The sequence below is a fragment of the Lampris incognitus genome, chromosome 3, assembly GCF_029633865.1.
Source record: "Lampris incognitus isolate fLamInc1 chromosome 3, fLamInc1.hap2, whole genome shotgun sequence".
NCBI lineage: Eukaryota > Metazoa > Chordata > Actinopteri > Lampriformes > Lampridae > Lampris > Lampris incognitus.
This window is the reverse complement of record NC_079213.1, coordinates 102,448,200-102,736,557: the sequence shown is the minus strand read 5'-3', so window position 1 is coordinate 102,736,557 and position 288,358 is coordinate 102,448,200. Positions and strand designations below refer to the sequence as shown.

At 44.2% G+C, this 288,358-nt stretch overlaps 5 protein-coding genes across 8 annotated transcripts; 4 read left to right on the top strand and 1 right to left on the bottom strand.

Annotated features, from left to right (window-relative positions):
• Nucleotides 1-6,040: 6,040 nt before the first annotated feature.
• On the top strand, nucleotides 6,041-55,916 carry mcoln2 (mucolipin TRP cation channel 2). 2 transcript variants are annotated; one of them, XM_056276415.1, is made up of 14 exons: nucleotides 6,041-6,125; nucleotides 7,459-7,612; nucleotides 11,485-11,658; nucleotides 12,181-12,337; nucleotides 15,878-15,956; nucleotides 16,039-16,135; nucleotides 16,409-16,508; nucleotides 17,785-17,897; nucleotides 18,711-18,860; nucleotides 27,410-27,511; nucleotides 29,721-29,843; nucleotides 35,834-36,040; nucleotides 36,918-37,051; nucleotides 55,739-55,916. In XM_056276415.1, exons 1-14 carry the CDS (start codon nucleotides 6,082-6,084, stop codon nucleotides 55,773-55,775), a joined length of 1,671 nt encoding a protein of 556 aa, XP_056132390.1. In that variant the 5' UTR covers nucleotides 6,041-6,081; the 3' UTR covers nucleotides 55,776-55,916. The 2 variants fall into 2 exon arrangements, with proteins under 2 accessions (XP_056132390.1, XP_056132391.1); XM_056276416.1 differs by lacking the exon at nucleotides 6,041-6,125 and having other exon boundaries at nucleotides 7,474-7,612; nucleotides 12,186-12,337.
• Nucleotides 55,917-60,552: 4,636 nt separating this feature from the next.
• lpar3 (lysophosphatidic acid receptor 3) lies at nucleotides 60,553-71,172 on the top strand. The gene is made up of 4 exons (XM_056276435.1): nucleotides 60,553-60,666; nucleotides 60,862-60,977; nucleotides 61,365-62,126; nucleotides 70,800-71,172. Exons 3-4 carry the CDS (start codon nucleotides 61,391-61,393, stop codon nucleotides 71,126-71,128), a joined length of 1,065 nt encoding a protein of 354 aa, XP_056132410.1. The 5' UTR covers nucleotides 60,553-60,666; nucleotides 60,862-60,977; nucleotides 61,365-61,390; the 3' UTR covers nucleotides 71,129-71,172.
• Nucleotides 71,173-91,854: 20,682 nt separating this feature from the next.
• Nucleotides 91,855-179,332, top strand: LOC130109931 (atrial natriuretic peptide receptor 2-like). Its single transcript, XM_056276894.1, has 22 exons — nucleotides 91,855-91,860; nucleotides 92,216-92,306; nucleotides 95,016-95,148; nucleotides 95,668-95,791; nucleotides 96,767-96,871; nucleotides 112,826-112,928; nucleotides 113,315-113,460; nucleotides 114,375-114,447; nucleotides 118,771-118,915; nucleotides 126,708-126,794; nucleotides 128,204-128,347; nucleotides 128,828-128,949; nucleotides 134,875-135,019; nucleotides 139,999-140,047; nucleotides 143,904-144,023; nucleotides 144,552-144,645; nucleotides 151,962-152,049; nucleotides 152,647-152,786; nucleotides 155,535-155,687; nucleotides 164,702-164,800; nucleotides 177,907-177,998; nucleotides 179,186-179,332. Exons 1-22 carry the CDS (start codon nucleotides 91,855-91,857, stop codon nucleotides 179,330-179,332), a joined length of 2,406 nt encoding a protein of 801 aa, XP_056132869.1.
• Nucleotides 179,333-188,187: 8,855 nt separating this feature from the next.
• LOC130109492 (afadin- and alpha-actinin-binding protein-like) lies at nucleotides 188,188-218,291 on the top strand. Its single transcript, XM_056276414.1, has 14 exons — nucleotides 188,188-188,278; nucleotides 190,142-190,254; nucleotides 190,788-190,951; nucleotides 197,662-197,865; nucleotides 204,247-204,357; nucleotides 204,490-204,625; nucleotides 204,809-204,884; nucleotides 207,650-207,830; nucleotides 211,218-211,365; nucleotides 212,172-212,284; nucleotides 214,143-214,316; nucleotides 216,436-216,553; nucleotides 216,656-216,809; nucleotides 216,914-218,291. The coding sequence occupies exons 2-14, from the start codon at nucleotides 190,236-190,238 to the stop codon at nucleotides 217,068-217,070; spliced, it is 1,755 nt and encodes a 584-aa protein (XP_056132389.1). The 5' UTR covers nucleotides 188,188-188,278; nucleotides 190,142-190,235; the 3' UTR covers nucleotides 217,071-218,291.
• A 20,178-nt stretch (nucleotides 218,292-238,469) lies between these two features.
• Nucleotides 238,470-252,793, bottom strand: LOC130109485 (vitellogenin-like). 3 transcript variants are annotated; one of them, XM_056276404.1, is made up of 35 exons: nucleotides 252,754-252,793; nucleotides 252,689-252,694; nucleotides 252,253-252,273; nucleotides 251,784-251,935; nucleotides 250,918-251,169; nucleotides 250,665-250,826; nucleotides 250,427-250,575; nucleotides 250,184-250,334; nucleotides 249,946-250,103; nucleotides 249,699-249,864; nucleotides 249,480-249,605; nucleotides 249,162-249,380; nucleotides 248,837-249,054; nucleotides 248,650-248,747; nucleotides 248,253-248,377; nucleotides 248,012-248,113; nucleotides 247,760-247,879; nucleotides 247,489-247,663; nucleotides 247,013-247,106; nucleotides 246,729-246,914; nucleotides 246,490-246,631; nucleotides 246,195-246,414; nucleotides 245,633-246,087; nucleotides 244,954-244,998; nucleotides 244,746-244,829; nucleotides 244,043-244,249; nucleotides 243,799-243,941; nucleotides 242,249-242,384; nucleotides 242,026-242,152; nucleotides 240,788-240,968; nucleotides 240,599-240,693; nucleotides 240,245-240,339; nucleotides 239,298-239,463; nucleotides 238,984-239,145; nucleotides 238,470-238,696 (listed from the first exon to the last, which is right to left on the bottom strand). In XM_056276404.1, exons 1-35 carry the CDS (start codon nucleotides 252,791-252,793, stop codon nucleotides 238,584-238,586), a joined length of 5,091 nt encoding a protein of 1,696 aa, XP_056132379.1. In that variant the 3' UTR covers nucleotides 238,470-238,583. The 3 variants fall into 3 exon arrangements, with proteins under 3 accessions (XP_056132379.1, XP_056132378.1, XP_056132377.1); XM_056276403.1 differs by lacking the exon at nucleotides 252,689-252,694; XM_056276402.1 differs by lacking the exons at nucleotides 252,253-252,273; nucleotides 252,689-252,694 and having other exon boundaries at nucleotides 252,736-252,793.
• Between the last annotated feature and the right edge of the window lie 35,565 nt (nucleotides 252,794-288,358).

The following is a 288,358-nucleotide window of genomic DNA, read 5'->3' as shown; positions in this document are numbered from 1 at the left end:
CCACTGGTTGAAAGGCCACGACTTTACTGTGTGGACTGACAATAATCCATTGACTCATATTATGACTAAACCTAAACTTGACTGTTGTGAGCAGCGATGGGTGTCAAAATTAGCCAGTTACAATTTTGACATCAAATATGTGCCAGGCCCAAGAAATATTGTTGCTGACCCTCTCAGCCGTGTCCCTTTTTGCAAAAGTGTCGGTTGCAGACTGGTCAGTGAACCACTTCATGACCTCACCAGAGAAGCTGCTGTTTTGTCTGACACAGCTATTCAACAGACCTTCAGAGAGTCAACCAACCAGTCTGTAATGGCAGAGAAGCAAACACGTGTTGTAGCCACAAATACCCAGTCCCTTCCTATGTCAGCTCAGTCTTTATCCACACAGGAAGTCTCTGCTGTTATCCAGTCACACACTGAATGGGCCTCTGGAGCAAGGATGCGTGCGACAGCCCTTGTGCGTCACCTACCCCAGCTCATTCCTGACGGTTTGCCCAGCCTGCCTGCCTTTACTGCTGGAGATCTCCGTGATGCACAATCTAGAGATAGTACGTTGTCTCGCATTCGTTTTTTTGTGGAGAGGTCTCGGAGACCATCCAGACGGGAAAGAGCACATGAGTCGAGTCAAGTCCTGAGGCTGCTGAAACACTGGGAAAAGTTTGTTCTGAGTGATGACGTCTTGTACAGAGTGTCACGTGATCAAATTTCGAAGACAAGACGCCATCAGTTTGTTGTTCCTGATTGTCTGAAGACTAAAGTCTTGAAAGGAGTGCATGACAGTGCAGGTCATCAAGGTCAGTCAAGAACCCTGAGCATTGCCAGACAGAGATTTTTTTTGGCGGCAGAGATGTGAGAGAATACGTTCGTCACTTTCAGCGTTGTATAGTGAGCAAAATGACCGAGCCTGTAGGAAGAGCTCCTCTTGAAAGTATTGTCACTTCCAGACCACTGCAACTTGTATGCATTGATTTCTGGTCAGCTGAAGATTCGCACAACAAATCTGTGGATGTTTTAGTAATGACCGACCATTTTACCAGACTGGCTCAGGCCTTTGCCTGCAGGGATCAATCAGCCAAACAAGTAGCGAAAGTCATCTGGGAGAAGTATTTCTGCGTCTATGGATTCCCTGAGAGGATCCACAGTGACCAGGGTCCAAGCTTTGAAAGCGAGTTGATCGCTGAACTTCTACAGTTATCTGGTGTGCGAAAGTCCCATACTACTCCATACCACCCGATGGGAAATGGCAGCGTCGAACGTTTTAATCGAACGCTGGGCGATATGATCAGAGCTCTTCCCTCAGAATCAAAGCAAGACTGGCCCAGATGTTTACAAACTCTCACATTCATGTACAATTGCACTGCCCATGAGACAACAGGATATGCACCATTTTACCTGATGTTTGGAAGGGTGCCTCGTCTTCCAGTAGATATCCTGTTTGGAAACATCTTGACTGACCCTGATGTGACCGACTTTGGCAGATATGTCACGAAGCTGTCTGAGGACCTTAAGGAAGCCATGCTAATTGCTCAAGAGCATGTGACAAAGGAACAGAACAGACAGGCAAGACTGTATAACAGGAAAGCGAAAGGACCGACAATTGAAATTGGAGACCGAGTGCTTGTGGCTAATAAGAAAGAGAGAGGAAAGAGAAAAGTTGCTGACCGATGGGAGTCTATTGTTTACACTGTGACTGAGCTGAATCCCCAAACGCACACATATAAGATACAGGACACTGTCACAGGGCGTGAGCGGACTGTCCATCGTAATCTACTTATGCTGGTGAATTTTCTTCCTATTCAAGATGTGCCACAGTCTTCTCAGTCTGGTCTCTCAATGTCCTCCGTCCAGTCCTCCGTCTCTGTCCATTCCATGGCCTCAGGTCAAGCTACGTCAGAGCACACTGACTCAAGTGTCCGTTCAGCAGGATGAGACTCAATGTGGAGTTGATGATGTGCACAGTCTTGTGAGTGTCCCTGAACCTGAACATTACTCAGATATCCTGCCTGCGTCTGAGGAGAGAACCAGAGAATGGGTCAGTCACCTGAACAACACCCCAAGTCAACAGTCTCCTGAAGGAGGTGCTAGGGAGCCTTCTACTGACTTTACTAACGACGTGTTGACTGACAAGGTCCCAGACTTACACTCTGAACTCTCTCACGCCTCACTCACTGATGACACTGTTGATAGGGATGACACCTCGACTGTTAGTGGCCATCACACAGTTTTGTCTACAGTTGCTTCTGACTCTGTAAGTGACGCTGCACATACTGTTGCACCCACTGAACTGCCTGAGTCTGCACCACACCGCACTACACGTCTGGGTCGTGTCGTTCGACCAGTTAACAGGCTCCTTTACACGATAGCTGGACAAGATGTGACTAGACGACTGCGGCAGAATGTTCAGACTGTATGCAGCGCTGTAGTTCAAGCTCTTAGGGCATAAGTCTCTTTGTTTTTTTTCTTTTTTTGCAGATCTTTCTAATGTCCTTAGAAGTGCGGTACTAGGTGAACACTTATACCTACTTCTATGTGTATTGACAGTTTTTAGGCAAGTGTAGAATGTGTAAGGCATTCTATAACCGGTGGCTGGTTGGAGAGTTTTTGACGTCGCTCTCTGTCCACCGCATCCTTAAAGGATACTTCTAGAGTCGGTCTTCTTGTGTGTAGTCCCATGACACCAGATGAATCATAGGTATAGTTTGCGAACATGTGTATAATTTTGTCCAGAATTCAGTGGGGGTGGGTGTAACAGAGTTGAAAAAGACCTCACTCAGATAAAGTTAATTCTCCCAAAATTTGTATTTTAACATGTTATTGTAATCCAGTGCTTTTTGATGGTTTGTGTAAACCCCAGATGTTGTACCGCATTCACTAAGGTTAAATATGAGGCTGCGCGACTGTTTGTCTATTTATTCTCACTTTGACACATTTTGGGCATTTGCGCTATCCGTACCTGAGAGCTAGACCATCTCCGCTGGAGACTTGTATGCAGTCGCGCTGCAGCAGAAATCCCATGGATTCTTGTTTTATTTGTGAATGCAGGCAATAAAAGCCACTGTTAGGAACCCCTGGTCTGAATCTCTATCACGAACACCTGCACAAGTGAGGGTCGTTACACCTAGCTTACCTTTTTTTCTTTCTTTGCTCACATTTTTAGTGACTAATTGTTTGTGGTGAGACCGGTTTGTGTCCCGCATGGAGAGTCAGCCACAACTCAATCAAAGCGCAAACTCAGTGGTTCTCAATCAGGTCCTCAGGTACCACCAGTACTGCCGGTTTTCGATTCTACCAGGTAGTTCATGACATTCACCTGTTGTTCTAGTTATTCAGCCTCCAATCAGAGAGGGTTTTAACCTGAGGACCTGGTTGAGAACTACTGCTTTAATCAAAGTCTCTCTGAAGGTTCAGGAAATTTGTGTTCAGCGTTCGTTCGCCACCTGGTGGTCAGAACGTTGCAACAAGTTCAGGTCTAGTTTTTTTCATTCTTTCCCCCCTTTTTCTCCCCCGTTGCATTCGGCCAACTACCCCACCCCTCCGAGCCGTCCCGGTCGCTGCTCCACCACCTCTGCTGATCCGGGGGGGGGGGGGGGGGGTTGCAGATTACCACATGCCTCTTCCGACTCATGTGGAGTCGCCAGCCGTTTCTTTTCGTCTGACAGTGAGGAGTTTCGCCAGGGGGACGTAGCGCGTGGGAGGATCACGCTATTCCCCCCAGTTGCCCCTCCTCTCCCCCCCGAATAGGAGCCCCGACCGACCAGAGGAGGCGCTAGTGCAGCGACGAGAACACATACCCACAATCAGGCTTCCCACCCGCTTACACGACCAATAGTGTCTGTAGGGACGCCCGACCAAGTCGGAGGTAACACAGGGATTCGAACCGGCGATCCCCGTGTTGGTAGGCAACGGAATAGACCACCATGCCACCCGGACGCTCAGGTCTAGTTATTTTTAAAGGGCCGAGTGGTTCAAGAGGACAGCCATGTTGCAGCCATATGACCCCATGTCTGTGGCTTGGTAGAATGACATTTAAATAAAGATGTTGAGCTTTGAGGATGGAGGAACAAGATCATATTTTGCACACAAAAAAAAACAAACCCCAACAACAAATGCAACATTACATAGAGCACCCATCCATGCCGAAAAACAAATGGATTGAGAAACCACATGAGAATTATTTGTAGCCGCAAATTCAACATTTGATCGTGCAGATGTGGAAATTTGAGATCTTTGGCTATTTGTCATAGAAGTAGAAGGTAGAAACAGCGGCAGACCAACACGCGAAGAGATGAGAGACGAGAAAGTTCAGCTTGGAAGAGTACAAAACCTGCATCCATCCATTAAGTATCGAGGAATGGTGACAGATTCTCCGCCGGCACTGTAGCTCTCTTCACGACAACACGGACACAGGTCAGTTCTTTGAAACGGGCGTGTGTTGCTTGGGCACGTCGTGTTTCTCTGATACATCCACGCCTTGGTCACGCTGTGAGGACTACATTTGTGAATGAACACATCAACAAATTATACAGTCTACTGCTACTACTTTCGGCTGCTCCCGTTAGGGGTCGCCACAGCGGATCATCCGTTTCCATTTCTTCCTGTCTTCTGCATCTTCCTCTGTCACACCAGCCACCTGCATGTCCTCCCTGACCACATCCATAAACCTCCTCTTTGGCCTTCCTCTTCTCCTCTTCCCTGGCAGCTCCATATTCAGCATCCTTCTCCCAATATACCCAGCATCTCTCCTCCACACATGTCCAAGCCATCTCAATCTTGCCTCTCTTGCTTTGTCTCCAAACAGTCCAACTTGAGCTGTCCCTCTAATATACACATTCCTAATCCTGTCATTCTTCGTCACTCCCAATGAAAATCTTAGCATCTTCAACTCTGCCACCTCCAGCGCCGCCTTCTGTCTTTTCATCAGTGCCACTGTCTCCAAACCATATAACATAGCTGGTCTCACAACCATCTTGTAAACCTTCCCTTTAACTCTTGCTGGTACCCTTCTGTCTCAAATCACTCCTGACACTCTTCTCCACCCACTACACCCTGCCTGCACTCTCTTCTTCACCTCTCTTCTGCACTCCCTGTTACGTTGGACAGTTGACCCCAAGTATTTAAACCAATAAACATACCAATACAGACAATTACCGTCAAAAACCATTACAGTTCCCAATAGAACCATTTAAACCATCAGAAAATGCTGTAATGGTTTTGATGGTAAATGCTAAATCTGTACACTGTGCAGTTAAAATAGAAGGTGTGCGCTGTGGGACATGCGTTAGCATTGTGTTATAATTAGCCAAGCTAACGCTTCACTGATGGCACCTTATCCCAGTGTCGCTGTTTGGAGATTTAATGGATATCCATCCAGTGGACATCATCATTACTGACACAGAGACACTTGATGACAGGCCTTGAGATCAGACTTCAGAATAACACAGGTGAAGTGATGTTATGCCAAATAACGCGCGGCTCTCAGCCAATCAGATCGCTCGATCACAAGTTGAAGCTGTTGAACGAAGCCAATTATCCATCAGCAAATGAATTGACACGGACTGTTTGTGGAGATCCGTGTTGTTAAAACAGAGTTCTTAAAAGGACATGTTCTCTCTATTTGGTGACGTCAAGAGAAATATTTTTTTTTGTTTTTTAAAGGAAGTATATTAACTTGATGAAAAATTCACTATCTATTAGCTTCCAACTCCTAACGTCAACCCAAATTACTGTCAACCGGCAGCAATGCTCCCCCCCCACCCCCCCAAAAAAAAGTTAGACTCATCGGGACAATATCAAAAAGGAATATTCAGGTATATATTTTGTATATTAACTTGAGTTTCTAGGCCCTGTGACGGCCTGGCGGGTGTCTCCCCGCCTGCCGCCCAGTGGCTGCTGGAGTGGGCTGCAGCATCCCCGCCACCCAGGGAGCAGGATAAGCGGTTAAGATAACGGATGGAACTTGAGTTTCTGCTCATGTGTCGTCACCACCTGCCTGCCTGCCACAAAAAAAAAAAACAACCCTGCCTGCCATTTCCTGGTTGGTCGGCGCGCGTGAGAGGCGCTTCATTCTAGAGCGCCGCGGCCATGGAGCTACTGGTGCGATACCTGGACAGGAGGGACTCGGCCAGGTAATTCATTTAAAACTCCGCACAATATTAACACCGACACTGACTGGTAGCAGCGTCTAAACGGACCTCATAACCCTTGTTTCGGTGACGGGTAGGAAAGAACGACTACTGACAGCTTCTCTGAAGGACCATAACTAGCTGTCTAACTAACCGATCATCCGCAGTGAACATAACGACTGGCCTTTCAAACGACAGGCGGGTTAATCCTGCGTTTGGTTTCGCCATTTGACCGGGCAGTTGATTTTAATGTGTACTTTCTAAGATTTGGTCGGTTTTATTGACCAAGTCTGATCCCATAGCACGAGGAATTTCCCCCTTCTTAGCTGCGTACACAGGTACGTACACACGCGCACGCGTCAAACTAAGAGGAGCGTAAGTTAAAGAGCTGAGCGTACGGTTAAGTTATCATAAGGTCGGCACGATAAATATGAGAAGTCCAAAAGGGAGCCTGCAGATATATGAACAGTGTCAGAGGTGTAACAGAGCAGGGCTGTGCTGTAAGAAGATAAGACCAGTTACTGTCAGACACGAAGCAATATAAGTTTAAATCATTGGAGGGGGGGGGGTTCTACAAAGCAGTCCATACCCTGAGAGTTAATATGCTACTGTAAGCAAATAGAATAGAGTATTGTTAAGTTATACCAGTACAAAACAGCCATCCTTTTGTAACACACACACACACACACACACACACACACGCACACACACACACGCACCAGGGGAAAATATTAGAGTACATTGAGTTCAACCTTGGACTTGCACCCAGCAGCATGAATGTACTCAGTGTCCATGTCACACAGGGTTCTTCCTGTCCAAAAAAGAAAAAAAGAAAAAAAGAGAGAGGACCAATTTAGTGCAGTGCTTGAAAAGCCCATCCTGGGGTGAAATAGAGTTTTTAGTAGTTTCACTTCTCTCTTTCCATCCTGTTAAAGAAAGCATTTGCCCGGCCATTAGTGGTTGCGTCATTTAGTCCAGTGGTTCTCAGTCAGGTCCTCAAGTACCACCAGTACTGCTGGTTTTCTATTCTGCCAGGTAGTTCATTACATGGACGTGTTGTTCAAGTCAAGTCAAGTCAATTTTATTTGTATAACCCAATATTACAAATTTGCCTCAAGGGCCTTTACAGCAACACAACATCTTGTGGGGAGGGTTTACACCTAAACCTCCCGATTGGAGGCTGAAATAACTGGAACAAGTCAATGTAATGAACTACCTGGTAGAATAGAAAACCAGCAGTACTGGTGGTACCTGAGGACCTGATCGAAAACCCCTGTTCTATAGCCCCCGCATGATTTGTGTTGCATTTGATGCCCCATTCTGGTTGAACCGACAGCTCTGCACTGACACAAGATGTTGTGAAAGAGGAGAGCCTCAGAGATGACCTACGGTATTACTTCATGAGTCCATGTGAGAAGTACAGGGCCCGGCGTCACATACCCTGGAAAATGGGGGTGCAGATCCTCAAAATCATCATGATCACAACCCAAGTAAGGACTGTGTGTGTGTTTGTGTGTGTTTGTGTGTGTGTGTGTCTGTGTGTGTGCGCGTGCGTGCGTGCGTGCGTGCGTGCGTGCGTGCGTGCGTGCGTGCACACGTGTGCTAAAGGTCCAAGACTTATAAAGCAAAATGCCAGTGTGAAATAATGGTTTCTTTAAGTTGACTGAAGACAAGCAGACTTTACTCTTCTAGATATGAAGATGAACAGCACTGGATAGGCTATCTTCAGAAAGCATGTGAACACTTTAAACTGAGTTGGCTGATTTAAAATGTTGGCTATATTGATGATTTTGTCTTCAAATCTCAATCTTAATTGTTGAATAAATTAATACCATTAAGACCACCTCACTTGCACATTTTATCTTTTCAAATTATTTGGCGTCTTGTTCACTGTCTTTAAGCCTCGCATTATTTGTTGTTGGTCATCTTTATGCTTAAAATATAAATGAGATGAAATTAACTTCGTTTGTCCATGTGGGGACAATGTTTTTTGTTTTTTTTTTGCAAGGGCAAACCCACAAACCGTACATGAAAGAGAACAATATTATAACACAACTACTATACAAGCTAAGTCAGAATTTGGACATTTCAAGTTGGAAATTTCTGACTTCAAACATAAATCGTTCAAGCTGTTTATTTGGGGGGGGGTATGGATGTTCGCAGGAAATTACTGTATTTTGTTAAAGAATATTAATATATGCAGCAGCATATGCTTCTTGCTGAGCTTGAGCATTAGGTAAGTGAAAATATTTATTATAGATGTACACTGCTCAAAAAAATAAAGGGAACACATAAGCAATGCAATGTAGCTCCAAGTCAATCACACTTTTGAGATATCAACCTGTCCAGTTAGGAAGCAACACTGATTTGTGAATCAATGTCACCTGTTGGTAAATTGTCTAATTTCCACCAGGTGGAAATTAGACAATTTGCAAGACAACCCCTATAAAAGGAATGGATTTGCAGGTGGTGGCCACAGACCATTTGCCTGTCCTCATCTTTTCTGGCCGATCTTTGGTTAGTTTTTCATTTTGCTAGTGACCTCACCACTAGAGGTGGCATGAGGTGGTATCTGCAACCTACAGAAGTTGCTCAGGTAGTGCAGCTCATCCAGGATGGCATATCAATGCGTGCTGTGGCAAGAAGATTTGATGTGTCTCCCAGCACAGTGTCCAGAGCATGGAGGAGGTACCAGGAGACAGGCCAGTACACCAGGAGACGTGGAGGGGGCCGCAGGAGGACAACAACCCCGCAGCAGGACCGCTATCTGGTCCTTTGTGCAAGGAGGAACAGGAGGAGCACTGCCGGAGCCCTACAAAACGACCTTCAACAGGCCACTAATGTGCAGGTTTCTGCTCAAACAGTGAGAAACAGAATGCATGAGGATGGTATGAGGGCCCGACGTCCACAATTGGGGCCTGTGCTCACAGCCCAACACCGTGCAGCCCGATTGACCTTTGCCAGAGAACATCTTGGTTGGCAGATTCGCCATTGGCGCCCTGTGCTCTTCACAGATGAGAGCAGGTTCACACTGAACACATGTGACAGACGTGAGAGAGTTTGGAGACGCTGTGGAGAACGTTCTGCTGCCTGCAACATCCTCCAGCATGACCGGTTTGGCGGTGGGTCAGTGATGGTCTGGGGAGGCATATCCTTGGAGGGCCGCACAGACCTCTACGTGCTAGCCAGAGGTACCATGACTGCCATTAGGTACCGGGATGAGATCCTCAGACCCATTGTCAGACCATATGCTGGTGCAGTGGGCCCTGGGTTCCTGCTCATGCATGACAATGCTCGTCCTCATGTGGCCAGGGTGTGTCAGCAGTTCCTGTATGTCAAGGGCATTGATGCTATGGACTGGCCTGCACGTTCCCCAGACCTGAATCCAATCGAGCACCTCTGGGACATCATGTCTCGTACCATCCGCCAACGCGATGTCGCACCACAGACTGTCCAGGAGTTGACCGATGCCCTGATCCAGGTCTGGGAGGAGATCCCTCAGGAGACCATCCGTTGTCTCATCAGGAGCATGCCCAGACGTTGTAGGGAGTGCATACAGGCACGTGGAGGCCACACACACTACTGAGCCTCATTTTGAATCGTCTTGAAGAATTTCCACAGAAGTTGGATCAGCCTATGTTCTCATTTTCCACTTTGATTTTGAGTATGATTCTGAATCCAGACCTTAATGGGCTAATGATTTTGATTTCCATTGATCATTCTTAGGTTATTTTGCTCTAAACACATTCCTCTGTCTAATAAATAAAGATTTTCAGCTGAAATATTTCATTCATCGAGGTCTATATTGTGTTTTTAGGTGTTCCCTTTATTTTTTTGAGCAGTGTAAATACTACCACTACTTTCGGGCTGTTATAGATGTAAAATGAGCCAAAACATTATGACCACCTGCCTAATATGCTGTTGGTCCTCCGTTTGCTGCCAAAACAGCGCCGACCCACAGAAGCATGGACACGTTAGCAGCAGATCCTTCAAGTCCTGTAAGTTGTGAGGTGGAGCCGCTGTTGATCAGACTTGTCGGTCTAGCACATCCCACAGATGCTCAATCAGATTGAGATCTGGACAATTTGGAGGCCAGGGCAACACCTTGAACACTTCATCATGTTCTTCAAACCATTCCTGAACAATGTGTGCAGTGTGGAAGGGCGCATTATCCTGCTGAAAGAGGCCACTGGCATCAGGGAATGCCATTGCAATGAGGGGGTGTACTTGGGTCTATAACAGTGTTTAGGTAGATGGCACGTATCAAATTAACATCCACAGTAATGACTGGACCCAAGGTTTCCCAGCAGAACATTGCCCAGACCATCACACTGCCTCTGCCCGCTTGTCGTCTTCCCACAGTGCATCCTGGTGCCATCACTTCTCCAAATAAACGATGCCCACATACATGGCCATCCATGTGATCTGAAAGAAAACGAGACTCACCAGACCAGGTGACCTTCCACTGCCCCAAGGTCCAGTTCCAATGCTCATGTGCCCATTGTAGGTGCTTTTGTTGGTGGACAGGGGCCATCATGGGCACTGTGACCGGTCTGTGACTATGCAGCCCCATACAAAGCAGGGTATGATGCACTGTGTGTTGTGACACATTCCTCCCATAACCATCATTAAAATTTTATGTGACTCGTGCCACAGTAGACCCTCTATCGGTTCAGACCAGACAGGATAGCCATCATGGCCCTTGTGCAACAGTAAGCCTTGGGCAACACCCTGCTGACCGGGAGCACCCCACAAGCCTTGCCCTTTCAGAGATGCTCTGACCTAGTCATCTGGCCCTAACAATTTGGCCCTTGTCAAAGTCACTCAGGTCTTTAGTCCTGCCCATTTCTCCTGCATCCAACCTGTTTTTCGCTACCATCTAATCAACCCAGACCTTGACATGTGTCCTTGTTTCCTTGTTTGCAGATTATCAGTGTTATTCGGTTCACCTTTAAGTGGTCATAATGTGGTAGAATATTTACCTAGATATTTATCCATCAAATTTACAGTTTTGCTTTCCGCATTTTCTTGCTGCAACGTCACGGACTCAGGTTGGATAAACCGAAAATGACCTGAAACTCCCAAGTTTGGCGACCGTTCAGTTAGTTTTTTTTCACAATTCATGTCTCATTTTTTACTAGTTTCGAGCTGTCTTGAATGCAGTATGAAGATTGGGGTTCTAGTATGCTCTATTAAAAACCCACCAGAGCAGCGTCAGTAATCTATGTTCAAGAGTAGCGAACATGGGGGACCAGTCAGCCTATACACTGTCACGTAAATTGAAATCAAACTGCTCTAAAGTAGCAATAGAATAGCCCACCTAATAATGAATAATCAATAAATGTCCCTGTACCGGCTCCAGCTCATCCTCTTCGGCCTCAACAACCAGCTGGTTGTGTCCTATAAGGAGGAGAACACCGTGGCCTTCAAAAACCTCTTCCTGAAAGACTACAGCGGGGTGGACGAGGATGACTACAGCGTGGCGGTCTACACCCAGCAGGGCGTCTACGACAGTCTCTTTTATGTCCTGGATCAGGTAAGTGTCATTGATTCATTTGTCTAGTCAGTTTTCACAACCAGACTGGCTTTTTCTCTACATTCTATAGCCACTTTTTGGTCTAAAATGTTGCAGTTGAGCACGTCAGCTATCCATGGTCTGAATTGGAAGTATTGTAGGCTTCAATGTGTGACTTGTGTATTTAGTGCTTTCTTTTTTTCGTGTATTTAGTGCTCTCTTTTGATTTCACAGACTTCCTCTGCTACTGTACAAAAAGGGTGCTGGGATACATGTATGAACTGATGTAGGGCTTAACATTATTTACATTAAGTTTGTGTGCTTGAAATGGTTTTTAAAATCAATCATATCTGATTGAGACAGCACTGAAACAGGCTCCCTTAAACTTAGAATCAGTGCTGATTCTCCAAGGTGTGTCGGGGACTGACGTCATAACAAGGTTTGCTGTGTCTCAGGTTTCTTGTGAACCAGCACTGGCGGTTCGTTTTACCCGAGACTCGTCTTCTCTATGGTACAGAACAGAGTTGTGGTGTGTGTTTTCAGTACAGCCAACTAGGCCGGCTCTCCGTTGGTCCCATTGGCTATGCTGAGGACGCTGATGGCAGCCTGCTGCCCCTGATGGTCTGCAAGCAGTACTACAAGAGAGGCAGCGTGGAACCCTCGGATGAAGCCTATGACATCGACGCCGAGCTGGAGACAGGTTAGGGACCAACATTTTACATTCTGGTCATTTGGCTGATGCTTCTTTTTTATTCAGTGGAAACCCACTTTACCATGACATAGTCTACTACTACTTTCGGCTGCTCCCGTTAGGGGTCGCCACAGCGGATCATCCGTTTCCATTTCTTCCTGTCTTCTGCGTCTTCCTCTGTCACACCAGCCACCTGCATGTCTTCCCTCACCACATCCATAAACCTCCTCTTTGGCCTTCCTCTTCTCCTCTTCCCTGGCAGCTCCATATTCAGCATCCTTCTCCCAATATACTCGGCATCTCTCCTCCACACATGTCCAAGCCATCTCAATCTTGCCTCTCTTGCTTTGTCCCCAAACCGTCCAACCTGAGCGGTCCCTCTAATATAATCGTTCCTAATCCTGTCCTTCTTCGTTACTCCCAGTGAAAATCTTAGCATCTTCAACTCTGCCACTTCCAGCTCCGCCTCCTGTCTTTTCATCAGTGCCACTGTCTCCAAACCATGACATAGTAAAAACGAAAAAAAAAAGGAAAAACTAGAAGAGTGCACTCGGTAGAGTGCAGATCCCTGCCAAGCATATCTCCCCTCCTCCAGTGTTTGAACTTGGTGACAAACCACCCCTTTTTATGCTACTGGGAGAAGGGAAAATATGGAGGCACTGTCTGCATATCTCCCCTTCTTCGGTGCTTGGACTTAGGTGACAAACCAGCTGAGAAGTAAGCGTTTGACTGCGGTATAAAACAGGATTTTCAAAGGTTTGAGATCACCGCAACCACAAGATATCCTCGATCATACATTCATAACTGCACAAAACCTATATGGCTGACAGGCCCAGTAGTATGTGAGATTAGCAGTGGACAGAGATAAAGACACAAACGAATAGAAAAACCAGTGATTTTTCTGCCATTATAAGACTTTTGCATGACACCCAAGTCAATTGTATGGGAAATATGGAAGAATAAAAGTTTTAACTCAAGCTAAAAAAATCTAGTTAATAGAAATGTTTTGCCTGTCAGTCTGTGGATGTGCAGCCTGCTAGGCGGACCCTCAATCAAGCAAGCAAGCAACCAATCAATCAATCAGTCAATCAACCAATCAACCAATCAATCAATCGTTACATTTTATATAGTGCTTTTCTAGCTGCAACAGCCACTCAAAGCGCTTTACAATTAATTCACACACACATATCATACACCGATGGCATGTCAACTATGCAAGGTGCTCAAGTATTAAAGGTACAATTCAGTTTATTGCCCCCTCTATTTAAGATGGGGAGACTCGCATCACACCGTTCACATAGATGGGAGAAGAGACAGGAAAAGACATTATTCAGAGGGAGAAAGAAATGAGAGAACAGTTGCAATAACCAATAATCTATACTCTACACAAACAAAAAAATCTTAGACCCGAGTGCCAGTTCATTGTCATAGTATTTATTGATTTATTTATTTAAGGAGGAGAATATTAGGTCCCAAATCCAGCCAGGCTCTTGCATTCGTTCCATTCCCCATGTTGATTCTGCCTCTTTCACTCAGTTTCAACCAATTACAATTTCAGTGTTGGAGAGTACAGTCTCCAATATGAACCCCTCCTCCTGCATCCTAGACATTATTCCCACTAAGCTGCTCAAGGAGGCATTTTCAACTATCAGTCTCGTTATTCTACAAACTCTTAATAATTCTCTGGGCTCTGGTTCTTTTCCAGAGTTTAAGCACACCATTGTTCACTCATTGCTGAAGAAACCCAATTTAGATCCCCTGTCCCAAACTAACTACAGACCAATCTCCAAATTGTCTTTTCTATCTAAGGTTCTGGAGACCCTCACATGAAATGCGACCAAGTCTAATATTTACTTGCATTTTCCAAAAAGAAAAGGTTTGCCATGCGACCATTTTGGTCCTAACCCTGTCTTTACTTTCATAATATAATAAAGCTGGGTAAACCGTTTACACTCGTGCATGCATGACTCACACGCATGACTCACATCTACGGTTGACTCAGATCAGGCAGTGACAAGAATATGCAACACTTCCTGATTTGAATTCAGCCTAGAGGAAGCTGTTCCTTTTATAACCTATGCACTTCTTATGATTATCAAAATTCTTTTAATAACTTCTGGTCATGTCCCTACCTGATCCGAGTCAACCGTAGATGTGAATGGCATGGTTGACTCAGATCGGGCAGTGACAGCAGCGTTGGTTGAAGGAGCTAGAGAGTGAATGAAGAGAAGGAGCATCAGTAGTGAGAACAAATGTTTTTCAAAGTTTTTGAATCACTGCAACCATGAGAGGTTCTTCATCATACAGTCATAACTGTGCACAAAAAATGTGAGGGTAATAAATAGGTCCAGTAGTTTGCGAGATTAGCCGCACACACACACACACACACACACACACACACACACACACACACACACACACACACACACACACACACGTGCGACCAAATGCAATATCCCCTTCAGGGATAATGGCTCTCTAGTAACCACAGCAGATGATGTCATATGTGCAGTAACACTGAATAGCACTTGGTATTGGCAATGAAATACTTAGATTTCAAACTTCCTCAATATTGTAGATAAAGACTGTAGCATTTATAATAATGAGAATAGACTAGAGTGTAATAACTAAAGGCATGAATGAAAACAGAATTTTAAGAAATAAGTGTGACAGAAAACTTTTTCAATTATTCTTTTTGGGCATTTATTTTGCTCATTAGATAGCTACAGTGAAGAGTCAGGCAGGAAATGGGGGGGGAGAGAGAGAGAGAGAGAGAGAGAGAGAGAGAGAGAGAGAGAGAGAGAGAGAGAGAGAGAGAGAGAGAGAGAGAGAGAGAGAGAGAGAGAGAGAGAGAGAGAGAGAGAGAGAGAGAGAGAGAGAGAGAGAGAGAGAGAGAGAGAGAGAGAGAGAGAATGGGTATAACATGCAACAAAAATCACCGATGGAATTCGAACTGGCGACAGTTGCAACCACGTGGCCATGTGGTATGCACTGTAACTATTCGGCTGCGGAGGCGCTCTAGAAAACTGTTTTAAGTATGAATAGATAAGTATTTCAGTAAAGTAAACCATGCAACCATCAGCCATTAACTTGTGCAATTGAAGAGTTGGGCAGTATCTAGGCTACAGTATCTAGGGCTGCAGACTACCACATGTCTGCTCCTGTACATGTGGAGTCGCCAGCCACTTCTTTCCACCTGAGAGTGAGGAGTTTTGCCAGGAGGATGTTGCGTGTGGGAGGATCACACTATTCTCCCCCAGTACCCCCCTCCCCCCTGAAATGATGCCTCGACCGACCAGAGGAGGCGCTAGTGCAGCGATCAGGACACATACCAACATTCGGCTTCCCACCCGCAGACACTGCCAATTGTGTCTGTAGGGATGCCCAACCAAGCCGGCGGTAACACAGGGATTCAAACCGGAGATCCCCGTGTTGGTAGGCAACGGAATACACCACCATGCTACCTGGATGCCCCCAGTGAAATTAATTTGGTGCAAGAAAAACCATGTACATACATTCCAGATGATGTTATCCATTTCATCTTCCCAGTTTGTATATCCCATGATCCAAAGACTACAGACCGATTGAAGGTCGAGAATTCAACGTTTTTTAATCTGGACTTTTACAGGTAAACCATCCCATCAATACTATTACCGTTAATACCAACACAGCCAACATCACACATTTACATCTGCCTCTTTCCCCTTCAGGCTTGTGGACATCACAACAACCTTCCAGCTTAAAGGAATCAACCTACAGACAGTGCGTTCACGCGAGTTACCAGACTGCTACTCGTTCTTTGTGACGGTATGGCTTGGCCATTTTATGTCAGTAAAAACCCAGTGATAGTAAATAGTAGGGAACAGCCACTGTTTACAGGAAATTCATTGAGTAAATGCAGTGATGAAGAGATGCAGATGGTATGTAAAGTCCATTTGAGATGACTGAGACATGCGTAGGGCATAATGGTTTCCATGTTGAGGCAGGTGGTGTGAACTGTTCTTTTTGTTTCCTTTAATTTGAGCTGTCTCTCTCAGGATGAAGTCATTTCCTTCATTCATCGCTTCTCCTCGTTCCTAGATAACCTTCGACAATCAATGCCACAGCGGAAAGGTAAAAATATTCCTGGACATAGACGCCACGAGTAGCGCGTGCCGGGACTGGAAGATATCCGGGACCGGTAAGACGTCATTGTGCCTCATTTCAGTCAAACACCATTTTACTGAATAATTTCTCGGCAATAAAACACGGATGACGTGTATCAGAACAGTTTACACCCCATCGGGTGAGTTGTACACAGATTGTGCAGTGATATTGACAAAATAGTTGTAACCGAATACCTTGACATTGATCATGTGGTGATATTTAGTGGATGACTATTGGTTCTTTCGTAAGATATTTACACAGCAGAACATGTAGATAAATAATCATCAGTAATGTCGATATGATGACCAAGCAGGGAGAGATGGTCATTGTTCATTTCACTAAAACAGTGGAAAAAGTTCAGAAAAGTGTCTCACTTTACTGTAATGCCGCCTTTAAGACCAGGGAATGACAACATTTAAGTTATATCACCATATTACCACAACCACAACACACCTAGTCTCATGTCAGCAGATCCATATTACGTCCATACACTGACCAGCTCTAGTTGTCGTTGAACTCAATTTTAAGTATTAAGTGGTATTTATTTATTTATTTGGATCCCGTGTGCCCCCCCCCCAATTTTACTCTCCAATTGTACATGGCCAATTACCCCACTCTTCCGAGCCGTCCCGGTTGCTGCTCCACCACTTCTGCCAATCCATGTGTTGATACAGGTGGAGTCGCCAGCCACTTCTTTTCACCTGACAGTGAGGAGTTTTGCCAGGGGGATGTAGCACGTGGGAGGATCACACTATTCCCCCCCAGTCCCCCCCCCCGAACAGGCGCCCCGACCGTCCAGAGGAGGCGCTAGTGCAGTCAGGACACATACCCACATCCGGCTTCCCACCCGCAGACACGGCCAATTGTGTTGGTCCCAATTGGTCAATTGGGCATCCCAAGGGATGCCCGACCAAGCCAGAGGTAACACGGGGATTCGAACCGGCGATCCCCGTGTTGGTAGGCAACGGAATAGACTGCTATGCCACCCGGACACCCTGCTTAAGTGTTATTTTTGTAATCATATAAAGTGCCACATACTCATCACACATTGTCATGTATGATGAACACCATCCGTCTGGTTCCCCGAGTGAAAAACGAATGTGTTGAGTGAGGGAAAAAAATGTCAAGAATTATGAGCTAACAGCATATAGCCTGTTTGCTAGCTCGGGGCATTTGACTCCAAAGGAAATGACAGCTCGCAGACAACCGGGTGGACTGTTAATATGGGCGTTGTGTAGGAGGCAGGTTGTTATCAGCCTCGGTCCGGAGGTTGGTTATGTAAGAGATTAAACCCTCTTTATCTGTTTCAGCCCAGAAGAACACACACTACTTCCTGGTGTTTGACGGCTTCGTCATCCTGGTGTGTCTCATCTCGGCGGTGCTCTGCGCGCGCTCCATCATACTCGCCATCAGGCTGCTGCAGGTGGGCCGTCCTGTCTGTCTGTGTAGAGAATTACATGTACAGTACAAACACAGTTCAAAAGATCCAATCTCCTATTTTACAGACCATTCATCACACAGAGTTAACCTAGTATGTGACTAAACTATGAACGAGTGGTAATTATTGAGTAACGTATTCACCTTATAGTCAAGTTTAACAGATAATTGCTATCTATCCCTGTGACACAAAGGGTTCATAATAATTGTTTGGTACAACGTGATGTGTGAATGTCCCATAAAGTGTTTGCTGGAGATTATATTCAACAGCACATGATAATGTGGTGAAGAGGGAGCTGAGCCGGAAGGCAAAGCTCTCAATTTACCAGTCAATAATCATTTCAACCTTCACCTATGGTCACGAGCTTTGGGTAGTGACCAAAAGGGGTGAGATCGCAGATACAAGCGGGTGACATGAGTTTCCTCCGTAGGGTGTTCTGTGTAATGAATGGCCTGTAATTTAAAAGGTCTCCTGAAATTTTCTTTTACCTTATCTCCTGTTTGCATGTTTCACGCAGTCTTTAGCTGTCCAGCTCTCTCTGTTATCCTCCCATTTTTTCTCACCCCCCCCCCAAAATAAACACCCCACAAGTTAGAAGTCAATCACGTTCATATACCAATTGCATAAATTGCATCTGCTGTCAGATTAACGTATGAATGAATTATCTGAAGGGTTTTGGACATGAGCCTACACCTGTCTAGAGTTCGGTTAGCTTGAGAAGGTCTCCCGTCACCTTGTTTACTTGGTTAATCCTTTATTGATGAGTATATTGTCATTACATTGTCAGTCTCCTTACAGAGGTTCTCCAAATTCCTCCACGAGAACTACAACCGCAAAGTGTGTGAGGACGACCAGGGGGAGTTTCTGAACGGCTGGTACGTGCTGGTCATTGTCAGCGACCTGTTGGCCATCGTGGGATCCATCTTGAAAATGGAAATACAAGCAAAGGTAACCGCAGTCCTGTCCTGCTCGCTTACAAAGGAAATGTAATGCACACCCTCCGAAACTGATTCAGCTTGTCCCATCACCCAGGTTAATGTAGGTCACAAAACTGAAGAAAAGCAAAAAAAAAAAAAATGCTGTGTTTTTGCTTTTGGTTTGCTTTTTGCATGCGTGTCCTGATTTACCAGCACTGTGGTAAAGCTGAGATGTTAGATGAGCTAAAACCTAAAGAAAATGTTGCACAAATCTGGGTTTACTCCGATGTGTAAAACCAAGAATAGGCGAAAAGTGCTTTGTCTTGTCTTTAAGATTTATTTTTTGTTTTTGGCATTGTAGCCTTTATTAGACATAACAGGACATACATAGATATATGAGGACACCCGTACCACCTCCACGCCCAACAGAACGGGGTGTGTGAGAGAAAGCAGAGTTAACAGAGTGCGGCCAGTGTGGCAGTGTTTCCTGGACGTATCCAGGGTTCGGTCAGGGCTAGTACCTGAATGTCTGACAGACTAGCAAGTGCTTGGATAAATTCTGTTTTATTTACAGCCAATTGGCAATTCCATAAGCCAAAGGTAAAGGAGGAGTGAGTAGAGGAGGCTTTCCTGAGGTTCTCAGGGTTGCATCGTCTGCGACAGATGCGATTTTTTTCCGATAACGAATGACAGAGATGTCTTTGTAGCACATGGCAGCCAATGAGAGAAAATAGTAGAAAAGGAAATTAACAGTCAGTGTCCTTGCTCGGAGTTAGAGGGACAGCTTAAGTTGGACGGTTTGGAGCCAAAGCAAGAGAGGCAAGATTGAGATGGCTTGGACATGTGTGGAGGAGAGATGCCGAGTATATTGGGAGAAGGATGCTGAATATGGAGCTGCCAGGGAAGAGGAAAAGAGAAGGGCCAAAGAGGAGGTTTATGGATGTGGTGAGGGAGGACATGCAGGTGGCTGGTGTGACAGAGGAAAATGCAGAGGACAGGAAGAAATGGAAACAGATGATCCACTATGATGGCCCCTAATGGGAGCAGCCGAAAGTAGTAGTAGTCCTAGTCCTTACTCAGAGTTGGCAGCACGGTGGTTAGCGTGGTCGCCTCACTACAAGAGAGTCCTGGGTTCGAGCCCCGGGGTAGTCCAACTTTGGGGGTCATCCTGGGTTGTCCTTTGTGTGGAGCTTGCATGTTCTCCCCGTGTCTGCGTGGGTTACCTCTGGGTGCTCCAGTTTCCTCCCACAGTCCAAAGGCAGGTCAGGTGACTCGGCCATACTAAATTGTCCCTAGGTGTGAATGTGTCGGCTCTGTGATGGTCTGGCAGCCTGTCCAGGGTGTCTCCCCGCCTGCTGCCCAATGACTGCTGGGATAGGCTCCAGCATCCCTGCAACCCTGAGTAGGATAAGCGATTTGGTAGAGTTAAAATGGGAAATTCAGGGTGAAGAAAGGAGGAGACATGAAAAGGTCCTATGGTTAGATTCAAACCCTGGACACCACAACCAGACCTGACCCTGTATAGCAGTGGTTCTCAATCAGATCCTTGGGTACCATCAGTAGTGTTTTTTTTTCTATTCTACCAAGAAGTTCATTACATTGAGCTTTTGTTCCAGGTGTGAAAGTAATGATCTAACTGGTGGTATATACCTAATTGGCTGAACAACCCTAAGTATGTTGTTGCACCACGTCTTCATTAGGTGAAGCAAACATGCCACCAAAAAACTGGACCTCACATAGCAAGACAGACCACATTAAGAGTCCGACTCACGGGGATCGCCAGTTCGAATCCCCATGTTACCTCCGACTTGGTCAGGCGTCCCTACGGACACAATTGGCCGGGTCTGCAGGTGGGAAGCCGGATGTGGGTATGTGTCCTGGTCGCTGCACTAGCACCTCGGTTGGGGTGCCTGTTCAGGGGGGAGGGGGAACTGAGGGTATAGCGTGATCCTCCCACTTGCTACGCCCCCTGGTGAAACTCCTCACTGTAAGGTGAAAAGAAGCGGCTGGTGACTCCACATGTATCGGAGGAGGCATGTGGTAGTCTGCAGTGACCGGGATGGCTCAGAAGAGTGGGGTAATTGGCCAGATACAATTGGGGAGAAAAAAGGGGGAAAAAAATCCCCCCAACAAACAAATAAATAAATAAAATAAGAGTTTGACTCACGTGTTAATCTATTGTGTAAACTGGTTATGTTTACCTCTTGTTAAACGTTTCAAAAAGGTGGGCCCTTCCATAAGTAGATGGTCCAATCTCAACTTTGGACAGCTGCTAACGGGCTCCCCCACTGAGAATCAACACAGCAAAATTGCAAAACCAAATCACAGTGGCGGCAGCAGCCATGTCATAAGTCTTACAAACGGTTGTTATTTCCTGACAACATCCGAAACTTGCAAGCGCTGTAACTTCATCATGTGACTCATTGTCCGATGGTATGACTTCCCATATGTTGACAAAGAGGAATTAGCCTACATCCAGATGTGCTTTCTTATTAGAAACATCCAAACAGATTTACTGCTGTTACCAAAGTGAAAAGCTTTTCTTCTACCAAGTATTAAGTTTTTGTCTTTCAACTTCTAGTATATTGTCAGAGATGAGTTGCTTTGAGTTTATTAATTTGAACAAAAAAACATTTTTTTGGGGGGGAATTTTTTTCCTCTTTTTCTCCCCAATTGTACTTGGCCAATCACCCCACTCTTCCAAGCCGTCCCACTCGCTGCTCCACCCCCTCTGCCGATCCGGGGAGGGCTGCAGACTACCACATGCCTCCTCCAATACATGTGGAGTCACCAGCCGCTTCTTCTCACCTGACAGTGAGGAGTTTCGCCAGGGGGACGTAGCACGTGGAAGGATCAGGCTATTCCCCCCAGTTCCCCCTCCCGACTGACCAGAGGAGGTGCTATGCGGCGATCAGGACACACACCCACATCCGACTTCCCACCCGCAGACATGGCCATTTGTGTCTGTAGGGATGCCCGGCCAAGCTGGAGGTAACACAGGGATTCGAACCGGCGACCCCCGTGTTGGTAGGCAACGGAATAGACCGCCATGCCACCGGACGCCCCCATTAATTTGAATTTGCTGGTTCCTCTATTCCTATGAAAGTCAAGTCAGTTTTATTTGTATAGCCCAATATTACAAATTACAAATTTGCCTCAGGGGCCTTTATAGCAACACAACATCCTGTCCTTAGACCCTCCATCAGATAAGGAACTTGCTGTGATAAAGGTTATAAAAGGTTCATTTTTAATGGGGTCATATTTCTGCCCTGTACGTAATAAAACAAACAAACAAACAAACAAACGAAACAGAAAAGTCCCTGGACATTTGACATTTAAGTCAAGTCAATTTTATTTGTATAGCCCATTATCACAAATTACAAATTTGCCTCAGTGGGCTTAAGTTACTCTTCCTCTGTTCAGTTTGGATGCCTTCACCTAGCATAGCATAGTCATCCATCACAAAGGAGAGAAGAAAGACCACAAATGGTGAAAAGGAGTCTGGTTTATATTGGCAGTGTTTTTTTTCAGCGTCCTATCTCTTGATTACATAAGCTGTTGAGAAAAGACATGACTGGAAGAGGCCAATAAATAAAGCGCTTCCCTTTTGCAGCTGTTGGACTTTGGAGTGAGATGGCTGGAACGTGGACAGTGCAAAGGCGTATTTACTTTTAACTCAAGCGTAATTTCCCTTTAACAGCCTTAGTGTTACACATTTACTGCTTCTGTACTGATGGACTGCAGCTTGTGTTTGTGAAGGAAGGCGGTGCTGGCCTCCAGTATCGCTCTTCTGTGTCTACTCTTACTCTATTTCTGAATCACAGGGGGACACTTGTTTATCACAAAGTACCCAAACTCAGCTTTGGGGTCAAAGAACTCGTGTATGTTTTCTACCCCTCAGTATGCCAGATGACCGGGGTTTACAAAACTGGGACTGTTTTGATTGTGTCTATTGACTAATCAATCACACAAGAGTATTTGGTTGAATTGAGTAACATGAGCTGATTTTTCCCCCCTCCCCTTTTACTGCCATATGTGGCAGACACGAACTATCTGCTCTTCCCAAGCAGGTTTTAAACAAACCCTAAGAACCGTCTGGGAACCCTTATTGACCTTTTGGTCCTAAAGAAACCCCAAACCCTCACATTTAACCTTAACCCTAAGATGAACCCCACAAAGTTACAAATAAAGCCAATTTGAAGATGGCGGTGGGAATTCACGTTTGCAGCAGCCTCACCCAGTACCGGTGTGGGAGGATGGCGGCGCGAACTTACGTTTGTGGCATCCTCACCCATTAAAGTCCATGCAGTGTCTTTGTCCATGTCTGCGTCTAAGTTTTTGTCTTCCTTTGATGGCTGGGAGAGCTGGCGCTGGATCGGCTGGGAGAGCTTGGTCTGCTGCATCCGGTGGGCCCAAGAACCATGGCCCTGCCCGGAACTGTGACCGAGGCGATACACTGAGGGTGGTCTGACAGGACGTGGAAGCGGGGCAAGCTAAGTTAATGGCTAGCCCATGCAAACCGGCAGTTCCAATAACACCGAGGGCGGTCTGGCGGCAGCCTTGCCTAGCGTTGACTGTGTTTTTGGTGTCGTCGTGTGGAGTGCGGGGAGGTGTGTCGAAGGTGTCTGGCTGGGAGAGCTGGCGTTGGATTGGCTGGGGTAGCCTGGTCTGCTGTGTCCAGTGGGCCCAAGAACCACGGCCCTGCCTGGAACTGCGACCGAGGAGGATACACCGAGGGTGGTCTGACAGGATGTGGAAGCGGGGCAGGCTAAGCTAACTGCTAGCCCATGCAGACCGGCAGTTCCAATAACACAGGGTGGTCTGGTGGCAGCCTCGCCTAGCGTTGACTGTGTTTTTGGTGTCATCATGTGGAGTGTGGGGAGGTGTGTTGAAGGTGTCTGGCTGGGAGAACTAGAGTTGGATTGGTTGGGGGAGCCTGGTCAGCTGTGTCCGGTGGTCCCAGGGATCACGGCCCTGCCTGGAGCTGTGCCTGAGGAGGAAACACGGAGGGTGGTCCGACAGGACGCGAAAGCGGGGCAGGCTAAGCTAACTGCTAGCCCATGCAGGCCGGCAGTCCTGACAGTCATCCTGGTTGGCGTTCGCTCTCTTGGACAGTGATTTTTGTTGTTGTTTTGTTTTGTTTTTTGATATGTTGGATATGTGTTTTTGGAGTTTGGATATATGTGTTCTTGCAGTTTGGACATCTGTTTTTGTCTTTGTGTTGCACTGCTGTGGGATGGGGAAACAATATTTCATTTAATTCATGTGTGCAAATGCATAGAATTACTACTACTACTTTCGGCTGCTCCCGTTAGGGGTCGCCACAGCGGATCATCCATTTCCATTTCTTAATTTATGATCCGCATATTTGATTTGGCAAAGATTTTACGCTGGATGCCCTTCCTGACGCAACCCTCCCCATTTGTCCGGGCTTGGGACCGGCACTAAGGATGCACTGGCTTGTGCATCCTCAGTGGCTGGGTTGTGCAAATGTATAGAATGAAATGACAAATAAATATTCCTGATTCCTGAATTTACACCTGGCGTTGCACTGCAAACAAAGACAAACGTTTCTTGTTTCAAGAAAGAGTACTCGCTTCATGATTATAAGGCTTGTTTTAAGGAATTCTCACCAAACAGGAATAGAAATCTTAAAAACTTTGATTTAAGAATCAGTTTTTTAGAATAAATGTCAATATAAATCAATCCTATTATCGTGAAACAGGTGCACATTATTGAAACAAGCAATAATATCTGCAAGTGGGATAAAAAAATGTACTAGGAAAATATTGATTTTATGAGACTTAAAAAAAGATGAATTCCTTTTGATAAGCATATAATTTTTCCAGTGTAACCTCTGACTTAAGACCAGCAAACTAATTCTAATGCCCAACTTTAATACTAGACCTAACCATAATCTCACCTGAAACCCTAGCCATGAAGCTAACCACTACCCCAGAAATAACCCTGTTCCTTTTTTTCTTCTTCTTTAGAAACAAACTTAGTAGCATACAAAGAGGTTCACTCATTCAACCAGGGATGTAGAATGTGAAACAAAAAACAACTATATACATACACATATATAATTACAAGAGTAAAATCGTGCTACATGTCATTATGTGTCTTAATTGCTTCATTATTATCCATATTACTTTTTTTCCCCAAGAGCCTAAATTCAGCATAGCTGACCAAAGGAATTCAGTCCGTTTCTTCACAACTGGTGCTACGAACTAAACTTTTCACCTTTTTTTTAAACGGATATTATAACACTTATTTAAATATTGTTATAAAACAAAAAAAAAAGAATACCTCAAGGCAAAATCCAAATTAAAACTCAAACTTGATAGCACTGAAACAGGGCTATGCAGTACCCCCCCCCCCAACCAAATCAAAGAAACCAAGCAAAAAATACTCACACACCGGTGTCCGGGTGGCGTGGCGGTCTATTCTGCTGTGTGTGATCCTCCCACGCGCTATGTCCTCCTGGTGAAACTCCTCACTGTCAGGTGAAAAGAAGCGGCTGGCGACTCCACATGTATCGGAGGAGGCATGTGGTGGTCTGCAGCCCTCCCCGGATCGGCAGAGGGGGTGGAGGAGCAGCAACCGGGACAGCTCGGAAGAATGGGGTAATTGGCCAAGTACAATTGGGGAGAAAAGGGGGGGGTATTCCACACCTCAGCTTTCCCCTTTTCATAATGGGCTATATTCCTTCCTAAACTTGACAGCAAACCTTGCATGGCTTTTTTCATGATTTAAAAAAAAAATCCCAATTGTACTTGGGGGGGGGGGGGGGAGGATACTTGTCTCCATTAGCTAGTCTGTTTCTGATTTCACTATCCTTATGAGGACATTTGGAGGTTGTTTACACCTGGCATTAACATGCGTCTTGGGTGGTCCGATCACAAGTGGACAGCTCTTAGTACGTCAGTTCACACCTGGTATTAGGATGTGTCTCCACATGCGTCTCGAGTGACCACTTGTGAGTGGATCTCACTTCCCCGCTCTATTGCAAATAACCACGTGGTAGGGGGTGCGGTTTAGCCTCGGCTGCAAGTGGAGCGAGGGGGCATGGCTTGCGGGAGAGCAGACGTGACAGGGAGGCTGATTAGTGACCAGCCCCAGGTGTCAAACTAACAACCTGTCCTTATATACCTCAGTGAAGCTGGGTCCTGGGCCAAACACAGGCCTGAAGGGAGATGGAGGAAAGGGGAGCCACACACTCTGAAAGGAGAGAGCGAGGAAATGGCTCTGGCACCAGAGCACACTGGCCTGTGGAAGTGAGCAAATGAAGGACATTATTAAATGAAGCCTAAAACCAGGTCCACCTTCATCTCGAACCCTCCCCATGGCATAGACGTGTCACAATCACGTAAATAAACACGTAGTACAGAAACGTGAGGAGAGGGGAGTCGAAACAGCCATTTAAAAAAATGAGACATCCTTGCTCAGTCGAGTCTCATTTTAGTGTGCCGTCATGTTGTCATACAAAATTTGAAGTGCTCTTAAAGAAATAAAATAAATCATGCCATATCCCAACTGCACTTATTTTTCTTTCCATTGGTTTTTAAAGTCAGCAGCCATACCAACATGTACTCTGGCTCTGCCAAATGACGGAAGCTAAGCAGGTATGGGCTTGGCTAGTACTTGGATGGAAGACCTCCCGGGAAACTGAGTTGCTGCTGGAAGTGGTGTTGGTGGGCCAGTAGGGGACAGTCTTCTCTCTGGTCTTAACATCTATCCATCCATTGTCCAAACCGCTTATCCTGCTCTCAGGCTCGCGGGGATGCTGGAGCCTATCCCAGCAGTCATTGAGCAGCAGGTGGGGAGACACCCTGGACAGGCCGCCAGGCATAAATATCAAATCCCAATGCCCCGGTGCAGTGACGGGGACACTGTGCTGTAGGAAATGTCATCCTTTGGATGAGACTTTAAACCAAGGTCCTGACTCACTGTGGTCATTAAAGATCCCATGACACTTATCGCAAAGAGTAGGGGGTCCCTTGGTGTCTTGGCAACCTGGCTCTCTCCATCTGGCCACCTAATCATCCCCCCATGTAATTGCCTCAATGATTCCTCCCTCTCCACCCCAAACTGATGTGTGGTGAGTGTTCTGGTGCAAAATGGCCGCCATGCATCACCCAGGTGGAACTACACATTGGTGGTGGTTGAAGTGAGTTACCCCTTACAATGTCATGTGCTCTGGGTGTGTAGATAAAGCGCTATATAAATGTAATGATGATTATTAAAGTGCTATGTAAATAAACTTTATTATTCTGGAGATGTAGATCGGTATAAAAGTCTTCAGACCCCTGACCTGATATATTGCATTTAAGAAATAGTCTATTGTGGGTAAACAGTTTTACATTATGACAATGGCATGGACACAGCAAATGCATGCCCGAGTGATCAGACCTCACTGGGTGCATTGACAGCTGTACTCAGAGCTGTCCACTTGTGATTGGATCATCCAATACACATGTTAACAGCTGGTCTAAACAGCCTCTGGTCCCCACGAGGAGACCCCCCCCCCCACACACACACATCTGAGTGACCTCCTCCCTCTCTTTATCCACCCTATAGAGTCTAACCAGCTATGACGTGTGCAGTATTTTCCTGGGGACCTCCACGCTGATGGTTTGGGTCGGGGTGATCAGGTATCTGGGCTACTTCCAGAAGTATAACGTAAGTCTGTGGACCTTCTCCTTTCTGTTTAAGCCTTGTCGTCTACTTTCATGTTTTCCATCTCTAAGTGCTCAGCCGGAGTGACCCTCAATACAGTAAGTGCAATAGTAGAATACAACTAAACGATGAGGTGGAGGTAACAGTAGTTAATAATAATAATGGTAGATGCATTGTAAATTGAAAGCAAGAGGTGATGAATGATAAATATGGCGATGTTGTCAATAGATGGCATTCAAATAGTTTTTATTAAATCATCTTTTGATACTAACCACATCAGTTTATCGCTCAATTTTTTATTAATTGACATGCATCTGTGTTAGTTTTACTCAAAATGTAAAATTTTTTTGGGCATCTATCTTTTTTTTCCCGACCCCCCCCCCTTTTTTGTACTTGGACAATTACTCCACTCTTTTGAGCCATCCCGGTCACTGCTCCACCCCCTCTGCCGATCTGGGGAGGGCTGCAGACTCCCACATGTATCGGAGGAGACATGTGGAGTCGCCAGCCCTTTCTTTTCACCTGACAGTGAGGGGTTTCACCAGGGGGACATAGCGTGTGAGAGGATCAGGCTATTCCCCCCAGTTCCCCCTCCCCCCTGAACAGGTGCCCCGACTGACCAGAGGAGGTGCTATGTGGCGATCAGGACACACACCCACATTCGGCTTCCCACCCGCAGACACGGCCAGTTGTGTGTGTAGGGATGCCCGACCAAGCTGGAGGTAACACGGGGATTTAAACCGCCGATCCCCGTGTTTGTAGGCAGCAAAATAGACCGCTATGCTACCCGGACGCCCATTTATTGTTTATTTAATGTTACTCCACTGCTCATAGTACATGATAGTTAAACAGTCCATCAGGACAGAGCCAGATGAAGGGTCTCCACTCTCCACCCATCAGACCTACTATATGCCCCATTTACATTTGGTATTTTATATGACTTGTAAACACATTGTATCCGGATTTGATTTTTGTAATCATTGTATTTACACCTGTCATTAAAATGCTTCTCTGTCAGCCAAATAGAAGTCTGATGGCATTCTCCCGGAGATTTCTTGCATATTATTTTAATTATCTTCATGATCCAGCGTTTATCTTGTCTCAGTGATGCATAAAGAGTCCTGTCTCACAGTAATGGTGCAAATAAACACCTTCCATCTTCCACATTACTACTCACACATGCTCACACACACGTGCTACGTCCCCCTGGTGAAACTCCTCACCGGCAGGTGAAAAGAAGCAGCTGGCGACTCCACATGTATCGGAGGAGGCATGTGGTAGTCTGCAGCTCTCCCCAGATCAGCAGAGGGGGTGGAGCAGCGACCGGGACGGTTCGGAAGAGTGGAATAATTGGCCAAGTGCAATTGGGGAGAAAAAGGGGCAAAAAATAAAAGAATAAAAAAATGGTGGTCCCATCACAGACGTTAAAACTGATCCAAAGGGGCCATGATGTTGTGACAGGAAGTGGAGGAGATGGTCATAAATCTCAAAATGTCCATGATTTCCAAAACATAGGCGGACATACCTGAGTCTGCGTCATGTCACTCATTTTTCTATATGTTCTCTACACAAGAAAAACTACCATTTACCAGCACAGTGTTTGTTGTTTTCATTTCTGAGTTGTGACGTGTAGAATAAGAAATTATTGATACCTTGAATATTGCGACACTAACTTTCACAATATTGCATCAGTTTTCAAAAACGCTGTTGATTCTTGACACACATGCATCAGCGTCTATACCTCATTGTGTAGTTTAACCTCTTACCACCAGGTGGCAGGTGCAGAAACAGGGCAGCACAGAACCACAACTGCAGGCGTTGTCGGTGTCAAACTAGCTATGGTTCTGATTTTGTGCATATTGAGATGGTTTCTTTATATTTTTATAAAATGTTGACAGAATATTGCAGTATATGGCAATGTTTGAAATGTCACTTGATACTGAATTGTAACACTTGTTTATTGTATCGCCAAATTCTTTCCAAAAAAAAAAAACAGCCTGCTTAGATTACTTGGCTCTTTCGGATCAGTCTCCAAAGCTGTAATTGGTAAAACACTGTCAGCAGTGACTAGATCCAATCTCAAAGCTAGGGGGCGGATATAAATCCATCCACTGACCTCGCCCTTGAGCAAACCCAACAACAAGGTCTTTGTTTGTTAATTCTTGTTCAGCACCTCCTGTCATCCTGACATCTACTTTGTCTGTCTATCCAGGTGCTCATCCTCACCATGAAAGCAGCTTTGCCAAAGGTGCTACGTTTCTGCTGCTGTGCAGGCATGATCTACCTGGGCTACACCTTCTGCGGCTGGATCGTCCTGGGCCCATACCACGAGAAGGTGTTTATTATTATTTTTATTCTTATTTTTTGGGGAGGGGGGTGTCAGTGCACCCCCCCCATTTCTAAAAATACCACCACCAGAGCTCTGCACAGGCCAAAAATTCCAGCCCCAGCCTGCCCCAGCCCAAAAAAGCCTGCAATTTTTCAGCCGAGCCTAACCCGAGACCAACACCAATATATCACTTAAGCTCTTTTTTCTTTTTCTTTTCTTTTTTTTTTGTTTTTTTCCACCCTCCTTTTTTCTCCCCAATTACATCTGGCCAATTACCCCACTCTTCCAATCCGTCCCGGTTGCTGCTCGACCCCCGCTGCAGACTACCACATGCCTCCTCCGATACATGTGGTGTCGCCAGCCGCTTCTTTTCCCCTGACAGTAGGAGTTTCACCAAGGGGGCATAGAGCATGGGAGGATCATGCTATTCCCCCCAGTTCCCCCTCCCCCCCGAACAGGCTTCCCAACTGACCAGAGGAGGCGCCAGTGCAGTGACCAGGACACATACCCACATCCGGCTTCCCAACCGCAGACACGGCCAACTGTGTCTGTAGGGATGTCCGACCAAGCCGGAGGTAACACGGGGATTCGAACCGGCGATCCCCGTGTTGGTAGGCAAAGGAATAGACCGCTGCGCTACCTGGATCCCCCCACTTAAGCTCTTGGATGCACGCTCTCTGATACATGCACACACACATACACACACACACAGCATGGTCAACTGTCATGTGTAATGCACACATGCTCGGGTATATATATAATATAATCAATATAACAATATTTCATACAGTGGCCTCTGTGTGCTCTGCCTGTATATGGGCACGATGAAAGGAGAGATGTTAAACGAGCCCAACTCTGATCTATAAAAATAAATTGGCCTGAGCCCAGCCCAGCCCAGATCGAGTCAGCATGTTGCAGACCTCAAACCACCACACCGCTGCTAGTCTTCCAGAGACCATGTCCTCTTCTGTCCATTAGATGTCGGTGTTTTTTAGTTTTTTGTTCCATGCAAACTATTCTTGACAAGCCAGATGGTATCAGGGTGGACGTCGGTGTGTTTAGCTGACCTCTGCTGTTAAGATAAATTATTTACAGAAGTCCACAAAGCGGTGGGTGGCTAAACGAGACAGATTTTGAGACAGATTGATCCTCTGACGCTGGGTGAAGTCCCACACACCAAATGGAGTTTGTTGATCATTTTGACTCAACATTTAAGAACACTGTCAAAATACAGTGTGGACTTTTTTCTTTTTTCTAATTTCGTCTCAGACTCCTGCAGAGATCTTGCAGGTACGTGGCCAAAGTGTATGGACTAAGAGTGAAATGAAAAGTCTGAAGCAACTGCATTTATGCTCTTCACATATTACTCGCAACTTTTTTATTTGTAGACATCTTTCACGCAAATGACCCAAACAATACAAATTAACTTTTTTTTTTACCCATTATGGGTTTTAGTTAAGTGAACTTTTAAGTTCCTAAATTCCAAAGTTTTCTCCAGTCATAAATCAGCTCACATCCAACCCAATAAACAAATGTCAAAAAAGTCGATATTAATAATGAACGTTGTCATAAAGTACATTTTTACATTTTCATTTGTAACAGGATAAAGTTCGAGATTTAAAGATTCAAGATTTAATTTATTGTCATTTCCATTATGTACCTGTGTACATTAAAAAAATAAATGATGAAATGCCGTTTCTCCCAGCCCACAGCAGCGCAACAGAACGATAAAAATATATATCTAAATTTTTCCTAAAAACGATACCTCTTAAAAACATTTTAAAGCAGAGAGAACGAAACTAAAAAGCACAAACAGTTAACAACACAGTCCATTCAAAGTGACGATAAATTAACCACAACCCTGCCATGCACCCTATAGAGAAATGCAAATAATTCAGTTTAAATTTCTTTATCTCAACGCTGCTGTTAATGGAAAGTGGCTGTATTTACATTGTGGTGGTGAGAGGGAAGTCCCCAATAAAGTGTGTCTCTCTCTCTCTCTCTCTCTCTCTCTCTCTCTCTCTCTCTCTCTCTCTCTCTCTCTCTCTCTCTGTATTTACTGGAGATGTAAACAGAGGATGTACTCGCTTGCCATCCCACACGTCCTCCTGCCGTGTGTTGTACTGGATCCTTGCTGTCTATTGAAGTACTGAAGGGGCTGTTGTGTTTAGATGGTTATCAGAGTCTGGACGAGTTTTTACCCCCGCCCCCCTTATCTGTCTCATTTGTTTGTAGCTCTCTCTCTCTCTCTCTCCCCCCCCCCCCCCCTCCCTCTCTCTCTCGGAGAGGAGCGGAAGTGCGAGTGAGCATGGAGTAGCAGCGTGTTGCTTCGGTGTAAATGAGTTTCCAAAATGGGGTCCAAGCAGTGATAGCTGTGGGAACCCTATTGCTTTTTTTCTAAGGATTATGATGATTATTATTATTGTTGTTGTTGTTGTTTCCGCAAAATTATTCTCTAAAAGTGTCTGGGCAGCAAAAACTATACGTTGCACGGACACCAAACTTGGTAGGTAGGTGGTTCCAGACCTGTTAACGATCTTACAGGAGAGATATTATCTTGAAACACCTCTAGGGGGCGCTACAATAAGTACATTTACGTTTTGGGTCATATCTCGGGCTCTGTATGGAATTTTTGAGAAATTATTTTTTTCCTCCAATTCTTTGGAAGCTTCCCAATCTAACGCACCCATTCCCGCATTTTTCCAAAAACCGAAAGTGAAAGTAAAATGAACTAGTCTGAGGCTGTTCATCCGATTCGCATGAAATCTTGTATGCGTCATCTCCAGACTATGCTGATAAAAAGTTGTCGAAATAATTTTGATGTGTCATTCCATTTCGAAGTAACATGTCAATCAAAATTTAAGGTGTGGCCCATAGTGATTCTATTGTCCATATCTAGTGATGTGATTATCCAAACTTAACGAAACTTGTCACGCACAATCGCCACAACATTCTTTGGTAGCATGCAAAATTTTGTGAAATTTCGTCCATAGGGGGCACTACAACTGACACATGTTAATATCTCAAAAACCGCTTGAACTAAAAATCTGAAATTTGGTATGCTCATACTTGGACCCATTTGGCTACATTGCCTAAAGTGCCAGATTACCAATCAAATTTCTGTAGCTAATATTTGCTAGTGTGAATGGCCGATCTTCATGAAACTTGACAGGCTTATTCTTTGTGGCACATAGAAGCCATGTACCAATATGAAACAGATCGGACACATGGGGGCGCTACAATAAGTAGCTGCAATACTGCTTGGACCCCTTTAATCGCCGCTTGCGGCTATACTTTTGTTTTGTTGTCTTTTTAGTTATTTTTTTCGGTGACAGGTCTAAGTGGAGTTTTATTTTTCGGTGGCGGTGCTACCGCCCGTAGCGGGGCAATATGGCCGTTGTGGGAGGTGCAGGAGCGGTGTTTGAAAAAGTAACACGCTGGCACTCGATTAAAGTGGCTCTGGTGTTCAAATGCTCGGTGGAGGAGTGCTGCCTGCCTCACGGTAGGCGAGCATGTGGGATATGGAAGCATAAAATCTCCATCCAGAATGAATAGTGCTATGGTGGAAAGCGGTGTGGTGATTAAGGACACGTTTACTCCCATTCTGCCACTGGTTAATCCTGCCACGAGACTCACCATTTCTAATGCTGCCCCGTTCATGAGAACTGCAGCTTTGGAGAAGGAGCTTGCAAGATACGGACAGCTAGTGTCTCCGATAAAAAGGGTCTCTTCGGGTTGCAAGTTTCCTCACTTGAAACATGTTGTGTCCCATAGGAGGCAAGGTTTCATGATTCTGAAAAATAGTGCGGAAGATTTGGATCTGAAGCTCAAATTCAGGATCGACGAATTTGACTACATTGTTTTTATTACATCCGGCATGATGAAATGTTTTGGCTGTGGGTCAGAGGGGCATTTAATAAGGTCTTGTCCCGAAAGGAGTGAGGGTAGGTCTGATCCTCAAGGGCCGCCATCGTCCCCCGATGCCGCCACGAGCGGCGTATCTCTGGCTGAGGACAGCGCTGCCGAGTCGGCACAGGGCAGACAGGAGGCCGGGGAGCGAGGAGCAGGAGAAATAGACCAGGTTGTGAAACAGAAAGAGACCGAGGCTGGAGAACGCAAGGACAACGGACGGACTGAGCAGGCAGGAGAGGGAGGTGTGCAGGTTGGCAGGTTAAAAAAGGTGATCACAATGAGAAGGTAACAGAACTTGAGCAGGTGGAAGCTGAAGGCCAGGATGAGCAGGTAGGGGAGGTTGAACAGAATAGAAAAGAAAATGAGAACAGGAAGAATAGCAAATTGGCGGGGCGAGATATGAATTGTGGTCGGGAGAAGCAAATACAGCAAACTGCTATTAAAGTGGCAGTCTGTAATTGAGGAAGAGGAAGAGATGCTATTGGATGATGAAATAAAATCAAAAATTTCTATAAAAAGGAAGCCCACAGAGGGTAGATGGGAAAAGTTAAAAGCAAAGAGGGTTTCAAGAAGCCATCTTCCTCTGCGTCTGAGGAGGACACAGAAGAAAGTGACTGAGTTAGTTTCCACTCCTCATATACAGGTGGACACTGAAAATCAGGGCGTTTTAACAGATCACCAAGGGTTTGAGGGGATTCAAGGTGGAAAATTACTTTCTAGACTTGCAGTTTTTTGTCGACTCAGTCACATGTTTTATGAAAAACACAGATTTGGAGGTAAACACATTTACTGACCAGGAATTCTTTAGACCGAGAAAACTTGTACGGAAAGTAAAATTGCAACTTCTTGATGATGTTTAAGATGAGTTTGGTTGATGAGTATGTTGCACTGGGCGATCTTCCTCTTACTGCTGCTGGAGGAGCCACTGATTCATGGAGCCGGGCTGGTTGTCCACGACTGGTGCTCTCCAGGACTTTTCCAGAAACTGGTTTCCACCCTACAGTGCAGTGTCTGCAGCAGGATTGGGGCTCGACAACACCGAGGCGGTAGCTCAGCTGCTCAACCTGAGGTCTGCATGCTGCACAAGAGACTTTTTAAAGCTACGAAGTAAAAAAACTGTCTGAAGAAGAGCTGAGGATGATGAGGGGCTACGACAGGGGAGCAGAGCATCCACACAGACATGGTCTTTTTTTTCCCCAGAACTTGGGGTGGTAGTGAGCTTAGTGGGAGTTGATGAAGATCTGGTTTTCATTCTGTTTTATTTATTTGTTATGTAAATTGTGTGAACACAACATCCATTGCACGTTGTCCGTCTTGGGAGAGAGAGCCCTCCTCTATTGCTCTCCCTGAGGTTTCTCCCTAGTTTTTCTCCCTGTTAAAGGAGTTTTTTTAGGGAGTTGTTCCTTATCCGATGCGAGGGTCTAAGGGCAGGATGTTGAGTTGCTGTAAAGCCCTTGAGGTGATTTGTGGTTGTTATGTTGCGCTTTTTTATTTTGAAGTTCTGTTTTCACAAATGCTTGTTTAGACTACTCAATGGTCTCCCCGCCCCCCCTCGAAACTTAAAAAAAAAAAAAATTATGAGCTGGATTATAAAGAGATGATTGTGTTTGAGTATCAGCTTGTGGACTGTAATGTATTCTGAATAAATGTACCTTTTTAAAATCAAATCTGTCTCTCTGTCTCTCTCTCTGTCTCTCTCTCTCTCTCTTCATCTTCAAAAGACCCCATGCAAAAAAGAATAACAATCTAAATTACAGTGAAAGATAATCAATTATATTCAATCAAAAGAGGTACTTGCATATAATACAATCAGCCTGTTTTTCCTCCTTGTACTTTTTTGACTGTTTTTTTAGGTTGTAGTGCTCATACATATATATAATACTGTTGATGCTATTGTGATTTTAAATTAATTGTGCTTTAGCAATACTGTCCATAACTGCAGTGTTGCCCATGAAGCCTCTTTGAACTGAAATATAAAAAATATCTCCCCCAATCTCTGTATGTCCTGCTCTCTATCTTCCTCTCTATCTTCCTTTCTCTGCCTCTCTTTCTATCTCTGTCTGTCTCTCTCCACATCGTTTCAGTTTGAAGGCCTGAGTCGTGTGGCTGAATGTCTTTTCTCTCTGGTGAATGGGGATGACATGTTCACCACCTTCGCCCAGCTGAAGGACAAGAACACGCTGGTTTGGCTCTTCAGCCGAGTGTACCTCTACTCCTTCATATCCCTCTTCATCTACATGGTGCTGTCACTCTTCATCGCCCTCATCACCGATGCCTACGAGACCATTAAGGTAACCCTTAACCAAGAAATTCCCCCAGCAGGACAAACATTTTTCATTTAAGAACCTGAAGTTCAAACATTATCAACTTCTGGTCCATGTGTCTTCCAAGTAAAACAGGATAGGGCGTGACAAAACGTAGGGAGGGATGTGATTTGATTGGATGTTGCAAAACATTTTATGATATTGGTTGGGATGTTGCTTGGCCACATGGACGTGGTGACACAAGTTATTGAATTGGTGTGTAATATGACTTGGAAAATGAGCTAACAAGGTAAAAAAAAATTAATTTTCATTTCACGTTGTGTGATGGCTGATCTATATAATCTGCTATCCTTGTTAGAATGTTGATTATTGGAAGCCATTTGTATTAGGCAGTAAATTGTTTTGTTTTTCTCTCCAATTGTACTTGGCCAATTACCCCACTCTTCCGAACTGTCCCGGTTGCTGCTCCACCCCCTCTGCTGATCCAGGGAGGGCTGCAGGCTACCACATGCCTCCTCCGATACATGTGGAGTCGCCAGCCGCTTCTTTTCACCTGACAGTGGGGAGTTTCGCCAGGGGGATGTATCGTGTGGGAGGATCACGCTATTCCCCCCAGTTCCCCCTCCCCCCCGAACAGGCGCCCCGACCGACCAGAGGAGGCGCTTGTGTAGCGACCAGGCCATATACCCACATTCGGCTTCCCACCCGCAGACACAGTCAGTTGTGTCAGTAGGGACGCCCGACCAAGCCGGAGGTAACACGGGGATTCGATCTGGCAAGCCCCATGTTGGTAGACAACGGAATAGACCGCCACGCCACCTGGATGCATTGGGCAGTAATTTCAAGTTATTTATTCATTTAGGATTTTCATTTGTATTTTTTTCCCCCTTGTCTTTGCTGACAGAAATATCAGATGAATGGATTCCCAATGACGGATCTGCAGAAGTTCCTGAGAGAGCAGAAAGATTTTGCTCCCATCGAGGATGGTGGCTATGCCGACACTGAAGTGGGCTGCTCTATTTTCCCCTGCTGTAACGGGTACAGTGTTGTTGTTCATATACAGTATTTTTTTTTTAACTTTTATTTATCAACCTTTGTTTATCCAGGGGTAGTCTGCATCCTCTTTTTCCACCACACCCAACACTGCTCTTGGTAACTATGGAGAAGTGAGCAATTGTGACACAACACCCTCAGAAAATCCAGTCCCCCCCACTCTTCTTCCTCCTATAATCCCTCCTTCCAAACCAACTTCATGCATGAGTTTGCCAGTCGTAATGGACAAAATTCTTATTTTCGTTGCTAATATATGCATGTGAACATTTTGGTTTTTTTTCCAGTGAATCTCTCATTTTGTGGTGAAGCACTTTTTTAATTTATATCGCTATTTCCGAAGTACCAGCGACACCTTCTGTGATGACCTCTGTTTATATTCGTGCATATGTAATGTATACAAAAAAGTATAAATGTATGAAGAAAAAATTCAACGACTCTCTTAGTTAGCCCAACAATAATGTTGTGAAGCATTTTGTATTCAAAGGTGAAGTGTTCACTAAAATGAATGCTATTTAGTCTATCCACCTCTACAAGATCTATAGTAAATCACATTTTCCCTCACATTCTCATGGGAGATTGTGCCACGCGCCCCTAGGGAATGGATTTGAACGGTGATTTTTTCCCCCCCATAGCTGTTACACTGTGTGATCAAAAGGAATTTAATCATAATGTGTTAAAACCATAGGACCACCTACAGACACTTTAGGGAGTTAAGTCATGGTTTGTTCCAGGATTTGAAGTCTTTACAATCACTGCCCAAGACTATGTCCATACTAACCAGGTGAAATTTGAAAACGGCATTTTCATGGCAAAAACGAAGTTTTCTGTCCACATTGGAATGCCGAATGCTAAAATCCCCTCTATTGGTCAAATGCAGACAACGCTGGTCACATGACAATCACATGTCAGGGTTTTGGATATGCTCTGTTTTCAGTGGTGAAAAACGCTGGCTTAATATGGATGGAAGACCAACATGGAGAGAAAAGATGTTTTAAAATGTATCCATGTTAGTGTGCGCGTACTCTGAATACTCAGAAACATAGAAACATGAACTTTGGAGCCTGGAATGTGCGCACACTGATGGATAGCGCAACTAGTGACAGACTGGAGAGGAGAACTGTGATCATCACTAGAGAACTGAAAAGATGCCGGATTGACATCGCTGTCCTTTCTGAAACCTGATGGGCAGATGAAGAACTACTGAAGGAGAAGTGTGGCTACACTTTCTTCTGGAAAGGAAAAGCTGCTGATGAGCTCAGGATCCATGGTGTTGAATTTGCCATCAGGAACCAGATCATCAATCACCTGTCTGAACTTCCTTTGGGGATTAGTGAGTGTCTCATGATCATCCATCTGGTGCTTGCCAACAACCAGATGGCAACAGTTGTGAGTGCCTATGCCCCTACTTTAGACTCTGAAGAGGAAGTAAAAGAGCTCTTCTACACCTGCTTAGATGAGACACTGTCAAGAATCCCCAAGGAGGATAAAATTATTCTCCTAGGAGACTTTAGCACCAGGATTAGCCAGGATCAACACCTCTGGCAGGGCACTATAGGAAAGGAAGGCATCGGGAACATCAACTCCAATGGAGTTCCACTTCTTATCAAATGTGCTCAGTACGACCATCATCGGCAGTCACTCGGGGTCAAGTATGACCATTCTCCCTCTTGGTCCTCAGGTGGATGTAGAGGCAGATCCTGGGGCTGCATAATGGGAGGACGCCTGCATGTGACAGCTTTTTATGTGGAGTGGCTGATGCACCTACAACCACCACACAGTCCTTGGCAGGGGGTGGCCAGAGTCCAATGGCATGGAGAACCAAGACGATTGGGGACTGCCCTCTGTTGCAGTCTTCATCCCCCTTCACTGCTGTTGTGACCTGGAGACATCTTCTGCCAGTTCTGCCATTGAGATCTTTCTTGGATCGCACTTCATCTGAAACCTCCCCTTTGACCTGTTCGCCTTGGGTGAACCTACCAGGATCCAAGCTCTGGATGGCATAGCTCTTGGGCTCATTGATAAATACAAGCTTCTCCACCATGGCAAGGTGGTGAGCCAGGAGAAGACAGTATGACCTCACCATCACTAACACTCTGTTTCGACAGAAAAACAAATTTAAGGCATCTTGGCGACACCTCCGCTCCAAACAGTGGAATCTACTTGTACGAACCAGGGACCACTGTGACGTGAACATCATGAGGGCCATGAACGATGCAGATGACTGCTGGACAGATCATCACCTCATCTGCTCCACGATGTCCATCAAACTCAAAAGGAAGAGGAGGGTTCAAAAGAAGCAGATTTGACCAAGACTGAACCTTGAAAGCCTGAATGAAACTTCCACCCAGCAGCAACTTCATGCCTCTCTTGGGGAAATCCTCCAACAGGAATATCCTGATGGCATTGAGAAGCACTGGAGCCTGCTGAAATCCACCATCCTCGACACCTGCAAAACCACCCCAGCCAGAGAACACAAGGACTGTTTTAGTGAGAATGACACAGAGATAGAACAACTCATCTCCAAAAAAAGGAAAGCCTTTCGTGCCTGGCAAAATGATGTGACCTGCAAGGCTAAAGGAGTGGCTCACTCCAGAGCCAAGGCAGATGTCCAGAGATTGGTGAGGGAGCTTAAGAACTCTTGGTGGACAGAAAAGTCTCTGGAAATCCAGTGACTGGCAGACTTGGTGACACCAGAGGCTTTTTCAGCACTACTGAGGCTGTCTATGGTTCGAGCAACAGTGGCTTAAACCCCCTGCGCTTAAAGGATGGGCAGGAGCTGCTGAAGTACAACGAGTCCATTAATGCCCAGTGGAAGGAGCACTTCCAGAAACTCCTCAAATGCAACAGCACAGCACAGCTGAACCAGACATTGCCAGCCACATTCCCCAGAGTCCCATTAGAGAAGACATTGGGGAACCTCCCACCCATGACAGAAGTTCATATGCCATCAGGAGCCTTAAGAACAACAAAGCCACCAGTGGGAGGGAGGGAGGTGGACCAGAGCTCCTGTACCACCTCCACGCCCTCCTCCTCAAGGTCTGGGAAAAAGAAGAACTTCCCTCAGAGCTCAGGAATGCTCTAATAGTGGCCATATTCAAGAAAGGGGACAAGGTGGAATGTGGAAACTACAGGGGCATCTCACTCTTGTCAAAAACAAGCAAAGTCCTCGCTTGCGTCCTTGCAAACTGACTGTTACCACTGGCTAAGGAAGTATTCCAAGAATCTCAGTGTGGCTTCCGCCCATCCAGAGGTACAGCGGACATGATATTTACGGCACAACTACTCCAGGAAAAATGCCATGAACAAAGGCAGCCTTTGTACATGGCTTTCATAGACCTGACAAAGACCTTTGACTCAGTAGACTGCCATGCTCTGTGGAGCGTACTATCAAGATATGCCTGCCCTGACAAATACATCAGAATATTGAGGCTTTTAAATGATGTCAATTCAGTCACAGTGCTCAGCAACAGCAGCTCTGAGTCACAGCTCTTCACTGTGGAAACAGGGGTAAAATAGGGATGCATCATTGTACCCAACCCTGTTTGCCATTTTATTGCTGCCAAACTCCACCTCATTGGCAACAAGCTGCCATGGAGGATCCCAATCTTATACAGAACTGACGGCAGGCCCTTCAACCTTAATAGGTTCAAGGCCAAGAGCAAAGTCTGCAACACCACCATAATGGAGCTTCAGTATGCAGACAACAACGCCATCACACCACACTCCGCAGAAGACTTCCAGGACATTTTGAATACCTATGCCAAGGCATACAGAGCCCTGGGTCTAGTATTAAACATCAAGAAGACCCACATCTTATATTAACTGCCACCCAACCAGCGATCTACCCAGCCCACCATAAAATTGGACAACAAAATTCTTGAAAAGATTGATCACTTTCCCTACCTCGGTAGCCTTCTCTCCTCAAAAACTGACATTGACGCTAAGGTCACCCATCGTCTGAGTTGTGTCAGTCGTGCCTACGTCAGACTCAGGAAAAGAGTCTTTGAAGAACGAGACCTAAAGGCCCAAACAAAACTCCAGGTCTACAGAGCTGTTGTTCTCCCCACCCTGTTGTATGGAGCAGAGTCATGGACCACCTACAGCAGGCACCTGAGAGCCCTGAAACAATACCACCAAAGCTCCTTGTGAAATATCCTGAGGATCACTTGGAAGGACAGACGCACCAACATTAACATTCTGGAAGAAGGCAACATGACTAGCATCACTGCCACAATAGTACAGCACCAACTCTGATGGACAGGCCATGGTCATCTGCATGTCCAACACATGTCTCCCCCAACAGATCCTATGTTCCCAGCTGAAGGAAGGTCAGCAAGCTCGCGGCGGGCAAAAAAAATGTTTCAAGGACAATATCAAGACTAGTCTGAAGAAATTCAAGATCACATCGAGCAACTGGGAACACATCACACTGGACAGGCGCTCCTGGAAGAAATCCATACAAGAAGGAGCTGCACATCATGAAATGGAACGCCACTGTGCTGCAGAGAAAAAGCGACAGTACCGCAAGGAGAGGGAGAAAAAGGCTCAACCACCAACCACCATCACTTTCCGCTGTCCACATTACACCAAAGTATGTGGATCGTGGATCAGCCTCTACAGCCATCTGAAGACCCACAAGTAGACAACCCAATGGAGAGGACAGTCATACTCACTTTGAGTGACCGCCGATGATAATGATGACTCTGAGCACTCTTAGGAAAGCGACTACAGTAACAAAACTGCTGCAGGGATACTAAACTGCACTTGACCCTGCTCTTTGAACTCCTTGTTAAAATGCACAGAAGTGTGTGTGTGTTTGTGTGTGTGTGTTTGTGTGTGTATGCGTCACCTACAGATATGTACAAATCGAAAAATTCCAGCTCCAGTGTTTACAGCATTCATGATTCTGCTTTAATTTTCAAACAAAGGTGCTGAAACACTGCAGTTGTGTTGGACCAATGACAACTAGACAATACTATCAAAGCAGAAAAATCCAAATTAAAACATCTGTGCCATGTTTCGTCAGTTATTCAGTTTTCTCATGGTCTCAGGGTTAACAGCATACACTGTTAGTGAATTTCTGTCCAAGGCTTGGTGATGCAGTGACTGCAACATTCCCTCTTACACAACGCAAATGATCTACCTATTCATTTTTGTGTGTCACTCACTATATGACAAGACAAAACACCCTGTCCCTCACAATACAACAACACTGACCTTTGTCACAATGGAAAGCCCAGTTTGCCTCAATGACTTTTTTCCAGTTATACATTAAGTAAGCCATGTGCTGCAGTTCTACAGGCTGCAGCTGGTGCAATGAAATGCATACACGTGAACACACTTATAAGTGAAAATGCCAAAAAGAAGAAGATGGGGAGGGGGAGTATGGATGATAGAATATATAGAAGTAAACATAAAGACAAGATGCTGTGTAAAGGATGAAATGTTACGCGTTGCAACCCCATCGCTCATTTCATTCCTTTTCCGTGAGCCAATCTATCATCATCATCATCGACTTTTTCATCATCATCATCCACAGCAGCAACTGCAGCAGTGGAGTTGGAGTTCCCTCCACGCTGTGGTTTGGCTTGCTCCAGTGTGGTCTGAAAGCAATGAAATTAGCGGTAGGAGCTATGCGGACACACCCTGCGATGGGCTGATTACAGAGAGACTTGAGGTCTGTGCCATGGGAAGAGCGAACAACCCCCCCCCTCCCCACCACCACCCCCCAACTACCCCACCCCCGCTCTTTCTTTCTTTCCCTGTGTCTATGGCAGCTCCCAGATAAACAAGCTCTGGCCGACACTGAGATGAATTCAAACCAGCCAGAGAACATTTGTGCAAGCTAGGCTAACTGTTAGCATGCGAGTTGTTAGCTCCAAATTATTCTAAAAAAATCAGGCGCAACCTAGGTGTGTGTGTGTGTGTGTGTGTGTGTGCGCGCTGTTGGACTATTTTTTGTGAGGAGAACCACTTTTAGATTTTAACCACCAGAGTTATCAGAGAGAGAGAGAGAGAGAGAGAAAGAGAGCGAGAGAGTTTTCATTTTTGCAAAGTGGTGATATTTTGCCCGGTCCTCGCTTATTTAAGGGTCTATTTTTGCATCTAGTTTGGGGGTAAGGGTTAAGGTTAGACATAGTTCTAATGGTTAAGGTTGAGGGCTAGGAAATGAATGTAGTCAACGAGGGTCCTCACAAGCATAGAAAAATGCATTTGTGTGTGTGTTTGATCTAGATGGCCTTTTTAGTGTGTCTCTGGTTTGGTCTGTGTGGTGTTTTTTTCTGGTTTGGTGATGAAAAGGGCAGTGGTCTATAATAAAAACCCCTTTGCATATTTCAATGTCCTGATATAGGGTTGATGATTTTTTTTTTTTTTTTACAATATGGCCAAAAATCCTTTTCTGTTGGGTTGTGTTTTACCAGAACCTGTTGTAGCTGTGCTGATTCCTTCTCCACCTGCTCTCTTTCAAACAATGGTACAAAGGTCATATATCCACCAAAACAACCATTTCCCCTGATTTGAGGTTAGTTGTTTTCTTGAATACGGAACCAAAAAACATCGCGAAACCCTGCTGGTTTAAAAACTTTGTCACCGTGTGTTTCAAACTGCCTCCGTCCTTTAACATCAGATTCTTCGAGACGTTCTGAGAATAATTAAAGGGGTTTCCTTGTTTATCTTACTGGAGCAGAACCAGTCAGTTTGTACGTAGTGCTTGGTTATTTATTTTGTTCCTATTTATTTGGTCAGCCTGGGCCTGAGCAGATCTGAAGAGATTGTGAGGGGAAAAAATGGAGGCACCTTATCTTATCACTTTAAACCCAGATAATGTTTTGTTTTGTTTTTTTGTTACCGACGCCTATGTTGTTACTGGTAAATGCATCGGTGGTTTACCAATCCAAATCCCAGGTATGCATTTGAAATTATTTGTTTGCTGGTTGAAAATGTTCGGTAAAACCGGCTGCGTTTTTTGCCCCCAAAATGGTTCTTCTCAACTTCTTCATCTTTTGGTGGATATGGCAACATCTGGTTTTCACAATAGTTCATTTTCCTACTGCAAATCCGTTTCCTTTCAAAATAAACGGGGCCCTGAACATGTAGAAAATGTTACCGTGCAGGTCACAGTTTTCAACAACTGCAGAATTTGGTGCAACACCGGCATGTTTTGCTTGGCTGTGCACTACAGCAGTAGGAGCGTATTGAGAAGATAATCCAGCGGTAGCGTGCATATTTTGGAGAAAGAAAACTCATCAGTGTTATCCGACACTGTAACATTGAGCCTTGTATCAATCCATATCAAACATTTAATCAAATGTAATTACACTTTGGCTAATGTTTAGCTTGTGGCAGGATGAGGAAAAAACACAGGAGACGAAGGCGAGTTTGCTGTTTATTCCTCAGCTCCAAAACCAAAACTAAAGCAGGAACAACCCTGCACCAGCAAGCCCGGGAACGTAAACCACGCCCCCAGCTCACAGTCCTGCTGGGTGAGAGGCATAGCCCCTAGTGTCCGCCACACAGCTCCCCCCCCCCCGAACACCCAGAAGGGACTCCTGGATAGAAAATTAGTGTCTCACTGGAGGCTTAAGCAGCCTGCCATAACGGCTGCGCCGTCCCTCAGCCGAAGCAGTAGGTGAAACACAGTCCAAAGCCGGCTGAGAAGCAGAACGCTGAACCCATGAAGACACTGCCGGGGTCCTGGAAGGAGGACGACCCTGACGGGGAACCTGGGCCGGAAACACAACTTCGCCTGCCACCCTGTGCGCCGGTTTAAGCGTGTCACGCTATCAAGCGTGACACGCTCCCTACGCCCACCCATATCCAGCACAAAACCCTTAGGACTCGTCTCAAGAACCCGAAATGGGCCATCGTATGGGGGTTGGAGGGGCGAGCGGTGAGCATCATGCCGTACAAAAACAAAACGAGCTGACATGAGCTCCGCAGGCACGAACGACCACGGAAAAGAGTGGTGAACGGGGCCTGGAACCCGAGTGCTGTCGGACAAAAAAAGGATAAACGGCCGGGGTCGAGGAGCGGAACTTCCAGGCAAAAATTCCCCAGGGACGCGGAGCGGCTGACCGAGCACCAGCTCAGCGGGCGAAGCGTTGAGGTCCTCCTTAGGAGCTGAACGCAACCCGAGCATAACCCAAGGTAAACGATCCACCCAGTTACCACCCGAGAGCGCAGCGTGCAGCGCTGCCTTGAGCGACCGGTGAAAACGTTCACACAAGCCGTTAGCCTGAGGGTGAGACGCGGTAGTGCGGTGTACCTGCACACCCAAGGATCGCGCAAGCGCCGACCAGAGCTCTGACACGAACTGGGGGCCCCTGTCTGAGGTGATATGTGACGGAGCGCCGAAACGGGCGACCCAGGAGGAAAGAAAAGCGCGTGCAACATCCGAGGATGTTGTGGAGGACAGAGGGACAGCCTCTGGCCACCTGGTGGTCCGATCCACCATTGTGAGCAGGTGCGTAAAACCCTGTGAAGAAGGTAGAGGGCCCACCAGGTCCACATGCACGTGGTCGAAACGTCTGGCCGGGATCGGAAACGGTTCGAGGGGCGACTTAGTGTGCTGGTGGACCTTAGCGCGCTGGCACGCTACACATGCAGCGGCCCACCCCTTTACGTCCTTGCGGAGGCCAGGCCAGACGAACTTGGAACCGACCAACTTCACCGACGCCCTAACTCCAGGGTGCGAGAGGGAGTGAATCGAATCGAAAACTCGACGGCGCCAGGCCACTGGAACAACGGGGCGGGGACGGCCGGTGGAGACATCGCAGAGGAGGGCAGGACTGCCTTCCTGCATCACAGCGTCCTCCAGCTTGAGGCCGGTACGCGTTGACCTAAGGGCAAGGACGTCCGGGTCGCTGGGCTGGTCGGCAGCCATAGCGGAGAAATTCACACCAAGGTGCACAGGACACACAAGCACACGCGACAGACGATCAGCAACAGGGTTGGACTTCCCGGCCACATGCTGAATGTCCGTTGTGAACTCGGAGATTGCCGCTAGGTGGCGCTGCTGACGAGCAGACCACGGCTCAGTCACCTTGGACATGGCGAAAGTCAGCGGTTTATGATCCACATAAGCCGTGAATGGGCGACCCTCCAGCAGGAAGTGGAAATGCCGGGTTGCAAGGTGCAGTGCCAGCAACTCCCGGTCAAAAATGCTGTACTTGTGCTCGCTATCTCGCAGTTTGCGGCTAAAAAATGCGAGTGGCTGCCACGCATTCGCCACACGCTGTTCAACCATAGCCCCCACAGCTATGTCAGACGCATCGGTCGTTAAAGCTATGGACGCCGTGGGTGTGAGATGGGCGAGGAGGGCAGCGTTAGCCAGGGCGAACTTAGCTCTGTCAAAGGCCTGGACCCGTTCGGGAGTCCAGGCGACAGGGTCGTTAGCCTTCTTAAGCCGCAGGGCTTCGTAAAGTGGCTGAAGGAGGTGGGCAGCGCGAGGGAGGAAACGGTTATAGAAATTCACCATGCCCAAGAATTCCTGCAAGCCTTAACAGAGACCGGGCGGGGAAATTCCGCCACCGCTCGCACCTTAGAAGGCAACGGGACCGCGCCTTGCGGCGAAATGCGGTGACCCAAGAAGTCAATCACCGGCAGTCCAAACTGACACTTGGCCGGGTTGATTATCAGGCCGTGTTCGTCCAGACGACGGAAAACCTGTTTCAGGTGCGCCAGGTGCTCTTCAGCTGACGGACTGGCCACTAATATGTCGTCAAGATAAACGAACACGAAATCAAGGTCACGCAACACCGAGTCCATCAGCCTCTGAAAGGTTTGCGCTGCCCCCTTCAAGCCAAAAGGCATGCGCATGAACTCAAAAAGCCCAAACGGGGTGACCTGATGATAGCCGCGCACCAGGTCCACCTTAGAGAAGATAGTGGTACCCGCCAGGCGTATGGAAAAGTCCTGTATGTGTGGGATGGGATAGCGGTCATTGGCGGTGACGTTGTTCAGGCGGCGAAAGTCGCCGCAAGGCCGCCACGACCCATCCGCCTTGGGCACCATGTGAAGCGGCGAGGCCCACGGGCTGTTGGAACGCCTCACTATACCCAGACGCTCCATGATGGCGAACTCCTCCTTAGCTGTAGCCAATTTTACCGCGTCGAGGCAACGCGTGCGCGCAAAAACTGGCGGTCCCACAGTGGGAATGAAATGTTCTACCCCGTGTTTAGTAGCCGCGGTGGAAAAGGCAGGCGTAGTCACCGATGGAAAATCCGCCAGCAAACGCTGAAAAACATCCCCTAATGCTAAAACGTTAGCGTGTGTTAACGGCCCGGCTCCCCCTGTCTCGCACGGAACAGTGGCGAAAGACACAGCATCAATTAAACGGCGGTTTGCAACATCAACAAGCGGACCATTAGCACACAGAAAATCCGCGCCGATAATAGGAACAGTAATGGCGGCGACTACAAAGTCCCACTCAAAATGGCGCCCGTAGAAACAAACAGTCACCAACCTTGTGCCAAACGTCGCAATGGACGAACCGTTAGGACATCGTGTCCTTAATGAAGAGCAGCTCACTACGTCCGCCAGCGCCCACAGCTGCTACTGAGCGCTGGCCCTGGAGTTTCCCGCCGCCTCGAACGTGCACGGAGGGACGCAGCGCCTCGCCTTGCCGCCGAACCGCTGGTGGAAGAAACAGAGGCCTCTCCCGCACCATCTCCGGGCAGTTACTCCAGCCACCACTGCCGGGTCCCAGTCCTCCGACGCCGGCTGCAGAGGCTCCGATGCCACACTCTGCACAGAGAACCGTCTGGTAGCCAGCAGGACCCGATCGGCCTCCTCAGCCAAACCTAGGCAGTCACCAGCGGCCAGACACGGGGAGTTAGCCAAAGCCGCGCGCACAGGAGACGGGAGCTGGCGCAGGAAAACGTGCGGGAAAAGGAACCCACCTTCGTCCGAGCCTAGCAGCGACAGCATATTGTCCAACCGGATAAGGAAAGGATTCTATCTGCCCTCTCTGCGGCAGATAGACTGTACCTCCGGAGCAGAAGATGTTTGAGGGCGACGTATTTATCGTGTTGCGGAGGGGCGCGCAACAGCTGCATGGCCCGGCGTGTGGACTGCTGGTCCAGCGCAGCGACGACCAGATAGTATCTGGAGTCGTCCGCGGAGATTCCACGCAGGTGGAACAGCGCCTCGACATGCTGGAACCACGAAGCCGGGTCGCTCTGCCAGAACTCTGGGAGTTTCACAGCCGCAGCGAGAACGGCCGGCTGTGAGAGTTGGGGCGGCGTGAAGTGGATTCACACTCATCTTCTGCTCCAAACATGTTCAATTCGGGGTCACCAATGTGCCAGGATAAGGAAAAAACACAGGAGACGAAGGCGAGTTTGCTGTTTATTCCTCAGCTCCAAAACCAAAACTAAAGCAGGAACAACCCTGCACCAGCAAGCCCGGGAACGTAAACCACGCCCCCAGCTCACAGTCCTGCTGGGTGAGAGGCATAGCCCCTAGTGTCCGCCACAAGCTTTCTATTTTAGCCTCTGTCGCTAGTGCTTCTGCATTTGACACGCAGGTGTCTTCCTCTTTCCTTTCATGGCAGACTCGACACGTTTCCTCCATGGGCTCCGTTACATTTGAAATCTTTTATTTATTTATTTATTTGTATTTTCCCCCTTTTTCTCCCCAGTTGTACCTGGCCAATTACCCCACTCTTCCGAGCCGTCCCGCTCGCTGCTCCACCCACTCCGCCGATCTGGGGAGGGCTGCAGACTACCATGTCCCCTCTGATACATGTGGAGTCACCAGCTGCTTCTTTTCACCTGACAGTGAGGAGTTTCACCAGGGGGACGTAGCACGTAGGAGGATCACATTATTGCCCCCAGTTCCCCCTCCCTCCCGAACAGGCACCCCGACCGACCAGAGGAGGCACTAGTGTAGCGACCAGGATACATACCCACATCCGGCTTCCCACCCGCAGGCACGGGCAATTGTGTCTGTATAGAGACGCCCGATCAAGCTGGAGGTAACACAGGGATTCGAACCAGAGATCCTCGTGTTGGTAGGCAATGGAATAGACTGCTACGCTACCCGGACAGGAGAGGGATTATTTTTATATGAGTCTCTACATTGATTTTTAGGAAACTCCTCCTCATTCTACCTTTAAGGTAGAACGAGTCACTGTCAGAACCCACACATGGCAGATGGTTGCACATCACTGGTTTAGATGATGACTTAACAGCCAGTATCTTCATTTTCTCTACAACAGGAAAGACACCTCTTCATATCCCCATGTCTGTTAAACTGTGGATGATAACCATGTGGCTTTAACAGATTCCTCCATTATTTTACAATTTCGCCATTTAGTGAAATCAAATTGCTTCCCGTCATTGCTTCGCCCCTCATTGGCTGTCAAGAGTGTTTGGGGAGAGTATGGTCTCAGTTTCAGGCCATTATGTTGAAAGGAAGATTTCAGACTGAATTTGCCCTCACATGTCTTTCCGGAGACTTCTAATTGCCAGAAGCTTTTTGGGACAAAGTGACTTCCTCTCATTAGTATCTTGTTGGTCAATTTGAGCAGTGTAATTTTGTAAATCCTCCTTCTGTCCAAATGACGTTGTTATGAGGATCCTTCACCCGCTCTGCTGAACAACAAATCTGATTAATGTGGTCAGTGACTGTGTAGGCGGCTAGTAGCGCGGAGATGAAATTTCATCCGTTAAAACACTAATTGTCATGTTTTTTTTCCATTGCAGTTAATTTGACTCCATGTTGGGAAATAATTTAAAGCTTCGGCCTAACCTAAATAGGATTTTCTATTCCATCCACCCATTTTCCAAGCCACTTATCCTAATTAGGGTTGCAGGGGTGCTGGAGCCTATCCCATCAGTCCTCGGGTGGCAGACGGGGAGACACCCTGGACAGGCTGCCAATCCATCACAGGGCCAACACGCACACACACACACAGACACACACACACATGCACACATTCACACCTAGGTACAATTTAGTATGGCTGATTCAACTGACCTACATGTCTTTGGACTGTGGGAGGAAACCAGAGCACCCAGAGGAAACCCACGCAGACACGGGGAGAACATGAGGATGACCCGGGATGACCCCCAAGGTTGAATTACCCAGGACCCTCTTGCTGCGAGGCGACCTCGCGAACAACTGCGCTGCCATGCTGCGATTTTCTATTCAGTAATCTCCATTTAGATGTTGTTAAATCTTTTTTTTCTGTGGCATTTTTCACTGTATTTGATGGTGACCGTAGAGAGACAGGAAAGACAGGGGGAGAGGGGGGATGACTTGCAGTAAAGGCTTCGGGTTAGAACCTAGTGCTCTTCGGTAAGGATGAGGACTCAGCCTTATGTGGTACCCCTCTCCCAGGTGGACCACCGAGGCCTTGATGTTGTTCGTCTATTTGGATGAAGAGTCACGTGAATGAGACGTAATGTAAAGTTGTATAATTTATCCGATGAAGAGTTATACATCAGCATAATTTAAAGCTTGCAATGTTGTCTAGTTTTAAGGCTTAGTACATGACACTAACAAGTCTTCTTTTTCGTCTTCATCTTCTTCTTTGTCGTCTTCTTCTTTGCCGTCTTCCTCCCCGTTACAGGTCTTCCTGTTGTCTGCATCTTCCTTTGTCACACCAGCCACCTACATGTCCTCCCTCACCACATCCATAAACCTCCTCTTTGGCCTTCCTATTTTCCTCTTCCCTGGCAGCTCCATCTTAAGCATGTATTGTACATGTCATGTATTGTCATGTCAATATGTGACACTAACAGTAATCCCTTAATATTTCACAATGTTTGGGCGTCCGGGTGGCGTGGCGGTCTATTCCATTGCCTACCAACACAGGGATTGCTGGTTTGAATCCCCGTGTTACCTCTGGCTTGGTCAGGCGTCCCTACAGACACAATTGGCCATGTATGCCGGTGGGAAGCCGGATGTGGGTGTGTGTCCTGGTCACTGCACCAGCGCCTCCTCTGGTCGATCGGGGTGCCTGTTCGGAGGGGGAGGGGGAACTGGGGGGAATAGCGTAATCCTCCCACGCGCTATGTCCCCCTGGCGAAACTCCCCACTGTCAGGTGAAAAGAAGCGGCTGGCGACTCCACATGTATCGGAGGAGGCATGTGGTAGTCTGCAGCCCTCCCTGGATCGGCAGAGGGGGCGGCACAGTGACCCGGACGGGTCGGAAGAGTGGGGTAATTGGCTGGATACAACTGGGGAGAAAAGAGGGGGGAAAAATCACAATATTTAATATTTCGTATCTATCGCTCTTGTCACTGGAAAGCAATGACGAGAACCTTAACAGAGAATGATGGAGACGTTAACGCTGGTGTGACTGTTCTCTGAGATGGCTGTTTTAGTGGCAGGGTTGACGGTACGTTATAGACAAAAGGAGCCACACATCTGTGCTCTGAGTTTTATTTTTTCTTTCCAGAGATTATTTTCAGGAAGGGCAGTGTGGCTTTTGAGGTTCCCTCAATCAGATTCGCTCAGTGCGACACATTTCACATCCTCAAACAGGTGATCTGTGGAACTGAGAACTTGAGCCTTGGTCCACAGAAGCTGAATTGAAATGTTGGTAGACACCTTTGTAATGGAACAGGCAGATCTTAGAGCTGAAATTGAATCTGTGTGTGTGTGTGTGTGTAAATCTTACATCCTTTACCCTAACCTCAAACAGAAACACCATCTGGAAGATCATTGTTTCTGGTTTCTTGCTGACTCGTCTGGAGACGTTGGAAGTCGTTTGTCTGAGCTGCATTCAGACTGAATGAGAGTCAGCAGGGCTGTTGTGTCAGAAACGTACACAAAAACCTGGCTGAACCCGAGTTTCACGCACTGATGCTGTACTGTGTGTTGGTGGAGGTCTTCTATCAGCTTGTTCTCTCATATCTGCTTGTCAGACACAACAGCTTCACTTCTCCAAACCTGCCACTACCTGCCCAGTTCTCCCTCATTTCAGCTGCTATGGCAAAGACACACAACACCGTGCTGGATCTTCTCTCCGGTGGAAATGTTTGCAGATTGTAAAGATTAAAACGGCAGTGAAAGCGGTTTGATTGCATTTAAACATTCAGGATTGTGTCTTTAATTCCAACTGCCAAATCGTGAATGTGCATGAGGGTTAACATAACATGGCTGCCCTTCTATATAGGGCTTATTCCAGGAATCGAACCACGGCTGAAAGTGTAGACTTTTCCCCTCTCTCTCTCTCTCTCTCTCTCTCTCTCTCTCTCTCTCTCTCTCTCTCTCTCTCTCTCTCTCTCTCTCTCTCTCTCTCTCTCTCTCTCTCTCTCTCTCTCTCTCTCTCTCTCTCTCTGTCTCCCTCTTTCTCTCTCCCTTGCTTTCTGTCTCTCTCTGTGTCTGTCTCTCTCTTGTTTTCTGCCACTCTGTCTCTGTCTGTCTGTCTGTCTGTCTGTCAATTCAGTTCAATTCAGCAGGGCTTTATTGGCATGACCATATTCAGTTACACAGTAATGCCAAAGCACAAGGTGGTACAAAACAGTACAGTACAGTTTATAACATACAAACTATAATAGAAAAAAGAAAAAAGTTGCTGTATTGTTAAAAACAAACAATCAACTATCCAATTTAACAATACATTTAGTAGTGCAAACGTAATTGAACTTGAAGGACAAAGAAGAGAAGAACAAAAAATAGAAAGGGAAGAAACGTGTGTGTGCTTGCGTGCATGTAGGTGTGTGGGTGCATGTGTAGGTGGGTGTGTGAGTGTGTGTGTGTGTGTGTGTGTGTGTGGACAGGTGCTCACTCACTGTCCCTCAGATTGTGACATGCAACAATATATTTGGCTGCTGTATTGCAGCTGTCTTCTCCTCTCCCAGTAGGATGGCTAGTTTGTCTTCTCCTCTCCCAGTAGGATGGCTAGTTTGTCTTCTCCTCTCCAAGTAGGATAGCTAGTTGGTCTCCTCCTCTCCCAGTGGGATGGCTAGTTTGTCTTCTCTTCCAGTAGGATAGCTAGTTTGTCTCCTCCTCTCCCAGAAGGATGGCTATTTTGTCTTCTCCTCTCCAAGTAGGATGGCTAGTTTGTCTTCTCCTCTCCCAGTGGCATGGCTAGTTGGTCTCCTCCTCTCCCAGTAGGATGGCTAGTTTGTCTTCTCTTCCAGTAGGATGGCTAGTTTGTCCTCCTCTCCCAGTAGGATGGCTAGTTTGTCTCCTCCTCTCCCAGTAGGATGGCTAGTTTGTCTCCTCCTCTCCCAGTAGGATGGCTAGTTTGTCTCCTCCTCTCCCAGTGGGATGGCTAGTTTGTCTTCTCCTCTCCCAGTGGGATGGCTAGTTTGTCTCCTCTTCCAGTAGGATAGCTAGTTTGTCTCCTCCTCTCCCAGTAGGATGGCTAGTTTGTCTTCTCCTCTCCCAGTGGGATGGCTAGTTTGTCTTCTGCTCTCCCAGTAGAATGGCTAGTTTGTCTTCTCCTCTCCCAGTGGGATGGCTAGTTTGTCTTCTCCTCTCCCAGTAGGATTGCTAGTTTGTCTCCTCCTCTCCCAGTAAGATTGCTAATTTGTCTTCTCCTCTCCCAGTAGGATGGCTAGTTTGTCTTCTCCTCTCCCAGTAGGATGGCTAGTTTGTCTTCTCCTCTCCCAGTGGGATGGCTAGTTTGTCTTCTCCTCTCCCAGTGGGATGGCTAGTTTGTCTTCTCCTCTCCCAGTGGGATGGCTAGTTTGTCTCCTCCTCTCCCAGTAGGATGGCTACTTTGTCTTCTGCTCTCCCAGTGGGATGGCTAGTTTGTCTTCTGCTCTCCCAGTGGGATGGCTAGTTTGTCTCCTCCTCTCCCAGTAGGATGGCTACTTTGTCTTCTGCTCTCCCAGTGGGATGGCTAGTTTGTCTCCTCCTCTCCCAGTAGGATGGCTACTTTGTCTTCTGCTCTCCCAGTAGGATGGCTAGTTTGTCTTCTCCTCTCCCAGTAGGATGGCTAGTTTGTCTTCTCCTCTCCCAGTGGGATGGCTAGTTTGTCTTCTCCTCTCCCAGTGGGATGGCTAGTTTGTCTTCTCCTCTGCCAGTAGGATGGCTAGTTTGTCTTCCCCTCTCCCAGAAGGATGTCTGTGTCGGCCATGCTCACTGAGTCCGTACTTTGTCGAGGTGGTTCTCAGTTTGGTATCTGTCACTGTGTGCAGATATTATGCCACAGTGTGCTGTCTTTTTGGTCCCAGATAGCACTGCATTTTGATGGTTTTTAGTTTGTGTGTCCCAATAAGTAATACAATTTAGTTTTTCTTGAGTTATAATTTGATGGATTCTGATGTTCTGGACCTGAGGCTGTGAAGTGTTCGTGTTTGTTAGTGAACTGAGCATCAGGACCAGTTGAGTGAGGGGACTGGTTTTCCTCAACTTTTGGTATTGCAAGGCTTTGTAATGGTCTGAGTGGGGGTCACTGTTTTTCAAATGTTGCCAGACTTTGATTGCCCTTTTCTGTATTTTGATCAGTAATGGATATTGGCCTAATTCAGCCCTCTCTCTGTCTCTCTCTTCGTCTCTCTGTGCGAGTGTCTCTGTCTGTCTCTGTCTATCTCTATTTCTCTGTCTCTCTGTTTCTCTCTCTTTGCCTGTCTCTGTCTATCTCTGTCTCTCTGTCTCTCTCTCTGCCTCTCTCTCTCTCTCTCTCTCTCTTGCTCTGTGTTTTTGGCTTTGTCTTTCTTCTCTTATTAAACCTCCATAACACTACCAGTCATCTTTACCATAGGTGGAGACTCTCTCCAGTCTCTGTATACTACTGTAGAAATGTTCCCCCCCACCCCCTTTTCTCCCCAATTGTACCTGGCCAATCACCCCACTCTTCTGAGCCGTCCCAGTCACTGATCCACCCCCTCTGCTGATCCGGGGAGGGCTGCAGACTACCACATGCCTCCTCCGATACATGTGGAGTTGCCAGTCGCTTTTCAGCTGGCAGTGAGGAGTTTCACCAAGGGGACGTAGCATCTGGGAGGATCACGCTATTCCCCCCAGTTCCCTCTCCCCCCCGATAGGTGCCCGACCGACCAGAGGAGGTGCTAGTGCAGCAACCAGGACACATACCCACATCTGGCTTCCCACCCGCAGACAGCCAATTGTGTCTGTAGGGACGCCTGACCAAGCCGGAGGTAACACGGGGATTTGAACCGGAGATCCCCATGTTGGTAGGCAACAGATTAGACCACCGTGCTACCCAGACGCCCTGTAGAAATGTTTTGACTGGGTAGGATGGACACTGGTGCAGCGGCAAACACGTGTGTGTTGGAAAATAAAACTGAAACGGGATGCTGATGTGTCCATGACAACCAATATAACTGTACAACAGTGTTCCCATATAGTGTGATGTAGTGTGTACTACGTTAGACTGTCTGTGTTAGCTTTGGTCCCAGGATCCATTTTGACAAGGATGGGAACTGTTTCCTGCTTAGCTGATGGCACACCAGCCACAATGGCTGCTACACCTGGTTTGTAGTCCCAGAAAATCAGAGTCAACAAGTCTGTTTCTCTCTGCCTCCTACATCCACTATATCACAACACTGTTCTACTGGAATATTGACCGTCTTGTCCAGTACCACCACCACATCACCTCCACCTCTCAGATGAATAAAATAACCACTCACTAACGGACAAAGGTCGAAGACTGAAGCTTTAATATCACAATTAAAAGATATATTAAGCTAGTCATGTAAACTCAGGGTTGTAAGTGAATATTGTTCCTCGTCTGTGTCATTGCAGAGTTCCGGAGAATGATGACATCATACATATCAGCTGACAGCCATCCCGAGAGACACATCCAGACCGGGAAGACTCTGGGAATGTGGACTCTCAGGTTTAAAGGGATTGAATTCAAAAGGAGAGAGAACCTTTTTCCCCCCGACCGAAAATCCTGCAAAAGTGCAGCTTTCTGGATTCAGCAAAGGATTGTACATACTCAGCTGGGAAAGACTATAGTGCAATATAAAAGTGCCAAAGGAGGTCCCCCCCCCCCCGCTCTCAAATGTGAAACCAAAGCCAGTGTGAATGAGTCGGGATCTGGAATGGGCAAACTTAAAAAGGGTTTTATAAGTTGCCAAGTTTTACATTTTCAGATGATGCTCTCAGGTTTACTGCCCCCTTCTCAGGCATGCACATGACCGGAGAGGAGAGCAACGCTCGCACATCTGACGCAACAACCAGATGTGAAATGTTTTGTCAATTCATGTGTTCGAATGTTGTACAAATACAGAATCGTATGGGACAAATCCATATGTAATTTATTTTGAAAATGTTTTGTAGATTCTGCTGTTAATTAAAATTTTGCATACGCTAAACGCTTCTTGTTCCGCTGTTGTTAATGTTGCTCTTTTTTTTTAATCTTATCCAGTCTTTCCTTTATAAATATTTAAGATTCGGATCAGATGAGTCACACACAGGGTTTACACTCTTCAAGATATAGCCATAGAATTTACACCGTCAATATTGTTTCAGTGTCATCTGTGCGTATGTGCGTGTGTGTGTTTAAAGCCATATCCGCCCTTAGGCAGGATCTTGAGGGGTTGTTGATTACTTCTTTGGATGGGATTGTCATTCTAAAAAGGAACAAAAAAAACTGCCAATGGATCAATAAATACACGTCAATCTCGAGTCTCCTCCGCTGTTCACGTTTCCAAATTGCTATATCTGGAAGTGTGGAAAATTCCCCAGACACTTTTGGAAAATTTTTGTTCACTGATTAGTTAAGATGGGGGGTTTTGAAAGACTTGGATTTCGGGATGACGTGATCTGAAGCAGGGCTCTGAGTCAGTCCTGCTGCCTCACAACAAGCTGAGACACGACCGGTGTTGATGATTCTCTGGTGTCTTTCCTGTCACAAGATGACACAACACACTGCTGTGGTGCTACTTTTTAGAGAGAGAGAGAGAGAGAGAGAGAGAGAGAGAATTAAACATAGTTAAAGATGGCTAGGTGGCCGGTGAGGCTGAGGAAGGCTAAAATAAATATTTGACCAACTATCATTCTTGTTTTAATCCAGATAGCATCTGGATGTGGGCCACTTCAGGCAGTGATGCGGCACTGATGGCCTTCTTCTGGCCCTGACAAAATGGATGTGAGCCTGAAGTAGCCCACATGTATAATCGCAAATATGGTCCAAATATGCCAAATCAAATGCGGGCCTTTTTTTGGCAAAGTTACGGTGCTCACGGCAACATGTAATCTGGATGTGACCCTGAAGTGGCCCGTGTGGTAAATGGTGAATATGGCCCAAATACCACAAAACAGATATGGGCCACCTTTGGCAAATATGTGGCACATGCAGTATTGCTATGGCTTGGTTCTGGCCCAGATCTGGGAAACAGGAGCGGACTGCCCAAGTGCCATCATTCCATGCAGTATGTGGGCCGGATGAAAGTGTCAGGTGTGGGACGGGTCCAAGCAATTTTGCTATCTGGGAACGACCTGTATGCCGGTCAATAACTCCCTTTCCTTTGCTGTGCATGTCAACATCGGCTTGGCGGCAAAACTTGCAAAATGCATGAAATTCATCCTTGGCACGTTTCATAATGAACACACCTTCTTTACACCACTTTGTTTTGGCATTTTGACTGACTTTTACAGCAGTATTTACACATTAAACCAGTGAAAATACAAGATCATTGATTTGACAGGTACCATCCATCCATCCATTGTCTTAACCGCTTATCCTGCTCTCAGGGTTGCGGGGATGCTGCAGCCTATATCCCAGCAGTCACTGGGTGGCAGGTGGGGAGACAAACTGGACAAACCGCCAGGCCATCACAGGGCCGACACACACACACACACACACATACACACTTAGGGACAATTTAGGACGGCCGATTCACCTGACCTACTTGTCTCGAGGGAGGAAACCAGAGCACCCGCAGGAAACCCACCGCAGACACGGGGAGAACATGCAAACTCCACACAGAGGACGACCCGGGACGACCCCCAAGGTTGGACTACCACTGGGTTCGTGGGTTCGAACCCAGGACCTTCTTGCTGTGTGGCGACCGCACTAACCACTGCACCGCCATGCCGCCCTCTCACCCTCTAAGTCACAGATAATCAATAACTGTCCAAAACCAATAACATGGCATGCGCAAGGAAAGCGGAACGTCAACCAGGAAATCCGTCAGTTCAAATCTGGACTGATCGGTTTTGTTTTATTTTACCAGACCGTGCCAGTGCCAGCTGACATGCTTGACATGCATGCAGACCATCGCTGTTTGCACAGCAGATAATCTCAGGCGGCACTTCATGCATGCTGCCAATTTTAATGCCAACTACCCTACGAAATTAGATGGATGGATGGATGGATGGATGGGTTGCATTTATATCACCGCAAACAAAAATTGCAGATATGATAACACCATAGGAGCACTCAGTTTCTAGTAATCTGTAAATCAACATCGGCACAAGAGAGTGCAACAGGTGCACCATTGCATGTTTCATGGAAACTTGCTAAAACTACGAAGCCATTCACTGATGCTGAGTTGATAAACGTGTGCAATTGATATGGCTGGCGAAGTTTTGGGTTGTGGAGCTATTAAAGCAGGTGGATGAAAGAATGTGAAAGCAGGTGAAAGAATGGCTTGGATGTGAACAAAATTGTGTTTGTCATCACCGATGGGGCTCCGGCAATGGTGGCACAACACAAGGGCTTGGTTAAGCAGGCTTGCAGCTGATAACAGGTTTGTGTTAAACAAAACAGCTGTCAAAACAGCTGTTGACGCTGTTTGACAGCTACGTCAGCCAATAATAATGTCGACGTTGAAATTAACTGGTTTTCTCCGGGTGCTCCAGCTTCCTCCCACAGTCCAAAGACATGTAGGTCAGGTGAATCGGCTGTACTAAATTGTCCCTAGGTACTATGAGTGTGTGTGTGTGTGTGTGTGTGTGTGTGTGTGTGTGTGTGTGTGTGTGTGTGTGTGTGTGTGTGTGTGGCCTCACAGCAAGAAGGTCCTGGGTTCGAACCCTGGGGTAGTCCAACCTTGGGGGTCATCCCATGTTGTCCCCTGTGTGGAGTTTACATGTTCTCCCCGTGTCTGCGTGGGTTTCCTCCGGGTGCTCCAGTTTCCTCCCACAGTTCCTCCCTCAAGACATGTAGGTCAGGTGAATCAGCCGTACTAAATTGTCCCAGGTGTGAATATGTCGGCCCTGTGATGGCCTGGCGGCCTGTCCAGGGTGTCTCCCCGCCTGTCACCCAATGACTGCTGGGATAGGCTCGAGCATCCCCACGACCCTGAGAACTGGGTAAGTGGTTTGGATACTGGATGGATGAATGGATAAATACGCACTTTCGAGTGCCCACATGCACTATTAGCCAATCAAAACCGACTTCTTTCACAGTCACCACTAAGATGCAGCGTAACAAAGCGCGCTCCAGCACCCCGAGAATGGATTTACTAGCGCACACGATCTTTATTCAGTACCATCAAAAGGGGGACAAACGGGTACCCGTCCAGATGTTGCAAGAGAGCTGAAAAACCGGACTATCCCGTCCAACAGCCAGACACATGGTCGTGTAGGGTGCACAACAGGCAGCAGGGGAAGGCTTAGTTCTTTGGCCCTACATTACTCGCTGCCCCTGGATGGATAGATATATATAGGTAGACACTTGCCAGACAGCATCCGGATGTGGGCCACTTCAGGCAGTGATGCGGCACTGATGGCCTTCTTCTGGCCCTGACAACATGGATGTGAGCCTGAAGTGGCCCACATGTATAATAGCGAATATGGCCCAAATATGCCAAATCAAATGTGGGCCTTTTTTGGCAAAGATGCGGTGCTCTCGACAACATGTAATGTGGATGTGACCCTGAAGTGGCCCGTGTGGTAAATGGTGAATATGGCCCAAATATCACAAAACAAATATGGGCCACCTCTGGCACATATGTGGCACATGCGGCCCAGCTCTGACAAACAGGAGCGGACCGCCCAAGTGCCATCATTCCACGCGGTATGTGGGCCGGATGAAAGTGCTAGGTGTGGGACGGGTCCGGGCCACAGCAATATTGCTAGCTGGGTTATTGATCTTTTAGGGAAACTGTTTTGCACTGCAGCAGGGAAACATACAGCAAGAGAGCAAGAGCACGCAAGATACGAAGTAAAATACGCGAACAAAACAAATGTTGTAAACGTTTGTGCATATTAAAGAAAACCCTAAAAGACCCCCCACACACACACACACACTCCAAACAATGATGGCCTGGTCAACAGGCTCTTTATTGCATGGTGGCAAATAAGACGTCCGGTGTGCAGAGGAACCAAGTTTAGTTACATACGTAAACACAAGTTGAACAGGAAACGGAACTAATAAGAGATAAATCACACTTGGTTGGACATTTTCGTTAGAAGTCTATTTCTACTCCACATACAGCACAACGCAACACAACACAACACAACACAACACACAACACAACACAACTACGTTGCGTCATGACGCACAGCCGCGGGGGCTCCGCGGAGGAATTCACTCCACCCTCTGCGTCACGCCGGACGGACGCCTCGAGCCGTCCCTCCTCCGGTCTCCGCTCTCACTCCGTCTGTCGCTTCCTCCCGCGGAGAGACGCTCCGGCGGAATGGTGGAGTGGAGTCCGTCGCACGGCTCAGGTTGACTCGCAGCTTTTCTCGCCGACCCAACGACGCACGGCTCGGGTCCACAGGTGAGCCGCTCGGCAGGAGTTAGTTGTGCGCTGGGATTTAACGTCGTGTTGCTTGTTGGTACTTAATCTTTGACTACTGCCGACATACCTACGAGCATATTGTGCTGGGTGTTCGTGTGTCCGGGGTGTTTGTCATCCGCAGTCCCTCTCTCGTTTGGAGGTCATCTTTTCCTTCTTTGCCGCGCCAACCCGCAGGTAAAGTTGGCGTGGGCACGTTTTTCCTATGGTGACACAACCCATGGCGATTTAACCCCGATACCCCCATTACTGAGTACCCCCATTACTGAGTACCACTGGTCTTCACTTTATTGGTGAGTGGACGTGACAGTATTATGTTTTACAGTCTTGTTGACTTGTGAAGTTATGAGGTTTTTAAAAAAAAAAATTATTTCCACGTGCTTGGTGTTTTGTATAAATTAGGACGTTCCACATTATCCATAACTCCAGAAGTTAGTTAGCCTTGAAAAACTGGCACCACCTCGATGGAAGAAAAAGAGACCGTCCTCCACCAAAAAACGACCCCCCCATATGTCGTTTGCACAAGCAGCTTTTTACGACCAATGAAAAAAAATATTTTGATCTCAGCTTTTCGTTACCTGTCCTTATCTCCTGCTGCTAATGGTGGGTGAGAAGTTACTCCTCTGAAATGCGTTGTGCCCTTGGGGCGATTGTTGATTCTTCTTGTATTCTATCCACAGACCCCCGCCATCCCCCCCTTATCACTATGGCCCAGCAGAACCAGTGCCACCATGACCAGCTCATGGGTTTCTTCTACAGACACCAGAACGAAGTCAAGTGGGACTCCACCCAGCTCATCTTGGTCCAGGTGGTGGGCTCACTCTTCTGCTGTTTCATCCTGGTCTCCAACGTCATGGTCATCGCCGCCGTCATCACCAACAAGCGGTTCCACTACCCTTTTTACTATCTCCTCGCCAATCTTGCTGCCTCGGACTTCCTGGCCGGGATTGCGTACGTGTATCTCATGTTTAACACGGGCAACACGTCCCGGACACTAACGGTCGAGGGCTATTTCTTCCGCCAGGGCCTGCTGGACACCAGCCTCTCCGCCTCGCTGGCCAACCTGCTGGTGATCGCTCTGGAGCGCTACATCTCCGTCATGAAATGGAAGGTCCACAGCAACCTGACCAAGCAACGGGTGACCCTGCTCATAGTGCTGGTGTGGGCTATCTCGGTCTTCATGGGCGCCGTCCCCATACTGGGCTGGAACTGCATCTGCAATCTGGCCGACTGCTCCCAGCTAGCGCCCATCTTCAGCCGGAGCTACCTGGTCTTCTGGTCGGTGTCCAACCTGGTGGTGTTCTTGGTCATGGTGTGCATATACTTGCGGATCTATGCCTATGTCAAGAAGAAGACGTCGGTGCTGACACCGCACACCAGCGGCTCCATCAACCGCAAGAGGACGCCCATCAAGCTCATCAAGACGGTCATGACGGTGCTCGGTGAGTGTCAGCTGTCACACAAGGTTATGATGTACCACTTCGGATGAGACGGAAGCGAGTCTGTCGTGACTGTTGTAAAATGTCATTTATCAGCATTTAACGACAGGCAAAGGGGCCACATGTCTAGTTAACTGACTCATTGTTGGACATACTGGGTTTTTTTTATGAACTGTTTCCCAATTTTTTCATGCGGTGAGCTACTCGTAGAGGTGCTTTTTAGCCGACCAAATATGCTGTGCAGTAAGTAAATGAAGTGATAAATCCCCTTTACCTGTCAGGAAATGAGATAGTTAACTACTCTCTCTTCGTTGTTGATTAATGTGGTTTAGTCATAACATACTGTAAACGGTCAGACCCGTTAGCTAGGGACTAACGTATCTTATTAGTGTAACCGGTTATTTTCTTGCCCGGTGCGGGATTCGATACGGGTGTACTGCACCACAAGGCGACATTACTAACCGCTCGGTTAAAGGGTCAGACCCATTAGCTAGGGACCAATGTGTCTTATTAGTAGTTTACAGTCGGCACCTTCCCCGGAAGCGCGCCCTCGCGCTTGTTCTTCCCGCGCTCCGAAGAGACTTCTGAGGATCTGCACACGTCCGGATCCCACCGCTGCCACCAATGTAACCGGTTATTTTCTTGCCCGGTGCGGGATTAGATACGGGGTGTACTGCACCACAAGGCGACATCACTAACCGCTCGGCTAAAGGGTCAGACCCGTTAGCTAGGGACTAATGTGTCTTATTAGTAGTTTACATTAGTAGTTTACACTACTAAAAACACTCACTGGCTGATTGGCCAGGGGGTCTTGCCCCTTTAGTTGAGCGATTAGCGCCCGCAGCGGGCGGAAATGTGCTCGGTTACATTGGTGGCAGCGGTGGGATTCGGAAGTGTCCGGAAGCGTGCAGATCCTCGTAAGTCTCTCCGGGGCGCGGGAATAAAAATGCGCGAGGGCCGCGAAGCCGGACGTGGGTATGTGTCCTGGTCCTCTGGTCGGTCGGGACCAGAGCGTGATCCTCCCACGTGCTACGTCCCCCTGGTGAAACTCCTCACTATCAGGTGAAAAGAAGCGGCTGGAGACTCCACATGTATCGGAGGAAGCACGTGGTAGTCTACAGTTTGGCCTTTTGCTCACGTGCTAAGACTAACGGGTAGCTAGAGCAGAGAGTAAGTGTGGACAAAGCCTTTTCAACCCCCGACTTTGCAGCCAACATGCTTTTTTCTTTTCATGTATACTAGGGCGTATATGGTGTAGAAACAAGACATGTTGCATTTGAGACATTTGACTCTTTCTCACACAGACATAGTTCTGCAGGTTGGGTCAGTTTTATTGTCATCAGCCTTGGCTGAAGGCACTGAACCTGTTCAGTCTTGCATCTTCTGTTTGTAGTCGCAAAAAAATCTTTTTTTTTGCAGCAAGTGCATGTTATTGACTTCAAACACTGATCAGCCTGCTCAAATACACAACAGAAACGGAAATGTGCAGGCGTACCTTTGTCGTTTTCCCATGCCAGGTCCTATAAAGGACTGTGCTCCAAAGTCTTTGTCGTTTTCCCTGTGCACTCTCAGTACGATGTGTAGGAGTGTCTGTGTGCTCCGCGCCTTCCAGCCTGCTATGTAATTATCTCTCTCTGCAAGGACACCGGCCCCACCACACTGAGACCGTCTGGTCTGCGGCCCTCTCTGTAGAGCAGCCCCCCCCCACACACACACACACACATGGTTTGTTTTTCTATGCTTGTGAGGACCCTTACTGGCTATATTCATTCCTTAGCCCCTAACCCTTAACCATCAGAACTACATACCTAATTACCCCTGCGGAGATTATGTGTTTGGTCGCGTACACGTGTGTGTGCGTGTGTCCGCGGCTAATCTCACATACAACTGGGTCTGTAAGCCTACTAATTTTTGTGCACAGTTATGACTGTATGATTGAGAACCTCTCATGGTTGTGGTGATTCAAAACCTTTGATAAACCTGTTTTATGCCGCAGTCAGGACTAACTCCCCAGCTAATTTTTTTTTCCGCCCAAGTCGGAGCACCGTAGAAGGGGAGATACGCCTGACGGGGCTCTGCACTCTACTGAGTGCACTCTTCTAGTCTTTTAAAAAAAATTATAACCTAATAATTTAAGTTTTCTTTTCTATACTCTATTGCATGGGCGCAAGTCCATGAATACTGGGGTGGCATCCAGCGCTTTACCTGTGCCCCCGTCCTTAGGGTTAGTGGTTGTGCCAGGAAGGGCATCTGACATTGCCAAATCTTGCCAAATCATTATGCAGATTGCCAAGACCATACCGGATCGGTTGAGGCCCGGGTCAACAACGGCCACCATTGGCCCTGTGCCCTCACAGGGTACCGATGGAAATCATAAAATCCACCGTGGCGACCCCTGAGAAACAGGGAACAAGCCAAAAGAAGAAGAAGATTCCACATTACTTACTCTTATGTACTCTGTGCATTCGCCACCAGTTGCATGTCTGTCCATCCCAGCAGAGGGATCCCTCCTCTGTTCCTCGTCCTGAAGTTTCTCTCATTTCTGTTTTTACTAATAAGGGTTTTCTCGTGGAGTCGAGGGTCGAGTGTCTAAAGATAGGGGGCGTTTGTATATTGCGCTGATTGTAAAGCCCTTTTGGACTACTTTGTGATTTTAGGTAATACAGATAAACCGGACTTGAATTTACTTATCTTAACCTTAACTCTTACTCTGACTTTAATTCTAGTCTTAACCCTAAATCCAAGTCCTAACCCTGAATTAGACCCTTGAAGAAGTGAGGACCTGCCAATATGTTCTCACTTTGCACAAGGTCCTCTCATGGTCGCCACAAAAATGAGAATAAGACACACACACACACTGAAGTGTAAGGAGATCCTGTACTCAAAGTGCTATCTGCTGTTCCCCTTTTCAGCAGTTGGACTATTGTTTTCTCTCTGGCACCATTGTCAAATTTCAAGCCATGATTGTTTTGGGGCATTGTTTTGATGAAACATAAACCCACTGGGGACACGTTTCATTGTAATTCTCTTGAAGGAAGTATGAATTGTCCCGTGTGAGACTATGGACAGTGCTATCAGTTAAGCTAGCACTGGTTATGAATATCCATCCATCCATCCATCCATCCATTTTCTATACTCCATCCAGTTGAGGGCTGTGGGGCAGAAGGCAGGGAGACATGCTGGACAGGCAGGTCACCGGTCCATCACAGGACTGATGATGAACATGGTTATTTTGTTATTCATTTATTAAGTTTTGTGTTTTTCATCATCGCCTGGCTTTTATGTCAAGAAGGGCAATTATGATGATGGCCAAGGTAGATTTTGTTTGCCATTATGAAAGTTGGCCTTGATATACAAAACGGGTTCATCAGCAAACGAAGTTGCTGACAAGCCTCCCTATCCTGGAAAATAAATGCCTGAAAGGTCTCATGAAACCTGGCACAACAAAGACGGGCACGGATAAGGGGGAGAGAGAGGAAGAGAAAAGATGAGGTTTTCTGTGGATTTTTTTTGTTTTTATGTGGAGGTCAAAGGATATGGGTGCAGTACATTCTCATTTATTCTAAGTTGTACCTGTTGTGAAAATGAGAATGTGATGTGATTGTAAAGCCATCCGGGACTTGACTGTTATTGAGGACTATCCAAGTAAATTTGACTTGACTTGATCTCAAAGCACATCAAATCCTTTTACAATGTCTTAGAAAGCCCAGATTACCGGAGCCACATTAAGCTACAAAATTAAATTTAAGGCATGTCTCAGGTGGACAGAAATGTGCTCAGGCAGAAATGGCAGCCGGATAAACCAGTTCAGAGGCGCCGTTGACTCTTAACCCACATGTGTGCCATGGTGTCGCCAGCATAGAAACACAAATCGGTTCACAGATGCTTGGCGTGCATGCAAAACGTGTGCTGTCCTATCGAGTGGATCTACCTATTTACTTATTTACTCAGCTGTAGCCGTCCAAATACTACAGAGCTGGACTGATTATAGGTGTTGGTCTTCTTTCATGTTAATTTAGTGTGTTTTTTTTTTCAGTAGATGACTGAAACCAAAGTGATGTTTAAAATAAGTTTTGTAACGTCATGTACATTTTTTAAGTTCCTTACGTACACGAGTAGCTAAAAGTACAAGACATGATGAACATGATATGAAAGGTCAAAGAAGGTTGGATCAGTTTATCTGGATACAATGTCTATTGGCAGATACATTTTCATCTGGATACAATGTTTATTGACAGATACATTTGATTCGACTGTCTTTGATCTGTCAATAAATGTTATATCCAGATGAACTGATTCAACCTTCTTTGATCTTCTTACCTGGTTTATTGAGCATGCATCAAGACATGATATGAAAGGGCTACAAATTTTCAGCTTTGAATTTGGGGCACCACAGTGAACTACAGGCGGCACAGTGGCACAGTGGTTAGTGTGGTCACCTCACAGCAAGAAGGTCCTGGGTTCAAGCCGCGGGGTAGTCCAACCTCGGTGGGTCATCCCAGGTCATCTTCTGTGTGGAGTTTTCCCGTGTCTGCGTGGGTTTCCTCCGGGTGCTCCGGTTTCCTCTCATAATCCAAAGACAAGTAGGTCAGGTGAGTCAACCATACTAAAGAGCCCCTAGGTATGAATGTGTGTGTGTGTTTGTGTGTGTGTGTGTGTGAGAGAGAGCCCTGTGTGGTGGACTGGCGGCCTGTCCAGGGTGTCTCCCCGTCTGCCGCCCAATGACTGCTGGGATAGGCTCCAGCATCCCCGCGACCCTGAAAACAGGATAAGTAGTTCGGATAATGGATGGATGGGTGGACAGTGAACTGCTACATGTAAGACAGCCATTCATCTGAAGCTTATGTGAGAAAGGAAGACCTCGCATAGCAAGATAAGCATCACACACAGCGGAGTCAGATTTCCTGCTGGAGGTACCACGGCTGCTCTTTTCTTTTTCAGAAGCTTTCCCCAAATGAACACCGCCTAAACTATCAGTCGATCAAACTTTATTTATCTAACACCTTTCACGCAAATTGCAATACAAGGTGCTTAACAATACAATGAAAATACAGCAATACAGTGAAACTAAATAATATAAGGAAATGATAATACCGGAAATAAGAGCGACACGGTGGAACAGAGACACCAGTGTAGCACAGCAGAAAAGGGTAGATTAAAATGAAACGGATGAGAGAATGCTAAGCTAAAAAGGTATGTCCTAAGAGTTCTTTTAAACCTCTCCTAAAGGAACACATCTGCCACAAACACGCTTCCCTCCAAAATCCAGATGGTTTTTTTTTTATGTCAAAGATTACAGGGAAGTAAAGTTTGGGAAAATATAAACTGTGAGGGGAATTCCATTTGATGGGGTTTTGCAATGAAATCAGTGAAAACTGGTTTCTGTTTTCTGTCCTGGCAATGGCGGAAAAACACTTAAGTCACAACTTTAACAGATCTTACCCTTTTCTGTCCACATGAGAGCTAGACAGAGACAATACCAGTATTTGCATGCGTTTTTGTTCTGCAGATCACGGGTCTTTGTCCCAACATGTTTGAATGGGATGATTAATCTGGGTAAGGTCTCTGTCCCAATGGCAGAAATGGTGAAGTGGTAAAAGATTACCAAATGAACTGGAATGTGGAGACACCATGATATGTTGTGCCAGTGGATTTCAGACAATGGACCCATAATAATCCTTTTCATACAGCACCAGTATGTGGTAACGATCACCTTGTCTGACGAGGACGTTAACGTCACTCTGAGATGTTATTTAGTGTTGAAATGATAGTCACATTGCATTCTCACACCTACCTTTATACGATAACCGATCTATGATGGAGCTTGATGAGCAGAGGTACTCAAACATATTTGTAACTGATGAACTCCTGAACAACCCCGCGGGATCCAAATCAGAAAACACATTATTGGCCAATACACTGTGGACATGGGATGCACCGACATGTGTAGGAATTTTTCGTGGCATCATTGATGCTATGGAAAAAGTAACATTGACAATGTAAACACAAATACAGAGATTGCATACAAATGGCACGAGGGCAGGTAGGACCTGACAAGCTGCATAGAACATGCATACCACACTAGATGGACGATAATAATTATGATGATGATGAGGATGATGGAATAAAAGTGCAGACTATGTGGTGAGTATGAATTTGGTGTAAGTCATTAATATTCCACAAAAGTGATCATATTGCATGTGGATACTAAGTTGTTGCAAAAACGGTAAAGTACAGAAGATAGGGCTGTGTATTGGCGAGAATCTGGCGATACGATAAGTATCACGATACAGGGGTTACGATTCAGTATATCGCGATATATTGCAATACTGTAAGAAAGGTGATATATCGGGATTTCATAGGCCTGTGTTCTTTGTGCTTACGCTACTTCCTGTCTCAGTTTACGTTGTTGGGTTGGAGTGGAAGAGTCAAATGGCTGAAGATAGATTACAACGCTGTTATCTAGTGGTTGTGGGGTGACACACAACACAAAATGTTTGTCACGAACCTTTACATGTAAACAATTAAAAATGGATATAGTGGCCATGCTCACCAGAATGTTTTCTGCTTTAAAAAAAAGAAAGAAAGAAAAGGAAATTAACCTAATGAACCACAAAACAGCCTTTGGTGTGATTTTCCATGTGTGTGGAGTCAGGTGGAGACACATCCACAGTAGTTTTTTGTGGTCTGCTGTAATGTTCCACATCAAGATAAACGCTTTTGTCACTAATAAATTATTACTGCATATCTGTGTTACATCTATAAATACTGTAATGTATAATTTATCCCTTTTTGAGTTTATAACTGGACAGATACCAACCCAAAAATCACCATCATGGAGATTTGACTATCAAGATTTGCGTCTTATCACTTTGTGCACCGATGTCCTTTAGGCTTGACTGAAAATAAGAGAAAGAAGTTTGCGTTGTGAGATGGAGAATATAAAGCAATTTCTCTGTATCTTAAAGATCCTGTCCAGTGATTTTTAAATCAGTCAGACACGTTTTAGGAGAGTCATTTTTTCAGCCTCAGAAGTATCATTTGATTTGTTATAACTGTATTAGCGCCGGCAGCACGGTGGCGCAGTGGTTAGCATGGTCACCTCACAGCAAGAAGGTCCTGGGTGCGAACCCCGGGGTAGTCCAACCTTGGGGGTCGTCCCGGGTCGTTCTCTGTGTGGAGTTTGCATGTTCTCCCCGTGTCTGCGTGGGTTTCCTCCGGGTGCTCCGGTTTCTTCCCACAGTCCAAAGACATGTAGGTCAGGTGAATCGGCCATACTAAATTGTCCCTAGGTGTGTGTGTGTGTGTGTGTGTGTGTGTGTGTGTGTGTGTGTGTGTGTGTGTGTGTGTGTGTGTGTGTGTGTGCGTGCGTGTGCGTGCGTGCATGGGCCCTCTGATGGACTGCTGGCCTACACAGGGTGGCCCCCCGCCTGCCACCCAATGACCCCTGGGATAGGCTCCAGTATCCCGCAACCCCAGTTGGGATAAGTGGCTTGGATAATGGATGGATTGATCATCTCAGCCTTCTACCATCTTAAAAACATTTCAAAACTAAGGGGCTTTCTATTGAAATTAGACTGTGAAAAATTAATCCATGCATTTATAACAAATAGACTAGACTACTGTAATGGACTATTCACCGGCCTCCCAAATTCAGTTGTGTGCCAACTACATTCATCCATCCATCCATCCATTATCCAAACTACTTATCCTGCTCTCAGGGTTGCAAGGATGCTGGAGCCTATCCCAGCAGTCATTGGGCGGCAGGTGGGGAGATACCCTGGACAGGCCGCCAGTCCATCACAGTGCCTAAAGCCTATATAAGGCAATAAAAATCAATTCCGTTAGATGGAAAAAAATACAGGCCCTTTCTAAATTTAGGCCAACTACAAATTCAGACAATATAAAATGGCAATTCAAAATGCGGCAGCATGTGTTCTCACCAGAACTAAAACGTATGAGCACATTACACCTGTTCTTAGAGCTCTGCATTGGCTCCCCGTCAAAACTAGAATAGATTTAAAATTCTGTTAATTGTATATAAGGCGCTAGATGGTCTTGCACCACACTATATAAAAGACATGCTAAATACTTACAAACCAGCAAGAGCTCTCAGGTCCAATGGCAGTGGTCTTATAACCATCCCTCATGCTAGGTCTAGAGCAGGGGAAGCTGCATTTTGTATTTACGCCCCAAGTAGATGGCGCGCCCTGCCTGAGGACCTGAGAGAGGCCCCCACACTGGACATAAATAAAAGCAAGTTAAAAACCTTACTTTTTATTAGAACAGCCTACGACTAAGTTCTTTGTGAGTGTGTTTTATATATTTTGCTATTCTTATATAGCTGCTCAGATTGTTGTTACTTTTAATTAATCTGTTTTTTGGCACTTTTATTTATTTTACTCAGTTTTAAACTTGTCTGTACTTTTATAGAATTTGTCTGTACTTGTATCTATCTTATTTTATGCTTAGGTAATGCTTTTTTCTTCTTCTTATCTTTTGCCTGCAAAGCACTTCGAATGACCTCTGCCATGATAAGGTGCTATACAAATAAACTTGCCTCGCCTTGCATATGCAATAAAATCACATGACATCAACTCGTAGAAAAATGATGACAACAGCACCCTCCCAACCAAAAACCTCATCTATTTCTCTGTCCTATTTCCAAAATTTTAGGTGCGTTTGTCATCTGCTGGACACCCGGCCTGGTGGTGCTGCTGCTCGACGGCCTCAATTGTGAGAGGTGCCGGGTCATGCTCTTCAAGCGGTGGCTGCTGCTGCTGGCCGTACTCAACTCGGTCATGAACCCCTGCATCTACTCCTACAAGGACGAGGAGATGTGGATGACCATCAAGAACCTCCTGCGCTGCATCGGCAATGGCACACGGCGCCAGCGATCGTCCAGGGCCAACGCCAAACCGCTCAACTCCGCCCAGGAGACGGGCAACAGCCAGCCTCCCTCTGAGGAGGCCAAGAGCGACGACCAGGGCATGCTAAATAGCTGAGTGGTCAGATGCTGTGTGTGAAACCTATGGAGCTTCTGTCCAGAGCTGGTTGGACACCCTTCTTGTAGACAGAAATAACCGGTTTGGACTTGAACAACGAGCTAAATGCACTTCTCATGCAATGGTGGATCCCGGTAGGTCATTGTTGGATTCAGGGTACCGGCTCAGCACTGCGGGGTATCTTCCACAGTACAGGGCTGGGCTTTGGATTAAGTGGCATTCTGTGTACTATCAGTGGTTAAAATGTGTTAAGGGTAACACTAATTCCTCAGCATTTTGAACCGGCGTTTTCGACCACGGAAAACGAGCATTTTGAAAACACTCTCTAATGGGGATAAATGTCATGTTGAAGTGTGGATGGCGAAAGTGGAACTTTTCGAAAAGGCCGTCATTTGACCGTCGCGTGATCTCCGTGTTAGAACGATGACTTAAGTGGCCTGCGCATGCCCAGTACAAGAGACTCAAGTATTGTGCTGTTGTTCCGGAGTTTCAATGTTAACAGTGAACTTTTCCAAAATGACTGGAAAATGCAAGTGTGGAGGGAACCTTCCTACCTGTTTTTGACATGATGGACCACATTTTCAAATTTCTCCGCAGTTGTGTCAGCTAGTTGTAAGACGTGTGACCTTAAAATGATATAATCAGGGACTGTAATGTTATAAGATTGTTGGTGGGAGGGAGGCAGTTTTTTTTAACAAGTAATTCCTCTTCATACACTAAATATACCATAAATGCGCTGTCTTTGTCTGCTGGTGCATCTTAATGAAGAAGTGGTCTGAATATCCACACCAAGACTTTGGTGGAGAAGAAGAGGTTATAGAGTCTCTCCCTTTCTCCATCATATCCTTGCCATCTGGGGTTTGGATAACATACACTTCTCTTTTTTTTTGTACCCCCCCCCTTTTTTTTCTCCCCAATTGTATCCAGCCAATTACCCCACTCTTCCGGGCTGTCCCGATTGCTGCTTCACCCCCTCTGCCGATCCGGGGAGGGCTGCAGACTACCACATGCCTCCTCCGATACATGTGGAGTCGCCAGCCGCTTCTTTTCACCTGACAGTGAGGAGTTTCGCCAGGGGGACATAGCGCGTGGGAGGATCACGCTATTCCCCCCAGCCCCCCCCCACCCACCCAAACAGGCGCCTCGACCAACCAGAGGAAGCGCTAGTGCAGCAACCAGGACACATGAGGCAAATTTGTAATTTGTGATATTGGGCTAGACAAATAAAATCGGCTCTGTGCATAACTGTGGTCCACCCACTTCCGGTTTCTACTGCAGCGGTCATACCAGTTTCCTGTTTGTTGGCGTGTGCTGTTGACAATGGCGTATTTTTCGTGACGCCTGCAAGATTTACCATGGATAGAGGTCAACGACATGCACAGAACTGTCGACAAACCTTCACCTGCACCTACCAGCAAACGGGTGAAAAGTTTCAAGTTGTACATATCAAGTTACGCCCGCACAATTATGAGGATGAGCGGACGGACAGACGGACGTAACTTGATATGTACAACTTGAAACTTTTCACCCGTTTGCTGGTCGGTGCAGGTGAAGGTTTGTCGACAGTTCTGTGCATGTCGTCGACATTTATCCATGGTAAATCTTGCAGGCGTCGCGAAAAATACGCCATTGTCAACAGCACACGCCAACAAACAGGAAACTGGTATGACCGCTGCAGTAGAAACCGGAAGTGGGTGGACTACAGCTGAGCACTTGACTTGCCTTGCCTTGACATACCCACACCCGGCTTCCCACCCGCAGACACGGCCAGTTGTGTCTGTAGGGACGCCCGACCAAGTTGGAGGTAACACGGGGATTCGAACCGGCGATCCCCGTGTTGGTAGGCAACGGAATAGGACCGCCACGCCACCCGGACGCTATAACATAACACTTCTACATCTCTCTGGTCCATCTGTCTCCGTCTCACTCAGCAAACAACAAACGCTCAGGTTTTCCCGGACGCATGCCCCCCCCACACACACACACTCCTGGAAGACTTTATACCCCCCCCCCCCACACACACACACACTCCTGGAAGCCTTTATACTCATGAATCATTTACTGGTTTTAATGACCGTGGCTTTGACCTACTGTACAGTAATTTATGAGTTCAACTGCTTCTTCTGGAAAGTAATTAAGTATTCAGCTGACGTCATTTGTTTTTTTGGGGGGGGTTTCTTTTCTGCAGTTTGCGAGTGTAGGAACACGCTCAAGAGTTGTATGGTAAAAGAAAACTAAAAAACTTGACAAGGCCTTTGTACATGTTTTTGGTTTTACTTAACTGAACTAAAATAATTCACGACTTGTGAATTTTGTGATGTCTGGTATGTCATACTATTTTTTAAGAAAACCACTGGGTAGTTGGAATGCTTTTGATTATAAAGTAGGAACTTTTTTTAAAGCTCCTGAAAAATTGGTTTTAGTTACCTCTGATTTTTAGCCAACAATGTACGCGTGTGTGTGTGTGTGTGTGTGTGTGTGTGTGTGTGTGTGTGTGTGTGTGTGTGTGTGTGTGTGTGTGTGTGTGTGTGTGTGTGTGTGTAGATAAGCATGGTAACGCGTGTCCCGGGTTTCAGATAACGGTACTTGGTAACAGTACGTCACTGATGTAGTAATTGATTCGGTATCTTTGCGATACCGACTTCTGCTTTGGATTCAGGACTTAACTGCTCAAACAAATCTTAACTGGCAATCAATCTTGTTTTGAGTCTTCAAATGGACTTCTCTTGTGTAACCACGAGTGACGGATTTCATTTGCTTCCAGTGGAAATCATTTTATTTAAAACGAATATGTCTCGAGTCCAGTGTGGTTTCAGTCTGGTGGAGGAGTAAATCTGTAAGCATTCAGGTCCGTCAGTGTGGGTAACGGTACAAGTCCTCCAACCCATACAACCACATATAGGTCGTATACCCTGAACAGGGGTGTAGCACAAAATTCTGGGCCCTATACATAAACAGTCTCTGTGGGCCCCTTTCCTCTTTGTCTCTCATGCATCACTTTTTTGAGTTCTAGCATACTATATGTTATTTACAAACTACTACTACTACTACTACTACTACTACTACTACTACTACTACTACTTTGGGCTGCTCCCGTTAAGGGTCGCCCCAATGGATCACCCATTTCCATTTCTCTCTGTCCTCTGCATCTTCCTCTGTCACACCAGCCACCTGGATGTCTTGTAGCATTCCAGCCGGACTTTATTCAGACGATGCACTCCAATAACAACCGATGGGTCCATGGTGCGGTATCAGACCATTTATTGCAGCATTTTACTAGTCACACCGTAGACACACCATAGAACCACCGTAAGAGCTGTTCGCCTTCCAGCTGGGTGCTAAATAAATGATGATGATCAATGAATTATAAGTTGTGAATTCGTTCTGTGCATAGCGAACATGACCATTGTGTCCAACTTTCAGTTTTGTGCTGCCGTTTTCTCGCAGCGGCGCACAGCATCATGGGAGACCAGAGTTTTTCAAATAAAGGTCACATAACAAAAGGAAGTGTAATTCGCTGTTAATATCAATCAGGACTGTACTTTAGGCACCAAATACAAATCAATAATGAGCACCGTACAAATCAATAATAATAAAAAATATTATGACAAAATTATATGGGTCATTTACATGTCTTCCCTCACCACATCCATAAACCTCCTCTTTGGCCTTTGGCTCCATATTCAGCATCCTTCTCCCAATATACCCAGCATCTCTCCTCCACACATACCCAAGCCATCTCTATCTTGCCTCTCTTGCTTTGTCTCCAAAATGTCCAACCTGAGCTGTCCCTCTAATATACGCGTTCCTAATCCTGTCCTTCTTCACCACTCCCAGTGAAAATCTTAGCATCTTCAACTCTTGCCACCTCCAGCTCCACCTCCTGTCTTTTCCTCAGTGCCACTGTCTCCAAACCATATAACATAGCTGGTCTCACAACCATCTTGTAAACCTCCCCTTTAACTCTTGCTGGTACCCTTCTGTCGCAAATCACTCCTGACACTCTTCTCCACCCGCTACACCCTGCCTGTCTTCACCTCTCTTCTGCACTCCCCGTTACTTTGGACAGTTGACCCCCAGGTATTTAAACTCATTCGCCTTCATCACCTCTACTCCTTGCATCCTGACCAGTCCACTGTCCTCCCTCTCGTTCACGCATAGCTATTCCATCTTGCTCCTACTGACTTTCATTCCTCTTCTCTCCAGTGCATACCTCCACCTCTCCAGGCTCTCCTCAACCTGCATCCTACTCTCGCTACAGGTGATGATTAGCAAGCAGCTGTATGGTTTCATGCCATGAAAGAGCACCACAGATGAGGATGTTTGCTTTGAGAATGTTGATTGAGAAGTATAGAGAAGACCAGAAGGAGTTACCTTGTGTCTTTGTAGATTTAGAGAAAGCATACGGCAGAGTGCCGAGAGAGGAGGTGTGGTATTGAATGAGAAAGTCAGGAGTCACAGAGAAGTATGTAGGAGTGGTGCAGGATATGTATGAGGGAAGTATGACAGTGGTGAGTTGTGTGGTTGGAATGACAGATGGGTTCAAGGTGGAGGTGGGATTACATCAAGGATCAGCTCTGAGCCCTTTCTTGTTTGCAATGGTGATGGACAGGTTGACAGACGAGATCAGGCAGGAGTCTCCGTGGACGATGATGTTTGCAGATGACTATATATTATTTACGATCACAGTACATTAATCTATTTTAACCGAGCTTAACCTAACCTTAACCTCACTTAACTATCTTGCAGTGATTGCAAAAATGTATATTATCACTTCAAACGTTGATGCATCTTCGGGTACTGATGCTGACACCCATGATGTTTATTCCACAGTAAATGCCCACTGACGGGACTTCTTGTTTGCAGAGTCATTGATTAGATCTTTGAAGTCCAATTGTTTTGCTAATCGGCTTTCAATTGAGAGTAGTGCAGGGCTGTTCAGCCTCTCTGGGTACATTGTAGATCTGAGGTGGTTTTTAACTAGTTTTAACTTGCTGAAAGCCCGTTCAGTCACTCGCGACAGGACTAGATGAGCTGCATTGAGAGACGCAAGTGAGGGGCGGACTAAACCATTTTGCACCTTTTTTAAGGGGTGACAGTGGCCTCAGAGAAGGGTAAGAGGGACCTCAGAGAAGGGTGAGAGGGACCGCAGAGAGCCTCCACTATTTTCTTCAAGTCCCTCAACCGATGTATTGAGCCAATTTTAACTTAAGTTATGACACTAATTAGTTAGAAATAGAAATTTGCAAACCAAAACAAACTTTTAATCCCTGGCTTCGTGAGCCCCCCCCCCCTTCTGGGCCTTGGTAGCCCCCCCTCCCCCCACTACGACGCCGCTGACCCCGTAATACGACCCACAGGAGCGTTTCCTAAATTAGTGCCCCTACCGGCGGCAGGAGATATGCCACAGATACTTCTCGCCTCTGTGCATTGTGGGTTTTTATCTACTTGCTGGCATCCTTTTTACAACGCCTCATAGACAGGCTAATAAAGGTAAGTAGTCAGCAAATAGTGATAAAAAAAACCAATTTGAGAACAAAACAATGGAATATGTAGTCAGTGTGTTTTTGTGTTGTTTCGCCGTCTAGTATAGTAACTAAGATTGCTATTGGCAGCACGACCGCTAGAGGTCGCTTAACTTTAAAACGTAACTATAGGTCGTAACAAGCTGCTTGTACCTATGGGGTCATTTTTGGTAACATATTTACAGGGATCCTTCAAATAGGGCAAACTTTCACAACGGCCCACGCATGGCCGACTCAGCCCATCTGAACCATTTCTATTCCAACGACAGAAAGACTCGGTAATCGATTTCGCCTCTCCTTCAATAGACTGGCCCAAACCAAACACAAGACATAGCATAAACATTCAACATAATAACAATAAACTATTACTACTTTCGGCTGCTCCCGTTAGGGGTCGCCACAGCGGATCATCCGTTTCCATCTCTTCCTGTCCTCTACACCTTCCTCTGTCACACCAGCCACCTGCGTGTCCTCCCTCACCACATCCATAAACCTCCTCTTTAGCCTTCCTCTTTTCCTCTTCCCTGGCAGCTCCATATTCAGCATCCTTCTCCCAGTATACCCAGCATCTCTCCTCCACACATGGCCAAACCATATCAATCAATCAATCAATCAATCAATCAATCAATCAATCAATCAATCAATCAATCAATCAATCAATCAATCAATCGATCGATCGATCAATCGATCAAGTTGCATTTTATATAGTGCTCCTCTAGCTGCAATGTTGCCTGTCTTGCTTTGTCTCCAAACCGTCCAACCTGAGCTGTCCCTCTAATATACTCAATCCTAAACTTTTTATTCATTCGTTCATTCATCTTCAGCAGCTTCTCCCGGGTCGGGTCGCAGTGACAGCAAGCTAAGTAGGGCACTCCAGACGTCTCCCTCCCCAGCAACGTCCTTCAGCTTCTCCTGGGGGATCCCAAGGCGCTCCCAGGCCGGATTGGACATGTAATCCCTCCAGCGAGATCTTGGTCTAACCCAGGGTCTCCTCCCAGTTGGCCGTGCCCGGATAACCTCCAAAGGAAGGCGCCCAAGAGGCATCCTAATCAGATGCCCGAACCATCTCAACTGCCTCCTTGACACGAAGGAGCAGCGGCTCTGCTCCGAGCTCCCTCCGGATGCCCGAGCTGCTTACCCTATCTCTGAGGCTGAGCCCAGACACCCTACGGAGGAAACTCATTTCAGTCACTTGTATCCGCGATCTCACCCTTTCGGTCACTACCCAAAACTCACGACCACAGGTGAGGGCTGGAATGAAGACTGATTGGTAAATTGAGAGCTTTGCCTTCCGGCTCAGCTCCCTCTTCACCACAACGGTCCGGTACAACGTCCACATTACTGCTGATGCTGCACCAATCCGCCTGTCAATCTCCTAATCTGTCTAATCATTTTATTATTTATCTATCTATCTATTCCCCCCCCTTTTTTTTCCTTCTCCGAATTGTATCCGGCCAATTACCCCACTCTTCTGAGCCGCCCCCGTCGCTACTCCACCCCCTCTGCCGATCCGGGGAGGGCTGCAGACTACCGCATGCCTCCTTCATGTGGCGTCGCCAGCCGCTTCTTTTCACCTGACAGCAGGGTCGGCGCTACGGGGGGGCATTGGCCGGGCCTCGCCCCCCCCAAATGAAAGTTGTGCCCCCCCGCAAATTACCCAGTGATGATGTGAAAATTAGTACTTAAACATCATGTAAAAATTAAAATTAATTAATGCACATAGCACATTTAAATACATAATCAATAATAATAATAATCAATGAAATAAAATGCTTAAATTTCGTGATTGTGGAGGAGCGGGGTGGCAGGACACCGGAGCGGAACATCGGTGTGTGTGATCTTGTCCATTCAGGTGGTAATTGCGTGTGACACACAGGAAAAGGATACTTTAAAAACGTGGCAAAATCGACTGAGCTAGCTAGCTAGCTAACTGTAAAACCGTGATGGATATAAGAAAATGGCTTTCTCGTGGTCCAAACAACAAGTCCACACCAGCAGAAAGAGAAAGGACAGATGCTGCAACAACACCCGAGAAAACAGTCGGGGCCGAGGCGCGTGCAACAAGCCAAGATAGCGCCGTTGCTTGCAGCGTCGGCGTGCGCGAATGGAAAACAACGGGGGGAAAGAGCAGAGCACAAGTAGGGATTCTAAGCGCACATTCTAAGGTTAATTTAGCTAATGATTAATAAAAAAATTCACAATCGAAGAATATTCAAATATAGAATGTAAATCTGACAGCCTTAATGCTCATGCCCCCCCCCTCCCGTGAAAACCCGGCCGTCAGATTTGTTCTGGCGCCGACACTGCTCAAGTGAGTTTCACCAGGGGGGCGTAGCGCGTGGGAGGATCACGGGATTCCCCCCAGCCCCCCCAAACAGGCGCCCCGACCGACCAGAGGAGGCGCTAGTGCAGCGACTAGGACACATACCCACATCCGGCTTCCCATCCGCAGACACGGCCAATTGTTACAATGTTACAATTTCATTTAGCAGACGCTTTTATCCAAAGCGACGTACAACAAAAGCAATGATCTAGTCATGAGACAACAACGCAAGCACGTGGCAAAAAACTAGGTTAAATTCTGATAGGACAAAGGTGTCAACAGGCAGCGCACAAAGGCAACGCATAGGGTTCATTGAATCGATTTTTTAAAAAGTTTTGCATATCATTTCTGTCACATATGATTGAATCTCACGAGCTTTGTTATCCACAATGTATTTTGCAGCATGCACAAGGTGTTTTGTAAGGCAATTGTATCTGTAGGTACACCCGACCAAGCCGTACGTGACACGGGGATTCGAGCCGGAGAGCCCCGTGTTCGTAGGCAACGGAATAGACCACCACGTCACCCGGACGCCCCATTCATTCCTAATCCTGTCCCTCTCCGCCACTTCCAACAAAAATCTTAGCATCTTCAACTCTGCCTCCTGTCTTTTCCACAGTCTTGTAAACATTCCCTTTCACTCCTTTCTGTTGCAAATCACTCCTGACGCTGTTCTCCACCCACTCCACCCTGCCTGCCCTCTCTTATTGTTGTTTGACCGGTAGGGGGCAGCCTTTCCTCTGGTAAAATAATAATAATAATAATAATAATAATAATAATAACAATAATAATAATCCCAATGCCCCAGTGCAGTGACGGGGATACTGTGCTGTAGGAGATGCCATACTTTGGATGAGATGTGAAAATCGAGGTCCTGACTCACTGTGGTCATTAAAGATCCCATGGCACTCACCATAAAGAGCGGGTGGTCCCCCGGTGTCCTGGCAAAATTCCCAACCTGGCTTTCTCCATCTGGCCACCTAATCCTCCCCCCCCCCCCCGTGTAATTCAGGCAGTGATTTCTCCCTCTCCACCTCGAGGTGATGTGTGGTGAGCTTTCTGGTGCAAAATGGCTGCCATCCATCACCCAGGTGGGTGCTACACAAGGTGGTTCAGGTGAGTTTTCCCCCTTCAATATAAAGCACTTTAGGTGTCTAGGTAAAGCGCTATATAAATGTATAGATTATTTTTCACCTCTTCTGCACTCCCCAATACTTCAAACATTTAAAGGTTAATAACCTAACCTCACACCCTCTTACCCTCAGTACAGGTGCTCCTCAGGGCTGTGTTCTCTCCCCCTGGCTCTTCTTACTTTACACCACCCACTCTACATCCACGGACAGTTCTCTGAAAATAATAAAATACACAGACAACACAAACATTGCAGGCCTCATCTCAAACAATGATGAAACCCAGTACTGCACTGAAGTACACCAAGTTGTCACTTGGTGCGCAAACAACGGCCTTCTGCTTAATACCGCAAAAACCCAAGAACTCATAATTGACTTCCGATGCATGCTGAATCCCAAAACACCCGTACAAATGAATGGAGACCCCATTATCACCACTGACTCTTTTTTAAATTCCTTGGAGTATACATCAGCAATAACATGAAATGGGAAGCTAACACTGAAAAAAGCTCAATAACGACTTTACTTCCTTGGGCGGCTTAAAACTACCGGATCAAGCATCCACTTCTCATGCTGTTCTACTCAGCCATCATCGAGTCCATCATCACATCCTCTGTTACAGTGACAGCACGGACAGTCAAACACAGAATTAAATACAGCAGATTGTCAACAAGGCATCCAAAATCATAAGCAACCCACTCCTCTCAGTTTAATCTCTACATACTCACCGGACTGTAAAGCAAGCAAAGAAGATCCTCTCCGACCTCTCACATCCTGCTCATCACATCTTCCAGCTCCTTTCCTCGGGGAGGCACTACAAGTCACTGTCCACTAAGACTAAACGCTTCAGAAAGAGCTTTCCCTCCCCTAGCTATCAGGACTCTGAATTCTTCCCTCTAGTCACTTATCATTCTAGTCATAGTGACTATGACTAGAACGATAAGTGACTAGAGGGAGGAATTCAGTCAACCTTTATTCAGATTCACTATGTCATAGTGAGTCTAGGGAGTTTGAATAAAGGTTGACTCTGAATTCTTCCCTCTAGTCACTCATCATTCTAGTCATAGTCATTGTGAGTCTGAATAAAGGTTGAAAAAAGTAACTTAACAGAGGGGAAGCGTGATGATTAACTGTAGACACTAGATAGGAGGGAACAAAGACGTTTTAGTGGCAGACTCATTTTGTCACAAGGTTTGTAATTCAGTCGAATAAGCCTACAAAATGAAACAAAATGTGCAATGGTTAGCATACAGATGACAAAATGGCAGATAATGATATCAAAACGTGGAAACAGTAGAAGAAGAATAGAATAACATTAAAATAATACGAGGGCCATTGAAGAGCAGAACATTAAGTGACAGTATAAGACTAGGACCAGAGTCCAGGGCACTGCAGTTAAATAAAGTTAATCTACAGAGTCATATACGAACCTATAGGGCCAATAAAAGTGCAAACTACAGTGAATAGACCATTTATGTTTGAATTCAAGTTAAAAATCTGATCCATACAATATTCTCTCCCCCCTCTTTTCTCCCCAATTGTATCCACCCAATTACCCCACTCTTCCGAGCCATCCCGGTCATTACTCCACCACCTCTGCTGATCCGGGGAGGGCTGCAGACTACCATGTCTCGTCCTATACATGTGGAGTCACCAGCTACTTCTTTTCACCTGACAGTGAGGAGTTTCACCAGGGGGACGTAGCACAAGGGAGGATCACACTATTCCCCCCAGTTCCCCTCTCCCCCGAACAAGCGCCCCGCCCGACCAGAGGAGGCACTAGTGCAGAGACCAGGACACATACCCATATCCAGCTTCCCACCCGCAGACACGGCCAATTGTGTCTGTAGGGACGCCCGACTAAGCCGGAAGTAACACAGGGATTCGAACTGCCAATTCCTGTGTTGGTAGGCAACAGAATAGACCGCCATGCCACCCAGACACTCATCCATACAATATTCTGACTCGTTTCAAAACATCTTGACCCTGAGAGTGGCCCACCTAACCTGGAGAGTGAGTCCCCACCTGTATTACAGGAGACACCACCACTGAGGCGCTCTACCAGAGAGAGACCCCCACCTGACTACTATAGGCCCTGACCTTTGGGGTCAAGATGATGAGTACTACTGGAAAAAAAATACAGTAGGCTCATAGACTCCACAAAGGAAATTATTATTTGATTCATTTCAATTAATTATATTTAAAGGGAAAAGAAACTTTTAGTTAAAAAAAATCCTTTTGAAAAATTTTTTTGGCAAATGTTTGTGTAGTACATTCTCTTATTTTCTCTTTCAGTTAAGTGTTGGCTGCACACCTGGGGGGGGGTGCAATATCTTGAGACTTTATAGTATTACTTATCTAGAGGGAGCGCTAGGCTCCAGGTGCTTTACCTGTCCAGGTAGTCTATATATAAAGAAGAAGAAGATGGGTGTGTCTGTTTTGGGGTTTGTAGTTGGTAATCTGAGGCCCTTCCAGAAAGAGGTCTGCAAGTACGCCAGGTCCCGACGGGTCCCGACACGCTGAGTTGATTTGGGCTGGGCCTTTTCTTTTTCTTTTTTTAATAGAGAAGCCGAGGCAGGATTCCATGTTGATATATCTAGGTCTTGAATTTTCCAGGAAGCCCTGACTTGTCCACTGTGGAGAGCCAAGTGTTGAGGTCATCACTGGTTGCCTGGCGTGCTGCTGTGTCCTTCAGATTGCTGGTGAAGATCTTACCCAGGCTGTTGACTGGCTTTTCAGTCACAGACGGAATTTGGGTGCCTCCCAAAGAGAAGCTGAACTGGCCGGGTACTCTTCCTTTCCCGAGGACCAGAGATCTGGATTTTGTGGGCCTGAAGCTCATTCTTGAGCCGTTCCAGTCCTTCAGGGAGCAACCTGCAGCCAGGCACTGACATAATTGTTACTGTTAGGTCATCCATGAGCACTCTGATCGTGGGTTGTTGGGTGCCAGATTTGGACCGGGGACCTCTGCACCCCACTTCCGAAGACTTCACAAGCATATACAGTGCAAACAGGGACAAAGAAATTGTGTGGCCAGTGACGATACTAACTACTATTTAACTTGAGTTTGAATGTGACTGGGCAATTGTGAACACACAAAAGGGTGCACACACTTAATGCAACCAGGTTATTGTAATTTTTGTATGTTTTTTTTCCTTAAAAATGTTTCCGGTTGTTTTGCACTTTTTTTAGAAGTTGCAATTTCAAAATAAAAGTGGTAAAAGTTCTGACATTTATCTTGGTTTCTTTTTTTTTAAATTTTTACATCACCAAAACCTGCCATTTTAACAGGGAAGTGTATGTGGACTTTTTATATCCACTGTACACTGTCCTGCCACTGTATGCATACTGACAACACTTCCTCAGCTGTTGTGTGTATTGTCCACTGTGTAATTTCATTTCTGCACCTTTTGTTAGTTGTGCTGCATATGTGGTGGACCTGCATCATTTTAGGGGAAAGAAAAAAATACAAAACCTACAATAAGCTGGTTGCACAAGTGTACACACCCTTTTATAATTGGGGCTGTGGTTGTGTTCAGAATTAACCCATCACATTCAAACTCATGTTGAATAGAAGTAAGTAAACACCTGCCATCAATTAAAATGACTGATAAATGCCAAATAAAGTTCAACTGTTCCTGTAAGATTTTCCTAACATCGTCTCTGTTGCATCCAACTGCAAAAGCCATGGTCCACAAAGAGCTTTGTAAGCTCTTTGTGGACCATGGCTTTTCTCATTGTTGAAAGGTATCTGTCAGGAGAGGGGTACAAAAGAGTTTCCAAGGCATCAGCTATACGATGAGACACAGTCAAGACAATTATCAACAAGTGGAGAAAATATGGCACAAGAGTGATATTACCAAGAACAGGATGTCCCTCCAAAACTGATGATGACAGGGCTAAAATTGGTCAGGGAGGCTGCCAAGAGGCCTACAGCAATGTTAAAGGAGCTGCAGGAATTTCTGCCAAGTACTGGTTGTTCCCTACATGTGACAACAATCTCCTGTATTCTTCATATGTCTGGGTTATGGGGAAGGGTGGCAAGATGGAAGCCTTCCAAGGCTGGCTAAATTTTGCAAAAAGATACATCCAGTTTCCCTAAACCATGTGGAAAAATGTGTTGTGGTCTGATGAGACCAAGGTTGAACTTTTTGGTCATAATTCCAAAAGGTATGTTCGGCACAAAAACAACACAACACATCACCAGAAGATCCCCATACTCACAGTGGAGCATGGTGGTGGCAGCATCATGCTTTGGGGCTGCTTGTCTTCAGCCAGAACTGGGGCTTCAGTCAAGGTGGAGGGAATTATGAATAACTCCATATGCCAGTCGATTTTGGTGCAGAACTTTCTGACGTCTGCTAGAAAGCTGAAGATGAAGAGGAGTTTCACCTCTCAGCCCGACAATGACCCAAACCATACATCCAAATCAACAAAGCAATGGCTTCACCAGAAGAACATCGATGTTTTGGAGTGGAGCCAGAGCCCAGACCTGAATCCAGCAGAAAATCTTTTGGGTGACCTGAGAAGGGCTTTGCACAGGAGATAAATTCACAATCTGATGGATCTACGACATTTTTACAAGGAACAGTGGGGAAATGAAATTGTCTTTCTCCCCTTTCAGATTCTAATAAGAGAGTATGAGCCGTCTGCAAAGAACAAGTGTTGTACACTAGACTTTGACACTTTACTGAAGGAGACCCAGAAAAATCTGAAGAGGTAACAAGAAGCCTGCCACTGGAGGCAACAAACACTTACCTCGGAGTTGTTGGGTGGCTCCACACCTCCAACCCTGCCTTTCATATATACATATAGGGCCATATGATGGACTGGCAGCCTGTCCAGGGTGTCTCCCCGCCTGCTGCCCAATGACTGCTGGGATAGGCTCCAGCATCCCACGACCCCAATTGGGATAAGCAGCTTGGATAATGGATGGAGCGGGAAAATATTGCCAAGTCAAGATGTGCCAAGCTGACTCTTACCCAGAAAGACTGAGTGCTGTAATAAAATCAAAAGGTGCTTCAACTTAGTATTAGTTTAGGGGTCTGCACACTTATGCAACCAGGTTATTATACGTTTTTTTCCCACCTAAAAGGTTTCTGATTGTTTTTCACATGAATTTTATAGGTTGCAATTTCACATTAAAGGTGGAAACTGTTCTGACATGATTTATCTTGGTTTACATTTTTTTTTCATCACAAAAACCTGCCATTTTTAACAGGGGTGGTGTAGACTTTTTATATCCACTCTATTTGACAGCCAAACCAACCTTCGAAAGTACATGCAACTATTTTGTCATCCAGCTCTGCGTACCAAAAATCTCCCAGTCTCTATTCAGATCCATCTTATATCCATTTTATTTGTATTAATTCACCTTTCACCTGTTATAACAGTCAAACTCTCCTGCTCTTACACAACTCGTGCTATGAGTGCAGCGGGTGCAAGAAGCGCCTTCTTGAAAATGCTCCCCAAAAATTAAATTTAAAGCTGAAATCCGAGTTTCACATGCAAATAAACTTTTCGGTTCTTTCTTTGTGTAGCATATTCAGGATGGTAGTTAATCTGAAAATATCCACACAAGGAACGGCTCTGCAAGTTGTTCAGTCGAGTGGTTAGTGTCCGATAAGAATTTGCCAGGAAAAATGACAAGGTGCATAGTGTTTACCATCTTCATTATCGCAGCCAAATGAGGAAGAAGAAGGCAGTGTTGTGTGTGAAGAAGTGAAGTTGCATCTGACAAACAGGTATGACAGAACAAGCTGGTAGAAGATCTTTACCAACAGATAGTACTACATCCATAAGGAAAACTCAGGTTGATTGGTGAAGGTGCCGACACAACAGTGCTGACCCATTTTGAATGGATCTCTGGGCTTTGAACCAGTAAAACACCAATGCAGCTACCAGTGTCATCATAGGGGTCAAACATAAATGAATATTGTGGTTTTAAAGAAAATTATATGTATGTAAAAAAGAGAACAGATATACAATTAGACAGTATAAAAGGCTAAATATTGTGTAAAAAATATAAAGGATGAATATTGTTCTTATCTGGCATACCATTATACTGTGTGTGTGCGTGTGTGTGTGCTTGTGAAGTCAATTTTATTTGTATTGCCCAATACCACAAATTTGCCTCGAGAGGCTTTACAGCAACATAACGTTCTGTCTTTAGACCCTCACATCAGATAAGGAACAATTCCCTAAAAAAACCCTGTGTGTCTTCTGGATTGCCACCTTACTGTGGTGGAGATGCTTGCGTGTACCAATGATCCCAGGAGCTAGCTATGCCGTCCGGAGCTTGGCTCCTGGTAGGGTCACCCAAGGCGGATAGGGCCAAGGGGGAGGTTCCAGACGAAGTGTGATCCAACAAAGACCTCAACGGCAGAACTGGTGGAAGATATCTCCAGGTCACAATGGCAGTGAAGGCGAGTGAAGGCTGCAACACAGGGTGGTCCCCAATCATCTTGGTTCTCCATGCCATTGGACTCTGGCCACCCCATGCCAAAGACCGTGTGGTGACTGCAGGCACATCAGCCTCTCCACATAAAAAGTTGTCATGCACAGGAGTCCTCTCATTATGCGGCTCCCGGATCAGCCTCTACACCCACCTGAGGACCCAGAGGGCCCCAGAAGGAGGACGGTCATACTCGACCCCAAGTGACTGCCAATGAGGATAACGGTGTGTGTGTGTGTGTGTGTGTGTGTGTGTGTGTGTGTGTGTGTGTGTGTGTGTGTGTGTGTGTGTGTGCGTGCGTGCGTGCGTGCGTGTGTGTGTGTTTAATAACGCACTTGTAGCAAATCTACAACAGCACTTACAATGCAGCAGGATATGGTGTAAATACACATTTATATGATGTAAATACAGTACAATGAAAATATACTGTTGATATGGGGCTGTTATTGGATTGTATTCACATTAATATCAGAAATTCTCCCCTGAAGGTAACCACAGTACAAAAGACAATTTCTATTTTAGATTGTATGCGTCAAGAAGTGGCACTTAGGGCTGATTCCCCATGTTTAACCCAATTATTGGTCAACCTTGGTTCTCCATGTAGTTAATCAGGATTTTTTCACAAGTGCTCTCAAAATGGAGGATTGACTTTAAAAAAAAAAAAGGAGGAGGGGGGGGGTAAATTGTCCTGGGAATTATAAGACACTGCAGTGGAATCAGTCCTCTTTCTATTATTTGCATTTTAAACTTTTCTCAAGATGGTCAAGTTGACTTTTCCCAGTTTTTAAAGTTTGCCTGATCCTACTTTGGATATAAGTTGACTTCAGACAAGATGAGTGCTGGCGAGTACCAGCAAGTGCATGTAATCACAAAAAATGTATTCAGATGTGAATTAAATATATAATACTGCTCTGTAGTTTAGATACTTATTCTGGTACAGTCTGAATTTATTCTTCCAAGAAGATTAAAAAGAAAAGTGCTGAAAATGATTTTCAACCTTAAGCTTGTTGATCTGCTGCAGGTCTGTTGGTGGTCACGTAGCAAAATTGATGCCAGTGTCAAAGTGAACAGTTTCTGGAGAGAAATAAAGCATTAAAACACACCTTGATGAATATACATCCATCCATCCATTATCCAAACCGCTTATCCTGCTCTCAGGGTCACGGGGATGCTGGAACCTATCCCAGCAGTCATTTGGCGGCAGGTGGGGAGACACCCTGGACAGGCCGCCAGGCCATCACACACACACATTCATACCTAGGGGCAATTTAGTATGGCCGATTCACCTGAACTACATGTCTTTAGATGTGGGAGGAAACTGGAGCCCCTGGAGGAAACCCACGCAGACGGGGAGAACATGCAAACTCCACACAGAGGACGACCCGGGACGACCCCCAAGGTTGGACTACCCCAGGGCTCGAACCGAGGACCTTCTTGCTGTGAGGCGATCGTGCTAACCACTGCGCCACCGTGCCGCCCTTGATGAATATCTTTATAGCTAATATCTATAGACTTATAATCGGCACAATTTAAATGTAAATCATATGTAAAAAGACTATGAAGCTTAAAGCTTAATTTCCTTGTTAAAGCACCGCCATCTCTTTGTTAAAATGAGCTGCTGATGTTGGTTTCATGAGCCGCACCGGCCTCCCAAGAAGCTTCAGGAGGTTTCATGTTCCCTCTAATTTTCCCATCCTTTAATTTGAATTACATGCCCCAGTTGACCACAACCTAGCCTATTGTTGGTCTGCTTTGTTCCTCGTGACTACAAAACCACATTCACAGTTTCCTTTTCCTTAATAGAATAGATCATTTGTATTTATGACATTCCTAAATGTCCCCTTGAAGTCCTCATGTGAACAGAAGAATAATGGCATCAGAGAAGTTTATGGATTTCATCTCCTGAACAGATATTTGACTTTCAGGTCTAGCTCTGGTTTAAAACACGAGGTTTGATGATATGGTTGCCATTAAGAGCGTCTGTCCAGCCATCGAGCCCAAATGTGTCGTGACTGGTTTTACACGCTCTCAAACATGAGCAGTAAACTGCGGTGAGGCTGGCTGTTTTGTTCCTCTGCTGTGCTGTAATCATGCATCCAAAGAAGCCAGTTAAATTTCACAGATGGTCAAAAATGCAGCCTGTTTGTTTGTGTATCATGGCGCACAGAAATAATGTGAGGCCTAGATAGGGGAAAAACGTGTAAAAGTTGTTTTGCTAACGTTTATTTCCTGCTGGAATTACAATGACAAAGTCAAGTGGACATACCATGCTTGGAGTCAAATTTACACTTTATACGTCTTCAATAAAATTCCAGAGCCGCATGCTCATAAAATGAGTAGGATTTATTTAACTTTAAGAATCTTTTGTTCCTCTATTGCAATAGATCCACTTGTCATTTGGAATACATTTACAGTAAAGTTTTACAGTATACAGAAACACATGGTGCAAAGACAACAAGGCTTCATACAAGGCCTTGTTATCTTTGCACCATGTGTTTCTGAGTACTGTAAAACACATGGTGCAAAGACAACCAGGCTTCGTATGAAGCGCAAAGCTGCATCCAGGATAAATTATAGACAGCTGGCCACACAAACCACCTAATTCCCAAGTATACAAAATCCAAGTACATTCCCTATGGTGACACTTAAAATGGCTGCAGTTTTAGATGGAAGCGTAGTGAGTTTTCGGTATTAAGATGAGCCAAAGATAAATTATTTATCCTTGTGGGCTTAGAGTATTAGGTGGGTGACATATTCCTCAAAAACTTATTTTTGTTTGACTAATGAACAGACAGAACACTGATATAGTATACTAGTATAGCATAAGACCTTACTTTTTTTAACATTTATCCTTTATTTAACCAGAAAGGTCCCATTGAGATACAATATCGCTTCTGCCAGGGAGTCCTTGTCAAGATGGGCAGCAACATAAAATAAAAAGGTTTCATCTAAAAGTACAAACGGGGACAGATAACGTCACAAAACATACCAAAACACGCAAACAGACACAAAACATACAGAGATCAGGGGCTAAAAAGAATCATGGAAAATAATGGCACTTATTAAAAGCAATGATATTGTTCTATAAAAACTGATTTAAAATTATTTTTAAACATGTCAAGAGAGGGTAAAGATTCCAGGTTAAGTTTGCCTTGCAGCTCCTTCCAAGCTTGCAGGGTGTGAAAGGAAAAGGCATATTTTCCCAGCTCTGTTCGGGTGGTTGGGACCATGAGGATAATTTCCTCTGATGATCTGGTGTTGTAGCTACTGGAGCAATATGTCAACAAACTGTATGCATTTTTTTCTGTGATGCTGCTGCAGACTGCAGTTGCCCCTAGGGGGACAATAAAAAGCCATCTATCTATAAAGACTCCATAAACACGTTTTGGTACGAAAAAAAACCCCAAAACAATTGTGAGTCTTTATTGCATGTGTGACAAAATATATAAATATTATCTCTGATAGTTATTTAAACTTCTTTTAGAAATAAATAGGACTATGTCAAGTGTTCAACATAAAAGTTGATTTTACGTTGTCTCATTATAGTGTGATTGACAGGTTTAAAAAAATCACCAGAATGCGGGATATGAAGTCTCTGAAATACAGTATGCGGGAAATAAACCTCTGACCTCCAGCTGGAACCCCATGCCACCCAGGTAAAACTTGCTATGAAACCGCCAGTGTTTAGCATAGATCGCAACTCCCCTTCATTTGTTTATACAACTTGTCCTGTAGACATTACATCCATCAATGTTATATCATATTGTTCGTAATCGATGATTTCAGCCACGTTTCTGACAAAACTAGGTCGCAGTCAGTCAACTCTGCCCAGAGACAAATGAAGTCTCCCACTTGATTGAATCTTTTGCAGGTCCCGCCCTCCTCCCCGTGTTGTTTGGTTTGTGTTGCTTTCCGTTTGTGTTGAGTTCCGCTTCCGGTGTGGGAAGATGGCTGCGCGAATTGTGTTTTTTGTTTTTAGCGGCGCGAATTGTTGTTCACAGCGGCCTCACCCGTACCGATGTGGGAAGATGGCGGCGCAAATTCACATTTGCGTCGGCCTCACCCAGTACCGTCCATCCAGTGTCTTTGTCCAAGTCTGTGTCTAAGTTTTGTCTTCGTTTGATGGCTGGGAGAGCTTGGTCTGCTGCATCCTGTGGGCCCAGGGACCACGACCTTGCCCGGAGCTGCGCCCGAGGAAGTAACACCGAGGGCGGTCTGACAGGTCGCGGAAGCGGAGCAGGCTAAGCTAACTGCTAGCCCATGCAGACCGGCAGTTCCGGCAATCATCCTGGCTGGCGTTCGTTCCCTTGGACAGTGATTTTAAAAAAATGTTTTTTTTTGTTTAGTTTGGATATATGTGTTAGCTTGGATATGTGTGTTCATGTGGTTCTTGTGGTTTTTGGGTGTGTTTTTGTCTTTGTGTTGTGCTGCTGTAGGCTGGGGGAAACGGCATTTCGTTTCATTTCATGTGCGCAAGTGCATGAAGTGAAATGGCAAAGTGTTCCTGATTCCTAAGTTAGACAAACAACAATCTCAGTCTGTTTCTGTTGAAAACCACTGTTGATTTAATTGACATTTATTTATATTAATTCATTTATTTTAAAAAAATCTTTGTCTCTGTAATAAGACTCATCTTGGGTACAGAATTGTGACTGTTTGTAGGTTCTTGGGTTCCTTGAAAGGTGCTATACAAAACTAAGTTGTTGTTGTTGTTGCTGTCTATTTGAAGGTTCTGTTGGTCGTCTAATTGGAATGGAGGGTGGAGGTGAGTCGAGGCACCTTGAGAAAGAGTCCCATCTCCAGCTCTTCACAGATTTGAGGACCTCTTCAACTGATTGGACAATTAAGGGGACTAAATGATAAGAGGGCAGGTCATAGAGAAATCAGTGCGCACACAAACACACACACACACACACACACACACACACACACACACACACATATGTGCACAGTCATACTGTGGCACACACTGAAAAACCGAATACACACACATCGAAATACACAACACACACATACACTGAAACAGAATCTCTCACACACACCCAACCTTGGTCAGTCAGTCAGTCATTCGGTGGGTCAGTTTCGGAGGACTTCGAATCCCGTCTCCGTTCCTCATGGCTCTACGAACAGCATCATGGTTTTACCTGTCTCTCTTTCTGGTAAGTTTTCACCTGATGTAGAAATTGTCTCTGTGGCTGCATGGCAGAGCTAATTCCTAAAGTGTGTAAGACTGTACCTGCAGCTATGGGTGTTTAAGGTCAGCTTGATTGGCTTCAACACGCATATGGGTTGGCATGGAGGTAGTGTCCATAAAACAAGGGGAATATATTCTTACGATAGACTTGCACAGAAAAAAAGAAATACAAACCTGAAATTGGTTCAAAGTAATTTCCATTTTCTGCATTTTCCGATGAATACCCCCCACCTTCCCTTCCCTTCCCTCCGCCTTTGTTGTCTTGTCAGAAACATTTGTGGCTGCAGATGGGCTTGTGTTGTGTCAGTGTGATGCCTGGCTTTACACTCTGGTTTACTTGCTGCAACCTGGTTTCAATTCGTGCACCAAAAAATAAAGTACAAAACTTAATGGATCAATGAAGCTTGCCTTAGGATCTAAAGAAATGGGTTAGTCAGAATAACTTGTGGTCTCATCTATAGGGAGCGAACGGCTGGCATGATCTGGATAACACGGAGTATGACTGTTGGCCCATCGACAATCCAAATGATTACAACATGATCAGCTGTGGAGGTAAAACCTTTAAATACCTGTCTGTCTGTACGTCTTTCTGTTTATGTCCCCCCCCCTTTTCCTCCCCAATTGTACTTGGCCAGTTACCCCACTCTTCTGAGCTATCCCGGTTGCTGCTCTACCCCCTCTGCCAATCCAGGGAGGGCTGCAGACTAACACATGCCTCCTCCGATACATGTGGAGTCGCCAGCCGCTTCTTTTCACCTGACAGTGAGGAGTTTCGCCAGGGGGATGTGGCATGTGGGAGGATCACGCTATTCCCCTCAGTTCCCCCTCCCCCCTGAACTTTTGACTACTGTTAGTCTGTTTTAAATTCTTAACAGTATCTGTCTGATACTGTTAAGAATTTAATATGACTATTGTGTCTGCCACCTTATTAATTGGTCACATGGCAAAATGAGGCTCACAGCTTACCCTGTTTTGTGAGTGTAATGTACTATGAATGGATCATTCTGGTAATTTCTATTACTAGACTTTGATCCCAATTTAGAGGAAACAAGAATTTATTAGATTAAAAATTTAGACAACATGTTGAAGCTATTGAAAAAGGGGTTTGGCCTTTTAAGGCCACACCACTGCATAAATAATTTTGAGAGGCACTTTATGTATTTTACATCATTCAGTACCAGTACTTAGGGTTCCAGAAATTATGGATTTTCCATCATTTCAATCCCAGTTACAGAGAACCAGACATTTTTTTTTCATCATTGCGTACCAGTAGTCAGAGTAGGTGGTTTAAAACCGGATCAAGAGCAGAGGCTATGGTAATAACGTCTTTCACTTTTTCAGTCCATGATGAAGGTGATGAGATCAGGAAGAAACCCACCAACTGTCATAACACAGTCACAGGCACTGAGCAGGGGCCTCTGCTGCATACATGTAGATTTCAACCCAAAAATGTATTCCAGAGACTTTAGTTTTTATCCACTACACTACTGGTGTGGTGGGTAAATTGGTGATCAGTACCAGTATTACATATTTTGCAATGTTCAGTAGACTACTAGTGAATAATAATGAGCAATAATATCAGGGACACTTGAGAAATATAAGGCCTACCTGTTTAGAGGTTTAGCCAGTGCAGCGCCAGTTCTGTATCGGGGCTCTTGTTTAGTTTATCTCAACACTACCCACACACTGCCTCGGCTCTGGCTCAGGCCTGTCACTCAATCCATCCCATATGACAATCTGACACTGTTTACATTTGCCTGATTTCTATCAACGGTTATACATGGCTTGGATGTGCTATACAACTGATTTCCAAACATCAATACCTTACAGACTCTCGGATTGCTCTAGGGAAGTTAGTTTATCGAAAAATCGTAAACACTGAAATGAACTCCCAGAGCACAAGTAGGAATAAGCTGAGAGGGACCAGCCCAGCCTGCGAATCTTCATGGTCCAACTGCCCTCCTTTCTGCATCCTGTGGAAATCGACGCATCATACGGCCTTGTCCTGGCCGAATGGAACAGCCCCAAGCTGCACAACACACCATTTCTCCTTTTTTTGACCCCCCCCCTTTCTCCCCAATTGTATTTTGGCCAATTACCCCACTCTTCTGAGCTGTCCCGGTCGCTACTCCACCTGCTCTGCCGATCCGGGGAGGGCTGCAGACTACCACATGCTTCCTCCGATACTTGTGGAGTCGCCAGCCGCTTCTTTTCACCTGACAATGAGGAGTTTCACCAGGGGGACGTAGTGCGTGGGAGGATCACGCTATTCCCCCCAGTTCCCCCTCCCCCCCCGAACAGGCGACCGGCCAGAGGAGGCGCTAGTGCGGCGACCAGGACAGATACCTGCATCTGGCTTCCCACCTCTAGACACGTGTCTGCAGGGATGCCTGACTAAGCTGGAGGCAATGGAATAGACCGCTACGCTACCTGGACGCCTCCACCATTTCTCATTCAACTGCTACAAATCGGCGAGAAATGGGCCAAAAATGCAGGAAAAATCATTGAAACGTCATGATGACAGAGCCAGACGTTGGTAGGCAACATGGTGCCTGTCAAGCACGCAACACAGGCTCTCAGCCAATCACAGCGCATGTTGCAAAGATCAAAGGATGGCCAGACTCTCTCTATACACGGTGCTGGACCAGGACACATACCCACATCCGGCTTCCCACCCGCAGACACAGCCAATTGTGTCTGTAGGGATGCCCGACCAAGCTGAAGGTAACATGGGGATTCGATCCGACGATCCCTGTGTTGGTAGGCAACGGAATAGACCGCCACGCCAACCCGATGCTTGAAACGGCTTTTTTAACACGTGGTTGTGGTCCAGATACGGTACGGTACCGGCTGAGTGTGGTGGAGGAGGGGGTCTCTGATGATACTGAGGCTTGTTAATGACAACGGCCTCTATAGATATCTTTGGGAATCAGACCTGCAACCTTTTGGGGACCTGACAGTCTCTATGACCACATGGCTAACAGTCCCTGCCAATTATGTGTGTAGTTTTCTGCATGTGTGTGTCTTTTTTTGTGTGTAAGGGAATATGTGAATGTATTTGTGTGTTTGGTGTGTTTTTATGCACAGATAAACTTGTAGTTTGTGCACACACACACACCACACACACACACACTTTGTGTGATTGCGTCCACGCTTGTGTGTGCGTGTGCGTGTGTGTGTGTGTGCGTGCGTGCGTGCGTGCGTGTGCGTGCGTGCGTGTGCATGCGAATGTGCCCTTTCCTAACGTCTGTGTTCCTGCAGGTCTGGTGATGGCTTGGGTGCAGCGTCCTCCTGAGAAAGTCACCAATGGGGAGGAGTTCAATGTCAGTTACACCGTGACGGCCTCGGATTCCTTCTATGAGTACGCAGTCAGAAACCGGATCTTCCACTTCAGGTGACTGCATACGTGTTCACCAGGAATCTGGACCCTCTGCTGAGTCTTTACAATGCACACACACACACACACACACACACACACACACACACACACACACACACACACACACACACACACACACACACACACACACACACACACACACACAGATGCAGGTATTTGTGTGGCACAACTGATCATCACCATAATCAAAGTTAGCGCTATGGTTTTTGGTGCTGTACAGGGTGTTACTTTACCAACAGCCCTGACATGATTTGTACATGAAAGATTCTGTTGTGTAACTTAGGAATGGGGGGAAATAGTTTTGGCTTAGACAGTATTATGGCGATAAGGAGAAAAAATTGTGATGGCACAAGTAAAGCTACTATACTGGTCTTTTATTTTGTCTGAACTTTTGTTGTAAATTGTAAAGTTGTAAATAATGTAAGTTGTAATTGTAAAGTTGTAAATTGAAATACAGAGCTGTAATAATCCCTTTATCCATTTTTCCCCTCTTCCGGGTTCATCGTCTCTTAGCGATGCTTCGGAGGCCAAAAGCTTCTGTCATGAGCACGAGTGTCCAGCAAACTGGAACAATGCCAACGAGATGAACTGCTGTGTTTACCATGCTAACATCCACTCCTGCCCCCTCGCCCTCATGGTTAGTCCCCCCCCCCCCAGCGTCCTTTACTGAACCCATTCTAACTCCAACTTCTTGCAGCGCTACCTGCAGGTCTCTATGTCGTCCACAGCAAAACAAATGGAGAGATTTCCCTTTTCCGTTCTATCCTTTTCTTAAAGTTGGACCAAAATCAGTGATCAGATTTAACATTTCACTTCTAAAAACAGCATAATAAGACATTCACCAGCAATTTTTTATTTATAAATTACCAGTATTGTGTTTTCTTATATTCTTTATCCATAACTATTCTCAATTTTCTAAAGAACTGTGAGGGAGTGGTCTACTCCTTTATAAATATTCCTGAGGTGAACTTTGAGTGACAACCCCAAGCAAGGTTTGGTGGTATGGGTAGGCGGGGTTTTCATATTAATGACTGATCTGATTGGCTGTATGTAAATGAGTGTCTGATATGAGTATCAGAAAAAAGATGGCTGAGAGAAGCTGAACTGGGGGAACTCTTAAAAATAGAAAAATAGAAAAGCTGAATTCTACCTTCTATACCTACTTGTATCTTTTTGTCAATATAAAGAGAGTACAAATTGCATGATAATTAACATGTAATGGTAGAAAATATTAGTTTTTCGATTTTGGTCTAACTTTAACAACAAAAAGTGGTCTGACCTTTTAAGTACTATGATGAGGATTATTGTCATATTTTTGGGAAATATTTTTCTCAGGATTCTGCTTGATACTGTGATCACCTCAAAACTACAGTGTGGTGTTGATGACTGATGAACAAATCGCTGAATAAATTCTTAAAATGCCATACATCCATTTTATTGAACAATTAAGTAAATTAATTAATATTTAATAAATACCCAGGCAGACAGACAGACAGACAGAAAGCCACCTTCACAAAGTACCATAGTTTGCTTCTGTTTTTTTACTGCCAATCATAATTGTCTAATTTGAACATAGAGAGCCGCGTCATTCACAGTGTCACTGTTTTCACAGAGACAAGGGGGAATATGTGGCCCCTGGATCCCTGATGACGGCAAGATAGTGACCCACACCGTGTCCAAAGCCGGCAAAATGACTCAGAAATACTGGATTTCAAAGGTAATCAAACTTGATCTGAAACATTGTTTCTATCTATCTATCTGTCTGTCTATCTATCTATCTATCTATCTATCTATCTATCTATCTATCTATCTATCTATCTATCTATCTATCTATCTATCTATCTATCTATCTATCTATCTATCTATCTATCTATCTATCTATCTATCTATCTATCTATCTATCTATCTATCTATAATAATAATAATAAACTGATATAGCGCTTTTTTAATACTCAAAGTCGCTTTACAATAAACAGGGTGAAACAAGATGACAGCTAAACAACACAGACATACAGGGGTGGATGGGAATGGGGGCTATGAGAGGGAGAAGCGGCAGCCACACACAACGCCAGCAGTACTCTCTGACTTGGACAGATACAAAGGGGAAAGAAAAACAAACATCATAAATCACAGATGAAGTCTGAAGACTTCATCTGTGATTTATACGTAGATCTATCTATCTATCTATCTATCTATATCTATATCTATCTATCTATCTATCTATCTATCTATCTATCTATCTATCTATCTATCTATCTATCTATCTATCTATCTATCTATCTATCTATCTATCTATCTATCTATCTATCTATCTATCTATCTATCTATCTATCAGTCTTTCAGGGTCTTTATTGTAAGCCTCTCTCTCTTGCTTCAAGTGTTTGTTTCTAGTCTTTCTTTTATGCCATTTACTAAATTTGCCTTTAAACTAGAAAGACTGGGATTTCACTCCTACCTAAAACGACCATGGGTGGTCAAAATGCTGGCCAGTTTTTAAACTCTACATTCTGTCAAGATAAATACCCATTTGAGATATTAATGCATTTAATGTGTTAGTATGTCTGTTAGGAAACGACTTACACCAAAATTAACATTTTAACAACTTTTTTTTTTAATAAATTTTATTTCTAGTTTTTCCCCTTATCCCACCCGATTAACCCAATGGCATATGGCCGGAACTCTTCTCGAATAACTCCCCTGGCTCACGTTTCCACAGGAAGGAGATAGTTGTAACACCAGCTTCCTTCAAACTTGTGTCGGCTGCTCTCGCTATTTTACATGCTGAAGCATTGCATGGATTGCATTACCTTCAGGCTGCGAAGGAGGCGTAGGGAGAATGCTTTCAGTTGCTTGGCTGCAGGCGCCCGGGTGGGCCAGAGGGGTTGCTGGAGAACGATGAGTCCCCGAACACTACACCGATCTACACCCACTATCCCTCGGGTAAGGGTGGCCTAATGAATGCCTTACCCCGTGGACGCTCTGGCCATGACTGGTTACGGCGAGTCTGGGATACGAACCTCCCAGCCACATGACGAGTGGGTTGCAAGAACGGCGGTTTATTCCGCTCGGCCACCAGACCGGCCCTCATTGTAACAACTTCAATACTATTTTTCAAACAATTTAACCTTCAGAGAGACGTGGTTGAACTTGAATAGCAAAATTTAAAAAGTGAAAAAATTACCAGAAAAACAAAACAGAAAACACATATTACTAATAGTTCTTGAATGTGTTTTTGTCTGTATGTTGCACTGCTGTGGGCTGGGGGAAACGGCATTTCGTTTCATTTCATGTGCGCAAGTACATGAGGTGAAATGACAAAGTGTTCCTGATTCCTTCATAATGTAACAAACGTAACAAGGCCTATAAAAAATGAAATGTAAAAAAAGAACTGAAAATAAATATTGAAACAGTCCCAAACAACAACCAAAACTTAAAAACTACTAGAATGACCATAGGCGTTCAAAATGACTGTCGGTTTTTAAACTCTATATTCTGTCAAGATAAATACCCAGTTGGGGTATTAATGCATTGCATATGTTAGTTAGTATGTCTGTTAAGAAACGACTGACACCAAAATGAAAATTTTAACAACTTTAATACAATTTTTCAAACAATTTAAAATGGCCGCTGTCCAACGCCTGTAAATACTGCAATCCGTTGGTGGTAGTCATGGTGCGTCTGTAACAGCGTCTGTACCAGACATGTTGGCAATAATCAAAAATAAAATTTAAATCAAATCAAATCAAATCAATTTTATTTGTATAGCCCAATATCACAAATTACAAATTTGCCTCAGTGGGCTTAACAGCAACACAACATCCTGTCCTTAGACCCTCTCATTGGATAAGGAAAAACTCCCTAAAAAACCCCTTTAACAGGGAGAAAAAATAAGAAGAAACCTCAGGGAGAGCAACAGAGGAGGGATCTCTCTCCCAAGACGGACAGCGTGCAATGGATGTTGTGTTCACGCAATTTACATAATAAAACATTGAAAGAGGATAACAGAATTATAATGGACATAAAATTTATGAAGAACATGATGCACAGGATGCCAAGCAGTGTCCACGTGCCAACGGAGCAGTCCAGGACCCAAGCCACGCGACTAGCATCATCATGTAATAAGAAAAACTTAGGTGAGGAGTGGAAGGGCAGGCAGCATCCAAATGGCGGCCACCATCACCACGGAGACCTGGGAGGAGAACCGACTGCACATGCATGCAAGAGAGACTCACATGACACCATTAATTCACAGAAAAAGAGAAAGGAGAAGACATCATTCAGAGAGAGAAAAGACATGTTAGAGAAGAGAACAGTTTGCAATAGTCATTAGCCATAATCAATTAAGTCATCAATTCGTCATAATCTATACTCGATAATCTCGTCGGCAGAAGAGTGGTTGGTAAATTCATTGAGACAGAAAACCAACCCGCCGAGTAATTTAGACTATTTCTCTAAACTGGAGAATGCTAGTGTGTTTCTAGGGCAGAGCAATGAACTTCACGAAGGAGATGATGTGACAAACACACGTCATAAACAGTGACATGACGCGCATGATCACGCGCAAGTTACGAGTGGCCGGCAAGTGGGCCGAAGATGGCATCAGTGTAATATGCGTTTTTATACAGCAGACCATGACGTCATGCAAAACGTGGCTTTAATCACCCCTTTGAAGTTAAAATGACTGAAAAGAACTGTCTGACGACGAAGTGGCTTCATGAGAACTTTTTAAAATGCTTCTGACCAAATTTTTGCTATTCTATTTGGGAAAACCATGCTTGCTAACATAGCTCACTCTTGCTAGCGTAACGTTACGTCCGCCAGGAAAGATAATTGCAGTGAATAACAAGGTAAATAAGGAGGAAGATATAGAGACTGTAGTGGAGAGAGTAAAACGTGCACACGACTACACGAAACAGCTCGCCGACAACAACTCAGTCGAATATCAATCTCTTGCAGAGACATCTGTTAACAGTCCATGTAAGAAAGTTATCCGAAGAGAGGCCCTGGAGTCCATAACAGACGCCACCCTACTCGCTGCAATCAACAAAATCGCTGAAAATCAAGACTCCTTCCTCAAGAAACTAAACTGTATTGAGAAATGGGTCAACAAGAACACTGACGCCATCCGCTCTCTGTCCACGTCTGTTAAAGTTGTTAAGGAGCAGGTGAGGGTTTACTACTAACGTGACAGAGATGGAGCAGAGGGTCCAATCTCTAACAACAGAGAACAGTGCTACAAGAGCGGATAAATGAGATGGATGCCTACAAGAGAAGATGGAACTTGAAGATATCTGGTGTCCCGGAACGAGAAAGCGAAAACGTTAAGATGACCGTGATTGATTTACTGTCCAGAGTCTCCCCAGGAATCAAGGATTCCCTCCAAAATTCTGTGGATGTGGCACATCAAATTGGGCCCAAGAAGGATAAGAGCAACAGAAGTTGTATTAACATGCATCCACGCCACATTATTGTACACTTTCTACCTCGCACACACCGTGATCGTGTATGAGCAGATGCCAACCACTCAGAAGTTTTGAAGCAAAAGAAAATCAAGATCACAGAGGACTCAACACGTAAAAGATGCAAGAGCCAATCTGTGGCCACTTGTGGAACAAATGAGAAAAGAAGGGAAGTTGGCTGGCTACAGTGGTTCATTCGCCATCATCGCTGGAAGAAAGATCTCTACACAAGATGGGTCACCAGATGGGTCAGTGACTGCCTTATCCCATGCCAAGATTTCTACTTGATATATTCTCTCCATTGAGGTTTCTGGGTGAATTATTTTATTAAGTTAAACGTACATGAAAGTTAACTTTATCTTAAAGGAGATTGTTTTGTTGCAGTGGTTATTGTTAGTTTGTGAAGGCTGACGTTATTGTCAGTGTGTGATAAAATGAAAGCTCAGTGGACTCAAGAACATTGCATTTTTCTACACGGTTTAGACAGTAGGCCTGTGGCTGTTGTAGAAGGGCCAGGTACATTTTCTATTTCATTTTCTATATATATTTTGTTTTTTTGTTTTTTATCATCAGCAGGTGGCACCAGTCTCCTTTCTAGACAGAATTTGTCTCCTTGCCTGCACCCCACTTCTTACAAGATGACTTCTTTCTTTCCTAATGGTACTGTTTATCTACAGTCCCTATTTTTTATCCATTGATTGAAGATTCTGAATTAGCTCCTCTATATTTAGACTAAGCCATTGATAGATACTTTACTCCTTGTTCCATTATCTGTTTTTGTTGGGGGGCAGTGCTCATTAAGTTAAGCACTTTCTACTTTGCCTTTCGTTTTCCGCATTCAGGAACTTTTGCCCCTTGTTTTCTTTCACAATTTTGGAGAGTGTATCTCTTTAAGTTTTGCAATATCGTCCTTGAGTCTGCAGTACAGTTTAACATAGGGGTGTATCATAATTCTTTGTTTTGCACTTTTTTCCACAGTTTAAGGTTACACACTTTCAAGTCTGTACCTATAAGGTAATTTTTTTTTTAGTATTTTGTCACAATTTTCTCTTTCTTGTTTTTCTCTGAATGTATGAGGGATAAGAGAAATAACCACAAGAAAAGCTTTATTTTTGTTTTGTAAGGCACAAAAAAAGACATTTACTTTTTACAAGAAGTGCATTCATGTCGAAGAGATGAAACATTTTGGCACAATCAGTGGGATGGAAAAGCTCTTTTTTTGTCATGGTTCTAATCATTCAGGGGGCATTATGATCTTATTTGATCAGCGATATTGGATCTATTAATGAAACACAACTTTCTTCTGACGGCAGATGGATTTTAACAGTTATTCAAATTGATGATTTGTTAATTATTTTAGCCAGTGTTTATGGTTATAATAGGACCACTCTAAATAACGTACTCCTTCAAGAATTGTCTACCAATATACTAACTCTAAAAAATAGATTTCCTTCAGCTGCACTCTTTATTGGCAGTGACTTCAATGAGGCCCCAGATTTGTATGTTGACAGATCTCCCCCGAGAGGTGTAATATTTGCTAGTAAGATTTGATTTACTAATGTCCCTTACGGCTTTCCGTAGCGCCACAACAAAGTCACGTGATGTACGTAACAACGTCAGTCGGAATCCGGTCGGTGAATAAACACCCAGCACGAGAGAAGTCGTCCTTGCTTTATTAATGTTATAAGTTAACATAGCCAGAGGGCACAGATCATTACATGGTGTCAGAGTAGCGGAGTTTAAATACCCAATATGGATTCGTACGGCGTTCCAGCTCCACGGATGGACTGGGAATCGGCGAACTTACCTGAAGCATGGAGACGATTTCGACAAACAACGGAGCTAATGTTCACGGGCCCCCTGCGCGGGAAGAACGAAGAGGAGAAATGCAGCTACCTCCTGCTCTGGATAGGGGAAAAAGGGCGAGATGTGCACAACACTTGGACACTCAGCGGAGAACAAGCCAAGAAGCTAGAAACGTACTACGATAAGTACACTGAGTACATCACCCCCAAAGCAAACCCGATTTATGCCAGATATAAATTTCATGAAAAGATGCGGGGAGAGAGTGAATCCTTCGAACAATTTATAACTGAGCTAAAGCTCCTAGTCAAAGACTGTGGCTACCCAAATGCCGACGAGATGGTCAGGGACCGCATCGTGTTTGCCACCAACTCACCCAGAGTGAGAGAAAAGCTACTTAGCCAGGGAGCTGAGCTAACGCTAGAAAAAGCCATAGATGTAGCCCGCTCACACGAGCTAGCAAAGCAACAGCTAACGTTTATGGGCCAGGGCAGCACACATGAAACGGTGCACGCAATAGGCAGAAAGACTTACAAACCGAACGCACCCAAAGCAGCTAACGCTAACTTCAGACAAAGGGACGTTAGCACCGCCGCCAGGGCGTGTAGCTATTGTGGAGGGCTACACGGCGCTAAAGCCACTTGCCCAGCTAAGGGTAAACAATGCATTAAATGCAAGAAGCTCAATCATTTTGCTAAAGTATGCAAGTCTAGCTCCCAGGGACAGACAAAGTACTACCGCGGCACAGTACATGCCGTCGGAGAGAACCCAGAAGAGTACACCACTGACAGAGAGCAGGAAGAACTGTACTTCGACAACATTACAGTGGAGAGCACCGCTGTGGGAGAACAGACAGAGCTGTACATAGACTGCATCTCAATAGAGAACAACGGAAAAAGCAACGAGCAGGCTTACGTAGAGGTTGGAATTGGCACACCTCCACAGAAGGTAAAGTTTAAACTAGACACTGGGGCACAGGCCAATACCATTCCCACCAACCTGTTCCAGGCGCTGTTCAAAAATGTGACACTGAAACCAGCAATACACAGACTCACTGAATATGGAGGAGGCGCGCTGAGCGTGAAAGGCACATGCAAACTCAAATGTAAGTACAGAGACAATGCAATGATGCTGGACTTTTACGTCATTGACACAAACGCCCCACCAGTCATGGCAATGAAAACATGCCGTGACCTAAACTTGGTAAAAATAGTGATGGCTGTGAGCGAGGAAAACAATGTCACATCACAGAGCATAATGGATGAGTATGCAGATGTTTTCCAGGGAATAGGAGAGTTCCCAGGCGAATGCACCTTCCGCGTCACACCAGATGCAACGCCGGTCGTCTGCCCGCCACGCAGAATCCCCATCGCCCTACGCAGCAAACTGAGGGACGAGCTTGACAGCATGGAGAAAGGCGGCATAATCTGTAAGGTAACAGAACCCACAGAATGGGTGAACGCACTCGTCATTGTTGAGAAGCCAAAGACAGGCAAACTTAGAGTGTGTTTAGACCCCAGAGCTCTTAACAAAGTGATACAACGACCTCACTACCCCCTCCCCACGCTGGAGGACGCCACCACAAAGCTTGCTGGAGCTGAGTACTTTAGCGTGTTAGACGCGCGGTCAGGCTATTGGGCCATCAAACTGAGCACTGAATCCTCAATGTTGACGACATTTAACACAGTGTTTGGCAGGTATCGTTTCCTCAGACTGCCATTCGGAATCGTGTCCGCTCAAGACGAGTTCCAGAGACGCGTGGATGAAACATATGAAGGATTGGACGGTGTGACGGCCATAGTGGACGATATACTAGTGTTCGGCAAGACTAAAGAGGAACATGACCAGCGTCTCAGAGCGATGCTGAAGCGCACAAGGGAGCGAGGGGTGAGGCTCAACCCCGACAAGTGTCACATATGCGTGTCCGAGGTAAGCTACTTCGGCCACACGCTCTCACACGAAGGCATCAAACCAGACCCACACAAGGTGAAGGCGGTCAAGGACATGCAACCCCCACAGAACAAAGCAGAGCTGGAGACAGTCCTCGGCATGATCAACTACCTCGCCAGATTTGCTCCACACCTCTCACAGATAAACTCACCCCTCAGACAGCTTCTGAAACAGGACAGTGAGTTTGTGTGGGATGCAGTCCACGACAAGGCGTTCCAAGAGATGAAGAATCTCATTACACAGCACCCAGGTCCAGTACTCTCATATTTCGACCCGCAGAAAGAGCTGCGACTCCAAGTGGATGCATCCAAAAGTGGCCTTGGGGCTGTCATGCTCCAAGATGGCAAACCAATTGCCTATGCGTCCAAGTCACTCAACAGCACTGAAGAAAACTACGCACAGATAGAGAAGGAGCTCTACGCTGTGGTCTTCGGCTGCAAGAGGTTCCACGAGTACATGTATGGACGAAAAGTGATTGTGGAGTCAGACCACAAGCCTCTGGAGGCAATACTAAAAAAGCCACTGGCAGCAGCACCACCCCGGCTGCAACGGATGATCCTGGCGCTCCAAAAATACGACATCCAAATCATCCACCGCCCCGGTAAGGACATACCGGTGGCCGACACACTGTCACGCAAGTCAATAGAACACCACGACAGTGACCTACAGGAAGGGATGGAGGCCCAAGTGCACACAGTCCTCAGCAACATCCCTGTGAGCGACACAAGACTCACAGAAATCAAGCAGGAAACAGCGCAAGATCCACAGCTCACCGCACTCAGACGAGCCACACTCACTGGCTGGCCAGACACAAAGAAAAAGTGCCCGCCCAGCATCCAGGAATACTGGAACCACAGAGCAGAAATCTCAGAAATGGACGGTATCCTGTTCAAAGGTGAGAGAATCATTGTCCCCCAAAAGCTTCGCAAGGACATGATACAGCGCATCCATGCCAGCCACCTTGGCGTGGAAAAAAGCAAATGCCGAGCAAGAGACTTACTGTTCTGGCCTGGCATGGGGAAACAGATCGAGGATGCGGTAGCAGACTGCAGCATATGCCAAGAACGGCGCAGCGCAAATGCAAAGGAACCAATGATGTCACACGCCATACCCGAGCGGCCGTGGCAAGTGATAGGCACAGACCTATTCACATGGAACTCACAGGACTTCATAGTCACTGTGGACTACTACTCCAGATTCTTCGAGCTAGAAAGACTTTACAGCTGCACCTCATCTGCCGTCATCATGAAGCTGAAAGCAGCAATGGCTCGACACGGAATCCCCGAGACTATCATCAGCGACAACGGTCCGTGCTACAGCTCTGGTGAGTTCCGCAACTTCTCACAGACATGGGGTTTCTCACACACCACCACAAGCCCCCACTACCCACAGAGCAACGGCCTCTCCGAGAAGACTGTCCAGACGGCCAAACGCATCCTGGACAAAGCCAAAGCTGAGAACAAAGACCCCTACATGAGCTTACTGGAGTATCGCAACACACCGGTGGACAACCTGAAATCACCGGCACAGCTACTGATGAGTCGGAGGCTGCGGTCCATTCTCCCATCAACAGCAAAACACCTGCAGCCACAGATCGCCAGTCAGGAGGATGTTCACAAAAGGAGAGAGGTATGTCAACAGCGCCAGCAGGCATACTACAACCGAACAGCCAAACCTCTGCCCCACCTGCCCGCAGGCACACCAATCCGCTTCCGGCAGGAGGATGGATCCTGGAGACCTGCAACTGTGGAAAGACCAGCGAACACAGAGAGGAGCTACCACATCCAAACCAAAGAAGGTCAGATCTACCGACGCAACCGTCAACACCTGCGACAAAGCAGAGTGAACACTCACACTACACACACACACACTTCACAGCAGACTGTTACCAGCGCTAACAACAACACACAAGCCCATCAGCAAGAGCATGCTGAACCTCCAGACACGAACAATCAGCGACAACCAGACACACAGCCTGGTTACACCACGAGGTCAGGTCGCACGGTCAAACCAAGACAAATCCTTGACTTATGAATGTAAAAAAAAAAAAAAAAAAAAAAAAAAAAAGATGAAATGTTATTACGGTGTCACATTTAGACAGGGAAGGAAATGTTTTACACTACTTTGTTGCAGTCCAGTTATATAAGAGTTCCATTTTCATATTCTTTCTTATTAAGATTGTATTCGTTTATAAACGTGCTCAACGTGGTCTGTATCTCTGCAGAGAAAGCAGCACTTTTCAGAAAAAGGGAGATGTAATATTTGCTAGTAAGATTTGATTTACTAATGTCCCTTACGGCTTTCCGTAGCGCCACAACAAAGTCACGTGATGTACGTAACAACGTCAGTCGGAATCCGGTCGGTGAATAAACACCCAGCACGAGAGAAGTCGTCCTTGCTTTATTAATGTTATAAGTTAACATAGCCAGAGGGCACAGATCATTACAAGAGGGAGAACAAGTAACTTAAACTTAGTTCTTAATGATTTTTGTAGCTGTCTATCATTATTAGATGCTTTTAGATTTGTACATCCAAACTCATCTGATTCATTTACGTGGTTCAAGGCTAACTTACCTCAGAAATCTCGCATCATTCTTTGGCTTATCTCCGGTTCTCTTGCACCCTCCTTTTGCTCAAGCACTATCTCTCCTGCTCCCCTAATGGACCATGCTGGAATTGATCTTGTCCTAAAGATAGTTTATATTTAGTTAATTGGCGTCCAATATCACTGTTAAACTCTGATTATAAATTGTTCACTTCACTGTATGCTAAAAGACTGAAACCCTGTCTGAACGAAATTATATCACCAATTCAGTCTGGGTTTATGAAGGGCAGACACATAAATAATAATATTCGCTTAATCCTAGATTTATTAGATTATTCTGATTTCATTAACAAAGAAGGAGTTATACTTTTATTTTTATTTTTTATTTTTACGAAGCCTTCGACACTGGAACACCCATTCATAAATGAAGCTTTACTTCATTTTGACTTTGGGGAAAATTTAAAAAAAATGGTTCACACGCTCTATAAAAATATCAATAGCAGTGTCTCTTTAGTTAACGGTACTTCACCTCGTTTTTATGTTAAACGAGGTATCAGACAAGGGTGTCTGATATCTCCGTTTTTATTTTTAATTGCTGCCGAACATATTAACCTATGCACAAGGCTCAGCGTTTTCAGTTTTTATTTTTCAAAGCCATCCAGCATGCCGAATTTCTCCATAAGAGGACACTGTTACATAACCCCACATGAACAGGAACAACTTTTGGATCCGTGGAAACATAAAATCTGGGTGGAAATCAGTTTAAAAATCTGGGTATTTTTCGGTGGAAATCGGTAAAAACCGAAAATGCTGTGCCTTGCCTATGCACTGTACATTGTACAAGTATTGAAGGTATAAAAATAGGAGAAAATAACTTAATAATTAGTCAACTGGCTGATGATACCTGTCTCTTTTTAAAGAATGAAGGTCAAAGCCCGGTCATATTGGAGGCTTTAAAGAACTTCTCTAAGGCCTCAGGCCTTACTATTAATCAGAGTAAGTGCAAAATTTTTAACAGTACTTAATTCTGCTAAGACTACAATAAGTGGTATAGATGTAAAAAAAATCAGTACGATATCTTGGTATCTTAATAAATTAGTCAGCGTCTGATAGAGTATCTGCCAATTTCTCACCTAAGATAGAAAAAGAAAAAAAGTCTTTAACTGTTGGTTGCAAAGATTTCTTACCGTACAGAACATGTACTGCTGTCAAAGACAGGAGGTATCTCAAGAATAATATACCCTGCCATCTCACTTTATGTTGATCCAAAGACATGTGCAGCCATTGATTCTCTCCTATATAACGTTATATGGAAAAACAAAACTGAGTATGTTAAAAGAAAAACATGTATTAGAAGCTACTCTTAAGGGGGCTTTAATGCATTAGACTTTAAAACAATCAATCAGATTTTCAAGGTCAGTTGGATTGAGTAATGTTTATCTACAAATAATTGTCAATGGTTTTATATTTCCAATTTATTATTTGATAAGTGTGGTGGCCTAAGATTTCTGTTATCTTGTAATTACAAGTGTAATAAATTGCCCCTCAAGCGTGCCAATTTTCACAAACGAGCTCTTGAAGCTTGGATGATTGCTTTCAAGCATAATTTTTCTCCACATTCATGCATAATATGGAACAATCAGCATGTATTATCTAGAAACAAGTCCAGATATATAAAAGAATGGATGGATAAGGGTGTAATCTTTGTTTTAGATGCACTCAATGAGCGAGGCAACCTCTACGGATATGAAGCTTTTCTTCAGATGAAGGATATGAATAGTTCTCGAAAAGAATATAACAATGTTATAAAAAGTGTATCACCAAAGTTACTATTTCTCATCAAAAGTGCATTAATGTATGGCTCTTTGAGTGGAGAAATTCCCAAGCTCCTAATTGGTGGGAAAGACCTATCAGATCCCACATGTAATAATCGCTCTATCAGAAAAATACTGACCTCAGATCAGAGTTATTTTCCCAAATTGACTCTTTTATGGAAACTAAGTTTTCCAGAGATCTTAGCAGAGAAAGTTTGGTCAGACCCTAATAAATTCCTCATTCCAAATAAAAATAAAAGAAGTTCACATGAAGGTATTATATAGATACTACCTTTGCAATAAATTATTGCATAGATTTAAAGAAGATATTTCTCCAGTATGCTCTTTCTGCAAAACAGAAATTGAATCTATTTCCCATTTATTCTACAAATGTACTTACTCTCAAGAGTTCTGGGTTGAAGTTGCTATGTTGATTTTTCTAAGATTTAATAGATTGACACCAATTTTAGAAGACATGGTCTTGTTTCTGAACTGTAATACAGACTCACAATCCACTAACAATTCTCTCAAGTTTATCTGTCTTGTTGGCAAATATCACATACATACATAAGGCTAAAGTGCTTCAGATCACACCTAATATCCGGCTGTTTTGTATTGAACTACAACATCTTTTTGACTCTGTTTCTAAGATAACAACGAACAAAAAAGCTATTAAGACCTTTCAAATAATAGGGAAAATTCTTGGTAATAAAAATATATATAAATCGCATAATATATATATTTAAGCTTGCATCTCCCTTGTACACTCTGATGTTGACAGTATTGTTTTTTGTTTAACTTTTTTTTTCTTGTATTATATTTGATGTTGATGTCTTATGTATAAACACAAGGTATTAAAGTTGACCAATTCTCTACGTGTTAAGTTGACAGATGTATTTTTCTGTATTTTGTGTTGAAATGTGTATTTCTCTGTATAATGTCTTAAAATGCATCTCTGTATAATGTGTTGAAATGTGCATTTCTCTGTATAATGTGTTGTAATGTGTTCAATAAATGTGTTCAATAATAAAAAAAAAAGTTACGAGCGGCCATTTTGACTGGTCATGGTTGTTTTAGGTAGATCTTATCATAACCTTTTTTTGTGTGCAGTTGATCTAATACTTATTTTAATGCAAATATATGCAATTTTAGGAGCACTCATGGAGCGGCAGGTCTGTAGCCCCCCCCCCCCCCCAAAAGTTAAACTTTGAAAATCCAAAACCGTCAAAATGATGGCCTTGGTCGTTCTAGTGTTAAAATTCCCTTTAAAAAACATCTATGTTTATAAGAGGTGGTGATACAGGTCTGTGGCAGCTAAACTGATTCCGTATAGTTTATTCAAGTCGGCGAGTGTTGAATATTTTCTAAATCCGACTTTATAGTTATTCATCCGTGCAGTTGATATTCCTGAGCTGCTTCTGTCCGTGGGCGAAGGCCCGGTCAGTACGTTGGTGGGCACGTAATATTTCAAACTGCTCACATCAAGATAGTCTTGTCACATGTACTTTAAATGCTGAACGGAATTTAATCTCATGTTGGGTTTTTTCCCCCCCAAGCAAATAAACACTTTGTAAGTGATGAATTTGCACAATATTTACGCTACGATAAGTCCTTTCTAAGAAACGTATCAGCTGATTCATCTTTTCCGCCTCGCTATTTCCATCCGCCTGCATAAGACCAGGCATGGCGGAAAACCCACAAACCTTGATTAGGAGTCAAAGTGCATGTGATAAATGCTTATCAGCTGAAAACATGCTCGTTATGTAGATAGAAAAATAATATGTCATGGCATTTTTTTTAATACTTAACAAAATCATTGGCATGTCCCCACCATCCACATGAAATGCCCAAGGCACCTGTTATGTCCATTATCAACCTATCAACCCTCTGTTGTTGATAATAAAGTAATTGTTGATTAAAGGTACAATCCTTAATTCAAAAGGTCACCATGCTACCACAATACAAAACATAGGACCAGAAGATGCTCACTCCCAAATTGATGAACATATAAATTGGAGGTATATTTGCAATACATAATTTAAGAGTTTGATTTACAGATTGAAAATAAGTATTTTATGCCTTTCTCATCCAATATTAATTGAAAATGTGTTTTACTCCAATCTTTACAACAATTAGCAATGTGAACAAACCTTTTAAATCATCAGATCAAATTTGAAGCTCAGATTTAGTTGTTCACTGTTAGTCCTTATATTGTCAAATAAATCACAGATTGGGCCTTGAAGTTCCTTGCTTTAGGACGGTGATATTTTATGTCTGCCATAGAAAGCCATGTGTATGCAAGCGGTCCTTCCTACCCAACACTCCAAACTGATGATTTCATTAATTAACACACTCAAGCAGACAGAGAGGATTAACAAAGTGAAATCAGCTGGTGTTTTGTTGGGCTGGAAAGAAAACCACATGGCTTTCTATGGCACAAGGTTAAACAGCCACTGCTGTCTTCCCACTTCACCTTAAGACACAACCGAAATAAGGTTAAATTTAGAGTAGCTACTCCGGGTGACATTGGTGTAGTCATAGGGACAATTCACTGACTTTCACAGTGTGTAATGACACACATGGTACAGGATAGGGTTATGTAGTTTAATCAAGCTACTCTGTATGCAGGGTGTAATGCTACACTGGCGGGAGTGTGGACTCAACCTGCCAAGACTTGAAACTTGGAAAACAATGACTTGGTCCTACTTCTGCCGGTAATTTAGTTTAGTTTTTGTTTTTTTGGACCCCCCCCCCCCCGCACACTTTTTCTCCCCAATTGCTTCTGAGCTGTCCCGGTTGCTGCTCCACCCCCTCTGCTGATCCCAGGAGGGCTGCAGACTACCACAATACACGTGGAGTCGCCAGCCGCTTCTTTTCACCTTACAGTGAGGAGTTTTGCCAGGGGGAATAGTGCGTGGGAGGATCGCACTATTCCCCCCAGTTCCCCCTCCCCCCCGAACAGGCGCCCCGACCGACCAGAGGAGGCGCTAGTGCAGCGACCAGGACACATACCCTCATCTGGCTTCCCACCCGCAGACACGGCCAATTGTGTCTGTAGGGATGCCCGACCAAGCCAGAGGTAACACGGGGATTCGAACCGGTGAGCCCCGTGTTGGTGGGCACTGGAATAGATCGCCATGCTACCCGGATGCCCTGCCTGTAATTTAATTAATGGGCTTGCTGGAGTATCAAATAGGAAATTGGCTGCCTATTCGTGTCTACCAAAACACTTAGTATCCTACTGCCAACACTTTAAACTAACATGATTTCTCCAGGAAATTATCTTTCTAGTTTTTGTCAATCTCCCCTAAACTGTCACGCAGAAACTCTGGTCAAACTTTTTTTTGGGGGGGGGGATTTTTCCCCCTTTTCCCCCCAATTGTATCCAACCAATTACCCCACTCTTCCGAGCCGTCCCGGTTGCTGTTCCAGCCTCTCTGCCAATCTGGGGAGGGCTGCAGACTACCACATGTGTCCTCCGATACATGTGGAGTCACCAGCCGCTTCTTTTCACCTGACAGTGAGGAGTTTTGCGAGGGGGACGCAGCACATGGGAGGATCACGCTATTCCCCCCAGTTCCCCCTCGTCCCCCGAACAGGCGCCCCAACCAACCAGAGGAGGCATTAGAGCAGTGGCCAGGACACACACCCACATCCGGCTTCCCACCTGCAGTCACGGACAATTGTGTCTGTAGGGACGCCCGACCAAGCTGGAGGTAACACGGGGATTTGAACCGGAGATACCTGTGTTGGTAGGCAATGGAATAGACCGCTATGCCACCCGGACGCCCTCCACAAACTTTAAAATGTTCAGCTACATATGGAGATGAAAACATGCATTCAACTTTTGAAATTCTGCATACATTTTGAGATATTTAACCTGTATAGGTGTGAAAAAGTTCCTCATATGGCATAATTTTTGGCCTCTCTGAGTGGAGAGAGGACCGATGGCTTTCATTTCAGTTCCTAGTGCCAACTTTAAACTGCTGTAACCACCTTGACAACCGCGTGAGTCATACATAAACAGTATATCCCACACAGTTTGCCCCAGGACGTGTCCTTTTCTGGTGTGGTTCTTGTTGTCATGTTGTTGTGTTTAGGTGGTGTTGATCCATGTGGGAGTTACCTCCGTCATCGCCCACATTAAAATCGGGCAGATGCACGCGGCTCTCGAGTCCAAGGTGGTGGTGGTCAGTGCACAAGGTTAGTGTGCAAACACTCACATGTGGCCCAGTTTCGTTATGCTGAGAAAAGTCAGCCATGGTCAAGTTTTAGCAACCACATTTTTACCAAACAGGTGTGTGTGTGTGTGTGTGTGTGTGTGTGTGTGTGTGTGTGTGTGTGTGTGTGTGTGTGTGTGTGTGTGTGTGTGTTAAAAAATTTAGTGGTAAACATCACAAAGATTATGGGCCTTTCAAAAAATAATGCTAACGACTTAATGTTTTACTGGAACCTTTGGTTTGTTAATTCAGCCCTTTGGTCAAGCCTCACTTCCCTGTCTAATAAAGCCAAAAATACCCCTGAAATCACCTTTAGATGCAGTGGGGATGGAAGTAATGTAGAACATTTATCAGCTGTTCTTGTCTCAGTGTGTGGGGACGACGTCTGTGAGCTGGAGGAAAACTGCCTCAACTGCCCCGCCGACTGTGGCATCTGCCCCATGTCCATTACTATCAGGGTCGCCATAGGCCTGCCAGTTACGCTCCTCTGCAGTGGCTTCATCTTAACCCTGGTGGTGAGTACACGCACGCATGCACGCACACGCACGCATGCTAGCTATCCAAATGTTAAATGAATATGAAGTAGCCCCCCCCCAAATTTCTCCCAATTGTACTTGGCCAATTACTCCACTCTTCCAAGCCATCTTGCTCGCTACTCCACCCACTCTGCCGATCTGGGGAGGGCTGTAGACTACCACATGCCTCCTCCGATACATGTGGCGTTGCCAGCTGGTTCTTTTCACCTGACAGTGAGGAGTTTCGCCAGGGGGATGGAGCACATGGGAGGATCACGCTATTCCCCCCAGGTTCCCCCTCCCCCCCGGACAGGCTCCCCGACCGACCAGAGGAGGCACTAGTGCAGCGACCACGACACATACCCATATCCGGCTTCCCACCCGCAGACATGGCCAATTGTGTCTGTAGGGGGACGCCCGACCAAGTCGGAGGTAACACGGGGATTCAAACCGGCGATCCCCATGTTGGTAGGCAATGGAATAAACCACTGTGCCACCCAGACGCCCCCATGAAGCAACATTTTTAAATGTCAGTGTCAGTTTCCATGTGCTGGTTTTAATCTCTCTGTGCATCTTCAGTTACACCCATCCATCCATTATCCAAGCCGCTTATCCCAATCGGGGTCACGGGGATGCTGGAGCCTATCCCAGCAGTAAAGAGAAAAATGGAGAAAGATAGATGACTAATACTGGTCTTCAAAAAAATTCAAAAGAAAACTGTTTCCATCACATCTTAATGAGATAATCTTTACTTTTTGCAGTATTTGCCTTTTCATATTTTGGTGTCTCCATTCAATTCAGTCACAACTTCAAAATTCACCCAAACACTGCTAGATGGAAATGTGTCTGTGTTTAGATGTTCCCCATGAGTGTCTCAAGTTTTTTTTTTCTTTTACCTTATTTTACCTCCGCAGTGGCTCCAATACCAGAAACAGAAGATGTTTTGGGATGAGAGCTGGATCATCAACTACAAGAACATTATGTTTGGTAAAAACTTTCAGCAGCTTTTTTGTGGTGTAAAAATTTCTCTCTTACAAAAAGTAATCTGATGAACTGATTATCTGCCTCATTACTTTGAATTAAATCATCAGCATACTTGAGGGATGAGGTCAAGTTGTTTCGATGTCGGCGGGGTTTTGTTAGTAGTTTGTTAGTATAAAATGTTCTTCAACTTAAAAAAGAATCTCATAATTTTAGGTAATATACATGTTTTTTTTTTTTATCCAATCCACAAAGAAGTTCTTGGAATAAATATATTTCTAACAATGGTACAACTTTACTGTATGAACATTAGCTGAAGTGAGTGAGGGAGAGACGGTCATGCATGTTTTCTTTGTGTTTCTGTGTATTTTCTTCACCTTTCTCCAACAGTCCAAAGAGATGCACATTAGGGGAATGGGATAAGCTCAGGCTACGTTTAGACCACCTGGTACAAGTGACCACAATTCTGATTTTTTTTTTCCCTCACGTGTAGCACAGATTGGATGTATATTGTGACCGTGTAACCAGGAAATAGCATGTGGAATTGGATATTTTCAGATCTGATTTTTTTTTTGGGATCCCCCCTGTATTTCTCCCCAATTGTACCTGGCCACTCTTTCGAGCCGTCCTGTTCGCTGCTCCACACCCTCTGCTGATCCGGGGAGGGCTGCAGACTACCACATGCCTTCTCTGATACATGTGGAGTTGCCAGCCGCTTCTTTTCACCTGACAGTGAGGAATTTCGCCAGGGGGGACGTAGCGTGGGGGAGGATCACACTTTTCCCCCAGTTCCCCCTCACTCCTGAACAGGCGCCCCGACCGACCAGAGGAGGCGCTAGTGCAGTGACCAGGACACATACCCACATCCGGCTTTCCACCCGCAGACACGGTCAATTGTGTCCGTAGGGATGCCCGACCAAGCCGAAGGTAACACGGGGATTCAAACCAGAGATCCCTGCGTTGGTTGGCAACGGAATAGACCGCTATGCTACCCGGACGCCCCAGATCTGATTTTGACCACATTCATGTGTGGAAATAAATCAGATTAGAATCTGATATCAGTCATGTAACCACACAGATCGGATTGTTAAGGTCATTGTGACTCACACATCATTCAAAATGTAACACTCACAGTCCTGCGTCATTTTGAATGATGTGGTGTACACATGCAATTGTTTACTTCCTCATCGGTGACTCTGGTTTATGACTGACGCCCTCAAGTTGTTTCTGTGCAAACCAAAGAGTTGTGTCAGTTATGAGTTGCTTTTTAAGAAAGATGTAAACAGGTTTTCAAAATAATCAGACAAAGGCAAAAAAAATCAGAACTTGGCATCAAGACCTGTGGTGTAAACGTAGCCTAAGGGGTTTTTCCACATAACACAATTTACCCACGACATGCCACGTTATGAGCAACCATGATCAATGCGCAGGGGCATGGTTCGAGCCATTTTCCATAGGACAGGAACTAAAAGTTGGTCACGTCTAAATTATAACTCTAGATTTGTGAAACTCTCAGCCATTCACAATTGGCTTGACAGTGGCAGAATAAAGCAAGGTTTGATTTTGATATACTTTATTAATCCCCGTGGGGAAGTTCTGCTCGTCATTTAACCCATCCTAGCTGTGTAGCTAGAAGCAGTGGGCAGCCGCGTGCAACACCTGGGGACCAACTCCAGTTCGTCTTGCCATGCCTCGGTCAGGGGCACAGACAGGAGTATTAACCCTACATGAATGTCTTTTTGATGGTGGGGGAAACCGGAGCACCCGGAGAGAACCTACTGCAGACACAGGGAGAACATGCAAACTCCACACAGAAGACGACCTGGGATGACCCCCAAGGTTGGACAACCCCTGGGTTCGAACCCAGGACCTTCTTGCTGTGAGGTGACAGCGCTAACCACTGGGCTACCGTGCTGCCCACAGTACCGTTAAGGCAAGCGTTGGGTTAGGTTGAGGTTGAGTTAGCTCGAGAGTTTCGCAAATCTAGGGTTACCATCTAGACACAACCAAAATATGTTTTTTACTTCAGTCATGTTGAAAATTTTAGCCAGAAATTTAAACACCACGTTCCTGCACAGTGTGTTTTTCCACCATGGAGCTACGATGCTTCCTGTGTTTTTCCACCATGGAGCTACGATGCTTCCTGTGTTTCTGCTGCATTTTTCTCCGCACGCACGCACACACACACACACACACACACACACACACACACACACACACACACACACACACACACACACACACAGATAAACTTAGCACAAAAAGTAAGGAAATTTGTGTTTGGTAGATTATTTCTTTGTTGTAACAATGCTTATTGGCAATAAATCTTATATCAGGCAGCTGATTGTCAGCACATGGGGTACCAGAAGCTCAAAACAAGAGTCAATAGCAACAGCAAAATAAGCTGTTTGGCATTGGCAGAGAAGATTTGGCAAATTTTTCATGGGCACAACCCACATATTCGGCTCTGCTGCTCATCCCACAAATGCATGTTCCTTACAAATGTGGCACCATTTAAAAGGGAAATAAACAGGCTTTCCAACGGTATAAGATGTATTGCCAAGAAGCATTGTTACAACAAAGAAATAATCTACCAAACACAAATTACCTTACTTTTTGTGCTAAGTATATGTATATGAAATACTTAGTTGGACAATTAAATGGATGCAGTTGAATAATAAGAATTTGGCAGTGGTTTAAAGTAAAACTATGGACGCAGGAATTTTCTCTCTTCCTGTCACCTGATTGACAACACATGGTGACGTCCACACAGCTCGGTTGAAGGCAGTTGCCATCACACTCTTGACGCTGCCTACAAGCAACACGACATTATATGGGTCGGCACAGGAATGCCCCACTGTTCAAATGTAATGGAAACATAATTTGTCTGTGCATGTTCTCATTCATTCAGGTCATGGTTATCCAAAGGAGTTGAATCAAGTGCAATTGGACTTGGTATATATCCGTGAAGACGTTTCGCATCACCAGCCAGTCAGACTAGCTTGGTCTAGTCAGAAAGGCACGAACTGAGGAAGCCTCTTGGATGAGAGGCGAAACGTCTTCACGGATATATACCAAGTCCAGTTGCAATTGATTCAACTCCTTTGGAGAAAAATAATTTACAGGGGCACGCCATGGCTGAAGAGTGCTAATGGAAAAACCCTATGAATTGCCCATAAGTGTGTGTGTGTGTGTGTGTGTGTGTGTGTGTGTGTGTGTGTGTGTGTGTGTGTGTGTGTGTGTGTGTGCGTGCGTGCGTGCGTGCGTGCGTGTGTGTGTGTGTGGTGATTGACTGATGACCTGTCCTTCTGCCCAATGCATGCTGGGATAGACTCAAGGTACCAGACCCCTGATTAAGTTGAGATCATGGATGTATTATAGCAGAACTGGATATGGCACCGTCACGCAGCCTTGCAGCCAATTTTTTTCCAGTGGTCACTCGCGGTATTGCAGCAAAAAATACCCTGCGGCCCAAAAAGCATTTTCCCCATAGACCACCATTGTAAAAGAGATGCCTGTAAAACTGTTGACAGGACAACTACAGCTATAATCATGGTCAATTATTACTCTTTGTACTGTATATTTTTAAGCCATGGCGTTTTAATCTTTTTAAAAATTTTCCAAAGCCCAGAAAAATCTTTTTTCTGCATGATGGCACAGCTGTGTACGAGTCATTCTCATAGCCTAGAGGCATGATGGGAGTAACACTACTCCGCATATTCAGTGGGCCCCATGTACCTGGAAGTAACCCGGTAGCCAGAAACTTTTTCGGTGTATGTGCCAGGCGAGCAATTCTCATAGGAATAAACGCGTCATTTTTAGATCTGGTGTCGGTACTTGATCTACTCACCCTATCGGATGTGCTCAGGGTCCTTCGACTACAGATGACATCACTACTTCATGCATTATGATTGGGTAGGGGCTTGGGTAGGGGCTAGTTCAGTTTAGGAACAGCGGGAAACAGTAGACTGACATTAGACGCGTTCGCTCGTCCAGGGGTCCTGAGCCTGCGGCCTCGCTCCTTAGACGCAGCTCTGGCCTTCGGCCCGTGCACCTTTACTAACCAACTCTATGTCAACGTGGATTGTAAAAAACACACAGCTAAATAACTATAAAGCTAGCATTAAACAATGCTAGCTAGCAACATAATCTGTGACGTCATATGTAGTCGAAGGGCCCTGGGTCGATATTGTACCCGAGCAGAAATGGAACCCACACCAGTTCTACTATAATACATCCATGGTTGAGATATATATAGGGTGTAGAGAGTGAATCAATGAATTGAGTTAGGTGTAAATACAGTCAATAATTACCGTCTGGCCTCTGCAGGGAAGGTGTGTTATTTGGGGTTCTGCAGCATCACCAGCCTACAGCCTGTCAAGAGTCACTCCAGCATCAGCCGCACCTCGGATGTGCCGGTGTGCACAGTGGTCAACGCCTCGTTTCAACAAAGCTTCATTCAGCCGGGCATCTAGTGAGACATTTTACTTTGAGTTTCCAGAGAAAGAGCAGATCCCAGACAGTGATAGGCCCGTAAGAAAATATCAATACACTTGTGTATCATAAGACTGTCTTTCACAATTCTGTATCGCGTTTCAAAAACACTGCATCGATTCTTAAGATGATACACAAAGCCCTGTCAGTGTCACTGCTTCAATGTGTAGTCTCACCTCTGACCATTAGGTAGCAGGTGCAGTATTGTAACAGGGCTGAACCACAACAACAGCAGATGTCAGTGTCACACTAGCTATGACTGATTACTCTGATTTGATGCGTAGTGAGGTGTTTTCTGTATTATGACTTTTTTTTTAAATTTTGACAAAATAATGCAATACACTGAATTGTGAATATCACCCAACAATACACAACCTCAGTCAGTTTAGTCTTTGTCTCGATTGCATAGTGGCCTGGAATTTGGTTTAGAGCACTCCAGACGTCTCTCTCCCCAGCAGCGCCCTCCAGGTTCTCCTGGGGGATCCCAAGGCAATCCCAGGGCAGGTTGGACATGTAGTCCCTCCAGCAAGTTCTGGGTCTACCCTGGGCTCTCCTCCCAGTTGATGTGCCCGGAAAACCTCCAAAGGAGGCGCCCAGGAGGCATCCTGATCAGATGCCTGTACCACCTCAACTGGCTCCTTTTGATGCGATAGGAGCAGTGGCTCTACCCCACGCTCCCTGGGGTAGAGCCGGATGTCTGAGGTCCTCACACTATCTCTAGGGCTTAGCCCAGACAAGACCCAGACCCTGAGATACTTGAACTCCTTCACTTGAGGTAACAACTCATCCCCAACCCGGAGGGAGCAAGCCACCATTTTCCGGTCAAGAACCATGGCCTCAGACTTGGAGGTGCTGACTCTCATACGGCTATTTCATACTCACCTGCAAACCGCCCCAGTGTGCGCTGGAGGTCGTGTTCTGATGAAGCCAACAAAAACGTATCATCTGCGAAGAGTAGAGATGCAATTCTGAGGTTCTTAAAATTGACACACTGCTCACCTTGGCTGCGCCTTAAGATCCTGTCCATGAATATCACAAATAGAATCGGAGACAAGGGACAACCTTGGCGGAGTCGTGACACCTACCAAAAACGTGTTTGACTTTATGCCGAGAATACGGACACAGCTCTCACTTTGGTTATACAAGGACCAGGTGGCTTTGTAGATTGCAGAATTTATTAATTAACTAAACAATTAAAACAAAAACTAACAAACAAGATATTAAAAACAGGAAATTTATTAAATCCAATTGGTTTAAAACTATAAAAAATATAAAAATACTTTACAATTCAAATTACAGTAAGAAAGGGACTGCTAAGAAATGACTGGACATAGCCATGGACAGTGAGGGGAGAAAATTTATACTGGGACAGAGTACTCACCACAGTACCATGAAGTTGTGGTAGTTTCATGCCAATGATTTTTGCTGCTGTCTTTTACAGTCCTTTGAAGCAGTTTGCAGTCCTGAGGAGTCAGGTTGCGAAACCACACTGTAATACAGTCTGTCAATACACTCTCAATGGTACTGCGATAAAAGTTCATCACTTGGGACTTGGGAAGGAAGTGACTATAGGGAAATAACAATTTGGATTCATGTCTGGAAGAAGTACCCCAGATATATGTATTTGTACTCGGGACCTTAGCTGAAAAATAAATTGAAGGACAGAAAGAACTGCACTGCGTGTTTATTGATTTGGAGAAGGCATATGACAGAGTACTGAGAGAGGAGTTGTGGTATTGCCTGAGAGTGAAGGGAGTGATAGAAAATTACATCAGTATAATTCAGGACACGTACAGGGACTGTAGGACCATAGTTCGATGTGCAGCGGGAACAACAAGCGAGTTTGAGGTAAAGGTAGGACTGCATCAAGGATCGGTGTTGAGCCCGTTCCTGTTTGTGATACTGATGGACAGCCTCAAGAGCCATTATGGAGCATGATGTTTGCTGATGACATCATGCTAGCAAATGAGGACAAGGAAAGGTTGGAGAGAGATCTTGAAGGTTGGAGAGAAGCGCTACAGATCAGAGGAATGAAGATCAGTAGAACAAAGGCTCAGTACCTGTGTATAAATAAGCTAGAAAGTCCAGGATTAAATTTAGGAGGTGAAGATGTCCCAGAAGTTAAAGAATTCAAGTACTTAGGATCGACAATACATACAGAAGGTGGTGGTGAGAAGGAAGTCAAGAAAAGGGACACAAACTGGGTGGAATTCATGGAGAAAGGTAACTGGAGTACTTTGTGACAAAAGAATGCCATTGAGGGTAAAGGGCAAGGTATACAAATCAATGATCAAGCCTGACATGCTCTATAGTATGGAAGCAGTGACAGCAACAGAGAGGCTAGTTTGCATTACAGGTAGCAGAGATGAACATGCTGCCTGCGTTGGTCCTTGGGAGTGACTAGAAAAGACCAGACGAAAAACGAAGTGAGAGCTATATTCAAGATCAGAGGAATGGATGAGAAGTTAAGAGAGAGACAAGACTGAGATGGTTTGGACATGTAGAGAGGAGGCATAGACTATATTGGACATGGAAATACCTGGCAAAAGAAAAAGAGGAAGACCAAGGAAAAGATGGAGAGACCATATAGAGGAGGACATGAGGAGGGTTGGACTATGGGAGAGGGATGCATCAGACAGAAAGCTATGGAGGGCAAAAATCCACTGTGGTGACCCCTGAGAGATGGGGAACAAGCCAAAAGAAGAAGAAGAATCGTGAAATGAACTTTTCATATCATCCCACCCCTACTGGCCATACTAATGCCTTTTGCCAGATCCAACTTTCTTTCTATCTGCATTTTCTGTGACAGTGCAGCATCTTTTATGTCCATTATTATTCTGTCACTTAACAGTTCCTCACTTAGCAGTCCATCCTCGCAGTTTTCAGCCATTGCGTATAAAGAAATGATAAACAAGTCTGCAAATTCAGTCGGCCCTTACAGTCATGGGTTGGACTTGGCCCGTTCATATATCACATTTTTCTTTGGCACGAAAAATCCAGTGAAACCGTCTCTGCTGCTGCTGTACTGCTGCCTCTGCTCGGCGGTAAAGGTTAGCCCACATAACTTGTCATCTGCTTCATCCCCCATGCAGTAAATTAGCATGTTCACCTGGTTGGCTTTGGATGACTTGTCGAGGTTGCTTGCCACTCGAAAACAATCAAATCTTCTAACCCACTTCTGCCATTCCTGCGGTTTCATAAAGTCGAAGGATTCAAGAAGTCGAGGACTTATTGATAATGTCGCACTGGGTGCCGCTGCATTGACAGACTATAGCACCTGTTCTGCTCCACATTGAGCATCAGGCTGTGGTGGCCCCTCCATGCTGCCCCTTGGTTTGATAAACTTCTCATAACTAGGGCTCTGTTCACTCACAGTTGCTCCGCTTCTGACACCATGTCATGTTGGGTTCTGTCAATTACTCTGACAACTACTGCGAGTATGCTTTTTATCTTTTATTGAACATCATTTGACAGCCTTTAACAGGAGGCTAACTTAACCAAACTCTCCTCGCTTAAGCACATGCTCCTTTGTCACCCATGAACTTTCATGCCTTGGATGGAAATGTTGGAATAATAGAAATCTGAGAAAGTGAGTCGGTTAATCTGGACACGTTTATTGACAGAAACGTTTCATCACTCATCTAAGTGACCTCTTCAGTTTAAACTGACTGCAGGTATCCCCACCCTTATAAACAATACAGTTGCATAACGATCAAAACAAACGATCAGTTCCATATGCAAAATGTGTGACCATTAACTAGAGTGACATTGACCATGAGTACTATTGACAAAGGATTTGGGAATGTTTGCAATCACAGCATTGTAAGACGGTGATAGATGTACTCTTACCCCCCCCCCTCCCGGTTTAGGGATGGTTGTTCCCTCTTCACATAGATGGCCTCTTTGGCTCCCTGTTCAAACTAGCATTCCTCACTATCAAGGATGTGCACATCTTCATCCTTGAAAGAGTGGCCACTGGCCTGTAGATGGGTGTAGACTGTGGAATCCTGGCTTGGCGTGTTAGCTCTTCTGTGTTGTGCTATCCTCTTGGCCAATGTCTGTTTGGTTTCCCCAATGTACAAGTCACGGCAATCCTCCTGGCACTTAACAGCGTATACTGCATTGCTCTGTTTGTGCCAGGGGATCCGATCCTTGGGGTGGACCAATTTCTGGCACAGCGTATTTTTGGGTTTGAAAGCAACTGAGATGCGGTGTTTGGAAAATACGCATCTCAACTCTCCTGACACCCTGCCATATATGGAATCACCATTGGTTTACGCTTAGGCAGCTGTTGTCCTTCTCCTCTCTTCGATCGACTGGTGCACTGTTCGGGCGCCTTTCTGGCTTCAACAATCAGCTTTCTTTGATTTTCTTGCCTGGATTATTGAGCATGTATAAAGACACTTGGAATAATAGTGACATTCGGCTGAGACTAAAAGAAAGAACCGCCACTTTTAAAACTGGAGATATTGACTGCTATAAGGAAGAAGGGTATGCACTGAGGAAGGCCATCAAGGAAGCCACAAAACAATACCGGGATAAACTAGAACAGCATTACAATGGCAGGGACTCCAGGCGCATGTGGCAGGGATTGCAAGCGATAACACTACAAACCCAAGCCGGGCAGTTTTACCAACACCACCGCTTCACTCCCGCATGACTTGAACAGATTCTATGCCCACTTTGAGTGTGACTCGGGACCACCAGACAATACACAGAAACTTGTTGGACACTCAGCCAATCAAGTAACACATCAAATGACAGGCTGACGTAAGGTTTTTCAATCTGTCAAGAAATGCAAACCTGTCAACTAAAATGGTATCCCATCTTGTGTCCTTAAGACCTGCTCTAATCAGCTATCAGATGTTTTAACAGACATTTTTAACCTGTCATTGTCATTGCGTGTGGTTCCTACATGCTTTAAGAAAACCTTTATTGTGTCTGTACCCAAAAAATCCCCCGTATCCTGTCTTTATGACTGCAGACTTGTTGCTTTGACCTCAGTAGTAATGAAAGGCTTTGAAAAATTAGTTAAGAAATCTTAACATTCTTGCCAACCTGGATCCGTTATCTGCGTTTAATACCGTTGTACCATCTAAATTGGTGTTAAAGTTTAGGGATCTTGGTCTTTTTAATTCCATCTGTATGTAGTTATATGACTTTCTGACAGGCAGACCTCAGACAGTGAGAGCAGGTACCCGCTACCATAGTTCTCAATGCAGGAGCACCACATGGTTGTTGCCTTAGTCCCTTACTCTACAGTCTTGTTCGTACATGACTGTGTTGCCAAATATCATAACAGCATTGTGAAATTCGCAGATGACACCACAGCAATTGGACTGATAAATGACAACAATGAAGATGCCTACAGGAAGGAGGTGAGGGACCAATCCATATGGTGTCAAAATAACAACCTCTCCCTAAATGTTGAGAAAGCAAAGGTGATAATTGTTGATTTTAGCAAGTCCAAAGCAGTTCAGACACCAGTTTGCATCAACAGTGTCCCTGTTGAAATTGTGAAGAACTTCAGATTTTTAGGCATTCAGATCTCAGACTCCCTTTGCTGGTCTCTAAACATCAGTTGTCATTAAAAAAGCATGACAGAGACTATACTTTGAGATGTCTTGAAAAATTCAGAATGTCCAAAAAAACCCTGGTCAATTTCTATCGTACTACCATAGAGAGCACCCTTACTGGAAGCATAATGGTGTGGTTTGGCAACCTCACTGAACAGGACCACAAACAACTAAGAAGGATCGTAAACATGATTTCAAAAATCATAGGAAGAGCACTGCCACAGCTTTAGGACATTTACACCACCCGTTGCAGAAGGAAGGCCCTAAGTATCATGGAAGACACCAGCCACCGAGCACATGGTCTGTTCTCACTCCATCCCTCAGTGCAATGCGTACAGAGCATCAGAGCTCCAACCAGCTGCCTCACAAAGTTTTTACCCCGATGTGGTTAGAAGAATGAACAGTAGGCATCTTACATAACTTTCATTGATTTCTAATTTTGTGGGATTTCTGGTTTCATATTTATTGTTTTTGTTATTATTTAATATTTCCTTATATATATAGTGTTAAGAGCCAAGAGATCCAGGGCATAGGAAAGTACATGGTACTTTTATATGTATATGGCAATAAAGTGAACTTGAACTCATGTGTGTTGATATAGGACGTCACACATAACTTAGATTACACCACAACAAGAACAGAAATAAAGCACAAACACAGCAAAAAAAGAGGAACAAAACAGAAACAAGGAACAATGCAACTGTATCAATAACAAAACAAAACAGCAGTGGCAGTCAATGTCTCTCCTTCGTGATTATTGCGCAATACCTATACGGAAGGCTCAACATGCGGAAGCAGGGGTCGTTATGGAGTGGTACCAGAGCATTGCACGTGACAGTCACAACCTGTCGCACCAGGGACCAAAGAGGAAAAGCAACATACCAAGGGCTCATTGGTACGGCATATTTATTAAACCAACAAATTGGGAACACGGAAGTAGGAGGAGCGAAGGCCTGTTTCATGCTATGGTAGCCCAGTCGTGACTGATGTAAAGACAGGAGGTGGAGCTGGAGGTGGCAGAGTTGATGATGCTAAGATTTTCATTGGAACTGGTGAAGAAGGACAGGTTTAGGAGCAAGTATATTAGAGGGACAGCTCAGGTTGGACGGTTTGGAGGCAAAGCAAGAGAGGCAAGATTGAGATGGTTTGGACATGTGTGGAGGAGAGATGCTGGGTCTATTGGGAGAAGGATGCTGAATATGGAGCTGCCAGGGAAGAGGAAAAGAGGAAGGCCAGAGAGGAGGTTTATGGATGTGGTGAGGGAAGACATGCAGATGGCTGGTGTGACAGAGGAGGATGCAGAGGACAGGAAGAAATGGAAACGGATGATCCACTGCGGCAACCCCTAATAGGAGCAGCCGAAAGTAGTAGATGTATCCCAGAAAACTGGAAAAAGACTGGAAAAATAATATAAGATGAGGATTCTTGCTTCCAAGATTTAAAAAAAAAACCCAAAAAAACCAAAATGGGCGTCTGGGTAGCATGGTGGTCTATTCCATTGCCTATCAACACAAGGATCTCCGGTTCGAATCCCCGTGTTACCTCTGGCTTTTTCAGGCATCCCTACCGACACAATTGGCCGTGTCTGCAGGTGAGAAGCCGGATGTGGGTATGTGTCCTGGTCATTGCACTAGTGCCTCCTCTGGTCGGTCGGCGCGCCTGTTCGGAGGGGAGGGGGAACTGGGGGGAATAGCGTCATCCTCCCATGCGCTACGTCCCCCTGGCAAAACTCCTCACTGTCAGGTGAAAAGAAGCGGCTGTTGACTCCACATGTATTGGAGGAGACGTGGTAGTCTGCAGCCTTTCCCGGATCAGCAGAGGGGGTGGAGCAGCGACCAGGACGGCTCAGAGGAGTGGGGTCATTGGCCGGATACAATTGGGGAGAAAAAGGAGGAGAAAAAAAAACACAAAATGAGGCCACCTATCACTTGTTTCACTTCTAAAAATGACATATGCTCTATTATTTAGAATGATACCTGGAGATAATTAAAAAAATATATTAGAGCTTTTATAAAGGATAGTAAGTGCTTCAGGCCTACGGCGAGACTGAATTCACTTCAACAAGTTTTGCATTCTGTTTGGACTCCCAATGAATGAATGTCGGCTGATTTAATTTTTTTTTTCCTCAACAGAATATTTGTTGAACACTTTGATGATGAATGAACTCTTCACCAATTAAGCTTAATTTTCTTCCAGCGATGGGAGGACAGTAGCGGTGAAACATATTCAGAAGAAACATTTCACTTTGTCTAAAACCATCAGAAAGGAGGTGAAAGAGGTCAGGTGAGGAATGGTGACATTAAAACATCCAAACAGTCCATATGTAGATTATCATAGATTACAATAGATTACGATGTTGCTGGTGATGTGAGCTCATTGCTAGCTAGTCTGTTTCTGGTGTCTTTTTGTCTGCCAACTTTACAGTGCAAAAGCTAAAGCAAATGACAAGCAATTTTCAGGGCAGTGAGTTGAAAATCCTTAGATGACCTGATTTAATTTTGGAGGTAACTGAGTCAAGGTCACAGTCAAATTCACAAAATAGGTCACAATTGCTTTTGGTGATTTCTTTGTCAAAAATGGTATGATTTACTTCAGACTGACACCAAAATATTTCTATATAATTTTTTTTAAAGATAGATTCCTACCTTGGGTGGAGAAATGCATTATTTCAGAAATGCATTGTTTTCAAAGGTCACGGAGCGGGGTTTATTTTGATTGACATTACTTGTTTATTTCACTGAACTATGCAGTGACAATATTCTGTTCAATAATCTGGTTTAATTTTTTATTTTTTTGAGAAGGCATTTAGCCCAAAACAAGTGCTCCTCAGAAAATTGTCCATCTGGGAAAACCAGTTTTGATTTAAATGTTGTTGAATACACAGACGTGGGTGAATTAATCCATCGGTTTTTATCAAACACCAGTTGCAGAATGTCTATACACTCCCTTCTTGCAAATGTTAAATTCTACCAAGAGGTAAACTGCCTTTTAATTAATAAAACACCTTGGGGGGTGTGCGAGTGGCGTGGCGGTCTATTCCATTGCCTGCCAACATGGGGATCGCCGGTTCGAATCCCCGTGTTACTTCCGGCTTGGTCAGGCGTCCTTATAGACACAGTTGGCCGTGTCTGTAGCTGGGAAGCTGAATGTGGGTATGTGTCCTGGTCGCTGCACTAGCGCCTCCTCTGGTCACTCGGAGCGCCTGTTTGGGGGGAAGGGGGAACTGGGGGGAATAGCGTGATCCTCCCACACGCTACATCCACCTGGCAAAACTCCTCACTGTCAGGTGAAAAGAAACGGCTGGCGACTCCACATGTATCAGAGAAAGCATGTGGTAGTCTGCAGCCCTCCCCAGCTCAGTAGAGGGGGTGGAGCAGTGGCCGGGACGGCTTGGAAAAGTGGGGTAGTTGGCCAAGTACAATTGGGGAGAAAAAGGGGAAAAAATCCCCCAAAAAAGCTCCATAAAAAGTACTGAAGTATGAGATTCATGGTCATTGTTAAAATTAAAAACACAAGTTGCTATTTTAGAACTATGCAAATCTCTCGCTAACCTATAAGTTTCCTATCTCAAAAATAAAACGCTTTAAGTCAAAAAATATAAAAACAGCAGCTTAATGTAAAATTTCAATATGAAAAACCAAGACCCTTATATTGTGTGGTCTTATTTCTGTGTCATGTTTTGTAATCCTCAGGGAACTGGACCACCCCAATTTAGTCAAGTTCATCGGTGGCTCCATTGAAGTGCCCTACATCTCCATCATCACCGAGTACTGCCCCAAAGGAAGCCTGTCAGACGTGCTGCTTAATGAGGACATTCCCATCAACTGGGGGTTTAGGTCAGAGAACCAGTCCAAAAACTGCTACATTCTTCATCATCATTATCATAATTGTTTCCCTCTTCATCCTCTTCTTTGTCTTCTTCTGCATCTTTTTCTATTTCATCTTCATCTTCTTTTTCATCTTTTTGTCTTTCTCGTCTTCTTAGTCTTCATCCTATTTGTCTTCTTCGTCTTTGTCATCTTTGTCGTCTTCATCTTTGTCTCTTTTGTATCATCACAATAATGTTGACAATATCAAAAGGTAGCAACAGCGGAAATAATCAGTTACACAGCAACACATTGATGGCTGGGAGCTGACTGAGCTGTATTTCCTGTTTTCCATTGAACAGTTTCAAGCAGCACTTGAGGTTGAATTTTTCTGTGAAGGGGGTCAAGCAGTTTGGGGCTTAGCCCATCACAGTACCTTGATGCCTTGACAAAGGGAAGAAAAAAGACACTGATGTGTGACAAGTGATATTCTCTGATTTCTGTCTCCAGGTTGTCCTTTGCCACAGACGTGGCCCGCGGGATGGCATACCTCCACCAGCACAAGATGTTCCATGGGAGACTTCTCTCCAAGAACTGTGTGATTGATGACCGCTGGGTCTGCAAAATCTCAGGTGACAAAATAAAGACAGACACTGGTCCATGGAGCTATACTGGGTCACAGCACGAAGGTCGTCATCAAAATAGTGTTGAAGTGTGGGGTAGGGGTCTTGAAATCCTGGAATATGTCTGATTGAGATTAGTTAAAGGGGTATAGTCTTTTTTTTGTTTTTGTTTTGTTTTTGTTTTTTTGTGACATTTTTGGAGCTGAAAACATGTTGGTATGGGTCTTTGTGATATGTCTGGGAGAATACACTCTTTATAAGCACAGTCAACCCCTCCACATTGCCTTATGTCATATGGGGGCATCGAAGACGGTGAGACCCAAGATGTTCGACGACAAAACTGACACCTTCAGTCTAACCTGGGTCAACCCATGGGTCAGTAGGGTTCGGGTTAGCTTTTTTTTCCAAAACGATTTTATTTAATTCTAATACAGTTACATTAACAGTAATGCCCATCACCTTTACCCCACTCCCTCTGCCTCAAGCATAAAGAACATCACCCCCAACCCACCCCCAAAAATCTTTGGGTCTACATTGAAATATAATATTAATAATAATAGTGATAAACCAAACTAAATATAAGTAGCCTACAGGGCATACATAAGATGAAATAGCCATTGGTAAAGTACACTAGAATTAATATAACAAATATAGATTGATAGACAAGAGATGTGAAAAATAAAGAGACAAGTTGAAGCACATACACAGGGCTACTTCTTAATTTAGATAAAAATAGATAAAAACAAATAAATAAATGAATGTAAGTAAATAAATACATGAATGAAGAAGAAATAAAAATAATGAAAAATACTTGGGATTAAAAGTAATCCTTAGGACAATATACTAGTAAGAAAAGTAACATCATTAAGATAACTATGACTGATCAATTGGAAGCCTTTTTAGCTTGCTGAAATAATAACTATTTATAAAGCACTTCTCTAAAACAATATTACAAAGTTCTTTACAAAGAAATAAAACCAGACAAGGAAAAATAAGAATAAGAACAAATAAGTAAGAGTAAAAATAAAAACGGTATGAATAAATAAAAACAAATATCAAACATTTGTTAAAGCTTTCACAAAAAGAAAAGTTTTAAGAAGAGATTTAAAAGAAGCTAGAGACTTGGTTTGTCTTAGTTCAATAGGAAGAGAGTTCCATAGTATGGGGGTTGTTAACAGCAAAAGCCCGATCACCCTTTGTGACAAACTGAGACCTAGACCTGGGAATATCCAGCAGGGCTCCATCTGTGGATCTTAATGGTCGAGAGGGTGTATACCAGAGAGGGTGTAAACCAGGTCAATAAATCACAAATGTATGTAGGAGCAAGACCATTTAAGGCCTTAAAAATGAGCAATAAGATTTTAAGATCAATATGAAATACAACAGGGAGCCAGTGTAGGGGGGCAAACACAGGATTGATACGGTCATGCCTCTTTGAGTACACAAAAGAAACAAAATTTTGTTTCTTTTGTGTACTCAAGTACATGATAGAAATGACAAAGTGTCTTGATTCTTGATTCTTTGTCTGGTAATAAGCCGAGCAGTGGCATTTTGTACCAACTGTAGATGGTGGAGGGAGCCCTTGCAGTATTGCAGTAGTCAAGCAGAGAATAGATAAAAGCATGTACAACTTTTTGCAGATCGTAAATTGATAAAACTGACCTAATTTTGGAGATTATCTTTAGCTGGAGAAAGCATGACTGAACAACATGTTTGATTTGATTATCAAACCGAGGTTAGCATCAAATATTACCCCAAGATTCCTAGCAGCCTGCTTAAGACTACCTGACAGACCACCAAGATTAATAATAATAATAATAATGGGACGGCATGGTGACGCAGTGGTTGGCATGGTCGCCTCGCAGCAGGAAGGTCCTGGGTTCGAGCCCTGAGGTAGTCCAACCTTGGGGGTCATCCCGGGTTGTCCTGTGTGGAGTTTGCATGTTCTCCTGACCCCGTGTCTGTGTGGGTTTCCTCTGTGGGCTCCGGTTTCCTCCCACAGTCCAAAGACATGTAGGTCAGGTGAATCAGCCATACTAAATTGTCCCTAGGTATGAATGTGTGTGTGTGTGTGTGTGTGTGTGTGTGTGTGTGTGTGTGTGTGTGTGTGTGTGTGTGTGTGTGTGTGTGTGTGTGTGTGTGTGTGTGTGTGTGTGTCAGCCCTGTGTGATAGTCTGGTGGCCTGTCCAGGGTGTCTCCCCGCCTGGCGCCCAATGACTGCTGGGATAGGCTCCAGTATCTCCGTGACCCTGAGAGCAGGATAAGCGGTTCGGAAAATGGATGGATAATAATTATACATTTTATTTGTGGGCGCCTTTCAGAGCACTCAAGGACACCTTACAGAACACAGTTAAAAAAACAAAAACAAAAAACAAGCAGCACTGTATCAGACAGCATAAAATCAAACCAAAGCAGGGTAGACAATAAAAAGTTAATACAACAGATAAGTATAAAATCATCAGCAGTACAAAACTCAATGAAGCGTAGATCAGACTAAATATGCCAGTTTGAAAAGGCACATTTTGAGATGGGATTTGAAAGTTGAAAGAGGGTCAATATCGCAAATGTTTTGTGGGAGAGAGTTCCCTAGGCGGGGGGCAGAATTACTGAAGGCTCTAGACCCCATGTTAGTCAAGCGGGCCAATGGTGTAGTGAGTTGGGTTGGAGAGCAGAAGTGGATCTGAGAGTGCGGGAGGGCGTCTGGATATGAAGGAGTTCAGAAAGATATGAAGGAGCTAGGTTATTAAGGGCCTTAAAGGTGAGAAACAGGATCTTGAAGTCAATACAGTATTTAACAAGGAGCCAATAGAGTTGTTGAAGAACAGGAGTGATATGATCTATGAAAGGAGTTCTGGTAATGATACGGCAGCTGAATTCTGGACCAACTGAAGTTTATGAAGACACTTGAGGGGAAGACCAAAGAGGATAGAATTGCAGTAGTCAATATGGGATGTAACCAGGGTGTGAATGAGTATGGCAGTGCTTTTAGGTGTAAGTGACGGGTGAAGACGATTAATATTGCATAGGTGGAAGTATGCAGACCGAGTAACATTGTTGATGTGAGCTTCGAAAGATAATGTGCTGCCCAAGATGACACCCAGACTCTTAACCTGAGGCGATGGAGGAACTATAGAATTGTCAATAGTTAGAGAAAAACTATCAGGTTTAGCCAAAGTAGATTTAGTACCTACTAGGAGGACCTCGGTTTTATCACTATTAAGTTTGAAGAAGTGGTATGAAAACCAGGATTTAATTTCTAGTAAGCAGTCAGAAAGGGAAGTGGGTGGAAGAGTGGAGTTAGGCTCGGTGGATAGATAAAGCTGTACCAAAAGGGCTGATGGAATTTGGGGGACCGAAAAGAATGACCTCAGGCTTATCATCATTAAATTTAAGAAAGTTTTCAGATATCCAGGATTTAATGTCAGAGAGCCAAGTTGTGAGATTTGCTGGGGCACTAGGATCTGTGGGTTTTAGTGACATGTATAACTGAGTTTCATCAGCATAAAAATGGTAAAACATCGTGATTTTGAATGATCTGGTCAAGGGGCAGCATGTATATAGAAAATAGAAGGGGGCCAAGAACTGAGCCTTGAGAGACACAACTCATCCGAGCCGTCGAGGAAGTAGTTACTCAGAACAACAAAAAAAGTTCTGTTGGTGAGGTGAGAGCATAATAAACTAAGAGCCGAGCCCTTGATGCCAACCCAAGTCTCTTAAGTGATGTAAGAGGATGCTGTGATTGATTGTGTCAAAGGCAGCATGCAAGTCTAAAATTACTAAAATCGAGCAGTCACCTCTGTCTGCAGTCAGCAGTAGGCCATTAGTGACCTTAACTAGAGCTTTCCCGATACTATGAAGTGCTCAAAAACCAGACTGGAAACTTAAAAACACTATTAAGTGTTCGTAAAAGAAATCAATTGAGATGAAATTACTCTCTCCAGAACCTTAGATAAAAAAGACGATTTGGAGATTGGTCTGTAGTTAATTAAGGACTGAGGATCTAAATTAGGTTTCTTCAGCAGTAGGTGAACAATGACATGCTTAAAACTGTCTGTCCAGAGAATCATTAAGAATTTGTAGAAAAATGGGGCTAACAGTTGAAAATACCTCCTTGAGGATCTTAGTGGGGATGATGTCTAAGATGCAGGAGAAGGAGTTCATATTGGAGACTGTACTCCTTAACACTGAAATTGTAATTGGTTGGAACTGGGTGAAAGAGGCAGAATTAACACGGGGAATGGAACAAATCAAGGGTAAGGCTGGATTTGGGCCCTGATATTCTCTACCTTATTTACAAAATGAATGAGAAATTTTTCAGAAAACTCAACATCAGGTTCCAAAAAAGTTGGAGGGACCATTAATAATAGAATCAGTTACCCTAAAGATACCTTTAGGATTGTGGTTTTTTTTTTTTTATCATTTCAGAGAAGCACTGTCCTTGCTAAGTTCCAAAGTGGGTGATGGGCTAGCTTAGAAAGCTACAGTCTGGTCTGGCAGAAGGCTGAGTCTCCAGCTAAGTCACAATTTGCCGGCCAGAGAAGTGGAGGTCATAGAACTTCTTGGCTCCCTTTGGGCAGTTGAAAATGTGGTCCACACGTAGGCAGGTGGGGAACAGGAGAGAAAACTTGACGTGCTTCTCATACAGGGTGTATTTCACGTCTGCAAAGGAGGCTAATTTTTTAGTGACACTGGCAGTCATATCAGGAAAAAAGATGTTGTGCCTGTAGTACTGGAGCCGGTGTTGGTTCCTTTCTCATCTCAGAACACACTCTTTCATGAAAATTGTGAAGTCTGACAATGAACACCCTTGGCCTGGCAACGGTCTCTCCAGCTGAAGTACGGGACAGGCCAATGTGAGGCCCTCTGTTGTGAGTCGGGGGGCAAAAAAATTAAAGCCTAGGATCTCTGCGAAAAAGTCAGCCATGAACGTGACTGGGTCTGCACCTTCCATTTTCTCCAGGATTCCAACCTCACGCAGATTGTTGCACCTAGAACACAATTCCAAATCCTCCACCTGGGCTTTGAGCTGTGTGTTGGCTGACTGCAGACAAGAAAAAGTATCCTCCAGGGCTATAATCCAGTGACTGTGATCTGACAGTGGTGTATCCATATCTGCCAGCTTCTGGATGTGGGACTCCGTGGTGGACTTAATCTCCTCCAATGTGGTAGAAAGAGGCTTCAGCGCCTCATCGATAGTTGTTTTAAGTGTCAAAGTTAGAGTACTAGTCAGGTCGGCAATCAGTTCTGAGCGGGGTTTGTCCAGGTCCGGTGGTAGATCAGTGCCATTACAGTCCAGTAGTATGGTTGCTGCTTTGCCAGACAAGCTTTTTGTAGGTTGGTGTTTGAGACAGTTCGCCATAATGGTTGAAGACACGAATATAAACCTTTGTCCAGAGTCGGTAATGTTCAGAATCAGAGTACGAGGTGCAATTTAAAATAAAGGCCTCATTTAGTAAAAATAATAGTAAAAGCCTCGGGAGCCTCTCAGGCTGTGTCATCCCCACTCAGATGCTAACCAGAAGTCCATGGGTTTGGGGAAGCTTACTAGAAAATATCAAAGCCCAAAAATGAAATAGTGCAATAGTATAGCCTACGCAAAATTTTGAGGTTTGCGGGTCGGGTTTGGGTGGTCAATCAACACATTTTAGCCTGCCGGGTGGTTCGGATTGGCTCTCATAATGGTTTGGGTGGGTGCGGGTATTAAGAAACCCTGACCTGCACATCACTAATGGACACCACCATCACTGTCCTCTACATCTTACACCCGTTTTTATCCTTTAAAAATTATCCACACCACATGCGATTTCCATATAAGACAATAGTCAACATAAACAGTAGTTGTGAAGGTTGTTAATAATAGATGACAGGAGGAGTAGGAGACTTTCAGAATAGTTACAACACTTAATTCTTCTTCAACTGTGTTTTTGGCTGCAGACTATGGACTCACCACCTACAGAAAGGAGGACTTTGAGGTAATGAGCAATGGCTTCCCTTGTGGAGATATATACCGGATCTACTGTGCTCCAGAGGTCCTACTAGGAAGCAGCTCCAACCTGACACCAGCAGTAGACATCTACAGGTGTTTGCCATGTTTCTTTTTTTTTGTTTTAATCTTGTGTGACTGGGCCTTGTTGGATTTGTCATCTCCTCAGCTAAGCCACCATATTTTAATCAACAGGCAATCTTTCACTTACAAAAATCAATATTTCACCAGAATTTTTTTTTTACAGTTTTATTTATCTCATCTCATCTTCAGCCGCTTTTCCGGGGTCGGGTCGCGGTGGCAGCAAGCTAAGTAGGGCACTCCAGATGTCCCTCTCCCCAGCAACGCCCTCTAGCTTCTCCTGGGGGATCCCAAGGCGTTCCCAGGCCAGATTGGACATGTAGTCCCTCCAGCGCGTTCTGGGTCTACCCCGGGGTCTCCTCCCAGTTGGCCATGCCCGGTAAACCTCCAAAGGAAGACTCCCAAGAGGCATCCTAATCAGATGCCCGAACCATCTCAACTGGCTCCTTTCGATGCGAAGGAGCAGCGGCTCTATTCAAAGCTCCCTCCGGATGTCCGAGCTGCTCATTCTATCTCTAAGGCTGAGCCCAGACACCCTACGGAGGAAATTCATTTCAGCTGCTTGTATCCGCGATGTCACCCTTTTGGTCAGTACCCAAAGCTCATGACCATAGGTGAGGATTGGAACGAAGATTGACTGGTAAATTGAGAGCTTTGCCTCCCGGCTCAGCTCCTTCTTCGCCACAACGGTCCGGTATAACGTCCGCATTACTGCTGATGCTGCACCAATCCGCCTGTCAGTCTCCTACCCTCACTTGTGAACAAGACCCCGAGATACTTGTCAATCCTTGTGTACTATATATCTGAAGATTGTTGTGTTGTAGTGTTGTTATTCTTAGGAACACAGAGAGCCACAAAACCGGAGTCAAATTCCATTTATGTGCAAACCTACATGGCCAATAAACATGTTTCTGATTCTGATATCGGCGGCACGGTGGCACAGTGGTTAGCACGGTCGCCTCACAGCAAGAAGGTCCTGGGTTTGAGCCCCAGGGTAGTCCAACCTTGGTGGATCATCCCGGATCGTCTTCTTGTGTGGAGTTTGCATGTTCTCCCCGTGTCTGCATGGGTTTCCTCCGGGGGCTCCGGTTTCCTCCCACAGTCCAAAGACATGTCAGTCAGGTGAATTGGTCATACTAAAAAAAAAAGTTCCTGGGTATGAATGGGTGTTTGTGTGTGTGTGTGTGTGTGTGTGTGTGTGTGTGTGTGTGTGTGTGTGTGTGTGTGTGTGTGTGTGTGTGTGTGTGTGTGTGTGTGTGTGGACCCTGTGTGTGGACCCTGTGTGATGGCCTGGCGGCCTGTCCAGGTTGTCTCCCTGCCTGCCACCCAATGACTGCTGGGATAGGCTCCAGCACCCCCGTGACCCTGAGAGCAGGATAAGCAGTTCAGATAATGGATGGATGGATTCTGATATCCACATTGATGACACTGACTGTAAATCTGCTATAGAATTCCTGAAACTGCTACAATGCTTCAACTTTCCCACTCACAACTATGGTCACATCCTGGATTTGGTCTGCTCCACTGGTCTCGCAATATATCAACTCTCCAGCCTCAACCTCAGTATCTCTGACCACTTGGCAATCACCATGGATATTAACATCCCTATCCCCATCCCCATCCCTGAAGTCCTTCAGAAATCTCAAATTTACCCCCACCCCCAGCTCTTCCAGTAAAATGTCTGCCTCCCCTCCCCCGCTGTCCCATAATCTCTCCGATCTTGTCAAGTATTACAATGACACACTCTCCTCCTGTCTTGATCAGCTGGCCCCCATTAAAACCAAAATAGTAATTCACACACTCAGCTCCCTGGTATACTCCTGAACTCTATCAAATGAAATCCTGTAAGTGCCAGCTTGAAAGACTCTCCAAGAAAACTGGTTTAACAGTGCATCTCCAAGCCTACAGACTACATTCGACAATACAAAGAACCTTTTTCTTCACAGCTCGGTCCACCTACATGCTTCATATACTCTGGCTCCACCAACCGCAAAGCTCTCTTTTCCACAATAAACAAACTTATCAAACCCAGTGACAATACCTCCAGTTCCTTCACAGTTAACAAGTGCAACTCTTTCCTTTCCAAAATTAAATGGACACTATCTACAGCAACCTGACCACCTCCCCTCACCCTCTCTACCTCTCCCCCCATCCCTACCCCCCCTTTTACCACTCAGCCCCTATCAAGGTTTCCCCGTTTCCCCAATGGGAGAATCAAAACTTATGGTGGGAATGAGAAGCTCCACTTGTCTTCTGGATCCCATCCCATCCAGTCTTGTTAAGGACTGTCTCCCAACTATCTCCTCACCCATCACAGAAATCATTACCTCCTCCTTCAGCTCTGGTTCAGTCCCCCATGCACTTAAACTGGCTGCTGTCACCACCATCCTCAAAAAACCTGGACTCAACCTCAATATCATGAGCAACTTCTGGCCCATCTCCAGTCTCCCCTATCTGTCAAAAATACTGGAACGTGTTTTCACCTCCCAACTCAAGGCTCACCTAATCGCCAATGACCTATTCAAACCATTTCAATCTAGTTTCCGCTCACAGCACAGCACAGAAACAGCCGTTCTTAAAGTCACCAATGACCTCCTCCTCTCCTCAGACTCTGGCCATCTCAGCATTCTCATCCTCCATGACCTCACTGTAGCTTTCAACACCATTAACCACACCATTCTTCTCCCCTGCCTTGAATCCTCCTTCAACATCACCAGTACTGCCCTCTCCTGGCTAAAGTCATATCTCACAAACTGCTCTACATCTCCATCCATCACCACTACAATTTACTGTAGTCTAACTGCCTCACTGAGATTAAATCATGGATGCAATCCAACTTCCTCAAACAAAATTGTGATAAATCTGACATGATCATCATCGATCCCAAATCCCTTACCAAAACCACTCACACCTTTTGCCTCACCATCGATAACACCACTCTGTCTCCCTCCCCACTCATACATAACCTCAGAATCATTTTCAAAAGCAACTACTCCTTTGAACACCACATCAATCAAATCACCAGAACTGCCTTTTCCACGTAAAGAACACAGCTTGTCTCCGCTCATCACTCTCACTCTCTACCTCCGAAACTTTAATTCATGCCTTCATCACATCCAAAATTGACTACTGCAATAGCATACTCTATGGCTCATCATCCAAAGTCCTAAACAAATTGCAGTACATCCAGAATTCTGGTGCCCACCCAGTAACCCACTCTGGCTCCCATTACCATATCAGCCCTGCTCTCCAGAACCTCCGCTAGTTCCCTGCCCTACAATGGATCAAATTCAAAGTCCTTCTCCTCAATCTCAAAGCCCTCCATAACCAGTACCCCTCCTATCTCACTGACCTGGTCCACTACCATACTCCTTCCCCAGATGACCTGATTCAACCTTCTTTGATTTTCTTACCTGGATTATTGAGCATGCATCAAGACACTCCTTCCCATAGCCTTCGTGCCTCCGATACCAAATAGCCTTCGTGCCTCCGATACCAACCTCCTGTCTCCATCACACAGGACCAAGCTCCAGACCTGGGGTGGCAGAGCCATAGCTCATAGCTATCCCCTTTCTCTGGAACTCCCTCCCCAAACAAATCAGAGACTACAACAATCTGTCCACGTTCAAATCATTAATCAAAACTCACCTTTTCAGAATTGCTTTTAATGTATGATTAGTGTTGTTACATGTTTTTGCTGTGTTGCTTTTATTTTTATTTTATCTTACGTAAAGCATCTTTGTGTACCTTGAAAAGTGCTGTACAAATAAATTATATTGTTATTATTATTAATAATATGTAAGAAATATGTAGGAGTGGTGCAGGATATGTTTGAGGGTAGTGTGACAGTGGTGAGGTGTGCAGTAGGAATAACGTATGGTTTCAAGGTGGAGGTAGGATTACATCAAGGATCGGCTCTGAGCCCTTTCTTGTTTGCATGGTGATGGGCAGGTTGACGGATGAGATCAGATGAGAATTTCTGTGGACTACGATATTTGCGGATGATATTGTGATCTGTAGCGAGAATAGGGAGCAGGTTGAGGAGAGCCTGGAGAGGTGGAGGTATGCACTGGAGAGAAGAGGATTGAAAGTCAGTTGGAGTAAGACGGAATACATATGCGTGAACAAGAGGGAGGACAGTGGAATGGTGAGGATGCATGGAGGTGATGACGGTGGATGAATTTAAATACTTGGGGTCAACTGTTCAAAGTAATGGGGCGTGCGAAAGAGAGGTGAAGAAGAGAGTACAAGCAGGGTTGAGTGGGTGGAGAAGAGTGTCAGGAGTGATTTGTGACAGAAGGCCACCAGCAAGAGTTAAAGGGAAGGTTTACAAGATGGTAGTGAGACCAGCTATGTTATATGGTTTGGAGGCGGTGGCGCTGAGGAAAAGACAGGAGGTGGAGCTGGAGGCGGCAGTGTTGAAGATGCTAAGATGTTCATTGGGAGTAACGAAGAAGGACAAGATTAGGAACGATTATATTAGAGGGCAGCTGAGGTTGGACGGTTTGTAGACAAAGTAAAAGAGGCAAGATTGAGATGGTTTGGACATGTGTGGAGAAGAGATGCTGGGTATATTGGGAGAAAGATGCTGAATATGGAGCTGCCAGAGAAGAGGAAAAGAGGAAGGCCAAAGAGGAGGTGGTGAGGGATGTGGTAAGGGAGGACATGCAGGTGGTTGGTGTGACAGAGGAAGATGCAGAGGACAGGAAGAGATGGAAACGGATGATCCGCTGTGGCGACCCCTAACGGGGGCAGTAGAAAGTGGTAGTAGTAGTAGTATTATTATAATTATTTTACAAGAAACACACATGAATTTTTTAGTATAATGTAAATGAGAGCAGAATAGACATTTAGATAAAATGCACGAGTGAATTATCATAGATTTACCATGAGGGCCAATTCTCAAATGAGGTACTTGAAAGTTGGACTGGAGGGTAAAAAGAAAAGATGAAATGAGATGAAGTTTGATACTGTATCTGCTGTATCTCCCCCAGCTACTCCATGATCCTGGTGGAGATTGCAACCCGCTCCGATCTTGTTTCGGTGAGTGCGATGGGGTCCTCTCTATAGATTCAGGGTCCCATTTATAAGGTTTAATATGGTTGGTTTAGATAAATGGCAGTTTTCCGTCTGGCAGGATCAGCCTGAAGGAGTGAAGATGGACATTATGTGGCGACCCCCGCTGCCTGAACTGAAAACAGGGAAAGCGGACACAGAATGTCCCAATCGAGGAGACTACTGTGAGGTCTGAATGAGATGAATAACTTGATGATGATGATTATAGATGTTTTCCAGCTATTTGTGTAGGTTTTCTCTGGGTACTGCAGTTACCTCACACATACTTCACTGCATTTTAGGTGAATTGGAGTTTCTAAATTACTAATAAGTATAAATAGAGTGTGTGTGTGTGTGTGTGTGTGTGTGTGTGTGTGTGTGTGTGTGTGTGTGTGTGTGTGTGTGTGTGTGTGTGTGTGTTAGGGCTGTCAAATTATGTTCTATTATTCCTTCTAAAAAACCAGGTTGGAACACATTCAAATATATTTTTACACATCATGTTCATAAGAGGACAAACCAATATGAGAGACATAACTACCTGTACAGGTATATTTATTTCAACATAAACATGTCTTCTAAAAGATCTGCATACCTACACATTACAAAATACACAAGTAATGTCCTATACCGTAAAACTTAATTTAAAGTCTATAAACCTCTCTCTCTCGCACTCTCTCGCTTCATCTGTCTATCTCTCTTTGTCTGTCTGTCTGTCTCTCTCGCTCTCTCTGTCTGTCTCTCTGCGTGTCTGTCTCTCTTGGTGTCTTCTGTGTCTGTCTCTGTCTCTCAATGTGTGTCTGTCTCTCTCTCTCTCTGTCTCTCTCTCTTTCTGTGTCTGTCTGTCACTCTCTCTCTCTTACTGTCTCTGTGTCTGTCTGTATCTGTCTGTCTGTCGGTCGGTCGCTCTGTGTGTGTGTGTGTGTGTGTGTGTGTGTGTGTGTGTGTGTGTGTGTGTGTGTGTGTGTGTGTGTGTGTGTGTGTGTGTGTGTGTGTGTGTGTGTATCTGTCGCTCTCTGTCTGTCTCTGTCTCTCTCTCGCTCTGTTTGTCTGTCTGTCTGTCTGTTGGTCACTCTGTTTCTGTGTCTCTCTCTGCGCCGTGTTGATGCTAGAGTGAGAAATGAGAACGAGCTGTCTCTCAACGCGAGATGAACGATTCATAATTGATGTGTTATTCGATAGCCTAATTTTTATACAGATTAGTTAATATTCATACCAGTTTAAATAAAACAATTTCATAGTATTTTTCTATCTTTTCTGAGCAAGCTTTCTGACCAAAATCTGAAAGTATTTTCAAAGGGGGCTTTTTAGGTTGTTCGGAGTGAAAATCACTCTCTCTGTGGCCGAGTCGGGTCGTGAACTGTCTGCCATCTTTACCACACGGTGGTTGTTGAATTATTCGCTCATTTCAGCTTGACCTAAATTTAGTTTTCAAACATGAAAATGACGTTGTGTGACTCCTGTCTGTCATGCAGCATCTTCAGTGCAGCGGCCAAGGCCCTTGTCAGGCAGACAACCACGGTAGTGTTGTCCCCCAAAAATGACTATTAATTTTCGCACTCAGGTATGTTTTTTTTTTTAACAATTCGGTTTTATATTCGAATTTGGAGTATTCATTGACAGCTCCTGTGTGTGTGCGTGCGTGCGTGTGTGTGTGTGTGTGTGTGTGTGTGTGTGTGTCTGTCCTGTGCTGGACTGCTAACCTCTGCAGGGTTTCTCTTTGTCTTCTACCCCAGTGCATGCTGGGATAGACTCCAGACCCCCTGCCACCTTGAATTGGATTTAGGGGTTAGAGTGAATGAATTAGATTAAGTATTAGTGTTGATATTAGCATTAGCGTTAGTATAAGAGTAAGTGTTCATATCAGCACTTATATGTGTACAAGCACTTGTATTATTCTATGTTCTTTGGGGTTGTAAGTTTCTTAATCACTGGCCCTTATAGGCCCCCTAATTCAGTTAGTTTCATTTCTGAGTTTTCTGAGCTTCTATCCATTGTCATGCCTAAGTATGACAGGGTACTTATTCTTGGTGATTTTAATATTCATGTATGTTGTCCTTCCTATTCCCTCACCTCACATTTTCTAGATCGTATAAGACTCTTTTAACCTCATTCAATCTGTTAAAGGGGCCACACATTCCAAAGGTCACATCTTAGACCTTGTATTGATCTGGTTTCTCTCTCCAGTGTCCCCCCCTTTTTCTCCCCAATCGTATCCTCCAAGTTACCCCACTCTTCTGAGCCGCCCCAGTCACTGCTCCACCCCCTCTGCCGATCCGGGGAGGGCTGCAGACTACCACGCCTCCTCTGATACATGTGGAATAGCCAGCCGCTTCTTTTCACCTGACAGTGAGGAGTTTCACGGGGGGGGGGCGTAGTGTGCGGGAGGATCACGCTGTTCCCCCCAGTTCCTCCTCCTCCCTGAACAGGTGCCCCGACTGACCAGAGGAGGCACTAGTGCAGTGACCAGTACACATAACCACTTCCGGCTTCCCACCCACAGACACAGCCAATTGTGTCTGTAGGGATACCCAGCCAAGCCAGAGGTAACACGGGCATTCGAACTGGCCATCCCCGTGTTAGTAGGCAATGGAATAGACCACTGGACACCCCTGCAGTGTCTTAATCTGGTGGATGTGCTTGTATCTGACCATAAAGCTGTTGTTTTTAAAGTTCCACTACAGCTCGCTATTCCTAGTCTCTATCCTAAAACAAGGTCTCGCATTCTCTACACTGGCTCTGCAGTTAAAATTCTTTGATGCTTTTAATTCAGCATCCTTTAATTCCACTATTTCCCCCCTCAATCCAGATGCGCTGTTAAATTCATTCAGTGATCAGTGCCTATCCATCCTCGACCAAATCGCACCATTTCAAAATAGCAAACAAAAATCAAATAACCTCCCCTGGCTGAATGATCACACACGAGCCCTTAAAGACTCTGTAGTAAATCTGAAGGACAATGGAAGGTCAACAAGTCCAAAATAGGACATATAACACCCTTAAAAAGCAAATGTTGGGGCGTCCGGGTCGGGGATGCCTGCAGTTAGTTAGAGTGAAAATGTCACTTGGTTGAGTGATGAAACATATCTGTCAATAAACGTTGTGTCCAAATGAACTGATTCAACCTTTGGTTTTCTTACCTGGATTACTGGTGCTACAGTGGTTAGCATGGTTGCCTCACAGCAAGAAGGTCCTGGGTTCAGGCCCCGGGGTAGTCCAACCTTGGGGGTCGTCCCGGGTCATCCTCTGTGTGGAGTTTACATGTTCTCCCCGTGTCTGCGTGGGTTTCCTCCGGGTGCTCCGGTTTCCTCCCACAGTCCAAAGCCATGTAGGTCAGGTGAATCGGCCATACTATAAATTGTCCCTAGGTATGAATGTGTGTGTGTGTGTGTGTGTGTGTGTGTGTGTGTGTGTGTGTGTGTGTGTGTGTGTGTGTGTGTGTGTGTGTGGGCCCTGTGATGGCCTGGCGGCCTGTCCAGGGTGTCTCCCCGCCTGCCGCCCAGTGACTACTGGGATAGGCTCCAGCATCCCACAACCCCAATTGGGATAAGCGGCTTGGATAATGGATGGCTGGATTATTGAGCATGCATCAAGACAAGTCAGACCATAATCAACACGGTGGCATTTAATATCGAAAGATACATTCAATAGTAAAATTGAGCTGGACACACACACACACACACACACACACACACACACACACACACACACACACACACACACACACACACACACACACTAATTACACCGGTTAGTAATTTAGAAACTTCAAAACTGCTAACGGGAACGTTTTAAGGTAATGAGACAATCTGAGCATTCTGGTTTTTTTGTTTTTTTGTTTTTGCAGCTCATTAAGAAGTGCTGGTCTCACAATGTCACCGCCAGACCCACGTTTGAACAGGTGAAGAAGATGCTGGACAAGATGAACCCGCACAAAGTCAGCCCGGTTGACATGATGATGAACCTGGTAATGCTCAAACAATAAAATAACTGGTATTTTATTTTAAAGACCCCTGTAGGGAAATTCTCTCTTTTCATTTGCTATAGAACAGTGCTCCAGAATTGTAGTTTTAACCCCTTAACCAGTATAGTTTGTATCAAAAGATGTGATAATGTGTAATTATGTAAAATACAACAATTACATCAAAAAGCTTATTATTATATACTGTGTTAATATTCTATTTAGTATAAGCAAAATCCCCAGAGAATGGCAAATGAAACGAGATTAAATATCCTTGAGAGTCATAAGAAGTCATTTGGCTGTTTTAGCAAGAATAGGGTCATATATTAACTATGTGTAAGCTCCTTTATGGTTCGTTATGTATCAGATGGGTAGGAAGCGATTGTGAATTAATTCGAACCGTCCAACAGAATATCCCAGTTCTTGATTACTTCAAGGACCTTTTAAGAATTATCTGCAGTGACTTCTCAGTGCAGTTTTTTGTTTTTCCCCATCAGATGAGGATGACATCATTGCATTTTATTTTGCCTGTAGATGGAGAAGTACAGCAAACATCTGGAGACCATTGTAGCCGAGAGAACTCAGGACCTCCTTCAAGAGAAACAGAAGACCGACCGACTGTTATACAGTAAGTCAGGAAGACGAGGCATAACGAGAGATGCTCTAACAAGGCTGGATTACTGATCACCATGGGGCCCCTAGTGGCCCCCAATATAGTATGTGGGGTACCACATTCACAAATACACAACTTCAGGTGTGGAAAAGGTTCCTGACCCGAGCTTCACACATCCTTTTATAGAGTCCACTGTCATGATTTGCGAAGATTTGGTTGTTACTAGCTATGTTTCCATCTAAAATTCAAGTAATCTTATCTAAAGCCACAAAACCCTGAACGCAGCTTTACGTGTCCTACGTCACGTCCATACTTCAACACTCACCAGAAAAACTGACCAGTTAAGATGAAGAAACAGCTGATCATGTGATTAAATTCTATTCGCATTTCATTTTTTTATTCGACAAAGGTGTTTCCATCACCAATTTACCACATTAACTCTTCATCACCGAAAGCAAAAAGTATCTCAAGGCATCCGGGTGGCATGGCAGTCTATTCCGTTGTCTACTAAGACGGGGATCAGTGGTTCGAACCCCGTGTTACTTCCGGCTTGGTCAGGCGTCCCTAGACACAGTTGGCCATGTCTGGAGGTGGGAAGCTGGATCTGGGTATGTGTCCTGGTCGCTGCACTAGCGCCTCCTCTGGTCGCTCGGGGCCCCTGTGCGGGGGGGGGGGGGACTGGGGGGAATAGCGTGATCCTCCCATGCACTACGTCCCCCTGGTGAAACTCCTCACTGTCCGGTGAAAAGAAGCGGCTGGCGACACCACATGTATCGGAGGAGGCATGTGGTAGTCTGCAGCCCTCCCCGGATCGGCAGAGGGGGTGGAGCAGAGACCGGGACGGCTCGGAAGAGTGGGGTAATTGGCTGGATACAATTGGGGAGAAAAAGGGGAAAAAATCAACAACAAAAAAAAGTATCTCAAGTCAGCGTAAAATCGTTTTTCAAAATTAAGTAATTTTCAAAAATTGAGTTTCAAAAGTCAAATTTCAAAAGTTTTCAAAATTGAGACCCTGACAGCAGGATAAGCGGTTTAGATAATGGATGGATGGAGGGAGTAAGTTTTTATCAAATTCTGCCACTTCCTTCCAGCAGTTCTATTGTGATACTTTATAATACACATAAAAATGCTTTGATGAAAACATGGCTGCAGTTCTATTTTGGCCAGGACCCCAAAATACCATCTCCGCTCTTTCAGGGGCCCCTACAGCAGTAACTGTCTGTCCTCGCTAAGCGTTGTCCTCATGAACGTGTACTCGGCTATACAGACAGCTAAACACTCTCCTAATCAAGCTCCAAGGAACAGACAGATGTGTTAAATTTGGCAGTTTAATCAGGATAAGTGTGAAACTGTGGACAAAGAATGGAGAGATACAAATGAAAATCTTATGCTACTGTACTAAACGACAAAGAACAAATAATGATGCATACGTGTTACTTTTATACCAATAAAAAATGCAACTTACAGATGATGCCATGTATAAGCTATGAAGGAAAGGATTGCGTTGTATTGTAGCGGTAACATGCGGCCGTCTCTGGCCACATCTCGAGAGGACGTGGAGCACTTCCTGTTTCCGGGGTTAACAAAATTAACTACTCAGAACAACCACCAGGGGGGAGCAATCGATACAATATTCTTTAAAAAAGAAGTACAGAATAAGATAAAAAGAAAATTTAAAAAGATTTATGATAGAAGCCTAATTAGATAAAAAATGAATGTTGAAAAGTTGTGATAAAAAATTAGAGGAGTAAGACAGAACTGTCTTAACAATTAAACAACATCCATTTTCTGAACCGCATCTTGCTGTCAGGGTTGCGGGGATGCTGGAGCCTATCCCAGCAGTCATTGGGCGGCAGGCGAGGAGACACCCAGGACAGGCCGCCAGACTGTCACACAGGGCTGACATACACACACACACACACACACACACCCACACACACATTCATACCTACGGACAATTAAGTATGGACGATTCACCTGAGCTACATGTCTTTGTACTGTGGGAGGAAACCGGAGCCCCCCGAGGAAACCCACGCAGACAACATGCAAACTCCGCACAGGACGACCCGGGACGACCCCCAAAGTTGGACTACCCTGGGGCTTGAACCCAGGACCTTCTTACTGTGAGGCGACCGTGCTAACCACTGTGCCACCGTGCCGCCCATTTATTAATTAAACAACAAAATAACACAAAAAATTAATTTTTCTGTTTAGATTACGGAGTGGCTGATGTTAACCGTGTGAGAGCGACGGGCTGTTTTTTTGAGGGGGGGGGCTACTTGCACCGGGGCCCCAATGATGGTTAATCTGGACCTGATCTGACGTCTTCATTGAAGTCCCATCATTTGATAAATATGAGTGATGTCACAGGATGTTGTCCTGCTGACAGACACTAACACTACACACTAACACATGGAAGAAAAAAACAACTGAACTACACAAAGTACAAGATGGCCGCAGTCACATAATAGACACAACGCAAATGTGTAACAACTAATATTGTTATGTTTAATGTGAAAATACTAAATGTAAACGTGCCTTAACAGTTATTGTAAAGAACAGGTTCAATTCATTTCAACTGCAGAAAGTCCTGATGGTTAACCCGACGCTGCCATCTAGTGGTAATAAATCCACACGACATCTGAGATGTAGTACCTAATATTGATTAAATCAAGTCAAGTCAATTTTATTTTTATAGCCCATCCATCCATCCATCCATCCATTATCTGAACCGCTTATCCTGCTCTCAGGGTCGCAGGGATGCTGGAGCCTATTCCAGCAGTCATTGGGCGGCAGGCGGGGAGACACCCTGGACAAGCCGCCAGGCCATCACAGGGCCCGCACACGCACACGCACACACGCGCGCGCACACACACACACACACACACACACACACACACACACACACACACACACACACACACACACACACACACACACATACTACTACTACTACTACTACTTGCAGCTGCTCCCGTTAGGGGTCGCCACAGCGGATCATCCGTTTCCATTTCTTCCTGTCTTCTGCGTCTTCCTCTGTCACACCAGCCACCTGCATGTCTTCCCTCACCACATCCATAAACCTCCTCTTTGGCCTTCCTCTTCTCCTCTTCCCTGGCAGCTCCATATTCAGCATCCTTCTCCCAATATACTCAGCATCTCTCCTCCACACATGTCCAAGCCATCTCAATCTTGCCTCTCTTGCTTTGTCTCCAAACCGTCCAACCTGAGCGGTCCCTCTAATATAATCGTTCCTAATCCTGTCCTTCTTCATTACTTCCAGTGAAAATCTTAGCATCTTCAACTCTGCCACCTCCTGCTCTGCCTCCTGTCTTTTCGTCAGTGCCACTGTCTCCAAACCATATAACATAGCTGGTCTCACAACCATCTTGTAAACTTTCCCTTTAACTCTTGCTGATACCCTTCTGTCGCAAATCACTCCTGACACACTTCTCCACCCACTCCAACCTGCCTGCACTCTCTTTTTCACCTCTCTTCTGCACTCCCCGTTACTTTGGACAGTTGACCCCAAGTATTTAAACTCAAATGCCTTTGTCACCTCCACTCCTTGCATCCTGACCATTCCACTGTCCTCTCTCTCATTCACACATAGGTATTCCGTCTTGCTCCTACTGACTTTCATTCCTCTTCTCTCCAGTGCATACCTCCACCTCTCCAGGCTCTCCTCAACCTGCACCCTACTCTCGCTACAGATCACAATGTCATCCGCGAACATCATCGTCCATGGAGACTCCTGCCTGATCTTGTCTGTCAACCTGTCCATCACCATTGCAAACAAGAAAGGGCCCAGAGCCGGTCCTTGATGTAATCCCACCTCCACCTTGAACCCATCTGTCATTCCAACCGCACACCTCACCATTGTCACACTTCCCTCATACGTATCCTGCACCACTCCTACATACTTCTCTGCAACTCCTGACTTCCTCATACAATACCACACCTCCTCTCTCGGCACTCTGTCATAAGCTTTCTCTAAATCTACAAAGACACAATGCAACTCTTTCTGGCCTTCTCTATACTTCTCAATCAACATTCTCAAAGCAAACATCGCATCTGTGGTGCTCTTTCGTGGCATGAAACCATACTGCTGCTCGCTGATCGTCACCTCTCCTCTTAACCTAGCTTCTATTACTCTTTCCCAAATCTTCATGCTGTGGCTGATCAACTTTATACCTCTGTAGTTGTTACAGTTCTGCACATCGCCCTTGTTCTTGAAAATCGGTACCAGTATGCTTCTTCTCCACTCCTCAGGCATCCTCTCACTTTCCAGGATTGTGTTAAACAATCTAGTTAAAAACTCCACTGCCATCTCTCCTAAACATCTCCATGCCTCCACAGGTATGTCATCAGGACCAACTGCCTTTCCATTCTTCATCTTCTTCATAGCTGCCCTCACTTCCTCCTTGCTAATCCGCTGAACTTCCTGATTCACTATCCCTACATCATCCAACCTTCTCTCTCTCTCATTTTCTTCATTCATCAGCCCCTCAAAGTATTCCTTCCACCTTCTTAGCACACTCTCCTCGCTTGTCAGCACATTTCCATCTCTATCCTTGATCGCCCTAACTTGCTGCACATCCTTTGCAGCTTGGTCCCTTTGTCTAGCCAATCGGTACAAGTCCTTTTCTCCTTCCTTAGTGTCTAATCTGTCATACAACTCACCATACGCCTTTTCCTTTGCCTTTGCCACCTCTCTCTTTGCTTTACGCTGCATCTCCTTGTACTCCTGTCTACTTTCTTCATCTCTCTGACTATCCCACTTCTTCTTTGCCAACCTTTTCCTCTGTATAATTTGCTGTACTTCCTCATTCCACCACCAAGTCTCCTTGGGTTCCTTCCTCTGTCCTGATGACACACCAAGTACCTTCCTAGCTGTCTCCCTCACTATTTCTGCAGTGGTTTTCCAGCCATCCGGCAACTCTTCACTACCACCCAGTGCCTGTCTTAAACTCCTGCCTGAACTCCACACAACAGTCTTCCTTCTTCAACTTCCACCATTTGATCTTCGGCTGTGTCTTCACTCGCTTCCTCTTCTTGGTCTCCAAAGTCATCCTACAGACCACCATCCGATGCTGCCTAGCTACGCTCTCCCCTGTCACCACCTTGCAGTCTCCAATCCCTTTTAGATGGCGCCTTCTACATAAGATATAGTCCACCTGTGTGCACTTTCCTCCACTCTTGTATGTCACCCTGTGTTCCTCCCTCTTCTTGAAATATGTATTCACCACAGCCATTTCCATCCTTTTCGCAAAATCGACCACCATCTATCCTTCCACATTTCTCTTCTTGACTCCATACCTTCCCATCACCTCTGTTCCCTTCACCAACATGTCCATTGAAGTCCACTCCAATCACCACTCTCTCCGCCTTGGGTACCCTCTCCACCATGTCGTCCAACTCACTCCAGAATTCTTCTTTTTCATCCATCTCACACCCAACTTGCGGGGCATATGCGCTGATAACATTCAGCAATAAACCTTCAATTTCCAGCTTCATACTCATCACTCTGTCTGACACTCTCTTCACCTCCAGCACGCTCTTGACATACTCTTCCTTCAGAATTACCCCTACCCCATTACTCCTCCCATTCACACCATGGTAGAAGAGTTTGAACCCACCTCCGATACTCCTGGCCTTACTCCCCTTCCACCTGGTCTCTTGCACACACAGTATGCCTACCTTTCTTCTTTCCATCATGTCAGCCAGCTCTCTCCCTTTGCCAGTCATAGTGCCAACATTCGAAGTTCCAACTCTCACCTCCACATGCCTACCCTTGCTCCTCTCTAGCTGCCTCTGGACATGCTTTCCCCCTCTCCTTCTCCTTCGCCCAACAGTAGCATAGTTTCCACCGACACCCTGCTGGTTAACAGTACCGGTGGCGGTCGTTGGTAACCCGGGCCTCGACCGATCCGGTATGTAAGTCTTATTTATGATCCGCATATTTGATTTGGCAAAGATTTTACGCCGTATGCCCTTCCTGACTTAACCCTCCCCATTTGTCCAGGCTTGGGACCGGCACTAAGGATGTACTGGCTTGTGCATCCTCAGTGGCTGGGTTACACACACAGACACACAATATCACAAATTACAAAGTTGCCTCAGTGGGCTTAACAGCAACACAACATCCTGTCCTTAGACCCTCTCATCGGCTAAGGAACAACTCCCTAAAAAAAAAAAAACTTGGGTAACAGTGAGAAAAAAATAGGAAGAAACCTCAGGGAGAGCAAGAGGAGGGATCTCTCCCCCAAGAACGGACAACGTGCAGTGGATGTTGTGTTTACACAATTTACACAACTTAACCTTTTTTTTTCCTCCCCCTTTTTCTCCCCGGCTAATTACCCCACTCCTCTGAGTCGTCCCAGTCGCTGCTCCACCCCCTCTGCTGACCTGGGGAGGGCTGCAGACTACCACATGTCTCCTCCGATACACGTGGAGTCGCCAGCCGCTTCTTTTCACCTGACACTGAGGAGTTTCGCCAGGGGGACGTAGTGCATGGGAGGATCACGCTATTCCCCCCAGTTCCCCCTCCCCCCCAAACAGGTGCCCCGACCGAACAGAGGAGGCGCTAGTGCAGTGACCAGGGCACATACCCACATCCGGCTTTACACCTGCAGACACGGTCAATTGTGTCTGTAGGGACGCCCAACCAAGCCGGAGGTAACACGAGGATTCGAACTGGTGATCCCTGTGTTGATAGGCAACGGAATAGACCGCTATGCTACCCGGATGGCCCATATTGATTAACATTTTTCCACAAACAGGTTAATCAATGTTTAACCTATTAAACATTGATTAACCTGTTTAATTTATTGATAGTGTTGTGCTGCTTCTGTGACTACTTATATAAAATCTAGGCTATATTGGTTTTCTGTCAGGACATGCTGAAACTTCGAACTGAACTACAAGAAAGTTTTACTTTCTTGTAGTTCAGTTCAGTTCTTGAACAAGAATAGTGCCTTGTACAAGGCATTGGTCTTGTACAAGGCACTTAGATGTGGTTGCTGAGTGTGTACATGATAACCAATACAGAAAGTAAAATAAATAACGAATTATATACATGTATTACATTTGTTTGTATGAAGAGTGCTATGCAAATAACGTCTGATTGACTGATTGATTAATGTGTAGATGGCCATAACTTCTGTCTGATAAAAAAAAAATTTAACACCAGGTCTTCAGATTACATCATATTGCATAATGTTGACATTCTTACTATTACTTTCAGTGACTTCTAGTACAACTGCAAATCATTATGAAATACTTTGCAAACATCGATTGATCATCATTTCTCCTTTGACGTCTGTGTCCAGGGATGTTACCAAAGCCGGTGGCTGACGATCTCCGCCAAGGCCGCACGGCTGAGGCTCAGAGTTACTCCAATGCCACAGTCTACTTCAGGTACGTCTGTAAGATCACCGTGTCCTGCTATGTTTTCGTTACAGGTTTGAAATTCAGTTTCCAGTGGTTGTTTTGCCTGGTTATGGATTCCTTTGAAATTCTCTCACGAATGTTTTACTGGGAGAGATATTCTTACTTCATATATTCTTCTGCCGCTCCTTCTTATTACGCCAGTTTTTCCTAGCGCTAACTCCGTCCACATGACGCAAGATAGAACAACAGTTTTGACTTTACATTCTAAATCACAGCAATATCTATGGAGCTATCGTTGCTGGATTTAAAAAAATTATAGCAACTGGAGAAATTAAAGTGTAAAAACTTATAAAAGGCTCATGTTTCTAAATGGGGCAGTACATCAACAAGAAGCGGCTGGCGACTCCACATGTATTGGAGGAGGCATGTGGTAGTCTGCTGCCCTCCCCAGATAAGCAGAGGGGGTGGAGCAGCAACTGGAACAGCTCAGAAGAGTAGGGTAATTGGCCAAGTAAAATTGGGGGGAAAAAGGGGGAAAATTCCACAAAAAAAAAAGAAAGAAAAATAATTGTCTCAATAATGTTGAATTGAGATGATTGATATTGTATAACTGTCTGTCTCTAGTGATATTGTAGGCTTTACTCAGCTCTCTGGGGCGAGCACGCCTCACCAAGTGGTGGACTTTCTCAACCAGCTCTACACCACCTTCGACGATATCATTGACAACTACGACGTCTACAAAGTGGAGACCATTGGGGATGCCTGTGAGTATGAATGGAAAAATGCAGTTTACCATTAAACTACACATGCACTACTTCTATGCAGTTTGCATCAGTTTTAAGTAACGTTGTTGGATGTGTTTTCTGTTCTGTTTTATCTGTCTCACTTTTGCTACTTGTTGTGCTAGTCTTACTTTTTATGCTCATTTGTACTTCTAATTGTGATTTTTTTTCCCCCATTTCTCTTTGTTTTGATTATTATTGACTGTTAAGTAGCCTATTATTACTATTATTATTATTATTGGGTAGGATATTGACACTTATAGTTTTAATTTTAACTGATATTGTGGGATTCTACGTATTATATATATATACACTATATATATATATATATAGTGCATCCGGAAAGTATTCACACCCCTTCACTTTCCCCACATTTTATGTTACAGCCTTATTCCAAAATGGATTAAATTCCTTTTTTTCTCATCAATCTACACACATTACCCCATAATGACAAAGTGAAAAAGGTTTTGTAGACATTTTTGCAAATTTATTAAAAATAAAAAGTTGAAATATTGCATGTACATAAGTATTCACACCCTTTGCTATGACACTCAAAATTGAGCTCAGGTTCATCCTGTTTCCACTGATCATCCTTGAGATGTTTCTACATCTTGATTGGAGTCCACCTATAGTAAATTCGATTGATCGGACATGATTTGGAAAGGCACACGCCTGTCTATATAAGGTCCCACTGTTGACAGTGCATGTCAGAGCAGAAACCAAGCCATGAAGTCAAAGGAATTGTCTGTGGACCTCCGAGACAGGATTGTATCGAGGCACAGATCTGGGGAAGGGTACAAAAAAAATGTCTACAGCTTTGAAGGTCCCAAAGAGCACAGTGGTCTCCATCATTCATAAATGGAAGAAGTTTGGATCCACCAGGACTCTTCCTAGAGCTGGCCGCCCAGCAAAACTGAGCAATCGGGGGAGAAGAGCCTTGGTCAGGGAGGTGACCAAGAACCCGATGGTCACTCTGACAGAGCTCCAGCGTTCCTCTGTGGAGACGGGAGAACCTTCCAGAAGGACAACCATCTCTGCAGCACACCACCAATCAGGCCTTTATGGTAGAGTGACCAGACGGAAGCCTCTGCTCAGTAAAAGGCACATGACAGCCCACTTGGAGTTTGCCAGAAAGCACCTAAAGGACTCTTAAGACCATGAGAAACAAGATTCTCTGGTCTGATGAAACCAAGATTGAACTCTTTGGCCTGAATGTCAAACGTCACGTCTGGAGGAAACCAGGCACCTCTCATCACCTTGCTAATACCATCCCTACAGTGAAGCACGGTGGTGGCAGCATCATGCTGTGGGGATGTTTTTCAGCGGCAGGAACTGGGAGACTTGTCAGGATCGAGAGAAAGATGAATGGAGCAAAGTACAGAGAGATCCTTGATGTATACCTGCTCCAGAGCGCTCAGGACCTCAGACTGGGGCGAAGGTTTACCTTTCAACACGACAACGACCCTAAGCACAGCCAAGACAACGAAGGAGTGGCTTCGGGACAAGTCTGTGAATGTCCTTGAGTGGCCCAGCCAGAGCCCAGACTTGAACCCCGTTGAACATCTCTGGAAAGATCTGAAAATAGCTGTGCAGCGACGCTTCCCATCTAACCTTAGAGAGCTCGAGCTCGAGAGGATCTGCAGAGAAGAATGGGAGAAATACCCCAAATATAGGTGTGCCAAGCTTGTAGCTTCGTACCCAAGAAGACTTGAGGCTGTCGCTGTCAAAGGTGCCTCAACCAAGTACTGAGTAAAGGGTGTGAATACTTATGTACATGCAATATTTCAGTTTTTTATTTTTAATAAATTTGCAAAAATTTCTACAAAACCTTTTTCGCTTTGTCATTATGGGGTATTGTATGTAGATTGATGAGGAAAAAAAAGGAATTTAATCCATTTTGGAATAAGGCTGTAACGTAACAAAATGTGGGGAAAGTGAAGGGGTGTGAATACTTTCCGGATGCACTGTATATATATATATATATATATATATATATATATATATATATATATATATATCTCCGGGGTGTCTCCCGCCTGCTGCCCAATGGCTGCTGGGATAGGCTCCAGCATCCCGTGACCCGAATTCGGATAAGTGACTTAACCTGACTCACAGGTTGTCTCTCTCTCTCTCTCTTACATAGTCCCGACCCACTAACCCTTGACCCAGCAACAGTATACCACCCCCCCAGAACTGCAAAACATCTCCCAACCAACTATGTACAACTAATATTGATACTCCCCTGGTGAACCTGAACACACACACACACATATTCATTCATGGGGGTAGCCTGGGAATCGTCGCCACAGCTGGGACGCGAGCCTGTATCTCCCGCACCGCGGGCAACAACGTTAACCAGTCGACTAAAGGGTCCGGCTAACGTGTCTACTTATCCATGCATGTTACAATATATTTACAATAAGTAGCTTGTAAAGCAATTGTCACTATAGTTTTTGTCTCTTGCACATTTTTTTCGTTTGCACAGTTCAGTGGCATTGATCTTATTCAATCTTTTCTTAGAAGTGATAAAAAGTGATATACATTGCTAAAAAGACAGAATGTAAAAAAGGGCCTATAAACCAGTAAAAAAAGAAAAACCCACAGTTACAAGCAAAAACACAACTGAAATGTAAATGAGATCAATAATTGATTCTCTCTCCCTGTCTGTGTGTTTTGTCTATGATTCGTTGTGGACACATTTCCACCTGGCGGTTAATAATGACCATCCAGACATGGTGGTCTCTGGGGTTCCCAATGAGAACGGCATCAGTCACGCAGGAGAGATTGCCAGCATGGCCTTGGATCTGGTCAGCGTGTGTCACACATTTAAGATCCCCCACAAACCCAGCACACAACTGAGGATACGTGCCGGTATTCACTCAGGTGTGTTTCCTGCAATCCTCATCCCTCACCTCTTTAAATCTAACCTTTCTATCAGTCATGTCTCAGTAATCATTCGTTTTTCTGTAACAGTTTTAGATGATTGAATTATTCAGTTAAAGTCAATTTAGAGCTGAGGCAAGAACATTTTATCACCAAATATGAGTATGTACATGTTAGCTTCAGCTAGGCTACAGTGTGCTAGCTAGCTAGGCGGCTATGTAGGAACCGCACGGGGACGAGAAGAACAGTGTGCGACTGCAGAGGAACCTCGCGATCAGATGGCTACGTTTGGAACTATCGGTGAATTTGTGGGGGCAACGAGGACTGGACGGCATATGAGGAAAGGTTGAGCCACTTTTTCCTTGCTAATGGAATTGCTGAGGAGGCTAAGCAGTGCTAGCCACACCACGGAAACCGGGGGAAATTCCATACGATGACTTGATCAAGCTCATGAGGAACCACCACAATCTGAAACCTTCTGTGATAGTCCAACGGTTTAAATTTCACAGCCTTTTCAGGAAGCCAGGTCAGTCTATAGCCAACTTTGTAGCCGAGCAGAGGCAATTGTCAAGAGCATTGTGATTTCGGGGTAATATTGGATGACATGCTCCATGATAGACTGGTAATGTGGCATTAATAATGATGCCATACAACGCCGCCTACTGGGGGAAAGCCCACCGTTAACTTTCAAGAAAGCCCTTGAGATTTCCCAAGGTATGGAGACGGCTGCCAGTAATCCCAAAGAAATCCAGAAGGGAAATTGGGGGGGGGTCACAGATGGCAACAGTGCACCAGGTCAGGAGAGAGACTGGTAAACATTTGAAGCGGGTGGAATGTTTTCTGCAAGGAGGGACACACTATGCAAATGATTGCCAATTCAAAGATACTGCCATGCTTGTAGGGACACTTAGCTAAAAAGTGCAGGAGTTCAAAGGGTAAGGGTAAGTCTGGACAGGGAAAAGCTCAGCAGGCTCAGGCAGCCACACACCAGCTAGAAGAAGCAGAAGAGGCAGCGTGTGCCTACAATATGTTTGGAGTGGAAATAGATGAGGAGCCACTTGAACCCTATTATGTCACAGTCACTGTCAGGGGGCAGGACATTAAGTTTGAGATTGATTCAGGGGTCACTGCATCGGTCATCAGTGAGGAGACCTACAGGAGGACGAGGGGGTCTAACCTCCCTCCCATCAGCCTGTCAAAGCTCAAACTCAGGACCTATACAGGGCAGCCCATACCTCATTTAGGGGTGCAATATGTGGGCATTTCAGCTGAGGGTCAGAAGGCAAAAACCAGGCTGGTGATAGCTAAGGGCAGTGGGCCCAGTCTTTTTGGCCGTGATTGACTTCACAAAACCTGACTCAGCTGGCATGATATTAAGTATGCACACACGACAGAGGACATTCTGCAGCGGTACAGTGACGTTTTCAGGGATGAGCTGGGCACACTGAAGGGCATAACATTGAAACTCAATGTCGACCCTGAGGCCACACCACGGTTTTTCAAGCCCAAGTTGGTGCCCTATGCCATGAAAGGCAAAGTTGAGGAGAAGCTGGGACGTTTACATAGGTAGGGCATCATTGAGCCCATCCAGTTTTCAAGGTGGGCAGCTCTCATTGTTCCAGTTTTGAAGGAAGACAAAATGGCAAGACTATGTGGGGACTACAAGCTTATGGTGAATCAGGTCTCTAAGCTGGAGGAGTACCCATTACCATGGGTGGATGACCTGTTTGCAACCCTGTCAGGGGGTAAGCTAGTCACAAATCTGGACATGGGCCACGCTTACCAACAGCTGCTGCTCAACGAGGATTCAAAGGAGTACGTCACAATCAACACTCAAGGAATTATTCAAATATAATAACATTTGGTGTCTGGTGTTTGGGGTGGCATCTAGTACCGCCATTTTCCAAAAGACAATGGACACTTTGTTGCAGGGGATTCTGCATGTAGCAGTGTATCTTGATGATATTTTGATCATGGGAGCCATGGAGGAGGAGGAGCATCTGTCAAACTTAGAACAGAGGCTGAAGAGGCTGTCAGATGCAGGGCTGCAGTTGAAACGCAGAAAGTGTGTGTTCCTAGCACCGGGTGTGACCTACCTGGGCCACAAGATCACAGCTGAGGGGCTCTGCCCAGTGGAAGACAAAGTGAAAGCTATCAAGGGGGCCCCAAGAGTGTCCATGAACTCAGATCATTTTTGAGCCTCGTGAATTATTACAGCAAGTTCCTTCCTGACCCCTCAAAGGTTTTGGCCTCGTGAACAAGCTGCTTCACAATGATTCTAAGTGGCAGTGGGGTGAAGAGCAGGTGGAAGCTTTCAAGGGAGTGAAAGTCCTCCACTCAGCGAAGCTGCTTGTTCACTATGACCCAGACAAGCAGATTATCCTTTCATATGACACCTCACCCTATGGAGTTGGGGCTGTTCTCTCACATGTAATGGAGGACTGTTCAGAGAAGCCTATCAGTTTTGTTTCATGTACTATGATGGCAGCTGAGAAGGGCTAGTCACAGTTAGACAAAGAAGGTCTGGCTATTGGTTTTGCTGTCAAACGCTTTCATCAGTACCTCTATGGACATGCATTCGCTATTTATATGGACCATAAACCCCTGATGAGCCAGTTCAGTGAGACCAAATGTATCCCACTGCTAGCCTCAGCCAGGATACAGCATTGGGCTCTCACACTGTCAGCCTACCAGTACACTAGTTTACAGAGCGGGTAAGGATAGTGCTGCTACTACATATTTACCACCAGAGGCTGTTTTCATTGGACAGGCTGTCAGAGACACCTGTAAAGGCGACCCAGATCAAGCAATGGACAGAGAGGGACCCAGTTCTGTCCCAAGTCAAGACTTTTCTTTTACAAGGTTGGCCCAGTGTTGTGGAAGAAGAGGAACTGAGGCCTTATGCTAAATACAACACAGAACTGCATCTGTAGGATGGCAGCATCTTTTGGGGTTCACAGATTGTGGAGGAAATACATGAGACTCATCCAGGTGTCATAGATGAAAAGCCTTGCAAGATCCTAGGTCTGGTGGCCAAGAATGGATCATTGTGTGGAGAAAAAGGTAAAATCATGCACACTGTCAGACCAATCAGAACATGGCACCACCAGCTCCTTTGCACCCATGGGAGTGGCCAGACCACCCCTGGTCTAGGCTACATTTGGACTTTTCTGGACCCTTTATGGGGCAGATGTTTCCTGTAACGGTGGATGCGCACTCCAAATGGATAGAAGCCCACATCATGAGCAACATCACAGCCCACACAACCATAGACAAACTCAGGCAAGTGTTTGCAGTCCATGGGTTGCCTGACACTCTGGTCACTGATAATATTAATAATAATGATAATAATCTGGTCGTTGATTGCCCAGCGTTCACCAGTGAGCTGTTCAACAAGTTCATGCAACAGAATGATATTTAGCACATTCGGATGGCTCATTTCTACCCAGCCTCAAATGGTTTGGCTGAACGGGCCATTCAGACAGTGAAGGAAGGCCTGAAGCGGATGACAGAGGACCCTCTTAGCATACAGTTTTCACGTTTCCTGTGTAAATACCACCTCATGCCACAGACTACAACTGCATGCATTCCAGCAGAGATGCTGGTGGGGCATAGGCCCAAGTCGAGATTGGACCTGCTGCACCTAGACCTGGAGGCAAAAGTGGAGAGAAAGCAGGAAAAGCAGAAGGAGGGACATGATCACCATGCACAAAAGAGAGAGATAAAACCGGATGACAATGTCAATGTGAGAAACTTCGACAGTAACAACAACCAGCAATGGCTACCTGGAGTTATTCTTAGGCAGAGTGGCCCAGTCTCCTATGTTGGTAAGCTGACTAATGGATGTGTTTTCTACAGACATCAGGAGCATGTGTGCACATGTCATGATACAGAGACAGTTCCCACAGAGTGGCCAATGGTGAGACAGACTACTGTGGGAGCAGGTCCACCAGTGACTATGCCAGAGAGACACACACAGGCAGAGGTGTCTGTATCCCCTGAAGAGGATAGATAGGCTCACACTGACACACGGACCCCTCTCGTGCCCCCAACACCAGATCACAGCGCACTCATAAAGCTCAAGACGGACTGAATGTGTGACTGGACAGTTTTTGTTAGCCTGAATGTTGAATCTGGCACGATGGCCCAGTGGTTAGTGCTGTTGCCTCACAGCAAGAGGGTGCTGGGTTGGAACCCCAGGCCATCCCAGGTTCTTTCTGTGTGGAGTTTGTATGTTCTCCCCGTGTCTGCATGGGTTTCCTCCGGGTGCTCTGGTTTCCTCCCACCATCAAAAAGAAATGCATGTTAGGGTTAATACTCCTGCCTGTAACCCTGAGCAAGGCAATGGAAAGAAATAACTGAAGTTGGTCCCCGGGCACTGCTGCTGCCGCTGCCCACTGCTCCTGTACAAATAGGATGGGTTGAATGCAGAGAACACATTTCATTGTAACTGTACAACAACAAAATAAAATGGCTTTCTTTCTTTCTTCTGTCATGCTTTTCAGGTGCTTGTATTGTTAAACTGTTGCGGAGACACTGGTATAAGTTTTGGGTGTACGCAGGCTAAAGACATCGCTGTTATTGTTTTCCGAGTTCATTTACATTCGAGGAATGTGGGAATTTAAAGGGGAAGAGGTGTTGTAATGTGATCATTATACAATAATCCCATCCATTCATTATCCAAACCGCTTATCCTGCTCTCTGGGTCGCCTGTTAGGATAATGGTAATATAGCCATACTCCCGCTAGGGGTAGCTGTTTGGAAGGAGATGCTGTTTTCGGGAGTTTCCAGGTTGAGGGGTCCACTCTACTTCGTTTTCTCATGTGTGTGTGTGTGTGTGTGTGTGGTGGGGGGGGGGTAAAGTAAACCACACAGGGCGGCACGGTGCGCAGTGGTTAGCGCAGTTGCCTCACAACAAAAAGGTCCTGGGTTCGAGCCCTGAGGTAGTCCAACCTTGAGGGTCGTCTCGGTTCGTCCTCTGTGTGGAGCTCGCTTCTCGGCCTTTTGGCTAAGATCAAGTGTGTGGAGTTTGCATGTTCTCCCTGTGTCCTCTGGGGGCTCCGGTTTCCTCCCACAGTCCAAAGACATGTAGGTCAGGTGAATCGGCCGTACTAAATTGTCCCTAGGTATGAATGTGTGTGTGTGTGTGTGTGTGTGGGCCCTGGGATGGCCTGGCGGGCTGTCCAGGGTGTCTCCCCGCCTGCCGCCCAGTGACTGCTGGGATAGGCTCCAGCATCCCCGCGACCCTGAGAGCAGGATAAGCGGTTCGGATAATAGATGGATAGATGGATGTTACCGCACAAGTTTTTATTTACAATGTCTATTTATTTTTTCGTTCGCACTGGCCGGTGTGCTCAGGTGCTGATCCCGTTATTGCCCCACTTTCTTTCTCTCTCTCTCTGGAGCGGCATTTGGCTCTCTCTCCCTCTCTCTGTGTAGTTCTGTGTCCGCTGTTCTCAGGTTTGTCAGTGTCAGTGCAGGACTCAGCTTTACTGCAAAATATAAAGAGCAGGTAGTTAGACTCACATATGCTATCGTTTGCTCCCCCGTCACCCACACCCCCTCTCTCTCCGCTTGCAGCCAAGGCTGAACCACACCCCACTACCACAATGGGATTTAAACAGATGACGCAGGTCTACCACATATGCAGCACAACTAACAAAAGGTGCAGAAATGACATTACACAGTGGACAATACACACAACAGCTGAGGAAGTGTTGTCAGTATGCATGCAGTTGCAGGACAGTGTACAGTGAATATAAAAGTCTACACACCCCGGTTAAAATGTCAGGTTTTTGTGATTGTAAAAAGTGAAACCAAGATAAATAATATCAGAACTTTTTCTACTTTTATTTTGAAATTGCAACCTATAAAAAGAAAGTGAAAAACAAACAGAAACATTTCAAGAAAAAAAAAGAAAAATACAAAACTTAGAATAACCTGGTTGCATAAGAGACATCCCAAACAATGTCAGCTTTGCATTAAAAATGATATAATTTACCCAATGAAACTTAATGACAACAGTTATAAATATTCATAAAGACTCCTTCATGGTCATGATGTCATTGTTTTGATGGGGTCATGTCAGTCTTATGCACACCCCTTCAAATAGTGTTATCCATGTGCATACCCTTTTATAATTGGGGTGTGGTTGTGTTCAGTATTAATCAATCACATTCAAACTCATGTTAAATAGTAGTCAGTAAACACCTGCCACCAGTTAAAGTGACTCTGATAAACCCCAAATAAAGTTCAGCTGTTCCTGTAGGATTTTCCTAACATCTTCTTCGTTGCATCCAACTGCAAAAGCGATGGCCTACAAAGAGCTTACAAAGCATGAATGGGATCTCAGTGTTGAAAGGTATCAATCAGGAGATGGACACAAAAGAGTTTCCAAGTCATTACATATACCATGAGACACAGTGAAGACAGTCATCAACAAGTGTAGAAAATACGGCACAACAGTGACATTACCGAGAACAGGACGTCCCTCTAAAACTGATGAGAAGACAAGGAGAAAACTGGTCAGACAGGCTGCCAAGAGGCCTACGGCAACTTTAAAGGAGCTGCAGGAATTTCTAGTTATTACAAGTACTAGTTGTTCCCTACATGTGACAACAATCTCCTGTATTCTTCATATGTCCAGGCTATGGGGTAGGGTGGCAAGACAGAAGCCTTTTCACATAAAAAAAAAAACAAGCAGCCAAGGCTGGCTAAATTTTGCAAAAACATACATCCAGTCTCCTTAAACCATGTGGAAAAATATGTACTGGTCTAAGGAGACCAAGGTTGAACTTTTTGGCCATAATCCCAAAAAGTATGTTTGGCACAAAAACAACACAGCACATCACCAGAGGAACATGATGGTGGCAGCATCATGTTTTGGGGCTGGTTTTCTTCAGCTGGAACCTTTAATCAAGGTGGAGGGAATCATGAATAGCTCCAATTTTTTTTTTTTTGGAATCGCCCCCCTCTTTCTCCCCAGTTGTATCCGGCCAATTACCCCACTCTTCCGAGCTGTCCCGGTCGCTGCTCCACCCTCTCTGCCAATCCGAGGAGGGCTGCAGACTACCACGTCTCCACGGGATACATGTGGAGTCGCCAGCCGCTTCTTTTCACCTGACGGTGAGGAGTTTCACCAGGGGGATGTAGTATGTGGGAGGATCACGCTATTCCCCCCAGTCCCCCCCCCCCGAACAGGTACCCCGACCGACCAGAGGAGGCGCTAGTTCAGCGACCAGGACACATACCCACATCTGGTTTCCCACCTGCAGACATGGCCAATTGTGTCTGTAAGGATGCCCGACCAAGCCAGAGGTAACGGGGATTCGACCCGACAATCCAGGTGCGAAATCTTCAGGCATCTGCTAGAAAGCTGAAGAGGAATTTCACCTTTCAACACAACAACCCAAAGCATACATCCAAATCAACAAAGGAATGGCTTCACCAGTAGAAAATCAACATTTTGGAATGGAGCCAGAGCCCAGACTTGAATCCAATTGAAAATCTGTGTGGTGACCTGAAGAGGGCTGTGCACTGGCGATGCCCTTGCAATCTGAAGGATCTAGTAGGTTTTTGCAAGAGTGGGAAAATATTGCCAAGTCAAGATGTGCCAAGCTGATAGACTCTTACCCAAAAAGACTGAGTGCTGTAACAAAATCAAAAGATGCTTCAACAAAGTATTAGTTTAGGGTTATGCACACTTATGCAACCAGGTAAGTTTTTTTTAAAATTTGGTATTCCCCTAAAATTTTTAATTGTTTTTCACTTTTTAATTTTATAGGTTGCAATTTTAAAAAAGTGGAAAAAGTTCCGACATTTATCTTGGGTTGATTTTTTACATCACAAAACACTTCCATTTTAACAGGAGTGTGTGGACTTTTTATATCAACTTATATACAAGTATATTAATACAGTATGTATACAGAATGAATATGTTGCACAGTGTATAATAATGTATGTGTACAAGTACACCAACTATCATAGATGCAAGTTGGTGACAGATATGTACAGTGACAGATGCAAGTAGAAAAAGTAAATAAATACACATGTGCAAAATAATCTTACTGCCATAGTGTATAATGTATTGGGGGGAAGTGTAGGTGTGGGGGCTAGTGTAGGGACATTAGGGGAATGCCCCTCAATATAAAGATGCATGGTATTACAGAGCGGCAGCACACTGGTTTAGTGGTTAGCAGTGTGAGGTTTGCGCATACAAACACATAGACACCCCTCCTGTTTCTTACCAGTGCAATAGCCTACTTAACATGTGAATACAGAAACCCACTGTGTGCAGATTTGGCCTCTTTGTGATTGTTAGTTCGTTCTTTTTGCTCTTTGTACAGAAAGATACCTATCATTTCCTTATTCCATACTTAGTTGCCAATGTACACTTATTTCTAGATAATTCTAGCTATACAGACAATGTCTTGTAGACATTGTTAGATATGTTCTTTTACTTTGAAAAGTTGTGTTTGTGTCCTTTTATTCCTGTATAAGGCTTTTGATAAAACATCATCTTTAAATTATGGTTGCACAATAAATCGTATATTAATTGCAATTTCAATATTGGCTTCCGCAATTAGTTGATCATGGTCGGGGGCAATTATTCACGCTGGCTTTCACTTGCTCTGGTGTGAAGAAAGTATTATTTTGATTTGAAGATTTGTACATTTGAATGTTTATTAATAGGTTTATGACATACACTACGAATGTGAAGGCAGTTTTCTGTTGATTTAAAATGCTTAATAAAGCAGATCTCTTCCCCCAAAATACATGAATAACTGTGATAAATAATCGCGATTGCATTATTTAGCAAAATAATTGTGATTAACACTTTAGCCAATATCTTGCAGCCCTATTTTAAAATGATAGTCGTAGGAATTCCTTTTAAATACTTTCAAGTAGATGCATTAATACAAATAACTATAAACAATTTATGTTGTACTGATACAAAATGAGACTACTTTAACGTTAATATCTACGATCCCACATGCTGTTTTTCCTCCTGACAGGACCTGTTGTGGCTGGTGTCGTCGGCACCAAGATGCCTCGATACTGCCTGTTTGGGGACACAGTGAACACTGCATCACGGATGGAGTCAACAAGCGAAGGTAGCGACTTGACACAGCCCAGGCCACCCACATGTAAAGAGCATTTAGTTCTTTTGTATGGTGTCTTTAGGATGTCAGGTTCAGAGCTACACCCTGAACAAACAAGACACATACAAGCGTATGCACCAAAAAACGCAGGAGCGTCATGTTGGCGTGTCCAGTAAACGCGTCAGATGCATTTACTGGATGCGTGATGGAAACTAGATAACCAGTAACATCTCTGATCAGTAATATCATAAGTACTAAGTCCATACAAGTATTTTTTGAAATATCACTGTGCACAATATTTCAATCTGGAGAGACATAGAGAATGAAGTAAAGATATTTATCAGAACAGATGATTTAGTGGAAAATAATACATGTCAAGAAAGTATTTGTCGATTAGACTCAACGGTGAGATTTATTTCATCAAGCGGCACAGACCTGAGCAGCAATTTGCAATTACAATTTACAATATCATTTAGCAGATGCTTTTATACAAAGTGACATACATATGAGAGCTGATACAACACAAGCAAGGATCTAGGCAGGAGAGATCAACATGAGTAAGTGCCATGAAGCTAAGTTCGAGTCCGATAGGACGCAGATGCCAACAGGCAGTGCACAAAGGCGATACATAATGATAATAATAATAATGATTAATAATAACTTTATTTATATAGCACTTTTATAAAACAATGTTAACTAATGTAATGTTACAAATTGCTTTGCAAAGAAATAAATCCAGACACGGCAAAAATAATTATAAGAGCAAATAAGTAAGAGTGAAAATAAAAACAGTATGAATAAATAAAAACAAGTATCAAACATTTGTTAAAAGCTTTCAAAAAAAGAATAGTTTTAAGATGAGATTTAAAGAAGCTAGAGACTTGAGTTTTCTTAGTTCAATAGGAAGAGAGTTCCATAGTGTGGGGGCTCTAACATCAAAAGCCCGAATACCCTTTGTGACAGACTGAGACCTGGGAATAACCAGCAGGGCTCCATCTGTGGATCTTAATGGTTGAGAGGGTATATACCAGGTCAATAAATCAGAAATGTATGTAGGAGCAAGACCATTTAAGGCCTTAAAAGTCCATCCATCCATTATCCAAACCGCTTATCCTGCTGTCAGGGTCGCAGGGATGCTGGAGCCTATCCCAGCAGTCAATGGGTGGCAGGCAGGGAGACACCCTGGACAGGCCGCCAGGCCATCTCAGGGCTATTAGCAATGTTGTCAAATTATCTCAAGGTGTTGTGGCAGAAAGTGAGCAATAAAATTTTAAAATAATACAAAATATAACAGGGAGCCAGTGTAGGGAGGTAAGCACAGGAGTGATATGGTCATGCCTCTTTGTACCAGTAATGAGCCAAGCAGCAGTGTTTTGTAGCAACTGCAGATGGTGGAGGGAGCCCTGGCTTATATCTGAGTGAAGTGCATTGCATTATTCAAGCCAAGAATAAATAAAAGCATGTAGAACTTTTTTGCAGATTGTAAATTGATAAAAATGACCTAAATTTGGAGATTACCTTGAGCTGGAGAATGTATGACTGAACATCATGTTTGATTTGATTATCAAAAGGCAAGGCAAGGCAAGGCAATTTTATTTGTACAACACATTTCATACACTAGAGAAATTCAAAGTGCTTTACAGAGTGACAAAATTACAAAGGTAAAAGGTATACAATTTTTACAATTAAAAATCTTAAAAAAGTGCAAAAGTACAGACAAAAAATACAAAGGATAAAAGACTCAAAAGTAAACTAGTTAAGCTAAAGGCTATTTAGCTAAAAAGATGTTACAGGGCAAGGTAAGCAGTAAAAAAAATAGGAACGTTTTTAATTTTGATTTAAAAGTGGTCAGGGTCGGAGCTTGTCTGATATCATCTGGGAGGTTATTCCAGGTCTGTGTAGCATGATAATAAAACACTGCCTTACCATGTTTTGTTCTAACTCTTGGGACAGCCAATAGGCCATCCCCAGATGACCTAAGGGTCCTAGAAGGTTCATATGACACAAGCATGTCAGAGATGTATTTGGGCCCAGAGCCACAAAGTGATTTATAGACAAGCAGCAATACTTTGAAATCAATTCTCTGAGTGACTGGTAACCAGTGTGAGGATTTTAGGACTGGTGTAATGTGATCATATTTCCCAGTCTTTGTTAGGACCCTAGCAGCAGCATTCTGAATAAGTTGGAGTTGCCAAATAGCTTTTTTTGACAGACCTGTGAACAGACCGTTGCAATAATCTAATCTACTGGAAATGAAGGCGTGGGTGAGCCTTTCTAGATCTTGTTTGGACATTATGTCTCTGACTCTAGCAATATTTTTTTAGGTGGTAATAGGCTGACAAGGTTACCGATTTGATGTGGCTATTAACATTTAAATCTTTTGATTATCAAAACCAAGGTTAGCATCAAATATTACCCCAAGATTCCTAGCAGCCTGCCTAAGACTACCTGACAGACCACCAAGATTAGTACCAAAAGGGATGATGGAGTTTGGGGGACCGAACAGAATGACCTCAGACTTATCATCATTAAATTTAAGAAAATTTTTGGACACCCAGGATTTAATGTCAGAGAGGCAAGTTGTGAGATTTGCTAGGGTGTTAGGATCTGTGGGTTTTAGTAGCATGTATAACTGAGTGTCGTCAGCATAAAAATGGTAAAACACACCATGATTTTGAATGACCTAGCCAAGGGGCAGCATGTATACATATAGAAAACAGAAGGGGGCCAAGAAATGAGCCTTGAGGGACACCACAACACGACTGAGCCATTGAGGGAGTAGAGTTACCCAGAACAACAGAAAAAGTTCTGTTGGTGAGGTAAGAGAGTAATAAACTAAGAGCTGAGCCCTGATGCCAACCCAAGTCATAGAATGAATAGAACCAGATTTATTTTTCATCAGTCCATCAAGTGCAGAGGTGTTCATGTCTTTTCTTAAAGATTGAAAGGGACTCTGCTGATCAAACAGAGTTCGGTAACTCGTTCCACCTCTGCAGAACTACAGAAGAGAAGAGTCTAGCTAGCAACTCGGCCCTGTTTGTGGTGGTAGTACCAGGCGCCTTTCATTGGCAGAGCGTAGTGAGCCGGGAGGGCGCATAGACCTGAATGAGGGAGTTCAGGTAGGTAGGAGCTGTTTTAGTTGCTGTTTTGTAAGCAAGTGTCTGGGTTTTGAATTTGATGCCGGTAAAAAAAAGGAAATTAAACTGGTTTGGGCACGTTTGCCGAACGGAAAGGACACTTGCAAAGGACATGCTGCAAGGCCTAGTAGAAGGGACTAGGAAGAGAGGGAGACCGATTAAAAACCTGGGTAAACAACATCAGAGAATGGCTACAGATGAGTAGTGGAGGCGGGGAGAGCTACGATGGATAGGGAATGGTGGAAGAGACTTGCTGAGGCATCAGCTGTGCTCGTACGACCTCCATAGGTTATGGAACTGATGATGATGATGAAGATGAGTGACTGGGAGCCAAAGGAGGGATATGAACAATGGAGTGATGTGCTGCTGCATTTTGGATTATCTGCAGAGGTTTGAACATACATGCGGGGAGGCCTCCCATTGAGCAGCAGCATAATAAATCCCCCCATGGAATCCAGACATTGGTGGCGGTAGCTGATGTCTTTTGCTGATGTAACCCACATGGTTACATGTACCCTGTGACGTATGTAAGTTCCACGAGTAGCCTCTAGGAGGCACACGAGCTACAGAGTTTAAACCATGCAAACAACCGTCGACAATAGAGAAGGGAAATACGGACAACTTTGACTATGGATACCTGAATTATTGATATTTGAACTACGGATATTTGAGCTACAGGACATTTGAACTACGACAAAAAAGATCCCTCCCACGAAGCTTCCTTGACAGATGATCTCCCGTTGAAGGAAGAAGGAAGACTCTTTTCTCTTGTGTTTTGTATGCTGCTGGAATCCTGACTGTTTTTTTAGTACCCCGAACAACCCCCCTTGCTACACCCTTTTGGAACCCTTGGATACCCCCTTTGGATTGCCCCCATCATCGCCCTGGATTTGGATTCATCATCATCGCCTCTACATTAAATTGCCCCTGTGATTGTGGTAGGATCTGGACATTGCACCTTGCACAGATTGGAAGACTGAATCATTCCCCCTTTTCTTTTCTTTATTATTTTCTTTGAGTGCACTCATACTTTATTTTGGATTATTTTCTTTAATTTGTTAGTGTAGAATATGGCTGCATGAGTAATATATTAGAAGGGTATAAAATAAAATATAGATAGATATAGACAATAAATAGAATATTAGGAAGAACTTTTAAAAAGTATAATAGAGTAAAATATATATATATATATATATATATATATATATATATATATAACACATCTAATTTAGTATTGATATTGAAATAACTTTACTTTGAACTGTTGAAATAAATTGGTTTTTTTATTGTAAACTATACCCACGAGTGTGTGTGTTGTCTTTGGGGTGAGTACTAGAATCCGGTCTAGAAAAAAACCTACACCAATCTCCACTGAACTTAGACATTAGACTGTAAACTGTCCCAGCGCAAGCATAGGCCCATTCCCCTGTCGTGCAGGTTACAGAAAGTTGGCGAGCCAGCCAGGAGATTGGTTAATTAGCGTTTCAGGCCATATACTACCCCACTGACCACACCTCTCTATAAAATACTTGATTATATATATTTTTATTTTGAAAATAACACAGTCAATATGGATCTTTGCAATCAGTATAAAGTCCATGGACAAAACTGCTTATTAGTTGAAGGTGTCAATGAAATGAGCTCTGCCGAAACGATAATAAGCTTCTTCGAACAACATGGGAAGATCTCATCCTGCATCAGAGTTGTGGATGAGCCCAACCAACCTAATGGTAGGGTAATAATAGAATTTGAGTGTGAAAAGTCAATCACCAGGATAACCCCAGATACCCTTGGCCTTATACCTAGCCCTGTTGATCCAACTACTCTATGGAATGTCAGAACAATTAGACAAATATGTCAAGAGGAAATAGGCAAAGACTTAGCCCAGCAATATCTCGAAGAACTCAGCGCTATTGGTGGTAGTGCCATGTCAGGCTATGCCTCCATCTTAAAAAATGAACTGAGGCGCATTCGGTCTACAGCATCACAGAAAACTGACAACACGTCTTTACCGGAACACAGCCCTATGCAAGACACTAAGCCTAGCATTGATGTTGAGCACATGCCTAGCATGACCCAAGAATGTAACAGACGGCCATCTATATCTGACATTCACCGTGCTCCAACCACACACTCATCCATGCGTAATTCAATGAGCCTTGAAGAAGACATCATTAATCCCCCGAGCATCCAGAACGTAGTAGTAGAACATGTTATTAAGAATGAGTCAACACAACCATACAGTAGCCCAAGTAAAATTCGAACCTTCTCAGGTAGGCTTCCAAAGCCAAATGGGGAAGTAGATTATGAAGCTTGGAGAACTCAAGTTGAGCTGCTTCTAAGTGACACCTATGTCACCGATTCACAAAAAATCAGAAAGGTTCTAGAGAGTTTGGTTGGTCCAGCTTCTGACATGGTGAAACCGCTTGATGTCAATGCAAACCCTGTTGCGTACGTAAACCACATCGAATCAGCCTTTGGAGTCGTAGAAGATGGAGAAGAGCTTTTTGCTGCATTCTTGAGTGCAAACCAGAATTCTGGAGAGAAGCCATCTGATTATTTATTCAGACTTCAGACCCTCCTCACTAAAGTCATCTCTAGAGGGGGAGCTTCACTTGTAGATTCAGAAAAACACTTAATAAGACAGTTCTGCAGAGGATGCTGGGACCACTCGTTGATTTTAGGTCTTCAGCTTGAACAGAAAAAAAATAGCCCACCCTCATTTCCTGAATTGCTTCATCAGCTTAGGACAGAAGAAGGCCGTCGTTCAGCTAAACTAGATAGGATGAAGAAACATCTAGGGAGCTCAAAAGCTTCAGTGCATGCCCACACTGTTTATGGAATCGAAGGCCCAGCCGAAAACAAAAATGAAGACACACAGAAACTCTGCGATGAGGTAGCTGAGTTAAAGAAACAAATTGCAACCCTGTCCATCAAGGAAGAACCACAGCCAAACAGAACTCAGATTGAAACCAGCTGCATGGTCATGAATGCCTCCACACCTCGAATTTACACGCGTCGTTTTCCCAAGCCATGGTTCTGCTTTAAATGTGGTGGAGATGGTCACATTGCTGCCCACTGTGTGAGTGCCCCCAACCCCGCTCTTGTCCATCAAAAGAACACCAAGCTGAGACAAAAACGTGAAGCTCACAGGAATACGCATACCCTCACCTCCATGCCTTTAAACTAGTAGCAGCTCCTGTTTCGGGACGTTCAGGAGCTAAGTACCAGCATAACAGTCCCAAACCCATTAATGATATTATGAATAGAACCCAGACAAGAAAAAATAGATACAGACAAAGATACCAAAATAGCCTATCCCTTCCCTGTGAACTTGTAGGGCCACGCTGCACTGCATCTGTCTCCATTGAAGGAATAGAATGTGAATCAATCCTTGACACCGGTTCCCAAGTAACAACCATTTCAGAGACATTCTACTTGAACCACTTATCGTTCCTCCCCATCCAGCCCATTCAGACTCTTTTCCAGATAGAAGGTGCAGGTGGCCAACATGTTCCTTACCAGGGTTATATCCAAGCCCTCATCTCCTTCCCCAGCAGCATCACTGGCGTAGCTGAACAGGTCTCTTCATTAGTTCTCATTGTGCCAAATTGCCATTTTAACACTCAGATTCCCCTATTGATTGGAACCAATGTCCTTGACAGATTATATGAAGGTGGCATAGAAAAGCATGGAAGAGAATTCTTACAAAGGCCCAATATCAATAGTGACTGTATCTTGCTGTTCCAGCATGTTGCCCTAAGTCATCAGGAAGAGATTTCAGCCAATCATGTTAAGTTGCATGGACGCCATCCTGTCACCATTCCACCAGGAAGACAAGTGTCTGTCTTTGGAGATGTCAGAGTGAAGAAACATTTCCCACGTTCCCTTTTCGTGGTCGAATCCCCTGAAACCGTTTCCTTACCTGGTGGAGTGTTCGTTGAAAATTCCTTGATAGAAACTCCACTTCGATCTTTAAACAAGATTCCTGTCATTCTCAGAAATGTGACTGATCGTAGTGTCACACTGCATCCAAGGCAGGTGATAGCTGAAATGATGGTAGCACAGTATGTGATGCCGTCTGAATCCCAAAATATGACTGTGCCTGACATCCCTCAGTCTCAGAGTAACACCACCAACTTTGATTTGGAAGATTCCCCCATTCCAGAAGAGTGGAAAAAACGGATCACACACCAGCTGAACAGCATGCCAGAGGTGTTTGCTGTTGATGACTTGTCTCATGGTCATACGACTGCAGTAAAACATCGCATCCGACTCCAGGATGAAGCCCCTTTTAGAGAGCGACCCAGACCCATTCATCCCTCTGACAGAGAAGCTGTCAAACAACACCTAAGAGAGCTGCTAGACGCTGGAATTATTCGCGAGTCAGAGTCTCCATTTGCTTCCCCCATTGTAGTTGTCAAGAAGAAGAATGGTGCAATAAGACTCTGCATAGATTTCAGGAAGCTGAACATGAGAACGATCAAAGATGCCTATGCTCTCCCCAACATCGAAGACACCTTCTCTGCTCTTAGTGGAGCCAAATGGTTTTCTGTCATGGATCTGAAGTCAGGCTACTATCAAGTAGAAGTTGCAGAGGAAGATAAGCACAAGACCGCTTTTGTCTGCCCTCTAGGCTTCTATGAGTTTAATCGTATGCCCCAAGGTGTGACAAATGCACCAAGCACCTTTCAGAGACTGATGGAGAAATGTGTTGGAGACCTGCATCTCAATGAAGTACTAGTATTTATGGATGACCTGATTGTCTTCTCTGACACACTAGAAGAGCACGAGGCCAGATTGATGAAAGTGTTGAACCGGCTCAAAGACTATGGCCTAAAGTTGTCCCCTGAAAAATGCCATTTTTTCCAGACTTCTGTTAAATACCTTGGCCATGTTGTAGATGCCAATGGAGTCCACACAGATCCAAGCAAAGTCTCTGCTTTGAGAGAATGGCCTCAACCCACCAACAGAAAAGAGCTCAAATGCTTCCTAGGATTTGCTGGATATTACCGACGTTTTGTGGAAGGGTACTCTAAAATAGCAAAGCCATTGAATGCTCTAACTGCTGGCTATGTTGCTCAAAGGAAAAGAGGGAAGATTTACAAGAAGGACAGGGTCAAGACTTCCATCAATCCCACCTTACCTTTTGGAAATGAGTGGACTGAAGAGTGTGACGTTGCTTTTAGAACTCTCATAGATAAACTGACTTCGGCCCCTGTTCTTGCCTTCGCCAATCCCAATCTTCCTTACGTCCTGCATACTGATGCCAGCCGCGATGGTCTCGGTGCTGCTCTCTATCAGGAACACGATGGGAAGCTGAGGGTTGTAGCTTATGCCAGCAGAGGACTATCCAGAAGTGAACAAAACTATCCTGCCCACAAGCAAGAGTACCTCGCCTTGAAATGGGCCATCTGTGAGAAATTCCATGATTACCTCTATGGAACAGAATTTCAGGTTTTAACAGACAATAACCCCCTAACTTATGTGTTGACCACAGCAAAGCTTGATGCAGCAGGACATCGCTGGTTAGCCGCTCTGTCAACCTACAGATTCACCATAAAGTATAGGGCTGGGATCAGCAATCAAGATGCCGATGGGTTGTCCAGAAGACCCCAGAGTCCGTCAGAAGAAGATGAGGAGTTCAAGCAGGAGAAAGCGAGGATAGAAGAGCTGAAGCAAAGGGTTTTGGATGGAGAAAGCAAAACTGTTTCTGGTGACATGCTGTCTGCTTTATGTCAACGCCACTCTGTGACCACTTTGGCTGACTATTTGCAGCCAGAACTCCCCATTCTTGCCGAATCCTTAGCTTTAGATGCTTCTGCCATCCCTGATGACTTTGTGTTCTCTGGACAAGGCACCCTCCCTGGAATGACTCACAATGACTGGTATCAGTCTCAAAGACAGGATCCATCTATCAGACGTGTGATCAGTTTCATTCAAGGAAACCGAAAACCCACTTTTCAAGAGATGTCCTCTGAACTGTCAGAAGTCAAGCTGCTCCTTAGAGAATGGAATAGACTAGAGCTTATAGATGGAGTACTGTTCAGGAAATGTCTTGATCGTGGGAATCAGATCTATCAGCTGGTGCTGCCTAGTAGCCACAGAGAAAGAGCATTGCAAGGCCTTCATGATGAAGTCGGTCATCTTGGCGCTCAGCGTGTCCTTCATCTTGTTCGTTCCAGATTTTTCTGGCCAAAGATGTTTCAGTCTGTTGAACAGAAGTGTAGGACTTGTGAAAGATGCGTGAGGCGGAAAGCCAATTCCCAGCATGCTGCTCATATGGAGAATATACAGACCAGTTATCCCCTTGAACTGGTGTGTATGGATTACCTCTGTATTGAGCCTGATAGTAAGGACACTAGAAACATCCTCGTCATCACGGATCACTTCACCAAGTTTGCCGTTGCCATCCCCACGAAAGACCAAAAGGCGAATACGGTTGCCAAAACACTGTGGGAAAACTTCATTGTACAGTATGGTTTTCCAAGTCGCCTTCTCAGTGACCAGGGGAGAGATTTTGAATCCCACACCATCAAGGAGTTGTGCTGTCTGATTGGAACCGAAAAGATCAGAACCACGCCATACCATCCACGTGGAAACCCTGTCGAGAGATTTAACAGGACCCTTCTCAGCATGCTCGGGACACTAGAAGACAAGGATAAATATCATTGGAGGGACTTTGTCAAACCGCTAGTCCATGCATACAATTGCACGAAAAATGACACCACAGGCTACTCTCCATATGAATTGTTGTTTGGTAGACAGCCAAGACTACCCATTGATCTGGTTCTTGGCCTTACACCAGACCAAATTGGATTCAAGTCGCATTCAGAGTATGTTACACATCTTCGACAGCGCCTCCAAGACAGCTATGCACTTGCTTCTGAAAGCTCTAAGAAGATGGGAGAGAAGAATAAAGCCAGGTTTGATAAAAAGATCAGAGCCGCAGAACTTGTTACCGGAGATAGAGTCCTGGTGAAGAATGTCAATTTAAGAGGAAAACATAAACTTGCGGACAGATGGGAAAAGGAAGTCCATACTGTGGTGAAGAGGATGGGAGATGGCCCAGTGTATGTCGTCAAGCAAGAACAGGGTGAAGGTCCACACCGTACCCTTCACAGAGACCTTCTTCTGCCCTGCGGCTTTCTACCTGTTACAAATAAAGTCTCAGAACCTGACACAAACTTACCAACAAGGAGGCTGAGACGCAGGGAAACAGTCTCACAGCAGACCAGGCACGACAATATTGTTGACCCAGATATGCCCAGCAGTGACGAGGATGAGGATTGCTATCCACAGATCTCCACAAGGTTTCCCCAAAGCATTAGGACAACCACACAGGCCACCCCTCTAGCACGATCCACGGAACTGTTGAACCCAGTCGGGTTGAATCCAAGTCCGTCGGAGTTCTCCCAATCTGATAGTCCACTCCTTAGTGAAGTACCCCATACCCCTGAGTCTGTTCACAATCAGTTACTTGAAAAGAAACCAATTGGGCGTGAGACAGAAGTAGTCACAGATGAATTCTCTCAACCTGTTCGAAGACACTTACCTGAGGGAGACCCCGCATCATCCACTACTGTTGTACCTCAATTTGGACCTATTGAAGGACGTTCACCTGAAAACAACCCACTTGAACCCGAGAGTGCACCGCCCACTGGTGTGACAGGCCAGGCTGACCTGTCTGACGGAAACCCGTCTGAGAGCGAACCGATCAGAAGATCTATCAGAGAAAGACATCCCCCTGAGAGACTCTGTTATGGTGAACTAGGAAGACCTTTAGTCCTAGCCATGGCCTCATTTTTCGAAAGTTTGGGCAGAAATGTCCCTGATTCTTCTAGAGTGCCCTCTGCAAGACCATACAGTGTTTAGACGCATGCAGAGACTGATGCGGTTTAGAGGGGGAGAATGTAACCCACATGGTTACATGTACCCTGTGACGTATGTAAGTTCCACGAGTAGCCTCTAGGAGGCACACGAGCTACAGAGTTTAAACCATGCAAACAACCGTTGACAATAGAGAAGGGAAATACGGACAACTTTGACTATGGATACCTGAATTATTGATATTTGAACTACGGATATTTGAGCTACAGGACATTTGAACTACGACAAAAAAGATCCCTCCCACGAAGCTTCCTTGACAGATGATCTCCCGTTGAAGGAAGAAGGAAGACTCTTTTCTCTTGTGTTTTGTACGCTGCTGGAATCCTGACTGTTTTTTTAGTACCCCGAACAACCCCCCTTGCTACACCCTTTTGGAACCCTTGGATACCCCCTTTGGATTGCCCCCATCATCGCCCTGGATTTGGATTCATCATCATCGCCTCTACATTAAATTGCCCCTGTGATTGTGGTAGGATCTGGACATTGCACCTTGCACAGATTGGAAGACTGAATCATTCCCCCTTTTCTTTTCTTTATTATTTTCTTTGAGTGCACTCATACTTTATTTTGGATTATTTTCTTTAATTTGTTAGTGTAGAATATGGCTGCATGAGTAATATATTAGAAGGGTATAAAATAAAATATAGATAGATATAGACAATAAATAGAATATTAGGAAGAACTTTTAAAAAGTATAATAGAGTAAAAAAAATATATATATATATATATATATATAACACATCTAATTTAGTATTGATATTGAAATAACTTTACTTTGAACTGTTGAAATAAATTGGTTTTTTTATTGTAAACTATACCCACGAGTGTGTGTGTTGTCTTTGGGGTGAGTACTAGAATCCGGTCTAGAAAAAAACCTACACCAATCTCCACTGAACTTAGACATTAGACTGTAAACTGTCCCTGCGCAAGCATAGGCCCATTCCCCTGTCGCGCAGGTTACACTGAGATGATAGATTATTAACTATTAACCCTAACATGCATGTCTTTTGATGGTGGGAGGAAACTGGAGCACCCAGCAGAGACGCAAACAGACACAGGAAGAACATGCAAACTCCACACAGAAAAGACCTGGGATGGCCTGGGGTTTGACCCAAGACCATCTTGCCATGAGGCAACAGTGCTATCTACTGGGCCACCGTGCTGGCCAGTAAGGCTGATGAAGAGATGAAACTTATGATCTGCAAGGACTAGGTGGTGATGGGATGGGGAGGTGGAGGGGCATGCATAAAAGCAGCACGAATGCCTAGAGGCGTAAAGACAAACATATGAAAAAGACAACAGCAAGATGATATGCTAACCATGCAGGTGTGTCGCTGTGCTATTGGATAGATGAGAACAGATGATGTGATCAGCTGATAACTCAATTAACAGCCCCAGACACTGACAGCAAGGGAAAATATGAGTGAGTGTGCATGAGAGATGAGAATGGCAGGCTAAAAAAAGAAGTATAACTACAGGTCTATGCATGCAAAAGATAGTCTTCCTGACTGAACTTTCACTGAAGATCCATTTGTGTTTTCAGTGCAGATTGTTAGGTCATTCAAACAACAATGGCATTAATAAAAGGTGACATGACTTCTATACATCATTGCAGTGGCAGAAGATTCATGCTTTGGCCCTCTTAGCTAAATTACTCAGGAACAAACAGCTCGATACCCTACCTACTATATAAATACTACAATAAAAAAAACTCAACCACAATTATCAGTTTCTCATCCATCCTTGATGTGTGTTTGCATGAGATTGACAAGTGCTGCCAATTTGGTGAGGGCAGGACTTGGCCAAGGAGGTCTGGAGTTACATGTCTTGAATAGAAGCCGGGGGAGCCGCAATGCGCTGTTTGGGTTTAACAACCTATCATAGACCAGCCATTTATTTTCTGATGCAACGCAGACACTCACACATGCCCTGTTAACAGGGCAAGTTTAGTTTTTCAGCAAATTTCAAGGAATGGAGAGATAATGCAGAGATAAAGTGCAGTGATTAAAAAAAGTGTCAAATAAATGCCTTTAAAATCTGTGTATGGCACTGAAGTCTCCAACTGTTTTTTTTTCCACTTGCTTTCCATAGCTCTGAAAATCCAGGTGAGCGGAGCCACAGCGGATCTGCTGAAAACTCTGGGCGGGTATACCCTCACCTGCAGAGGGTCGCTCCATGTAAAGGTAAGATTTAACCCACCAGGTCCAGGTCTGACTTCAACCATGTTGAAATTCTGGCATTTTTTGCACTGCGGGCAATTGGGCGGTCCTCTGTGGTGAAAATCACACAAGTGGCACAAACCACCAACGAGCCAAAGGAATCAAATCTTACTTCTATATCCACTGTATTGCTCCCAATCTAGTCTCAAGGGGAAAAACATCGAGTCGCGGGACACGTCAGATATTGGCAGCATTTTAATCAAAAGTATTTTAAATACATAATTTAATTACTTTTTAGTATTTTGTAATTTGTATTTCATCAGTCTGGAGAAAATGGAATGTACCTAATTTTGAACATCTCTTAAAAATACTCGGAAAAAAAACTGTTCAGCGGAGGTCAGACTCATCTGAAGCACGGTGCTGATGATAATGATACGGACGTATTAAGCTGCCATGTTACACATGATGAGGTGACGTCATGCTGTGTGTGAGGTCATGGATGTTGATGTGCCTTTTGCACATGTACATTTCAATGAAAGGTGCTGCATTGAATGGCTAATTGAAAAAAACAAACAACTGTACTACTCAGTGCCATCTTAATGTGTCATTTACTGTCTCAAGGCGACACGGTGGCACAGTGGTTAGCACTGTTGCCCCACAGCAAGAAGGTCCTGGGTTCGAACTCCAGGATTGACCAGCCTTGGGGGGGTCATCCCAGGTCATCCTCTGTGTGGAGTTTGCATGTTCTCCCTGTGTCTGTGGTGGGTTTTCTCCAGGTTCTCCAGTTTCCCCCACCATCAAAAAGACATGCATGTTAGGGTTAGCACTCCTGTCTGTGTCCTTGACCGAGGCATGGCAAGATGAACTGGAGTTGGTCCCTGGGTGCTGCACGGCGGCTGCCCACTGCTCATAGCTACACAGCTAGGATGGGTGAAATGCAGAGCAGAATTTCCCTATGGGATCAATAAAGTATCTCATTGTCAGACCCTACCATGCTCGCCTAACAGGAGACAACAGCTGGAGAGTGTTGGCTAAAAGAATGTAGGCCTGCATTTTTTTAGGAAAACCATTCACAGTCAGATACGATCTTCATTCATAACACAAACTAAGTACCCTTCCTCTGCAGAAGGGGTTTTTGGATAAATTCTAACAAACGCAGATTCGAAATATCAAATACGTGTATTCTCGTTAAATACATTTTTTGACACTAGCATTTTGTCATTTATTTCGATGCATTTGACAAAGATGTATTTGTGTTTTGTAACATGTCAGATTATGAAGTGTCTCTGGGACACGCTTACGACATCCTCGGACGTGGTCACGTTGTTGCCATGGAAATGTCTTCATGTTTGGCGTGAACTCATCCAACTGGACTTCCATCCATCCATCCATTATCTGAACCGCTTATCCTGCTCTCAGGGTGGTGGGGATGCTGGAGCCTATTCCAGCAGTCATTGGGAGGGGATGGATGGATGGATGTCCTTCTTACATGGTGGTGGAGGAGAGACTCAGACCTGTTACTGATGTAAAAGTACAAATACCCAGACATAAAACTTCTCCGAGTGAAAGTCACACTGACATTTCTATTTTAAAGTAAAAGTATATACATACTTGCCCTTAAATATATTTAAGGTATTCAAAATAAAGATACTTGTCATAGTTGGTAGCCTTTTTTTTCCTGCTAATTAGGAAGTGCTAATTAATACCTGGACTACAATTTGCAATAGTCATGGTGTTGCAGTGGTTAGCGCGGTCGCCTCACATTAAGAAGATCCTGGGTTCGAGCATTGGGGTAGTTCAACCTTGGGGGTTGTCCCAGGTCGTCCTCTGTGTGGAGTTTGCATGTTCTCCCCGTGTCTGCGTGGGCTTCCTCCAGGGGCTCCGGTTTCCTCCTACAGTCCAAAGACATGTAGGTCAGGTGAATTGGCCATACTAAATTGTCTCTAGGCGTGTGTGTGTGTGTGTGTATGTGTGTGTGTGTGTGTGTGTGTGTGTGTGGGTGCCCTGTGATGGACTGGTGGCCTGTCCAGGGTGTCTCCCCTGCCTGCCACCCAACAACTGCTGGGATAGGCTCCAGCATCCCCGCGACCCTGAGTAAGGATAAGCAGTTTGGATAATGGATGGATGGACCCCTTGAGGCAAATTTATGATATTGGGCTATAAAAATAAAATTGACTTGACTACAATTTACAAAAAAAGTAGTATAGTAATATATAACAATATGGATTTAATGAATTATTGATCGGGAATCCATAAATCAGCTTTCTACATGTTTAATAAATCCAGTCCCTCTTTTTTTATATCTTTTGTCACCCAAATCTACAAATATAAACAACTTTATTATTCCTGCTAGGGGCAGTTTATTTGGAGCAGCTTGTCCCCCCCCCCCCACAATTGTACCCGTTCAATTACCCCCCTCTTCCGAGCCGTCCTGGTCGCTACTCCACCCCCTCTGCTGATCCGGGGTGGTTTCAGACTACCACATGCCTCCTGCAATATGTGTTGGGTCGCCAGCCGCTTCTTTTCACCTGACAGTGAACAGTTTCACCAGGGGGACGTAACGCGTGGGAGTATCACGCTATTCCCCCCATTTCCCCCTCCCCCTGAACAGGCGCCCCAACCGACCAGAGGAGGCGCTAGTGCAGCGACCAGGAGACATACCCACATCCGGCTTCCCACCCACACACACAGCCAATTGTGTCTGTAGAGACGCCCGACCAAGCCGGAGGTAACGCAGGGATTCGAACCGTCTTCCCCGTGTTGGTAGACAACAGAATAGACCGCTACATTACTCAGACGCCTGGAGCAGCTTGTTGTACACAAAAACAGTAACATGCAAACAAATAACACAAACAATAAGTAACTCTAGGGAGCTAAATGTGGAATAAAATCTACAAGAGCTATGAATAATTAATAATATTTATAGGCTAGGTAAACTTGGTAAACACAATAAAAATGATCAAATAAAAAAAGCACTATGGAGCATTTAGTTGTGGAATTGCAGAGGGAATAAATGATTTAGGATAACGGTTAGTTTTACAAAACATGTAAACGATAACATGCCCTGATGGCAACAGAGAACATTCACCTGCAAGAACCTCAGGAAACACGAACATATCCAGCAGTCAAAATGCTTGCTGCTTTCTGGAGGATTTGTTGGTTGCAAAAGACTTCAGAGCTCTTTGTTTCACTGCGGTGATCTAAGAACAGATTTTAACAATGCTTTTCAGGCTTTTTCTGTCTTTTATTGTGAGGCTGTGAAACCAGCAGATGAAAGAAAAACTCCAGAGACGGTCAATAAAAGACTGATAAAAGCAACAGAGGATGACGGGGCTGACAGAAGAGGAATTTAGTTTACGGAGAAGGTGAAGTCTGTGTTGTTCCTGCTTCACAATAGCGTCAGTGTTCACATCAAATTTAAGGCGATCGTCTATAATAGCACCCAAATATTTGTATTTCCACACTTTAATTATGTACGAGGCACTCTTTGGCTGTATGTCTGTTACGTCTGAAATCAATAATCAGTTCCTTGGCTTTGGAAAAATTTCCAAGAAGTTATCACACCAAGAAATAAGGTCAGTGGGAGTATTCCCGTGGACTGCTTCTGAACCTCGGAGAAGGGTCAGCTATGCAGGGTCATCAGAATATTTGACCTGATAGCTGCTGCCCCCCTGAGTGACACAAACCAAACTTCCTCATGAACATTGAAGATTCAGTAAATCAGAATGAGATGTTTTGCTCCAAGTCCACTTGAACCCTAAAATGCAATTAGGCAAAATAAAGAGAGGAGCGGGTATATGTGAATGGTTATTAGATGAAAAGATTACCATGGACCAGTCACTATAACCCTTTTAAAGTAATTTTAACTAGCTTAGGATGTGTCTGAGATTTCAAAAGAGAAGTGAGAATTTAACCAGCTATAAAGGAAGACACACTGGGTGTGTCTGACATTCATTGTAGCCGCTCTTGCAGTTTTGTCTTCGTGTCGTGACCTATGACCTCTAATTGGGTGGTGCCAATGCAGACATGGGGGAAGGGGGTTACTTAACACCAAGTCAGATGGGGTCTTAGGACTCAGACATAGAAAGACTAAAAGTCTCAGTTATTCAGGGGCCCAAGCCACCTGATAGCCCTCATCTAAAATTCAGAGAGGAATATGTGCTTTGGGATTTAACCCCTTATCTCTCTCTTCTGTCCCTCCTCCTCATTTCATTTCATGGCTCTAAAGGGGAAAGGGGAAATGACTACATGGTGGCTCGAACCCAAGAAGGATGATCACACAGATCCGCTCCTCAAAGCCACTGATTTCAGAGCAGTCCCTGTTCCAGTTAGCAACTAGCCTGCTATGTTGATGTAGCCGTAAATGAATACACAACTGTGTAAAAAGACGATTCGTGTCGTATTCCACACACTTAACAATTTTGTGATATGTGCAGATGAAGAAGTTTGATAATTGTAAATGTCCTGTTGTGATGTGATGTATAGAAACAGATGCAACTGGTGAGGTGTTGAATCGTGTACTATAGAATACGGTTTGTGTCTTTCACACAGCGGTAACACTAAAAGCCAAATCAAAGTTTTACTGTTACTGTCATCTGGAATAATGATGACGAGCAAATTGCCCTGAGCATATTGGATGTTTTAGAATATCTGTAAAACGAGTCATGCTAGGATGTTTTCACTGTGATTTGTATTACCTGTGGACAGTTAATTTTTCAGACAGAATATATTTTTAGTTCTTAAAAAAATCGTTGTGTCCCAAATGTTTAGCATACTAGCATTTGTCCCCTATGGACTGAATTTTTTTTTTTAGTTTGGATATATGTGTTAGTTTGAATATGTGTGTTCTTCTAGTTCTTCAGTGTGTTTTTGTCTATATGTTGCACTGCTGTGGGCTGGGGGAAAAGGCATTTTGTTTCATTTCATGTGCACAAGTTCATGAGGTGAAATGACAGTGTTCCTGATTCCTGATAAGGCTGTTCCGTGTTTAGGATGCAGTTTGTCATACCTTTGGTACATGAAAGCCTAGATAAAACATTTTTAAAAAGTCAGACATATGTAATAGGTCACTTTGGTCATTTTTCTACTTTTCAGGTATTTGGATTTAGTGAAGCGGTTTTCCCTCTGGTACTTCTAGTAATTTCCAAGTTGCTGTTTCCATTAATATTTTAGCCTGGAAATGTTTCAGTTCTAATTATCGCCCATAACTTGGACATAAATGCAACTCGATCTTGTTACCAGTGTAACAAAGAATGTACAGTTATCCTTACGTTTTGTAACACAGTATGTAGTGCACTGTTTTGTGATCATAGAGTACAATAGCAAACTGCATTAAACTATAAATGGTTATAACCTGTGACCCATGTTGATTCCTTCAAACTTTAAACTCCCCCAACATGGGGTCTAATGGGTTGCTCAAAAACTATTTGATTTATTAAGGAATTGTTTAGCATTTTGACATCCTGTTCCAACCACATGCTCCCTAACTTCTCTGACATACATGTACAAAAACAAAAGTACACAGCATTTGAAAAGCCTTTCGTTTCAAAACATCCGTGAGAATCCTCACAGGTAGCTGCAGAGCTTAATTTGCTGTTTACTAAACCTTTCTTCAACATTTATATCGTAAACTGCATGTGTCCAACATAAAGGGAGAAAAAGTGTCTTCGTAAATATACAGAGGTCCAGCCCCTCTAATGGATTTTTTTGACCGATGCTTTCTTAGGTTCAGTTTGGTTGTTTACCATCATGCATGCCACTGTGAACAACTGGTTTAAGTTTTGGGCAGTGGACAGATAGCAGACACATTTGGGCCTAATCTGGGGCACTTTTGGTACTTATGGCTCTGTTACGACACTAGCAACTGTTGTGTAAGCCAGGCGTGGCCCAATTGTCATAAGCCGGGCCTGACTTGGGTTACAGCACATACTATGTGGGCCAGATGTGGCCCAAGTATGGCAGAGTTGAGGCAACCACACACCCTGAGTCAACGCCGTCAATCAAGGCCAAATGTCGGCCATAAGATAACTGCAGATGTGGGCCATATTTTGGCCAACGACTCTTTGCTATCTGGGAGGGATGGCGTTGTTAAACAGGGCATACTCCCACATCTTCTGGAACATCACATCGATGTACGCTTTCAACCGTGCAGTGGAACACTTCATCCTGTAAACCACAGACTCTCTCCTTCAGCATGAAAGGCAGCCGCTGGACATTACAAGGGACAAGGCTTATCACTCTGAAGCCCTTGTCCACCATTGTGGTTGTGTCCGGGGCAAGTAAGAGGATGATTCCCAACTTCTGAAAAACGTAAAAAAAAAAAAAGTCAAATGTGTCTGGCTGGGAGAGCTAGCGTTGGGTTGGCTGAAGGAGCCTGGTCTGGTGCGTCCAGTGGGCCCAGGGACCACGGCCCTGCCCGGAGCTGTGCCCAGAGAAGAAACACTGAGGGCGGTCTGACAGGACGCGGAAGCAGGGCCGGCTACGCTAACTGCTAGCCCATGCAGACCGGCAGTTCTGACAGTCAACAGCTGGTGTTCGTTCTCTTGGACAGTGATTTTGTGTGTGTGTGTGTGTGTGTGTGTGTGTGTGTGTGTGTGTGTGTGTGTGTGTGTGTGTGTGTTTGGATTTTGTGTTGATCGCAATAATCTTGAAAGACATGATAATATGACCCCACCCCATTCTTCTAAAAATTTTGTGGATTTGCAATGAAATAGTTCAGCAGTTTTAATGTTTTCTTTGTGTGTGTGTGTGTGTGTGTGTGTGTGTGTGTGTGTGGGCCCTGTGATGGCCTGGCAGCCTGCCCAGGGTGTCTCCCTGCCTGCTGCCCAGTGACTGCTGGGATAGGCTCTGATAGCCCCTGAGAGCAGGATAAGCGGTTTGGATAATGGATGGATGGATTATGTGTTAGTTTTGATATATGTGTGTTAGTTTGGATTTGTGTTCCTGTAGTTCTTGTAGTTTTTTGGACATATGTTTTTTTCTTTGTGTTACACTGCTGTGGGCTGGGGTAAGCAATATTTCATTTTACTTCATGTAAGCAATATTTCATTTTATTTCATGTAAGCAAGTACATGAAATAAAATGACAAATAAAGTGGTCCTGACCACCTCATCGCTAAAGTGTCCGGGAAAGAAGGTAGATACAAAAAAGTCACTGAGCCATGGGGTGCCATTCCCACCATCGCCTTGACGGTGTACTTGGTTTTGTTGTCATAAAATACAGCCTCCTCGCAGGGGAAGAGGCTGGCTGGGGTTCTGCAATGAAATTCTGTGAAATCGACAACCACCTGGGTGTCAGAGTAGTGCTTGAACTCCATGGGCAGATGAGCTCTGACAATCTGCTTGGAGATCCACATGGGGACAGGGCCCAAAACACGGTGCAGGAAATGAGTCCAGAACGTCAAGATGCTGACCACGTCTGACTTCTGCACCATGAAACATGAAGCCAGGAACAACTGCTCCAGGCCCAGAATGAGATAGGCCATGAACATGAAGAATTTGTCTACTTTTGACAAAAGCTGTATGGCATAAACACAAAAAAGTGTCATTAATTGGCCATTTACTTTGACCATCACAGATTAATGCTCAATTACATTTTGAGTTGATCAAACCTTATTCATAAAAGGTTTTGCGCTGAAAGTTTCTCATCACAGTGTGCTTTGCAAAGCAGAGAAATGGGTCACAAAAAGGAGTCAGTGAAAGTTAAATGAAAGAAATAGAAAATTAAGCACCACCACTGAACAACTTCATCTGTGTGTAGGGTAAATGTTTTATTTGTAGCGGTGGGTCTACCTTGAGATTTAGTTGAAGGTGCTATGTGTAATATTTAGACTTCTGGAAGCATGAGTTGTTGATCTCGCTCCCTAAACTAAGCAACAATCACAGAAAACTGATATCTACTGAAGACGTTTGAAAATGGCAGATGTCGGCAAAAGTACTTAGTAATTGCAATGTATTATTTTGTTTAGCTATTTTGATTTGTTGCTGTTATTCACATCGCTGACCAATAGAATGGTGAATTGATTGCATTTATATAGTCATTTTTTCCAAAGCGTTTTTTCACTTAACACCTTAAATTTTACCTCCCCCCCACACACTCACTCCTACACTGATGGAGGTGTCAACCATGCAAGGTAACAACCAGCTCATCGGGAGCAGGTAGAGGTTAGGTGTCTTGCTCAGGGACATCTCGACACATTTGCTGGAAAGAACCAAGAATCAAACCGGTAACCCTTCAGTTACCAGATGACCTGCTCTACCTCCTGAGCCACTGCTGCTCTCAATAGAGATCAGTCCTCAGGTAGAAATTACACACAGCCCCTTTAAAGTCTAAGTATGCACTCTTTTCCACCCTGTCTGTGTCTCCTGATATGCATAGGATATAAAGGGGTGCAGATGTAGAGGACAGTGATGGTGATATCCATGTGTAACGGATATAAGGGGATATAAAGCCAATAATGGTGCACTTTTACACTGCCATCATTGAGTCCACCCTCACCTCCTCCATCACTATCTGGTACGCTGCTAGCACTGCATAGGGCAAGGGCAGACTGCAGTGTATCATCCGCTCTGCAGAGAAGGTGATTGTCTGCAACCTGCCTTCCCTCCAGGACCTGTACACCTCAAGGACGCTGAGGCGAACAGGAAAAATCATGGCCGACCCTTCCCACCCAGGCCATGGTCTCTTCAAAACACTCCCCTCTGGCAAGAAACTATGGTCTATAAAAACCAGAACCTTGTGCCACAAGAACAGCTTCTTGCCCACAGCAGTAGGCCTTTCCAGCCAGTCCCCAGATATCTACAGATACTGACACTGCCCCCCACCCCCACCTCCTTTGACCCTCTCTGCACATCATGACATGACATACACCTACACACATGCATACATACTCACATGCACAAACTCAGTGCAATATATCTCTAATTGCCCTACTGTACAGGGACACTTTGCATAAAGCCCGGACTACCTTGTAAATAACTTCTTATTCTGTAAATAACTTCATACTTAAAATTCTCATTTAGCATTTTTGCAAATAGCATATTTTCCATATTCCCCGTGTTTCCCAATTATTGCACCTTGTTTATATATATATATATATATATATATATATATATATATATATATAACTTTTATATTTACTATTTACTGTTAATTTTACTGTTAATCCCCCCCCCCCCCGCACCAACATACCAAGACAAATTTCTTGCATGTTCTTGAACCACTTGGCAATAAATCTGATTCTGGAAGTTGCTCTGACTTGTCCTTCAATTCCTGCTGTATGTTGAGGTCTATACTTGGCAAGGGAATTAACAAGGGAGGAATGGGAGAAATTGAAACTGCAGGGCTGTACTGTAGTCAAGTCAAGTTTATTTGTATAGCACATTTAAAACAACCACAGTTGAACCAAAGTGCTGCACAAGCTGAAAATACAATATAAAACAAGTGACACATGTGAATATAAAAATATATATGTGTAGAAAACATAATAAAATAAAGAATATAAGATGTAAACAATAAAACATAAGAGTAAAAGTATATTTGCACAGTAAAATCACCTAGTCAAGCTCAACTTGAATTGAATGCCAGTGAGAAGAGGTAGGTCTTTAACAAAGATTTAAACGTTTCTAGGGTCTGACCAGATCTCATGTATACTCCAGAGATCGGGGCAGCTACTGCAAAGGCTCTGTAATTGATGTAATCCTATGTTTTCTGCCTTTGCATCACCAATCCACCCAAAAATTGTGAAATTTGACTCATTATGTTCACGGCAAAACAAAGGGAAAAAACAGCTTTAATTTCTAGGAAATATGTTCATTTCTGTGACCATTCATTCTATGATTTTACATAAATGGGAAGTTAAGGTAATGGGTCTGTAGCAATAAGGATCTGAGGGGTCTTTTCTTGGCTTTAGAACGGGCACTATTGTTGCTTGTTTCCACACTGAAGGAAGTTGGCCAGTAACACCTCCCTTCTCCCTAATATGTTGGCGCTATTCGTCAAGATTCGGTTTCTACACTGCCTGGCCTCCTCTAATCTGAACCGTGAACTTCTGTGCCAGAAACTCTGCCTTTTCTAAATTGTTGAAAGCCATTTTGTCGCCCCCGCTGTTCATCGCTGGTAATTCACAAGACGTCATAGCCAAGAACCAATCAAGTGAGGCAGATTTTGGTTGCTTGACAACGAGTCGGCCATTCAGCGGAGTGTTTGGTTGGACCGCACACTCTTCGCCTCGCCGTCTGGACTCAGGAGCCTTCCGGATCGGTGGGTCGGTGCGTATCGGAAAATTAAATGACGGGCTACGACAAGTAAGTTAACTGGAGTGTTCGTATTAGAAAACCGACTACTCAAAAGTATGACAACTAGTGGTATGTTGACAAAATATTCAGCTGTGTGTAAATGTTCTGAGGCGTGCGATGGGAGCGGTCTAACTAGCTGCAGGGTGTTGAGTGTGTGACAGATACAGCTGCACAACTACGGACTGGTGCTATTTAAATAGTCATATAACAACAGCTTGACACTTTGTGGTGTTGATATGTCTGTTTACTGCTGTGTGTTAATGTAAGGCTACTTTGCCCTTCGATTCGCCTTTTCACCGCCTCTTGACCGTTACACTAAATGCACTCGACCAGACTTGTAATATGATATGATTATTTAGCAAATGTGCGACTACTGTGACTGTTACCTCATATATAGTGCTACTACGATGGGATCGCTATTTAGCAGATGTACTATTCCAAATAGTCCTACTGTGACTACTGTTTAGGAATTATACCACTACTACTACTTCACATATTATGATGTGATTACTGTGTAGCAAATGTAATACTACTACTTCATTTTAATTCATTTAATTAAATCAGAGGTTGATTATAGTTGTTAAGTGGGCCTGGTATTTGATGAGAAGTGTGGCGAGGCTTGCCAGCTGTCTCACTGAATGGCTGAGCCCTGTTGAAACCAAAAGCCTCAGTGGGATCACAACAGTCCAGACTGTTCATCATTGAAACACTCAAAAAAAGTAAAGGTGTAAAATGTAAACCTAAATGAGGAGAACGTTTTGTTATTAAAAGCTAGCTCTGTCTAGGGCCTTTGCCTGAGTACATTAAAATGGACACTGTTATGGGGTAGGGGAGACCTGGGCTGGTTTCCATTTGGTCTGTCTTGGCATAAGCACATTGTAAAAAATTGGTGAAATGCTTTGGATTTTGGTAAGAATGGACACCTTTTCTTAATGTATCTTAATCCAAGAAAAAAGTAGTATGAGGTCGGTTGCCAACAATTCTGTGTTATTTTCGAAGTCTTTCGAAGTTGAATCATCATTCTCTTCAACAGGTTAGGTGAACTGGTTTGGTGAAATACACATTTGAATAGTTTTATTTTTTTATTTTTTACTAAAGTCCTATTGTAGTGAAATGGCAATGAATTTGAACAGATATCGAAATATATATTTCTCCCATAATCTTACTTTTGCCTTGAATGCACGCAATTTCCCATATGACAACCAAAACCCCAAAATGAGTCCAATCATCTTTCCCAACCTGACTTTTCTGCTGCCGACTTGTTTTTCTTAATTCAACAGTATCCATACTTTTTGGCTTTTATGAAACAGCAGACTTGTATTACAGAATAACCAGCGGTATATGGTCAGTCACAGGTTATGAATGTGCGATTTCCTCTATGTAGACAAATCGCCACGTCTTGATTTAGGATGACCAGCCGGTGAGAAAAGCATTGAGGCAGAATGTCCTGACTAGTAATCCATTCAAAGGACTTTTCTCTTAGCATGCTGCCCTTATTATCTGGGGTGAATATTGAAAATGTTCAGTTAAATCAATTTATCTTTATAATTTGGAAGCTTGTAAAGTGTAACTGAAAGTAATCTGTTCTTATGTTGTCACACTTGTTCATCCAGGAGCTGTTCGTTTTATGAGAACAAGCCCTATTTTCACTGTGTAAAAAAGACAGGTTTAAAGTCTATATTCTGTTAGAGGATCCAGGCTGTAGGAGTGCATCTTTACCATGGAGCTCATTGGGCTATGATAAATGATTTGGCCTTTCCTAATCAGCTCTCCTCCCCCTCCCCCCCCTTATGTCGGCTGTCTCCTCCCGTCAATCCTCGTAATCCAGCCGTTGTGTTGAATGTGCACCGCTAATCTGACGCTCTATTTCAGGAGCCGTCTGCGTCTGTGGATCTTTTGAGCCCCGTGTGTCCTGCGCACGTAGCGGCTGATCCAGACACACAGCCTGACAGGTCACATCACCACTATGCCAGAGTCTTCCCATGGTGAGTAGACCGTTGAATTATTTCACATCTGATGATCTTTTGCCAATATTTTGCCAGCACTGAATTTGAGATTGATAACAGATGTCATGACTTGTTGCCTTCTTGTACAGTGCTTAATGAAAATCTTTAAATCGTTCAGCATGCCCAGAAATGTTGACTTTAAACTGCTTTGCTGCCCCTACCACATTTGCCAATTTTCTTCCCTGTTATAAACTACTGTACATCAAGCTTCATTTGTAAGGAAAAGGTTGATCTGACACAAATGGCTGAGGAATGCTATTTTTAGTATTTGCAGAAAGGCAAACCTTAAACCAGTTCACACATTAAAAGTAATCGCAGAAGGAATTGTATTACTTTACTGAGCCAGAGCAAAGCTGTTTTCCATATTTTACTACACAGTATTTGCACAGCATACTTATATTTCATTAATTTATTTGCCCATTTTAAAGATGATGAATGTGATCTGAGGGGAATGTTATTCTGTGCAGCATTTTAACCTCGACCTATATCTATCTATTTTTTCCCCCACACAGAAGTCAAGATCACTCCCAGCGGCTCTTTCGAATGTAGAATGTCTCCCCTGAGGGAGTTCGGCCAATCACAGGCGCTCTCTCTGACGGTGCATAGAAACCCTTGCATGCAAGCCACCTTCTGCACGGAGGTCAACGTGCCAGAATGTTTGTCATACATCAACCAGGTTTGTAGCCTTCAACATGTTTTTGATACTGAGTTAGCACAGGTAAAAATATCCACCTGGATTTCTATACTACATACCCATACACATTGCTAGTTTTAAAACCCGATATTCCCTCAAATATGAAATCAAGTTTGCTTCAAATTTTGATGAATTCGTATTGAGAAAACATCAAAAATATTTTAAGGACTGTAACCTACACCGAGCAAAACAGACATGCATAGTCGGACTGGCCATCGGAAGCACCGGGAGAAATCCCGGTGGGCCGGTTGCTGTGTGGGCCGCTTGAGCAGCCCATTTGGTAACCCTGTAATTTACAGGCCGTTAATTATGTAGTGAAGAAATTATGTAGTAATGTGTAGAAATTGCTAAGAAATGACAGTAAAGTAAAATAAGTAAAATTAATATAAGGACAAGTTGTAGTAGTAGAATGACTGGAAAGTATTGGGTAATTATATATTTTTTTTGGGGGGGGGGTTTTACCCCCTTTTTTTCTCAATTGTATTCGGCCAATTACCTCACTCTTCCAAGCTGTCCTGGTCACTGCTCCACCCCCTCTGCCAATCCGGGAAGGGCTGCAGACTACCACATGTCTCTTCCGATACATGTGAAGTCACCAGCCGCTTCTTTTCACCTGACAGTGAGGAGTTTTGCCAGGGGGATGTGAGAGGATCACATTATTCCCCCCAGTCCCGCCCCCCCAAACAGGCGCCCCGACCGAACAGAAGAGGTGCGAGTGCAGTGACCAGGGCACATACCCACATCCGACTTCACACCTGCAGACATGGCCAATTGTGTCTGTGGGGACACCCAACCAAGCCAGAGGTAACACGGGGGGGGACTCGATCTGGCGATCCCCATGTTGGTAGGCAATGGAATAGACCGCCATGCTACCCGTACGCCCATTATAGAGTAAAATTAAAGCAGAATAAAGAGGTTTGGTCGGTAATCATATGGGAATTAATTGTTATAGTGAGAGGTATAGCCCACATATAGAGTAAGACAGGTGGGTAATTTCTTAATATTACTACGCAATTTCTTAGCAGTTTTTTAGAAATTACTACATATTTAACAGCCTGTAAATTAAAGGGTTGCTTCGCCTTTTTTTTTCTCGTGAGCAGCCCATTATACAAAAACATGAGCAAGAGAGATGCATCACCGGCCCACTTCGATTATGTACCAGTCCACATCCTCCTCCTCGACACCCTCCACTACCACTACCACTTCACTGTGGGTGGATCTGGGCCCACCTAGTTGGCACGCAGGCCCAACCAATCAAAAGGCTTCCTTTTTTGCTGGATAATCCAGTGGATGGCGGTCAATGAATACAGTTTCTATTGTCTGACTATGCAACCAGTAGGAATAAAAAAAAAAACTTGTTTTTTTGCTTCTTGTTTACCATAAGATGGTGATGGGTCTGATTTTTTTCAGTGCCAGTGCATTTCAGTAATGCTAGATTGCGAGCAGCCCCTCCTCTTTCACTCTGTGTACAGCCCACACAGGAACAGAAGTCAAGTCCATTGTATTTGTATAGCCCAATATCACAAATTACAAATTTGCCTCAGGGGGCTTTACAGCAACACAACATCCTGTCCTTAGACCCTCGCATCAGGTAAGGAACTCCCTAAAAATACCCTTTAACAGGGAGAAAAAATAGGACGAAACCTCAGGGTGAGCAACAGAGGAGGGCTCTCTCCCCTAAGACAGACAACGTGCAATGGATGTTGTGTTTACAGAAAAAAATACAATTTACAGAATACAACATTAAAAGAAGATAACAGAATTATAATGGAATTATAAAATATATGAAGAATATGATGAGGAGGATGCCAAGTAGTGTCCAGATGCCACCGGAACAGCCCAGGACCTGAGCCACGCGACCACCATCAGCATGTAGACCTGACAGGAGGACAGACTACACATGCACACAGGAGAGACTCACATCACACCATTCACACACACGCGAGAAGAGACAAGAAAAAACATTAGTCACACATCGGAGAGAGAGAACAGACATTCGAGAGAAGAGAACAGTTTGCAATAGTCAGTTATCTTTTTTCTTTTTAAAATTTTCCCCCTTTTTCTTGCCAGTTGTATTTAGCCAATTACCCCACTCTTCCAAGCCATCCCGGTCACTGCTCCACCCCGTCTGCTGATCCGGGGATGGCTGCAGACTACCACATGCCTCCTCCGATACATGTGGAGTCGCCAGCTGCTTCTTTTCACCTGACAGTGAGGAGTTTCGCCAGGGGGACGTAGCGCATGGGAGGATCATGTTATTCCCCCTAGCCCCCCCCCCAAACAGGCGCCCGGACCGAACAGAGGGGGTGCCAGTGCAGTGACCAGGGCACATACCTGCATCCGACTTCCCACCTGCAGACATGGCCAATTGTGATTGTAGGGATGCCCGACCAAGCTGGAGGTAACACGGGATTTGAACCGGCGATTCCTGTGTTGGTAGATAACGGAATAGACAGCTAACAATAGTCAATAATCTATACGCTATAATCCCGTTGGCAGAACAGTGTTTGGTAAATTCATTGAGACGGAAACCGACCCGCCGTACAGTACAGGTTATGAAGCACTCAACTTAAAGGCAACTAATTGTAAACTAAGGCAAAAAGATGATTTTAAGTTTGGATTTAAAGGACTCAACAGATTCTGATTGTCTGATGGCAGCAGGCAGGTTATTCCACAAGAACGGGGCCTGATAGGAAAAGGCCCTACCACCAGCTGACTTCTTTTTAACTTTGGGTACACACAGGAGCCCTGTACTGTGAGAGTGGAGAGCTGGAGATGGACTGTATGATTTAAGGAGATCAGAATTCTACTTTCTGCTAGCTAGCTGCTTTTAATGTAGGTTAAATCATGGCGAAACAAATGAGTTTGCCGGAGTTTGTCACAAAAAGACATCGTGAGGAGCAGGAGGGAGAATTCAGCTCAAGTTCACTTCAGGTATCGTTCTCAACCCGGACACCTGCTCCTGCTCCAGTTTCTCCTCACAGTGTGTATTGAGAGAAACATTTCGTCACTCATCTAAGTGACCTCCTCAGTCTCAACTCACTGCAGGTATCCCCACCCTTATAAACAATACAGTTGGGCTGGTGTGTTTGTATGTGCATCAATGGGGCAGGGGTGGTGGAGTATCCCCAGGCTGGTTGTGGTGGGCTGGTCTGGGTAAAAAATTGGTGGGCCATTTTTTAGTCCCAGTCCATCCCTGCAGACATGTTTTGCAAAAAAAAAGGCAACGGTGGTGCAGTGGTTAGCACTGTCGCCTCATAGCAAGAAGGTCCTGGGTTTGAACCCCGGGGTTGTCTAACCTTGGGGGTCATCCCAGGTCGTCCTCTGTGTGGAGTTTGCATGTTCTCCCCAAGTCTGCGGTGGGTTTTCTCCGGGTGCTCCGGTGTCCCCCACCATCAAAAAGACGGTGCACGTTAGGGTTAATACTCCAGTCTGTGCCCCTGACCGAGGCAATAGGAAGAAATAACAGGAGTTGGTCCCCGGGTGCTGCACGGCAGCTGCCCGCTGCTGCTAGCTACACGGCTAGGATGGGTTAAATGCAGAGCGTAATTTCCCCATCGGGATCAATAAAGTACCTCAAAATCAAAAATCAAACACTAAATGTCCCATGACATGAAAAAAATTATTTTCACTCTTGTTACGTGTTGTATGTGCACTCAGTTTAAATCTCTTACAGTATGTATAAGAAATTCCCTTTTTTTTAGAAGAAACATATTTTTTCAGATAAATACAGTGATGTTTTGTAAAAATCATCAGCACTTGCAGGAAGGAGCACGCTTGCAAAACTGTCGAATGAATGGATGAATGAATGGGAGCAAGATCGAGTTAAGACAGGTGATCTACCGCCAAGTGAAACTCGCTAATAGCATATCGACGTCAACGTTCTTCTAAAAATGCCCAACTGTGGTTGGCTTTCAGTCAAATCAATCCCCCCCCCTCACAAACTCCCGCTCAACCATTCCATTTCATTTGGATATACACCAAATCACAGAAGTTTACAGTGCGCTCAGTGCCATTTCATGACACCTTTAAAGGAAATGGCACAATTTATGCTGTGAACAAAACATCACGCACAGTAGCAGACAGCTGCCTACCTGATCCACATTCACATCTATTTCTGGGGCCACATGGATATAACTCTGTGTAGATTCATGACTAAAACTGTGTGTATGGGACGCCCGGGTGGCGTGGCGGTCTATTCCATTGCCTACCAACACGGGGATCGCCGGTTTGACTCCCCGTGTTATCTCTGGCTTGGTTGGGTGTCCCAACAGACACAATTGGCCATGTCTGCAGGTGTGAAGTCGGATGTGGGTATGTGCCCTGGTCACTGCACTCGCACCTCTTCTGTTTGGTCGGGGCACCTGTTTGGGGGGGAATAACATGATCCTCTAGCTTGGTCTAGTCAGAAAGGCATGAACTGAGGAAGCCTCTTGGATGAGAGGCGAAACGTCTTCACGGATACATACCAAGTCCGGTTGCACTTGATTCAACTCTTTTGGATAACCATGACCTGGATGAATGAGAACATTCACAGACAACATGATCCTCCCATGCGCTACGTCTCCCTGGCAAAACTCCTCACTGTCAGGTGAAAAGAAGCGGCTGGCGACTCCACATGTATCGGAGGAGGTATGTGATAGTCTGCAGGCATTCCTGGATTGGCAGAGGGGGTGGAACAATGACCAGGGCAGCTCGGAAGAGTGGGGTAGTTGGCCAAGTACAATTGGGAGAAAAAGGGGGGAAAAAATCTGGAAAAAAAATCTGTGCGTACGCACAAAGACAAATATGCATACGCATTATTTTTGTCATAATTATAAAGCCGTGCGAACGCATGTTTGTTTTGTAAATCTCAGTCATTGTGAAATTGTACACATGTGCACGAGCTTGATTTCCACTCCCACCATAAGTCATAAATTGATGTAGATACTCCCTTAATCAATCATTTTGCATATAAAAACACTGTTTGCGCCATAAGTTAATCAGGCATAGCAATGAAAAGAACCCAAAGATGAAGCTCAATTTTATTGGTCGTGAAATTGAGGTGCTTGTCGGAGAAGTCGAAAAAAGAAAAGATGTTTTGATGATCTCACTTCTGGAATCACAAAACAGAAACCAAATATAGAATGGTATAGCTATCTAGAAAGTAACAGAGACCATCAACTCCGTAAGTTCTGAGGACCCTGGTGGAAGTAAAGAAGAAGGGAGAAGAAAGAAAGCCACATTATTTTTTGTCATTGTATAGTTTTCAGTTACAATGAAACGTGTCTTCTGCACTTAACCTGTCCTATTGTACAGGAGCAGTGGGCAGCTGCAGCGCCCAGGGACCAACTCCAGTTCTTCTTTCCATTGCCTTGCTCAGGGACACAGACAGGAGTATTAACCCTAACATGCATGTCTTTTTGATGGTGGGAGGAAACCAGAGCACCCGCAGGAAACCCACGCAGACACGGGGAGAATATGCAAACTCCACACAGAAAGGACCTGGGACCACCTGGGGTTCAAACCCAGGACCTTCTTGCTGTGAGGCAAAAGTGCTAACCACTGGGCCACCATGTCGCCAAAAAAACCAAAAAACAAAACAAAACACAAAAAAAAAACCAGGTTGGATTATAAACAGGAGGCAAAAAGGTTCTTCAATCTACACAAAGAAAGCATCAAGGCAACAGGAGGAGGGCCGGCAACCCCTGCTTTATCTTATGTGGATCAACACATTGCTTCTATTTTGGGCCACATAGCTTTGTGTGGAATTACCGATGACCACGAACCTCCATCAGCAGCAATATCTCAGTAATGTAATCAATGATTAGTTTGTAGTGCTCACACTTAAACCGACTTTACAAGGTGTGTCACAACTAAGGATAAAATAAAACAATATTAACAGCTAAATAAAATGTTGACTCTGACTTAATGTACATTAAAAGAATGGTAAAATTGGGGGTTTCTGGGTAGCGTAGCAGTCTATTCCGTTGCCTACCAACACGGGGGTCGCCAGTTTGAATCCCTGTGTTACCTCCGGCTTAGTCGGGCATCCCTGCAGACACAATTGGCCGTGTCTGCGGCTGGGAAGCTGGATGTGGGTATGTGTCCTGGTCACTGCATTAGCACCTCCTCTGGTCGGTCAGGGCGCCTGTTTGGGGGGGGGGGGGATAGTGTGAGCCGCCCACGTGCTACGTCCCCCTGGTGAAACTCCTCACTGTCAGGTGAAAAGAAGAGGCTGGTGGTTCCTTATGTATCGGAGGAGGCATGTGGTAGTGTGCAGCCCTCCCCGGATCGACAGAGGGGGTGGAGCAGTAACTGTTATGGCTCAGAGTGGGGTGATTGGCCAGATACAATTGGGGAGAAAGGGGGGGGGGATAAAAAAAAAGAATGATAAAATTAACCACTCAAAGGTAATTAATCAGCTTAAATCAGCACACACAAAAGCAGTGAAGCTGGTTATCAACCTAAACAAACAATATTTTACTAAAATATTCTGTCTCACCTTATATTTCATCTCCACTTCATCACATCACCCTCAGATCACTCTAGAAAAACTTTTGTACACTTGGTCTAAAGAATGCGTGAGGCGTGCACATTGTTTTAATAAATACCAGTTTATGCACAGGAAATAGTGTATGCATGATTTTTTTTTGTGTACCCATCGTTTATGCATGTGGCCTCTGGTCTTCTTTTTGGTTTTCCTTTTTTAGGAGGTTTCTTCCCTCGGCCTGCCCCCAGTTTGGAGCCAGTTAGCTGGAGGATCGGAGCTGAATGCGGTGGCGGCGCTCAACAGCATGTATGACCTAATTCAGCTGCACCGCAGGGACCTGCGCACCTTGGAGGACATGGAAGTGGAGCAGCTTAAGTCGAGCAGCAACGTAGAGTTCCTGCAGCTTAGTAACTCCAGGCTAAAGGTGACCCCCTCCCTCTCTCCTTCCTTCTTTCATGCCTTGCGCCAATGGTTTTCTCTGGATTCACTCAGTGAAGAAAGGGGGGGGGGTTCAAATGTCAGGGTGTCTGTCAAAATATACAGTTCTAAGAAAGAATGGGACTCTGTACTGAATCATGAGGAGCAGGTGTAGGGCAGGCAGATTTAAAAAAAAATTTTTTTTTACCCGATGATGTTTTGGGTTGGATCCCCCTCTCTAGATGAAGGTTAGTTAGCGCTAGGTTTGTTAGTTAGTGATATTGGCTGGTGAAGTTGGGGCTGGTAGGAAATAAAGATTTTGACAGCAAGTGATTGCATACTGCAATAGATAAACTAGTTTTCCAGGTTCCCCAAATTTGCTCTGATCTGGGTAAAACTGCATTTAAATTCTACACCCCTAAAACCTTCTCTGTGTCTCGTCCCCCATGCACATAGCCCTGTGCAGTCAGACCAGCAGCTAAACACCTTCCCCCATCATGCATTGGAGACTGGGATCGTCTTACATTAGTTTAATGACAAAGGGTGAAACTGCGAAATAAAACACAATTACCAAAATCACTTAAATATAGAGTAGATGAATCACAAACACCATACAATGATAAATGTTGAAAGAAATAACAAAAAATATAACTACACATGGCTATAGTATTGTAGTATTGCTGTAGTTAATATAAAGTTAATATAAGAGCTTATGAGCAATAATGCAAAGCTAGGCAAATTTAGGCATTTCAGCAACAAGGCAATTCAGAGTGCTTTACATGTAACATAAAAGGCATTAAGACAAAATGTAAAAACAACATAAGGCAATAAAAAGACATTTTAAAAGAATAAAAAGAGTAAAAGGTACAGTGCAGTGTAAGATGATAATCAAAAGCTTCAAAAAGGCAGTGGCAAAGAGAAAAGTCTTCAGCCTTGATTTAAAAGAACAGAGTTGCAGCAGACCTGCAGTTTTCTGGGAGTTTGTCCCAGATATGTGGTGTATAAAAACTGAAAGCTGCCTCTCCATGTTTAGTTTTGACTTTGGGGACAGAAAGAAGACCTGTCCCAGATGATCTGGAAGGTCTGGATGGTTCGTAGTGTAGCAGAAGGTCAGAAATTTATTTTGGCCCTAAACCATTCAGTGCTTTATAAACCAAAAGCAGTATTTTTAAACCAATTCTTTGACGGACAGGAAGCCAGCATTAAGACCTCCTCATAACTGGAGTGATGTGATCCACTTTTTTAGTCTTAGTAAGGACTCAAGCAGCAGCATTCTAATTAAGCTGCAGCTGTTTGATTGATTATTTTTAGAGACCTGTAAAGATGCTGTTATACAGTAGTCAAGTCGACTGAAGATAAATGCATGGACAAGTTTTTCCAAATCCTGCTGGGATAAATCCTTTAATTCTTGATATATTCTTCAGGTGATAGTAGGCCGACTTTGTAATTATCTTAATGTGACTATTGAAATTCAGGTCTGAGTCCATGACTACACCAAGATTTCTGGTTTGGTTTGTGGTTTTTAACATTACCGATTGTAGCTGATTGCTGATTTTTAGTCGTTCTTCCTTAGCTCCAAAGACAATAACTTCTGTGTTATCTTTGTTTAATTGAAGAAAATTATGAGACATCCTATCATAGATTTGGTCAATGCACTTACTCAGCTCTTGTATAGAATTATAGTCCCCTGGTGATATGGTTATGTATATCTGTGTGTCATCTGCATAATTATGGTAACATATTTTGTTGTTTTCCATAATCTGAACTAGTGGGAGTATATAGGTGTTAAACGGAAGCGGCCCCAGAATGAAGCCTTGGGGAACTCTACAGGTCATTTTTGTCCACTCAGATTTTTAATTACCTATAGACACAAAGTAGTCCCTGTCCTTCAAGCAGGATTCTGTGCCAGAAAGTTCCACTCAGTTTTCCAGTCAGTGTAGTAATATGTTGTGGTCAACTGTGCAAATGCAGCACTTAGATCCAATAATACCAGGCCTGAGTTTGTGCGCTTAAACAGTTTGTGTTTAAGCGGATGTCATTAAAGACCTTAATAAGATCAGTCTCGCTGCTGTGGTGTGGTTGAGAGCCTGTCTGGAAGACATCAAAACAGTTGTTTAGTGCCAAGAAGTTGTTCAGCTGCTGGAAAACGGCTTTTTCAGTGATTTTACTTAGAAACGGGAGGTTTGATATGAGCTTATATTGTTCATTAGTGAAGTGTCTAGATTACTCATTTTTAAGCGTGACTTGATGACTGTACTTTTCAGGGCTTGTGGGAAGAAATCTGAGAGAAGAGACATGTTGACAATTTGTAGATTTGATGGCATGCAATTAGAAAGATTTTTGAAAAAGCCACTTGGCAGAATATCAAGGCAGCAAAAAGAGGATTTCAGATGTTATATAATGTCCCTGAAGTTTTTATGTTTGATGGCATCAAATTGTGTCATGCTGCCCCTCACTGTCTGGGGTGGGCTGTATCAGCAGCAGTGGGTACATACCCAGTAGGCAGAGGGAGAAATGAGCTGAAGGGGGGGGGGGGTAAGGGTAAGGGTAAGGACCCAGTCAGTCCTAGTAGTCAGCATGCCCTGTAATGCTGACTGCAGAGATTGCCCTTGCTTTGTTTGGATAAGTGGGAATTTTGGTGCCTCATAGTAACATCTCATCAATCTCTTTTATCTGCATCCTTGGCTTGTGTGAGATATCTCTGAGAAACGGGGGGGGGGGGGGGACGATCCATGGCATATTCCTTGTTGTCCTGGGTAGAAAAGATTGCTCTACTTTTCCCAAATTTTCCTGGCCTTTTCCAAATACCAGCTCTCGGGTGCTGGAGACCATAGGTTAAGTTGGCAGTAGCGTGTGGACCCCCACTCTGTTTAAATGAACTCCGTCCATTCTGAAATGGTTTCGTTGCTCCAAGAACAAGTTGAAGTTGTCATTGAAGCTCAGTTTTTGAGCAGTGCATGCAGAGGACAGCCATGTATTTAATGCCAGCAAGCGGCTGAAACATTCAGTTCCTTTCCCTAAAGTGGGGATTGGACCTGACACAAATATATGAGGTGGGACTTGTAGAATTTCCATTAGGTGTATGAAATCCCCTTTTAACAGTTCTGAGCCATGTGTCAGGATGAGTGTCATTTGTTCCAACATGTACAATAAGTGTGTCCGTGCCCAGATGGTCAAATAACACTTTTGGCAGTGTTTGGACCATGTCGCTAACAATAGCATTAGATAGACAGACAGTTTTCAAAACTTTAACATTGCTGATTATATGGTCACCTACCAGCAGATGCAAGGGCATAATGCTGATGATATCTATTTTTACACAACTGATCTATTTTTTTCCCTCTATACGTGGGTACACTGCCCTCCAACAGGTAAAAACTACATAGAACTGTGTAAAAAACGAGTACAATCTATTTTAAAATGATTAAAATTACTACCTCATTGTACCAGAGGCAATGTGATATAGCAATGCAACCTTGTGTTTTTTTTCCATTGCACATTAAAATAATAAATCACATCAGTGTGTATCCATGAGCATGTAGTTAGAACGGTCTAATTAATGCATTAAGTACCAGTTTAAGTATTTGCCACTTAACTTACCCATTTTCCAAAGTAGCCTACTTGAAATCTCCTCTGAAAACATGGTTGGCATGCAGCCAAACGCAACACAGACACATCTGGTGTAGCAGGTAAAAAAAAACAAAAACACTCTGCCCCATCTATGTGACGCGTAAAGCATCATCTTATCAAACTGTCATATCGGCATTTTTGGCCGATGCTGATATTTCATTTTAAAGCCTTTATCAGCCGATGACGTGCCGATATCATTGTGCATCCCTACTTATATGCTAGCGGTGCTAATGCTAGCTGTGACATTACTATTGTGCTCACTGACAGGCAGCTCATCTAAAACAATATCCCTGTTCTCCAGCCGAACCTCTGGTGAGACATTAGTGGAGCTGTGCCTGTTGTGTCTGACTCTTCTTTCAATGCGGACAATATCTGTCCAGAGCTCGGGGTTTGACAATGTGGGGGTAGAACAGGTCTTTGTTCTTGCTCCCTGGTGTCGGTCTCAAGTGGATTCGGGCGGGACCAGAGAATAGTGTCCGCATGGTCATTAGCGTGGGGCTCAGTATGTCCGAAAGCCGCTCCGCAATGCGCTTCATGTCCTCCGGTTCCGATCGTCATCCAGTTCCAGGGCATCAGCTTGGGAAGCAGCAAACAGCATGTCAATAAGTTTTTTGTCCCCTTGTATTTGGTAGAGTATAGAGTGTAATGTTATACAGTGTATGTAAGATAACCTATATCACTTATCTAAATAAACTGAAACTGACTTGCTTATAGCACAACCCTACTAGCTTACTGAAGCATACTAGCGTGGTGCCATCCTGATATGAACTACCAATCAATTATCATCATCACAGTACTCATATTGCACATCAAACTTAGTAGTCATCATCAACAGAGATGTAAGAACAGTATGTCAGTATACCTTTGACGTACCGAGAATGCTACCAAAGACATGGAACGTAGAAGATCGAAGCGGATTGAAAAAGGTAAGTGAAGACATAAAACAATGATGCTTTCCTGCTCACAATTTATTTCCCTGACCGAATCACATGGTACAAAAAGTCACATGCTTAAATGTATACGCTGATGCTATACAAACTAGTGCAAGCAGGGAGGGATAACACCAAACTAAAGGAAAATAATGTCCTGATGGGGACAGAACACTCTGATTTCTACATTTTTAATTGTGTGATTGTTTTTTGATATTTGCTCATATGTTGAACTTTTATTGCTACAAGAAATGTAATTGTGTTATTCCTTACAGTTTCAATTTTCTGAGTCTAACATGTCTTATTTTAATTATTTTGGCACCATTTTAAATGAGGGCTCAATGCCTTGATGAGTCCTCTGAGAAATAAATAAAAATCAAATGACTGAATAAGAAAGACCTCTGAATGCTTGCCTGCACAGTCCAGAGATGTCTGAGCTCAGGGTCTGTTACACAGAAAGCCCATGGCAAGGCGTTCAGTAGCTGAAAGATGTTGGCCAACAGGTTTGAACCCGAGCCGTCAGTTTGAAGGATGGTCTTTCTAACAACAAGGCCACTCTGTCACCCCCATTTAAAGACTTAATCCTAGCAGCCGAGACCAGCAGAGGGATTAGTTGTTAAGGCAAATCTAAAATCACCTCCAAGCCACAATGAAGTATAAATCCACATTGAAAACTTGGCTGATGCCTCTTTCAAGAAAGGTTTGTTATTGGTAAAATGCTCATCTCCTTTACAGTCGATACTGAGAAACTAAAAAGTCTACATGTTGTAGTTTTCTGATATTGCCGTATTCAGTTTTACTGCCATTTTGAAGCATCTTTTATTTGTTAATTCATATATTCATTCTAATGTTGTTACATTTATTGTGTTAGGTTTTGATTACCTTATTTCTTTTTTTAAATTACTACCCCCCCTTTTTTTTTCCTCACCAATTGTATTTGGCCAATTACCCCACTCTTCCGAGCCATCCCAGTCGCTGCTCCACCCCCTCTGCCAATCCGGGGAGGGCTGCAGACTACCACATGCCTCCTCCGATACACGTGGAGTCGCCAGCCGCTTCTTTTCACTTGACAATGAGGAGTTTCAGCAGGGGGACGTAGCACGCAGGAGGATCACGCTATTTCCCGCAGTTCCCCCTCCCCCCTGAACAGGTGCCCCGACCGGCCAGAGGAGGCGCAAGTGCAGCGACCAGGACACATACCCACATCCAGCTTCTCACCCACAGACACGGCCAATTGTGTCTCTAGGGATGCCCGACCAAGCCGGCGGTAACACGGGGATTCGAACTGGCGATCCCCGTGTTAATAAGGATTACCTTATCTCTATGAGCACCTTTATTCTTAGTTCCCCTTATCTTTCTGTTTTTTTTGGGGGGGGGGGTCTCTGCTGCAACAATCCAGTTTCTCCATGTTGGCATTTGAACTTAAATCAACATTAGAGATTAAGAGCATCACGCCAGGCTATGCTAATTTCATAGCATCATGTCGCCCCCCCCCCCATAATGTGTTGATCAACTCCCACAATTTAGCAAAGCACTGTAAACCTTCTGCCCATGTAATATGAGAAGCACAGTGGTTGTTGGAATGACTGATTTGTTTTGTTTCTTTATTCTCTATATTTGCCAATAGTTTTTTGTTAGACTCCCACCTTGTGGTGGATACATAGAACTACAGTGTGACGAACAAATGAGCCAACGGATTGACTGACAGATCCATAGCGCCCACCCCCTCCGATTTCATGGGGATGGAAGAAGCTTGGCTCATTTGTTAGGATTAGACTTGTTATAATAAGGTTTGGATGACTCTTGTCTGTGGTACTCCACTATCCTAGGACCAACTCGAGGTCTCCAAAAGGGAGAACACAGTACTCAATGAGAGACAGCGCCAGCTACAGCTGAAAGTGAAAAGCTTGCAGAATTGTCTAAAAAATGAAAAAGAGGAGGTAAGGTGGCTTGTACCACTGGAATCCTAGGGCAAATTACAAATAATATATATCTATAATATGGATTGAAACTTGGTTTGGGGTTATAGCCATGTCTGAATATTTAGTTTTTCTCCCCCGATGCCTTGGCAGGTCCAAAAACTTCAGAACATAATTGCAAGCCGGGCCAGTCAATACAATCATGACATGAAGAGGAAGGAGAGAGAATTCAATAAACTGAAAGAGCGTCTGAATCAACTCCTGGTGGACAAAAAGGAGAAAAAACAAGGTGAAATGGAAACTCTCTCACGCCCCCTTTTCCACCTTTGAATGAATTTTTACTCTCCCCAAATACAAGTAGTTTATAAAGAGGATTATTTTACACATTTTCCCAAGGTGTGCATCATCATGTTTTAAGACTAATCTTTTTCCCAAGTTGTTGTTTTCTGATTTGTTGCTGTTTCACCCTCAGCTATTGAAGTGTTAAACTACATTGGAAGAGCTGATGGGAAGAGGAGTCTTTGGAAAACTGGAAAGACAGAAGCCAAGTACGTACACTTTCAATGATGTTGATGTCTTGACGTTAATTCTGTGTACACAGACAATGAACGGAAGTTCTGGTTTGCTCACATGGGGCACATTAATAATCACATAACTTTATAAAACAAGTACATAAACAAAAATCTATGAGCAAAAAACGTACTTGTATGTGTGGATGGTGGGGTGAAAATAGAAATTTTCAAAATGGGCGATGCGGTCAAAGCTTTGAAAGTGATGAGTTTCATTTTACAAGAAAGAACCTTGCTTTTAAAATAATAATACTACTACTACCTTCGGCTGCTCCCGTTAGAGGTCGCCGCAGTGGATCATCCATTTCCATTGCTTCCTGTCCTCTGCATCTTCCTCCGTCACACCAGCCACCTGCATGTCCTCTCTCACCACATCCATAAACCTCCTCTTTGGCTTTCCTCTTTTCCTCTTCCCTGGCAGCTCCATATTCAGCATCCTTCTCCCAGTAGACCCAGCATCTCTCCTCCACACATGTCCGAGCCATCTCAATCTTGCCTCTCCTGCTTTGTCTCCAAGCCATCCAACTTGAGCAGTCCCTCTAATATAATCATTCCTAATCCTGTCCTTCTTCATCACTCCCAATGAAAATCTTAGCATCTTCAACTCTGCCACCTCCAGCTCCGCCTCCTGTCTTTTCATCAGTGCCACTGTCTCCAAACCATATAACATAGATCGTCTCACAACAGTCTTGTAAACCTTCCCTTTAACTCTTGCTGGTAACCCTTCTGTCACAGACCACTCCTTACACTCTTCTCCACCCACTCCACCCTCCCTGCACTCTCCTTCACCTCTCTTCTGCACTCCCCGTTACTGTGGACAGTTGACTCCAAGTACTTTAAACTCATCTTCCATGTTCTAAATCTCAAATCATCACATCCTCCCTCCATGTTCTAGACAGTATTAGTTCATTTTTAAGGAGCAAAGGATATTGAAATGGTGGCAGTGTGGAACTCTAAAACATGTTATTACTAATTTAAATGTAAAACATGACGCGATTAAATATTCCCCTCTGCATTTAGGCATGCACACATACATCCCAGAGGCTAGATCACTGCCTCTGATAAGTCAATCTGTTGCTTAGCTTGATTGTTTTTGTGCCATTAATATTAGCGGTGCATGAATTCAGATTTGCTTTATTGCAAGTTATACCACACCGGAGAAGCTTCTATCAGACAAAGTAAAAATTATTATCATTACAGTAAATAGCTTGCTTTCCGTTTCTGCTGAACAAGTTGTTTAAAATGACATTGATGTTTTAGATTCTAGTGGATTATCATTTAGGGGACAAGCAGCATCACACTGCAACTCAACCTGATCTGGATTTATCTGAACCAAGAACACAAGATAAAGACAAAATCCGCTTTACTTGTGGCAGCTTATGTGGTCCAGGCCTCATAGTGTGGGGTCATAGTTTACATCTATGAACAGCTCAGTATGTTTTAGACTCTAAAACATACTGTAAACTGTACTCTAAAATTTAGAGTACAGTTTACATGTTGCTGACTTAAGAGACTACTAATGACGGATTCTGATAGTTTTAAAGACGCAGAATGGAAGTAAACACAGTATTCTTACATGGTTATTTAAAGATAATTTTGCTCTAATATTTTCAGTCGTTTAATTTTACCAGACGCATTCAACAGCAGCATGACTAGTTGTAAGAACAAATGTACTCCCCCCCCCTTTTTTTTTCTCCCCAATTGGATCCGGCCAATTACCCCACTCTTCCAAGCCGTCCCGGTCGCTTCTCCACCCCCTCTGCCGATCCAGGGAGGTCCGCAGACTACCACATGCTTCCTCTGATACATGTGGAGTCGCCAGCCGCTTCTTTTCACCTGACACTGAGGCGTTTCAGCAGGGGGACGTAGCGTGTGGGAGGATCACGCTATTCCCCCCAGCTCCCCCTCCCTCAAGAACAGGTGCCCGACCGACCAGAGGAAGCGCTAGTGCAGTGACCAGGACACATACCCACATCTGGCTTCCTACCTGCAGACACGGCTTATTGTGTCTGTAGGGACGCCCGACCAAGCCAGAGGTAACACGGGGACTTGACCCTACAATCCTTGTGTTGGTAGGCAACGGAATAGACCGCTACACTACCCGGATGCCCCCCGAACATGTCCATCCATCCATTATCCAAACAGCTTATCCTGCTTTCAGGGTTGCGGGGATGCTGGACCCTGTCCCAGCAGTCATTGGGCGGCAGGCGGGGGGACACCCTGGACAGGCCACCAGGCCATCCCAGGGCCCACACACGCACGCACGCACGCACGCACGCACACACACACACACACACACACACACACACACACACACACACACACACACACACACACACACACACACACACCTAGCGACAATTTAGTACGGCCGATTCACCTGACCTACATGTCTTTGGACTGTGGGAGGAAACTGGAGCACCCGGAGGAAACCCACGCAGACACGGGGAGAACATGCAAACTCTACACAGAGGACAACCTAGGACGACCCCCAAGGTTGGACTACCCCAGGGCTCGAACCCAGGACCTTCTTGCTGTGAGGCGACTGCGCTAACCACTGTGCCACCGTGCCGCCCCCCCGAACCCATGTAGTTTTTAATCCCTAAATATTATATATTAATATTGCAAGTGGGACACTGTCCTGTTGCCCTGTGTTTGGGTGCAGGGTCAGAGTGCTTTGGGACAACCTCACTAAGTCTTCCCTCATCCCAAATAAACAATCCTTTCTCTTTTTCTTCCCAAAGACACGAGGGAGAAATGTACAAGACTCTACTGAGTGACTACGACAACCGGCAGAAGGAGCTGTTAGTGGAGAACGCCGAGCTCAGCAAAGTGCTGCAGCAGATGAAGAGAGACATGGTATCCATCCTCAGTTCAAAGAAGCCGACACTAGAAGGGAAGAAACACGATGACGGTCCCGTACAGGTTAGACACGTTTTTGTGCTTTTTTTTCTTCTCCTTTCTTATGTCTGAACCAGACTGCTTTTGTGCTGTACGACAAGGAAAAATGTTTTCGTAAAACCAAGCCACCAGTCTCAGATCAGATCTCAGCTCAGAAGTAAATCGGCCTTGAGGCTGTAGTCTTAATAAAGTTTGGCTGCTCCCTTAAAGTTAAGATAACATTTACACTACCGTTCAAAAGTTTGGGATCACCCAAACAATTTTGTGTTTTCCATGAAAAGTCACACTTATTCACCACCATATGTTGTGAAATGAATAGAAAATAGAGTCAAGACATTGACAAGGTTAGAAATAATGATTTGTATTTGAAATAAGATTTTTTTTACATCAAACTTTGCTTTCGTCAAAGAATCCTCCATTTGCAGCAATTACAGCATTGCAGACCTTTGGCATTCTAGCTGTTAATTTGTTGAGGTAATCTGGAGAAATTACACCCCACGCTTCCAGAAGCAGCTCCCACAAGTTGGATTGGTTGGATGGGCACTTCTTTGAGCAGATTGAGTTTCTGGAGCATCACATTTGTGGGGTCAATTAAACGCTCAAAATGGCCAGAAAAAGAGAACTTTCATCTGAAACTCGACAGTCTATTCTTGTTCTTAGAAATGAAGGCTATTCCATGCGAGAAATTGCTAAGAAATTGAAGATTTCCTACACCGGTGTGTACTACTCCCTTCAGAGGACAGCACAAACAGGCTCTAACCAGAGTAGAAAAAGAAGTGGGAGGCCGCGTTGCACAACTGAGCAAGAAGATAAGTACATTAGAGTCTCTAGTTTGAGAAACAGACGCCTCACAGGTCCCCAACTGGCATCTTCATTAAATAGTACCTGTTAGAGCCTGTTTGTGCTGTCCTCTGAAGGGAGTAGTACACACCGGTGTAGGAAATCTTCAATTTCTTAGCAATTTCTCGCATGGAATAGCCTTCATTTCTAAGAACAAGAATAGACTGTCGAGTTTCAGATGAAAGTTCTCTTTTTCTGGCCATTTTGAGCGTTTAATTGACCCCACAAATGTGATGCTCCAGAAACTCAATCTGCTCAAAGAAGTGCCCATCCAACCAATCCAACTTGTGGGAGCTGCTTCTGGAAGCGTGGGGTGCAATTTCTCCAGATTACCTCAACAAATTAACAGCTAGAATGCCAAAGGTCTGCAATGCTGTAATTGCTGCAAATGGAGGATTCTTTGACGAAAGCAAAGTTTGATGTAAAAAAAATCTTATTTCAAATACAAATCATTATTTCTAACATTGTCAATGTCTTGACTCTATTTTCTATTCATTTCACAACATATGGTGGTGAATAAGTGTGACTTTTCATGGAAAACACGAAATTGTTTGGGTGATCCCAAACTTTTGAACGGTAGTGTACATGCAGAAATAGAGCCTTTTTAATTCTTTCTAGCGTTGGTTTATTTAAAATAATAGCTAATCCATTAATATTTAAATCATGGACACTTTTGTCATTGATTGTTTTGATAGTGAGTGTCTGGTTGGAAAAATGGCAGGGCGTGTAGCCTTTTATGTTTGTATCATAGCAGCCAAATATAAAGGAATATGGTGGATAATGGCAAATATAAAGAAAATTCAAATTTGTTGTGTTTAATGTAGTGAATTCGGGGGGCAGTCCAGGAACTGCCACAGCCAGGATGTGAACCTGGATCCCCTGCACCACAGGCGACTACATTAGCCAGTCGACTAAAGGGTGCGAACCATTAGCCAAGGGCCAGCGAGTCTATTTGTCCGTGCACGTTACACTACCCCCCTCCTTCGGGAAGCGCTTCAGCATATCAGCTCCCTCACGCCTCTGGCCGCACGCGCTTCCAATGGCCTCACGGTCTCACCATCCCACTTCTGACTCCAATGTAGCGAATTTGGGGGGCAGCTGGGAACTGCCACATGGATAAGTAGACTCGCTGCCCTTGGCTAACGAGTAGGACCCTTTAGTTGACTGGTTAACATAGTCGCCTGTGGTGCGGGAGACATGAGTTCGCGTCCCGGCTGTGGCAGTTCCTGGCTGCCCCCCGAATTCACTACATTGGTGTCAGAAGTGGGATGGTGAGATCGTGAGGCCATTGTAAGCACGTGCATCCAGAGGCGTGAGGGAGCTGATATGCTGAAGCGTGGGGACACGCTTCCCGAAGGAGGAGGGTAGTGTAATGTACACAGATAAGTAGACTCACTGTAGCCCTTGGCTAACGGGTCGGACCCTTTAGTCAACTGGTTAACGTAGTCGCCAGTGGTGCGGGGCCCCAGGTTCGCGTCCCAGGTTCGCGTCCCGGTTGCGGCGGTTCCCACCTGCCCCGTGAATGTGCTACATAACAAGCAGATATGACAGAACAAGCTGGTAGAAGACCTTTACCAACACACTCATAACTACATCCATAAGTAAAACTCAGGTTCAACCAGGTTTTATAGTTTGTTTGTTTTGCTGTCACAACAGCACTGGTGACTGTTTCATGTGGAATGGATCATGTGATCGATCACCACTGCAGTTACAACATATTACCACTCATGTCACTAAGTTAAACGAAATCAGCAATCTTCAGGATTGTAGCTCTTAACTTTTATATAGAGTTTACTTCAATTTAGATATCGACATATTTGGCCTGTATTTTCTCATTTAAAGATGGAAGATCTCAGCTGGCAGGGTAGGAAATTTATCTTGCAATGCTGGACCCTCAAATTCACTGCATTCGTTGTTTTAACAACAGGTCAGATCAGATATACTCTTTTTTTTGGGTTGTTTTATTTGTGATGATTGTTAGTTACCTGGGGGCGGCACAGTGGTGCAGTGGTTAGTACAGTCGCCTCAGAGCGAGAAGGTCCTGGGTTCGAGCCCTGGGGTAGTCCAACCTTGGGGGTCATCTCGGGTCGTTCTCTGTGTGGAGTTTGCATCTTCTTCCCGTGTGTGCATGGGTTTCCTCCGGGTGTTTCGGTGTCCTCCCACAGTCCAAAGACATGTAGGTCAGATGAATCAGCCATACTAAATTGTCCCTAGGTGTGTGTGTGTGTGTGTGTGTGTGTGTGTGTGTGTCTCCTGTGATGGACTGGTGACCTGTCCAGTGTGTTTCCCTGCCTGCTGCCCAATAACTGATGGGATAGGCTTCAGCATCCCCGCAAGCAGGATAAGCGGTTTGGGTAATGGATGGATGGATGTTAGTTATCTGTCAGAGATATGAGGCGACAACCTTACCAGTCACAGGTGAAACTGATCAGCAATGAATTTACAATGGATTTGCTGCTGATGATCGTTTGCAATTCAGCTGTTACCTAACCCATGAAGGTTTAGTGTTTGTTTAATGGCACCTTATGACTGTCTGCATTATATTGACTGGAGTTCTCATTTTGGTGCCAGGCTGACTCGGAGGAGGATGAGGAAGTGTTCGACTGTGGTAAGGAGAGTGTGGAACTGTCCTGCATGCTGGCACGAGAGAAATTGACTAACAGCATTCGCCTGCAGTGGAGAAGACTGAAGAGCCATGTCGAAAGACTGGATAGCCAAGGTCAGTCTTCCTCATACTCTCCAGTATCTGTTTGACCTTGGAAAGTGCTGATGGATACCTGTTACTCCAGCATCAGCCTCACTACCATATGCAAATAAAATGTTTCACAAAGGCTGAATTTGATAGTTTTGGGTCTGGTTTGAATTTATCCCAGTTTATTAATCTAGTCACAAATCAGCAGAGACCTCTAGTGGTCACTTTGGGGAGAATAGTCTGAGTTTCTCTAGTTGGAGGACAACCATTTTCTCATTGTTTGTCTACATTACACAATTTACACTGTGTTATTATGAGCAACAAGTGCTAATTAATATGGTAACTGGATAAATATACCGTTTTACTTAACATGTCAACATTATCAGTGACAGGATGTTAGATGTAGTAACAGCAGCAATAGTAGTTTTATAATAGTAGTAACAGTTATAAGAATCAGAATATTGTGGAGTTGATACTTTTAGAGAGAAGGCTTATACAGAGAGAAGGCCAAAATAAATTTCCCCACCAAGTTCAGCAAAAATGGTAAAATATTTCATTTATAGCATTAACAGTTTGAGGTGAACAAGGCTTTATATTTTATTTTCTTGGAATCCTTTATCCATGTCGTAAATACCTATATTGAGCCATCAGGCTAAATCACTGAAACAACTCAAATACATTGATTTTTGATGACACACCTCTGATCACTTTTTATGACAGCCAAAACAAAACAAACACTTAAGCTCAATGAAACACTTCTTTTGCCATTCTTCCCTGTTCAGACTGCAGTGAAATCATTGTTGTCTTTCTATCTGTCTGTGGTGGCTAATCAGCATCCAACGTGGACGCCATTCCACGAGAGGCTCATGAGCAGGAGATGGACAGACTGAAACTCGAGATCCAACAGTGCAAAGACTTCATTCACACCCAACAGCAGCTACTGCAGGTACAGCCGGACTGTCATTATTGTAGCCCTGTGGCTGACAATCCCACCCAGAGCAATGTACAGAGAATCCACAGTGAGCTTACATCCTCAGATCGCTGACATCAATGCCACCTGCAGAATTCTGTTCCAAATAGTTCCATTACAAATATTTCATTCACTCCAAGAAGTAATATACTACTACTACTACTACTACTACTACTAATAATAATAATAATAATAATAATACATTTTATTTAAAGGCGCCTTTCATGACACTCAAGGTCACCTTACATCAAATACAATAAAACAAAGCAGTAGGGCGTCCGGGTGGCATGGCGGTCTATTCCGTTGTCTACCAACACAGGGATCTCTGGTTCGGATCCCCGTGTTACCTCCAGCTTGGTCAGGTGTCCCTACAGACACAATTGGCTGTGTTTGCGGGTGGGAAGCTGGATGTGGGTATGTGTCCTGGTCGCTGCACTAGCGCCTCCTCTGGTCATTTGGGGCACCTGTTAAGGAGGGAGGGGGGACTGTGGGGAGTAGCGTGATCCTCCCACACACTACGCCCCCCTGGCAAAACTCCTCACTGTCAGGTGAAAAGAAGTGGCTGGCGACTCCACATGTATCGGAGGAGGCATGTGGTAGCCTGCAGCCCTCCCCGGATCAGCAGAGTGGGTGGAGCAGTGACCGGGATGGCTCGGAAGAGTGGGGTAATTGGCCAAGTACAATTCAGAGAAAAGGGGGTGGGGGGGAATAAATAAATAAAACAAAGCAGTAAAAAAACATTCGTGCAATCAACAATAAAACACACAATAAGCAATAGTGCATACATAAGCAGGAGTTAAAAAAAAAAAGTAATACTCAACCATGTTAAATAGAGGGCCATGTGTATACAGATTTCAAAAACAGCCCAAAATTACACTGTCTGATTTCACTCATAAATCCACATTCAAACAGACAGAGGGTGGACTTGTGATTCTAATAGTCATAGTCCTCCATTGCACTTGGCAGAATACAATTGACTTAGATTTAGAGCTGGGCAATAATTCAATATTGTAATTTATTGTCTTTCAATGGAATTTTATCGGGATGAAATTCAGATATCGTGATACACAACTTTGTGGTCTAAATTCATGATAATGAGAATCTGTTGCATAAAATGTCTCACAAAATGAGATCTGAAATATCTGTGGGAGTATCATTTGACACCCTTGAACCCACCACCCACGGGGATGAGCATTGGGGTAGTGTGCAATGCAGGGCGGGCAGCAGGCAAAGGCGGGGACCGGGGTGTGCCAACTTCCAGCATAGTTTTGGGTTGACGTTATACTTTACATTACCAAACAGTTCAGTGTGATGAACCTTAGTTTGATTCTTAAACATGGTATTTTTGAATATGTAAGCAGATATCATGATATCTATCTATCTATCTATCTATCTATCTATCTATCTATCTATCTATCTATCTATATATATCATGTAAAATTCTCTATAATCATTTTGATAATATTTATCGCCCAGCACTACATAGACTCGACACTTCTTTGGTGCTCAATGGGAAATGCTTGCTTTTTCCAAAACCACAAAACCTCATACACCAGCTGATGTCGAAGACCAGACCTTGGATGTGAATATGCATTTTTCTTTCATGTGTTTTAATATCATTAAAGTTTTATTGACGTCTTCTCTGTGCAGCCAGCTGGTGTGGCACCTGTGGAGCAGGTAGGGTTAAATATCTGAAGGAAGTTTTGACAGATCAAACCTAGGATAACCTCACTAACCACTGGACCGTCTTGCTGCCTTTGCTACTTCACACTATGATGGATGTAGGACGTGAGTGCTGTTTCAACGCCGTCTCATGTTTCCCTTGCTCCTGTAGCAACAGCTGAGCTCTCCGTGCGACGAGGAGATGGCGTCCCTGCTGAACGACTGCTACATGCTGGAGGAGAAGGAGCGCCTGAAGGAGGAGTGGAGGACTCTGGAAGAACAGAGGAAGAACTTCGAGAAGGAGAGGAGGAACTTCACCGAGGCGGCTATAAGACTGAGCCATGAGGTGAGGTCTCAAGAGAGGGGGAAAATAATTGAATCAAAAATGAAATAAGACATTTATTTAATCAGAATTTTAACAAATTAGCTGTTTTTCTGTGTGTTAAGTACATAACAGACTATGTTACTTTGGGCTGAAACTTAGCTAGCTTCCATCAGTGTATTAAAATTGCTCATGTGCATTCACAATAGCAAACTACCATCAACACTCTGAAACTGCAACTGTACTTCCTGTTCACTTGTACGGAATTACCTGTGTAACTTAATTGTACACGGGCGACCCTATGGACACAATTGGCTGTGTCTGCGGGTGGGAAGCCGGATGTGGGTATGTGTCCTGGTCACTGCACTAGTGCCTCCTCTGGTCGGTCGGGGTTTCTGTTCGTGGGGGGGGGCTGGGGGGAATAGCGTGATCTTCCCACACGCTACATCCCCCTGGTGAAACTCCTCACTGTCAGGTGAAAAGAAGCAGCTGGTAACTCCACATGTATTGGAGGAGGCATGTGGTAGTCTGCAGCCCTCCCCGGATCAGCAAAGGGGGCGGAGCAGCGACCGGGATGACTCGGAGAGTGGGGTAATTGACCAAGGGCAATTGGGGAGAAAAGGGGAGGGGGGATCCAAAAAAAATTGTGCAACAAAAATATAGCGCACTAATGAGACTGCAGTAATCATCAGTACAGCAGTGGTGGCTTTTAGTGGGAAATGGACCATCAACCCTCACAGACCCCCTCACCACTACACCCAATTTCAACATGCGGCTACACGTTAGCACTCATCAAGCTCAGAATATATATATATATGACTAAATCTAGGCTCCTTTCATACCAAATTGTTTAATTCGTTATTCCATAATTATGTATCACCCAAACAACTTTAACTGTCCAAGATACACAACACAAGTTTATATATTGTGCTGGAATACTTTTAATTGTTTAGGTTGCTATTAACGCTAAGATTACCAGACTTTCAATTTTCAACCAAATGTAGATGGCTTTTAGCCTAAAAGGCACATCTAAATTATAAAAAAAGTGGTTAAAAAGTGAATCTCGAGTAGATGTCTAAATCTTAGCCTCAATAGATCTTTTTCACAGCAGCCATTTTGACATGAAATAGTAGGTAAACACAGGTGTTACTGATGACATTAATGAAGGATCTGTTGTATTTAGGTACAGAGCCTTAATTGATGTCATTAGTTACACTTGTGTTTACCTACTATTTCATGTCAAAATGCCGGCAGCCATACCAACATGTACCCCGGCTCTGCCAATTGATGGAAGCTAAGCAGGGGCGGGCTTGGCTAGTACTTGGATGGGAGACCTTGTGGGAAAATGAGTTGCTGCCAGAAGTGGTGTAAGTGGGCCAGTAGGGGGGCAGTCTTCCCTCTGGTCCTAATAATAACATCCCTCCATTATCCAAACCACCTATCCTGCTCTCAAGGTCGCAGGGATGCTGGAGCCCATCCCAGCAGTCATTGGGCAGCAGGCGAGGAGACACCCTGGACAGGCTGCCAGGCCATCACAGGGCTAATAATAACAACGAACATCGAATCCCAATGCCACAGTGCAGTGATGGGGACACTGTGCTGTAGGAGATTCCATCCTTCGGATGAGATGTTAAACTGAGGTCCTGACTCACTGTGGTCATTAAAGATCCCATGGCACTTATCACAAAGAGTAGGGGGTGTCCTGGCAAAATTCCCAACCTGGCTCTCCATCTGGCCACCTCATCATCCCCTTGCGTAATTGGCTCAATGATTCCTCCCTCTCCACCTCAAGTTGATGTGTGGTGAGCGTTCTGGTGCAAAAGGCTGCCATGCATCACCCAGGTGGTGGTTGAGGTGGGTTACTCCCTTCAAGTGAAGCACTTTGGGTGTCTAGATAAAGCCCTATGTAAATGTAATTATTATTATTATTACTAAAATGACTGCTGTGAAAAAGGTCTATAGCCACTAGCAAAACAGAAGCACTTACAAGCACTTACAATATAATGACTTGCATTGTGTATCTTTGACAGCTAAAGTCAACTGAGTCACTTAGCTGGTGGGACAAACTGCAGCTACTCAGGACCCTGGAAAAGATGAAGAAAATGAATAAATGTTTCTGATACAGCTTTTGTTTATCTTGCAGAGAAAGGCCTTTGAGGAGGACCGTGCTACATGGCTCAAACACCAGTTTTTAAACTTGACGCCATTTGCAGACTCAAAGAAACCCCCATTGTCGAAGTCGAAAAGCGCCTTTTCAATATGTAATTAACAATCTTCTCATAAATCCCACCAATTATGTTAGAATATATATATATCGCTCTTCTCGCAGGACTTAATTGCACCTTCTTTCTTATTTTCTACAGCTGAGTCCGAGGCCGGTGAAACGTCATCTCCAGAAAAGTCAAACAAGCATAAACCCGAGCCCCACACAACTTTCTCCACACCCAGATTCCCTGCGGTCAAAATGTCCTCCACGGCTGACCTGCACCGCGCCATTCACCTAATCCCAGAAAACAGGTATGAATCCAAGTTTTTCAACCAACCAAGTTTTTGTAATAACACCAACAAAATGTTTTTGCAGATTTTCACTGATGGTATGTAAAAAATATAAATCCTTCCAGTCCGAGCATGATGTCTAAACCAAAGAGAAGGAGTTCCTGCACACAGGAGTCGAGGCTTTTTCCTAGCAGCGATGTTCCTGTCCAGCTCCACCAGGGGAACGGAGAGCATCACAGGAGCCACACACCTCATGGGGAGGAGGAGAATAGCTCCGTATGAAACTTGAATGATTAGTCATGACAATCTTTGCTGTCGAGACCCTGAGTGCCATGTGTGGTACTGAAGAAGTAGAACTTAATAGTTGAAGCCAAACTTTTAAGATTTATTTGTATAATCATGAAATGGTTATATATATATATATATATATATATATATATTAAAAAGCTCAGGTGCGCCCCCTGATGTTTTGTTTTGGAAACTGTCTATGGAGAGAGAATTTGTGTAATTTATTAGTTTCTTTTTTTAACAACTTAATTTTTTTTTAGGTTTTGATAAGTTTCTTTGTATTTAATTACTTTTTCTGTGAGCATTGTTTAAAGAGTGAATAAGCAATCATATTTAGTCTAACTGTCTTCTGCAGTGTATAAAGGATATAAAGGGGTGTAGATAGAGAATAGTGATGGTGGTGTGGGTTAGACTGAAGGTGTCGAGTTTAGTTTCTTCTAACGCTGGCATGTGGTCTTTCTACCCGCCTCATATTTTATTGGTCTAACACTGGACACCAAGTGTGTGGCCCACGTCACATGGGTCTCACCATCTTTGATTCCCCCCATATGACTTGGCAGTTCGGACAGGATTGATGATAATGTGCACTTTCCATCCATCCATCCATCCATCCACTATCCAAACCACTTATCCTGCTCTCAGGGTCGCGGGGATGCTGGAGCCTATCCCAGCAGTCACTGGGCGGCAGGCAGGGAGACACCCTGGACAGGCCGCCACTTTCCCTCGTACATAAAAAAAAAGCAATGCTTTGTTCCCTTAAAGCTGCCATGTCATTTTTGGCGAATTCATCATGACATTCTGTTGTACGATCCTAGACCCACAACATCTTTTCAGATCAAAACATTAAAAAAAAGGTTTACTACTGCTGTACAACTTCAGCATCTGTTTTGTAGCAATTATATTTCTCCTTGCGCAGGGATACACTTCATGATATTTTCTGGTGTTGTAGATGGGCAACCCCTGGTGGATCATGTGATCAAAAATATATATTCTATATATTCCTACGCCTCACTCTTTGTATTGCTATCCGCTTGGAAGCTTTTTGCCTGAGTGAAGTCTAGAGCAGTGGTTCTCAACCTTTTTGGGGTCCTGGACCCCCTGCATATTTTTAATCTACCCTGAGGACCCCTCCACCTGATCTTGGGGGAGGGGGGTTGCAATTTGATAGAAACAGTAGAAACTGCATTTTAAATTGCATTATAGCATTTATTCACTCTTTGGGGCAAAAATAAGAGCTTTCAGTTGTAACTTAGATATAGTTAACAAAACAGAATTCTTATGCAGTAACTTTCAGATATATGTAACAACAGAATTTTTATGCAGTAACTTTTAACAATGCTAACGGGAGCGAGATCTCTTATTAAAATACAATAGATTACACTTGTGAAACAGATGTAATTAGAGAAAAAAATCCTGTTACCCTTTATAGTTTAGGTAGATAAAGGTCTCAGTCACATTTGAGTAAAATAATCCTATTTCTATAAATGTCATAGGATCTTTTTTTTTAAAAGATATTTTATTTTCACGGACCCCTTGCAATTACACCACGGACCACTAGGGGTCCGCGGACCCCCGGTTGAGAAACACTGGTCTAGAGGACCTTCTCCTTCCTCTTCCTTTTCTTTCCCTTCATTCACCAGCCGTCACCTCCATTAAAGGCTCATGCAATACTTGGCTCGAGTCGTCTTCATCTGGTGCATTTGTAAGGTGAGAAAAGGTGTGTCTCTAAATCTGGGGCTGTGGAGACACACCTCTCTGTCTTTGACGGTAAGCTTATGCCCCTTTTCCACTACATGTTACTGGCTCAACTCGACTTGACTTTTTCGTTTTCCATTACTGGAAAGTACTGCCATTTTGGTAACTGTTACCACTTTTCTGGTACCACCTTTGTCGAGGTTCCAAAAAAACTGGAGTGGGTACCAAACTCAATGCAAATCAGCTCCACAGAGGGGGTACTGTTACAGTAATGGAAAACGACGCGCTGCGAGTCGAGCTGGTACCATGTAGTGGAAAAGGGTCATTAGTTTAGTTTCTGCTCTCTAATGTCAGACTACCTTGAATTCTTCGGTACTGTATCACTAATCAGGACCAGGCCTGGTTCTAGACTGCTTTGATTGGGGGGAGCAGTAAGAGATGTTCGTTAGTCATCAACTACTAGTATTAACATGAGTGTTCTTTAGGACTAAGCTATAATGTACACTGTTTAATGTTTTTATCTAAAGCTAAAACCATAGTAATCAATACATAAGCCTAATACATAAGCCTATAATTTTGTTAATTTTAAATTTACCTCCACCCCCGTTATAGGAGGACAACTTTATTTTTATGCCCAGTTATATCTAATTTCATCCTTTCTGTGTGGAGTTTGCACCCCGTCTGTGGTGGGTTTTCTCCGGATGCTCTGGTTTCTCCCACCGTCAAAAAGACATGCATGTTAGGGTTAACACTCCTGTCTGTGCCCCTGACCGAGGGAGGCATGGCAAGAGGAACTGGAGTTGGTCCCCAGGCGCTGCACGGCAGCTGCCCACTGCTCCTAGCTACACAGCTAGGATGGGTTAAATGCAGAGAAGAATTTTCCCGCGGGGATCAATGAAGTAGTAAAATGAAAAATAAATAAGATATTAAAGTACCCCTCCAGACATATTTTAAAGTTTAAAAATACACTTGAGATGATTAATATATTTTTAACATAGTTTTCCCACATAAAAAGTAAAAAAAAAAAAGAAACGAAAAGGGGCTGGAAGCACGTGTACCTTCTCTCTAATTGAGAAATGCAGGATATATGACTGCAAATATCACAGGCCTCAGGCCCCGCCCACCACCGCTGTTGACGGGTGAAAAGAGCGGTGTGTATATAAGATGGCCGGCGGTACAGAAAACATCGGAGATTCAGCCCTACACGTTTGAGCCTCAGTCAGACTCAGACTGTTGTGCGCCAAAACCAGACTAGCAGATGTATCAGAATGGTAAGTGTAGTTGGCATCTTTTATTTGTTTATGTTGTGTGTTAGCTTGTAACAGGCAGTGGCTAACGAAGCAGCGGCTGTGAAACATACAATGACATCTGCTACGACGTTACATACAGCGTGTTCCCATCGTCATGTAACTGTATACCAGAGGTAGTTTGCAGAAAGATACGTTTCCTCTCGCTGAGGTGTTTATATTGCGTGTAATATGTGTTTATATTGCTGGCCAATTAAGTTTGCCTGGGAACTGGCTCATTGGCAGTAGTCTAATGCGCCTTTTCCACTGCGTGGTACCGGCTCAACTCGACTCGCCTCGCTTATGTGTCGTTTTCCATTACCGTAACAGTACCCCCTCAGTGGAGCTGGATTTTCGGCTCTCGATTTTTTTCAATTTCAAAATGTACTTTTAAGATAACTGCGCTTCGACCGCTTCGGTATTTAAAAATGCACTTGATTCAACTCCTTTGGTTAAAAATGCCGGGCGATAGCCCATGCGCGCATTGATGACGCAAAATGACGCGGAAAGGCGTTTCTCTGACCAATCAGAGGTGTGCATTGATTTTGGTACCCGCTCCAGATTTTTTGGAACCTCGACAAAGGTGGTACCAGAAAAGTGGTAACGGTTACCAAAGTACTTTCCAGTAATGGAAAACGAAAAAAGAGATAGAAATAAGGAGGAAACTTACTATAGATGTGTAAGGGTAAGAACCGACGAAGCAATAAACAAATACAGGAATGACCTCTTAAAAGAAGAGTGGAAAGGGGTGTATGTAGAAGAGATAAATTCTTCATGTGAGACATTTCTAAAGAGCTACTTATCACTGTATGATTCACATTTTCCAATAATGCATTGCAAACATAAATGTAGCTATATAAAAAAACCTTGGATAAGAAAGGGCTTACAAAATGCATGCAAAAAGAAAAATAAACTTTACAGAGACATCATAAAATTTAAAACAAGGGACAGCTGAAAAGCAATATAAGGTTTACAAAAATAAGTTGGCAATGATATTGAGACAAGCCAGGAAATAATATTATAATAAAATGTTAAAAGAAAATCAAAACAACATTAAAGGTACTTGGAAAATATTAAACAATGTAATCGGAAATAACTGTGTCTACAGATCTGCCCAATCATTTCATCAATGACAATAATAAGGTTATAAAAAACATCAATGACGTGGTAAATAAATTTAATTCCTTTTTTGTTAATGTTGGGCCTAATCTTGCAAATTCCATTAAAAAACATGGGCAAGTAGAAGGTGGCTGGAATGGAGGAAGTAAAGTGGTACAGTCTATGTTTCTAGGAGAGGTGAGTGAAAATGAAATTGGATCCATTCTAGCGAAATCCAAAAACAAGACATCAGCTGACAGTGATGGGATCGACATGACTGCATAATCAAACCTCTAAGCAGATATTTTCAATCTTGTTTGCAGATGACTAATTTTTTTTAGTTCAGGAGATGATTTAAAAAGTTTAGCAGAAAACATTGTAAATGAAATGGTCAAACTGAAAATATGGTTTGATGAAAATAAGTTATCATTAAATTTGAACAAAATAAAGTTTATGGTTTTTGCTAAACAGAAAAGTGATGAAAATGTTTTACTGTCCATAGATGGAGCTGATATTGAAAGAGTAGCCGAGTTTAGATTTTTGGGTTTAATAATGGATGACAAACTGACATGGAAATCTCATATAGCATGTGTAAAAACAAAGGTGTCTATTAATATTTCTGTTTTAAACAAAGTATATGTTAGATGACAAGGTAATGTGAATTCTGTATTGTTCACTTATTTTGCCATATTTTACTTACTGTGTGGAAGTGTGGGGCAACACATACATGAGCAACGTAAAGCCATTGGTTGTATTACAGAAAAGAGCTGTAAGAATTATTCATGAAGTGGATCGAAGAGAACATACCCACGGACTGTTTATTAAGTCAGGATTAATGAAACTTAAAGAGTTACAGGCATTGTTAGTTATGTACATTACATTAGTCCTGACATCAGTACAGGGCGAAAAGCAGAGTATTACCAGAAGATTTACAGAACTTATTTGTTTTTAGTTCAGAGGACGAGGACCATAGAAGGAATTTAATTTTAAACATCAGTATGCACGTACTACTTAAAAGCAGATGTGTATTTGGAGTCAAACTATGGAATTCTTTAGCGAACGACCTAAAGGGTTGTATAAATATATTTCAGTTCAAGAAAATGTATAAGGAAAGAATAATTAGACAATATGGAGTTGTCAGGTAATGGGTTTTCAGTTGATGGTGAATTATTGTGTATGGCTTTTTGTTTCTTTTTCATTTCTCATGTTGCTGTAAGTATTAGTTGTTGAGTAACTGACTGACAGACCATCTATTCTGTTGTTTATTTATGTTTGAGTAAGGGGCAGGCAAAATAAGATTTTTCTTCTCCCTGCTCCTTTTCGATCATGGACCGTGTAAATTGAGTTGTTTGATCATGAATTGCTTGTTTCTCTCTGGTGCTGTGCTCTACCATGAGCGGAATAAATAATAATGAAATGAAAAAAGGGCGAGTCGAGTTGAGCTGGTACCATGTAGTGGGAAAGGGACATAAAATTCAAGACTGCCAGGATGTCAGGGCGAGGCGAGCAAACAACCATCAGCAGCTAGCAAAAAGCTAACGTAGTTAGGTTATGGAAACACTCCTCACTGAAATGAGCGTTGCAGATACGCAGTCCCCCCCAGCTTCGTAGGTATGTGAGCCCGATGTCTGTAAATAAATTCCCACCATTTCAATCAATCAATTTTATTGAACATGTTAAAGAAAACATAAAAGCAATAAAAACAAACAAAATCATCGGCAACATATAAGCAACAAATACGCGAATTAAGCCATTTCAGCGGTATAGTGGTTTTTTTTTTTGGTAGATAGTGGAAGGAAGCTCCAGGGTCCGGTTTACAACCAAAAACTGCCCTCTACCATGTTTGCTGTCAAAACATTTGCTATACTAACGCAAACTTGCTGTCTGTACTGACAAGTCTGCTCTGCGCGGGAGGTCTCAGGGTTCTTTGCCCGCCCTGTATTTGCATATAAAACAGCAATTGGCTTTTGGATTTGTGACGTGCAAAATCTAGTTTATCTGGGTACGTTTGAATGTCAGATTTTATTGAAGTGCGCAGACAGCTCCCCCTACAGTAGAGGAATGTGAAAACACCACTCTAGTGACAAAGTTTACACAGATACAAGTCAGTATGATAATAATGATAATAATAATAGTAATAACTTTATTTATATAGCACTTTTCTAAAACAATGTTACAAAGTGCTTTACAAAGAAATGAAACCAGGCAAGGCATAAACAAGAATAAGACCAAATAAGTAAGAGTAAAAATAAAAACAGTATGAATAAATCAAAACAAATATCAAAAATTTGTAAAACGGAACGGAACAAGCCGAAAGAAGAAGATCAAAAATTTGTAAAACATTTGCAGGTGGATGGTGTGACAGAAGAAGATGCAGAGGACAGGAAGAGATGGAAACGGATTATCCACTGTGGCGACCCCTAATGGGAGCAACCGAAAGTAGTAGTATTATTATTATTAGTAGTAGTAGTAGATCAAACATTTGTAAAAGCTTTCACAAAAAGAAAAGTTTTAAGACATAGTCAAGGCCAGACATTTTAGGGGACACAAACATAAGAAAAACACATTTTTGAGTGGCGGGGTACTTTAAAGATCAGCTACTTGCCTTTATCCAGTATAGTTTTCCAGTATACAAACAGTGCTGTTTTCTATTTACATATGAAGCTATACTGCGTTTCGTCATTTGCTTTTCAATTTTAAACCCACAGCAATCCCCCTATTGGAGGACTTTATCAACGCCCAATTATACTTAATTATCTAATCTTACATTGAATCTTACAGTGTTTTGCTCATGTTACAAGTTTATTTTCCTTCTGATACATTTACCTGCCACCACCCTCTCTCTTGGTATATATTACAGTATTTACACTAATTATCTTACAACAGTATTTTATAAGATTTTTTTTGTCTTTTCCTTTCTTTTCTGAGGTCAAGTCAAGTCAATTCTTTCAGTGTCTTTCAGTGCACTGTCATGCTTGACATCATCTGGCCAACCTTCCTGACAGTAATGAGCCACCTGTCTTAGCAACTCATCAGCCTGTTTAGCCTGTTTGAGGTCCATGAGCCGCTTTTCTCTGATAGGCAGTGAGGAGATCACAGAATGCACAAACCCCTCAATGAGCTGCTCTTCTACAGGGGCCTCCGGGGCCTAAATTAGTCCATGGGCCAGACAATATTTCGGTACACTCAAGGTGGCAAAACTTACTTATAATTTTTGAAAGGATCCATGTCTGTAGATGATATTTTGGTATGATAAACATTCCTGAGTGGCAGCTGTATCACAGTTATCAGCTCATGAAGTTAACCACCCGCTAAACTAAATTGCATTTTAGACGCTGGTGCATATCCTGGTTTAGCCTCATGGTCAGGACATTTTTCAATGTTCTATAATATTGTCTTTGGTATCATTTTAAAGGGGACCTTCTTAGCTGTCATTCAAGCCCTGTTGTGGATATTTCTCACAAATATAGAGGTCACTTGAGCTCTTCAACCCGTCAATAACGCACATCTTTCTGCAATGTTCGCCTAAACTATATACTTTCTTTTAGCCCTGTGGCATCTAGGAATATCAGGGACACAAAACACAAAAACTGGAATACTCACAGGACTGTAAAGATTCAGGAAATGTATAATATACCCATACTATTTCATTGTGTGAGGTGATTGTGAGCCTTAAATGAGAACTAGACCAAAGCCAGTTAGGTCACAAACTGGTCTCTATACATTTGTTTAAATACACAATCAAAATACATGATAAAAAGGAATACCATAGTGAGGTAATGAACTATTTTAATATTTTAAACAACATTGACATTTACATATACTTAGTCAATGATACATGTAATCCCATATCATTAGTGGGTATATGTAATGGTAATGGGTAGGGTAATGGGTATATGTGAATATGGTTACATTATTGTTATCAAGCTCTGGGTAACCAAGTCCAGAATCAACATCCTGTGCATCAATAGACTACTACCACAGTAATACCATCAGAATCATCACACTGTCATTCATCAAACTGCTCGTTTCTCTCATCATCTGACTCCCCAAGTTCAAAGTCCAGTTCTGGACCATCTTGCTGTTTTTGGTTACTGCAGGTCTGTAACCTGCACATGTCTGTGCATGGAAGTCCATTTGACAGGCACATGCGGCTTGGCATTTTGCATGAATGCACACACTTGCATGTTAGCATTTCCAAGACCACATCTGGTGCAGGTGGGGAGCGCATCCAGTAAATGGCCAGCTTGCCTTCATCGTCTGTCCATCCATACTCGGTAGGGCTTGGCACCACAGGGTTAGCCTGCAGACAGCACTTCCATATTGCTGCCTGATAGTTGGCTCGTTGAACATGCATAAAGAGACAGTCTCTACATGGTGGCAGCTGGCTGGACTCAACCTCTCCCCTTATGGTGCAGAAGAGCTGGTAACGCAGTTTGTTCACCTCAGCAGTGCTGCTATTAGCAACATACATCCGACAGGTGAACTGCTCAATTTTCTGGAACAGCTCATCACTCACATTCCATGTCTGTCCCAGTTGACTAAAAGTCTCTTGGCAGGAAGTGTGCTTTCTCACTATCTTCAGGGCATTCAGCTTCCCTCGACCAGCGAATGCACTGACAGTGTCGCAGCCTGTGAAGGCATGTAAGCCAATTAGGCTGTCACAGATGCTGTCTCCAAATGAACTTGCCAGTTTGGTGATGTCGACAAACCGTGTGCGGTTCTGAGTCCCACACTTCTGGTAGATGGGACAGGTGATGTCCTTCTGGAAGCCAAGACAAAGCACCATGACATCAGTGTCCTCAGCTGTGATGATAACTGACTTTGAGCCCGCATTTGCTGCATGCAATGCATGCAGGAGCAGACGGGTGTCAGCTTCTTCATGTGTGGAGTGCAGTTCTGCTGCTTCCTCACACCCATCTTCTGTCAACTTGTAGCAGGTTTCCTCACAGGTCATGTACAACACCTTGCCATGCAGCATAGCTCTGTATCGTGGGAGTTTCCACTCTTCCACCAGAAACTTGATGAGACTGGTCTTGTTGGAGGAACTGCACAGAAATTTTCTCCACTGCTGGACGTGGTGTCCACCTGCAAGATTCTTGTACTGGAGAGTGATGTCTCCACCCCGGTTCAGTCGTTCAGCATCTTTGATCGAAGTCTGGTGATAGACATCAAAAACAACATCAATCCTCCCACTCTGTGCTCCCTCATGGAGGACCTGGGTCAAGGCTGACTCTGGCACCTGTGCAAAGGTTTTGTTGTTGCCATTCATTTTTTGGACCAGGCTCATCCCATCAATGATGGAAGTAGATGGGATTGGGATGTCTTCTGCAGGAGATACATTCTTTTCAAGCTCTCTGGCAAGTGCAGCCTTGTTTGTTTTTCGTAAGGACCCATCAGCATTTGCCAGTGCCCATGGTAGTGGGCCCAATGGGTAGGCAAGGACATCGTTCAGATTCACCTTCCTGCTTTCAGCCACCAGGATCATGTGACTGAAAAGGTTTCTATCTGCCTTCAGAACCACATCCTGTGCTTTCTTTCCATGAGCTTGTTTTGTGCTGACATTGGAGAATGTTTTCAGACTTTGCTTGGTCATCTTGTCGTGGAATTTCACAGGTGGTGGGTCTGCATCTAACCTTGTTTGCTGGAATGCTTGGTAGGCCTCTTCTCCTTTCTCAAGAGCTCTCAAGAGATCTATGTTCACATCAGGTGGAGCCATGTTGCCAGTGGAGAGGCTAACCAAATCAATCTCATCAGGGGACATAGGATTGAGCCAGTTATTCTCCATAAGGTCCATGAGAGACTGGACATCTGCTTCATCTCTCTTGATCCTTGGACTCTCTAGATCTGGATGAGACCATTTGCACCTGCCTTGACCTGTCAGGTCTCTCAGCTGTCTGAGGTACATGCTTCTATACTCAGCTGTGAGATAATATTTGGTCACAGCTCCTGGCTTCAAGCTGAATCCCTTTGTCCCTCCAGCTGTTTGGGTGTCTTTGTTCACCGTTTCTTCTATAGCTTGGTCAACAGGGATTCGGCCAAAGGGATTGGTGGAGCCCAGTTGGACTGAGAAGCCTCCTTCCATGAATTCTGTGTACACATCTGGGTGTGTGATGGGCAGCTCAGACATCTGGGCGTAGTAGTAGGGGAGGTAGCGTGCATAATTCATCCTGTCATAAGCAAAGCACCATGGGATCATTGCTCGAATGCTAGCCAAGTGTAGCATCCAGTCTCCCTCTCTGGATGCTCGGATGAGCCCCAACAAGATTTCAACCATGTCCAAATAGGACATCCAGAAGTTCGAGAGGCTGCCGTTTCCACCTCTAAGGAACTCACGGTAGACTTCAAATAGATCTATGATGCGTGTACAAGAGCTGTTCTCGAGGACCTCCTTCAAAGCATGTTGTGAGACTTCTTTCCCAAGGCTGTCAATGGTCTTCAGTGTCTCATTCAGGTGAACCATGTCATTCCTGTGAGTTTCTTCCAACCAGGACAGGAAACCATTCAAGGTCAGTCGCATGAGAGCCTCATACAGGAGCTTGTGTAGTCGCACTGCCCTGTTGTACTTGCGGCCATCCATAACACCAGCAATTGAGCCTTCTGCAATCATGCCAGACTCAATGGAGAGGTCTTTGAGTCCAGCATCTTGGAAACGCTTTCCTATTATTGCCAGCAGTGTGCAGATGGTGTGGAATACCCCAAGCCTAACGATGATATCATGGAACTTGTCATGGTGTTTCCATGTGATCTCAACAGCCTTCGCATACAGGGCTTGGTCAAAGACACAGACAATCTTCCTCAGGCCTAAGCACTGCATGATGCTCAGTGACTGGTTAAGCACCTCGTTGACCGTAGACATTTGTGTCGCTGGAGCATTGATGGTAGGCAGATAGCCTATATTGTCGGGGATGACCGTCATCTCTCCTCGAGTCAGGATGTTGAAGCCTGTCCAGCTGCTGACTGACTGTTCTTCTTGTTGTGACATGCGTGCTAGGACCCAAAGAAGGTTTTTCTCTCTGGCAAGCTTAGTATTGGCTGCAGTATCGGCATCTGACTTTTTGCTTTGTGGTGGCCCTACCCGTTGTCCAGCATTGTAAGTTGGTAATATTGGTGGGGGGTCCATCAATGCTTCTCTTCTTTGTTTTGGGAACAGTGGGCATGGGTTGGACAGGAAGTGGGTTGACTGGCTTTGCTTGGACAGCAATCCCATTGACTCTGTGAGATGTTCCCTCACCACTGACAGTTTCTTCAAGACGGTCGATATTGTCCCAGGCTAAAGTTGTGAATATGCCAGGATGGATGTTAGCTGGAAGGGCAATGCCACTCCCTGATGATGAGAGTTTCTGGAGACACAGGGCAGTGTTGATCTCTTCCATCTGTGAATAGGACACACTGTGACCAAGTCGGTTGAGGATGTTTATCAACTCTACATTTCCTGTCAACGATTTGACACTGAATGGCAGAACAATGTGCTTGGAAGGCTTGGTATTTCCACATGTCACTGCATATACTATGTCATGGCCAAATGACTGCAGAAGGCACTGCACTCTCTGGGATACATGATCAGGATCATTTGAGCCTGTGAGTAGAGAGTACAGGAAGATAATGAGCGACTCTGGAATGGTAGGACATTCTGCTTCTGGTTTGACTTCAGGCGGCCAGGTTTGAGGAACATCTTGACTTTTAATGTCTGCTCTCAATTTGATGGCTGCTTTGGCTATAACATCTTGTGCACTGACACTTTTCAGGGTCTGCAGCTCCCTTTTGAGAGACTGATTTTCTTTGGCAAGTTCCCTCATGGACAAGTTATCGGGATAGAGGAGGAATTTTCCTTTCTCATCAGGGAATATCTGCAAGGCTCCAGCAAACTCACTCTCCAGGTTTCGCCTTATGTGCTTCTTGGTTGATTCCTTGACTTGGGCAATGCCTTGGGAGTTCATTGAAGCTACCAGTCTAGAAGAGAGATCAGTCATTGTCATCACTTGAGGATTGCCAAAAAGCTCCATCCTGATGAAGAGGAACAGCTCATTGTATGCCTTATTCACAGCAGCTTCATACTGGGCTGCAGCATCATCATCTTCATTGCTGGCAACCTGTCCTTTGGAAACCTCTTCTTTGGTGTAAAGTCTATAGCATGACCTGTGGTAGTGCCCTTCAGCTGCTACAAGGTCTCTACTCACAATGGCAAGGATTCTGCTGTCCCTTTTCTTTGTGGCTGCACTCCTGATCTTTGCATCAGCTCGCAGTTCTCGACACTGCACCAGTACTTCTCTCGTATTCTGTCTCTTGGAATATTTGCTGTTTTTCTGACAAAATATGCACTCTGCATCATAAGTCCTAGATGTACTTGGAGCATGTCGAGCTACTCTCTTAGATTGTTTCTCTTCAGCAGAGACACAACTTTTCTTTTCTTTTCCAAGGAGGGAGGCCATCAAGAATTTGCTTCATAGTGAAGATACTGTGACACTTTCTGTGGTAGTAGATTGCTGGAATCTGTCCCTCAGGAATGTCTTTTGCCAGTTTCAAAACTGGTGCATGATTTCGTATTTGAGCTGCCCTGAGCAGATTTCTCCATGAGTCGATACTTTGTAGTGAAACCACCTTATCTGTATCATCAGAACAGTGGATAATGCACTCCACCCGTGGGCGCTTTGGTATTGGGTAAAAACTTGCTTGTTCACCAGTGGCCATATTCAGTCAGTTTTCACCTGCCACATACAAACAAATACATGTAACTTAGGTGTATGAACACCACTAAAACAAAGTTTACTTTGCTTCACCAGCGTCATATTACCACTATTTATCTTACATAGCCACAAATAGATACATTACCTAGTTGCTATGCAACAGCTGTATTTTGTCCACATGAGGCCGCTAAAATCAACACAAGATGAAAGTTCCTCGTAGCCACTTTAACTAATCATATTAACATATACATTAAAAGAACATGCTAACATTATGGGAAATTAGCTTACAATCTTCTCCAGAGTGAGACAAGAAGATAGATACCAGTTTCCTCTATATGTGTTTAGTAGAAAGCTATCTGGCTGCACGTTAGCTTAGCTTAGCACAATGAATGGAAGTACACAGTACTGGTTATCCTTGGTTGTTGGCCAACTAAGAACTGTCCCAGAGTTTAAGCTAGGCTAATCGGTACCAGGGGTGTTGAAATGCTATATTTGTAAAAATCTGGGCAAATACACAATCGTGAGAGGCACAGAAACAGGTTTCCTGAAAGAAAAATGAAATAGCTGCTCATTTGGAAAGGTTATCATGTATTATTTTACTTCTGTTAGTGTACCAAATAAAATGGCACCAGTGAAGTTGTGTCACCTTGGGTGATATCGATATCTGGTCTGACCCATGGACTAACTGGCTTTGGTCTAGTTAGTTTCTTAGTAATAATGCCCTTCTAATTTAAGGTTCACAATCACCTCACACAATGAAATAGTATGGGTATATTATACATTTCCTGAATCTTTACAGTCCTGTGAGTGTTCCAGTTTTTGTGTTTTGTGTCCCTGATATTCCTAGATGCCACAGGGCTAAAAGAAAGTATATAGTTTAGGCGAACATTGCAGAAAGATGTGTGTTATTGACGGGTTGAAGAGCTCAAGTGACCTCTATATTTGTGAGAAATATCCACAACAGGGCTTGAATGACAGCTAAGAAGGTCCCCTTTAAAATGATACCAAAGACAATATTATAGAACATTGAAAAATGTCCTGACTATGAGGCTAAACCAGGATATGCACCAGCGTCTAAAATGCAATTTACTTTAGGGGGTGGTTAACTTCATGAGCTGATAACTGTGATACAGCTGCCACTCAGGAATGGTTATCATACCAAAATATCATCTACAGACATGGATCCTTTCAAAAATTATAAGTAAGTTTTGCCACCTTGAGTTTACCGAAATAGGAAATTTTGGGCTCTGGCCCATGGACTAAATGGCATGCACCGGTGCTCTAGATAGCACATCTGCTGTGGCCAAGTTCTTTCTAGGCACATGTGAGATGGAGAAATGGAACCGCATGAGTCTCATTCGAAACCGCAGGATGCAGGGTGACAGTTCATCAAGGTGTTTGGTCCCTAGGAGGGCGAGGAGGGGTTTATGGTCTGTTTCAACCTGAAAAGTCATGCCAAGTAGGAAGTCCTTGAAACGCTCGCACGCCCACGTTATAGCCAGAGTCTCCTTTTCAATCTGCGCATAGTACTGTTCTGTGGTTGTGCGAGCCCGTGAAACGTATGCCACGGGACGCCAGTCTGTCTCAGCACCATTGAAGCAGGTCCGCCCCCAGACCATAGGACGACGCATCTGCTGAGACCTTGGTCTCGTTACTGGAGTCATACAAGGCTAGACTAGGTGGGGTCGACAGCTCATTCTTTATATCTGTAAAGACTTGGCACTGTTGTGGGCCCCAGTACCAGGAGGTGTCTTTGTTCAGGAGGTCCCTGAGTGGCTTCGATTTTTCCGTGAGGTTTGGGAGGTATTTCCCCAGGTGTGTCACAAGGCCCATGAAACGTCGGACTTCTGTTACATTTCTTGGCTCTGCCATGTGGATGAGGGCCCTGACCTTGTCGGGGTCAGCTCTGACGCCCTCTCCATCAATGACCTGGCCCAGGAACTTCACCTGCCTCTTTGAGAACTCACATTTTGTGTTGCGTGTGAGTCCTGACTGATGGAGGCGCTCGAGCACTGCCATGAGACGTGTATCATGTTGGGCCCATGTAGCCCTAAATACAAGGACGTCATCCATGTGGCATAGAGTCCCTTTCAGACCCTCTATGAGTTGGGACATGTGCCATTGGAAGTGCTCCGGGGCCGAACTGATTCCAAAAGGCAATCTCCAGAAGCAGAAGCAGCCAAATGGAGTGATGAAAGTTGTCAGGAGCATAGATTCCACAGACAGTGGGATTTGCCAAAATCCTGATTGTGCGTTGAGCTTTGTGAAGATTTTAGCATCCTTCAGCTGGCCCAGCGTGGATTCAACATAGGGGAGGATGTGGAGTTCTCGGCGGACGTTTTCATTTAACCTGGTGAGATCCTCACCTGGCCATCCGCCTTGGGCACAACCACCATCCCTGCGCACCAAGCTGTGGGCTCTTCCACTCGTGAGATGATGCTCAACGTTTTCATCCGGGCAAGTTCATCCTTCACTCTAGACATGAGAGGGAGAGAAATGCATCTGGGCATGGAGAGAGCGAAGGGTGTTGCATCTAGTTTGAGAGCTATGTGATAATCGCCCTCAAGCCTGCCAATACCCTCAAACAGGGTGGGGAAGCACTGTTTCACTTCTTGTTCTAGGCTGCAGGAGGTAGTGTCAACTGAGTTTAGGTCTGCTCTTGTCACCGGGCTTAGAGCTGAAATGGCGGGGCGGCCAGGTAAGGCCGTTCTGAGGCCACGGATGACGTACACATTCTGCTGTGTGGACTTCTCACCTGTCGTTAAGGTGGATGAAAACCTCCCCCGTACGTCCAGTGGGGTACGACTTGGTCCCTGGAACACTTTCATGTCTAAGGCATATGCGTTTTGCTGTGTCCAGTGTGAATTTTTCATCCATTTGCAGTTTTTCTGATAATTTCTGATCCCTTTGGCCGACTACCAGTCTATCGCTAATGAGCTCTTCTTGTAAGGTGCCATATTCACAATGTTGTATTAATTCATAGAGTGCTTTTATGAAGCTGTCAACAGATTCGCCACTCTCTTGCACTCTTTTGTGGAATCTGGCACGCTCGAATATCAGATTTCGTCTGGGGATAAAATGGTTGATAAGTTCGTTTCTGACTGTGTCAAAGTCTTTGCGTTGATCATCGGTTATATCTCTGCACTGGACAATAGACTCCGCCTCCGGCCCCATAACATACAGTAGAGTATTGACTTGCTTCTCTTGCGACTGTTTATCCAAGCCTGAGGCATGTCGGAAGTGTTCGAATCTACTGAGCCATAGCGGTCACTCTTCAGGGCGGTAGAAGTCAAACTCAGAAGGAGGAGAGATCTGGAAAAATGCCTGCTGCCCGAGTTGCTGCTGATCGTCTGCTATGACAGCTTTCGGGTGAGTCTTTCTCTTACGTCTCCGCGGCAGTTTGTAGGTAAGGTAAGTAACGTCTCGTGGCTAACTTTAGCTAGCTTTGCTGCGTTCATGAGGCTATCGTTAGCATGCTAACGCCAGATGTGTACATCTGTGTACATCTGTAATCTTGTAAATTACACAAACCTCCGAGTGGATTGTAAAGAAGCACGTCTTCTATCGGTGACTGGGTGATTATAGGCACAGGGAGTAGTCTTGACCACTTCTGACACCATGTAAAGAGGTGAATGAATAACGGAGACAGTATCGTAGGCAAACACTCGAATAACGAGCCCCGGGGTGATCCCTAAAACACCTTGCAACATGTAACTAGTGCCCCCTACCGGGGCTTCCAAAGATAACGCTAGCCAGCTATCACCACAAGTAGAACTGGATACGCCATTTTTCCCAGTGGTCACTCGCGGTATTGCAACGAAAAATCCCCTGGGGCCCAAAAAGCATTTTCCCCATAGACCACCATTGTAAAAGAGACGCCTGTAAAACTGTTGACAGGACACCTGCAGCTATAATCATGGTCAATTATTACTCTTTGTATTGTATATTTTTAAGCCATGGGGTTTTAATCTTTTTTTTTTTTAATTTCCAAAGTCCACAAAAAAACCCAGAAATGTTTTCTGCATGACGTCACGGCTGTGTACGAGCACTCTACGCGCAGTCATGTCGTGTCTCGGGAACGAGGATCTTTGCTAGTGTAACCGGTTATTTTCTTGCCCGGTGCGGTATTCGAAACGAGGTGTACTGCACCACAAGGCGACGTCACTAACCGCTCGGCTAAAGGGTCAGACCCGTTAGCTAGGGGCTAACGTGTCTTAATAGTAGTTTACACTAGGTTGAACAAACGCTGTTCCGAAGTAACAAAAATCAAAGGTTAAGGTGAGTAAATTACACAAAGCTGAGCCTTCTCTCTCACATCGTTTGTATAAATACATCCATGGTTTCAAGTCCCAAGTATGAATCCGGAAAGTTCCCCCCCTCAGGCGCTAGGACTGGCCAGGTCTGCCTGTCAGTCAAGGCGTATGCGAACGCGCAACAACCCTAACCCACGTTTGCTAGCTAAACAAAAAAAAGAAAAAAGTTTGCTAGCTAACTGTTAGCCATTAGCCACGTTTGCAACCAAGCTAACTGTGCCAATTTAACTGTGTGTGTACAGTAAGCGAATATTTTTTTCCTTGGATGAATCCGGAAAGTTGACTGACAGGCAGATCTGGCCAATCCTAGCACCTGAGGGCGGGAACTTTCCGGATTCATCTAGGAAAAAAAATATTGGCCTCCCGCATGCGTCCATGAAGTCTGCTAGCATAGCATTCATGAACGCGCAGCGCCGGGTCCTGAACGCGGTTCGCTCGTTCTCATAGCGAGTAACACTACTGCGCATATTCAGCGGGCCGCAAGTACCCGGAAGTAACCCGGAAGCCAGAAACCTTTCGGCGTATGCGCCAGGCGTGCATGAGAATAAGGGGGAGAAAAGTTCAGTGTGAGTGTTCCATACACATGAAGGGTAAGACTTTTATGTTCACTCCGAAGAGAGTCCAAGACACATTTTAGGGACCTGCCTCAAGTTTTCATCTACATAACTAAAAAGCCTCTGAAAAAGAAAGATCTCTGTTATTGTTAAAACCGTTCTTCTTACTCTGCACTTATTTTTTATTTGAATGTCCTTAAAAAACAACCTTGAACTTTTAACAGTTAATTCGAGGGGCCTCGGAGACAATCTAAAAAGAAACGCTGTTTCTTTATTGTAAAAGTCCACAATGTATATTCCTCCAAGAAACCCACTCAAATGATTCTGATGAAAAATTCTGGCAAACTCAACGGGGAGATAAAGGTATCTTTTCACATGGCACATCTGGATCTACATGAGTTGCAATTCTATTTATTGACTGCCCGGGAAAAGTAGCAACAACTAAATCTAGTAATGATAGTCATGGATTATATGTGTGTTACATTTAGACGACTCCTCACTAATTCTGCGAAATATTTATGGTTACTGCAACACAATGCAAAATAGAAACCTTCTTGCAGACATCAAAGAAAGAGTGTTACAACTCAAAGATATTCTACAGAAAATGTAATAATAGGTGGTGACTGGAACATGGTTTTGGACGAGGCTTGACAGATCCCCCAGCAAATTTACAGGCCTTCATCCTAACACAGTATTGGTAAACTTCTGCAACATTTTATGCCTTCATGACCCTTGGAGAGGAAAAAAATCCAAATCATAGACAATTTTCTTGGTTCAAACCAGATGCCTCAACCAAATCTAGATTAGATTACTGGTTAGTGGCAGATACCATGCTTAGCCAAATATCAAATTGCGAAATATCCCCTACACCACTTACGGATCACTGCTGTGTTGTTTTATCAGTAACACCTATAATGCAGTCTGCCAGGAAAAAAGGATACTGGAAATTTAATGCCAATTGTCTAAAATATGATGAATATTGTAATGGCATTAAAGGCCTTATTCAAGAAGTCTTGCAGGATGACACCATATTATCATGTAGTCATAAATGGGAATTTTTAAAATACAAAATCTGCCAATATTCAATCTCATTCGGCAAATATATTAAGAAGGTAAACGGCTTGGAAGAAGAAAATATCATAAAGAAGATACATTTGATGAGCGTCAACCCAATATTAACAGAGAACGACAAAAACAAACTCTCTTCATTGCAATCCAAACTTGATAGAATTTATGAAAGAAAAGCTCGAGGGGCATTTATCAGGTCAAGAGCTAAGTGGATTGAAGATGGAGAGAAAAAAATCCTGCGTATTTTTGTTGACTGCAAAAAAACCGGCAGGAGGGAAATTCTATCAAAACTCTTAGAATTAATGGTACAGATTACACAGACCAAAAATTAATTGCAGAAGAAATAAGTGCATTCTATCAAAATCTATATAGTTTATAATTTTCTATAGCAGATTCTGAATTTTTCTTGAACAAAATTAAAGATTTTATTCCCCAAATTGACAGTGGCTTCAGGAAAGAATGTGATGAGGATTTTACTTTGGAAGAATTAGACAAAGCAGTCATGCGCTTAAAATTAGATAAATCTCGTAGCCCCAATGGTCTGACAGCCAACTTTTACAGACACTTTTGGGGGTTGCTTAGACATTTCCAATCTACTATAATACATCCATGGTCGTAGCCTGCGATTCAGTAGGTGTTATCGTACAGTCTACATACATCAAACTTGATGTCGTACTCAAGTTTATAAGATCCATATCACACAGTGTGGTTGCGATAAACTTATAGGATTGCTAAAATCGCAGTCTGTAGGAGGCTTTAAACAAAAGGCGTCCCTAATGTTAGCCCCTTACGGCGCAGGCGCAGTCTGATCTCTACCTGTCAACATTGCGCAAAGCAAGAGCGTTTTCAGAGAGAGAGAGAGAGAGAGAGAGAGAGAGAGAGAGAGAGAGAGAGAGAGAGAGAGAGAGAGAGAGAGAGAGAGAGAGAGAGAGAGAGAGAGAGAGAGAGAGAGAGAGAGAGAGAGAGAGAGAGAGAGAGAGAGAGAGAGAGAGAGAGAGAGAGAGAGAGAGAGAGAGAGAGAGAGAGAGAGAGAGAGAGAGAGAGAGAGAGAGAGAGAGAGAGAGAGAGAGAGCACTCCCCAAAATGTCTGGATGTGGAAAACACGAGTCAACTACTTGATAAATAATCGTTAAAAGGTCAAAAGCCTCTGGTGCGCAGGGGAGAGAGTGGAGAAGAAAGGAGAGCTCAATCCAAAGGTATCATTAATGGCTGTTTATTTACGTTTCGTTACGATATTAAACAGAAAGGCTTTGTAGCAGCTTATTATCCTGTTTCATTTTGTGATTGACATTTGTGCTTTATAATAGATAATTTACCCCCTTTAAAGTTTAAAAATATCTATCTCCAGTTTCCCGTAGACTTGAATTCCAAATGGTTGGTGTGCTGCCTTTGAAGTTAAGTTAGTAATTAAATTAAATTAGGTAAATAAGTTAGTTCATTAGCCCAGTCGGTTTGGCGGACATTATGCACGGACTATTTTGGCACCTATGGCGCAGGGGCTTGTGGGAATGTGTCGCTACGCTCCGTGCCTTCCGCTAGCCTAGCCTTCCGCTAGCCTAGCCTTTCTTCAGGCGAGCACAGACAGGCAACGGACAGTGAATACGTGTTGTTGCTGGAAATATTTCGATATGCTTCTGCCTTGGAGACTGTTTGTCTGTAAGTAACTTATGTAAATAATTACCAAACACATTCCCCAAAGGAATGTCATGTTAGAAACTTTTTTTTAGCGTTTTGCTCTGCCAGTTAGCATGCGTTCTGCTAGTTAGCATCTACAGCAGTCGTTAGCAGTTACAGTAGTCGTTAGCAGTTACAGCAGTCGTTAGCAGTTACAGTAGTCGTTAGCAGTTACAGCAATCGTTAGCGGCTACAGCAGTCGTTAGCAGTTACAGCAGTCGTTAGCGGCTACAGCAGTCGTTAGCAGTTACAGTAGTCGTTAGCGGCTACAGCAGTCGTTAGCAGTTACAGTAGTCGTTAGCAGTTACAGTAGTCGTTAGCTCGGTTCGCTAATGATTTTTTTTATTTGTAGTTGAGCAGTGTTTCTATACAGTACATTACTGCTTTATATTTTGGTAGGAATTTTGCATCTATGTTATGTGTATACTACTTACCGTCAATATGACTATGTTGATGTTTGTATACCGATTTATTTTCTTATTTCTGTAATGTTTGTTTCACAAAAAACAAAAGCAAAAAACCATAAGAGGAAACATGAGTAAAATACAAGAAAAGTCAAGCCTTGTGTGTTTATTGAAGGAATTTTGGATGTTAACTGGCTGTCTAGCTTTGCACAAGAGTACACGCTGCAAGGGCAGTACAGTTGAATAAGTGTCAGCTATAACAATTGGCAATACAGTACATTTATTTTCATGGAAAACGTGCTGGATTGCCAGTTTACAAGCATTTCATTAAAGTATTACAGGGTGTTTGTGTGAGACTTATATGTAGGTAAGTCAGGAAGTATTTGAAACATTTGTTTAAATTACAACAAGGACCAGTCAGGCTGTACAGCATTATTGAAGAGCGGGGCCTGGTGGCACACAGGATACGTAGGGGCTCCTCCTTTGGATCTTGCCAAGGGCTCCAAAAAGGCAAGGTCAGCACTGTTATCACTATCAAAGTGATATTAAAGTTTTGCTCAGAATGCATCACTTTGGGTTTTACTACATGTGAAATGATGTCCAGACAAAACATTTGGGGATGGCCAACTTTAATTTCAAATTAAATGTAAAACGAAATGATTTGTAATGCCTCTCAGACATGAAAAATAATTTAACTACATGTCAATGAATATGTTGGCGCCACGGGATTAAGAACACTGAGCGGTGCAGCTACAAGCCAGATGAGCTTCTGTGGTTTCTCTCAAGTCCACACTCTTATCATAGACACCAGGCAGACCCCCGGAGCGATTCACAGTAGAATCTGCAGCAGTGAGATGTAACAAAGCAGTTAGGAAGGTGGGTTGTGATTTCTTTTCTTGGACCCTACCATTTCTATCTTGTGACACCTCTGTGACCTGTCCTAAACTCCAAACCTTGTATTTGCTCCACTCATGCACTACACCAGCAGATTCTAGTCAACACCACTCCTCAACTAGGTAGGGAAAAGTAGCTAATGAAATCAGCTGGTTTAGTAACATGGTTGGAGTAAAGACACGGTTTGGACATTTACTTTCTGGACCTGGTTTTTACAACTCTGCCTGAACTCACCAGCGGGTAGGCAGTGGAAGCCAACTGTGACGGGAGAGGTCTTCACTGGGAAACAGCCAGACAGGCAGCGCAGCACTGGCTCAACAGAATAGCATTTGGACTCCTGCCCATGAACGATTATGTCCTTCTCCAGCTTCACAGATTCAAGTCTCATTTTACATTCTGTAATGGAGCGGTATAGCTAACTTTTAATATGCATTTTAGTGTGTTGTCAGATGTTTCAGCGGCTGGTTTAATCATCTGCGTAGGTATAGATTTCAAACGATTTCACAAAATGTGAATGATCATAATCTGCTTAGATGCGTGGCTCTTACCGGAGGTGTCACGGCAGCTCTCTGCAGGAAGCACCCAGGAGTGAGCATAGCTGATGGAGCTCTTGGTCAGGCGTCCGTTGGGGATACGATACTCCTGCCTGACTTCTCCATCAGCCTTCCCACAGAGTCCACAGGTCTGTCCCTTCATCCAGTCCACAACTTTCACCTGGATGGCAAGACCAAACACAGCTTAAATTTCCATCAAAATAGAAATTAAAGTTAATTTCATCTCCAAATGTTGTCCATCAATAAATTCTGTCTACCTGTTGCCAAAAAGTATAGTTTCCATATCAGTTTTAATCGCCCACCAACTCAAGAGATTTTTGGTGATTTATGAGAAGCGAGGCTTGAAACTTAATAGCGAGGCTGCAAGTTTTGGAGCACATTTTATACTGGATCAGTTGAACAAAATATTTATTTGGATGTTAGTTTTTTTTAGTTTTTTTTTTTACCCTCTTTCTCCTCAATTGTCAATTGTACCCATCTAATTACCCCACTCTTATGGGCCATCCCATTCGCTGCTCCACCCCCTCTGCCAATCCGGGGAGGGCTGCAGACTACCACATGCCTCCTCCGATACATGTGGAGTCGCCAGCTGCTTCTTTTCACCTGACAGTGAGGAATTTCACCAGGGGATGTAGCGCGTGGGAGGATCATACTAGTCCCCCCTCCCCCCCGAACAGGCACGCCGACCGACCAGAGGAGGGGCTAGTGCAGTGACCAGGACACATACCCACATCCGGCTTCCAACCTGCAGACATGGCCAATTGTGTCTGTAGGGATGCCTGACCAAGCCAGAGGTAACACGGGGACTCGAACTACCGATCCCCGTGTTAGTAGGCAACGGAATATACCGCTATGCTACCCGGACGCCCGGATGTTAGTTATTTTTAATCATGTAAATTGCGTTCATAATTTGAAACTTAACATTATACTTTTTTTTTTACCTTAAATGTGTTCTTATCAAAGTAGACTTCGTGAAGACCATGGCTTGGCGCGTAGACAGAGATGCCTTCACCCTTAGGTCTGATCTGGATTTTAGCTTCAAGTCAAAAGCATTTGCTCAATTACTTATTTGCGTCATTGTAAAGGTTCCTTTAACTTAATTTCATTGGTTGGTTAATTTTGTTTTTTTGTTTTTTGTTTGCCACAAAGTTAAACAGTGTTTCCCTCTACTTTCAAATCCAGTTGTTAGTGTGGTGGTTTGATGAATAGAATCAGTCAGTCATGTACAGTTTGTGTAGGTAAATCAGATATGTCTCTTATACCATCTTCAGGTTGGAATAGATATTTTCAATAACCTGTTGGGTGCTGGTATGGGAGGTTGTTGATGGGAATTTCCATTCCATTAACCTTCACGATCACATTATTATTCTTAGGATACAAGTCAATATCACTAGGAAACAAAAAAAAGAAGAAATAACAAGGTTAACTTGTAATCACAATTACCATATAAAAACAAACCTTTGTTCTTCAACAAAAACCCTCACATGTTTTCAATTTTCACATTGATATGATTATGCTCAATGTGATCCTTCTTCAGCAGGACCATGAATTTGAGTTCGTCGGTGCAATCCTGAGCCAAAACCTGGTAGCAGGACAAGGGCGTCTCGTTTTTGATTCTCCTGTTGTTGAATGTGGTCAGTGTGTCCCTGGTGAAGCTACATTCAGCTATGAGGGGAAAAAACACTTGATTTTAAATTTTTTAAAAAACAAGTTCGATGAAACAATTTTAGGTTTATTTATTTAATGTTACAATGTTTTATTTAGCAGACGCTTTTATCCAAAGTGATGTACATCTGAGAGTTAATACAACACAAACGAGGATCTAGTCAGGAGGTGACAATGCAAGTAAGTGTCCAAAAACCAGGTTCAAGTCCGATAGGACTTGTCGACAGGCAGTGCACAAAGGCAATGCATAGGGTGCATAGAAGCGCATAATATAAGTTAACAGTCATTCTTAAAGTAAAAGTTGATGCCTGATGAAAACCATTCGAGAATCTTATTTTCTAATGAATCGTAATGTGTATTTTTCATTGCACCGAGACACACAATGCTAATATGAAAGAGTGAGCCAAGAAAATCTGCATAGACTCACTTAGAAATTTAAAAAACTGTGCCATGCAACAAGTTTTAGGTTTATTTGTAATTTGCAACAGGTACACACAGTATGGACAGCAAAAACTGAATAAATAAAGGATAAAACTATGCAAAATCTGGTTCCGTAACACAAAGGCGACTATAAAGTTAAGTAGGTTAAATAGGAAGGTGGATACAAAATAGGGGTGTAAGAAAATATCGCTACTCTCAAGTATCGCAGTATTGTCTTTTCTGATACTGTATCAACTCTCAAAATCACTCTATTGATTTTTAAATGTTTACATGAAAAGGTTCGTGACAAACATTTTGTGTTGTGTGTAACTCCACGACCGCTAGATAAGTGTTGTAATCTATCTTCTGCCATTTGACTGTTCCACTCCAATGCAACAACGTAAACTGAGACGAGAAGTAGCATAAGCACAAGGAACACAGGCCTATGAAACCGCAATATATCGCCTTTCTTACAGTATCGCAATATATCGTGATATATTGAATTGTAACCCCTGTATCGTGATACGTATTGTATCGCCAGATTCTCACCAATACACAGCCCTGATACAAAAGCAAAAATACTAATATAAATGTAAATTTTGAATTTCGTATGAAATGGATCTCTGGTTGGTGTTACCTGCGTTAGCCTTGGAAACCCAGTACTGGATTTTGTCCACCATGTTGTCATCAAAAGGGGTGAGTCCAGACACTTCATCAAGTGGCAGAGCAATGGGAAGGCGCAAAGCCAGTTTGTAGAAGGTCCTCTGTGACAAGAGAAATAATCATAATTGAAGAAAAATGTCTGGAAAAACTTTTCCCATCTTGAATGACAGGAAAAAAAATAGACTAGTCCATCAAACCTTTGGTGATTTCACAATCAGGTCGAGAGTCTTGTCAGATGTTGCGACGATGATCAGTGAAATTTGCTTCTCACTGTTCTCTTCCTTTCCTTCAATCAAGTCAGCCAGGACAGTAGTAGCAAGATACTCATCAATCCTGTAAGAGTAATGTCAAAAAAACCATCAGAAGTTTGAAAAATGACAATGTTGCCATCAACTATGTAAGTTTGCATTTAAAAGGAATTTGACTTATTGTGACGCCAGTATAAAAACGGGGTCATTGCACCACATTCTGAAAGTAAAAACACTAGGGGTGTCTAAGAATATTAAGAAAATGGATAATAAAGAATCTAAGAGTTTCTGTGTATCTAGGTATATCAAGATGTCAAAGGTGTAAAGTGATTAAAGCAATTATAAGTATTGTTATATACTGTGCAAAATCAAAAGGCTAATGACAGAAAAACCTGCATAATAAAACATTTAAAGATAGTCTGTCCTAAACAGTTATTGCACATTGAATATCAGAAGTATCAAAAATCATATTTCACTGGTGGAAAAATATAATAATATGCACATATATAAATATTCAGGAATCAGGAACACTTTGTCGTTTCATTTCATGTACTTGTGCACATGAAATGAAACGAAATATCGTTTCCCCCAGCCCACAGCCGTGCAACACAAAGAAAAAACATCCAAGAACTACAAGAACACACATCCAAACTAACACATATATCCAAACTAAACAAAAAAAATCACTGTCCAGGAGAACAAACGCCAGCCAGGATGACTGTCGGAACTGCCGGTCTGCATGAGCTAGCAGTTAGCTTAGCCTGCCTCGCTTCCGCATCCTGTCAGACCGCCCTCGGTGTTTCCTCTTCGGGCGCAGCTCCGGGCAGGGGCTGTGGTCCTTGGTCCCACCGGACGCAGCAGACCAGGCTCCCTCAGCCAATCCAATGCCAGCTCTCCCAGTCAGACACCCTCGACACACCTCCCCACACTCCATACGATGACAACAAAAACACCACAGTCAACGCCAGGCGAGGCCGCTGCCAGACCGCCCTCGGTGTTATCAGAACTGCTGGTCTGCATGGGCTAGCAGTTGGCTTAGTCTGCCCTTCTTCTGGATCCTGTCAGACTGCCCTCGGTGTTACCTCCTCGGGCGCAGCTCCGAGCAGGGCTGTGGTCCCTGGGCCCACAGGAAGCAGCAGACCAAGCTCTCCCACCCGATCCAGCGCCAACTCTCCCAGCCATCAAATGAAGACAAAACGTAGACGCAGACATGGACAAAGACACTGCATGGACGGTACTGGGTGAGGCTGCTGCAAATGCGAATTTGCGCCGCCATCTTCCCACACCCGAAGTGGATGGTATATATATATATATACAGAACTGAGTATTGACCTTGACCTTTAGTGGGTGGTTTTACATAAATGCAGCATGAAAAACAGTGTATATATATATATATATATATATATATACACACACACACAGACATACATTATGAAGCACGGTATATGTTTCACTGTTAGAAATAACTACAAGAGTCTTTACACTACAAGAGTCCTTACTTTTTTGCGTAGCGCTTTAGAGCAGAGGGAAGCTTGTCCCAAGCCACTCTCAGGCGGGCAGCAGGGCTTGGACCGACCAGACCAGTCTCAGCTGTGATCATAGTCTTGTATTGCTTGCATTCGGCTCCCCAGGCAAACTTGGCCTAGGGATGGAAATGAGCAGAAAGAAAATGGCCGATTTCGAGAGTTCCCTTTTTTTGTTACTTCTTAAGGGACATTTCTGACAATAGATGACAAGTCTTACCGTGACTTTGTGCTTGCTGAGCAAAGCACCATCAGCACAGAACTTCCAGTTGTCATCCTCAGCTAGGGCAGCCAAGATGATCTGCAGTCTGGCATCAGGCTTGTCCAAATAGGCACTGAGTTCGTATCCCAGAACCTTTTGATCAGCTCTCACAGCACGCACGATGATGGCAAAGAGAGGAGCAACAGTATTGCCCAGGATTTTTTTCTGTGGAAACCCAGACAGTGTTAACACATCCACAAACACTGATATGCAAGAAGAGGATTTATTTGTGTCAAAGAAGATTAAAGATGAGCTGCCGCATTTTTGGCCACTAGTAGCGCTACTGAGCAAAGTGGGTCGCTGTGTCTTAACAAACACACTAATGTCATGAGAGTTTCCTCTCCGAGCCGCTGCACTGAAATCCAACTGAAAACACTGGAGCCTTCAAAATATTAAGAATAACAAATTTCCGAACATCTTTCCTCCGGGTGCTCTGGTTTCCTCCCACAGTCCAAAGACATGTAGGTCAGGTGAATCGGCCATACTAAATTGTCCCTAGGTGTGTGTGTGTGTGTGTGTGTGTGGTTAGGCTCCAGGATCCTGTTAGGATAAGTGGCTTGGAAAATGGATGGATGGATGGCAACCGCATGAGTGAATTTATGAGTGTAAATAAACATGTCTGTTTACATGGAGAACTTCCCAGTTCAGCTTTAAGTTTCACCTTTTTGTAAATGGCCTCGAAACTTGAACCACTGCTTCTGCTCCTCGATATTTTGGCGGCCGAGGTGCCTTGAGAGATAATGGTCTACAACAATCATGTAAAAAAAAAAGAAAAAAGAAAAAAAGGTGATGCTCACAGGAAATGTGTGTTATGATTTAACAAGATGGAATCATAGAAAATACTGTCATTAAAGCATCTTGAATCTCACCTTCTTTATGTGGTTCTTCTGGAATTTATGGTTGTATGTCACAGTCTGTTGGGAAGAAATTTTTAATATTTTATCATCATATCCAGCTTTTTACACATTGTGATGTAATAATGTTTATTGGTGTTATTATAATTTTTAAATACTGTGTTTAAATATTTAGATAGATTAGTTTATAATTGTAGTTGAATAATGATGATAATAGACTTTAATGACAACTCAAGTCTTATTTTATAATTATGAATAATGATGATAATAATAGACTTTAATGACAACTCAAGTCTTATTTTATAATTGTGACTAATGATGATAATAATAGACTTTAATGACAACTCAAGTCTTATTTTATAATTGTGACTAATGATGATAATAGACTTTAATGACAACTTAAGTCTTATTTTAAAGCACTTTTCACACCCAAGGAAAATACAACTGTTGAAACATTAATATAACATAAAAAATTAACCAATAAAATTCTGTAGAAATATGGACAGACAGAATCAATAAATAACACCCAAGGCAGCGAGGACAAAACAAAATAATAGTAAGCATTATTGGAAAAAAACTCACAATAAAAGTAATAAAAGTACACTAATGTTTTTTAAAAGAGGATTAGGGCACTACACTTCTGAAGTTAATGTGACCAATCTGAAATAAAGAAACAACAACCCTTAAGTGATACCTTTTTCACACGGGCGCTGGCAGAGCTGGAGGAACTGGAAGAGCTGAAGAGAGATTTGGAGCTAGACCTAGAGGAGCTGCTCGCTGAGCGGCTAGAGCTGAGTCTGCCTCTGCTGCTGCTGCGCACTTTACTGACAGGACCAGCAGCGGCATCAATCGCCTTGCTGTTGACACGAGACGACGAGGAGCTGGACAAGGCCGACGATGATGACACGGAGCGTCCGCTTGAGCGGGAGCTGCTTGACTGAGAGCTCAGGGAGCGGGAGCTGCTGGAACTGGAGGAGGACACGGTGCCATTCTTCAGACCAGGGACGAGGATTTTCCTCAGCTTGGTCAAGACTGGCTCTCCCTCAGCGTACTCCTCCTCACTCAGATTGATGGGCTTGGTTAGCTTCTCAACAGCCTTCTGTCCAATCACAATCTCCAACTCCACCCTTTCGATTGCTGCTCCTTCGGCTAAAGATGTAAGGTGTAAAAGGAATTGTACTAGTACTCGCATTTGTATGGGTGCTAATTCAGCATGAGTGCACGTGTAATCTTCCTGATGGATTTATAATACTTGCCTGCTTTCATTGAAAGAGTAACAATGTGCTTGCCGACCAGTTTATAGAGAGGGGTGTCCTTGATGAAGCCAGCATTCTCAGAGCCAACCTTGAGGCAGCTCTTCACTCCAAAGGTAGCAAGCTTAGCGCAATACTTCTTCTCAAAGTGGATGACTTTGGTCTTGATCAAGTGCCTGATGTCAGCAGCTTCATCAGAATCTAACATCTCCGAGGATCTTGACTGGAGAAAGATTAATTAAATGAAGAATATACAAACTGCTTCAATCTTCTTCAAAAACAAAATGAATAAACTCACTGAGCTACGAGCAAGAGAGGAGGTAATCCTGGATGTTAACCTGTCCCTTGAGAGAGGTTCCAGCATTGGTGCTGGGATGATGGGTGTGATCTTTGCAGCAGCAAGATCCTCAATGTTTCTTGCCACAGCCAAAGTATCAACACTGTTGAGGGAATAAGGAAGAAAACCATAGGTTTTACAAGTGTGAAGATTTCCAGTTTCAAAAGCAATCACCCCCTGAAGGAAAATTCAAGTCTTACTGTACAGCTGCAAGGTTTTCAGGCACAGCAACAGGAATAACTTCAATCTTGAAACTGCCCTTCTTGATATCAAGTCTTGCTGAGATTTTGGCTGGCACCAATGCGTTGACCTTTGCTCTTGCAATCATGGAGGCTTGGAGCAGGGCAGTATTTACTCCCATCACGGCAAATGTATGGACAGCAACACTAGAAGACGTGTATGCGTTCAATTTTATGATAGTACACATACGTATAGTTTGTGCTGGTTGATTTTGTTAAATTTTACTAGCAAAGGTCAAACTCACCTTGGTTTCAACTCAGTCTCAAGCATCATGTCTGTTTTCAGCAGGTGAGCAAGCTGGAAGGTCTCTGGCAGAGTGGGTGTTGTGGTGGCCTTGACTACCAAAACACAAGCAAAAAAAAACAACCTCATTTTATACCTCTTTTTTTTTTTAACCTGATTGGTGCCATAATCGAGCTATGTTAAGTAAAGCCATGACAGAAAGTAATACATGGAAATTACATCACAGCTAAGGTGTATTGTCTGCTCAGTTCACAGCCATTGATATAAGGCCCACTACATAATAAATACATAATAAAACCCATGAATCTGATGTTTTTTGAAGCCAATCAACCCAACTTCTTGCCGTGTTATATTTTTCTGGAAAAGCTTAAGACAGATAATGCATAATACTTATTTAGGAGGTGGTCTAGATTCTCTCCTAATCAAGAGGGGCAAATTGAATCTGCTAAGATTACCCACACCTCTTAAAGGACTTACTTTGGACAGCTGCAGCAGTCACAGCGGTGGTGTATAGACTGAGCTCCATGGGCAGACCGGCAGCAGTAGGGAAGATACGACGCACCTCAGCAGCCAACAAAGGTTTGGCGTAATGGAATGAAGCACCGGAGAGCAGCGTCTTCAGTGCACTCTTTGCGTTGGCTTCAGTGGCAAGCTACATTAGAAATAATGGAATTCAGCATCAAAAAAAGGCAGAAGCAATTCATTTTTTTATGCTCTGAGATTGAAAGGCTGTGGTTTAAAATCATACCGCAATGGCCTGGTCGATCAGAGGTTTATCAAGGTTAGCAAAGGCAAGTTCTTGTCCAAAGAACTTGATATATACAGATGCCAGAGGCTTGCGTGTTGACAAAGACCTCCACTCTGATAGCTGGGAGCGAAAAAAAAAGAAGATAATTTAGGACATTTGCTCTTTAATGAACTTGTTCTTCTATCCTGACTTAAAGAAATAAACATCCTCTCGCCCCCCATTTGTACATAAGCAATGTCTCTTGTTGCTTACAGCCTTAATGGCGCGCCTCATCTTGGTGACCCTGTCAACGTTGTCAGCAATGGCTGGGTTTTTCAAAAGAGCTTCCTGGAGTCCTTCAGCTCTTACACCAATCTGAGAAGAAAGAAAAAGACATATTACATCATTATAGAGTTTCCAAGATTTAAAGATTGTGTGTGTGTGTGTGTGTGTGTGTGTGTGTGTGGTGGTAATGTTGGGGTGTAGATAGAAAAACAATGTTTGTGAGTTTTACCTCAAGGACGTCAGCAGCAGCCCCAGCTAGGTACCCACGGGCTTTGAGCACAACAGACCTGGGCAAGATGGTGGCAGCGTCATTGATGTAGAAAGCACTGGCAGCAGCACCGAGCATCAGGGGATCTTTGAGTTTACAGTGATAATGTCAGAAGGCACCATATAGCAATGGTTCACAGTTCCAGTTCCCACAACCCACAGTACTTCTCATTTTCTATTCTGCCACATAGGTCATCATCATGTTTATCTGTTGTGCCAGGTGTGATTAAATTAATGGAATATATCACAGAATAGAAAACCTGTGGTGCTGATGGTCCCAAGGCCTGGAGTTGAGAATCATTGCTCAATAGCAGAAACCAAACTTAAACAAACTTTAAAAAGCTGTTTGTCACACTTACTGTTGTAGGTGTCCATGTGGATTGCTTTGCTGAAGCGGTTACTCAGCCGATCCAGTTTGGGGCGCAGGATTTTGACCGCAACATTGCAAGCTGCAGCACTGCAATACAAGCATTTCATTGGCTGTTTAAATTACCTGTTGACTGAGATAGACATAAAAACGTGTGATGTAAATGAGAGAGCTCTTACACTGAAGCATGGATAGTAGCAGTACTCCTAGTCAGGGACTTCATGTGGGAATAAGTGAAGCTAGCCACTTGCAGATTCTCTTCTGTCTTCAAAATGTTGGCGAGGGTGGTCACCAGCCCCATTGAAGGCCTTGTTTCAAACAGCACAATGCAAGCAAGCATACGGAGCTCTGGGTGTAGAGCCCTATCCATGTACAGCTGAATAGCCATTTCTTGGATCTAGTTCACAAGAAAAAAACAAAAAACAGTCAATATGGAGTCCTCTACTGATGGCAGCAAAAATTAAAATACTCCCTACTTATAAAAAACAAAAACAAAAAACAGACCATTTTTGGCTCCTTCTTTGCGATGTTCCTCATGGCCAAGATGGCATCGGCATGGACTCTCACAGGCAGTGTTGCAGCTGCAGTACCGTAGATGGGTAGTACCTTTGTGATTGACTTAAGGCTGATAGGATGGCCAGCGTTACCCAGAACCTTCAGAAGCAAGATGATGTCGTTGATCTCATTCTTGGCAACTGCCTCCACAATGAGGTCATGAATGGGCTGCATGAAGGGGGATAAATTAAACAAAACAATGTTGGTTTTTCAGCTGGTAATGGATGGAAAACCATGAATGGAAACAGAAAAACAAGAGACTTTTACCTTGATAATATCAGCAGGGCAGGTGACCTTCTCAGAACAGTATTTGGCGACCATGGTACCATAGCCAAGCAAGACAATTTCATGCAGGACAGGGTTTTCCACTATTTTGTTGTTGATTGCCAGGGCCTAGAAAAGTACAAGAGACAGTAATGTTTCATATGACAGTACGACTTGTATTACTGATTATCAGGTACCTTACTGGTTTTAGATCTTACCCACCTCAAAAAGCCTGATGACCTCTCGGTCAGCTGTCACTGTGTGCACGGACACTGCCATAGCCTGAACTGCCTCTGTGACAGTGAGTTCGTCAGTGATTATCTTCTCCTTGATGAATTTCATTGCAGTAGCAGTCCCAACGGCAGGCAGGGTATCCAGAATCCAGTTTCTAAAAGAATTTAAGGGAGTTGAGTTGACTCATCAGCATTTTCCTAAGATTATTATATTTCTCACCTTTAGGAAAAATCACCTGTAAGCAGGTTTCAGCCTAAATTGATTCCAGATCATCACAATGTCTTCATAGTGGGCTTTACGAAGGAGCTGAATAAGTTCCATAAACTTAAGAGGGGCATCTTCATGGACCGTCTCCACATTATGGGTGACCAGATGATTTAGGATCTCCACAATCTGAGTTCAAAGAACAAATCGTTGCATATTGCTGTCATTTGCAACCATCAATTCATTGATCTAGGATTGTGAAATGGTACCTGGGCCTGTGCATTGTTGATCTTGATGAGCTGAATAGGAGTCTGAAGAAGCTCATTGGCGAACTCGTACTTAAGGGAGCCACGGTGGAGATACTCCGCTTCAATGGGTACCACTGGGGTCTTTTCAATGTTAAGGAAGACCAAGGATTGCCTTAGGAAATCATGGAAGAGATGATTTAATGAATGTGTTTTTAAATAAAAGTGTTAACTCATTGTTTTACATTCAAATTTTCATTCACATACTTGGTTTCCATTTGAGCAGCACCATTCATCTCATTGAATGGAGAGAATTGAATCAGTTCACTGACGGCAGCCTCTAAGATCAGAACACCATCAGCAACCGGCTTCAGGATGTAGTTGTACGCAGCAGTTCCCCTCAGGTTCTTTGTTTCCTGAGTCCATAAAGCCACAGAATAACTTTATCAACAAACGCATATACTTCAGTGAATAATTGTATGACACATAAGGAACTAGAGTTTACCCGCTGACACTCGACACACTTCTCAGTGTAAGCCAAACCCATATCCTTGATGATTTTCTCCTGGCAGTGGTTCAGGTCTCTTGTCTTGGTCAGAAGGATACGTTCAGCCTTCTCATCTTCAGTAATGGCATAAAGGGTCTTGCACACACCCTGAGCTCCAGCCTAGAAAAAGAAATCATAGTAGGAAGATTAATGTCCAGTTATTGCTTTCTGTTAGGGATTTGTTGCCACCTTTAAATGATTTTTGGCAAACCTCCTGCAACTCGTAGACATTCTGTGTCTTCTTGATGTTGAGCTGAAGGGTGTTCAGGATTCCTCTATAGATGTTCAACACCATTTCTGAGATTCCTTCAGGGGCAAAAACTTTTCCCACAACACCATGAGTATACTCAAACTTGATGGGGGTCATGAGCTGAGCAGCCAGGGCTCTTGTGAGCTTGGTAGCTGGGAGGAACGCATCTTTGGGCCAAATGCCACTGTACTCCAAGAGCTCAGGTTCTACAAGCTACAGAAAGGAAATAAGAAAATTACTCGTCCTTGTAATTAGTCATCCTAGATGTCACTTGTCAATCATTCTTAAAACACTTAACTCATATATTAACCACAATTCATTTTACTGAGCTGAGTGTACATGTACTGCAGTGGAACTCAATCATAAACCATGAAGGAACATGTGTATGCCACAAGTTTTTATTGCACCAGGGGATTTCACTGATTAGCACACCTTCACCCAGACAGACCGCCGTGTTGCTTCAAACACATTACAGATGAGATTCTGGCTCACCAAAATAATCAGAATGCCAGAATATTCCTTCTCTGACTCAGTGACAGGTGAACACTAAACTAAAACATAAAGTATTGTTTATGGACATAAAACATGACATGACTCTTGTATAAACTTGTTAAACTATTTAACCTTGTTTTAATAATCTCTTTCTTTCTTTTCTCAGTCTTTTCTCTGTGAATAATTAAGTTCATTAGCTACTTTTAATGCACTATCTGGTTTTGTGTTAACAAATGTATTTGTTCTCTGAAAGTCTCAAAAGGAATCCACAAGAATCAACAAGTTTGTGTTCATTATTTTCGAGTTTTCTTTAAATCCGATGCTTGGATTTTTACCTTCAGAAGGAAGTTATTGTGGGCAAAAGCACTGATGAGAACTTTAGTCCTGACTTTTACTCCAGCCCTTGCCAACCCCTCCTCAGGTAGACCGCCCAGAAGCACTGCTTCATACTTGTACACATAGGTCTTACTGGTGGCAAAATTAGGAGCTGTGCAAACAAATGAATCCAATCAAAACAGAGAGGAATTCCTCACAAAAGTAAGTCATTACACTATACAAATTCACAATTGGAATAATAAAATCTTGAATTTTAGAATATATTATTTTTGCATTTGAAATTCTGTTTCAGTTAGCGTTAGCAGTGGTTAAATTTTCTCATCTTTCTGTGCCATTTACCACTGGACCATACCATGCAGGCAATTACACTTGGTTTATACAATACTGTCAGGCATACAAGAACCCCTCAATTATTACTTGTAAAATGGGGAACACCCCTTACTGATTTTGGGAAAGTGCTTCACTTACCAAAGTTGACATGTTGACCAGCTAAAAGTGAATAACAATGGAATTAATTGCTAAGTGTAGTAGTGATTAACCATTAAATTGACATCGTTATTTGAACACAGAAATCTATTTGGTAACGAAGTTCTTATATAAAAGATAGTTGTGCACATAAAATTTAGAATATCTACTCAACTCAATGATAAAAATGAATAGATAAATGGTGTGACTCAAAACAAGCAAAAAATTGAATTACATCGTTATAGTAACCAACTGGGGCAACTTGTAAACTGCATAAAAGAAATGTCTGCATTCATGATAAGCACCTAACATTGAGCCCTCCATCCACAGCTACCGTTCTCATTGGTTCATAGGAAGACACATTGAGACATAGTGAAAATCTAAATGATGTTGTGAGAGTAATTATATTTACTCGTCAATTAAATTTGCATCCATTAACATGAAACTCTCATCTAATATTGGGATGCAGCTGGAAACTTTGCAAGCACAGAAAATGGTACATACCCACAAGGGCCAGGGTCAGGGCTAGCACAACCACTCTCATGATGGAAGGGGTTGTAACAGCCTCCAGTCCCACGCAGCCTTTTAAAGGGAGTTTTCTGTTGACAAAGTCCCTGCATGCCATGGCAGGAGCTGATTAGACGGATTGATAGTTCATATTTCACATCTGAACATTGTTTTGGGGTGAGAGTGTGTGAATCAACTCAGGCTAGGTTAGGACCATCTGACTTGTTCTCATGAGTCATGTCAAGTCAAAGTAAGGTAGATTGTTTGTTGTATGTGCCCAATCCAATAATGCATCAGTCATTGTACACCATATGCCTTGCAGTTAAAGATAATTCAATGTTTTCCCCTAAAAGTAATTCTGATTGTATCTTTTTAGTATTATCTTGGTTGTGACATTTTATTTTACATTATATTTTGCAAATAAAAGAAAAATAAACCTGCCAAATAACACCTCTTAAGAGTCCAACAGCATTTTTTTTTCAAATTCCCTATCATCAGTCTCTGACTTTTACCTTTAAAGTGTTTGCGTCAATATTTTTAGTCCAAGGGTTATTTATAAGAGCTAAATATTAATTTCAACAGAACATGTAAAGAAACTGTGCCCAAATAAGTGACTAAAAAGTACTACTAAAATCAAAACTAGATGTTAATATGACCGCAGTGAAGCTTTGTGCTTATATGCTTCAGTTGTTATTGCTACAATACATTTTGTTTTAAATATAAGAATGTGATATTATTGTTTCTACAGTAATTGTGTAATGATTTTTTTTAATAAGAAAAATCTAGAATGTAGAATTTGACCTGGCATGTCTCCATGATATCCTGGGTAAGAGAGTTTCAAAGTTCACATAAAAGGACACAGTGACTAGGTGTATTTGCTCACTTTATCTCCATTTATTTATATGGTCAAGATGACCATTGAGGACATGACATGGCAGGAAATATCTGCTCTTAACACACTTTCAGTATTAAAAGGCAGTGATATGAATTAACATCCTGATATCTAAGTGCTTGACATTGTATTTTATTAAGTGGTTTTTTTTAAACGTCATTCAAGGACGAAGTAGTAGCTACCCAATAATATTGGACCATGAAGTCATATATAAATAGGTTTTCTGACAAATATATGAAGCAGCAGTCATCAGGAATTTTGGGCTTTACTGATTTCTAACATGCATAATGCATAAAATACAGGGTATTCGCAATGAATGGGACTCCCTGCTCGCCGAGGCCTCCCTAGTAGCACAAAAATATATGGCGCCACGTTTTCACATATTCTATCCCCTCTTGAGTTCCTTAATGCCATCTATAAGATGCAGCTGCAGAATATTTTTGGAGAAACTTGTATAGCACTCGGGGTTTTCTGCACACTGCCTGTGACTGTTGTTGGGGGTGAACGTGCTTTCAGCAAGTTAAAACTAGTTAAAAACTACCTCAGATCAACGATGTCCCAGGAGAGGCGGAACAGCCTGGCACAACTGAAAGCCAATTAGCAAAACAATTGGACTTTAAAGATCGAATCAATGACTTTGCAAACAAGAAGTCCCGTCAGTGGGCATTTACTATGGAATAAACAACATGGGTGTCAGCATCAGTACCCTAAGATGCATCAAAGTTTGAAGTGATACTATACATTTTTTCAATCACTGCAAGATAATTAAGTTAGGTTAAAATAGATTAATGTACTGTGACTGTATAAAATATACAGTATGCTAGATGTAAAAAAAGTAATGTGTGAGAGACAAAAGAGGAAAGGGGCCCACAGACACAGCTTATACTATATAGGGCCCAGAATTTTGTGCTACACTCCTGCATGCATTTGATCATGGTTGAAAGAAACTTATTGTTTTTGAACCTCTAACAGATCAGCAGGGGACCTTGGAAGTCCCCAAAGTGACCTGCATGGATTTTTTTTCCAAGCTTCCAACCTAAAACATTGTTCGGTTTTCAGTCTATTCTGTGTCCTCTCTCAGTGCTTCAGTGAAATCATTACCATCTGGCTCATTAATGTCTTTTCATTCACTTCTTAACATTTTCATTTTGTTGTACAGCCTCCCGCCTAATTCTTGGCTTTTATTCCACTGTATTTGTGTTACTGTAACTGGTCCTGGGTTCGAACCCCAGGGTTGTCCAACCTTGGGGGCCATCCCAGGTCGTCCTCTGTGTGGAGTTTGTATGTTCTCCCCCGTGTCTGCAGTGGGTTTTCCCCGGGTGCTCCGGTTTCCTCCACCATCAAAAAGACATGCATGTTAGGGTTAATACTCCTGTCTGTGCCCCTGAGCAAGGCAATGGGAAAAGAACTTGAGTTGTTCCCCGGGCGCAGCATGAAGGCAGCAGCCCACTGCTTCTAGCCACACAGATCACAGCTAGGATGGGTTAATTTGCAGTAACTGAATTTCCCCAAGGGGATTAATAAAGGAAACGTAATCCATCCATCCATTATCTGAACCGCTTATCCTACTCTCAGGGTCGCAGGGATGCTGGAGCCTATTCCAGCAGTCATTGGGCAGCAGGCGGGGAGATAGCTTTCAGAACTGCTATATTTAATATGAGGAAGACTGATAATAATAATGATAATTCATTTTGGTGTTCTTTCAGCACAGCTGGATAGCTCAGTAGGTAAAAAAGCCAGCTTTCCTGCTGGAGATTGGGGATTCAAACCCCGGTTGGGATGAGTCTCTGGTAAGAGTCCGTGGTTTAGACTCCTAATCTTGTACAATCCAACTACCTCTCATATGTCAGTTTGGATAAAAGTGTCTGCTAAATGCAATTGTAAGATGATGAAGACTGATGATAATATATTTTGGTGTGCTATCAGCAACCATCATCAGTATTGATCAGAAGTGTTGATGTAAGCTAGCAAGTGGGTACACATACGTCTTGATGCATGCTCAATAATCCAGGTAAGAAAATCAAAGAAGGTTGAATCAGTTCATCTGGGTAAGGAAATCAAAGAAGGTATCCAGGTGAACTGATTCAACCTTCTTTCACACACACACAGACACGGGAGACAAATGACAGGAAAAACCTGAATGCTTGACCCCCACAGTGAGGGGGTCCAGGAGCTCTGTTATGTTGGGGGGGGGGCATTTTCCTGGCATAGTTTGCATCCACTTGTCCCCTTAGAGGGAAGGGTCACTGCAAATTAGTACAAAGTTAATCTGAGTGATCACCTTTATCCTATTGAAAATGATGTAACTCATATGCAATGGCCTTCACAGTCACCAGATCTTAACCCAGTTGAACACCTTTGGGAGATTTCTGATCAACATGTTAGACAGCACTCACCACCAGTGGCAGCGCCTGACAAATTTCTCAGGGGGGCCAATTGTTGCGATGATGACTAAGGTGATCCATTCAATGGGTAAATTAATAGGTAGCTAGACAATTGTCACAATTTGTTTTTTTCTGGCCAACTCACATAGCAATACCACCAGTAACACACAACACAAAGATTTTCCCTTTAGCTAGATTAGCTATATACAACCGTTAAGGCCATAAGTATTTGGACAGTGACACAATATTTGTAATTTTGCCCCTGTACACCACCACAGTGGATTTGAAATGAAGTAACCAATATGTGATTGAAGTGTGGACTTTCAGCTTTAATTTAAGGGGTTGGACAAAATTATTGCATTAACCTGGAGGAATTACAGCCAGTTTTATATATGGTCTCCCCATTTTCAGAGGATCAAAAGTAATTGGACATTTGACTAACAAGTGGTTTCATGGGCAAGTAAGCCCTTTTCCATCATTATTCCATGACAAATTAAGCAGATAAAAGGTCTGGAGTTTATTCCAAATATTTACATTTGCATTTGGTAGCTGTTCATCGGAACTCTCAACATGAAGTCTATAGAGGTGTCAATACAAGTGATGGAGGCCATCATTAGGCTGAAAAAGCAAAGGAAATCTATCAGATGGATAGTAAACACTTCAGGAGTGGCCAAATCAACATTTTGGTACATTCTTAAAAAGAAAGAATGCACTGGCAAGCTCAACAACACCAAAAGGCTTGGAAGACCACAGAATTCTTTCCCTAGTGAAGGCAAACACATTCACAACATCTAATGAAGGCAAAAACACTCTTGAGAGGTAGGGGTATCATTGTCCAAGTCTACAATTAAGAGACGCCCGCATGAAAATAAATACAGAGGGTTTACGACAAGGTGAAAACCACTGGTGTCACTTAAGAACTGGAAGGCCAGATTAGACTGTGTTTAAAAACATCTAAAAACCTACCCAGTTCTGGAACAAGGTTCTTTGGACAGATAAAGCAATGATTAACTTGTACCAGAAGGATGGGAAGAGGAAAAGTGTGGAGAACAAAAGGAACAGCTCATGATTCTCAGCATACCATATCATCTGTCAAACATGGTGGCAGTAGTGTTATGAAATGGGCATGTATGGTTGCCAATGGAACTTGGTCATTGGTGTTTATTGATTATGTGACTACTGACAGAAGTAGCAGGATGGATTGTGATGTTTATAAGGATATACCATTTGCTCAGATTTAGCCAAATGTCACAAAACTGAGAGGACGGCGCTTCACACTGCAGATGGATAATGACACAAAACAAGCTGAGAAAGCAACCCAAGAGTCTCTCAAGGCAGAAAAGTGGAATATTCATCAGTGACCAAGTCAGTCACCTGACCTCAACCCAATTGAGCATGCTTTTCACTTGCCGAAGATCAAACTAATGTTCAAAAGACTCACAAACCACCAGCAACTGAAGGCAGCTGCCGTTAAGTCTTGGCAGGGCATTTCAAAGGAGGAAACTCAGAATTTGAAGATGTCGATGGGTTCCAGACTTGAGGCAGTCATTGACTGCAAAGGATTTTCCTCCAATCATTAAATATAATTGTTATAATCATAGTTATGTTTGTTTGTCCAATTACTTTTGAACCTCTGAAAATGGGGTGACCCTATATATCCATTGCTGTAATTCCTGAACAGTTAATGCCATGTTTTTATCCAACCCCTTAAATTAAAGCTGAAAGTCTACTCTTCAATCACATCTCAAATACTTCATGTCAAACTCACTGTGGTGGTGTACAGGGGCAAAATTACAAATATTGTGTAACTGTACAAATACTTAAGGACCTAACTGTATATGCTAGGCCTATTTGTGGAAAGTTACACCCAGGAGTCGTCATAAATTTAAAAAAAAATATTGGCTCTACAATGAATATGATCAATCCACTATGGTCATCAACAGATAAATTGCCATCAGTCAGTTTACCTTCAAATACCTTTTGAACATGGAGAGCGATATCTGCTTTACCATTAATAAAGAAGGGGACTACATATAAGTAAAAAACATTAGAAGTATTTATTTACAGTTCTTGAAAGTATTCTTTGTTTTTTCATTAGAAATGGCTTACAAAAGCACTGGCACAATAACTAAGTTATGAGATAGAAAAGGTTTAGTATCTAGTGCTAGTAAATTGCATGGAGTGACATTCATATAACTGCCCCCTATGAAAAGTGACAATGGTATGGTATGATTGTAAACATGACAACAAACAACATAAATAAACTGCAAGTACACAATAGTTTATAAAAATACAAGTAATAAAGGGGTAGTACAGTTAAGGTCAAAATTATTAGCCCCCAAGGAACTATGGAACATTTCCCTAAAATTCTGCCCAATGTTTGCATCATTCATAAAACTTTACATAGTAAAACGTTCATCAATGTTAAGGCCCCTATTTGGTACATTTTGAAATGTAAAATAAATCTTCAGGTTTGCTTTATACCAAATATAGTGAAAATTGAGGTGGTCAAAATTATTAGCCCCCATGTGATTTTTTGCTTTCAAAACACACCTGACCAATCAATCAGCTTTCAAACCACACCTGAGCAATCAATCAGCATTGAACTTTATTTAAGGGACTCCAATAAACAGGGCTAGTGGCACATGAACACTTGATTAAGAGGGACTACTCTTAAATTCTTGGTAAGAAGTAGTTTCATCATGCCAAAAAGTAAAGAAATCAGTCTGGAACTCAGAAAGAAGATAGTGGATGCTCATCTTAAGGGGGAAGGCTATACTGGCATTTCCAAGCATTTCACAGTGTCTGGAACAGTTGTATGTTACAGTACAAGGAGACAAATTCTGTTAGAAACAAACCTGGGCGTGGTCAAAAGTGCAAGATTTCAAAAACTTTCGAGAGGAAAATAGTCAGAGATGCCAACAACAATCCCCGTAACTCTGCAAAGATGATTGTTGCTGAACTGGCCTCTTCTGGACTTGATGTTTCAAGGAAGACTGTTGTGAGGGCTCTTCATCGTGGTGGGCTTCGAGGTCATCATCCAAGAAAAACTCCATTGCTCACACAGTGGCACACATCAGAGCCAGACTGAAGTTTGCCCATGAACATTTGAAAAATGGGCATGAGTTTTGGAAGTCTGTCCTTTGGTCTGATGGGACTAAACTTGAGCTGTTTGGGAACATGGATGTTGCTTTTGTTTGGCGAAGGAAGAGAGAGGCCTTCAACCCTAAAAACACAGTTGCCACAGTTAAACATGGTGGTGGGAGCATAATGCTGTGGGGCTGTTTTGCTGCTTCAGACACAGCAACCTTGTTCGGGTGCATGGGATCATGAAGAAAGAAGACTATGTTCACATTTTGAAGGATAATGTAAAGAAATCTGCTGCCAGTCTAGCTTTAGGTCGCTGCTGGGTCTTCCAGCAAGACAATGACCTGAAGCATACATCCAAGTTGGTCCAAAACTTTTTGAAGGACACCAAAATCAAGGTCCTAGAGTGGCCCTCTCAGAGCCCAGATCTCAATCCTATTGAGAATCTGTGGCAGGAGCTCAAGGTTAATGTCTGTGCTCGAAAACCACACAGTTTGAATGAGCTGGAACAGAATGGGCTAAGATCCCTCAAGAGACATGTGCCAACCTAGTTAGGAGCTACCATAAGAGGTTGTTGTCAGTTGTGAGTCAGAAAGGTTACACTATTGACTATTAATTGTCAGAGGGCTAATAATTTTGGCCTTGTCATTTTTTTTTCTTGTTTCAATTCAGCACATCAGTAAAATATCTTAATCAAGCTTAGTGGAGATTTTGTCTTTGTTCTTTTGGAAGCAATTAAACTATAAACACTTTTGGTTATAGTCATTTCCATAAAAAAGTTAAGGGTTATGTTTGATTTCATAAAGGGGGCTAATAATTTTGACCTTAACTGTACATTCAAATTCCTCAACATTGCTCAAACAATAATCTGTATTTACAGAAACAAACAGTAAATACAAAGTCTGGCTATTTGAACATGTTCCCTGAACATTTTTAAGATTTTGCACAACTTAATTATCGTTAAGTGCAAATGAAAGTGCACACATTCAACAATGAAGTATAAATAGTAATAGAATGGAAACACCAATAGGAGAACACAAAATAGAATAGTGAAGTGGAATATAAAATAGATCTTCACGTCTTACAATTTCTGTTATTTATCAAGGATACCACCAGAGGGTTATTTACTGTAACAAAAGCAGAATAAAGAAATCCCAAAAAGAGAGAAAAAGTGAGGCTTGACCTAGTGTTGTCAGTGCATCTTGTCTTTACACGTTTCACAAAGACCAAACCAGAATGATGAGGTGCGACTAGGTCAAACCAGGTATAAGTAATTCTGATAGTTACACATTCACAGCTTTTTTTTTTCAAAAGACCTCATGGTTGAAACAGAAAAGACGTGCACCACAGCCTAATTCACACCAACAGCTTTTGATGAGGACTAATGAAGAAAGTGAAGCATATAATTTGTAAAAAGGGAAACAACAATTTGTATAGATTTGTAAAAATGAACACCTATCCTCTGGCCACTTGTATAGATTTGTAAAAATGAACACCTATCCTCTGGCCACTTGTATAGATTTGTAAAAATGAACATGAACAAACATGAACAGAGATGAACATATTGCCTGAAAAACAGCAACTGAATGAAAAAATAACTATTAAAAATCAACATCAACACTTAACTGATTGTGTGTGTGTGTGTGTGTGTGTGTGTGTGTGTGTGTGTGTGTGTGTGTGTGTGTGTGTGTGTGTGTGTGTGTGTGAGAGAGAAGGAAAGAACGAACGCGAGATAATTTTTAAACAACTTTATTTTACATGAAACAAAAAACTCAACAAAGACACATCCATTTCACAACATCAACATAAGCAACTCCTTTGCATCAAGACATCCAAAAAAAGTATTTTTTTAGAACAGTGGTTCAAGTCACATACTCCTAAAGGGTCAAAAGAAATGTGCAAAGACAGAATTAAATACCAATTGCCCCTCACTGACTGAGCAAATGGCTTTAGTGAAACACCACCGCGAAATAAATTCATCTAAGTTGTTCATTAAGGTAAAGAAACTGAAATCCACTCGGACTCTCGCCTTCACCCTTGCAATGAACAATGGAAGTAAATCTTCCGCTGAACCATTATTAATTTGACTTTTCCTGCTTCTATAAATCGAAAACTTAGCTTGTCCCACTACAAAATTTAAAAGTTGCCACTTTCCCGCATCCTTCCTCTTGTACCCAGCACCAAAGATAAAAAGTTTCATTCTATTTTTCACTACTGTCTGAGAATATGATTTGTAAAGCTTCAAAAAGCACCTTGAGTCTTTCACTTTCCACGAAACAATGAAAAATTGTCTCTAGCGACTGACAGAAAGGACACTTAACAGAAACAGTTGGATTAATCCTAGAAATGAAACTATTGACTGCCAGCGCTCCCTGCAGGATCCTCCACTGCAAGTCACCTGACCTTTTGTTCAGTGGGGCTTTATACAGCACCCTCCACACTGGCTTACAATCATCTGCCACTTTTAGCTTTGTTCTCCATACAGTGTCCTTTCTCATTCAGTATTTTCTTATTCATGGCTACAAAACAACATTTGTACAAGACCTTTCTATCTAACATGTAAAGGTCCATTTTAGTAGCCACATTTGGGACCAGCAAAGGTCCCGTTAGTCCAGTCTCGTCCATTTGGAGGCCCAACTTGGGGAAAGGATCTCCATTATCAGGAGTCTTGGTCCCAATGGCATAGTCATGCAGCATGTCCAGTTCCTGCCTGGTGAGTCTTTTAAGCCATGCATTCAGAATGCTTCTGGTGTGTCTGCTTGACCTCAAGCTCAGCAGTGAAGCCGTTGGCTCTGTGTCAAGAAGCTTCGGACCTGCAGCATCCACAATGTGCTTCAATTTAACAGTTCCAGCTGAGCATAGCCTCAGGTTGAGACCTGGTTTGCTGTCATCCTGAACATCCAGCCTGGCCCCATGGATTAGAGGTTCTTCCAGGAGCCAAAACAGAGATGCTGTAGGCTCCAGTCTGCACCACTTAAATAGAGTCCAAGCTTTGAACAATCCTTGCTAAAAAGGTGGCAGGTCATGCATGCTCTTAAAAACACAGTCTGTTAGAAACAAAGAAGCGTCTAAACCCAATCCTTGCACCTTCTTTAAAATAATGCTCCTGAGAGGCCTCCACAGCACATCATCAGTCCCTGTGAGGTAACGCTGTATGAATTGTAGTCTAAAGGCTGCTACTCTGCTCTCTAGATGCACCAAACCCTGCCCTCCCACTTCTTTCGGTAGGTATAGTACATTCTGTGGTACCCAGTGCAGTTTATCCCAAAATAAGTTCACAAGAATAGACTGTACTTTTTTTAAGAATCCGGCAGGGGGCTCTAAAACTGTTAGCTTGTGCCAGGGGGTGAAGGTTGCCAAGTTATTAACAATCAAAACCCTTCCTCTGTAAGACATTTGTGGTAACAGCCATCTCCACTTTTGTAATCTCCCCTCCACCTTTTCCGCCACCCCCTCCCAGTTTTTCCAAACAGTCTGGTCATCACCCAGAAACACTCCTAGCTACTTGAAACCTCCCCTCTTCCAATTTAGCCCTTCTGGCAGCTGAGGGAGACCTGCAGACCACTTTCTAACTGCTAAGGCTTCACTTTTTGCCCAGATTACTTTAGCAGCTAAGAGATTCCCAAAACTTTTCACAGTTTTCTCAATCAAATAAACATCATCTTGACTTTTTATAATGATACCTATATCATCTGCATATGCAGATAAAACAATTCTTGTGCCAAAATCAGGTAAACACAGACCACCAATACAAGAGCGAAAATTGTGTAATAAGGGTTCAACTGAAAGCATATAGAGCATGTCCGACATTGAGCAGCCTTTTCTTATACCTCTACATGCTTTGAAAGGTTTACACAAAACACCATTAATTTTCAGTACACTCAATATCTTTGTACAAAACCTTAATCTTGGCAACAAGTCCAGGGCTGAGGCCAAACCTTTCTAACACTTTCCAGAGGTATTGGAGATCAACTCGGTCAAAAGCCTTTTCCTGATCCAATGAAACCAGACCAACATCAAAGCCCAATGGACCAGAGACTTCCAAAACATCCCGAATTAGTGACACATTGTCAACAATGGACCTGCCGGGCACACAGTAGGTTTGGGTCTGATGGATGATCTGATCTATCACCTTCTTCAGTCTGTTGGACAGGACTCTGGAAAGCAGCTTGTAATCCACACAAAGAAGAGAGATTGGATGCAAGTTCTTAATATCTTGCAGGTCGCCTTTTTTTTTTGCAACAATGTCAGAACAGCTCTCCTGCAGCTCCGGGGCAAAAATTAGTCATTAAAACATTCAGTGAAGACCTCAGTGATGTCATCAAACAGTTCAGTCCAAAAAGCCTTGTAGAACTCCGGCGGGAGTCCATCAATCCCAGGGGCCTTCCCCCCTGCATGCTCTGCAGCGCTGTAGACAGCTCCTCTGTAGTCAGAGGACCCTCCAACTCCTTGTTAATCTCCTCTGAGATTCTGGGCAGCCCACTGCAGAAGGAATCAAATGCCCCTTCATCCTCGGTGTACTTACTGCTGTACAGAAGAGAGTAAAAATCGACAGCTCTCTTCTGGTTCTCACTGGCCGTAGTCAGCAGGTGTCCTGTTGTTGATTTTAGAGTGTGAACGAACCTGCTTTGTCCATTCTTCTTTTCTAGGCTGAAGAAAAACTTTGAAGGTGAGTCCATCAGGGTGGCACTCTGAAAGCGAGACCGGACCAATGCCCCCTGTGCCTTAACAGCCAGCAAGGCTTTTTTGGACTTGAGGTCTTCAACACAACCTCGGTTTCCTTTGGACCCTGCAGAATTTTGCAGCTCCACTATTTTAATCTCTAGATCCCTCGTAGATTTGGTAATGTCATGAGAGACATTGAGAGTGTACTTTTGACAAAGCTGCTTAATCTGCACTTTCCCATAATCCCACCACCGTTTCAAAGATGTAAACTCCCTTTTCCTAGTTTTGAAAATATTCCAAAAAATATATAAAAGTTTCTTTTAAGTGTGCGTCTAGTAACAGAGCAGTGTTAAAATGCCAGTAAGCAGACTTTTGTTTTACCTTTGCAATAAAAACATTGCATGTCACCATTGAGTGATCTGAAAAACCTACGGGCATAATCCTACATTCTTTAGAAATACAAAAATTATGCCTAAAAGAAGAAAAACGATCTAATCGTGCCATAGTAAAAGATGTTTCTCTACTATAAACCCAGGTGTACTGCCTAACATCCTCATGCATCTCTCTCTCCACACATCAACCAAACTACACGTTACTATCAACTGCTTGATTGCACGTCTGGAGGCAACATGAGGTTCAATATTGTTTCTGTCCATATTATCATTTTCTGTGCAGTTAAAATCCCCTCCCAGAAATAAAACCTCTTCAGGTCCACACTGATTTAAAACCACACTGAGGTCAGTTAAAAACGTAACTCTGTCAGGCCCTGCATTTGGAGCATATACATTTACAAACACCAAAGTAAAAAATATCTGGCTCTAACTACCATCAATCCACCTCTCGCTATTTCCTCTACCACATAAGACTGTGGTAAAAAGATTTTAGAAAAGAGGAGCGCCACTCCTCCACTAGATTTACTCAAGTGACTTAAGACAACATCACCATCCCACTCCTTCTTCCAGTCAGTGGCATTCATTATATCACTATGTGTTTCCTGGACAAGCATGACATCAACGAGCTTTAGTTTTACAAGTTCAAAAAGACATGCTCTCTTTCTCACATCTCTTGCTCCATTTAGATTAAGTGTAGAGACTTTGAAGTTGGCCATCGAGACTGATGAGAGAAGAAACACATGATAAAAGAACAACATTAAGCAGAACGGGAAATGATTTGTCTTACACTGCTTCTGACTCTTCATGCTTTAATTCTTGTGTGATTTTCAGAGCATTTTCCTTAACCTGTACATCTCTTGATCAGTGTAGCCCCGTTCTTCTTTTTTTCTCATCTGAGATTTAACAGAGTGCATAAACAATTCTTTGTCTACAAAAAAATCCTCAATTTTGACATTTCTCAAATCTTTTGTTTGTTGCAAGAATTTCGTAATTTGGCGTGCATCATAGTACTCTTGCTTTGTTGCCCCTGAAGTGTGAGTCTGGCTGTCTACACCACCATCCTCCTTAAACTCATCTTCAGACATTTGTACATCTTGCTGCTTTTTCTTTAATACAGGTCTGTGTATGCTACAGTCCCCTTCCTCCTCCTCTTCCTCCACACCCAACTCAACCTCAGACAGTTGTTCCTTGTACTGCCTGCTTCTCTCCCTTGTTATTGCTCCTTCTTGGCTTGAGAGCCACTCGTTTTAGCAGACTGCTTTCTCTTTAGTACAGGAATCCTACAGACTTTTTCTCTCTCCATCAAATCCTCATCGCTGCTCAACACTGTGCCTTCTGCAGCTCTGCCTGTAGTGTTTGATGCCACTGCCTGTTCACTTTGTGCTTCTTTTTCAACATTTATGTTTGTCTTTTTAGACTTTTTACTCTGTTTTGGGTGGTTGTTTTGTCAGTGTGATTTGGACTCTGTCCCTTTCCTGTTGTCTCTTCGCTGGTCTGCCTGGTTTTACTGTTTGTGTCCTCTCGCTTCTTCACTCTGCGTTTTGTCATCAGAGGAGTGTTTCTCAGGACAGGCCCGAACCAAACGACCCTCTCCTCCACAGCCAAAACACTTCCAGGTCCCAGAGTTTACAAAAATCGCATAATCACAATCATCCACCTTCACCCTAAAAGCTACACCCAAGTCTTGGTCTTTCTTACACAGGATAATGTGAACCTGTCGTCTGTGTGAAACTACATGTCGCACCAGCGGCGATTTGCAGCCAGACGACCGTTTCCTGATAGACGGGACTACTTTCCCATGTCTCCACAGCTCTCCGGACAAAAACTCACCGGAGGTGAAGGGCGGAATGTTTGAAACGGTGCCTCTCGTGGACGGCGCGGTGAGCGGTGACACCGACACGAAGCTGTCATTGACAACAACGCCGGCTTCCACCACCTGGTGTGCTTTGGCTACAGCGTCGACAAAAATGACCACAGCACCGCTCATCCTAGCAGCAGATGTAACGCTGCTGTGACCCACAACCTCCCCCACTGCCAGAGCACAGTGCTCCACCCAACACGTGAAACTAGGCGACACTGTAAGACCATGTTCCCTGGTGAGTTTGGTAAACTCCATTCCGGCGTGCAGCACGCCGACCGGCAAAGGCTGGTCGACCGCAAACACGCACACACACACACACACACACACACACACACACACACACACACACACACAAAACCCCTTGAAACCTCCTTGTATGCACACACCAAACCAGTAACCCCACAAAACACACTGTGCAATATTTACAAGGGAAAATAAAGCTGGCAAAAAAGATAGAGAAAAGCTCACAACCGCTTTCAAACGTCTGCTCAGCACGCTCACTCGCACTTCCGCTCAGAGAGAGAGAGAGAGACCGAGAGAGAGACCGAGACAAGAGATTGAGAATGTGTCACTATTTAAACTACATTACTTATACTGAACTTATGCTCGTCTCTCTTTCAAAGCAGCAAAATGATCAATAACCCTCTCATTGAAATCAGGCATGTTCCTGACTAGTTCCCTCTCCATGGAAAGCATGGCCAGTGCATTCAGACGTTCCTGGCCCATTGCATTTCGCAGTGTAAACTACTAATAAGACAGGTTAGCCCCTAACTAACGGGTCTGACCCTTTAGTCGAGCGGTTAGTGATGTCGCCTTGTGATGCAGTACACACCGTATCGAATCCCGCACCGGGCAAGAAAATAACCGGTTACAGCAGGAACGTCTTAATTCTCTTCAATGTTGAGAAACACCTCTCAGCTTCAGCAGTCGTCATGGGAGTGGTTATAAGGATGTTCAACAGAGCCACAATCTCAGAAAATGTCTCCTGGAGGTTGTATCTCAGTAGAACCTCGTAGAGCGCCAGTGCACCACAGCAGCCCTTGAATTCTGGATTCTCGTAGATAAGAGAGTTCTGGTTTGAGCTTTGCCTTGTTCAACATGGGATATGCCTTCACAGAGGCATTCGGAGCCTCAACAGGAAATGTATGACAGTGCTGTTCAAACATCTCTGCTTGTAGTAGTGTGGCACCTACAAGGTTGTCAGTGATGTAGAACCTCTCTTTTGTGTAACGGGGGCAGTCCTATGCTGTTCTGTGCTGGTCAGCCTGCTGCACGCCCGTCACTCTCATCATTAGCTCTGCGTTGTGTTCTAGTTGGGTGGGGCCCCAGGTGTTGTGGGGGGCCCTCAGTCTCTCATCATCATCATCATCATCATGATCAAGGAAGGAGCGGGGACACACAGGACTCTATTTGGCCCACCTTGCCATTTATTTTGGTTTCAAACCCTTCGACAACCGTCCAGTCCTCCAGCGGGAGCGGTGTTTCTTACGGACGTGGGGGTCGAAGTTCAACCACTGCCCGGACTCCACTCGTGTGCGTTAGAAGTAGAAACCGTCCACGGGACTCCGATGTAAGAAAGGATAAACAAGTATTTTATCCCACAGCTTGCAGTATCTTCTTACAGGGATACTCAAGGTTACGTTCTCCTCAACCAGCAAAACTGTCCCACGGTAAGAAACACGTGTGGCTCGGCTCGATTGCTGCTTGAGACTCCTCCCACAAAACAAAAATGGCCTCTCCCGCGTTCCCTCTTCCGTGTACCCACAAGACCTCTCTCTTAAAGCGACAGTACACGTATATGACGGTCGTTGGAAAACATACATAAAAGTAAATAATGACATAAAATAAAATGTAGTAAACACAAATAACAGCACACAGACAGGATTTGGTGATATTTCATACTCAAACAAAATAAAATAAAAACATTAATTTTAACCTGGTTACATTTGCGTGAGCCAGTATGGTATCGCAGACCTCTTTAGACAGCCTCTGCTTCTCCTCAGGCCCTCCTTGGTGTTGTGGTTCCTGTCCCTACTTGCTGCTGCAGTTGAGATGAGTCCCTGAGGGCAAGCAGACCAACAGTGTTTGTTAGTACATGAAAATATGAGGGCCCGATAGAATTTAGAAATGAGAAGAACATTTTAATTTCCAACACTAATATAGTTTCACTTCATGTATACATTTCCTTATGGCAAGGTTCTGTATTGAGAAGGATTGAACAATATTATTTAATCTTACCTTATGGCCTGCACACTGCTTGTGAAGCTCTGGAGGGCACGTTTGATGAAGACTGCATCAATGTCCTTCAGCAGCTGCTGGTACAGTATGTCAATGTGAGGCATGATTTGATGAAATAATTGCAGAAAAAACTGGAAGTCATCATCCTGCAGCATCCTCAGAAAGCCAGATGCCTCCCTCAACGTGGTGTTGTCAAATGAACCTGATGTCCTGGTGGATTCAAAACACTGTATGAGGTCATCTAGGTTCTCGTACACGGTGTTGACGATTCTGCTGTTGAAGTTCCATCTTGTGGATGAAGCGCTTGGCAGCCTTCGTGTGACAATCTGGTCAAGAATGCTGGTGCGTTTGGGTGACCGGGTAAAAAAACGTAATACCGCCCAGATCGGAGAAGAAAACACTCACTGCTGGGATGTGAGAAATGGCTTGCTGCATAATCAAATTCAGTTGGTGTGCATAGCAATGCACATACATTACACCCGTGACCCGGCCAAGGCAGGTGTTTGATCTAACGGTGTGTAAAACCGAGGCATACTCCAAGTTAACAGTTAATGGGCTTTAGTGTCGAACTGTTAAGTATCAACAATACAGAGATGAACTGGCGCACGCAGGAGAGTGCGTGCCTTACGTAACATTAACTACAGTTAACATCCACTGGGTGGTGATATAATACCACCCGTAACATCTCCCTTTCCTTTAAGTAAACAAAACACTTCTTGAAATACCAACTTGTGAACTTCACCCAAGACATGGTTATATCTAGATCTCAAAAACAATTCAACAGCCTGTCTAAACACTGAACATTAGAACCAGTACATGCGAGCTTATAGGTTCAGTCTGTTGGGAGGCCGTATCTGATGGCCATATCGAGAGAGAGCAAGGGAGTGGGGTGACGATGGCCCAGCAGAAGTGTCCAAAGTCTGTGGTGGGCCCGGAGCCCGTGGACTGCTGTAGAGCCTGCTGGGACAGGGTCGAGGAGAGAACGTGCATGCCCTCTCACTCTCCGTCATTTCGCTCTGAGGCTGAGACTCGTTGCATTCAGATGAAGGCCCCTGCACCAGCCCTAGGGTTTTGTGATGGCCTTGGCTCTGCCATACATAGATCGACTCGATTGCGATGATACAAGGAGCCCTCGACCTCTACCAGATATGACCGTGGGGCCACTTTCTGCAGACACACTCCCCGTCACCAGATTCCAGTCCTGTCCCCTGGTAGTGGCTTCATCCGAACTGCTTCTCCCACTGCGAGCTCAGGTAAGTCCTTAGCAGTCCTGTCGTAGATGAGTTTCGAAATTTGTCTCCTGTGCCGCAGTTTATCTACAACATCCGTAACGACGCGTGGCTCAAGAAGTGCATCAACCACTGGCAGAGCTGACTTCAAATGCCGTGACATCAGTTGTTGGGCAGGACTGCTGTCCATACCCTCCGTTGGGGTGTTTCTCCATTGTAAGATTGCCTTCCGGGCATCCTCGCCATCCCATAGTGATTTCTTCCACAGGTTCTTTGCGATTTTGACTGCTGCTTCTGCCTTCCCATTGGCCTTGGGATGCCTTGGTGAGGAGGTGATATGGTCAAACCCCCACTCCACAGCGAATTGGCGGAACTGAGTACAGGCAAACTGGGCCCCATTGTCGGAAATGACCCTGTCAGGTTACCCATAACGAGCAAATTGAGCCTTGCATCGTTTTATTGTTGTCTCCGTGCTAAGGTCTGGCAGAACATCAATCTCCCAGAAATCTGAGTAGTGATCAACTACCATCAGAAAGTCTTTCCCACTGTGTTGGAAAAGATCCAGACTTATGATTTGCCAGGGGCGTGTGGGCAGTTCATGGCTCAGCATTGTCTCCTTTTGCTGCTCAATCGCATACTCATTGCATGTAGAGCATTTACTGACATAATGCTTGATTTCGCTCTGCATTCCAGGCCAGTATATGGTCTCCCGTGCTTGTCTGTAGCAGGCCTCGCCACCGATATGACTGCCATGTACTCTGGCAAGCATCTCAGGATGCAATGATTTTGGGTTCACCACTCTTTGCCCCCTAAACAAGACTCCATTCTGGACACTTAGCTCCTCTTTGATAAGCCAGAACTCTTTAACTGCCTGCTCTGTTTCATCCTTATCAGTGGGCCAACCCTTCAGGATAGTAGACTTCACGACTTGCAGCCGTCTGTCGTTGTCTGTGTGTTGCTGTAGCGGTAGCAGCCTTTTGTCTGTGACATTCAGCTAGTCGCCATATTTATGTGCTCAATTGCCAGCTGTTCATCCACCATACTGCAGACTGTGTGCGCTGCATTCATAGAGCCAGGGTGTTTTTTGGAAATGACAGCCCTGCTTAATGTATCACTCACAAACATGTCCGGCCCTGGTTTGTAGATCACCCTCAGGTTGTAATTCTGAAGAGCCAGTAGCATGCTCTGCAAGCGCTTGGGAGCATTGAGGAGAGGCTTGCTGAAGATTGCTACGAGGGGATTGTGATCTGTCTCCGCTGTGATATTGTCTCGACTGTACAGATAATGATGGAAACGGTGGCAGGCAAATACTATGCTGAGGCATTCCTTCTCTATCTGCGCATAGTTTTGCTCTGTAGGCATGAGTGCCCTCGACGCGAAAGCAATAGGCTGTCCCTCTTGCATCAGACAGCAGCCCATGACATGCTAGCTGGAGTCACTCTGTACTGTGACGGGTTTTGACACATCGTAGTATCGCAGCGCAGGCCTCTGTGTCACAAGCTGTTTTATCTCCCTGACAGCTGCATCGTGCTTCGGCAGCCAGTGCCAGACTGTGTCCTTGTCTGTTAGTTTCCTCAAAGGCTCGCATACTTCTGAGAGCCGCGGGAGAAACTTAGCCAAGTATGTGATGAATCTGATGAGTCTCTGCACACCCTTGACGTTGGATGGGACTGGCATGTCCCAAACCGCTCTGACTTTCTCCGAGTCAGCTTTTAGACCTGCAGCAGATAGGATGTGGCCATGGAACTGCACCTCAGACACTCTAAACTGAAGCTTCTTGACACTGATCTGCAGTTTCACTTGTTGACAGCGGTCCAGAAGGGCCACCAGCTTGTCATCATGGTCCTTGTTTGCCTCTTCCTCGCTGTCGCCACAACCAATGATGAGGATGTCGTCAGCTATAGGCTCCACTCCCTCAAGCCCCTCCAACAGCTCATGCTGTTTCCTCTGGTAGACCTCTCAACCATCTCTTCCGGCCCCAGGGGTCCAAAAGGTGGTCATGAGGCTGCTAGCCTCATCCAGTTTACACTGAAGAAAAGCATCTCTTGCATTAACCGGTGTGAAGACCTTGGCTTTAAGCAGCTTATAGAGCACATCCTCCAGTGTGGGCATGAGGTAATGCGAGCGCCTGAGTGCCTGGTTGAGATGGTGCGGCTGTAGACATATGCGCAGCTTTTCTGGTCTTTTGACTATGACCATATTGCTGATCCAATCCATGGGCTCACTGACTGATGTGATATGACCCTCTCTTTCATATCGATCGAGCTGAGCCTTCACAGCTTCCTTCATAGCCACCGGAACATTGCGTGGTGCACTCTGCACCAGCTAAACCGCTGGATCCAAGTCGAAATTAACCTTTCTGGGGAATGCCTCCACAGGACCAGTGAAGACATCCTGATATGCTCTGATGACTGTACTTCTGGTGAGAGGCATGGTGAAGCTGTCGTCCACTGCGTTTTGCTCTTCTACTCTGAGGTCCTCTGGGATGGTGAAGTGTATGAGCCCCATTTCCTCTGACGTGGACCCTGACAGCAGTGGCAACTGTAGTGTATTTACGACCTCAAAATCCAGCTTGTATTTGCTGCCCCGTACAACACACTCAGTGGTAAGGATCCCCAATGATGGCAGACCTTAGTCTGAGTACATTTTCAGTGTGGTGCTACTATGCTTTAGTTTCTCTCTGGGAGCTAGCCTCTTCTTGTCCCTGAGACTCATGACGTTGCATGTAGCTCCTGAGTCAAGTTGGCATCTCTGTAGTTTGCCATTTAGGCGAAGACTGACAAAGCACTTCTTGCCTTTTGTTCCCATTGCACCAATGCTTTCTGTTGCATACACATCATCTGTGTCCATGACTGTGTTGTCTTTATCCGTGTTCAGTTCCTCAACCGCGTGGAGTTTACCATCCTTTTTCTCATTTTTATTGCAAACTCTCGCAAAGTGATTGTCTGTGCCACAAGCATTGCAGGTCTTGCCATATGCTGGGCAGTGTTCTCTTCCCCACTCATGTGCTGTGCCACAGTATTTGCATGCGGAGAGGCCCCCACCCTGTGATCTGGGGTGCCCACTCATTTTCTCTGTAGTACTGGCTGATCTTTTGAATGTTTGTTTCCCTATAACATTGACATTGTCCACGAGTGATCACTCCTGCTCCATGGATCTCAAGTGCAAATCACTCAGCTCTGCTGCTCTGCATGCTTCAATAGCACTGGCTAGAGTCAAGTCCTTTTCCTGTAACAACCGTCTGCGTGTGCCCTCTTTAGCAATGCCGATCACTATTCTGTCCCTGATTAAGTCATCTCTTAGGGCTCCATATTCACATGTGGAAGCTTTCTCCCTGAGTCGTGTCACAAAACAGTCTATTGTCTCACCTTCCTCTTGTTGACAACAGCCAAAAACGTAGCGCTCATAAATCACATTTTAACAGGTTTGAAATACCTCTCCAATGAGTCCAGTATGACGATCGCGTCTTCTTGCTGTGCGTCTGTCAGATTGAAGTTGTGTTCATAGACATGTCGACATTCAACTCCCATGACACTCCTCAGAGTAGCTGCCTGGACCTTCTTGTCCTTGTCCACCAGCCCTAGGGCTAAAGCATAATCTTCATATTCTGCTCGGAAGATTTCCCAATTTGCACTCAGTTTGCCACTAAGGCTAGCTAGCATTAGCAAACCAAAAAACTTGCAAAACTTGCTTGACACTTCAATATCCCTTCAGCCACTAAATCGCCAAATCAAAGGTCCACTTCTGACACCATGTTTGAGCTAGTGGTGTGTAAAAACGAGGCATAGTCCAAATTAACAGTTAATGAGCTTTAGTGTCGAACTGTAAGTATTGTAACGTGCATGGATAAGTAGACACGTTGGTCCTTGACTAACGGGTCGGACCCTTTAGTCGACTGGTTAACGTTGTCCCTTGCGGAGCAGGAGATACGGGTTCGCGTCCCGACTGTGGCGGTTCCCGGACTGCCCCCTGATTTCGCTACATTGGTGTCAGAAGTGGGATGGTGAGACCAGTATAACGTGCATGGATAAGTAGACACGTTGGTCCTTGACTAACGGGTCGGACCCTTTAGTCGACTGGTTAACGTTGTCCCTTGCGGAGCGGGAGATACGGGTTCGCGTCCCGACCGTGGCGGTTCCCGGACTGCCCCCTGATTTCGCTACATTGGTGTCAGAAGTGGGATGGTGAGACCAGTGTAACGTGCATGGATAAGTAGACACGTTGGTCCTTGACTAACGGGTCGGACCCTTTAGTCGACTGGTTAACGTTGTCGCTTACGGAGTGGGAGCCACGGGTTCGCGTCCCGGCTGTGGTGGTTCCCGGACTGCCCCCCGAATTCGCTACATTTGTGTCAGATGTGGGATGGTGAGACCAGTGTAACGTGCATGGATAAGTAGACACGTTGGTCCTTGACTATTGGGTTGGACCCTTTAGTCGACTGGTTAACGTTGTCGCTTGCGGAGCGGGAGATACGGGTTCGCGTCCCGACTGTGGCGGTTCCCGGACTGCCCCCCCCCCCGATTTCGCTACAGTATCAACAACACAGAGATGAACTGAAGCACGCAGGGGACTGCATGCCTTACGTAACATCGACTACAGCTAACATCCAGTGGGTGGTGGTATAACACCACCCGTAACAATGATTGGTCGGGTCGTACTTGTAGTATGGCCAGTCTGGCAGCCAAGACAGGACACGCATTTATAGCAGTTGTCTGACATGGTGCCATCGTGAAAAACAAAAAATATCGTGTAGTCTGTTCCAGGCATGAGAATTCTGGTCAGGAAATGTTGTTGATTAGTTAACTTAATAGCAGCCAGTGTAAACTGCTACAGCTAACAGTTTGCTTGCGTTAACCTTTTCGCGCTTATGGTCACACCGGTGTGATTAGCCGTTTAGCGCGTATGCTAAAACCGGTGTGATTAGAAAACTAGATTATAAGAATTCTGGCTAATTTTAGCTTTGAGGAAGCAGCGATTTAACATTAAAAGATATAGCAAATGCTAACTGAAAACTATGAAAAGCTTAACGCTAATGAAAATATAACGAACCATGTAATATAATGCACGCTACATAGCATAAAAAATAAGTTACACGCGAAAGGGTTAATACTTGTAACTTTGCAATAGTGTTTGGAAGAAAATGTCGCTCTTCACAGTCGTCTCCAACGGTTTTGCTACATAGTTGTGAAATGTAAGCACAAAGGCTACCACACACAAACTAATTCAAGCAAACCAGCAACAGTATATATTAATATTCTGGGTTGCTGAAGTGTTGTGCATCCCTCTCCATTGTTTTTTCTCTATAGTTATCATCAAAATGAAGAGGAAAAAAATGACATTATGGCCTATTTCACTGCCCCCCAAAATAAAAAAAACGACAATGATGAGGCAGACATTGGGACAGAGCCAGACGATCCAGGTGTTGAGAGAGCTGAAGAGAAACAGCAGGAAGTGGAGAGTGCCACAGAGAGAAAGCCAGAAGACTTGTTAGTTGGAGAGACTGGTTTTCAAAGTGAGGGCACAGAGCAGGAAGGAGAGACGGATGAAGATCCTGAGGGTGAGGCTAAGGGTGACATACAAGCAGAGTGTGAGACATAGACAGGATACAAGTGCATCCACAAGTACTCTACCATCAGGTTTTCCATTCATTCCATGATCCAAACTGCTTATCCTGCTCTCAGGGTTGCGGGGATGCTAGAGCCTATCCCAGCAGTCATTGGGAGGCAGGTGGGGAGACACCCTGGACAGGCCGTCAGTCCATCACAGGGTTCCTCCTTATCATATTCTTCATATATTTTATAATTCCATTATAATTCTGTTATCCTCTTTCAATTGTTGTATTCTGTAAACTGTGTAAACACAACACCCATTGCATGTTGTCCGTCTTGGGAGAGAGTTCCCTCTACTGTTGCTCTTCCATGAGGTTTCTTCCTATTTTTTCTCTGTTAAAGGGTTTCAACTGAAAAATATTTGCCTGCTTATAAAGCAGTGTAATTACAATTCATATGGTGTGTCCATGTAGAAGTGTGTAGTCTTATGATTTTATGGTGTTTCTTGATTGCTATAGTATATGTGCCTATATATACGTATATAAGATATCAATATTAATATTAACTTCTTAATATTCCACTCCTCATATGTTGAGCATGCTTGTAGGTGCCATTGACGGTTTCCGGGGAAAAAACGCTATATATATATATTATCGTTCTATATATAGCGGAATTTATCATCTATATATATATATATATATATATATATATATATATATAGATGATAAATTCCATGTACCCTGTGTAAATATGTTCAGTATAAAAAAGAGAATAGGTTTTATTTTGGTTTAACTATGTACAAGGGAAGAGGTATTTACAGTTATTGTTATGTTAGAATATAATTCATATGTACAAACCATTTTAAAAAGTAAGATTGTACCTAAGGGAGCAACAAAGATCATAAAAAGGGTTAACTCTTAGCTTTTACAATCTGGTGCCACTAGAGGGCGAAATTGGCGAATTTATTCTTGTGCTCAGGGGATTCTGGTCCGTTTTCCGGTGAGTAAGCTGAGAGATGCAGGCGAACTGCATTCTGAGTCAATCTAATGAAATCCATGGGTAAATATGCCTTAATGATGCATCTCTCGATCTAATATTATAGTGTGGAGGTTAATAGTTGTATCCTATATAGTAGTTTGACTGATGTTTTGCTTTAAGGTGCAAATAGCGCGATGAATGTCGTGGGATGTACAGACTGTTTTGAGGAAGTCCAAATGTGATTAGCAAGGTAACCGAGCCTACAGTATAGCCTCCTTAGCTCATTATGTATTTGGTTAAGTGGAGCAAATGTTTCTATAAATTTATCTTTATTTCATTTAGATATTAGGATTTTTTTTTACAAAGCCAGAAGCCCAACTTGGAGGTCCCTGTGAAGGGAAATGGAATGTGAGTGTGCTTTAAGTATTACTGTTGAGTTGAATTCTCACATTTGTCATTGTTGCTAGTGGGGTTAGAGGGCATGTATGTTTATTTTGTACATTTTCGTGTTTTATTTTAGTGATTAAGCCCACTGCCATATTTTGATTTGTTTTTGAGTTTTTTGTATTTGTTTGAAATCTTTCTGCCTAAACCATGAAATCCTTTTGCCTAAACCATTCAATTTAGAGAGATAACACAAAAAATAAAGAACCCCAAAAGTAGTGATTGTGTCCTGTGTGGTACTTATTTCCACGGGTTACATGTATATATATAAATAAATAAAGATAGATGTAGGGAAAAAAACCTTAATTCATAGCAGTACAAGCCTGTTTCGTGCATCGCACACTCATCAGCTTCCAAGTTGGCTATATCTTATATATATAAAAGGGTGACATACAAGCAGAGTTGTATGTTGTCCAAGGTGGCGGCCTGAGCAGATGCTCTTGGCCACTGCTCGTCTATTGTCGACTAGATTTGCCGTTGTTTTCTTTTTTGTCTTCCTCGCCTTTTGTATGCCTGTTTGTCGCTTAAGTTGGAGAGTACTGCTGGCGTCCTGTGTGGCTGCCACTTCTTCCACCGTCTTGTCTTTTCCCGCACTGTCCCCGTTTTTGTTGTTGTTTTCTTTCTGGCCCACCGTACTAGCTGCCTAACTAGCTAACTGGCTAACCACTACTCGACTAACGTTAGCTTTATGTGAGCTCTGACCTCCTGGTTCTGCATGCTAGTTTGCGGATCTGGCGCCGTCCCCCAACCCCCGCTGGATTATTTATTTTATTTTCCCTCAGCAGTGGACACTATCCCTCTTTGGACCATCATTAATTGGGACTAGCATATCTGAACATCACCATCCCCGGCGGCACTCCCCTTCATATCGTGAGTAGCTAGCCCCATCCCATCCGTGCTCTGCGCTATCCCTCTTACGTTTACAACGTTATTAATCCACCCGTCTCATGGAACCAATTCTCTGCCCTCTTCTGTTTTTACTAACGTTACCCCCCTTATTACGACTACATAGAATACCCTGGTTTCCCTTTTTTTTCTCCCCTGATTAGCATCCCTCCTCCCTTACACTACTCTCCTGATGAACTCCTGTCCCTTACCAAAAACTACTGGCTATTAGGGCTGCAACGATTAGTCGACATAATCGACGACGTCGATCATAAAAACTCGTCGACGCAGAATTTTAGCTTCGACGCGTCGTATAAAAACAATCAGAGCCAGTAACGTTAACTCAAAACCGCACAAATGTTCATTTGTAACTGCAATGCCCTATAGGAAGTGCTGGGGGCAGTATCGCTTCCATCGTCTGATATAACTGCATTTTGCATGAACGACGAAGAGAAGAAGAAAGCGTATGAACGATGGCGGAAAGGAGAGCGAATGAGGCTAATGAAGAGCAAAAACCAGCGAGACCGAGACTATCAAAAGTCTGGGAGTATTTCACCGATGACAAGCCAAAGAAGTCAGTTAAATGCAGAATATGCAAAGCCAAATTGGCATTCCACAGCAGCACTACGGCGATGCATGAGCATTTGAAACGCAAGCACCCTGGAGCCACGATGATTGCTACTTCGGATCATTGGTAAGTTTAGCTAGTTAGCCACAGTATCGTAATGTTTACGTTAGCTTAAGTTACATGTTGGAAAACAGAACGTCTCAAGGGTGATGCTTGCTAAGCGAACGCTATTTCAGTTATGTGGATTCTGCGTATCCACCAACGAGCTGTATGTAACATTAGCTAAACAGCACCAAGCTTGCAGCGTAGCACACTACAGCTTAGAGTTGTTTAGCTCCGTCATTTATCACCGAGTGTCGTGTTTTTGCAGACTGGAGTATTAACTAGCTAAGTTAAGATTGCTAACGTTAGCTAAATGTTAACGAGTTCTAACATTCACTGACTCTGCAGTAACTTACTGCGCTATGGGCTCTAGGTTTCTTTTTTTTTCAGTTGAAAAAAATTGAACTTTTTGGGCTAAAGCGCAGGCAAGACTGCAGAGACGGGGAACGTTAGCACCATCTAACATTAGCTAGCTATCTTACTTAGCTAGTCAATCTGCAGTCTGCAAAAACACGACACGGTACTAACGTGAGCTGTCTGTAGCCTAGACAGTCAACTAGCTTTCCCAGTGCGCTCTAATCAGCTGTAGCTTGTCGTAGCGTTAGCTAGTTAGACTGGGTTGGAGCATATCAATAATTCAGTTGTAAGATATTTATTCATTTAAATGGTTTGATTGGTATTAGTCAGTACACTAAGATAAACTGATACCATAGCCTACAAATTGTGATGATAATTAATACAGCTTTCTGTTTTGTTCTCTTTCTATTTTAGTACTAAGCAAAGGCGTGTGGATGAGTTCATCCTGAAGAGAGGCTCATGCACCCCTCAAATGGCTGGAGTCTTAACAGAGAGCATCCTCAACATGCTCATCAATGACATGAGACCAATATCCATGGTTGAAGATGGGGGATTTAAGCAGATGGTCACCACATTCCATCCAGGTTACACCTTACCTTCCAGAACTCATTTTACTAAGCTTATGGAGGGAAAGTATGAAGCTACTTTTGGTAAGGTTAAAGATGCTCTTAAAGCAACCAAGAACAAGATTGCCCTGACAACTGATGCCTGGACCAGTGTCGCGACAGAGGCATATCTTGGCATCACCTGTCACTTTATAAGTGATGACTGGGAGCTCACTAGCTTCTGCCTTACAACCATGCCACTCGAAGAACGGCACACTGGACCCAACATTGCTGCATGGATTCAGCAGGCTGTGGAAAGGTTTGAGATCCCTCCAAGCAAGATTGTGGCAGTTGTTCATGACAATGGCTCCAATGTCGTACTGGCTGCAAACATCTTGCAGGAAAAACATGGGTGGGTGTCTATCCGCTGTGCAGGCCACACTTTACAGTTGGTGATCAATCGTGCACTGAAACACCCTCAGATCAGTAAAGCACTGGGAGCAGCGACGTGTCTCGTCGAGCACTTTAAAAGGAGCGAACTGGCTTCAAGCAAGCTTAAGACAAAGCAGAAACAGATGGGGACCCCGGAACACAAACTTGTCCAAGATGTCTCTACCAGGTGGAACAGCACCTATTATATGGTGACTCGCATGCTGGAACAGAGATGGCCACTGACTGTGACTCTGTCTGACCCGGCAGTAACACAGAGAGGGAAACAATACCTAGACCTCAAAGCTGATCAGTGGACCCTGCTAGATGAACTGGCCAAAGCTCTCCAGGCCTTTGAATGTGCCACTGTCTACTTGAGTGGTGAAAGCTATGTGACAGCCCCCGCCCTGCCTCCACTAGTCAGAGGGCTTTTGAAGTCCACCCACACTGCCTATGATACAGCTTCTGTGCAGGCCTTCCAGGCGGCTGCTTCAGAGGAGACCACTGCACGCTGGTCAAGAGAGGTCACCATCACAGATGATGACCCAAGCAAACAGATCATTGCAGCTGCACTAGACCCACGATTTCGAAAACTGAAATTCCTGACACCGGAGGAGAGGTTCAGTGTTCAGAATAAAGTACAAGCTCTGGCCCTACAGTCCAAGGATGGGAGTACTGTGAATAACCAGCACACCAGTGGGAATGAAGAAGCCACAGCAGCATCAGCTGACAAGGATGCCACAGACTCAGCTGAGGGAACTACAAATAGGTCTGTTTCAGCTCTCGATTCACTGCTTGGATGTGACTCAACAGACAGTGACAGTGAGACCAATGATGAACAGGATGCGCGCAACCAAGCGATCAGTAATGAAGTGCTGATGTACTTCGGAGAGCAGCCCCTCTCAAAGACAGAAAGTCCCCTGTCTTGGTGGAAATTGAATGAGGCAAAGTATCCAACCCTTGCATCACAAGCCAAATCGTTTTTGTGTATTCCAGCTACTTCTACTCCCTCTGAGCGTCTCTTCTCAGCAGCTGGGAACATCGCCTCAAAGAAGAGAGCCAGCCTCACTCCAGAGCATGTCGACATGCTCACGTTCCTGCACTGCAATTTAAAGTGTTTATGAACTGCAGGAGGTCAGAGTAAGACACACATATACACACACACAGCTCCTCTCACTCACACACAGCAAACAAAAGACCTACAGGTCTGTCTGAGCTGACTCATTCTCCCCTCCTGTTGGAGATGGTGGAGCCTAGTGAGTGGATCCACGTCCCCCTCCTGGACCAGGTTAACAGCCCCATCAGAACCGCGGTGCTGGGGCAGAGGCTGCTATTTTGAGTTACTTTTAAAACATTATTTGCACATTATCTTTACGTTTTGACTTGCACTTTAATTTGTATTATTTAATTTATTTATTTTGTTTTTATTATGATTGATAATGCATTTACTTTCATTTGTATTATTTAATGTATTTATTTTGTTTTCATTATGATTGATGATGCATTTGATTAAACAAGTAGCTCCAAAACAAGTTCCAAATTCAAATGTTTCATGAGTCATTATTTTAATTCGCTATGGGATCATGTTATGTTAAGGCAGAGAGACACAGGGCGACATTCACAAGTGTGCAGACTTAAGCATGTGAGGTAAAACGTGCACTGGAGCCCGGAAGAGGATCCGCGCCCTCAGGAAGCAGAGATGGAGGGTGTGAAAGAAATAATAGTTAGATTAGTCGACTAATCGAAAAAATAATCGACAGATTAGTCGACTACCAAAATAATCGTTAGTTGCAGCCCTACTGGCTATCCTCTATTGCACACACCTCCGCTCTGTCTGCTGGCATCCTCCGCTGCCGCCGTTATCTTCATCACGGCCCCAGACACTCCCGCCATCTACATCCTTCTACTAACCCCAATACGATATCCCACATCCAAACCCTATTTTCCCACCGCCCCCCCTCCACTGCACCTCCTCGCACTGCTAACCTGGATAACCTCAGACCTCTCTAGCATGCCCCCACTACATTGCCCTCTCATTCCATCAACCTTGCCCTCCTTAACACCCGATCAGTAAATAACAAAGCCCTTATCCTACATGAAACAATCACTGATAATTCATTTGACTTTCTCCTGCTCACTGAAACCTGGCAACAACCTGGTGACTTTTTCTCCCTCAACGAAGTATCCCCCCTGGTTTTGGCTACATCTGCAGACCCCGTCCCTCCCGTCATGGAGGTGGTCTTGCTGTTTTATTCAATCAGAATTTCAGGACCACTGAGCTCTCACTCCCCACCGTCTCATCATTTGAATTCCTCGCCTTTAAAACCTGCTCAATGGCTGTCATTCTCATCTACCGGCCACCCACACCAAGTCCATCTTTCCTGTCTGACCTCTCTGAGCTCCTCACAATAGCCTCATCTCTCTCCTCACACTTACTACTGCCTGGTGATTTTAACATCCACATTGATTTACCCACCTGTAAGTTTGCATCAGAATTCATCCCTCTATTGGACAATTTCAACCTCACCCAGCACGTCACTTCCCCACCCACGTCAAAGGCCATATCCTTGACCTGGTCTGCTCTGTCAATCTACCGGTACACAACAGCCATTCATCCCCATCTCCTCTGTCAGACCATAATCTCATCCAGTTCACTATTCCATCCCCAACTCCTCGGCCACACCTCCTCAGAGAAATAACATTCCACAATACTAAATCTAATGACCCCCTCCAACTCTCTGATCTGTTCTCCATCTCCACTGCTCTCCCCCTGGAACCAGCTTCTACCTCACCTGATGATCTCACCAATCACCTGAACGCCACTCTGTCTGCCTCCCTCAACACACTGGCCCCTCTCAAAACAAAAACAGTCTCCTTCAGCACCTCTGCACCCTGGTTCACACCTGAACTCTGCACAATGGAACAGACTGCCCGCCAACTGGAATGACTCGTCAAGAAAACATCTCTCACTATACATCAAGAAGCCCACAACCTCCACCTCTCTGTCTACAAAGAAGCCCTCACCGCCACCAAGTCTGCCTATTTTTCCACCATCATTAATGATTCCAACCGTAACCCTCGCACCCTCTTCTCCACTGTGAACAACCTCCTCAAGCCCCCTGCCAATGCCTTCTCCAACTCTACTCCTGAACAATGCAACTCATTTTTCCAATTTTTTGTAGACAAAATCGTCGCTATCAACAAATCACTCTCCCCTGCATCTGACTCGGCAGCATCTACTCCGGCCCCTCTTCTCCCCATTCCTCTTGAACTCCCTACCCCTCCCCCTGATTGCCTCGTCTCCCGGTTTGTTCCAGTTGCCCCTACCACTATCTCTGAACTCATCAGCTCATCAAAATCCACAACCTGCTCCCTTGATCTGCTCCCCACCCCCCTACTGAAGAAATGCCTCCCTGCCCTATGCCCCTACCTCACCAACCTTTTCAATTCCTCGCTGTCCTATGGAATTGTCCCCTCTGCCTACAAAACTGCCGCTGTCACCCCAATTCTCAAGAAACCCGGTCTTGATCCATCCTGCCTCAACCACTACCGGCCAATCTCCAACCTCCCCTTCCTTTCAAAAACCCTGTAATGCTTTGTCGCCACACAACTCCAAACCTACCTACACTCCAACAACCTACTCGAACCCCTCCAGTCCGGTTTTCGCCCACTCCACAGCACTGAAACTGCACTCCTTAAAGTACTTAATGACCTCCTCACCTCTGCTGATACTGGAGCCCTTAACATCCTCATCCTCCTTGGCCTGAGTGCAGCCTTCGATACTGTGAGCTGCAACATCCTGCTCACCAGATTGAAAGATATCGGTATTGAAGGCACCGTACTCAGCTGGCTCCAGTCCTACCTTTCCAACAGGTCACACTTCATCACACTTTACAACCACTCCTCTGTTCCATCCACAGTCACACAGTGTTCCCCAAGGTTCTGTACTCGGCCCGCTCCTTTTCATCATCTACATCCTCCCTCTTGGTGAGATTCTCCGCCATTTCAACTTGGACTTCCACTGTTATGCTGATGACATCCAGATATACCTCAGCACCAAATCCCCTCACAATCCAACCCTCTCTCACATCGACTCCTGTCTGTCTGCAATTAAAGTCTGGATGCAGCAAAACCTTCTTAAACTCAACAGTGACAAAACTGAACTCCTCTTCATTGGCTCCAAGTCCACTCTCAGCCAAATCAACAACCTTGCACTCACCATCAATGGCACTACTGTGTCCCCTACCTCCCAGGCATGCAACCTTGGTGTGATCCTTGATCCCACCCTCTCCCTTGAGCCACATATCTGCCAAATGGTCAAATCCTCCTACCGATTTTGCAACATTGCAAAAATAAGATCCTCTCTCACATGCCCTGCTGCTGAGACACTGATCCATGCCTTCATCTCCTCCTGCCTTGATTACTGCAACTCACTCCTCTATGGCATCAGTGCTAGCTCTATCAGGAGACTCTAATTGGTCCAGAACGCATTCGCCCGACTTTTACCTTTCACCAAATCCTGGCACCACATCACCCTAGTCCTAAAGACCTCCACTGGCTACCCATCTCCCACCGGATCAATTACAAAATCCTGGTTCTTACCTATAAAGCCCTTCATAAACTGGCTCCCCCATACTTCACCAACCTCCTCTCCCCCTACCAACCCTCTCGGTACCTCAGATCCACCTCAGCCTCCCTTCTCTCTACCCCCATGTCCAACCTCCACGGCTTTGGTGACCGAGGCTTCTCTAGGGGAGCTGCCAGGCTCTTGAATTCACTCCCCCAAATCATTAGAGACTCAGAATCCCTCCCACTCATCCAATCCTGTCTCAAGACACACCTTTTCTCCATTGACTTCTCGTGCCCCCCCCCCCTGTCCTCTTGTCCATCCCTGGTCTGGGGCAGGCTGGGGACCTAGCGCTCAACCTGCTCCCTCCCTCAACTCCCTCCCCAAATTCATCGAACACTGCTGCGGTCTGCCCACATTCAGGTCATTGGTCGGGACTCACCTCTTCAGACTTCATCTGTGATTTATGTGATTTATGATATTTGTTTTTCTTTCCCTTTTGTATCTATGCAAGTTGGAGAGTACTGCTGGCGTCATGTGTGGCTGCCACTTCTCCCTCTCGTAGCCCCCCCTTCCCATCCACCCCTGTATGTCTGTGTTATGTTTATCTGTCATCTTGTTTCACCCTGTTTATTGTAAAGCGACTTTGAGTATTAGAAAAGTGCTATATAAGTTTTAATTTATTATTATTGTTATCAATGCTACTGGCCAAGATAAATTATAACACGGTGAGCTGGCCTTGTTGAAATAGTCGAAATTAAAAAAAACAATATGTGTTGAAATGGATAAAGACAGTATGTTTCAAGCTTTAAATCCCTGTTTAGAGCAAACCGAAAGCTACTACTACTACTACTACTACTTTCGGCTGCTCCCGTTAGGGGTCGCCACAGCGGATCATCCGTTTCCATTTCTTCCTGTCTTCTGCGTCTTCCTCTGTCACACTGGCCACCTGCATGTCTTCCCTCACCACATCCATAAACCTCCTCTTTGGCCTTCCTCTTCTCCTCTTCCCTGGCAGCTCCATATTCAGCATCCTTCTCCCAATATACTCAGCATCTCTCCTCCACACATGTCCAAGCCATCTCAATCTTGCCTCTCTTGCTTTGTCTCCGACCCGTCCAACCTGAGCGGTCCCTCTAATATAATCGTTCCTAATCCTGTCCTTCTTCGTTACTCCCAGTGAAAATCTTAGCATCTTCAACTCTGCCACCTCCAGCTCCGCCTCCTGTCTTTTCGTCAGTGTCACTGTCTCCAAACCATATAACATAGCTGGTCTCACAACCATCTTGTAAACTTTCCCTTTAACTCTTGCTGATACCCTTCTGTCGCAAATCACTCCTGACACACTTCTCCACCCACTCCAACCTGCCTGCACTCTCTCTTTTTTTTTTTATATAACTTTGTTTATTGAATTTTCCGCACAATCAACATTTACAAAATAATTGTCCTCATAAGTTGTACAGCATGAACACAAAACACATCCAACAATACACTAACACACCAGAATACAATGAGGAATAAAAACACACCCTCAAAGGAGAAAAAAATCAAATCAAATCAAAACAAATTAACTAAAATAATTAAAAAAATAAAAAATAAATAAATAAATAAAAATAAATAAATAAATACAAGTACACATATTCCAATGCACTTGTCCGCAGGCCAGCCAACCCAGCACAGTCCCTCACAGACATCATGTACACATACACCCTGCCTCCTTCATCACCGGAGCTTGCCACGCCCCCACCTCCATCCAACAAGGACATCAATAAAAAGGAAAAAATATGTATATACACTACCGTTCAAAAGTTTGGGATCACCCAAACAATTTTGTGTTTTCCATGAAAAGTCACACTTATTCACCACCATATGTTGTGAAATGAATAGAAAATAGAGTCAAGACATTGACAAGGTTAGAAATAATGATTTGTATTTGAAATAAGATTTTTTTTACATCAAACTTTGCTTTCGTCAAAGAATCCTCCATTTGCAGCAATTACAGCATTGCAGACCTTTGGCATTCTAGCTGTTAATTTGTTGAGGTAATCTGGAGAAATTGCACCCCACGCTTCCAGAAGCAGCTCCCACAAGTTGGATTGGTTGGATGGGCACTTCTTTGAGCAGATTGAGTTTCTGGAGCATCACATTTGTGGGGTCAATTAAACGCTCAAAATGGCCAGAAAAAGAGAACTTTCATCTGAAACTCGACAGTCTATTCTTGTTCTTAGAAATGAAGGCTATTCCATGCGAGAAATTGCTAAGAAATTGAAGATTTCCTACACCGGTGTGTACTACTCCCTTCAGAGGACAGCACAAACAGGCTCTAACAGGTACTATTTAATGAAGATGCCAGTTGGGGACCTGTGAGGCGTCTGTTTCTCAAACTAGAGACTCTAATGTACTTATCTTCTTGCTCAGTTGTGCAATGCGGCCTCCCACTTCTTTTTCTACTCTGGTTAGAGCCTGTTTGTGCTGTCCTCTGAAGGGAGTAGTACACACCGGTGTAGGAAATCTTCAATTTCTTAGCAATTTCTCGCATGGAATAGCCTTCATTTCTAAGAACAAGAATAGACTGTCGAGTTTCAGATGAAAGTTCTCTTTTTCTGGCCATTTTGAGCGTTTAATTGACCCCACAAATGTGATGCTCCAGAAACTCAATCTGCTCAAAGAAGTGCCCATCCAACCAATCCAACTTGTGGGAGCTGCTTCTGGAAGCGTGGGGTGCAATTTCTCCAGATTACCTCAACAAATTAACAGCTAGAATGCCAAAGGTCTGCAATGCTGTAATTGCTGCAAATGGAGGATTCTTTGACGAAAGCAAAGTTTGATGTAAAAAAAATCTTATTTCAAATACAAATCATTATTTCTAACCTTGTCAATGTCTTGACTCTATTTTCTATTCATTTCACAACATATGGTGGTGAATAAGTGTGACTTTTCATGGAAAACACAAAATTGTTTGGGTGATCCCAAACTTTTGAACGGTAGTGTATATATACACACACATCACTCTGGAATAACAGGGAAATGAAGTCGCTTAACATAAGAAAAGAAGGGGGTCCACATTGCCCAGAATTTGTTTAGGGACCCTTTGAGTGTGTGCCTAATTTTTTCCAGCTTTATACAATTTAAAACATACTTAATCCAAAGAGCATGAGAAGGGGGTACAGAGGATTTCCAACTAAGCAAAACCAATCGTCTCGCCAACAGGGTAACAAAGGCAATAAAATCCTTATTAATATTGGTCAGTTGCAATGTGGGCGAGGGCACCCCAAATAGCGCAATAAAAGGGTCTGGCTTGATCTGTGTGTCACATACTTCTGAAAGTGTGCTAAAAATATCTGTCCAAAAACCATCAAGAGATGAGCAACACCAAAACATGTGCACATGATTAGCAGGAGACTGGTTACACCTCACACAGTTAGGATTTATGTCTTTGTAAATTTTCGCTAGTCTCGCTTTGGTCCAATGAGCCCTATGAATGATTTTGCATTGAATGAGACCATGTCGGGCGCAGACCGAAGAGGTATGTACCCTTCCGAGTGCCCTCTCCCACAGCCCATCAGATATTCCCTCCCCCAGTTCCTCCTCCCATGAGGATTTAATGTCATTAAGTGAGGCAATTCTTAAAGAACAAATTTGTCTATAAATTATTGACAAGGTACCTTTCAGAGTGGGAAGCGGGGTAAGAAAGGTGTCAAACTGTGTTTTACCAGGAAGGGTGGGGAAATGAGGATCCAAATTGCGGACGTAACTCCGGATCTGTAAAAATCTAAAAAAATTATGCCTGGGAAGACCAAATTTAACTGCTAGTTGCTCAAACGTACTAAATGTATTGTCAATGTAGATATCTTTAAACCTTTTTATACCAAGACTAGACCATATTGAGAAAGCACTATCAACCATAGATGGGGCAAAAGCAGGGTTCGAGGCCACCGGAGCAGAAAGAGAGGTTGTCTGAAACCCAAAATGGCGTCTAAATTGATTCCAGATCCTCAATGTTGTTTTGACACACACATTCTTGGTGAAAGAGGAATAAGGGCCTGTAATGGAGGAGTGAGCAAGGGAAGACAATGATGCCGGTACAGACGAAGCAGCTTCCATCTTTAACCAAATTGGGGACGGGGACATCTCTCCACCTCGCAACCAGAACTGAATGACCCTAAGATTAGCCGCCCAATAATAAAATCTAAAATCTGGTAGCGCCATACCTCCGTCTGACTTGGGTCTCTGCAAGAGCTGTTTTCGTATCCTAGGAGTCTTCTTATCCCATATGAAAGGTAGAATTAGGCCGTCTATTTTTTTGAAAAATGTGTTGGGAAGAAAAATCGGTAGGCACTGAAAGAGATATAAAAATTTAGGGAGTGTGTTCATTTTAACAGAATTAATTCTCGCTACTAAAGAGAGGTGCATCACTGACCAGCGTTCAA

Bases quoted from the DNA above. Each gene is read 5' to 3' on its own strand.
- LOC130109485 (XM_056276404.1), bottom strand. From the start codon at position 252,793: ATGAGAGTGGTTGTGCTAGCCCTGACCCTGGCCCTTGTGG. The intron at 251,170-251,783 runs GTAAAAATCCAA...TCCTTTCTGTAG, and splicing joins ACAATAACTTCCTTCTGAAG to CTTGTAGAACCTGAGCTCTT. The intron at 247,880-248,011 runs GTAAGCAACAAG...TTTCGCTCCCAG, and splicing joins TGAGGCGCGCCATTAAGGCT to CTATCAGAGTGGAGGTCTTT.
- LOC130109931 (XM_056276894.1), top strand. The intron at 95,149-95,667 runs GTGACTGCATAC...ATCGTCTCTTAG, and splicing joins AACCGGATCTTCCACTTCAG to CGATGCTTCGGAGGCCAAAA. The intron at 113,461-114,374 runs GTGAGTACACGC...TTACCTCCGCAG, and splicing joins GCTTCATCTTAACCCTGGTG to TGGCTCCAATACCAGAAACA.
- lpar3 (XM_056276435.1), top strand. From the start codon at position 61,391: ATGGCCCAGCAGAACCAGTGCCACCATGACCAGCTCATGGGTTTCTTC. The intron at 62,127-70,799 runs GTGAGTGTCAGC...CCAAAATTTTAG, and splicing joins GACGGTCATGACGGTGCTCG to GTGCGTTTGTCATCTGCTGG.
- LOC130109492 (XM_056276414.1), top strand. The intron at 197,866-204,246 runs GTGACCCCCTCC...CCACTATCCTAG, and splicing joins TTAGTAACTCCAGGCTAAAG to GACCAACTCGAGGTCTCCAA. The intron at 212,285-214,142 runs GTACAGCCGGAC...TTGCTCCTGTAG, and splicing joins CCCAACAGCAGCTACTGCAG to CAACAGCTGAGCTCTCCGTG.
- mcoln2 (XM_056276415.1), top strand. From the start codon at position 6,082: ATGGAGCTACTGGTGCGATACCTGGACAGGAGGGACTCGGCCAG. The intron at 12,338-15,877 runs GTTAGGGACCAA...TCATCTTCCCAG, and splicing joins CGACGCCGAGCTGGAGACAG to TTTGTATATCCCATGATCCA. The intron at 18,861-27,409 runs GTAACCGCAGTC...TCCACCCTATAG, and splicing joins AAATGGAAATACAAGCAAAG to AGTCTAACCAGCTATGACGT.